The 288,358-nt window shown below is 40.3% G+C and overlaps 1 protein-coding gene and 1 long non-coding RNA gene across 3 annotated transcripts; one reads left to right on the forward strand and one right to left on the reverse strand.

Annotated features, from left to right (window-relative positions):
• Positions 1-1,625: 1,625 nt before the first annotated feature.
• On the reverse strand, positions 1,626-36,425 carry VLDLR (very low density lipoprotein receptor). Of its 2 annotated transcripts, XM_061132889.1 has the most exons (18): positions 36,283-36,425; positions 23,697-23,816; positions 19,711-19,833; positions 18,190-18,312; positions 16,160-16,531; positions 15,935-16,057; positions 15,722-15,844; positions 15,160-15,279; positions 14,914-15,039; positions 14,255-14,426; positions 13,196-13,414; positions 11,639-11,757; positions 10,934-11,073; positions 10,459-10,600; positions 9,465-9,611; positions 8,030-8,110; positions 7,004-7,173; positions 1,626-6,091 (listed from the first exon to the last, which is right to left on the reverse strand). In XM_061132889.1, the coding sequence occupies exons 1-18, from the start codon at positions 36,362-36,364 to the stop codon at positions 6,056-6,058; spliced, it is 2,538 nt and encodes an 845-aa protein (XP_060988872.1). In that variant the 5' UTR covers positions 36,365-36,425; the 3' UTR covers positions 1,626-6,055. The 2 variants fall into 2 exon arrangements, with proteins under 2 accessions (XP_060988872.1, XP_060988873.1); XM_061132890.1 differs by lacking the exon at positions 14,914-15,039.
• A 21,096-nt stretch (positions 36,426-57,521) lies between these two features.
• LOC133048936 (uncharacterized) lies at positions 57,522-202,192 on the forward strand. The gene is made up of 19 exons (XR_009691155.1): positions 57,522-61,401; positions 75,861-76,005; positions 113,257-113,411; positions 115,597-115,692; positions 165,491-165,680; positions 166,237-166,343; positions 176,471-176,575; positions 176,681-176,815; positions 180,277-180,447; positions 180,548-180,752; positions 181,226-181,288; positions 182,482-182,680; positions 185,043-185,274; positions 185,645-185,759; positions 192,170-192,211; positions 192,841-192,977; positions 197,376-197,444; positions 199,141-199,313; positions 200,788-202,192. It is a non-coding gene; the product is annotated as an uncharacterized LOC133048936 (long non-coding RNA).
• The last annotated feature ends 86,166 nt before the right edge of the window (positions 202,193-288,358 follow it).

Here is a 288,358-nt window from a genome sequence, read left to right on the forward strand (position 1 = left end):
GGCTAGAATTTCAAGGGGAGACCTCAGAGGGAACACTTGCATATGGGGTTAGTATGAGTGCAGACCAAAATCAGATCTCCAAACAGACACAAGTGAAGAATTTTAACTTTACTTTGAAAAAAAATGAATTATGATTTTTTGGGGGGAAATAAATTACAATTTTTTTTGGCATTGGAAGGGAAATAAGCAGCTGTTATTTGAGTACAGCATTTTGTAAACGTTGCCTCTTTGCCTTAAGAAGACTCCTCAAGTAGGGGTTAGGATTTTAAGAGAAGGACACAAGTTTGGGTCGTAAGCAACTTACCCATGACCGCAGTTAGTCTAGTGGAGTAGGAAACAACCAAATTTACATTTCTCTCACTGCAAAGCTGGTATTCATTCAACACTTCATTCATTAAGTGAATCTTAAGTTCATTAAGGATCTTCTGTTGAGCTTTTAAAGATTTTTTTTTTTTTTTTTTGCTGTACTGCACAGCATGTGGAGCTTCCCTGGTGGTTCAGATGGTAAAGCGTCTGCCTGCGGTGCAGGAGACCTGGGTTCAATCCATGGGTTGGGAAGATACCCTGGAGAAGGAAATGGCAACCCACTCCAGTACTCTTCCCTGAAAAATTCCATGGATGGAGAAGCCTGGTAGTCTACAGTCCATGGGGTCACAAGGAGTCAGACATGACCGCACAACTTCACTTCACTTACAGCATGTGGGATCTTAGTTCCCTAACCAGAGATCACCCCCCTGCATTGGAAGTACAGAGTTTTAACCACTGAACCACCAGGGAAGTCCCTTAGAGACTTTTTTTTTTAAATTACAGTTTCTCTTTCCCTCAATTTCCTTATTTTCTTCTTACTATTGCCTGTGCCAGTTTCAAGGTTTAGCACCCAATATCAGTCAAACATTCAGGAGCCATTGCTTGGAAAGTTTCAGATGGATTATCTATCTCTAAGGCTCACAAAAAATTTAGCCTTATCATAAATGAGTTTCAACACAGACCGCTTAAGAGTTGATGAGCAGAAAGTATCAAAATGATTTTTCTTGCTTGTCAAGGCCTGTCTTGTCCAGTCACCCTGGGGCTTCCTCCCTTCAGGGCCTGTTCTCTGTCATCCAGAGGGATGAAGCTCTGACCCAACATTCCTTGGTAATAGTGGCTTTGATTTTCATTTCTCTCATGAGAGGTGGAGAGGTGGGGTTTGAGATGGTGAAATATTGGCTGCCTGTGGTGAGACACTAAATTGACTTCTAAGTATGGCAGAAATGGGACGTCTCTTATTCTTTCAACTTGATGTATCCAGATCTGGTTCCCAGAAAGGGGAGACTGAGCCATCTTCAGTTGAAGAAAGGAGAAAGATTTGGGTAAAAACTTTTGGAAAAGTTCTTTAGAAAAAGGAAAGGCTCATAACAATTTGGGCTTCCCTGGTGGCTCAGTGGGAAAGAGTCCGCCTACCAATGCAGGAGACGTTGGCTCCATCCCTGATCCAGGAAGATCCCTTGGAGAATGAAATAGCAACCCACTCTAGTATTCTTTCTTGCCTGGGAAATCTCATAGACAGAGGAGCCTGGTGGGCTACAGTCCAGGGGTTCACAAAGACTTGGATATGACTTAGTGACTAAAAAACAATGACACAACAATTCTCTCAAAAATAAACTTTATTTAAGTTACATGTAGTTTATTAATAAAAGAAATATTTATCTACAGGTCAGCAGGATGGGATGTGTTCCAACATGTGCCTCTAGAATTCTAAAGATCCTGAGCATGATAACTGGTTGTATGCTCTGGACTCCTGAGGCCTTACATACTCTTAAGTCATATTTTGGTATCAAGTGACATTTTTAAAAACAAGAGAGTTTTGTCAAAGCCAGTCATTTCATTTGAAGAATTCTTTCCCCTCTGTGCATGTGTGAAATATGAGCAATGCTCAGGTCTCATGGGTAGATTCCAGAATACCTAAGACCCAGGGTTAGTATTGCATCATCAATCCATGGACTCGAGTCAGAGTTCTTTCTGTCTTCTTGGGCAGGTATCTCCTTATGAGAACCTCAATATTTAAGATATATTGTGTTACAGTTTGTTTTCCCCAATGTCTTCATACACAGAAATGATGTAGCATGTTTATAAATTCCTTTGGGGACTCTTCATCTTTCACCTTGTAATCCAGTGATCTACTCTACTTCCCATGGCCAAGGAAACTAATTCTGGAACTTTTAGCATCTTGTAGGCCTGGCACTGAACAAACATTTATTCTGTGCCGACCTGACATGGAGGTGCTAGTGTCATACCCTCCTTGTGCTGCCATATTGGAAGTCAGTCACTGTGGGTGTCTGAGAAACCACGGAAGCATCCAAGGTCATTAGTAAAGGAAACTCAGCAAACACACGATGTGACATTCAATTTAACCTTCACACAGCACTCCCTCTTTGTCTGAGAGGAGTGCCAGTAAGCACACAGGGTTTGGAGTCACCCATTATTTGCCACCTCAGTTTTCATATCTACAAAATGGAGATAATACTTATCTATTCAGGTTGTTGTGAAGATCAACTTTTATGTTTTCCTGAACTTCCACAATTTAGGTCCATTTAAACTGAGGGCCCCATATGAGTGATAAAGACTAACAGGTTGTATTCCTCATTCTTGGATAGAAATTGTTATAGCAAAAGTACAGATGTGTTTTAAGAGCTGCCCCACCATTAAAAGCAAGAATTCCAACTTCTATTGGGTTCAAAATAATAAACTGCTTCCCAAGGTAAGAATTCTAGGAAATTACTCCAGGTAGACTGCATGACACAGGCGCATACCCGCCTCAGAATCTTCTGCTTCGGCATAGATAGCTAAAAGGTAGTCTTCAATTTAGGTCTTCTGTTTTCTAAGTGTTAACTGAAGAGTCAGTTCCCTATATCTTTGCTATTTAAAGCCTGTCTTCTCATTTTTTTAGAAAGGTTATCAGATTTCCAAAGATATAAGGAACAGAAGCAAGTGTCAAAGTTGAAGTCTCCAGTTTTTTGCCTTGTGTTCATCAAGAATAGAACACCAGAGGCTTAGAAATGATACCAAGACTTTAAAATAGCTATAAGAATGTTTTAAGAGCTGATTGAACAACTAGGGATATTTCTTACCAAACGGATAGCTTGCAAAGGCCATTTAAAAATTTGGAATCAAAACCTTGACTGAATTTCTTTACCAGAGGCCACAGGTATGTTTATCATCAGTCTTCATAGCAGTTGGTAAAGTCTCTAGAGGGCTTCCTTTCTGTGACTTGCATGACAGGCTCATTTAACTTCAAACATCCTTCTTTAGTGTCTGCTAAGCTTCATACTTTACCTCTTAATTAATTCTCATTTCCCACATTAAACTCTAGAGACATAGCAAATTTATGCCAATAGGTTTTACATTGGAGTCTTAAAAGTTCTTGTGTGGCTCCCGATGCACAAGACTCTAGTCTCCCATGAACTATTACTTCATGCTGAATTGATTAGCCATGTAACTGTTCTAATTTCCATAGAAATATCTAGTTACCACATTTCTTCAAGTGAGTTTGTACCTCTTAAGGTAGAGTTTCTGTCCTTGGCTACTTCTATAAAGGACAAGGTGAAAGAATGAAATGCTATAGACTCTTTGAAGGTTGGAAATTGGGATGTAAAACCTGGAAGTGCTACCAGGGACTGGAATCCAGGAGATGATAGAGGATCTGCTTGGGTTTATTCTTAAAATCTATGACTTTGGGCTTTATAGTGGACAAATACTGTATACTGAGAGGGATTGGGGGCAGGAGGAGAAGGGGACAACAGAGGATGAGATGGCTGGATGGCATCACTGACTCAATGGACATGAGTTTGGGTAGGCTCCAAGAGTGGTGATGGACAGGGAGGCCTGGAGTGCTGTGATTGATGGGGTCACAAAGAGTCAGACACAACTGAGCGACTGAACTGAACTGAACTGAATACTGTATAATCCTTGTAATGGGGGGAAACATTGCTGTCTTTAAGCTTCCAAGGAAGGAATTCTGTTTTGCTCTAAATGAATAAACCTATCAATGGGTTTTATACAAGAACAAGGTTAAAGTCCCAGTCAACCAAATGGCCTTTAGAGTTTACATAGGACGAATGCTCACCTACTTATAGAACAGACGCTTCAGACACCTCACAGGAGCAGGCCGCATCCTGTTTAGTGTAATGACTACTTGCAGATGAAGTAACAGATGGCAGGCAGAGACTCCTACCTTTACAACTTCATCCTTCTCCTCTGTATGCTTGACCTCCACACCCCCACAAAAAAAGGTCCACACCAGAATTCACTCTCATCTATTTGCCTGGCATCACAAGAGGGTATCTATTAAACAAGATGACAGAAGCACCTTCTTCATCTAAGAGTATTGGTCTCTTTACCTAAGCCACAAGCCAAATGACAACTGTCTTATTTACATTCCATATGCAAGTGGACTCTGACTCATCCACTGATCCATTTAGCTATTCAAAAATATCTTCTCTTCATCCTTTGGCTACTGCACTGATCAATCTGCAAAGACTGCTGCTCCTTCTGCAGTGGACTGTCACCTTGCTTTGGACTTGGAGCATCTTCCCAGGGTTAAAGCTTTATTTCTTCCCTTGCTTGTTGGCTTCCTGAGGTTTAAGAGAAAGAAATGGCCCATCTGATGGAAATCTTACACCAGTTGTCTGCTACTTTTTCTTCTACCTAGTGTCCTTTTCTACTCTTCATATTCAATATTTTGAAAATTGTCCATAGGATGAATTCATTCTATGCCAGCAAGCCTGACAGATTAGATCACCTTATAGATTCTCCATGAAGTCACTTTAAAAATAGTGGTTTTCAAATATTAGTTTACATCAGAATCACCTGAAGGGTTTATGAAAACACATATTCATGGACCTTTCTCTCAGAGCTTTTGATTGAGCAGGTCCAGAGTAGGGCCTAAGAATGTGCGTGTTTAACAAGTTCCTAGATGCGAACCTTAACCCCACTGAGAACCACTGCTTGAGACTGTTCAAGAATGGCACTACCTGTTACCTCCCTAGCTGTCTTCAGGGTCGATGGTCTAGATGTGTAAAAGAAGAAAGTCCTTACCCATGCATTGGAAGGCACTTTTCCTTGAATGATACATAATTTTAGGACATAGAAATCTGAGACAAGTACAGAAAGGAGAATTAATAGAAATCTTTAGCATATGTTACTGGATCAGGAAACTAATTGGAGTAGGAAATTTCCTCAAAGGGTTGTACATACTGGCTAACCTAGCTTCTTTTACCAAATAAGAAATATTTGGGGAGGCAAATATTAAGTACTTAGTTGTAAGAGAAACAAGCCATATTATAGGCTTCATCATACAATATCAAGATCTAGAGCTCACATATTTAGTTAGAACACCTGATACTACTCAGGCTGTTTATGGAAGTTCATCCTAGAGGAATAGGCACAAACCATGGTTAAGCTGCTTGGTTTAATTTTTTTTTTAGCACTTGAAAAAAAAATGTACAGTAGTTTGAACACTTAGTCTTTGCAAACCTCCACTGAGGTCAAAGATTTCATTCATACGTACAAAATTAGTTTACAAATTTTTTTTTTGGCAATTTCACCTTAGTAACCCGTTTTATCCTATTGCCATTGTCCCAACCATTGAAAAAGTTTACAATAATTTACATAGAAATATTTTCAAAGTGCTTAAGAATAGTGATTGTTCTCTGGGATATTTACAGATGGCCTATACAATGTATGTACAGGTGGTATACACTATAGCACAAGTTTCGTTGCTGGAATATGGCTTTCGAGGGAAAGTGCATATTTGGCCAGAGGTGGCAATACTGTCTAGAAATTCAAGGGTTACAGATACTTTTGGTAACCACATCCAAAACTGAAGGAGAATGTGGATGGGAATATTTACAAAAGTAATATAAAAATGATTAAGTATACAAGCTTGATCCACGCAAAGATATCTTGATGTTCTTCCAGATGGGAGGAAGAAAGAGGCTTCAGCTGCTGGCTTGGTTACCATTCCGAAGTAGGGGGTTTCACTGGTTCAGACCTCAAAGGTTGTGACTTGTCTCAGAAGTCAGGCTAGATCATCGTCTGTGCTTACAACTGATATCTGTGGAACAGAAAAAGCATGGAGTGAGTTTGGTGATTCCTTTGTTGGTAGCAAGTTCATTTTCTAAAGCAAACCTTGTTTTTGAGTTGTTCATTCAGAGACCAAAGGTGCCCAGAAGGGAAGCCAGACCCCAAACTGTACTGAGTTGCATCACGAATGCATTTTAACTTGAATTCAACTATATTTATTGGGTAGAGAGAGAAAATAGCGTGACTGATTCTGCCTATTCCCCTGAATGACCTTAGATTGTGGATAAAAATGTGAAAAGACACACATGTGGCATGAACTGACCACCACTCTTGCTTCACCAGAGCTCTGCTCTTGTTTTGTTCAGACTGTTCCAAAAGTGAAGGCTAAACACTCCATGTTGGTTTCAACTGAAGATCAAGTGACTGACTCCAGTGTTGAAAGGAAAGATAGCTCTATGAAGTGGGATAGGTGATTTTCAAGCATTTGGTCATTTTGGCTAAATGCACCTTGCTCAATACACTGACTTTAAGTCAACCATCCTATAGGCGCCTGCTTTAAGTTCAGAAAGGAGATCTTTGGTTCATGCTAATATTTACATGTAGCTTCCATAACCCAAAATATCTTAAATTGTACAATGATGTCCTTAAGTTGACTTGTCATTCTGTTCAGGGCAGACAGTTGTCAACTGACTTAAATTCTAACAGGCTAGACTGTCTAATCTTCAGGGAGTAAATGAAGTACCGGGTTGACCAAAAAGTTTTTTTGGGTTTTTTGATAATAGCTTATGAAAAACCCAAACAAACATTTTGATCAACCCAATATTTGGTGACTCCATGGTTCTAATGGCTCTTTCCAGCCCAGGGAATCATAGCTTGTGTTGTGGCATCCTTTCTAAAACGTCTGACTGCAAGTCATGTACATAAAGACACAAAGCTGACTTACTGCTGGGTACGTGTGTCCAACAGAAGCACTGTGTCTACCAATGTCTATTGATAGGTCCTCTTCAGTGGTCTTCAAGTACACAGGATTGTCAAAGTTCATGCTTTTCATGTTCTTATGTTGCCAATTCCGCCACATCAAGTAGCCACCTACTGCTGCCATTGCTAAGAGCACTGAAAAAAAGTTAGAAGGTGACTAAGCAAGGTCTAGTCTCAAAACATACAAAAAAGGAGGATGCTAAAGAATCCATGATTGTTAACATTAATAAAATCTTCATGTTTTAGGAAGCTAGGATGACTAGAAATTAGAATATAAATGGCGTGGGAGCTTAAAACAAGTTCGGACCAGAGGTTGTGTTGTTCTCTAGACTCTGATGCATAGCTCCTGGGCAGTTGGGGAGTCCTTGGCTCCTCCCCAGGCTAATCGAGTTCAAATTTCAGAAGCTTCTGGAGAATTCTTCAGATGGTCCTCCTGGTGAGTTAGCTAAGCTTGGAATCCCATAATTTAGGATAAAGAGACCACTGTAGCATAGTACCTTACACTTCACATGCCCTAGATAGTGTTAGAGGTTCTTCTCCCTGGGCTTGAAAAGGCTTAACTATTTTTAATGTACCTTCTATAACTCCTCAAGAAATCGTTTTAAGAACTCATGTATCTCCTCTGTATGAAACGTTATACATATTTCGAAGGGCAACAGAAAAGTGCTCTTCACTGGAAGGGACTTATTATGAAAGGGGATAAACCCAGACAAACAACTCTGAAGTAGAAAGCAGTGAACACCTTGTACATAACAATTGCACATTCGTGCCTGCCAGCTGCAGTGCTAAGGACACCACTGTAGAGAAGGTGATGGACTCTTAGAGAAGGTGATGGAGCATGCAGCTTGGGGAAGGGGCAAGGGTGCTTCAGTATCCAGAGTGCTGTGACAGAACAAGGAGCTACGGGAAGGGGCATCTCTAGATGAACTAGAAACAGCCATCCAGTATTTATGAAGTTCCTTGGATCCAGATGTGTGGGGAATGTACTTACAGAGGGGAAGGATGGCCCAGGCAGCAGAAGTCCCTTTAGGGGGAACACTGACCTCCGATACTGCTGTGGTCACATTGATCCCTAGAGGGGAATAAAGGGAATCAGTTTAGAAGGATCTGAATTCAGACTTAGAAATTCACCCACCTGGTAGAGAGCCTCATGCCCTCTTGCATCCACCACTGCTGCTCTGTATCTACTCCAATTGTATTCCAAGAACAACTGGTCTAGAAGTATTTGTGAGTCTCATGTTATAATAGCCATTTCACAAACAGCTCTCTCACAGATGTCTTACTAAGTCAGGTCAGGCTAAGAGCTGCAGGTTCTAAGTCTTTGGAATCTAAATACAGGTTACCAGTTAGGGGCAGAACGAGGAGTTAAAGGCTGCATTAATGATGTAAGGGACAGGTACAAAGAGTGTGGCTGTTAGTTGAGATTAACTGTTTGCAGTACTGAACCCAATACCTCCAGGAACTAGTCCACTAGTTGGAGAAATTTCTGCTGTGTTGGTATCTTTTGTCTCATTGTAATTCACAGTAGTTGCAGTACCTGAATTATAAAACCAAGAACCTGGTTAATGCCAAGGTTCCAGAGTGGCTAGCTCTTTAGTCCAGACAAGCCATGCAGTGGGCTATTTTAACACTGGGAAATTGACAAACCACTGCTGAATCAAGTTGCATGGGGGATGTGTCAAAACTAAGGGAAACCTCAGCAAAACCACAGATACACAAGGCTTTGGGCATAACTGTAAGCACTGGGAATTTGACAATTCAAAAAGATATACAGCCACACTTAATGACCTCTCTAAGCAAAGTCCCAGGCTCCTGGAAGTTGCAAGAAATGCTCTGAAAACCATATTACCAGGCATACTAGTCTCACTGTCAAATTGTTTTGTAATTGCTTTCTCAGTAAACTGAGCTTGTCCCTGCAGGGACTCAGTATCATGCTAATAAAAACCTCACATTATGAGATCCTAATTCACAACATGTAAGTTTTAATTTGCCACTTAGTCAAAAGCTAAGAACAAGAGACCAAGATGCAAGTTTCATTTAAGTATGAGTTTAAGATAATGTCACCCACTGTGACCAGAAGTTTTCCTGGAACCCTGGCATTCTTTAAGCCTCATTTCAGACATCTTTCTCTGGAGGACAGTGTTAAGACTTTAAGAATCTGCAAGTTGGCTGGGTCAGTGCTGTTATGGAACTAATTGGTACAAATCGGTATAGTCACCTATAAACTCATCTTATGTGAGTTGGAAGTCCATCCTCAAGGAATGACATGAACTCTTGGTGTGCAATGGTAGCAGATATGTTCTCTAATTTATTCCAAGAGTGAGTTAAAACAGAATTCTTAAAATCCAGGCTAGTTTTTATAGCTAGTGTTTTATCCTATTGCCTGTTGTAGGTCCTGCTTATGGTTGAAAAGGAAAAAGCCTTACTTTGGCACTCTCGGCCATTGTCCTCTAGATTGTATCCATTGGGACAGGAACAGGTGTATTTTGGAGAGTGGTCATTAATCTGTGGGGCTGGCAGGCAGAGGTATTCACATCCTCCATTCTCCACATCTTCTTCACACCAGTTTTTACCTATTCAGAAAGAAAAGTCTTTTCAAAATGGGTCTTCCAGTACCTGCTATACATAAAGCTTGGTTCTAGATGCTGAAGACAATGTCTTCAAGTCCTTGTCTCTAAGGATTGCTCTGTCAACCCCTAAAGTTTAGCCAATACTTATGAAGGATAAATAGTAGGAGTACAGGCAGCATGCTCTAAGGACACACAGAGCCAGAGAAACTTCTTGGAAGTAGGAAAACAGTTATGCTGTACACAGATGTATGGAGAGAGGAGGTGGGGAAAGGAGGTGAGTGAGCAGACCTGGCTTCACTATCAGTCCAAAGCTTACAGCAAAGGCTCAGAGGAAGGAGAGGAAGCATGCTCTTCTGGCTTTGTCTCACTCCCATAGAATGGGAGGAACCCAGCCACGGGGAGGCCTAGAGGTTTCATTTAGATAGAACCAGTCATGTATTCTGAGCAGGAGACCACATGACCAGATGTGTTTCAGCATCTATACAATTCCATACAAGAGGTGTCATGGTGGAGAGAGAGGGAAAGGTGATGGCATAAAAGCTACTTTGGAGGCTTAGTTCAATAGTTGTAGCAAGAAGGAATGAATGCCAAGGGAGATGGAAGGGATTGATATAAAAGTCAGGAGGCTGACAGTTGGGAGGGAAACTAAAAGCTGAAGTTCTGAAGCTCTTTGACCTATAAGTCAGACTATACTGAGCACCAGGTCTGAAGGGTTGGAGGGAGGGTCCAGTGGGGGGAAATTTCCATTGTGGAGCAAGTTGAGTTGCTAGGGAGCTGCTGATACCCAGAGGGCACTGTGCCAGGCTGCTGCCCTGAAAGTAGCCAGAGGGGCTCTGCTTCCCCACGATACCTGATGGTTGTACAAGTTCGTGATAGACAATGATGTCCTGGGCATCATTAAGGTTGTTAACTAGAGTGGCCAGCTCCAAGCCAGTGAATTTATTGGCACCATAGACTGCTTCATTTTCCCCATCTATCCAGTAGACACGATCCTAAAACAGAACCCCCAAATTAGTATGTACATGTAGGATCAACATGAGTCAGTCTCTAAAGTCATTATTATTTACTGCCAATTTAATGGATCAAATTTATTTAAGGCTGGGTTGGGACGTCAGATGTAAAACTCTAAGAGAAGCAAGTTCAGGTTCTTAAAATGCTCTGAGGAATCAGTATGTCGATTGCCCAGGTTTTAGGTGATGGCCCAGGTTTAGGTTTAGGTTTCTCAAGTCATGCCCCTCCATCCTTCCCTCCTTCCCCTATTCTTTCTTTCCAAGCTGTTACAGTAACTCAGAGGTATATGCTTAAATGTGAGACACACATCTTACCTCAAATATTGTGAGTGCCAGGGGATGAGCTAGGAATTCCAGAGACTTCAGGACTATCCTGCGATCTTGGCCATTCAAGTCCACACTGGATAACATGTGTAATTTGGAATCCAGCCAATAGAGGCGGCCCTTTATAAGGTCTGGTAGGGAAAGAATGGTCAGAAGTCAGAACTGGTCTGCTTCCATTTAAAATATCTAAGGAATCCAGTACTCTGCTTTCACTGTTCCTCCTCTAGCAGGGGTTCTTAACAGGGTCCCCCAAATCTTGTGAAGCAGCATGCAGAATCTGCACCCACATACATCTGGGGGGACTCAAGGGGCACCTGAGATTGTCAAAGTAACTGACTCAAGTGTTAGTGACATTATAGAAGTATTAAAAGAGGCCAGCATTTTGTTCTTCTCCGCTTAGGAGCCAGAAGTACCCAGAAATTCAGGAAATGTAAGGCACCTAGGTCAGGAGTGTTTATGATGAGAGTTCACCTAACTCATGTCACAGATTAGCCCCAGATGGATAGAAAAGCTAGTAATTATGGAGCAAGTGATTTGTTAAGTCCACCATTCCACTTACACTGTTTGGTTCTTATCACAAATCCCTGCTTAAGAAGGAACCTTAGAGTTGTCTGCTATAGTCTAGCATTCACTATAGAGATCAGTAAAACTGTGCAGACGGCTGAATTGTGGTTGGGGAGGGAAGAACACACATACCAAGTGTAATTCCATTAGGCCACTGGATGTCCGCTGTCACCAGCGCCCGTCTGTCAAACCCATTCATTCCTGCTTTTTCAATTTTAGCTGGTTCACCCCAGTCTGACCAGTAAACAAAGCTGGGAAGAATTAAATTAGAAATCAGCTTCAGTGGTTTAGAAGGAATAAAGCTGTAGCTTGAGACATACATGTTCAAAGAGTAAATGGGAAACTCTAGAGTATCAATTGTACCACTTAAGGGTCAAAGTTATGCTCTGGGTAAACAAAAGTTAACACTCTGGATCGACAAGCTCATTATTAACTATATTAAACTATGTAAGTCTGACATTAAACTTCAGCCCAAAGTCACAGGTTATATATTTCCTTTATGAAAGGCCAATGCTTCCAAGAGAGTAAAAGAAGAGTATCTGGTAAGTTTTATAGACACCCAGGGCTGGGCTGTGTTCTAGTGAGGTTTCAGGGGAGTCAATTGTGATTACTACAGCCTTGGTCAAACTGCTAATAGCTGCTTTCCTATATTATTTAGGGGCAATTTGGAGGAAGTCCTCAGTGAAATGTTTCTAGAGAGGTGTATTTATTTTCATTGGACTTTCAGACAACTTGCACACTTAGATGAAAGCCTAGAGATAACATGGTTACCAAAATCCTCACAACTCATGTGACTACTTAGGTTGGATCATTCAGAACTAACCTGATAAAAGTGTTCAGACAAAAATTAAATCACTTGCATTTAGAAATGAGCCTATCTATGAAGCAGAAACAGACTCACAGACATAGAGACAGACTTATGGTTGCCAAGAGGGACGTGGGGGAGAGGGGAGGGATGGATTGGGAGTTTGGGATTAGCAGATACAAACTATTATATATAGAATGGATAAACAAAAAGGTCCCACTGTATAGCACAGGGAACTATATTTAACATCTTGTGATAAACCATAAGGGAAAATAATATGAAAAAGAATGTGTGTGTATATATGTGTGTGTGTGTGTGTATATGTATATATTTATATATCTCCATATATATATATTTCCAGGCAAGAATACTGGAGTGGGTTGCCATTACTTTCTCTAGGAGATCTTCTCAACCCAGGGATTGAACCCAGGTCTCCTGCATTGCAGATTCTTTACCGTCTGAGCCACAAGGGAAGCCCTATATATATACATACACACACACACATATATATACATATAGCTGAATCACTTTGCTAAAAAGTAGAAATTAACCCATCGTAAATCAACTATACTTCAGTGTAAAAAATGCACAGAAGCTAGGTGGGTGTAAGGGTTTAGATACAGCTTTCAATATATCTCAAATCAGAATTGTTGTTTCCTTCATGTGAACTAGCAGTCATCTGCTCAGGGAGGGCCTGTCCTATAGATGAGTCCATTCCCGGCTTGCTCAACTATGGCACCACTGATATCTTGTACTAGATAATTCTTTGTTGTAGGGAGCTGTTAAATCTTGGGATTTCAGTACTATTTTAGGCACAAGGAAAGCTCCTGACCTACACAGATAGCATCTGAAAGTCTATGTGATGAAAAACACAGAATACAAACCCAGACAACGGGTCCACAGCTATGGAGGCAGGCTCTCGCAAGTCAGAGTTAAACAGGAACTTCCTCTTGGTTCCGTCTAGGGTAGCTACTGAAATAGTCTTAGAAGCCGCGTCAGTCCAGTAGATGGTCTTGTACACCCAATCAACAGCAATGGCTGCAGGATTATAGACATTGTCGATCATTTTAACATGTCTACCAACTTTGTCATCAATTGAGGCACTGAAACAGAATAGGTCACAAGAAATTTAAGAGTTTGACACCATCGGAGCCTGGAGAATGGATTTTCTGCTCAAAAAATGGTCAACTACTTTGTTCAGAATGAACTCTAGTAACCCCATAGTTCAACACTCAAATTATGTAACCACGCTGCTTACCAATTCCAAATTACTAACACTGTAGGTGATCTTGTTGTTGGTCTGCATTCTACTTGTAAGAACACCATACTCTTAAGTGAAGCTACTTGCTTCAGTAACTATCATCTGAGTTTCTACAGTTCCCAATAAGAAAAAGCTACCACTACCATTCTAATTGTAGCAACTATGAACTAACTCAACTAACTGGAAAAAAAAAAAGGGAGACCATCAGAGAAATTAAGATGTTACCTGTTATAATCTTATAACTGTAGCCATCTTTTATTTTACAGGTGATTGTTAGTTTCAAATGAGGAACTGATAGTAATTTAATAATTAAAGAATCAGTGTTTAGATGTAATGTGTATGTGTGCTAAGTTGCTCCAGTTGTGTCTGACTCTTTGTGACCCTATGGACTGTAGCCTACCAGCTTCCTCTGTCCATGGGATTCTCCAGCCAAGAATACTGGAGTGGGTTGCCATGCCCTCCGGGGGATCTTCCCAACTTAGGAACTGAAACTGCATTATAAGTCTCCTGCATTGGCAGGTGGGTTGTTTACCACTAGTGCCACCTGGGAAGCCCCTTAGATTTAACATTCCTGACATTCAATGCTAGACTGAAACTAGAGATGAGGGAAATTCCTCCAAACCTTCAAAAGGCCAGTGACAATGACTTAGACCAAGACACCAAGAATGGAACTGTAAGTTACCTGAAGATGGCCTTTTGGCTTAGATCAGCCCAGAATAGTTTCTGAGCGGCAATGTCAGCATCGAGAGCCACAGTGTTTCTCAGCTGTTCAACTAGTTGGATATATTCTTTCCTCTCCAAGCCAATCTTCCTGATGTCTCGTCTATTGGTGAAGATGAGACTTGGCTCTTTGCCTGAAAGACAGGAATCAGGTTAATTTAGTTTTGCTGAAAGAAGACAAGGTCCTTCCAAGTTACTTCCTCCCAGTAGAGGAGCACTTAAAAAGTGAGGGCACTGCTGAACACTTCAGGAGTGCTCTTGCCAAAGTCCATGCCCCTGGGCCTGCAAGTGCTTCCTACTGTTTAAGAAGGCAATCCTCGGGTCACTGCATTCAACAAAACAGGGCAGCTGATGAGTAAGTTACTTATTTGAATTGCACTCAAGTTTTGGAAGCAGAGAATAAGCAGGTATTCATGATACATATGTAAAAGGAATTGACCGAGACAGGCATCTGGGGCAATGATTTGCTATCTAACATATGCAACTGCACTGTGAATTTACTAGCATTGCTCTCAAGTACTATTTTTCATATTTCATTAGACTGTTGTAGTCACTGGCTGTACCTTTCATGAGCACTTGCTCATAAAGGTACTAGAGCAACACCAGTCCAAGTCCATTTACCTACTGCCTTGCACACGCCCGTGGCAAGATCCATTTGATAGCCACGACTACATTCACACTTGTAACCGCCTTTTAAGTTGATACAAATTTGACTGCAGATTCCTGGATTTTGGCATTCGTCAATATCTAGGAGGGAAATTAGAATTAGTCTTGCTATTCCTAGATGACCTACAGAGATCATCTTTCTAATGATCTTTCTAATCTTTCCCATCACCCCCTGGGCTCAGGCTCTGTTCTTCAACTCACCTCCACAGGTTTTCCTATCTATGAGTTCAAACCCAGCTGCACAGTCACACTCATAGCCTATAACTAGGTCTTTGCAGATATGGGAGCATCCGCCATTATTAACCAAGCATTCATTTACATCTGAAATAAAAAGGTAGTAGAGTTACTCAATACTCATATTAATATTTGATTTATTAACATTTAAAATCCAGGCTATTTGTGATAACTTGTCTAGATAGTCTAGTCAAACCCGTGATTTTTCAAGATCTAATAATGTGCCTTGCAGATATACATCTCAGCCTGTATTGGGGGAATAGTAAACCCAATCTCTTGGCAAGTTAACAGCTGGTTAAGCAGTATTTCATCAAGGTTCTCTATTGCTGATTGGTTATCGTTAAGGGGGTGAAACTATGAACTACTTTGTCAGCACTTGTAAGTCATAACATTTTCACTTTTAAGCCCAGCAACTGAACCTAGTTCATTAAAGTAGTTTACCCAGGCATTAGGCCGCTCCAAACCGCATGAGCTCTGCTGGGTCTACCTAACCTGCCCGGCTCTGCGCTCGCGCAACCCCTCTACTCACGGCATTCTTTCAGGGGCTCGTCACTCCAGTCCCTGCAGTCTTGCTTCTGGTCGCACACTTTACTGATATCAATGCATTCCCCACTTCTGCACTTGAACTTCCCGGGACCCAAGCACTGGTTGACTACAAACCGGGACACAGAAGAGAGATGCCATCAGAGGGTCTGATCAGAGCAATCCTTGGACGAACAACCCATAGCCCGGGGACACCTACCGTTCTTGCAGTTGACTTCATCAGAACCGTCCACGCAGTCTCGGATGCCGTTACATTGCCTGCTGCCATGGATGCAGCTGCCGTCCTCACACTCAAACTGGTCAGGTCGGCAGGTTCGGGAAGCTACAGGGGGAGAGAATGGCATGGGGTGAAGTCAGCCGAAGTGTCCCTGGTGGATACCTGGGTGAGAGCTGAGCATGCCACACTGACAGGAAAGTGACTTACGACAGTTGACCTCATCACTGCCGTCCTTGCAGTCGGGATCCCCGTCGCATCGCCACTTCTTGTGGATGCACTCGCCAGAGCCACATTGGATCTCGCTGGCCGGGCACCTGGTGTGGATCACTGGCTGGCGGCCACACTGCTCCAGGGACTCATCCGACTGGTCCGAGCAGTCTGCATCGTCGTCGCACACCCAGCTGATGGGGATGCAGGAGGAGGTGCTGCACTGGAACTCGTGGGGCCCGCAGGTTGGTGGGGCGCAGTCCAGCTCGTCGCTGCCATCACTGCAGTCATCCTGGCCATTGCACATGAAATTCCTGGAGATGCAGCGGCCACTGGAGCAGGTGAACTCATCAGAGCTACACGTTATGTTGCCTATTGAGAGAGAAGATGTCCCATTGAAAACTCATCAGGACTTGTCCTTTCAAGCCTCTTGTCCCCAAATCTAACATGCAGGTCATGGATCATGAACCCCAGCTTTTTCGCCTAACTTAAAAGCGAAAGTTGGATTATATCAATACTTCCCAGAACACCAGGAAACAGCCTTAACATGTAAAACAGGCAAGGACATTTGAAGAGGAACAGAAATGAAGGAATGAAAAAGTAGATGAAGACTAGAAATTCATTTGGGATGAGAAGCATCTTAAAGGGACAGCAATTAATAACTTAAACTGTCACAAGATACCTCATTGGGAAAGGTGGACATGAGTTCTCTTTAAATGGTTACACTGCTCATCAGGCCAGGCCACATCCTGAGCTGAGATGATCAGGCATCAGGTACATGAGCAAACATTCACTCCTAATAAGCATTGTGACACCATCACCAAAAAGAAGCCTCCGTGTATTATACCACCATACACGGTTCCTTCTCTTTTGGTCCTTCCAATCAGGATCAGGAGTAACAGGTCTTAAATATTTTCAAGTTTTAGAAAGTCACTTCTGGGGCTAGAACTGCAATCTAGCAGCCAGGTGTGCTAATAATGATAAGCTAGTCAGTTCATACTTTGACTCAAATTCCTGCCAAATTAATAAAGGTCAAAATTTGGTGGTAATTGGGGTGGAGACCACGACTCTCTTGGGAAGCAAAGTCTAGATTGAAGAGGGAAACACTTGGCAGCTCCATGGCTTACCAGTACATAAGCTCAGTTCTAGGATTCAGTGCCAAAACTCATTGGACTAGGTGCAATGGTAATGACCTTGGGATGTGACTTCTACATGCAAGACTGGTGTTTCAACCACAAGTGCCCTCAACTCATTGTACACTTACTGCATCAGGAGGCCTATGCCTGTCAGCCTCAGCAGTTGTGGTTTTAAAGGCCCTATAAAAAGGTGGACACTTGAAAGAACATTCAACACAATGTCTGTTCAACCTAAAGATTTTCCCAGGGCCTCACCTTTAACATGGAGCATTTTATTACATGTTTTCCAAGAGCAGAAACATGGAAGGCTAGGAAACAGAGTTAGTTTTTACAGGTAGGAACTGTGATAAGAGACAAAAGTACCACCGGTTGGCTAGAGTTTTCTTTGGGTATTGCTAGCAAGGCATTAATTTGTCCTTCTGTGCCAGTTTAGCTTTTGGAAAAGTTAAAAGAGAATCTAGTTTGGGGGCTGAGGAATGCTTGTGTGAGACTCAAGTAATTTATGCCACTAGGCAGATCCAGTTTCAACCTGGGGGTGTGTTTGCTGGCTTTAGTCTCCTCGTTTGATGGAGCCCAAGTGAGGAAGGCCCACGAGCTGCTGTCCTAACCGAGACAAGAGTGCACACAATCGCTGCTTCACTGAGCCATCCCTACATGGAAGTGCCTTGGAGGACTTACCTTCTTATTTCTATTTGCCTAGAAGAACCAGCCAAGCAAGCAATGGTCAGATACCATGCACACACCTCTCTGAGTTTGAGGGCAGTTAGGAAAGACAAGGAGTCGAGCAGATAGTGAAGTCACTAGAAAGCAAGTCAAGTCAACTGCACCTTCACGCCCACCCTTCTTGGAGCAAGAGGGTCTTTGGGTTAAGCCACTCAACACTGATCTTCTTACCACAGTTTTCTTCATCTTCTCCACTGTCACAATCATTTTCACCATCACACCGCCAGGACACAGGGATACATTGAGTGGAGCGGGCGCCACAGCTGATTTCATTTGTGCGGCATGTTCTCATATCTGTTGATGACATACAGTCTCAAAAGAGCCTCCGAACTCATCAGCCCCAAGCTGCTGCTCCTGTGCTGCCTGGAAGTGGTGACATCTGTGACTCAGTGGCCGGGCACACAGCTGAAATTCGACTGACTAGCTGGAGCTTGGGCAGATCTTCCGTCGGCTCCACGGCTGGGGAGCCAGGCCAGCCTAGACTACCTGGCAGTCCACCCGAGAGCCCTGACCGTGCTACTCCGTCAAGGTTCTGTGGCGTGTGCACTCCTGGCTTTTGTTTTGTTTGGCGTGGTTGGGTTCCTTGGCTGGCCTGCTCCTTGACCATTATGTATTTGCTGGGTATCAAGTGACACACCCAGATATTGGCAACTAATGCCAACTTCATTAAAAGTCAGATGGTCTAATACCTATGAAGTCTTCTTTTGCCTGAATTTCTTCACAGGCCTCCTTCAGATTGACATCTTGTGAAGTAGGGGCACCCTCTAATTCTTGACTTTACAGGGCCATCCCCCACTAAAATTTGGAGCTGGATCTTTATGGAACCCGTCTTCACCTAAGCTACCTCACCTCCTTTGGTCAGTGCTCTTATTACTCACCTTACTTCTTGCCTGGAAAACTGCAATTAACACACATCTCTTCCTTTTTGCTTAATTTTCCCTTGTAATCTTATATTCCAGACCTAAACTTTGTTCATATTAGACTTCCACTTTTAGCACTTTAACAGGCCTCTACTACCTTAGAAGGAACATGAAAACTTTCTTCACCAGGACATGCAAATAATTCTAATTTATCTATCCCACATCATCTTCCTCTATGATCTCATAGACTTTCTCCTGAATGTGAAGCCTAAGGACACATGTGTAGTTGCATACCTATGAAGTTTCTCTTATATAAGAACAAGTTGTAAACTCCCTACTTAAGTAACTTTAGGTTACATGTTTCTTAAAATCACTCATATCATCCTGTTTCTAGTCACCTTACCCCTTCAGCAGTAGAGTTTTTCCTCATAACATGAGAAACTCTGCATCTAAAAGCTTATACTTGGCACACAGGGGACCCTCACATCTTGACTTAGCTTCCAGGACCAGAGTACCATCTGCTCAGAGTCATTATCATCGAACATTTGAAATCTATGCACCTAGTCAAGGAGTTCTTAAATCTTCTGGCTTCAGTCTTAAATGTTCAATAGTGAAGCTACCCAAGAGAATGTCAGTCTTGTTAAGATTAGGGAGAACATTCTTTAATGTTATTCAAGATTGACTGATAGTGATCTAACTGACCTTGGAGTCAACTGGCCTAACTTTAAAGAAGGGCAAGGAAAACTAAGCAAGTTTTAGAGTATACAATACTTAGAGCTATGAGACATGGAACAGCTTGGGAAAGTTCAAGTCCAAAGCGAGTCACACTCACGGCACTGTTCTGGGCTTTCATCAGAACCATCTTCACAGTCTGGATCCCCGTCACACTGCCATCGATTAGGAACACACTGGCCATTGTTGCATACAAAGTCAGACTCGGCGCACGTCTTCTTCACTACAGAAGTGGATTTGCAGGGTTAAAGTTGAAGTCACTCACCCAAGAGCCCTACATTCCCACTAGGGGTACAACTGCATTTGAGAGGCTTTACTCTAAAAATAAAGCTAAGTCAATTAGCAATTAACTGCTAATATCCAGCAGGACCTTAGAAAAATCTTTTTTTCCCTCCTTTACCCCTAGAGGAGGAAGGTGATCATTGGAGAGACCTGGAGGACACTGAGGTCAAGGGATCCCTTCCAATGAACTTCTTGCCCATTTTATAATGTTGAGGTTGAGTAATAAGTTCATTCTTTTCATGCATTTCTTCCAAGTCATTTAAGTGCTTCAGAAGTTTAACAAACATTTCATCTTACGACTGGCTCACAGTATAACTGTTTTAGGCGCACCTTGTAACAACACATGGGTTAAGCATAGAGACAGAAGGCCAAGCTCCAGTACCGAATACTGTCACCCTTACAGGTCTACTGGGGCAGAGGAACCCACTGGATAAGAAATAGAGGAAGCGCAAATCTGAGTGTAAGAGAAGTTGTATTTTGCAACCGAAGGGTGGGCTCACATCAACCAGCTAAAAGTCACTGAACTTACTATGGAAGCTGCCAGTCCTCATAACTGACTACTAGAGTTAAGCAGCCTGAGACAAGGTATCAGTTCTGCTACTAATTCTTACCAGGGCAGACTTTTCTCCTTAACTAGGGTGACTATGTAATTTGTCCAAATTGACACAGTCTCAGTAGAAAGAGGGTACTCTTATGTTTTAAGGAAGATAAGCGTCATTCCAGGACTGTGCTAAGCCAAGCAGGCAGCTTGGTCATCCTTCCCATGAGGAACTCCCTGCCCAGCGAGTAAGAAGAGTCTTGACAAGGAACCACATAGGACATTCCAAGAGCATCCTTCTTAGGTTATATTCTTCTTTGCCCCTGTGCCTATACTTTCTACTTGAATTTCCAGTTTAAGTCATTCTTTAACAAATATTCTGAACGGAAAATCAGCTAAAAGTCAACAATTTATTGAAAATATGAAAGAGGCCACTTCAAGTCAGGGGTTTCAGCCAGGTACAACTCTCAATTCAGAGTGCCCTAAACCAGACGGCTACTCTGGGTTAGCCTCAGATATTGTTAATGGGGTGACCTCCTAGGCAGTGCAGTGGTGAGGAATCCGCCTGCCAATGCAGGAGACACAGGAAATGCAGGTTAAATCCCTGGGTCAGAAAGATCCCCCAGAGAAGCCAATGGCAACCCACTTCAGTATTCTTGCCTGGAAAATCCCACAGACAGAGGAGCGTGGCAGGCTATAGTCCACAGGGTCACAAAGAGCTGGACACAATTGAGTAATGAGCATTGTTAATGGAGGGACAGGATTATAGTCAACTTCTAGAACTCAAGATGGGATGATCAATTATGATGATCTGAAAAGGATTATTTATATCCTAAAATTGTGTAGCCAAGGGAACAAGAAAGGCCATATTACTTTTCACACCTGCTTCTAAAATCAATGAAATGCTCAAACCCCAGTGTTCATGGTTTAGGTGATATCCAAGGCCCATCTTCTCCTGAGCCTGCAGAAAGATGCCAGAGGGTCTCGGTTACTGTAATTCACCCTGTGATACTCTTCAGAAGTTGCGAAAGAGAGAGTAGGGAATGGTTATAAAGAGCCCTCATGAATTTACAAAGTATAAGATGTTATAGGGATAGGAAGGATTGGTTGTATTACAAAGTGAACAAGAGACACATAGGGTGAGTAGATTGCTAGGGTTTCTCTCTCTCCATTCTGAACACAGACTGGGGGAGTAAAGATGGGCTATTTGAACTGGGCCTTGAGAGATGGATAGAAATTTAGATGTGTCATGGGGAAAGAACTACTAGTTCCATACTGAGGGTATCCGAGTTACTGATTTATCACGTCAGCCTAACACCTGTAGAAGAATGAGTTACTGGGACTCATAGAACATGGCTTGTAGAATCCAAGTTGAAGTTGACTAAATATGCTAGTTGACATGCTTGAAAGAAAAAGCCCTGCTGAAGTTGTAACCAAGTTCAACATCAAGAGGTTGGACAGGAACAATAGGAAGTGGCTTTAAAAGTGTTAAGTAATTGTGTAGCCTTTCATGGCGGAACATCTCCAAAGAAGCATTCACAGCTTTCCGAGCAAAGCTCCTACTTTCCTTCTCTACTCTCATACCTGGAAGACAGAGACAAATTATGGCCAAGAATATGTTTCCTTTCTCCCATTTTGTGTGATCTAGATTGTATGTACATCTACCTCCTTATCTCTTCCAAATCTTCCTGTGATGTAGCTAGAACTGATTGACATGGAGACTATTTTAGGAAAAGCCAGTGATGACCCCTACAATGACTCAGGTTAGTTTCTACTGAGGTAGTCAGATGGTAAAGTAAGACTTCAAAACTTCCAAACATGGAGATAATAATTACTCTCTAAGAACACAAAAGGGTTTTGCCAAATACATAGTTTAGCATAGAAGAAGAACTGCTACTTACAGCAAAAGCACAGTTGACAAGAGTGAGGTCCTTTAGTGAGAAAACTAGTGAAAGAATTATATTATCCAGGTAACACAGAAAGCGCATGGAGCTCACTATCTTGTAGAGTAGATTAAGATCTTAGTGTTGGAATGCAAAGATGTAAACATATCACATAGAACTATTCTTGGTCCTGAGACTAGAGATAAGCTTCTTTCTTGAGATTGCAGAATGGACTTACTCTGCTTCCAAATGAGCTACTAATTTACATATTGGCATGCGGGCATCCATGATACTGCTCTGAGAGCTCAAGCACAGGCCAGCCTGCCAGGATGTTTACACTACAGAATTTTAGTAATGATGCATGAAGAAGTAGGCAAGGGCCTGACAAGATAGCAGTTGGTGAAAACTACACTTAGCTTCTATTTTTCTTCTGTGTTTTTAATTTGTATAGCAGATATCTTTGGGAAATGTCTTTTAAAAGGTAAAAGACAATGTTAACACCGACATTCATGAACAACCTTGTTTCAGCAATTTAATGACATGGAACAAAGGGATCATAAAGCAAACTTCAGCTTGTATTCAAGGTCCCTAAATGCCATCATGACATGTAGTTCACAGCTGTCCTGGCTTAATGAGAGGTGACACCAATTGCAAAAGCAGTCATTTCTCACAATAATCTTTTAATAGATGCTGATCGATTGGTATAATGGCATATGCCTGTTTTCTTGGGAAAGAGAATGTTTTCCATCCCAGCTAATGCTTTAAAATTAGCATCTCTGGAGAAAAGGAACTGTAAAAGAATCCTTATCTGATCTTTGATCTGGGCTGGCTTATGAGTTACTGGGACTCATAGAACATGGCTTGTAGAATCCAAATTGAAGTTGACTAAATAGGCTAGTTGATTACACTTAGCAACTAAATATGCTAGTTGAAGTTGACTAAATATGACAGGAATTAATCTCTGAAACTGCAAGGGATTTCTTACTGTCCATGGCTTGCTTTTTGGGGGGTCAAAACCATTTGAGAATTAAAAAAAAGTCTTTTCTAAGCAATCTTCTGCCTCTATTCCTGGTCCTCCCCTCCCTTTCCCTAGCTTCCTACACCAAAAGTTTGCCTGATCTAAGATCAACCAGGTCCTTTCATTTGAAAGGAATTCCACTTTATCTTCACGATTCCATACTCAGGTCAATAACCTCACACACTCAGTTGTATTCCTCCTAGACCAGAAAGTATAGAATCTTTGGACTCTGGTTCAAAGCAATTCTTAGGAGTGGACTCAGAATCTTGACACATTTGTAGACGCAAAAATAACGTTGTCCTCTTTCAGTAAAATGCCCAAGTCCCAGCGAGGAGACAGGTGAGACTGTCCGGCTCTTTACTCACCGCAGTTCTTCTCATCACTGCCATCAGCGCAGTCTTCATCCCCATCACACTTCCATAGCAGCGTGATACATCGGCCATTTGTGCACTGGAACTGCGAGGCTTCACATTTGGCTTTTCTTCCTAAAAGCAGGAGGGAACACTTAGTTAAGCTGGGACACCTGGATGGGAAGTTAGAGATGCTAGTTACCTGAAACCCATGGACAGGCGTCCTCTCAGAGGGACAGGTGCAGCCTCAGAGGCTGTAACATTGTTGGGGCTGGAGCTGCATGGGCCTCGGGGCAGTGGGTGACAGTAATGAGTTCTGAGCTGAGCCCACACTGTCCACATAAATCTAGATCTCCCAGGCTCTCTTACAGGAGGCATAGCCATGGGATGTTCTGGCTGATGGATGTAAGCAGAAATGGTATATACAATTTCTGGGAAATATCCTCAAAGGGACAGGGGAGCCAGTCTCCTCAATTTTGTTCCTTTCTGGTTCCTGAAAACTAGGCATGGAGGCTGGAATAGTGATCTTGGGTCAATGAAGCCAGACCAAGACATAAGGAATGCAGACTGCCTACAAACTGCAGGTGGTGGGGCAGGGGTTCACCTGTGGACTCATTTCTCTCATTTGTTTAAGTCATTTTGTGTCACTCTAATCATGCAGCCAAATCCTAATCCTTTAATGGCATTTCTTGCCCACATTCTATACTGTTACTCATCAATGATATTTCTATGATGAGCAAAGTAAAGGAGATTTAGAAGAGGTGGCAAGGATAGAGGTGAGGTTAATACATGGCTCCTTGTCTTAGAATTTGAGTCTAATTGGAAAAAGATATGTTTACAAAATAACTCTAAGATAAGATAAAAAGCATGAAGGAAGGTATAGTTAAGAGGTGAAGGGAGATCATTTTTTGAAATCTAATTTTTATGTTAGAGTTGATTTACAATGTGTTAGTTTCAGATGTACAGACAAAGTGACTCAGTTATACATATATCCATTCTTTTTCAGATTATTTTCCCACATAGGTTATTACAGAATATTAAGTAGAGTTCCCTATGCTATACATTAGGTCCATGTTGATTATCTACTTTATATATAGTAGTGTATACATATTAATCCCATATTCCTAATTTATCCCTCCCCCATTTCCCCTGTGGTCACCATAAGCTTGTTTTTAAAGTCTGTGAGTCAATTCTGTAAACAAATTCATTTGTATCAGCTTTTTAGATTCCACATATAAGTGATATCATATGATATTTGTTTTATCTGACTTACTTCACTTAGTGTGATAATCTTAAATTCTATCCGTGTTGCTACAAATGGCATTATTTCCTTTCTTTTTAATAGCTGAGTAATAGTCCATTATATTGGGTTGGCCAAAAAGTTCATCTGGGTTTTTAAAATGAACTTTTTGGCCAACCCAATATACACATATCACATCTCCTTTATCCATTCCCCGTCCATGGACATTTACATTGCTTCCATGTCTTGGCTATTGTAAACAGCACTGCAATGAACACAGGGGTGCATGTAGTTTTTTGAATTATAACTTGCTCCATACATATGCCCAGGAGTGGGACTGCAGGATGATATGGTAGTTCTACTTTTAGTTTTTAAGGTACCTCCATACTGTTTTCCATAGCGGCTGTACCAACTTACATTCCCACCAACAGTGTAGGAGGGTTCCCTTTTCTGCACATCTAAATAAAGGGAAATCATTTTTAACTTAGTGATGCGTGAACAGCAAAACATGGTGAAGCCACACACCTGGATTCTATTTCTCTGAGCCTCAGTTTTCCTGTGCTCAATGGATGAATATAATTCACATAGTGGCAAGAAAGAACATTTGGAAGTAGGGCACTTAGTTTTTCGCCGGGCATGGGACAGCTAACATTCAGGCGTTTCCTATCATTAGCAGGTTTGTCCTCCTGGAGGATGTAATTTCTTTGAGATAAAAGGCAAAGATCTGGTTGCTAAATGCTGATGTACTGCAACTATTCGAGAAAGCCAGCCAGTGGAGGCATACAGTTCATGTAGAATCCTTAGGGAGGCCTTCCAAGCAGAAAGCCTTGAGCCTTCCTGCACCTTTCAGCATCTGCAGCTGTGGCACGCAGGAATGAGAACAGATGCTATAGTGACAAGCACGGACTGGGACTCTTGTATTATGTACACAATGCTCTAGTTGGCCTTCCTACTATCAGCTACTCCCTACTGTCTGGGAGCATTCTAGGCTTTGTGGCTAGTTCCCAGGAAGATTAAAAGTTGGTCCTAGTTTACCATATGGGTGTGTGATTATTTAGGTACTAAATGTGCTCATTTCAAAACTATATGTATCATTCTGCCCTCAAGAGCCTAGTTAAGCTAGGATCCAGATTCAGAGGGGTGTGACTCAATGGCACTTCCTACCTATATTTCATTTTTCACTTTTTAAAACATTTTAATTTTTTGGCCCCACAACATGGCTTGCAGGATTTTAGTTTCCTGACCCAGGACTGAATCCAGACCCCAACAGTAAAAGCACTAAATCCTAACCATTGCAGCACCAGGGAATTCTGCCCAGCCCCAGGTTTTTGGGTTTTTTAAAATTTACAATCTTAATCATTTTTTATTATTTATTCATTTGGATGTTCCCCGACCAGGGACTGAAGCCAAGTGCTGGGGCTATCTGAACCAGGGCCCACTGGCTATAGTGCTTTATCTGTACTACCTCTGAAGGTTGTGGGAGTGGTAAGAATCTACTTTGAGTACTTTATTTGAAAAGTTAAAAAAAAAAAAAGAACACTTTATAGTTAGAGAACAGAAATATACACATATGACAGAAAAGTCAGGTTGCACTTACAATACCTTTTCAAAAGGTTATCGTTACCAAAAGCTGTTTGGTCATTATGCGAGGCAAACAACATGGAAAAGATAACCATATAATATGACTTGGACAGGACTTTAAAGTAGGCATTAGATGATGGTTTTCCACTTCGGGGTTAGGTACCTGGCAGATCTCTTTAAAAATGAGTCTTGAAGCTACAGATTTTATAGACACTCAAGTTGCTCTGAGATTAAAGATGGGCACACAATAGTCTAAGGCTGGAGTTTAGTCCACTGTCACCTTAAGGAGGCTCTCTGATTGTAACTGTAACATACCAGTAATCAATAGTAACAGATACTGGGCTAAAACCCCAGCAATGCTGCCTCAAGAGTGGCTGTTGTGTGGACTCAGGACAGACACAGGCGTTTTCTTAGTGTTTATTCCAATATCTTTAGACAAAAAAGGAGTTTAATTTCTACCTTTTCTTATCTCAGATGTTTCCACTTCACCCAAGCTTCTGCCCAATGGTCGTAAAGCTATGCTTTACCATAGCACACACAGCTCTCCATCAAGAACGGTAAATAATGGGGTTGGAGTGGAGTATGCTACTAATCAGCCATCCCTGCTTGTTTAAAAGAGGAGCAGGGTTGGGGTGGGGCTGGGTAAAGCTCGCGGACTTTATAAAGGGTCCCTTCTTTAAAGACAGGAGAAGAAAGATGCTAGGCACCATGGCCATGCCTCAGTTTCTTGTTTCCTAAGCACTTTGTTTTGGGAGATTGCTCCTGGGCAGACAGGGTTCCCTGTGTTAGTTGATCAGTGCCCACCGCTTTGTGACCCCATGGACTGTAGCCCGCCAGGCTCCTCTGTCCATGGGATTTTCCAGGCAAGAATCCTGAAGTGGGTTGCCATTTCCTTCTCCAGGAGATCTTCCCGATCCAGAGATCGAGCCCAGGCATCCTGCATTGCAGGCAGATTCTTTACTGTTTGGGCCACAGGGCTCCCTAGTTCTGTTTAATTCCCTGCGTTGTGCAGGGTGGGGGTAGTGTGGGGGGACAGCTCAGCCACCTGGTTGCAGCACAGTGGGTTTTCTGTCCAGGTTTCCAGAAGATTCTCCCTTTACACCTGTGGTGCCGACCAGGGAAAGCTGCCGTGCAGAGCTCCAGGAGAACTGGAAGCACCAAATGAGTTAAGAAGCTTTTGGTTTGCAAAGCTTTGGGGGATTACAGGATTGTGGCCTTGTCGTCTATTTCCAGCCATGACAGTTAAGTCTCCAGTTCAGTATTATACTTTCATAAAGGGAACAGGGTGAGCTCAAAATCGTTGACACCCAAGGTCCTTTTAATGCTTAGGCTAAGCTAAAGCCAATGATGCCTCAAAAAAATAAGTTATAAGTAGAAGTGCTAGGCATTCTCTATTTCAGGGTCTATTTGCTCAGAAAGGTGAAAAGTCAGAGTAAATGGGATTTTTAGTGGGTTCGTCAAAGTCACGGGGTTCACAAGAATGCTTTTGCAGCATTGAGGTGGTTGAAGTCAGGGGAAAGGCTATGACAGCAGGGAACCTGGGTGTTCTGTCTCTGTTTCAACCAGTATTTCTTTTCAACATCGAAATTTTGTGTAAGAATTTGGAAAGGGTCCTACAGCTTTAAGAAATCAAAGCGTCAGACTAGATCTGGGGCTCTTCTCAGCTCTAATACTTAGCATGAACACCCCTGCCTCTTTGGGCCAGGGGGTTGGAAGTCACTTCGACCTAGTCATCCACATGGCTGTTTACATTTGTAATGACTGAATGCCCAGAAATGCTGAAGATTTCCTTGGTTATTGTCACACGGTTGATACCAGACTCAACAAAGGGGAGCCTTGCTTATTACCTAAATAGGTAACGTTGTTACCCAGATATGCTGGCATTTCACTGGCTCCAAGAACCTCAGGGGTTTTCATGCATTTAACAGGCAGCCTGCTGTTGTTGTCTAATTGTCCCTGCAAGGGTTAATATGGAAGAACAGTATGTAAGCTTTCGGAAAAAAACTGTATAGATCTTATGCCAAGCTTTCCAAATGGGCCAGAGTTCTCTGTAGGGCTCCAGGTGGCACCTTTGCAGGAGCCGTCCTAAAGAAACGCCCACAACAAAGAGATGTTTCTGTGTCAGGCTCGGACACGAACTTCACTTTGTACAGAGGGGCTGCGGCTGCCACGCTGCTGGAACTAGCAAGGCCACATGTTCCCATCTCTCACAGGCCTCCCATGGCTGAGCACACGGGTGTTATCACCTCCTGGGATTTCTTCAGTCCATTTGTTTTGGCACTTCTGGGGCCGCCAAGGGCATTTATTTTTAGTTGAGCTCACTTCTACCGCTTGCCACTTGAACGCCAATCTTTCTATTCTTAGGCTAAAACTCGTTTTAGGACAAGTAGCTTTCCAAGTCAGCAAAGAAGTTTTCCTCCAAGGGAAGAGGGTTAGTAAGAGGAACTGAGAAAGAGGGTCTGAGCTGTGTTCTGGCCTTTAAGTCAGTCTCTGAGAATCAGGAGGGATCCACTAAACACTGTGAAGTAATTAGTTTAATCCCTCTGATTCACTCAGTCCTACAGTTCAATTGTCAGTTTCCCTATTTACAGTGGATTGAGATGATCTTGAGAATCATGGATAAATAACTAATTTTTTTTGTTTGTTTTTTTACTGTTAGCCAAACACTACTCTAAGACCTAATACTACACTGTCAAAACTACCATTCCCCTTTTACACATCAGGGAAGCTGTTTGGAAAAGGGAAGGACAGTACTTGCCAAGATCACCTTGGGCAGAACTAGAATTTGAACCTGGGTAGTCTGACTCCGGACACCATGTGACTGAGCATGCATACCAACGAGCGCACCTGACCGGGACCACTTCCTTCCAGAATATTCTGCTGACTTGTGATCTGGGTAGTAGCGTCAGTTTAAATTAATCCAGAATGAGGTAGTATCACTTGTCAGGCTGACCCTATCCTAACACAGCCTTATAGTTGAGACAGAGCCCTCGCTCCCTATTTTGATTTTAAAAAAAATGCTGCCTCAGTATCTCCTACAGGTCTTTTCCCTGAGAACCACAGTGCTTGGATTTCTGGTCTAGAATGAGCAAAGGCCCTCCTGATACATTTGGGAAGTTATTCATTTTGTGGGTGGGAAAAGTCAGTGTTTCTCAAGGTCAAGTTGGTATCAGAAGCCTGCCAAGGACTTGTTAAAACACCATGTGCCCCCACACCAGAGATTCTGGTTTGGGAGGTCTAGTGTGGGGCCTGAGTTTGCATTTCTGTTGAGTTCCCAGAGGATGTTGACGCTGCTGGTTCCTGACCACACTTTGAAGCCACTGCGGGAAGGTCAGGAGGCTAAGATTCTACCCACGAGCCAGAGACGACTTTGACCACTTCATTCTCAGGGCTGCACTCTACAGTACCCACCCAGAAGCCCTTAGGCACATCTCTAGGTGGACACAGGTGACAACAGTCAATCTAACAACAGACATTATGACATCCCCGATGTACGCCTTTATGTTATTAGGTGAAATCTACTTAGATACCATGAAGGCATGTGCAGTGAAGAGGTTCTTCTAAAAATCCGTCTTCCTCTCCCCCTGTGCCCCATCTTTGATTGATCCACTGCTTACTCTAAATCAGTAGTTCAATAACGAGCCCAGATTTTCTTCTCCCCTGGAGTTTTGCCCTGGGTGTGTCCAAGCTCTCACCTAATCTAAACTGGTCTCCTGTTCCTCTGCCTCCAGGCTGCCACGTTCTCTTTTCACATCAAAATGGTGCACCAGGCAGCCGGGGAAGGCCCAGAATGCCAGGGATGGGATCCCTGGCAGGCTTCTCACTGGCTCTAGGATTGAGTCTGGTTCCCTACCCATGTTCCCCAGCTTTCCCATCTTGCTTACCACCCCACTCAAATGTCATCCTTGAACGATATCTTCAAGTCCTTTCTTGACCAACTTGGGGGTGGTTTGGCTGCTTTCTCATCATCTCCTGTGCCTGTCACATAGCTCTCACATACTGGGATGTCCTCACCTACCTGTTTCCATTTCTACAGATGGAGATCCCTCCAGGCAGGGCCTGCAAGGTGTCTTTGTATCTTGGGACCTGGTGCCTGACATCGAAAGATTCTTTAGGCACTAGTGGGTATTCCCTGACGCATCTGCTGATTTATTAGTTCACTAATGAAACTGGTCTGAACAACAGACTTCCCCACCCCTCACAGCATTCTTTCCAGGTTTTCTGAGCTTGAAACCAAGTGTGAGCAGTTGTTTTACTAGCTAGAATACTCTGAAAGACTCTTAAGTTTCAAAGGCCACAATTCCCTATGCCTACAAGAATACTTTCACCTCATCTTCATGATACTTTATCATGCAGCATCAGCAGAATGAATGTGTCAGTGTAGGTACACCAGCCTTATTTCCACATGAGCAGAGAGGTTCCAACACAGCATGCAGGGCAAGTTAGCAGCGGCACACTGTTAGAAATTTCAGGGATTTTTATCTCTGACAGATTTTAGCATTCTTTGGTAATGTTGGCAGGCATACATTGTCGTTGGAGTCCTATTACCTTTGTAGGATCATCTGCAGAGATGGAATGAAAGAGTCTAAGTTTTTGGTAGTTTCTGAGAAACTTCATAAGCTGTGACCCACGTGATGTGTAGGACCTCCAGCAATTCTCAGCTGTTACCTGCCTCTTTTATGATTAAGTCTTAACCACTGGGTCTGCTTGCTCCCATCTAGAGCTGCTATCCAGGCTGTCTTTGGATCACAGACTTCCTGGTTTGACTTCCCCACTAGACTAATGAAAGAAGAGCCCAACGCCCTGGTCATTGTGTTCCCTATGTCTGGTGCTCTATGGCATATGGTGGGCACTCAGTAAATGGAGGCCACGTGGTTTTGAGCAGGTGGACAAAGAAGGCTGGCATCAATCTACCCCCTACTTAGTGAATCTACAGATTAGTTAATAACTTAGACCTTGGGAAGGTGTCTTAAGAAAACTAAAGATGAGAGGTGGTTTATAAAACAGAAACCTTATTTACTCATGGTATCGGGGGGAAGAATTATAACATGAAGTATTTAATTTCCAAACATCTATCACCAAGGTTTTTATCATCTCCCTTGCTTGTCAAATTGCAGGCCCCACTGGATACCCCACCCCACTCCCTACCACAGTCACCTCATCGAAATATATAAAGGCAACCAGGCAGTAACACCAACTCAGATGACCCAAGTGAGCGGCAAGGTCAACCACTCTAACCAGTGGTCCTGTCCTGCAGTTCTGCCCCCAAAGTTATCTCTTTAAATACAGGGCCATGAATACCCTTTCCCAGCTCCACCCACCCATGTAGCATTTTTAAAGTACAAAGTGGGCAAAGGCTGTCTAAGCAAAGAGTAAGCCATTTCTAGCCACATCTCTGTATTTGCTCTCTCAGCATCCAGCAGGCATTCTCTTATTAATTTAGAGTCCACAAATAGCCAACAGGCCCAAACTTTTTCAGGAAACTTCACATGAAGAGGAAAGTGTGCTAACTTTATGGGATCACCTGCCATCTCATTTATTCCCTGCAGTTCATCGAGTCTATCTAAGCATCATAAGGTATCTAATGGTATCTAATACCATCATTGCAAGTGAAAGTGTAAAAGCTGCTTAGTCGTGTCCGACTCTTTGCGACCCCATGTCCATGGGATTCTCCAAGCAAGAATACTGGAGTGGGTTGCCATTTCCTTCTCCAGAGGATCTTCCCGACACAGGGATTGAATCCAGGTCTCCTGCACTGTAGGCAGACTCTTCACTGTCTGAGCCACCATGGGCTCAATACCATCATTAAGTGGTATTAATGATGTTTAGAATTTCTCCTGCAAACCAACAGAAGAACTTAGCAAAGAGACACCAATTTAGACTGAAATAATGCAGAGTGAAACTGAGATAATTTTCAGTTACAAAGCCAGATCTTCTCAGAACTAAGTCATTCTCTGCCCTTTCCTGTTTGTTTCGTGACTAAGTCATGTCTGACTCTTTGCAACCCGACGGACTGTAGCCTGCCAGGCTCTTCTGTCCATGGGATTTCCCAGACAAGAATACAGGAGTGGGTTGCTGTTTCCTTCTCCAGGGGTTCTCTGCCCTTAAGTCCTATGAAAAGCTATCAATTTCCAGATTTCCGAGCCAGACAACTCTTTAGATGGGCCACACAACTGCCCTGGGCTCATCAGGTACATCCCGTCCATCACTTCTGCCCAACATATTCTTGAACTCTTTGTCATGAAAGCAGTCTCTGTGCTGTGACCTAAGCACAGACAGGAATAAAGTAAGCAGTTCAGAGTCTAACCACCTGGACAGCAGCTGTATTAGCCCATGCTGAAAAATGCTTCTAAGGCAGGAAGCTTGATCATAAGCTTATGGTCCTTATCATAGTCCTTTAAGGGATTTAATTTTGCACAGACTAGTATGTGAAGGTGGTTTTCCAAAGAAAGGTCAGTATCCAAAGTAAATTTAATTATGACTTGAAATTGTACAGGTGACTGCCTAAATTTGAATATTATTCCCTCTACTGAGAGGGACAACTTTATTCACATTCTGTAAGCACTAGAAAATGGTCTAAATAGTTAATCTCCATTATTTCTAGGCTGTGCTCCACGTCTTCTGGTGTCTAGATCAAAACCTGAAGCCATACAGCTGGAGGGCTATGTGTTCCCTTAATCTTCTGGCCGTGTTCTGCTCTAAGAGTTCTTGCTCTTGATCAGTTTGACACTCCTCCTGGAACAGAAGGGGCTTGTGACTATTTTTCACCTCTTCTAGAATTGCAACAAAATTACTCAAGTGAAATGGAGTTTATGGTTATCCGATTTTTAAAAAGGCAGAAGCACTTCCTTTGAGCATGTAGGTGGTTATAATTAAAATATGCAGTATGGTTATACTGATGTCCTGATATCTGGCAGCTCTATTGAACTTGGCCTTTTATATACATGCTTTAGGAACCTAGGGACTCAAACAGTTTGAGTAAAGAATCAAAATGACTCAGGGCAGGTAGGCAGGTACATAGCTAAATGTCACGTGAAGTGGGCAGTAGGGCGATCTGGAGAACAGTGCCGCTCCAGACCACTGGTGGCTGTCACTGCCAAGGAAAGCTTGACTGGTGACACTCCTTGAAAGAGTCCCTGCTCACATGCTTACTCTGATCTAGATGAGGACTGTGGTCATTGTCCCGTCTTCTCTTGGTGCTATCTGGGTAAGTCAGATTTATTTTTCCCCAGCCCTCTGCTCTCCTATCCCTTCAGGTACTGCCAATTTCACCAACCCACTCCCCACAACAGAAGTTCTGCCTACTGTTTTTTTGGTAGCTAGCCTTATCTGAATAGCTCTCACAAACCTTGGTTCTTCTAGGCTCTGGCTTTAATGAATATATGGTACTCCAGACCCTAATCTTGATTATCTAAGCTGGAGGAAAATGTCCTACAGCTCCCAGGGTTGGTTGGTTGGTTGGTTTTTCCCCCATATCAGGTATACTCTATTATTTAGCCTAACTTAAGTTTTTTTTGCCAAAGTCTTTGAGCACTCCTGCCCTGTCCTAGAGTATTTTAGACCAGCATCATGAGTATGTTTGGGGCAGATTGTAGAAGACCAGGGTCAAAAAGTCAGGCCACATGCCTTGGGGCTTTGAACTTCAGACAGGAGCCAGGCTGGGTTAGTTCAGGTCAATATCTACCTCAGCCAACCCCAAATTTCCTCCAGTTCAGAAAAGATGTGTCTCCTTTCCTTTGGAGAATTTAAGTTTTGCATGGGCTTCTATTCTCCACTGTTCATGGCTTGTCACGTTATTTCACATGTGACTTAGAGGAGCAAAAGGGATGCTCACCTACCTGATACAAGGTGGCTATAAGGCTTCAACTAACTAACTTTGACAATTTAGGTGAATTCCTAGCATTCTTTAGGATAAACTCCAATGAAAAGTTATTATATATTAAAAGTATATGAACAGAACACACAGCAAAAATGAATCATCTCTCCCACCTCCCTGGAGCACCATCAGTAGATTCTGGTGTATTTTAATCTTTGAAATTATATGAAAGGTGTAATGCAAGTCATGGCACTACTCTGAGAAATCGTTTAGTAAGTTAGTATTGCTCATCCATTAATGATTAATGTTAGAGTCTGAAAACTTTCAAAAGCAGGGCTTTCCCAAGCTCTGTCTGGTTACACATCAGAGGCCATCTTCACTACACACACGCCTTTTTCAAGGAGTCCAGGCAAGGGAAAGAGTTTGAGAGGGCAGTCCATTGGAGCCTGTCCATTTTTCACGTTCCCTTAAAGATAACATTTCTCAAGCTGCTAAATTACCAGTCCGTGGAGTCACGTGACCAACCTAACCGTGATCAGGCTGCCAGCCAATCGCAGAGTGCAGAAAAGCCCGTCCCAGCTTCTCACGCTCGGGACAGTCGGAACCTAAGGGCAGGGGGGCCTTTGGAGGCTCAACCTCCCCCCGCCCCAAGTACTGCTTGAGGGGCTGCTTGACCACACACTTTAAAGTTAGCTCTCACTTTAGGAGACTCGTGACTGCAGGCTGGCAGGCCTCCCAAGCCACCGGGCGACAGGAGCTAGGGACTCTGGAGTGGGTACTTAGGGCGCGGGCCTGTTTTCCGTCCCAACTCCCCAAAGCTGGCGAGCCAGCCCCTTGGTATCAGGTCGAGATTGCTTCGGGGACCCGCCAGGATTTTCACCGAATCCTCTAAGAAGGGTTTCCTGTCGCCTGCCTGGGAAAGTTGCGCGGCCCCAAGTGTGAGCGTGGTTGAGGACAGGGCTCCAGGCCCAGTGCGGTAGACCCTGGGGACCCGACAGCAGTACCCCCACCCCCTGCAAACCACAGTCGTACACCAGCTCTCCCAGATCCCGCGCTACTGCCTCTGATCTATTGTTTAGAATGAGGACTAATTACAGTCGCCAGATTAGGACTCGATTCCTCTCGAGGAAATCTCCCCGGGAACGAGGCTCAGCAAACTAACCTGATTAAGTCTCCGTTCCACTCCCCTCCCCAGTTCAGCTCTCCTGGAGACCCTAGAGGTTTATGATCGCGGCCCAAAGAGTGGAAAGGGGAAGAGGGGGAAACATCTAGAGGGGAGTCCTATTTCAAGCCTCACTCGTCCTCTAACCCTCACTCCAGAGGCGGCCCGGTGCCCAGGGAGTCGCAGTCCGGGTGCGCAAGCTGTGCACTTCTCGCCGCTCGCCGGAGACACTCGGCCGCAGCCCACCGAACGTACGCCCCCTCACCGCCGCTGGGGACTCCAGCGCGGGTCGGCACCCGGCGCCCCGCGTCCCCAGAAGCGCCCTCCCTCATCTGCCGCCCACTCCCAACCTCCCTGGAAGTCGGAGGAGTGTGCCCGGGGCTGCAGCGCCCGTCTCGGCCCACCCGGCCCTCTGCCTCCTTCCTAACACTCCGCCTGGCTGAGGAGATACAACCATTGTTCAAGAGCTTAGAAGCCCACATCACCCATCCCCGGCCCAGCGGAGTGAAAAACGAGACGGCAGAGGCCTGAGCAGAAGGAGCGGAAGCGAATGAAGACTAGTTCGGGAGAGGCGTTAGGACACCCCAAACCCCACTGTCCGCCCCCCCCCCCCCGAAAGAGCCGCGGTGCTGACAGCTCAGAGGCGCCACCAGGGTGGGGAGGGACAGCAGGCGACGAGAGCGGAGAGGCGCCTCCTAGGAGCGGCGTGGGGGGAGCTGGGCGAAAGGAGACCCGCGCCTTGGGGCCCCCTGGCGCCCCGGCTGGGTCCCGGCAGCCCGCGGAGGGGCGCGTCCTCACTCACCGGCTCCGGTGGCGCCGCTCTCCCGGGGCGCCCAGCACAGCGCGAGCAGCAGCCAGAGCGCCCAGCGCGCGGACGTGCCCATGGTGCCCGCCTGGATGGTGCCGCCGCCGCCGCCGCCGCCCGCTCCGCACAACAAGTTACCAGCCCTTCGGAGAGGAGGAAGGAGGTGGGGGCGGGGAGGGAGGAGGGGAAGGGGGAGGAGGGGAAGGAGTTCGAGAGGGGGGGAAAGGGGGCAGGGAAGAAGAGGGCACCCCCTCCCCTACAACTTGCACGATCTCCGCCCCCCCCCCCCCCCCCCACCAGCCAACCCACCCGCCTACCCACCTCCCCGGGCTGCAGCAGCAGTCGGGCCGAGCCCGCGGGCAGAAAATAATGCAGGCGCTGCAGAGGAGCGGAGGGAAGAGGAGGGGAGAAAGGGAGAGGGGGTGGGGAGCCGAGAGCGGAGAAGACCGAAGAGAGAGGAGCCGGCCGCGGAGAACCCACACTGGCGGCGGCTGGAGCGCGGGGTGAGGAGCGAGGAGGGGGCAGGAGGGGGAGTGGTCAGCGGGGCGGGCGCGGCGGCTTCAGCCCTCCTCCCCCTCGACGCGCTCCTCTTATAAGCTCCGGGCCGGCAGGTGCCTGCGCCGGGGGTGTGTGTGAGTTTGCGTGCGGGTGTGAGCGTAAGTGGCCGTGGCCGTGGCCGCCGCTGCTGCCACCCGGACTGCTCCCGGAGCCGGCTGCTCCGCGCGTCCGCCGGGAGCTCACGGGGGCCCGGGGCGGCCTCTGGTTGGCTCGCGCGCCGCCCTCGCCTCCAATCCCCGGTGCCTGCCCTAATTTCCTGATCCAGGGAACCTGCCGCCGCAGCAGCGGTGCGCTCCCTACAGTCGTTACTGTACCTTCCCGGCAGCCGCCAACAGTAAAGGCAGCAGCAGCAGTTAGCACTGATGCAACTACTGAGGCTGTTGCCACCGCCTTCCCACTAACGGGGCTTACAGCCCGGGGAGGGGGACTTGCAGCTTCCAGGGGCAACAAGCATCTCTCTATACCACCCTCTCCTGCACCCCAAAGAGAGGCTGGTACTAGGAGGCTGGTAGGTAGCTTCTTCCGTGGGTCTCCTCTCCATTTCAAAGTGATGAAGAGGAGTGGATCTAAACGTTTGGGGTACTCTGATGTGGGGTTGGGGCTGCCTGTCTCAGTTGAACGCTGAGATGCCATTTTTGCTTGAGAAAAAAAATTCAATATGTCTTTAAGTGGGAGCGTGTGTGTAAGGAGAGTGCTCGTGGTTGTGGTTTGTCCTCTGTAATAGAGTGGGACTCAAATAACCCAGCCTGGGATGAGGAGGAGAGCTGAACGCTCGTGCCGCTCTCCAGTCTCTCATCAACGATTATAGTTAATTGCTAATTGCACAAATGATAGTTGGAGGGCCTGTAATTAAAAGCTTAACCTTTTCTTGTTTGGGGGAGGGGAAACCCGTAGGTTTATTCCTCTTGATATAGTTTGCAACATTCAATTACAAGGCTTACGGAAAGAAAAAAGGAAGCAAAGGCAAGACTTCTGTAAAGGATTGAATCCTGTTTTGTGTCTGGCAATACTGGCTTTTTGTGTGTACTTTGGTTTTCTTGCTCAATTTCCCCTGCTTGTCCCTATCTAACCAGACTGGGAGGACACACGGAGCTATTTCACCTTCTTAAATAAAGGGTATATATGCATGTATGTGTGTGTGTGTGTGTGTGTGTGTGTGTGTGTGTGTGTGTATACATACATACATACATATATATATAGAAATTTATTTTTGGCTGTGCTGGGTCTTCTTTGCCGCACAGTGGTTTTTTCTCTAGTTGTGGTCGTGGGCTTCTCATCTCGGTACCTTCTGTTGTGGAACATGGACTCTAGGGCACGCAGGCATCAGTAGTTGTGGCACACCAGGTTAGTTGTCTCCCCCATCCATGTGGAATCTTCCCAGACCAGGGATTCAACTGGCATCTTCTGCATTGGCAGGCGGATTCTTTACCTTTGGACCACCAGGGAAGCCCTGAGTTAATATATATTTTTAAAAGTTTTGATCTCCGGTGACTCAAACTCTGCCCATTTTGATAGGACCAGCTCTGACTATTCTGTTGATGATATGAGAAGTAGAGGGGTCCTGCCTAGCTGCATTCCTCTTGTCTTAGTGCTCCAAGGCATTTGTCAAGGCTAACCATTAGATGGGATGTTTATGAGAAACTTATTGTATCCAGGGGATGGAGAGGACAATTCCAGGTCAGAGTACACTTTGCTGGGACCAGAGGATACCCAGATTGTGACTGGTCAGCATGAAGGGGCTTAACTCTATGTATTGGAATAGACGTACACTACAGTTCATTTTGAACTCTATTTTGCTCATCCTTGGTTATACATTTGATACCCACTGCAGCAGCCACACTTGTGTTGCCTGTGAAATTGAGCTGAACTCTGCTTTTTGCCATTAGTAGTAAAGATGCATGCAAGGCATTAAGGGATGATGGTAAAAGAGGTGTGTGGCCATTTCAATAATCTCAGGGTTCTGAAAGACCATGTGATAGTGAGCTATGTCACTGACAGGAGAGGAAAGGTGGTGGAGGGGATGCGTGGAAGAAATATGAAAAGCTACAACATTAATATAGTTATGCAGCTTTTAGTATTTTATTAATACTCAGAGCTAAATATATATACTATAAGATGAACACTGATATGGTATAATAAGGTTTACCTTTGACAAACACATTATACTTTCTATATCTCCAAAGGATGTAAACAAACTGTTGGTGAATTTAGCTGTGGCTCTATATGCAATCCTGCAGCTCTCTTGTTGAACCCAAAGGAAGCATAACTTTCACTGGCTGTGTCACTTGGGCAAGTCTCAGTACCTCACTGTGCCTGCCTTCTGACCTATTTTGCATTAAAAATATCTTTTTATTTTTAAAACTGTATTTGTTTGGGCTGTACCAAGTCTTAGTTGTGGTGTGTGGAATCTTTAGTATGTGGCATGTAGGATCTAGTTCCCTGACCAGGGATTGAACCCAGATCCCTACATCGGGAGCACAGAATCTTAACCAGTGCACCACTAGGGTAGTTCCCCCCAAATCTTTTTTTTTTTTTCAATTAAAGTGTAGTTGATTTTGGAGAAGGAAATGGCTGCCCACTCCAGTATTCTTGCCTAGGAAATCCCATGGAGTATGGTGGGCTACAGTCCATGGGGTCGCAAAGAGCTGGACATGACTTGGTGACCGAGCACATACACATAGTTGATTTACAATGCTGTTTTAGTTTTAGGTGTATAGCAAAGTGACTCAGTTATACATATATATGAGAATACATGTATATTCTTTTCCAGATTCTTTTCCATTTTAAATTGTTATATTAATTAAATATAGTTCTCTGTGCTGTATTGTAGGTCCTCGTGCATCTATTTTTTTATTTAGCAGTGCATATCTATTCATTCCACACTCCTGATTTATTTATGCCCTGCCCAACCCCTTTCATGCCAACATTTTTGACTTGACCCTGTAGGCCATGGTGAGGACTTGCAATGGATTTTCTTTTTTCCCCCATTAAAAAAAAAAAAATTCTTTAAGTTATACAATTTACTGTGGAGCAGTTATAAAATATAGAGAAAAACTACTTTTAAAATATACTTTCAGTACCCAGAGATGCTGTTAACATGTCTATTTCTTTCCTTTTAAAAACATTTTTAGTTATATCCTCAGGTCACAGGGTTGTATTGACATTATTATAATTGGTTCAGTTATGCCTGTTTTTACTTGTTGATTTACTTTTGCAAAACCAAAGCCCAGTATTTGTGAGCTCAGTACTGCCTCCAAGAAATAGAATATTGACAGTAACAGACATCTATCCAGGCATGTCCCCACCTCATAAGCCTTCTCCCTGGAGGGAAACCACTATCGTGATAGATTGTGATGAGATTCTAGACATTCAGTGTGTTTTAGAAAGTTCACTCTGGTGTGAAGTGGTCTGTTGAGTGACTCCTTTGGGAAGTAGGGTACAATAAGACTAGAGGAAGAACAGTTAGAGGCCCTGGTAGTAAGGGAAGACACCGAGAAAAAATAAGAAGAAGCCATTACTTGCAGTCAGAAATACTTGCATAATTCTTTCATGCGATTTTTCTCCCCAGTTCTCTGGATGCAGCTTTTAGAACAGTATTTTCCAGCCACGGTCAATCCATAAGAATCCCTGGCAATGTGTGTTAAATGTGTAGATTCTCAGGCCCCTCTCTCAGAGACCCTGACTCCATAGATCCAATGTGGAGCCCAAGAAGCTGTATGTGTAACCTTGCTCCAGGCGACTCTTAGGATCAGCAATGATTAAGAAACCTTCCTAGAGAGTGTCTTCTTCAATGCAAGTCTTAACTGCCAAATAGTTTTACCTCTCTCACACCTGTGTGTATAGATTTGTCCAATTTTCCCATGGAGAGTGGGTTAAGGCCCACAGGCAATGGGAGGGTTAGTGTTGGGTTTTTCTTTTACTTCAAACCCTGGAAACTAACAAATACAGGAGTCATCTTCAAGCCCTCTTGCTAGACTGACGCTCTGATTACTGTGTTTTCTACCTCAGAGCCTCACCATAGGAAGTAAGAAGTGAAATGAACTGTCACTTCTGGAGCATTCTCCATCTAAAGTATCTTGATGGTAACTTTGCAGACCTCCACCTCACCATTTTCTAACGGTGTGGAGGCCAGTGAATTAAATGGGACTCATCCCTCTCTAGGCTTCCAGGTAGGATCTGCTGGTTTTAAACCAGTGGCTTATAAATTTTAGCTTTCGTGAGAGTCACCGGAGGACTGGTTAAAACACGAATTGCTAGGCTCCATCCCAGAATTTGTGATTCAGCCTGTCTGGGGTGGAACCAGAGCATTAGCCTTTCTAATAAGTTCACCAGTAATAGGTCACTGGTCAGAACCATCACTCTAAATCCATCAGCATAACTGCCTTCTTCAGATACTGTTATCAATTCAAGGCCCTGAAGGAGTCAGCCTGTAGCCTTCTGGCCACTCTGATTGGATGCTTCAGCCCTAAGCACATTACTCCAGGCAATCCAGTTATAATGAAGCTCAGGATTTTTGCTTGATTAGAGAGGCACTCTTTATTTTGTTTTTTCTTTTTACCAACTTATTTTCTTAAACTTTTCCCCAGTATTGTTATTTCTGTTATTTTTAACTTTTATTTTATATTGCAACATAGTTGATTAACAATGTTGTGTTAGATTCAGATATATAGCAAAGTGATTCAGTTTTTCATGTACATGTATCTATTCTTTTTCAAATTCTTTTACCATTTAGGTTATTACAGAATATTAAGCAGAGTTCCCTGTGCTGTACAGTAGGTTTTTGTTGGTTATGTATTCTAAATGTAGCAATGTGTACATGTCAATCCCAACTCCCAATCTATCCATCCCCCTCACCCTTCCGTCTAGTAACCACAAGTTCATTCTCTAAGTCTGTGAGTCTGTTTCTGTCTTGTAAATAAGTTAATTTGTATCATTTTTTAAAGATTCTTCATGTAAGTGATATCATCTGATATTTGTCTTTTTCTATCTACTTACTTCACTTAGTACGATGATCTCTAGGTCTGTTCCTGTTGCTGCAAATGGAATTATTTCATTCTTTTTAATGGCTGGGTAATATTCCATTGGATATACATGTACCACATTTTCTTCATCCATTTATTTGTTGAGGCACATTTAAGTTGCTTCCATGTCTCAGCTATTGTAAATAGTGCTGTAATGAACACTAGGGTGCATGTAATCTTTTTCAAACATATGCCCAGGAAGTAGGATTGCTGGGCCATATGGTAGCGCTGCTGCTGCTGCTGCTGCTGCTGCTGCTAAGTCGCTTCAGTCGTGTCCGACTCTATGTGACCCCATAGACGGCAGCCCACCAGGCTCCTCTGTCCCTGGGATTCTCCAGGCAAGAACACTGGAGTGGGTTGCCATTTCCTTCTCATGGTAGCTCTATTGTTAGTTTTTTAAGGATCCTCTATACTGTTCCATATTGGGTGTACCAATTTACATTCCCACCAACAGTATAGGAGGGTTCCCTTTTCTCCACACTCTCTCCAGCACTTATTGTTTGTAGAGTTTTTGATGATGGTCGTTCTAACTGGTGTGCAGAGATATTTCATTGTAGTTTTGATTTGCATTCATGATTAGCGTTATTGAGAATCTTTTCATGTGCCTCTTGGCCACCTGTATGTATTCTTTGGAGAAATGTGTTTGTAGGCCTTCTGCCCATTTTTTGATTGGGTTATTTGTTTTTTTTTTTTTTGACACAGCCACATGAAATGTTTGTAAATTTAGGGTACTAATCCCTTGTTGATTGCATCTTTGCAAATATTTTCTCCCATTCTGTGGGTTGTCTTTTCATTTTGTTTATGGTTTCCTTTGCTGTACAAAAGCTTTTGTGTATAATTAAGTCCCATTTGTTTATTTTTGTTTCTATTTCCATTACTCTAGAGATGGTTCAAAAAAAATATTGCTATTATTTATGTCAGCATGTCCTGCCTATGTTTTCCTCTAAGAGTTTTATAATATTTGACCTAACATTAATGTCTTTAACCCATTTTGAGTTTATTTTTATGTATGGTGTTAAAGAATTTTTAATCTCATTTTTTACATGTAGCTCTCTAGTTTTTCCAGCACCATGTATTGAAGAGACTGTCTTTTCTCCACTGTATAGTTTTGCCTCATTGTTGTAGATAAATTGACCATAGGTGTGTGAGTTTATTTCTGGAGTTTCTATCCTATTCCATTGATCTATATGTCTGTTTTTGTGTCAGTACCTTACTGTTTTGATAACTGTAACTTTATAGCATAGTCTGAAGTCAGCGAACCTGATTCCTCTACCTCCATTTTTCTTTCTTAAGACTGCTTTGGATATTTGGGCTCTTTTGTGTTTTTCATACAAATTTTAAGATTTTTTTGGTTCTAGATCTGTAAAAATACCATTGGTAATTTGATAGGGGTTGCATTTAATCTGCAGATTGCCTTGGGTAGTATAGTCATTTTGACAGTATTGATTCTTTCAGTCAAGAAATGGTATATCTTTCCATCTGTTTGTGTCATCTTTGATTTCTTTCATAACCATCTTATTGTTTTCAGAGTACTGATCTTTTGCTTCCTTAGGTAGGTTTATTCATAGATATTCTATTCTTTTCGATGCAATGGTAAATGGGTTTTTCCTTAATTTCTCTTTCTGATACCTAATTTTTAGTGTATAGAAATGTGACAGATTTCTGTGTATTAATTTTGCATTCTGCAACTTCACCAAATTCATTGATGAGCTTCAGTAGGTTTCTAGAAGCATCTTTAAGTTTTGATGTGAGAGTTGGACCATAAAGGAGGCTGAATGCCAAAGAATTGATGCTTTAAAATTGTGGTGCTGAAGAAGACATTTGAGAGTCCCTTGGAGAGCAAGGAGATCAATCCAGTCAATCCTAAAGGAAATCAACCCTAAGTACTCTTTGGAAGGATTGATGCTAAAGCTGAAGCTCCAATACTTTGGCCATCTGATGTAAACAGCTGACTCATTGGAAGAGACCTTGATACTGGGAAAGACTGAAGGCAAAAGGAGAAGGGGGCAGTAGAGGATGAGATAGTTAAATGGCATCACTGACTCAGTGGACATGAATTTGAGCTACTCTGGGGATAGTGAAGTCCAGGGAAGCCTGGCATGCTCAGTCCATGGCGTTGCCAAAAGTTGGTCATGACTTAGCAACTAAACAACAAGAGCAGCAGCAATATATAGTATCATGTCATCTGCAAACAGTGATAGTTTTCTTCTTCTTTTCCAATTTGGATACCTTTTATTTCTTTTTCTTATCTGATTGCTGAGGCTAAGGCTTCCAAAACTATGTTGAATAAAAGTGGCAAGAGTGGACATCCTTGTCTTGTTCCTGATCTTAGAGGAAACGCTTTCAACTTTTCACCATTGACTATGATGTTAGCTGTAGGTTCGTCATGTATTGTTTTTGTTAAGGTATGGTAAGGTGTATGTTTCCTCTATAGAAAGGCACTCTTTTATAAGCAATGGACATTAAACCAGAACTTCTGTAGCCATTGTGCCACTGTGAAGAAGCCAATTTGAAGAACAACTGGCTCATGGAGAAGAGGAAGCTGAGAGCATCAGGGGAAGAGCACCCGAACTGGAGCTGGAGCCCAGGTGTGATTCTCTTGAAAGCTTTCATTCTGTAGGACTTTCCCTTACCTTAACCCATAAATTCCCTTTGTTGCCTAAGCCAATTTGGATTGAGTTTTCTGTCGTTAACAAGTAACTAGCTGATGCAGGTGCCCTCTTGAGGGAAGGAGCGTGCATATGGTGTATATACTGGGCAAAACTCTGCCTGTGGACATATTTCCAGTGGAAATAACATATTCACCTCTCTTGATGGGGTTTTGGGAGAGGAATGCAGGTATCAGTAAGGACTAACCTTAAACAACTGCTCTCTTGGACATCCTGACCAAGTTGCCTCCCACCCCACCTCAGCCTGAAATAAAGCACTTGATGTCAGCTAATTACAAATGAATCTCTATTGAGGGTTACAATCTCATAAGAACAATTTCTTTTTATTTTACATTCCAAAGTCAATGGCTTTTGCAGATAGTTTTTGAAGAATTTTGGAAAGTAAAAATGTGGCCAAATATGGTAAAAACAGTAATGGTTTGAGAGAAACTCCAAAATGGGTTGAGTATGACGATAGACCAGTGGTTCTCACTTGGGAACAGTTTTGCCCCCACTGAACATTTTTAAGTTGTTCTGCCTCAAGGAGAGGTACTACTGTAGTGGTTTATGGGGCTGAGCCCGGGGCTGCTGCTGCTCACCACACAGTGTGCAGGTTAGCCCTCACAATGAAGAATTATCTGGTCCAAAATGTCAGTGGTGCCACAGTTGAGACAGCCTGGGCTAGACTTAGGTACAGTCAGATGATTCTGAAATGCATGAGATTTTTTTTTTGCCTCGAGCAGGGTAGGGGAACATTATTTGGAACTTGGACAACCTATAATAAAGATGTTCTCTCTTTGAACAACAAAAACAAAACTGGGTTTTGTCCAGTCGATAACAACAGTGAACGCAGTATCAGAGGACACTGTGTAGATTTACAGACCTAGGAAAAAGCAAACAACACTAGATTGCATTCAAATTGAGATAGATCAATTCAGGCCATCCACATTCTGGCTGCATTCTGAACTCATAGGTGCCCTTTACTTTGCAAAGTTTTTATTTTGCTTGTTTTTTCATTTCAAGAATGATATGCTTGACCATTTCTTCTGTGACAATTAATTCCTGTGATCTTGGCCGCAGATTTGATTGTTTTCATTTGTCATCCGTGCAATTTACAAGAGGTTTTAGAATGTATGGTTGTAGTTTAACACTCTTAGAGTTGGAGTGTTTTGGAAAACAGGGGCTATGTGGTCCCTACTGTGCTAGTTAAGTAGAGATGCTTATTAGAACATAAGAATTTTAACCTGTAAGTTATAACTAATCAGTCAGTGAGTTGTAAAGTATGTACCGTTTCACCATGATTAATTCCATTTTCAAACTTTTAGGGGTTTTGTGGAAGTGGATAGTTGATATATCTAATGTTTTTTACTTGGCTGTGTGTAGTTTAAATTTGTATTATATTGCTGCTTGCATTTCTTGAAGGACTGAGTTTCTAAATGGGTATGCAACCTGGCTCTTTGAGAAGGTTTTGTCCTAGTGTCTCTAAATCATTTTAGAAAGAAGTTTGTGAGGAGTTTGAATGCTGATGGCTGTATCTGGAGTATGGAGGGAATCCTTGGTTTTCAAGTCACTTTTAGGGTTCTATGGTGGTTTGGAGGAGGTACAAGTAATTCTGAACTCTTGAAGGATGGGGTAGCTTAAGGTGGGAGTAGATACCAGAGGGGTAGCCAAGTACAATTGAGGAAGGTATTTGTGTATCATTTGAATTTGTATCCCATAAGCAGTTAGTAAACCATTCAGGCCTTTGGATTAAGAAATGATAGGATCATACTAACACATATATATGGAATTTAGAAAGATGGTAACGATAACCCTATATGCAAAACAGAAAAAGAGACACAGAAGTACAGAACAGACTTTTGAACTCTGTGGGAGAAGGTGAGGGTGGGATGTTTCGAAAGAACAGCTTGTATATTATCTATGGTGAAACAGATCACCAGCCCAGGTGGGATGCATGAGACAAGTGCTCGGGCCTGGTGCACTGGGAAGACCCAGAGGAATCGGGTGGAGAAGGAGGTGGGGGGGGGATCGGGATGGGGAATGCATGTAACTCTATGGCTGATTCATATCAATGTATGACAAAACCCACTGAAATGTTGTGAAGTAATTAGCCTCCAACTAAAAAAAAAAAAAAAGAAATGATAGGATCAGACATTTGTCTTCAGAAATATGATTATTTGAGAAGGTGACCATGTCTGTATAGTATCTAGAAATCACCCTATGTGGTCCCTGTAAGCCTTTGTGCGTTGAATGGATGCAGGGAGGCAGTGTAGGTTAACAGTCATGAGAGAAGATGCTGGAGCCAATCTTCCTGGGTTCAAATCCTGGCTCAGGCACTTACTAGCTGTGAAATTTGGGGTAAGTCATTTAACCTCTCTCTATGCCCCAGCTTTTTTCACCTGAAAAATGGGGATAACAAGTACACTCCTTATAAGAATTCAGTGCACTCATACAAGTAAGACAGTTAGAAATGTGCCTGGCATATAATAAATGCTCAGAAATTATTAGCCACCATTGTTAATAGTAATAACATTTATTGCTGTTGTTATCAGTAGCTCCTGTGTAAAAGAGAGGCAAAGAGATTACAGGTGCAGGCCCAGGATTGGGACAGTGGAAGGCAGTGGTTCTGGACCCTGTCTGCGCACTAAAAATCCCCTGGAGAACTTTTGAGCATATCAACCCTGGAGTCCTACTCAAGATCAATTCAATAACAGTGTCTGGAAACAGGGCCTGGGTGTGAGCATTTTTAAAGCTTCCCAAGTGATTTGCATTCTAATTATAACTCACTCGGACAGAGGGAAAGCTGGGTGGGGAAATTTGAATGGAATGCACCCTGAGGGAGACAGGGATGTCCTGGTGGCTGCTGCAGAGGAAACACAAGCAAATCCCCTGCCAGCATTCCAGAACAGCCTCCCTGTCCTCCCTCTGGGTGTCCTGCCCCTGGCCTGGCCTCCCACGTTCAGCTAGATTTGTCAGCTGTAAGAGAGCCAAGGACCATGGGAGGTCAGAAGCACTGCGCAGCCAGGCTGCTAGGACCCCAGCTGGCACCTACCTATCAGGGATGGATTATGGACTATCTCCAGCCTCATGCCTTTATGCATCAGCCTCCCAACAAGGACTTGCCGAGCACCTTCTGGAGCCCAGTTGCGTGCCAGGTGACTGGAGGGCAGCAACCAGATAGTGATGTGGCTGCCATTGGGAAGTGAGTTGCTATTGTGTTGTTTGCCTTTTCTACAGGAGCCAAAATTCAGGCTTGTTAAATGGTAATTGACAGTCCTTTCTTCCAAGGAAGTTTCTCTTGGGTTTGCTGCCAATAGGAAGTGTATTATTCCTCTGAGCACTACAGCATTCATTTATCGAGTGCCCACTCAATTATGAGGCACGACAGAGTTTGCCATCTAAGAGAGGAAACACCACTTAATGATTCCTAGAGTCAGAAGTCTGGAATAAATGAATAGACAGATCAAAGAGTTAAAGGGAATCCATTGTAATTGGACAGGCACTTTAAGCAAGAGCTGGGTCTTCCACTGAAATCTTTAAGGAGCCTTTGAATAAGTTGTGTGGCAGAGAAAGTATCTTTTTGAAATACTTAAGATACAGTGATTTCAACTGACCATCTCATAGGATAAAATGTGAGGGTTGTGGTTGTTTTGCTAAACCGTGGTGGGAACACACACAAGCTCTGGTAGAAACTGGAATTCCATTTTGAGATCTTAAGCATTATTTCCCCTACCCCAAGAGAAATGGAATTCTCTCAGAGAGTATGTTTACCACAATCATTTTCTGGGGGCTGATTGTTTTACTGGATGGACAGTTCTTACTTGTGAGGGAAACAGAAAAGCTTTACCCTTTGGGAGAGGTTTCCTTCTAGAGTTGAAGAAAGGTTCATGCTTATTGATCCAAACTGAAGGACGAGTGCTGGTTAATAACCCAAGTCAGACTTTGTTCCTGGGATTTGTTTTGGGAAGAAGAAAATGGAAGGCCGCTTGGAAGCACCGATCAGCAGTCTGATGGAGATGAAGTTGGGGAGGATACCAGGACTGGATTAGGGAGCTTGGGAAATGAGACCTGGCTGAGAACTCTGTTGAATCCAGTACTTCCCTTTCACCCCCCCCCCCCCCGCCCCCCACTTTTTGGCTACACAGGTGGCATGTGGGATCTTAGTTCCCTGACCAGGGGTCAAACCCATGCCCCCTGCAGGAGAAGCACTGAGTCTTAACTGCTGGACCTCCAGGGAAGTCCCTGCCTTTCACCTTCTTACCCATAACACCCCAATGTCACCCATATCCTTGTTTGCAAGCAAAACTTACTCCTTCCCTGATATAAATAGTAAACAAAAATTACAGTTTAAACAGTTGCTATGTTTGTGAAATGAAATTGAAATATAGGAACAGGTGTTTTAATCGGGTTCTTTTGGTGAAGTCCAGAAAGGTATCTCTTCTGTGAATAAGTGACTCAAAGGTAGATGAGTCATTGTTGAAATTTCTCTCTTGACTTTCCTTCACTCCCCTCTTCTGTTTGTCAGAGATTCCCATAAAGAACAAAGAGATGAGGGAAGAAAGGGCAGGCTGACTGGGCATAAAGACTATGCAAAACACTCCATAGAAAATTTCAAAAGGTCCTGGAAGATCTTCTCTTCCTATTATGGTGATCCCATAGCACTTGCCTAGCTAGTGGGACAGTTTTCTGAACATGAGACAATAACAAAAAATGATGGTTATGTCTTAAATAGTGTGAGAAGAATGTCTTGAAATTGTGCACTGCCTTTCTCCTGAGAAGGTTCAAAGTACTCGACAAATACAACATCATTACTCCCTGGGAGGAGACTGTTGACAGACTTTCAGGAGAATAATCTCTCTTCATCAGTTTGGAAGGAGCTCAAGCAGAGATCAGTGTCCTGACTCAGCTTAAGCAAGTGTCCCAGACTGGTTGAGTTCTAAATCTCACACAGAGAAAGATGGACATTAATACTAAACACAGCCAGCTGAAGTCTACCTTGTGGTCCCTTGGTAAGCTCTGTGTCTCGTGCTTTAAGAAGCCATACTGCAAGTCTTTCTCTTTCTTACTCTTTTTTTGCAAGTCAGTCAGTACAGTTGCTCAGTCGTATCTGACTCTTTGTGACTCCCTGGACTGCAGCACGCCAGGCCTCCCTGTCCATCACCAACTCCCGGAGTTCACTCAAACTCATGTCTATTGAGTCAGTGATGCCATCCAACCATCTCATCCCTGTCGCCCCCTTCTCCTCCTGCCTTCAATCTTTCCCAGCATCAGGGTCTTTTCCAATGAGTTAGTTCTTCACATGAGGTGGCCAAAGTATTGGAGTTTCAGCTTCAGCATCAGTCCTTCCAATGAATATTCAGGACTGCTTTCTTTTAGGATGGACTGGTTGGAACTCCTTCTTGTCCAAGGGACTCTCAAGAGTCTTCTCTAACACCACAGTTCAAAAGCATCAATTCTTCGGTGCTCAGCTTTCTTTATAGTCCAACTCTCACATCCACACATGACTACTGGAAAAACCATAGCCTTGACTACACGGACCTTCGCTGGCAAAGTAATGTCTCTGCTTTTTAATATGCTGTCTAGGTTGGGCTTCCCTCATAGCTCAGTTGGTAAAGAATCTGTCTGCAATGTAGGAGACCTGGGTTCAATCCCTGGGTTGGGAAGATTCCCCTGGAGAAGGGAAAGGCTATCCACTCCAGTATTCTGGCCTGGAGGACCCCATGGACTGTATAGTCCCTGGGGTCGCAGAGAGTCGGACATGACTGAGTGACTTTCACAGGTTGGTCGTAACTTTCCTTCCAAGGAGTAAGCATCTTTTAATTTCATGGCTGTAGTCACCATCTGCAGTGATTTTGGAGTCCCCCAAAATAAAGTCTGTCACGGTTTCCATTGTTTCCCCATCTATTTGCCATGAAGTGATGGGACCGGATGCCATGATCTTAGTTTTATGAATGCTGAGTTTTAAGCCAACTTTTTCACTCTCCTCTTTCACTTTCCTCAAGAGGCGCTTTAGTTTTTCTTCACTTTCTACCATAAGGGTGGTGTCATCTGCATATTTGAGGTTATTGATATTTCTCCTGGCAATCTTGATTCCAGCTTGTGCTTCATCCAGCCCAGAGTTTCTCATGATGTACTCTGCATATAAATTAAATAAGAAGGGTGACAATATACAGCCTTGATGTACTCCTTTTCCTATTTGGAACCAGTCTGTTGTTCCATGTCCAGTTCTAACTGTTGCTTCCTGACCTGCATACAGGTTTCTCAAGTGGTCTGGTAGTCCCATCTCTTTCAGAATATTCCACAGTTTACTGTGATCCACACAGTCAAAGGCTTTGGCATAGTCAATAAAGCAGAAATAGATGTTTTTCTGGAAATCTCTTGCTTTTTTGATGATCCAGCAGATGTTGGCAATTTGATCTCTGGTTCCTTTGCCTTTTCTAAATCCAGCTTGGACATCTGCAAGTTCACGGTTCATGTACTGTTGAAGCCTGGCTTGGAGAATTTTGAGGATTACTTTACTAGTGTGTGAGATGAGTGCAATTGTGCGGTAGTTTGAGCATTCTTTGGCATAGCCTTTCTTTGGGATTGGAATGAAAACCTTTTCCAGTCCTGTGGCCACTGCTGAGTTTTACAAATTTGCTGGCATATTAAGTGCAGCACTTTCACAGCATCATCTCTTAGGATTTGAAATAGCTCGACTGGAATGCTATCACCTCCACTAGCTTTGTTCGTAGTAGTGCTTCCTAAAGCCCACTTGACTTCTCATTCCAGGATGTCTGGCTCTAGGTGAGTGATCACACATTGTGATTATCTGAGTTGTGAAGATCTTTTTTGTATAGTTCTTGTGTGTATTCTTGCCATCTCTTTTTAATATCTTCTGCTTCTGTTAAGTTCACACCATTTCTGTCCTTTATTGAGCCCTTCTTTGCATGAACTGTTCCCTTAGTATCTCTAATTTTTTTGAAGAGATCTCTAGTCTTTCCCATTCTATTGTTTTCCTCTATTTCTTTGCACTGATCATTGAGAAAGGCTTTCTTATCTCTCCTTGCTATTCTTTGGAACTCTGCATTCAAATGGGTATATCTTTCCTTTTCTCCTTTGCCTTTAACTTCTCTTCTTTTCACAGCTATTTGTAAGTCTTCCTTGGACAACCATTTTGCCTTCTTGCATTTCTTTTTCTTGGGGATGGTCTTGATCTCTGCCTCCTGTACAATGTCATGAACCTCCATCCATAGTTCTTCAGTCACTCTGTCTGTGAGATCTAATCCCTTGAATCTATTTGTCACTTCACAGTATAATTTTAAGGGATTTGATTTAGGTCATACCTGAATGATTTAGTGGTTTTCCCTACTTTCTTCAATTTAAATCTGAATTTGGCAATAAGGAGTTCATGATCTGAGCCACAATTGGCTCCTAGTCTTGTTTTTGCTGACTGTATAGAGCTTCTCCATCTTTGGCTGCAAAGAATATAATCAATCTGATTTCGGGCATTACCATCTGGTGTTGTCCACATGTAAAGTCTTCTTTGTGTTGTTGGAAGAGGGTGTTTGCTATGACCAGTGTGTTCTCTCGGCAGAACTCTATTAGTCTTTGCCCTGCTTCATTCTGTACTCCAAGGCCAAATTTGCCTGTTACTCAGGTGTTTCTTGACTTCCTACTTTTACATTCCAGTCCCCTATAATGAAAAGGACATCTTTTTTAGCTGTTACTTCTAGAAGATCTTGTAGGTTTTCATAGAATCATTCAACTTCAGCTTCTTCAGCATTACTGGTCAGGGCATAGACTTGGATTACTCTGATATTGAATGGTTTGCCTTGGAAATGAACAGAGATCATTCTGTCGTTTTTGAGATTGCATTCAAGTACTGCATTTTGGACTCTTTTGTTGACTATGATGGCTACTCCATTTCTTCTAAGGGATTCTTGCCCACAGTAGTAGATACAGTGGTCATCTGAGTTAAATTCACCCATTCCAGCCCATTTTAGTTCACTGATTCCTAAAATGTCAATGTTCACTCTTGCCATTTCCTGTGTGACCACTTCCAATTTTCCTTGATTCATGGACCTAACATTCCAGATTCCTATGCAATATTGCTCTTTACAGCATCAGACTTTACTTCCATCACCAGTCATATCCACAACTGGGTGGTGTTTTTGCTTTGGCTCTGTCTCTTCATTCTTTCTGGAGTTATTTTTCCATTGATCTCCAGTAGCATATTGGGCATCTACTGACCTGGGGAGTTTATCTTTCAGTGTCCTATCTTTTTGCCTTTTCATACTGTTCATGGGGTTCTCAAGGCAAGAATACTGAAGTGGGTTTGCCATTCCCTTCTCCAGTGGACCACATTTTGTCAGAAGTCTCCACCATGACCTGTCTGTCTTGGGTGGCCCTACACGGCATGGCTCATAGTTTCATTGAGTTAGACAAGGCTGTGGTCCCTGTGATCAGATAGGTTAGTTTTCTGTGATTGTGGTTTTCAGTCTGTCTGCCCTCTGATGGAGAAGGATAAGAGGCTTATGGAAGCTTCCTGACGGGAGAGACTGACTGAGGGGGAAACTGGGTCTTATACTGATGGGTGGGGCCATACTCAGTAAATCTTTAGTCCAATTTTCTGTTGATGGGTGGGGCTGTGTTCCCTCCCTGTTATTTACCTGAGGCCAAACTATGGTGGAGGTAATGAAGATAATGGGGACCTCCTTCAAAAGGTCCCATGCATGCACAGGTACACTCAGTGACCCCGACCCTGCAGCAGGCCACCGCCAACCCACACCTCCACTGGAGACTCCTGGACGCTCATGGGCAAGTCTGGGTCAGTCTCTTGTGGGGTCACTGCTCCTTTCTCCTGGGTCCTGGTGCTCACAAGGTTCTGTCTGTGCCCTCCAAAGTCTGTTTCCCCAGTCCTGTGTGAGTCCTGGCAGCTCTATGGTGGGTTAATGGCGACCTCTTCCAAGAGGGCTTATGCCACACCCAGGTCTGCTGCACCCAGAGCCCCTGCCCCCACAGCAGTCCACTGCTGACTCTCACCTCCTTAGGAGACACCCAAGCACAGTTCTGTCTCAGTCTCTGTGGGGTCTCTGGGTCCTGGTGCACTCAAGGTTTGTCTCAGCCCTCTGAGCATCTCTGGCGGGTCTGGGGCTTGATTCTAAATGTGATTTCACCCCTCCTACTGTCTTGCTGGGGCTTCTCTGCCCTTGGATGTGGGGTCTCTCCTCACAGCTGCTCCAGCACTGCGCAGCTGCTGCTCCAGCGCCTCACATCTTGCTGGAGTTTTTTTCCACGTGGCCATGCTTAAATCTGGCTTCCATCCATTTTGGGGGAGCAAGGCAAAAGTAAAGTGATAGAACAAAGCAAGAGACACCAAGAAGAATTTGTATTATCATGGCAATACCAAATTGTCTCACCCCAGCAAAACCTGGAGTCTTAGAGATTCCTTGAAGAGAGAAATGGAAACATCCCTCCCTCTGTTGTTCTAATTAGGATCCATGGCAAAGGGTGGTCATTAGAAATTCCATTAACTTGAAGGAAAAAAAACAAGCACAGTTGCTATTATTTTTCTTTCTGTCTTTACAAGGAAAATTTAATCACATCCAAATAAATTTACTTATTTTTGTTTTCTCCATTCCACTTCTCAATCCCTGCCCTGCCTTCTGCCTGGCTCTCTTAAGAAACTTGGGAGGTCCTGCCTATGGAAGAAGATTCACAGGATATGAAGAGGAATGGAAAGTTGCCTTGTAAATCTAATATCATTTCCTCAAATCAAGGTCCACTTCAGGGGAAGATTCACTGGAGGAATTACTGGAAATATTGCAGCAAGGATTATTTAGAAACTGAAGGTGAAAACAGGAACTGTTTATCAGTAGGTCAAATTCTCTTCCCATTTCCTTTGACTCTGATATGAATTGGCTTCAGTTTGTCTTTTTTCCACTGACAGGTGTGATACCCTGTCAGATAAAGTAGCTATTACATTAGAATCTTTATTTTCTTAATCACTGAAATATCTCTGGAAGGAAAAGGTGCTGGCCATTTAAGTCATTCTATAAATACTTGTCCTGTATCTAGAACTGGCAGTGTGCTTAGGTTTACAATCATAGCAGCAAACTCTGTGCCTTTTTATGTGGTTACCAAGATTTTTGGTGGGCTGTGTTTCTCTTTCCAAATACCTCCTTGTTAATTAAAAAAAGAAAAGAAAACAACTTCCTGGGGGTATACTGGAAGTGTTTGATTGATTGAATTGGACTGAATAACAGACTGTGAAGGTTTGTGGCGTTTATTTATACAGTTGACCCTTGAACAACTCAGGGGTTCAGGGTGTCAATGCTCCAACCCTGTGCAGTCAAAAATCTGCGTACAACTTTTGATTCCATGAAAACTTGCTACTAAAAGCCTGCTGTTGGCCAGAAGACTTACTGATAACTTAAATAGTCAAGTAACACATATTTTGCATGTTAAATGTATTATATACTGTATTCACAAAGTAAAGTAAATCAGGGAAAAGAAAATGTTATTAAGAAAACTGTTAGGAAGAGAAATTACATTTACAGTACTGTACTGTTTTTATCCATACTGTATATTTACATTGCCTATTTATAAGATGAATGGTCTGTTAATAACCTATGTCAATACTGTCTTATATGATAGAAAACACTATAGATGTTATATGTATTATTAACACTATTGTGACCCCATGGGCTGTAGAGTCCATGGAATTCTCCAGGCCAGAATACTGAAATGGGTAACTTTTCAGTATTATAAATTATAAATTTATAATTTATAATTATAATTCAGTATTATAAATTATAAATTCAGTATTTCAGAAGATCTCCACGGGATCGTCTCAACCCGGGGATTGAACCCAGATCTCCTGCATCACAGGCGGATTCTTTACCAGTTGAACCACAAGGGAAGCCCAAGAATACTGAAGTGGGTAGCCTATCCCTTCTTCAGTGGATCTTCTTGACCCAGGAATTGAACTGGGGTCTCCTGCATTGCAGGTGGATTCTTTACCAACTGAGCTATCAGGGAAACCCATTTCATATGATAGGAAACATTGTAGATGTTATATATATTACTAACACTAGCATCAGAAGTAAGAAGATAATGTACAAAGGAATATATATGTATTTATAAGGGTAACAATTCATGCATTGATAATGAAGAAACAGCAATATGATTGCTCTGTGGTAGCCTAGTGTAATCAATGCAATTGCTTCACAGTAGCCCAATGTATACACTAGTGAATGAATCGTTATAAAAATTTTATGGCATATAGTATTAGCCATATTCATATTGGATATTGTATTGTATTGGAAACATTGTTACATTTAAAAACAACAATTACCTGTGATGACAGGCTGAAATGCAGTTTCTCCAGTTACTAGAGAGAGGGGCATACTGTATGGTAATGTAATCCTTTGAAAGCAAAGTTATAAAACAGTAAGGAAACTAATATATGATTAATTTTATATTTTAAATATCACTCACTTTTATGCCACTATAAGGATAGACTAATATCTACATATGTTTCATGCATTCACGACAGAACATTTTTCTTAATTTTTTGTATATCTAGGCTTTGCAGTTTGCTTGCATGTTTTTCAAATTGTCACAAGTGTCCAAAAAATTTTCCAATATATTTATTGAAAAAACCTGTATGTAAGTAGATTTGTGCATTTCATACCAATATGTTCAAGGATCATGTGTAGCTGGACTGCTGAATTCACCTTCTCAGCTTTCTCTGTTGCACACATCACTCTTGTTGAGACATTTCTGGTATCTTTCCTTCCAAAGGCTAACCCCCTTAGTATGCACACTTAGGCTTCTTCCCCTCCCTGTCCCTGTGAGATCATCACCCCCTCTTCCCCAGAACCCCCTGCTATGCTCATGTGTTTTATCATGGCTTATTTTTGTCTTTGGTTGCTAGTGTCATGTGAGACAGAGTCTATGACATATTAGCCATTATATACATGTTGTCATATTCAATAAGGTTGAGGATCACAAAACATTACTCTTTATTTGCTGTATAATTTTTCCCTTCTGTAGTGATTTTAACCTTCTAAGGTTCTGTCCAGTCTGTTCAACTGTGTTGACATTCCTGTAATGTTTGGGATCACAGCCATGGAGCCCACACTGGGAGGCTTCCGTGTGTGCACACGTGAGAATGATCTGTCCCCAGCCTGTACTGACTGTACCTTCTGTAATCTATTGAAATTCCTACTGGAATCAGAACTGAGACGCCAAACGCTTGAAGCCTTCATTAAGTTCTGTCCTTTGGACCATGGGCCTCTCATAGATGTGAAGCTTTGTACCAGAATCCTTGTATAACTTGGCAGTGTAAAGTCTGGGCCCAGACACAAACACTTATCTTGTGCTAAAGTTGCTTTGTGGAAAGAAGTTAACAGTGGGGTTCCACTGTGTATAATTTAACCACTGAACGTGATCTGTGGTCCTTGTTCATTGATAGAGATTATGCAGAACAAGTGCCTTTCTTAAGGGATGAACCCTGATGGGTGGGCACCAGGGGTCCACAGCCCTCCCATGCGTGCAGCCTGGAGGTGCTCCTGTTGTGGGTAGCAAACACTGGTTTCTGGGTCCCAGGAGCCCACAGCCCTCCTCACTCACAGAACTGCATGCTGCTCACAGGTCTCCGTTAGTTCTGAGAGGTGAGTGGGGGTGCTGTTCCACCAGCATCTCGCATGCTCTCCTGGAGTTTGGGGGTGCCCAGCAATGAGAAATACTGAGGTGCTCACATTCAGGAAGGGAATGAAGAATAGCCTGTGTCAAAGTGACGTGGAATTTCAGGGCAGAAAGAGACCTTCCTGTCCTGCTGTGAGGAGAAACACATGCGAAAAAGCAGCAGTCTCAAAAATTCTTGCTCTTTCCCAAGCCCTGGAGGACCTTTGAGTTCAGGAATGCTGGATGTTCAATAATTCCAGTATGGAGTCTGCAGCCCCTCCATAAAATTCTAAATTGCTTGGGTATGTTCCATTAATAATTAGCTGAGTCAGTAACAGGTGGGAGTGTGTGTGTGTATGTGTTTGTGTGTGTGTGTTAGAAGGATTTCTGGCCACTATTGGTGATACTGGCCAAATTGCAAGTACTAACCTCTTTGCTTATGGGGAGGAGGGGAGTGACTCTGGTTACTTTGTTTAAGAAAGAATGAATATATTTTACAGCCTGTTGTAAAATATATTTTATTTGGCTTGGGGCTTGTTTGACTCAGGGAAGCTTTGCAGTTGTTTCCATTTTCATTGCTTTGATGTGACCTGACCTGTGCTGGTGTTTGGATTCAAAACCTGGAGTTGGATTCTAGACTCTGCTGCTCACGAGCTCTGTGTCCTTGAATAAACTCCTGAACTCCTTCTGGGCCTCACTTATTTAGCTGGGTGAAGGAGACAGTTCCTGCCTTCCCTATCTCTTAGAGCATTTCATCTGGCTCCAAAGACAGAAAGTGCTTATGAAGGAGGGGAAGGGGGAAGTACTAATAAATTTGCCTAAGGACTTTTGGGATTTTCCTGGGAAGGAAGGAACCAAAATCTCAATCCTTTCTTAGTCATTTCAGGCTATAGAAACCTTTAGGGTGGGCTGAGTGATCTATAGGAGTATAAAAAGTCCTCTATGAAAGCACTCAGGGTAGAAAGAGGTATTGGATGTGAGCCGAGGTGCTGGATGTTGCCTTGTTCCAAAAAGCAAAGGATTTGGCCTGGAGCAAATGGCCCAGGTGGGTGAATCTGGAAAGATGGCAGTTGCGAGCCCAAGTCACATTTGGCATGTGGTGTCCTTAGCCAAGATAACGCTGAGTAGGGATCCCTCCTTCTTTTTATCTGAAGGTCCATATTGCTCTGTTTGGTGGAAGAGGAGTGTTCTCTAAAACTGAGTGCTATCAGTTTCCCCCTCTAATAAGAAATATCTTAAAACATTCCTTCTCTATCTTGAAATGAAAGTCATAGATGATAGCACATACACACTTATAATCTGCAAAAAATAATCATCATAATATCCTAAGTATAATATAAAGAAAAAGTGGACACCAATTTGTAATAAAGCAGTAGGGCCCAACTATACCAGAAGACGCAATACAAAGTCAGGTATTATATGTGTAGAATCTCTGTGAGCTCAGTGGCCACATATACCAACCGGTACAGGTACAGTGGGCTAAAGACTGCCATATTACAAGTGGCTTAGCTGTCAGTGATATGATTTTCTGAAATAGTGGTCCACAACACTTGATGTTCCAAACACACCCAATAATTTTCTGTTTACTGGACATGATAGCTGCATTCCTGGAGATTTCAGTATAAGTTAAAACCTTGCCAAGACCTTGTGTGCTTATACATAAAACAGAGTCTAAGCTCAGATAACTATAAACAGGGGAGAAAACTTGTATGCTTGGTGGAGTATTTTTGGGTGTTTGAGTCATGTAGGTCATAGTTCTTGATGAGTAAGAGGTATTACCTGCTTTGCAGGATGTCTAGAATCCCTGGCCCTGCCCAATAAAAGCTGGTAACATACCTTCAGTCATTGTGACGACCAAAATGTGCCCTTCTAATTTTAAGATACCCTCTGGAGGTCATGCCATTCTTATTGAGAAGCGCTAGGGTAGAGGTCAAGCTTACCTCCACTGCTCTAGAGACAGTCGGAAGTGACCAGGCCTTCCAGTGAAGGCATTGATAGCCAATGGAAGACTTTACTGAGCTTCATGGGATCCCAGGTGTATTAGCTTGGACTCCCATAACAAAATACCCCAAACTAGGTGGCCTAAATACCAGGAATTTGTTTCTCAGAGTTCTAGAAGCTGGGAAGGCCAAGATCAAGGTGCCTGCTGATTTAGTGCCTCTCTTCCTGGCTTACCTTCTCTCTGTGTCCTCACATGGCAGAGGGGGAGTTCTGGTCTCTCTTCCTCTTCTTTTTTTAAATATTTATTTATTTGGCTTTGTCAGTCTTAGTTGCAGCACATGGGCTCTCCATTTGTGCACACAGGCTTAGTTGCTCCATGGCATGTGGAATCTTAGCTCCCCTATAGGGACTGAACCCACATCCCTTGCAAGGTGGGTTCTTAACTACTGGACCACCAGGAAAGTCCTTCTCTTCCTCTTCTTACAAGGACCTTAATGCCATCGTGGAGGCTCCAGCCTCATGACCTCATTTAAACTTGATTATCTGCCAAAGATCTTACCTCCTGGGCTTCAATGTTTGAAGTTTGGGGTGATGCAAATAATAAGTCCATAGCACCAGGTTTCCAGCCTTTGTTTTCTAAAACAACCATCTTCTGTTGGAAGCTGTTATGGTCTTCTGGGGTCAAAGGAGACATTGGAGTTCTGGTTCTAGGGGTTACCTAGGAGCAAGCAGGATGAACAGACTGCTTGTTTATGAGGAAATGCCTGGGAAGTTCTTAAATCCACTGGAGTGGGCAGGTACTGGAAAGAGAATGTAGACATTCTGTTCTTCTGGACAACTGGAGTTCCAATCAACTCATGTTTAAGAGCCTGTACTCGGGAGTTAGATCTGGGTTTTAATCCTGTTTCAGTCATCTGGTAACTGTGTGACCCTGGGCAAAGTACTTAGCAGCCTGAGTTTCAGCATGAAAATGGGCATAGACCTGTCTTGAAGATTGGTGGTAAAGAGTAATGAGATCTGCTAGTAAAAAGCTTCGTAGGATTTCAGGCACATAGTTAGCATACATTAATTTGTATTGCTGCTTAAGGTCATGCAGTCATCCTTTGAGGACTTATTTTTGTGGGGAAAAGCATTCATCACAGCTGAGGTTGCATAGAACAACTCTGATGAGGTAGAGCTCCATTTCTACAGAAAAAGTGATGGAAATCTTTCTAGAAAGTAATTCAGGGGGTAAACAAGCCACCTCTGGTTCATATTGCATGCAATGTTTTAAATACGAAAGCAAGCATCTTCCCTCCTACCCTTAATACATAAGGAAATTTCTGCTTAATGCTTCATACTCAGTCCCAAGGGACTACCCAGAACATTATGATCATTTATACAATAATCTTTATACAGTTGGAAATATATGCAATGGCTGCCTTGGAATTACAGGTTTGCCATCTCATGTTGACTTGTCCCTAGCTAAGCAGAGTTAGAACCAATTACTACTCTGTTTGGAAAAGGCCTAGAACAGATATTCATGGGATTCTTCCTTATCTATACTATTTCCCCTCAAAGTGAATATTAATGTGTGCTTGTGTTGATGCAAAACAAACACCAGGTCCTCTCATGCACACACATTTCCCTGGGACAAATCACTGAGAAAAACTGTTGGGATGTATTTAATGAAAACATTTTGCTAGCTCAGAAATTCTTAAAGAGATCCAGCTTTCTTATGGAAAACAACCCAGGATTCTTAGAGAAAACATTGAAGGTTGGAGAAGTGTTCTTTTCCTTTACCAGTCTTGTTTTGCCAGAGAAGATGCTGTGACTGTCTTCTTCACTGAAGAGTGAAAGGAAGTTTTGATTGTATGCTTCTATCAGTCCACAGACACTTTTTCAAACTTGTTTTTCTGCATAACATTAAGTCAAGTCCTTTTCTTATAACTCTCTTCTTTCATAAAGACTTTAAGACAATTAAAAAATGAGAATAGGGTTTCCCTGGTGGTCCAGTGGTTAAGAATCCACCTGCCAATGGAGGAGACATGGGTTAGATCCTTGGTCTGGGAAAGATCCCACATGCAGTGGAGCAACTGAGCAATACACGGCAACTACTAAGCCCCTGAGCTGCATACTGAAGCCCGTACACCAAGAGCCTGTGCTCCGCAACAAGAGAAGCCACCATGATGAGAAGCCCACACGCTGCAACGAAGAACAGCCTCCAACTGCTGCCACTAGAGAAAGCCCACACACAGCAACAAAGACCCAGCACAGCCAAAAATAATCTAAAAAAGGTAAGAGTATAAAATATAATGAGGACTTAGGACAAGAAAGAAAGCAAAGTTGAGTGTAGAACGTGTGTGCCTGTGGGGTGAAAATTTGCCTCTGGGCATCCAGCAACCAGGGCAAAGAGGAAAGTCTAATTTGGTTACATGATTTTTTAAAAAAGTTTCTTAGAAGCTCAATTATCCCTGGCACTGAGAACAGAATTAAGTGTTCTCAGAGTTACAAATAAAGAGGATATTTTGAGCTCCGGTGATCAATTTCCTCAAATGCCCCCACAGTGACTGCCACTGAATTATATAGGACTGCTTTATAGAACATCCCTCTTGGCTGGTATTTTGCCACAGTATAATTCTATACAGGAAAAGAAAGAGTCTTCAGGCAATTCTCTATTTATACTATGTATTTTCAAATGAATCTTTGCAAAATATTGAGCAGCAAAGAGTTGGAGGTCATCTTGGATGAGTAACTGAAAGGCAGTTCTTTGCAGATAGGAAAGTGCAGAGACACAGACTTCAGAGAATTCGATAAGCTGAGCCAGAGATGACATTCTTTTATAAATATAAAAAGGAAACCCAAAGATATGGGAGCCAGAAGAGAAGGCTGTCTACTTCAGCATGTTGAAGGGCAACTACATCAGAGAAGATGTAGATAATTTGGGGGAAAGAAAAAAAATGAGTGATGATTTTATTACCTTAAGATAGCTACTATTAAGCAGTTTTGCCTGTCCTCCCCTCCCCATCCACCCCATCCACCATGGTTAACGTTAACAAAATCAGAATTTGCATATAATTTTACATCATTTTTTTCATTTGAGCAGCATAAAATGAGTGATTGTATTTTATATTACTGGACCATGTTGGGGGCTCTGATATGATTTCTACCGTGGTTCCAGGCCTTCCATGAAGTTGTTGTATACCCACATGCTGTGAGAAAACACCACTTTGGGAAAATTACGAAAAGAGGCTACTTAAATGGATTGGTGATCAGTAAAGAGACCAGAGTGATACTATTTGGCAGGTTTTTTCCTCTTTTAAAGTAGCTTTCCCGAGAGTCCTGTTTTTCATGGTCAAGAATTTTTCTTTTTCTTTTTGAAGAGGGGGCAAAAATTCATTCCTGATTATAGAGTTAGACAGTGGTGTTTACATTTAAACTAGTCCCCATATACAAAAACTTCCCAGTAATATATTGCTCATTTTGTTCAATTTTGTGTTTCTCCGTCCCAGAAACAAACCATTTCTGATGGCTAAAAACAACCGCAAATGCCCTGGACTCATGTCTTGAATGACCTCTAGGTTCAGATTATTTCTTTGTTGACCTTGTATGGATTTCCTTATCCCTTTACTGTATGGCTTTGAAACATGCCACTGTTTTTCTCTGCAGCTCTGAATTACCTTCTGTTCCAGGAAGGGATACATAAATGCATTTTCTTACATTGAGGTAGTTTTCTGCTAGCCAGATGCTGTGGTTGGATTTTACCTTCTCCCTGAACCGGAGTGTGACTGTCAAGTGAGGAGGCTAAGCTTTTTTCTTCCTATCAAGTGTGGCTTATAGAAATCAGACCCACTGTAGGGTGGTTGCTTTGTTCTCCGACAGCCTTAAAAAGTCAGGGCAGGAAACCTGTCAGTCGATTGTCTCAGACAATCTCTTTTGTAATAAAAGATGATTTTTTCTGAGGAAATTTAGCCATATGTGACTTGAATCTTCTAAATTCTTCCTTTCCCAATAGATGAATTTAAGTATCTGAAAAGGCGTAATAAAATTAGAACCTTTCAATTGATACAATTAAGCGGCAGGAGTTAATGAGAGGATGTATTTGGCCGGCAGTTAGTTATGAATTCTCTGCCGTTACCAGTATTCAATTAATGAGAGGAAACAATCAATACATGTTTGAAATTTTTTCTTCTCTCCAACACTGAAAATTTGATAAGCTGCTAGTTTTGAATATTTAAAGTCTTATGAGAGGAAAAAAAACTCCAGTTTCTTTCTTAACACAAGAGGGAATGGATTTTTGTGCTTCTAGCATAGGAGGTAGACAGTCTCCAGGTGGTATGTTTACTGCTCATATTTCTGTTTCAGAAATGTAAATGTGATACAGGGACTCCATCATAGAAAAGGTCCATTTCCTGACAGATTGGTTTGGAATTTAACTGCAAAGTGAATTCTGTTTTCTTCTGAGCTTCCACTCTAAACCAGAGAAACACTGCCTTGCTAGATTTGACAGATGAATTGAAAATGTTTGATGGGAAGTTTATATCGTTACCAGATCCCTGAAATTCTGGGAACATCGATGGAATTTACCTGTTGATCATAATTCTCTTCTTTCCTTTGGAGCCTCAGGTTACACTGATTCTGAGAGGACTTCTCTGGGTTCTTCTTTGGATTCTAAGAATATCTGTATGTTCATGGCTTCTAAAACTTCTTCCTTCTTTTGTTTGGATATGTAGGGACCTCAGTGGAGCCTGGCTTCAGTTCAGGCTCCGTCCAGTCATCTTCACAGAGCCTTTCCACAGGACTATTTCCCTCTCACGCTTATCCAGCTCTCCACCTTTCTCTCATTTCCCCTCCAGCCCTCCCCCATCTATCCCGCGATCCTCCCTTCCTCTCTCTCATAATTTTTTGTTTCTTTTTATTTTTATTCATTAAAAAATATTGAAAAGCATGGAGCATAATATAACAACTTATTTCCAACATGTAAAATTTATAATTAACATTTCAAACTCCAAATTCATTTAATAAGATGAAACATTATAGGTAAAATTAAAGTCCTTTTTGATGCCTTGGTGTCATATTCTTTTTTTTTTTTTTTTTTTTGGTATCATAGTCTTTCTTGCCCTTCCTAGGGATAGCTTATCAAGTGTGTATCTCATGAGGCCATAGGCTCATCTGAAGGCCCTTCTTTGTCTGCAAGGCCATGTCAAGTGGAGTTTCACAGAAGGTTATCCTGTTGCTTTGTGAGGTATTAGTTTATTATGTGTAAATGGGAGCTGTGCGTAGCCCAGAAGCAAATTTAAGAAACACCCATTCTCATCCAAAAAGTATGGGAAAGCAAGCAGATTGAGGGGCCCCTGGGGATACATTCGTGAGGTACAATCACCTGTAAGAGACTTGAGCAGGTGTAGTAGGTCATTTGAAAGTATAGGAGATGCTCTTGTTGGAGTTCTGTGTGTCTCTTCTCCCATCTGTACAAGCACCTAGATCCTTGGTGACTGTCCACTTTTTCCTTTTCTTCCTAGGAAGCCTGACTTGGGTCTTCATCATTCCTGATCTCATTCTTCATTACTCTCTTGGCTTTTTATGGATCCTGATGTCCACATTTCTAACACTGACCTCGTGGGTGTTTCCTGATTCCATGGTTTGTGATGGTTTGGCTTTGATACACTTAAATCTGTCCCCAAGCTCTGCTTAATTCAAGAAACTTAGCAATGGGCTCTGATACGGTTCCTCATCTTAGCCCACCAGAGCGTGCTAGGAGATAGGTATTTACTGGTAATCCACCTAAGACTTGACTTTATCCTGAGATCTTCATACCTTTCTTCCATTACTGCCAACTTTCAAGTCTTTAGGGAAAGTGGGGACCCAGCAAGCAAGACACCCAAACCCAGCAGTGTCAGGGAGCCTGGAGCCTAAGTTGTCTATAGTGACTCTAATGACAGCCTTCAGCCTACTGAGACAGATCTTAGATGTTGAAACTGACTATAGTTTCAAAGTTCCCTTCTGGGTCTCCTGTTTGTGGTGTGTCTAGGACCTGAAACTTCTGGGATTGTTACCAGTCATGTGGAGGCTGACTGACAACGCTGGGCTGGTATGGGGTGAATCAGTTCAGTCAGTTCAGTCATGTCCAATTTTTTGCAACCCCATGGACTGCAGCACGCCAGGCTTCACTGTCCATCACCAACTCCCGGAGCCTGCTCAAACCCATGCCCACTGAGTCGGTGATGCTATCCAACCATCTCATCCTTTGTCATCCCCTTCTCCTCCTGCCTTCAATCTTTCCCAGCATCAGAGTCTTTTCCAGTGAGTCAGTTCTTCACATCAGATGGCCAGAATATCGGAGCTTCAGCTTCAGCATCAGTCCTTCCAATGAATATTCAGGACTGATTTCCTTTCAGTTGCTTTCTCACTCACTCTTCATTATATGTGTACTGGTCACTTCAAAAGCTATTTTATGAGCTTGTTGTTGTGTTTCTCTAACCCTCTCTTCTTCCCCCAGCTTCTTTCCATTAATTTTTCCCTTCTCTTTTTGCTTTGACTTATGGGTCTGCTTGGCCCGTTCTCTCCTGCTGTATCTGGTTAACTTGTCCTCTCGCCTGGTGAGTTGTAGGAGCACATAAATGGGGAAATGGAAAATATTGATCAGCCCAGTATAAAGCCTGCCAAAATGTTCATCATCCTTTCTCACTTTCGTCAAATACCAGGGAAATAATATGGTGTGTAATAGACTCCAACAGGCATCTGAATTTAGGTCTCATGCTGTAGTTTGTATTTACTGTGAAGAAATTTTTTTTTTTTTTAATGTAGCATCTATGAAAAAGATAATGGTACTCAAGAACAACTCTCTTTAATTTACATGTACTATTTTTAGTCTCTAGTTATGTCTGGCTCTTTGTGACCCCATGGACTATACAGTCCATGGAATTCTCCAGGCCAGAATACTGGAGTGGGTAGCCTTTCCCTTTTCGGGGGAATCTTCCCAACCTAGGGATCAAGCCCAGGTCTCCTGCATTGTGGGCAGATTCTTGACCAGCTGAGCCACAAGGGAAACCCAAGAATACTGGAATGGGTAGCCTATACCTTCTCCAGGAGATCTTCCCAACCCAGGGATCAAACCGGGGTCTCCTGCATTGCAGGCAGATTCTTTACCAGCTGAGCTATGATCTTTGGTCTTACAACCCGCTCATGATTAAACTCATGGTCCATGAGGAAGAGTGATCGATCAACTTTTTCTCTGTGCTGTTGTACCACCTCTATTTAAGGTGGAGTTACAGTGTTGGAAGACCCCCATAACTGTCCCTTTTTCATGCTTTTTAAGAAAAAGAAATCAAATAACAGAAAACCTCAAACAACACAAAATGAAACTTTCCTTATCCTTCTAGCGATTAGAATATGCTCAAGATTCAAATTACCAGCCAGACCTCTCAGTGAGCTTTTCTTCCTGGTAGCTGCAAAAATATTGGGTCCAAAAACACTGGGGAACCTGGGCTGTCTGGATTCTAATGCTAGTTCCAGCATTTATTTCTCTGGAAGGACCAGAGAGAGATCATGTAACCCCTTTGAACTTCAGTTTTCTTATGTGTAAGATAGGAGTTGATGACACAAGCCTATCTTAAGATGTTGTAATAGCAGAAGTGGGTGAAAGGTGCTTAGCAGAGAGGCTGGCGTACTGTCAGCACTCAGGTGTGACTGACTCATCTCTGCCCCCTCTTCTTTACCTGCCCCCACCCCCACCTCCTATAGTGAGTGGTTCAAATATTGTTCTGTCATGGGGCTGCCTGGGGTCAATCTTGGATCCCCATTCTTGCTGTGTCACCTGGGATAAAACCTTCCACTTTCTAAGGTTGTTTCTGTATCTGGGAGTCATTGATGGTGGAGACAATGAGGATGACATACTCAAGTTCAGGTTTTAATACAGTACCTGGAGCATAGTAAATGTTCACTCATTGTGATAATAACATGGTTATGAGTATGTTTTCAAGGATTGCAGTCTTAGATCCCTCTGAAGTTCTAGGGTTCTGGCAGAGTTGAGAGTGACCCTCACCCCTGAGGGCTGACAGCATGGCTAGGTTCTCTTCCTCCCTCCCCAGCCAGTGGGGCAGCAGCCATCTTTCTCTGTAGCTTAGTGACTCAGACTGGACTCTTGTCCATACCCAACAGAGCTTGTGCACATTTTCTGAAGGTTTAAATTAGGGGCTTATGCAAATCATTACCCTAAGTCATCAAAACAGCAATTAACTCAATAACCATGACATTAAGCCAGCTGTTTTTTTTTTTTTTTTTTCTGGGGAATGTGAAATTGGAAACCAATGCTGCAGTATGCTTGGCTCAGCCGTGAGTTTCCATGAAGCAAAACTAAATAAAGCAAGTGTAAATATTGTAAATATTTGAATTCAGAGGGGCAGGGAACTACCTTTCTTTTTTGGGGGAAAGGATCCTGGGGACAAAATGAGAAGCACAGAATAAGGAGAGAAAAAGATGGAGTGTCCAGTACTGCAGGAACAAACACCTTTATAAATGAATATCCACAGTTATCCTGTGTTTCTTAGTCTATTATTGATTATCCTGTATATTTAACATATTCAAAAGCATTTCTGGTTAAATTTCTCCTAGGGGAATAACATCTTTGGCAACAATGCTTTAGAGAATTTGGGCGAATTTCATTATACCTACTGACTGTATATAGTTACATTCCTTTAAAATTATATTTTTGAAGACTAAATTATACTTTTCATGAAATAGAGCTAATTTTATAAAGAAGCTATGAAAGTTTTCTCTAAAATATATTTTGAATATTTCTCTACAGCTTATTTGATCTGATCATTTAATGATGGAAACCTGTTTTCCTTCAAACTAAAAGCCCTGTATGTAGCGAATATGGCAGTAATCAGATTTTTCCAGCCAAATGAAGGTCCCACAAATACCAAAGACTTTGGAAATAAATGTTTTTTGTTGTTGTTGTTTTTTCTTGATTTTAAAATTAGCATGTGTATATAGATTTGAGAAAATACACAAAACTGTTAAGAAATGATTATTATTGATATAATCCCATTATGAGACCATTGTTAACACTTTGGAAGTTTTTCTTTGAAAACATTTTAACAAATAAGTCAGATAGTTCCATTGTATTCATTATTGGATACAGTTGATAATAACTAATGTTGCAGTGAACATTTTGGTATATTAATCTTTGGTTTTTTGCCCATTTCTTTAGGATATATTCGTAGAAAGGGAATCAATTTGTTTAGGCATCTGACTTACTGTTAAATTGCACGTCAGACAGATGATACTAATTTTCACTCATTAGTGTTTTTATGTGTTCTGACTGTACCCTCAGTGCCATTGAGTTATATTTTTAATCCAATTTTTCTCAACTCTGGCTTTTACTTTGGAATCAATGCAAGAGTTTTAAATAAGAAACAAACACAAAACAGGCTGCACCTGAGCTCTACCCTAAGCCAATGAAATCAGAATTTCTGGGGAGTTGGAGGACCAACATGAATATAAAGTTTAAAAGCTCCTCAATGCATCTAGTTGATAGAAAGGGTTCAGAACCACTTTGCTAATTGAGTAAATGAAAAATACTTCAAAGCCCTCTGCTATCACAGCACATTAGGATCTAAGTGGTATATGTCTGCCTCATTAGCTTGAAAAACATACTGTGAAATTAGGGTCTGGCCAAAATATTTTGCCCCAAGTGGATCTGCACATACTTGGGGGGAAAAATGAGGTCATCTCTGCACCAAAATAGTTCCCCCTGTTCCTTACCATCTTAACAATTAGTTTTTAGAAAACTTTTGCAGGGCTTTTTCTACTTTTTCCTATTTCATCTCTAAATTTCCTATCTCTGAAGCTGCTTCAGAAGTAGTACATGTTAATTGTTTTGCCTTTCTAATCACTATTCAGTTGTTTGTCAAGTATTTCATTTATTTTGGCATTTTCTGCACCAGGTCATACATTGTCCTTATCTTAGGGTAACCATCATTTCCCCATCTTACTTGTGGTTTGGTAGATAAAAATACTGAAGAAGACTATACCTGATAGAATTACTACAGAAGGCCTGTACATAGTTTGACCTGTCAGGTTTTATGATGCTCCAGGCATGTTCTGGGCCCTTTTAGTTGTTAGTCTAGGGAAACTATTGACGCTCCTCCTGTTAGGGTAAGCTGATGTGAGAGAGTCTGCTCTTTGGTGAAATGTTTTCCCATGTGTGAGAAGTACAGAAGGGAATATTTCCTCTGCACTTCTAATGATGTTATCTGAAAATCTGATGCCAGATGATTACATTATTTCCTTAAAGGGTTTTATTTCCTCATTTCTGTCTTGCCCCTGGTCCCACAACTTGCTCTTTCTCTGGAAGAGGGAGAAGTCCCTCCTCCACATCCCAATACTTACTTTTTCATACTCTTTCACAGCCAAGAATGACCGTAGTACATAGTTTTGTCCAATTACACGTAAACAAGATTCTGCTGGCAGCTTTGGGGAAGAGTTGCACTTTCCAAATAAAAGTGTAGTGATCCTGAAACCCCTTTCCCTTACTTCTAGCCTTGAATTCAGATATGATGCCTAGATTATGAAGGCCATTTTGCAACCATGAGTTAAGAGACCCAAGAGAAAGACTAAGAGAATAGCCAACATGGTTCTGCTATCTTTTAGCTGGTGGACTGACACTAACCATTGCCTGCATCCAGACTTTTGTTGAGGGTTAAACATGCTCTTAGTTGAGTCGATGTTAGATGGATTTTCTGTTACTCTCAGCTGAGAGCTTTCCTGATTCACCCAAATGATACTTTCCTAGTATCACGTTTAGCCATTGATCGTAGCTTGTCATTTCCTATTTTTTTCTGTATAAGAGCTGAATTTTAAAGTCCAAGACCATTCCTAAACAGGGCAAGGCTGAGCTAGCTTGTTATCTCCCTTTTATTCTCTTCTTCCTTGGGCAGTAGTTAGGTTGCGGTCAGTTCCTGGGCCAAGAACTGGGGAAAGTCACTGCTTCTTCTTATCTGTCTCTGATTATGTTTCTGCTTGTACTGGTAGGTCAGTTTACTTTAGTCTAAAGCTATTTAGGCTGAATTTAAATAGAAAAAAAATGAGAAGTTATTGTCTATACCAACTTCACGCTTTCGCCTTTAATTTTGGGCCCACAGACATATATTAATAATAATAGTTATTTGCTTCCTTTTTGATTTTCTTTCATGTGGATTTCTGGGTTTTTTTGTTTTTTGTTTTTTTACAATTCTGGTAAGGTGGGGAGGCTGATCTCTAAGCAGCCTATTGGTACCTCTTGGTCTAAATATCATCTATAATATTCTAATTCGACACAATTTTTCTCATCCTTAACGACGGAAACAGTTTTGGTAATGAATGTAATTTGAGGTTACATCTATTTGTTCTCTGCCGCCAAATGTTATGCCAGTGCCTTAATTGGTTTTGTTAGAGTGAGCTTGAAGCCATGGATATATAAAGCAATTAAAATGTTTTGGCATTTTTCATCAGTCACTGAAGCATCATAAATTTTTGATTGCCTGTGTGATGAACATATTTACCAAGCACAAGTAGCTATGATTTATGTGTGTTCAGCTAGAGGATGGCAAAGAAAATGCAAATATGTTTGAAGTTAAAGAGAAATGTATCAACTGTCCAATCATTGCTATAATAGCTAAGTATTGAATCAAGAGGGAAAATAAAGGTAAATTTTACCTTTTCCTCTACATAATTATCACTAGCATTACCTATTCAAATTTTTAGCTAAGCGACTTTTAGAATGGTTTTGCATTGTTTTCTAGCATTCACTATTTGTTTCTGTTAAATATGTAAGAATTTATGGAACTGGTCAGTATTTTGCCACTACACTTGTCATCTTCAATCTGTGGAAGTATCATGAAAAAACATGTATCTACAATCCTGCGCTTGAACTGAAATGCTGAAACAGTGACCTGGTTTATTTGTAACCAAGAATCATCAAGTTCATCTTCTTTTTCAGATGTAACATGTATCAGAGCGTGAAAACAGCTGTGACAAAGAGCTCTCTTTGGAGCCTAGGTCATATCACTTGATCACTGGAGCATCCTCTTTACATAGCCTGTCACTGTGATTCTAGCTCCATCTCATTGGAACAGAGTAGGTCATGGGAAGAATTGAGCCTATGTAGGATGTTACTTCCTAGCAGAGTGCCCAGGAAAAGGGTGCCAAGGAAAACCCAGGCAGGTCCTCTGTGGGTGGACACGTGATATCATGTAGTGACCTTTCCCAGAGACTCTGACCAATAAGAATCCTTACTTTTTACTCATTCACTTTCGGCTTCCTTTGTGGTGCAAGCTTCACCCTGACATCTTGATTTTAAGTATATAAAAGGAATTTCTGTGATATACCCTGTAGCTCAGGCTCATTGGTGCATTCTCTGCATGTTTCAGGTGAGAGCTAGGTCAGTTTGCTGTGAGACCAGGATGTAAGTGGATGAGAATATGTCCCTTTCTTGACTCTTCACATCCTTCTAGAAACGTGCTGAATCCTTCTTATCACTCCAACATGGAACCAGAGAAATCAGATTTTATTCTAGGAACCAGCTGCCAAACTTTGAAGTCCCCCAACCTCAGGCTGAATGACAGTGAGGGTGACGTGCAAAGGGGCAGTGTTCTTTTCCTGACTCTGCTCCATATTCTCAGGAAGTAGACAGACAAGTGCTACCTTCCTTCTTTTCAGACAGAGGAACTGGTAAGAGAATGAAACCCCTCAGTTTCTGGGGCTCTTGTTTAGACACCACCTTGTGTTCTCACTCAGGCTCCCGACCTTTGCTCTATTCTTGGCTCATCTGAGGGAAACTGGCCAGACCCCATCACCTGGTTGGCCTGTGAGTTGTCCCCTCTCTTTCCCCCCTCTTTCCAAGTCTCTCCTTTTTAATTATCAGCACAGATAACCCCCATGTAGTAAGACTCCATACAGTCCCCACAGGCCTCAAGCGATGAGGGTAAGAACTAAAAAAATATTTCTGCTGTGGAAGCTAATTGTGTATTTTTAATTAATTGCTCCAATTAGTCCCACTCTTTTCAGTTATGTTAATCTATAACAATGTCAGCTGGGATGCTTCTGGAAGTGGAAATTGCTATAATGGTCAGGTACCCATCAATTAAAACGCTTACTATGTGCAATTAGCTTCTCTTTGCGTTTTCATGGCAACACTGGGGAGTATGGATGCAGTATAAGCAGCATGGATGCAGCTTACCACATCTAGAGCAAATGGCACCGATACATTTCCATCCTATAATTTTGATAGCTTACACATTTTATTGTAGAGAAAAGTCAGTGATCAAAGATAGCATGATTAATGATGAAATAATTATAGAAGACCTAGTCTGGCTCCTTTGTTTATTGAATTCTGCAATGCAAAACTTGACAAATAATAAAAGCAGCGGATGGTATATGGTTAAGGGTTTGGAGGCAAATGGCTTTCAAAGGTTTCAACTAAGCACTTTGAAAGTGTATTTAACATATTATTGATATGACTATTTGTGATTAGCATATGTATTTGGTCTTTACAGTCAGGCTTCTTCAGGATCACAAATGAGAAAGAAGAGGATAGACTGGTTTCAATTATACACCTTGGCTTCATAGAACTTTTTTATCTCATATATTTGGGATTTTCCTTCTGTAGCCTAAAATTTTACTGTACAATAAAGTTTGCTTTCCAATAGAGCTAAGCACAGCCTGACAGTTATTACATGATTATTTAATAATTAGAGTTCTTTCTACCACAGTCTGCTTTTTAAACATATTATGAACTATGATAAACATACAGAAAAGTACACTAAACATAAAAATATATAGTTCAGTGATCAGTCATGGAGTAAATATCTGTGTAAGCACATCAAGGTCAAAAGGTAAAATATCGACAGCAGCCCTTCGGTCCTCCTCCCCCAATCATTCCTTTTTCCTCTCAAAAGGTGCCCAAACTACGTGTGTGCTCAGTCATGTCCGACTCCAGGACATGGACTGTGGCCCTCCAGGCTCCTCTGCCCATGGGATTTTCCAGACAAGAATACTGGAGTGGGTTGCCTTTCCTTCTCCAGCGGACTCTTCCTAACCTGGGGATTGAACGTGTCTTCTGCATGGTGGATCCTTTACCAACTGTGCCACCTGGGAAGCACCAAAATGCACCTACCTTGAAGAAATTTAATTTGGCATTCATTTTCATGTTTTGAGAAGATGGATGTTGGTCTCGCTGCTTCTTTAAAAGCAGTTTTCTTTGTACACTGAAAGTGGAAGTGTTAGTTACTCAGTCCTGTCCAACTCTTTGCAACCCCATGCACTATAGCCGACCAGGCTCCTCTGTCCATAGATTCTCCAGGCAAGAATACTGGAGTGGGTTGCCATTCCCTTCTCCAGGGAATCTTCCTGACCCAGGGATTGAACTGGGTCTCCTGTGTGAGCCACCTACACTAACTGCATTTAAAATATCTCTTTGTTTTTGGTTTTCAGCAGTTTTACTGTGGTTTGGCTAGTAAAGGCTTATGTGAGGACTTCTATACCCTATTTGGAGTTTGTAGGACTTCTTGAATCCACAATTTATTGTTTTTCATCATTTGGTAAAATTCTTAGCCACTGTTTCTTAAAATGTTATTTTGGACTCATTTATTGCTTTCCTTTCTCTCTAGGATTCCAGAAGTATGTAAGAGCTTCTCAATATTTTCCTACCATCTTTGAAAAATATTTTCCAACTTTTTGCCTCTTTCTGCTAAGTATTTTTCTTACATCACTAGTTTTAGTTCATTAAGTCTGATTTCAGTTGTGTATAAATTGCTCTAAACTGAGCCATTGGCTATTGTATTCACTTTGGCTATTGTATTTTTCATTTCTAGAATTTCTACTTAGTTGTTCTTCAGTTTGAAATGTCCTTTAAAAGTAAATTCTATTCTGTGCTGAATTCACAATCTGGTCTTTTATTTCCTTGAAAGAATAGGTATAGTTCTGTCTTTCTGCTTTCAGTATTTCGTTGCTGCTCATGACTTACCAAACTTTGATGAATGTCAGGAAGATGATGTGATGTTTCCCTTGACGGTGGTGTTCGGTGTGTTCCTGATGTGGGAATGACAAAAGAGCCAACTAGGATTCTCTTTGGATTGATTCATAGACTTTTTTTCTTTTCATCATGGAAAAAAAATCACAATATATACTGTAAAGTAGAGGAAAATATATGAGAACCCACAAAAATCCATCACCCAATTTCAACAGTTATCATCACTTAGCAACTATAGTTATCTTGAAATTCATGCCTAATAAGTCTAATATCTGGATCCACTGTGAGTCTCTTTCCATCATCTCTTGGCTCTATGTTTCTTGTTCTTGTCTTCTTGCTGTTATTTTATTGGGTTTCAGAAGCTGTATTGAAAAATTATGTGTAGAAATAACTTGATGTGTAAGATAAGTTCTTTCTTTGGGGAAGATTTATGTTTTCTTCTACTACATGCCTGGCAGCTCTTAAATTTGAAACCATCTTAATCCAATTTTGGGGATGAAGTTGATTCAAAGCTCGGCTGAAATAGGTGTAAGAGCCAGTCTCCTTCTGGTTCACTCTGTTAGGGTGACTTAGACTCTCTTGGGCTTCCTTGGTGGCTCAGATGGTAAAGAATCCACCTGTAATGCAGGAGACCTGGGTTCAATCCCTGGGTCAGGAAGATCCCCTGGAATAGGGAATGGCTATCCATGGCAGTATTCTTGCCTGGAGAATTCCATAGATAGAGGAGCCTGGCCGACTACAGTCCATGAGGCGAAAAGTGTTGGACATGACTGAGCAACTAACACTTTGTTTTAGACTCTCTTAGCAAGCCCAAGACTACAACATTTGTGATTTTGTCTTCATGAAGCTGCAGAACAGTACTGCATAGCCCTTTGGCTGCCTCTTCCTGAGTCAGTAAATTTTATCAGAGGAAAAATCCTAACACTGGATCATTACTATTTTGCTCAGTATCCAGTGCTTTCAAGCAGAATATGTATATGTATTGTGTGTATGTACATTAGTTATCCTCAGAAGATTCGTCCAAATCTCCTGATCTCCCATTGCTAAAAGCAAAGACTACTGTATACACATCTTAACCTTTCATCCTGTAGCCTTTTATACTAATCATTTTATTTTTCATTTTTTATACTGATCATTTTAAAATGGAAACTCAAATTGTAATATATGATGGTTGCTTATGGATTAATTGATTTCTGTATCTACCAGAAGAATTTGTTAATCACTGTTTCTTTAAGCTGTTTGTTTACTCTCTGATTCTTTTCTCATTCTGGTTTGTGTCACAGACACACTCTCTTACTCTTTGGCCCCTAAGTAGGTGCAACCAAAGAAGGCACAGTAGAAAATTGGGGGGTGAGAGTAGGATAGAGAAGTCAGAGTTTTGTTACTTCTCTTTTTGTTTCCTTTGGTGTCTCTGGCAGGAGCTAGGTCTTCATGGTTCCAGCTCTTACTGAAAGGCTCTGGCTTCTGGGCTGTGGTAACACCTCCCATCGTTTGTGTCTCCTGCTCTCCCCCACCACCCAACAGTATTAGGACTTCCTACTGTTGCTGACTTGTGGGCTGCCTTAGAGTTTTTTGGCTTCTCAACCCTTCTACCACGGTGTAATCAGTGATACCACTAAATTTACCCATAAATTCCCACCATATAGTAATGCCTGCTGCTTTTAAGACCTAGTGCTGTTACTTTATCTGTCTATAGGGTTTTGTTACAGTATGAAATATGTAATACGCAGTCCTTATCCTCAGGGAAGGAACAAAAGACAGGGAACAAACGACGTCTGTATATGAAGAAATGACAGATGACCATGGATTAAGTGCCAACCTTGATGATTTACACAAGAAGGCCAAAGCAACTCAAGGAAGAGTGAGACCCCTAGAATATTTCATGGAGGTAAGTCAGATTGTGTGGTAGAATACGATAGAAAAATTCTACAGGTGGAGCTGAAATAAGAATTCTCTGAGAAACAAAATTCTTGTTCAAAATCTCCATGGAAAAGTAGCGTCTGAAATTATTTTCCATTCAAACTAATGACATATATGAGTAGCTTGGTGATTCTTCCTTATGCTTTGAAGAATCTTTAAACTCTGAAAAACTGATGCGATGGTATTTTCAATCTCACTTTACACATTTGCTGTTACTTCAAGTTCATAAACTTAAGCTTCACTGAAAATTACCCTGTCATTTCAGATGCTACCAACAGACAGCTGATTGAAAACTGAGGGGTGAATGATAGTCAAAGAACTTTTGAGCAAATGCTACATAGTTTTCCAGTGAATAAGGGTTCATGATGGGTGCATGATGAAATGCTCTTTCTAAGCCAGAATGTCACTGTAGTTTTGGGTGGATTGAGGCACTGGAAATAAGCTGGGAGCTAAAGGTGTAGTGTGAAACCAATTCTTTAGATATGGATTGTTACTCAGAAGCTAATTTTTATTGCATTGTCAGGCTGAGGTCAAGCCCAGTGCTGGGAGGTGCACATGCCTCTTATTTGGTTTATATGGCTTCTGTGTAGTCAGTGAAAAGAGCTTTGCATTTGGAGTCAGATCTAAGTTGGGGACCCATCCTTGATCCTGCTTGACTATTGATCTTGGGAAAGCATTTAACTTCTTGAGTTCTGCCTTCCTTATCTACAAATTATTAAGAGTAATGAAATCTCACAGGAGATTGTTGTAATAATTTAGGTGACAGTGCTTAGGAAACTTACAAATGTAGCTGTCTCTTGCACAGACATTTAAGCTGCCCCATTGTATCTAAGCTACGGTGCTTGGCCAAGTTAGAATATTTGCTGGAGGAGAGATAGTAGGCACTTAACGGCACTTCCACATAGGGCCCTCTGCTTATAATACAGGCAAGGGAGAATCACATAATTTTCTTTCTTGCTTTTTCATTTTTTAATTTTTCAATTGCCACTCCTAAAATCCTAGCACCTACCTTAGAGAATATTTGCATTCATTGTTCATAGTACCCACTTGATGCACTTGGCTCTGCATCCAAGGTGGAAGTTGAAATAAGTCAATGTTCTTCTTTATTTACTTTATAACTAAGCTCTATTTCCTTTCTTCTCTTATATCCAGGAGTCATCATAATATATACACGGCATAAAATGTACATGAAATAACAAGTCATTACTTGCAAAGTACATTTTTTTCTTCTCCAGGGCCTTATTAGCAACTGATAATCTTAAAATCTTATTTCCTAAGAAGGTTCCTCATCAAGTATTCCTTGACCCCATTCTGTTAAGCATCTTCACCACTCATTATTAAATTACCTGCTAAAAAACAGAAGAAAACAACTCAAGGTAGTCCCAACTCCTACTGCAAACTAGTAGCTTCCCCTACCCAGAACAAATGCTAAAATTGGTAAGAAATCACATTATTTACTCTCAGAATAATAGTCTGTTGCAGTTTATGCTTACCTTGTCACCCAACATCAGTAATTATATGTTTGACATGAACTGCATGCTAATTATTTTTATTATTCCAGAAGTTTCGTTAGCAATAGTCCTCCCTTACCCTGGATTCTCCCAGACTCCCGAATGTCTAAAAATACCATCTTAACTATATCCCTAAAGACAATATAAATTCTACATACACAGTTTCTATTTGCTTCTACATCTCACTTCCACCCTTGCCAAATCTTTCATCCATTCACACCAAAAATACTAAAAGTCAGAAAGGATATCATCATGATTTCTCAAAGAGAACACTTGTCTCTGAACTTAGAAGGGTTTTGAGAGTCTTCTCTTAATTCAGATTTGAAACAATTAAACATTTTCCCCCCTTCCTTAAAAAATAATAAGTCATTATCAGTACAGATTTTTAATTTTATGAACCAGTTTTCAGCTATTAGTATCCTAGAGAAGAAATGTAAACACTGAACTTCTGAATGCCAAAATTTAACTAGGAATTTGACAGTGGATAATGAAGACAGTTGAGCAGTCAAAACAAATGAAATAGCCTCCATAGACCACATTCAAACTTTTGCTTTAAGCAAACTTTGGTCAAGTGGTTCGTAGAAGATCAGAAGTGTTATTATCGTCATGTCTGACTCTTTTGTGATCCTATGGACTGCAGCCTGCCGGGCTCCTCTGTCCATGGGATTTCCCAAGCAAGAATACTGGAGTGGGTTGCCATTTCCTTCTCCAGGGGATCTTCCCTACCCATAGATAGAATCTGCATCTCCTGCATTGGCAGGTGGGTTCTTTACCACCACCCCACCAAGGAAGTCCAGATTAGAAGTAGTGACTCAGAAGTAGAAATGTGGTTGCATTGTGTTGTAGTCAGTTTGAGCTGCCATAACAAAATACAATAGATGGGGTGACCTAAGCAAGACATTTATTTCTCTCAATTCTGGAAGCTTGGAAGAAAAAGATCAAGGTACAGTCCAGTTTGGTTCCTAGTCCTCTTACTGGCTTGCAGAGAGTCAGCTTTTCAGTGGCTTTTTCTCAGAGCATGCATGCGAGGAGAGAGAAAGTAAAGTCTTTGGTGTGTTTTCTTATAGGGCTTGCCTGGTGGCTCAGACAGTAAAGAATCCACCTGCAATGCAGGAGACCCAGGTTTGATACCTCGGTCGGGATGATCCCCTGGAGAAGGAAATAGCTACCCACTCTTGTATTCTTGCCTGGAGAATTCCCCAGGAGCCTGGCAGGTTATAGTCCATGGGGTTGTAGAGAGTCGGACATGACTGAGCGAAGTGTTTTCTTATAAGGACACTAATCACATTATGAAGGGCCCATCCTTATGATCTCATCTAAACCTATTATCCTTCCAAAGGCCCCATGTTCAAATGCTATCACACTGGATGTTAGGATTTCAGCGTAACAATTTTAGGGGGACAAAATTCAGTACAAAGCTTTCTGGAAAAGTCAGACATATCAGCAGTAGCCAAAAGAGAAAGTAATTCTTTGATAGAGAGGGACCAAAGAAAAGCTGTTGTAATATTTCATTTTTCAGAGGGACCATTTAGTTCAGGAACGTGTCACTCTGTGGAGGTCAGTGATTCCTGAGGCCTTCATGATTGCTCATGTTCATAGTAATGAATCTGATTCATTAAGAAAAGGATGAAATATTCTCAATGTCCTCTATTTAAGAGGGCAGTGAACAGAGTGTAATCTATTTTAGAGTTATTCTTTGTCAACATACTAAAATATTGGTGTGTTTGTGGGTTGCAATCAATCCTGTGAAATATCCATTTACATGGAATGGTAGGTTTTCCAAAACCTGATAAATCTCATGCAGCAATAAACAATAAGTATTTTTTAGGGTCAATCAGTAGGATACCATTTCCAAAGAACAATTTTCTTTTCAACTGAATTATGCAAGAGCTAACAAAATTTAGTGTTGATATTTCAGCTGTTGAAAACAATCCATCAAGTTCTTCACTACTTAGCACCAAGGTTGAAAAAATCTATCATGGTGCTTTTTTATCCAAGCATGTCTATGCATGGCAAATATCATTGCCCTTTAATTTAAAGGTGATAATAGAGATTGGGGGTTCTATAGAAGAGAGAACTTAATGTTTGACCACAGTTCTTCACCTGGGCCAAGGAACAGTGATTTTCTGACTTGTCTGCCTTTGTCTTAGAACCTTCTATCCTGTTAATAGCCATTTTCTGGACTATATTGTGATTGCAATAGCCAGATTTCCCTTTTTACTGCCTGCCGTACTTACCAAACAATCAGCATCCATCTCTGCAATGAGACTTATCTTGCCAAAAGCTGAGGATACTCGAAGTCAGTTGGCTGCAATTCCCTATATCAATCCCTGCAATAGAGGTGGCCTTGCCAACGGGACCATAATAACTGACATCACTTGGCAAGGCTCCCCATACTCTGGATGGTGTTTGGAAAGGTACAGTCATCTTCTGCCTCTGTAATTCTCTTTTTATGTATGTTTTCATATATAAAACCCCCATTTGGCTGATATATCCCTTCTTTAGCTATATTAAGACCTTTGAGGTCTGGTCTTACCTCGCTGGCGGTAGTACTGGGCTGTCTTGTTAAGGTGACACCGCAGATCTTGGTTTTGAGCCATTATGTCCTGATTGTAGAGCTGATGATTGAAGAGTCTTACTTTTCTAGATCTGTGTTCTTGAGCAGGATGCCTCCACTGTAGCCCCCCAGATCAAAAGGTTCTGAATAACAGTATATACTAGGTGCTTTATCAGCTGTCCACATCTAATCTGGAGAAAGAAATAGCAACCCACTCCAGGTTTCTTGCCTGGAAAATCCCATGGACAGAGGAGCCTGACAGGCTACAGTCCATGGGGTCACAAAGAGCTGGACATGCCTGAGCGAATAAATGACAACAGCAAACAGGTGCTTTATCTGCTATCCCCGTCTAATCTATTAGCAAAGCCTAATAGGTCCACCTAAAAATACATCCTGATATCACTTCTCTTCCTTGCACTGCGATCAGTCTAGCCCAAGCCTTGACTCTTATTCACCTGGACACTTCTGTGGTCTCCTAACCAGTCTCCCTTCTTCCAGCCTTGTCTACTGGGCTTTTTTAACACGGCAGCCACAGTGGTCCCTTAGAACACAGGTAGACTCATCACTCTCCTGCACAAATCATCCAGCTGCTTCCTATGAGAGAATACAATCCAAATGTTGATTCACTGGATACAAGGCTCTACCCTGGTATAAGGCAACCTTCGTGACCTCATCTTCTACCATCTTGCACTTGCTCACCCGTTTCACCTACGCTGGCCTCCAGATGCTCCTTTGAACATGTCAAGCACAGTCTTGCCTCAGGCCTTCTGCTCTTGCTGTATCAATGGGGAGAGGGGTTGGGGAGAGGCCTGTTCTTTCCCTGAGTGTGTGCATGTCTCTGTCCTTTGCTTCTTTCTGAGGGCTGTGCATATGTCCTCTTTCACATGAAAGCCTTTTACTCTACACTGTATTACTCCTTGTCTCTCCTTGCCCTGCTCATTCATTTGCTCTTTGATTTTTTTGTCCAGTTCTCTCCACTAAAAGATAGGCTGGTTCACAGCTGTATCCCTAGTTCCTAGAGCAGTGTCTAGCCACTAGAGTGCTTTCAGTAAATATTTGTTGGCTGATTGACAGAATGGTTCCTTATCTTATTGAATCCTCACAGCACTTCTTTTAGGTATTGAGTTCAGTTCAGTTGCTCAGCCGTGTCCGACTCTTTGCAACCCCAGAACCCCAGCACGCCAGGCCTCCCTGTCCATCACCAATTCCTGGAGTCCACCCAAACCCATGTCCATCGAGTCAGTGATGCCATCCAACCATCTCATCCTCTGTTGTCCACTTCTCCTACTGCCCTCAATCTTTCCCAGCATCAGGGTCTTTTCAAATGAGTCAGCTCTTTGCATCAGGTGGCCTAAGTATTGGAGTTTCAGCTTCAGCATCAGTCCTTCCAATGAACACCCAGGACTGGGCTCCTTTAGGATGGACTGGTTGGATCACTTTGCAGTCCAAGGGACTCTCAAGAGTCTTCACCAACACCACAGTTCAAAAGCATCAATTCTTCGGTGCTCAGGTTTCTTTATAGTGCAACTCTCACATCCATACATGACCACTGGGAAAACCATAGCCTTGACTAGACAGACCTTTGTTGACAAAGTAATGTCTCTGCTTTTTAATATGCTGTCTAGGTTGGTCATAGCTTTCCTTCCAAGGAGTAAGCATCTTTTAATTTCATGGCTGCAGTCACCATCTGCAGTGATTTTGGAGCCCAGAAAAATAGTCAGCCACTATTTCCACTGTTTCCCCATCTATTTGCCATGAAGTGATGGGACCAGATGCCATGATCTTAGTTTTCTGAATGTTGAGCTTTAAGCCAACATTTTCACTCTCCTCTTTCACTTTCATCAAGAGACTCTTCAGTTCTTCTTTACTTTCTGCCATAAGGGTGGTATCATCTGCATATCTGAGGTTATTGATATTTCTCCCGGCAGTCTTGATTCCAGCTTGTGCTTCCTCCAGCCAAGCATTTCTCATGATGTACTCTGCATATAAGTTAAATAAGCAGGGTGACAATATACAGCCTTGACATACTCCTTTTCCTATTTGGAACCTATCTGTTGTTCCACGTCCAGTTCTGACTGTTGCTTCCTGACCTGCATACAGGTTTCTCAAGAGGCAGGTCAGGTGGTCTGGTATGCCCATCTCTTTCAGAATTTTCCACAGTGTGTTGTGATCCACACAGTCAAAGGCTTTGGCATAGTCAATAAAGCAGAAATAGATATTTTTCTGGAACTCTCTTGCTGTTTCGATGATCCAGTGGATGTTGGCAATTTGATCTCTGGTTCCTCTGCCTTTTCTAAAACCAGTCTGAACATCTGGAAGTTCACGGTTCATGTATTGCTGAAGCCTGGCTTGGAGAATTTTAAGCATTACTTCACTAGTGTGTAAGATGAGTGCAATTGTGCAGTAGTTTGTGCATTCTTTGCCATAGCCTTTCTTTGGGATTGGAATGAAAACTGACCTTTTCCAGTCCTGTGGCCACTGCTGAGTTTTCCAAATTTGCTGGCATATTGAGTGCAGCACTTTCACAGCGTCATCTTTCAGGATTTGAAAAAGCTCAACTGGAATTCCATCACCTCCACTAGCTTTGTTCATAGTGATGCTTCCTAAGGCCCACTTGACTTCGCATTCCAGGATGTCTGGCTCTAGATGAGTGATCACACCATCATGATTATCTTGGTCATGAAGATTTTTTTTATACAGTTCTTCTGTGTCTTCTTGCCTCCTCTTGTTAATATCTTCTGCTTCTGTTAGGTTCATACCATTTCTGTCCTTTATTGAGCCCCTCTTTGCATGAAATATTCCCTTGGTATCTCTAATTTTCAAGTCTTTCCCATTCTAATGTTTTCCTCTATATCTTTGCACTGATCACTGAAGAAGACTTTCTTATCTCTCCTTGCTATTCTTTGGAACTCTGCATTCAAATGGGTATATCTTTCCTTTTCTCCTTTGCTCTTCACTTCCCTTCTTTTCACAGCTATTTGTAAGGCCTCCTCAGACAGTCATTTTGCTTTTTTTGCATTTCTTTTTCTTGGGATGGTCTTGATTCCTCTCCTGTACAATGTCATGAACCTCCATCCATAGTTCATCAGGCACTCTGTCTATCAGATCTAGTGGTTTTCCCACTTTCTTCAATTTCCGTCTGAATTTGGCAATAAGGATTTCATGATCCGAGCCACAGTTAGCTCCCAGTCTTGTTTTTGCTGACTTTAGAGCTTCTCCATCTTTGGCTGCAAAGAATATAATCAATCTGATTTTGGTGTCGACCATCTGGTGATGTCCATGTGTGGAGTCTTCTCTTGTGTTGTTGGAAAAGGGTGTTTGCTATGACCAGTGCATTCTCTTGGCAGAACTCTACTAGCCTTTGCCCTGCTTCATTCTGTACTCCAAGGCCAAATTTGCCTGTTACTCCAGGTGTTTCTTGACTTCCTACTTTTGCATTTAGGGATGAGGTGCCTGTGTTCTGATTTTGCAAATAAACTGGAGGCAGGCTTAGCAACTTGCTTAGAGAATGTAAATACTACAAAGCTGAGTTTTTTCTTTCTTTCTTTTGAACTTTTTCTATTGTATTGGGGTATAGCTGATTAAAAATTAATTATTAATGATTAATTAATAATAGCTGACCTATTAAGTGAACCACAAAGGGACTCAGCTGTACATATACATGTATCAGTTACAGAGCTGAGTTTTGAATTTTGGTCCTCATGATGTGGCATTGAATGTCAAACCCCATCTAGTGATGTCCCGGAAGTTACAGGGCAATGTCAGTGAGTGCTGGAAGGTGGCTTTTCAGGACTTAGCTACTGGTGTTCAGTGGCAGGATAGTATCACTAGGTTATAACTGATCTTACAACTGATGATGGAATTTCTCAAGAAACTAAATTGTAGCCCATCCATATATCTATCAATAAGGACTCCTCAACCCCAACATAGAGGATGTGGAATTTATTTTCTGTTTTCTTGATAGTCTGTTTGGAATTGACAGGTCAGAAACTTGATGACTGGTCACTGTGTTGTAGTAGTTATTTATTTCCTCATCCTTATCCCAACAGATAACCTTATCCTTTTCCCAATAAATAACCATAACAGGAACTAGAGTATATACAGACTTGAAACCAGAAGACAGAAAGTTAACCAGGTCAGAATCATTCATTCAAGGATCAGAGTCAAATAACCAGCTGCAGGCCCAAGATATAGAAGGTTAGAAGTGATGTTTCCAAGATTTTCAGCAGTAAGGTCTACTGACTGATGGATTTGTTCCCTGTCATATGAATGTCTAGACATTGATATGTGTTAGACAAGGAGGACTCTAGAAATAACCAAGTGCTCATGGTTGCCTCCTGATGCTGCCTTTTGAGCCAGGGCAAAGGCGAGGTCAGGAGCCAGACTGACCCTGACAGGTGTGTGCCTATTGACCCAACTGCCCCAGCAATGGGGAGTCAAGTGTGCCCCATGGCAGGTTGCCCGTCAGTGAATCAGTGGGGTTCATCTCTGAATGAACCATACTGACTATCTCATAAGTTGATGCCATTTGGTTTTTGTTTATATGTAAATAAATCCTAAAGTCTTCTAGCGCCTGTTTTACTTTTAACAGCTGCAAACATAAGTCTGTTGAAACTCCAGGAAATAAATGACTCTACATAAGTATGTTTTTAAAAAAGTAAGGTACAATGAGCTCAGCATGAGTCAGCATGTGGGAATACTGCTTAGGGGGCAAATGTGACTCTGGAACTTGAAAACAGGAACCTAGCGAGAAATCTTTTTTCCTACATACATCATTTTAACCATGTATTTTTAGAACACCTATTATTAGCCAGGTAATGTGTTATATGCTGTGATACAGAGACACAAGGCCAGTCCTCAGGAAGGATCTAGTGACTTCACTGTGGGTCACTTCGAGACTCTTATGAAGTTCCTATTTCTGTCAGCTTTCAAGAATTATTAAAGGAAACATGAAAAATTGAGATAAATGAAAAAGAAATTGATTAGTCTGAAAGTGATTTAATGAGCAATTAGAGGAAAGATGCAGAGAACATACCTTGCAGTTCATCTCCCTTCACACTTAATGAGGGCTTGATGCAGCGAGGGAGAAGATACTAAGGTAGAATGGAGGGAAAGAGCCTCTCTTCCTGACCCTAAAGCAATGAAAATTTTTACATATACATATATATAATGTATATTTTGTGTGTTTGTGTACGTTTGTACATGTATATACAGGCATACCTCGCTTTATTGCACTTTGTAGATATTTTTGCAAGTTGAAGATTTTGTGGCAACGCTTTGATGATTAAGTTTGTCAGCAACATTTTTTCAATATTTGTTCACTTTATGTCTCTGTGTCACATTTTGGTAATTCTTGCAAAATTTCAACTTGTTTCGTTATTGTTATATTTGTTATGATCTGAGATCAGTGATCTTTCACATTACAATTGTAATTGTTTTGGAGTGCCATAAACCATGTTCATACAGGACAGGGGAGGAAATTGATAAATGTTGTGAGTGTTCTGACTATACCACTGACCTGTGTTCCCCCATCTCTCTCCTGCTCCTTGGACCTCCCTAACCCCTGATACCACAGTATTGAAACTAGGTCAATTAATAGCCCTACAATGGCCTATAAGTGTTCAAATATAAGGAATAGACTCTCATCTCCCACTTTAAATCAAATGCTAGAGATGATTAAGCTTAGTGAGAAAAGCATGTGGAAAGCTGAGACAGGTTAGAGGCTAGACCTCTTATGTCAAGCAGTTAGCCAAGTTGTGAATGCAGAGGAAAAGTTCTTGAGAGAAATTGAAAGTGCTATTCCAGTGAAGACATAAATGCTTAAAAAGGTGAAATGGCCTTATTGCTGAAATGGAGGCAATTTCAGTGATCTGGGTAGAGGATCAAACCAGCCACAACATTCCCTTAAGCCAGAACCTAATTTGGAGCAAGGACCCAACTCTCTTCTATGAAGGCTGAGACAGCTGAGGAAGCGGTGGAAGAAAAGTTTGAAGCTGGCAGAAGTTGGTTCATAAAGTTTAAGGAAAGGAGTCATCTCCATAACATTAAAGTACTAGGCAAAGCAGCAAGTACTGATGTAGAAGCTGCAGGAAGTTATCGAGAAGATCTAGCTAAGATAGTTCACAAAAGTAGCTACAGTAAACAGCAGATTTTCTAGATGAAACAGGCTTACATTGGAAGAAGATGCCACCTGGGGCTTTCATAGCTAGAGAGGAGAGTCAATTCCTGGCTTCAAAGTTTCAAGGACAGACTGACTCTCCAGTTAGGGGCTAATGCAGCTGGTTGACTTGAAGTTGAAGCCAGTGCTCATTCATCATTCAAAAAATCCTATGACCCTTAAAAATTATGCTGAATCTCCTCTGCCTTTGCCCTGTAAATGGAACAACAAAGCCTGGTAGATAGCACACCTGTTTACAACATGGTTTAAGCCCACTTTTGAGACCTACTACTTAGAAAAAATTATTCCTTTCAAAATATTACTGCTCGTTGACAGTCCACGTGCTCACCCAAGAGATCCAGTGGAGATATACAACGAGATTAGTATTGTCTTCATGCTTGCTCAGACATTCCTTCTGCAGCCCAATAAACAAGGAGTCATTTAGATGTTCAAGTCTTTTTATTTAAGAAATGCAGCATTTCATAAGGCTATGACTGCCATAAATTGTGATCCCTTTGGTGAATCTGGGCAAAGTCAATTGAAAAATCTTCTGGGAAAGATTCACCATTCTAGATGCCATTATGAACATTTATGATTCATGGGAAGAAGTCAAAATACCAGCATTAACAGGTGTTTGAGAGTTGATTTGAACCTTCATGGATGACTTGTAGAAGTTATAGACTTCAATGGAGGAAGTAGCTGCAGATAGTGTGGAAACAACAAGAGAACTCAAAGTGGAGCCTGATGACGGGGCTGAATTGCGTGCTGCCATCTCATAGTAAAACTTTGGGGCTTCCCAGATGGCACTAGTGGTAAAGAACCCGTTTGCCAATGCAGGAGATGTAAGAGATGCAGGTTCGATCCCTGGGTCTGAAAGACCCAATGAAAGAAACAGCATCCCACTCCAGTATTCTTGCCTGGGAAATCTCATGGACAGGGGAGCCTGGTGGGCTACGGTCACTTGGGTTGCAAAAGAGTCAGACAGGACTGAAGCAGTACATGCAAGCATAGTAAAACTTTAATGGATGAAGAACTGCTTCTTAAGGATGAACAAAAATGTTTCTTGAAACGAAATCTATTCCTGGTGAAGATGCTGTGAAGATGTAATGATAACAAAGGATTTTAGAATAGTACATAACCTTAGTTGATAAAGCAGTGGCAAATTTTGAGAACATTGTCTCCAATTTTGAAAGAAGTTCTACTGTGTGTAAAATGCTATCAGTCTTCCATGCCACAGAGAAACTGCTCATAAAAAGACAAAGTCAATCACTGAGGTAAACTTCATTGCTGTCCTACTTTGAGAAATTGTGACAGTCACAGCAGCTTTTTGCAACCACCACTCTGATCAGTGAGCAACCATCGGCATGGAGGCAAGACCCCCCACTAGCAAAAAGATTAGGGCTCCCTGAAGGCTCATATGATCGTTAGCATTTTTTAGCAATAAGTATTTTTAAATTAAGGTAGGTACTTTACATTTTTAGACATAATGCTATTATTGTACCCTGAATAGACTATAGTATAGTATCAACAGAACTTTTATATGCACTGGGAAACCAAAAAATATCATGTGATTCACTTTGTTGGGATATTTGCTTTATAGCTGTGGTCTGGAACCAAACCCACAAGATCTCTGAGCTAAGCCTGTATTTGTGTGTCCCCTCACCACCCAAATTCATATGCTGAAGCCCTAACCCCTAGTCCCTCAGAATGTGACTATATTTGGAGATAGGGCCTTTAAAGTAATTAAATTAAATTTGGTCATTGGGTTGGGCCAGTAAGACTGGTGTAAATCAGTAAGACTGGTATTCTTATAAGAAGAGAAGATTAGGATGCAGACAGGCAGAGAGGAAAAACCACATGAAGACAAAGGAAGAAGACATCTATTTCTCTTGTAAACCTAAGGGAGAGGCCTCAGAAGAAATCAGCCTTGTCAATACCTTGATCTCACACTTAGCCTCTAAGACTGTGAGCAAATACATTTCTGTTGGTGAAGTTTTCTGGTCTGTGGTCCTTTGTTATGCCAGCCCCAGCAAAATAATACAATGCACCAATTAAAAGGACTCCAGCCCTAGAGGTTGTAAGAACTCAAAAACTGCATATATGTACTAGGGCTAGCTTAGAAAGACATGGTATCAGGTTCGGGATCATGCCGGGCTTCTAAGAGCATTCATGGAATGAGAAAGAATCCTGGCTGGACTCTCTAGCTCTGTGGATGTGAAGTGCTTTATGTCTCTTCTAGCTCATTCACTCAGTGAATCTTTTTTAAGTTCCTGCAATGTACCAGGCACTGAACCAGGTGCAGGAAATACAAGAGGGATTGGCACAAGAATCTGTCCTCAAGGAATAGTTACGGCCAGTGCTACAGTGTGGCAAGTCTTATGATGAATATTTGAATCTGGCACCTGACCTTGCAGGGTGGTTGTTCCAGCTATGTGTCCCCACAGTCACAGGACTACACTTAGTCTTTTCCTTACTGATTCCTCCTATTTTAAAATCCTCTTTTTTAAAAAAATTGATCTCTGGTTCTCTTCTTTTTCTAAATAGGTTTAAGTCTTAGATATCAGCTCAGGATTTGTATTAGTTCAGTTAAGCTCCCAGGAAGTCATTCAGAGAACACGATGCAATAAATCAGACTTGGTGTTAACTCTGACCTGGAGTGTTATCATCTGTCTGACTCGGTTCCAGAAGAGAGAACCACCTCCGGTGACCTCCTCCCCTGTATTTCAGGCCATAAAAAGGTGCTGGGGCCCTGCCAAGTTGGGTCACTGTGGCTCATGAGGGACTGTCAGCTCCTCGCAAACATTACACAGCTGTGAAATGACTATGCCACCCAAAGTGACTCATAAAGTCTGCCCCCCTTAAAAAGGAAATATTAGAAATGTCACCTCCTGGCTATCACTGTAATGCAATTATGAGCTCTAGTTCTCAGCTGACTATCCAGAAGAGTCCTCACAGGAACCAAACAAGAAATCTGGGAAACCTAACACTTTGATTTGCCCAAGGCAGGTACTAGGAAGCAGTCAGGGTAGAAGTTTTAGAGGCTGACTTTAATCTAGGATTGTGATAAAATAGAAATGATGTTTGATATCTGACTGTATTTAGTCTGAGTTCTCCAGAGAAACAGAAGTAAAGAGAGAGAGAAAGAGAAAAAAGAAGAGCGGAGAGAAGAGAGAGAAAAGAGACTGATTGTCTGATTCTAAGGAACTGGCTTATATGATAATGGGGCTCACAAATCCATGAGGCAGAACAGGAGGCTGTAAACTTAGGCAGCATTTTTATGTTACAGTCTTGAAGTAGAATTTCTCTTTTATAGGAAGCTTCAGTCTTTGCTCTTAAGGCCCTCCACTGATTAAGTGGGACCCACCCACAGGATGGAGAGTAATCTGCTTATTTAAATTCTGCTTATTATAAATGTTAGCCACATCTACAAAATATCTTCTCAGTAACACCTAGGCCAGTGTTTGATCAAGTTGACACATAAAAGTGACTATCTTACTACTTTTAACTGATAGACGTAATCTAAATTTTTGAGTGTGTTATTGAATTAGAACCTTAAAGTAACTAGTAATCACAAAAATGTACCGAACCTCATTTGTTTCTCTTTGAATGCTTTCAGTTTTGGGTTCTGAGCCACTGTTTCACACAAGGCAGGCAAGTCCATCTTTGCATCACCCTCACTGTTGACGAGCCCTCGCTTGGATGTATTCAGTCCCCATCCTGCTCCATGTAGCTGTCATGCCTTAAGTGCAGTTCTACCCTCTGAAACACTGAAACAAGACAAAGACCAGGTCATCTTATATCATATCCGAAGTGTGCTTCATGGACTATTCGTCTTGTGTGATGCTCAGCATGGGGATGGGGCTGTAGGGAAAGGTCTGTGGTCAAGTAAGTTTGGGAAACATTGCTTAAAAGCGCTTCCTTTGGAAGATTTGTCATGACTCATTTGAAAGGCTTTGAAATTCTGCAGGAGGGAAACCAGCTAAATGTAACTTAGCATTTCTCATAAACCTGATCTTGGAAAACCCCCTTTCTTCTTTTTAGCACCATCCTACAGAATGAATATACATGGAAAAGTTCTGCAAGATTCTCTGGCACCATCAGTGCCCAGCCTTTGGTTTAGATGCTCTGTCCCCCAGTTGTTCTGCACCACCATTGTGTGCCAGGGATGGGTCGTGGGACACACCACTCCAGTCCTTAGTGGCTTAATGTAATAGCCGTTTATTATTTCCCCCATGCTTACAGCTCACTGGGTGATTTTGCTGACCTGGGCTGCTCATGATTGATCTTTGCTGGACTGACTTATGCATCTGCACTCATAAGTAGAGGATGATGGCTGGCCTAGCCTTGCCTTGGCTGGAATGACTCAGCTTAATTCCACAGGCCCTCCTATCCTTCCAGCAGGCGAGCCTAGGATATTCTCATTGTGGTGACAGAGTGGAAGGGAAGAAACATGCAAGCATACAGTTATCCATGCATCGGGTTGCTAAAAAAATTGTTTGCATCAAATTGGTGAAAATTCTGTTGGTCAAGTGATTTAGGCAAGCCCAAAGTGGCAGTGTGTTGCAGAGTTATAGGGCAGAGGACAAGGATATGTGTGGCTGTTAACTGGGGCTATTGGTTATATTCATTAATGCAGCTCTCAGATGTGAATCTGAGGAATGGTACCAAGACAGCTGAAGCAAAATTGCTAGGGTGGGCGTAGTGAAATTTCACGTCTTTAATCCCTATCCCTCAGAGATGATCAGGATGGGGCTGTTGTTGTTCAGTCACTGAGGTGTGTCTGACTTTTTGCAACCCCATGGACTGCAGCATGCCAGGCTTCCCTATCCTTCAGTATCTCCCAGGGTTTGCTCATATTCATGTTCATTAAGTTGATGAAGCCATCCAACCATCTCATTCTATGTCACCGCCTTCTCCTCCTACCCCCAATCTTTCCCAGCATCAGAGTCTTTTCCTGTGAGTCGGTTGTTCACATCAGGTGGCTAAAGTATTGGAGCTTCAGCTTCAGCATTGTTTCTTCCAATGAATATTCAGGGTTGAATTCCTTTAGGATTGACTGGTTTGATCTCCTTGTTGTCCAAGAGACTCTCAAGAGTCTTCTCCAGCACCACAATTTGAAAGCATCAGTTCTTTGGCACTCAGCTTTCTTTATGGTTCAACTCTCACATCCATACCTGACTATTGGAAAAACCATAGCTTTGACTGGATGGACCTTTTTGGGCAAAGTGATGTCTCTGCTTTTTAATATGCTGTCTAGGTTTGTCATAGCTTTTCTTCCAAGGAGCAAGTGTCTTTTAGTTTCATGGCTGCAGTCATGGTCTGCAGTGATTTTGGAGCCCAAGAAAATGAAGTCTGTCACTGTTTTGATTGTTCCTCCATCTATTTGCCATGAAGTGATGGGATGATCAGATGCCATGATCTTAGTTTTTTGAATATTGAGTTTTAAGCCACTTTTTCACTCTCCTCTTTTACCTTCATCAAGAGCCTCTTTAGTTCCTCTTTGCTTTCTGCTATTAGGGTGGTGTCATCTGCATATCTGAGGTTATTGATATTTCTCTCAGCAATCTTGGTTCCAGCTTGTGGTTCATCCAGCAGGGCATTTCACCTGATGTGTCATGGGAAATAATAAATTATTATAAGTTAAATAAGCAGGGGGACAATATACAGCCTTGACATACTTCCTTCCCAATTTTGAACCAGTCTGTTGTCATGTCCCCTTCTAACTGTTGCTTCTTGATATGCATATAGGTTTCTCAGGAGGCCGGTAAGGTGATCTGATAGTCCCATCTCTTTCAGAATTTTCCACACTTTGTTGTGATCCACACAGTCAAAAGCTTTAACGTAGTCAATGAAGCAGAAGTAGATGTTTTTCTGGAATTCCCTTGCTTTTTCTATGATCCCACAGATGTTGGCAATTTGATCTCTGGTTCCTCTGCCTTTTCTAAATCCAACTTGTACATCTGGCAGTTCTGGGTTCACATACTGTTGAAGCCTAGTTTTTAGAATTTTGAGATTGCCTTGCTAGCATGTAAGATGAGTGCAATTGTGCAGTAGTGTGAACATTCTTTAGCACTGCTCTTCTTTGGGATTGGGATGAAAACTGACCTTTTCCAGTCCTGTGGCCACTGCTGAGTTTTCCAAATTTGCTGGCATATTGAGTGCAGCACTTTCACAGCATCATCTTTTAGGATTTGAAATAACTCAACTGGAATTCCATAACCTCCACTAGATTTGTTCAGAGTAATGCTTCCTGAGGCCCGCTTGACTTCACACTCCAGAATGTCTGGCTCTAGGTGAGTGACCACACCATCGGGCTTATCTGGGTCATTCTTGCCCAGATTGTGTGTATTCTTGCCACCTCTTCTTAATATCTTCTGCCTCTCTTAGGTCCTAACCGTTTCTATTCTTTATTGTGCCCACCTTTGCCTGAAGTGATCCCTTGGTATCTCCAATTTCTTGAAGAGATCTCAAGTCTTTCCCATTCTATTGTTTTCCTCTATTTCTTTGCATTGTTCAGTTAAAAAGGTTTTCTTATCTCTTCTTGCTATTCTTTGGGATTCTGCATTCAGATTGGTATCTCTTTCCTTTTCTCTTCTTTGTAACATTGTACTGGAGGTGGTGACTAATACCATCCCCAAGAAAAAGAAATGCAACAAGGCAAAATGGTTGTCTGAGGAGATCTTACAAATAACTGAGAAAAGAACCAAAAGGCAAATGAGAAAAGGATGGGGTTGAGTACCCATAGTTTTAGAAGTTCCTTAGGTAATACTGATGATGAATCAGGTTTGGAAACTCTTGGTCTAGACCCTTCTTCTGTTAAATGATATTGATTAAGGTGTTATAATGAAAAATACCACAAGAGGTAGAGAAAGAGTTGTAAGATGGAGATGTTGTTGCTTCTCATTGAATTTCTAATCTCAGGCAAATAACACTGATGGTTTAAGGCACACAGCAACAGGTCAGCTTTCAATCCCACTGCTGTCATGGTTGTTCCTTGGCCTAAAATCTGACTTTCTCTTGGGATCCCTGCAATTAGGTCATTTTCTCAGACTGTAACTGGCACATGTCATTCTGTGTGGGCCATGCTCTCAGTCAGGAGGCAGCTGAGAGAGAGAGAGAGAGAGAGACAGTTGGAGCCAAGGGTAGTGCAAATTTAGCCAGACTTAGAGGTTTTTTTAGCTGGTTTCTTTCTGCAGAATTTCAAGGCTTTTGGTATGAGTCATAATACATTTTCCAAAGGAAGAGTTTGTAAGCAGTGTTTCTCAAACTTAATTAAAAGAGTCTGGGAATAGATGATTTCTACCCAAAAGAACAAAGATGCCAGGAGGTCAATGTTACTACTCTGCTAACATTGAGTTACTCTTGTAGGAAGTTGACTGTGAAAACATGTCAGTACTGAACATTATCTGTAGCCTGACTAAAAGAATATCTCCTGAATGTGTATACAACTTTTTCTCCAAAGACTTTTATATACTGTTACGATGAGTTCAATAGTGCTTGTTACTAGTAACATCAAATTATTTGTGTGCAAAGAAGAACTAAAGCATCTCTTGATGAAATTGAAAGAGGAGAGTGAAAAAATTGGCTTAAAACCCAACATTCAGAAAACTAAGATCATGCATAAAGTTCCATCACTTCATGGCAAATAGGTGGAGAAACAGTGGAAACAGTGATAGACTTTATTTTGGGGGGCTCCAAAATCACTGCAGATGGTGACTACAGCCATGAAATTAAAAGACGCTTGCTCCTTGGAAGAAAAGTTATGACCAACCTAGACAGCATATTAAAAAGCAGAGACATTACTTTGCCGACAAAGGTCCATCTAGTCAAAGTTATGGTTTTTCTGGTAGTCAGGTATGGATGTGAGAATTGGACCATAAAGACAGCTGAGTGCCGAAGGATTGATGCTTTTGAACTGTGGTGTTGGAGAAGGCTCTTGACAGTCCCTTGGACTGCAAGGAAATTTAACCAGTCCATCCTAAAGGAAATCAGTCCTGAATATTCATTGGAAGGACTGATGCTGAAGCTGAAACTCCAGTACTTTGGCTACCCGATGTGAAGAACTGACTCATTGGTAAAGACCCTGATGCTGGGAAAGATTGAAGGCTGGAGGAGAAGTGGACAACAGAGGATGAGATGGTTGGATGGCATCACCGACTTGATGGACATGAGTTTAAGCAAGCTGCAGGAGTTGGTGATGGATAGGGAAGCCTGGCGTGCTGCAGTTTATGCGGTCACAGAGTCAGACACGACTGAGCGACTGGATTGAACTGAACTGATATATGTATTTATATATAATCTCAGTCAACAGATAGTGAGTGTTCAGCCAATTAATACTTTGTGGAAATTAATGTGATTTGTTTACATTATTAAGTTAGGAACTTTGTGAGTCTGCCGGGGCCACTATAATGAAAACCACAGACCAGGTGGCTTAAACAGTGAACACTTCTCTTCTCAGAGTTCTGGAGGCTCAAAGGCCATGCTCCAGGTGCCAGAGGATTGGTTTCTAATGAGAGCCCGTTTCCTCACTTGCAGATGGCTGCCTTCTCATTGTGTGTGGCCTTCTCTCTGCCACATGTAGAGAACACAAACTCTGATGACTCTTCTTATAAGGACCTCGGGCCTACGAGACGAGGGCCCTACCCTATGACCTTATTTAACTTTGATTACTTCATTAAAGGCTCTGTTTCCAGATGTAGTCACATTGCAGTTTAGGAATTTGGGGCAGGGGGTGGGGCACAATTCATAAGAGGAACCTTCGAGTTAAACTGGTGCTGCCTGTAATAGAACGCCCTCATTCCTCATGGTAACCATTTGGTATCTCCTCCCAGATATAACTGAGTCTCAGAAGCTTCCCTTGCTCAGTTCTTTAGAGTGATGACTCTCAAACACTTTTGGACTGTAGCCATTCTAGGGAGCTCAGAAGATCCTTTGGCCTTTCTACTTCATGTGTCCCACCTATATTATATAAAGCCATCGGTTCCAAAATATGTGGATCATAAGTTTGCTTTAAAATCGAATGATAAGCTTATGTAAAGATTTTTACATCACCATTAAAACCTAGACCATGGACTTAATCAAATAGTCTTATTATGCTCATCTTGATCACATGTGCAATTCAAGAAAAGACAAAATTTTCTATCTCCAATGAATGTAGAAACATATTTTATGTCTTTATCAATAAAGACATAAAAGATTAATATTTGAATTGTAATGCCTTTGTGTGTCTCAATATAGCTATTAGAATATTTTAGTCTCCTGAACTCATAAGTACTTCAGTGGAAGCTAAGAAAGCATATGGTAATGGTATAGTGGTTAACAGTGAGGGCTCTAAAGGAAACAAACAAACTGTGGCCCATAGGCCAAATTCTGCACGCTGCCTGTTATTACACATAAAGTTTTATCGGAACACAGCCATGCCCATTTGTTTATATAGTGTCCGTGGCTGCTTTGGAGCTACAGTAGCACAGATGAGAAGAGACCATATGACCTATGAACCCTAAGATACTTACCATCTGGTCCTTTACTGAAAAAGTTTCCTGACCTCCCCCAATCTAGAGTAGAAATCCTTGAGTTCAAATTCTGGCTCTGTGGTTTCCAGTTCTGTGATACCATGCAATATATTTAGCCTCTCTGTGCTTCAGTTTCATATTTGTAAAATGAGTACAAGACTATTACCTGTCTCAAAGGGGTCTTAAGAGCAATAAATGAGATGTAAAGATTCCAGCATAGGGCCTGGACTGAAAACACTTTCAAACGGTAGATGTTATTAACCAAACCACCCACAACAAACTAAATTTGTAATGAAGATACTAAACTAAGAGCACTTGTAGTTAAAGAGGAAAATCAACAATAATTAAAAACCTGACCAGCTCAAATCTACAGTGGTGTGTCTTCCTGAAATACCCTTTCTAAAAATGTACAGGGATTTTATTTCTTTGTGGAGCATCCCTGGTGGGAGTTTTTGAATATTGGCCAGGGTTGCCTGGCACAAAACCATCTTAGCTGAATGTAGACTAAATCCATAGTGAATTCTGGCAGTATACTAAGTTTAGTTTATTAATAACACACTTAGCAGTCTTAATAATGCACTTAATAATTTACCAATAAATAGCCTCCAGTCATTCATAAAAATAAAAGTTTGTAGAATTATTCTTTGCAACTGACTCACCCTAATCTGTACCCTTTCCAACAGATGGGCAGCTATCTAGTTCATAGAATTAATGAAACATAGTCATGGACTCAATCCCTAGTTTTATTGTCATTTTTGATTCTCTCCTGTGGTTACAGGCTGAAACTTTCATCAGGGGCCGATTGGTTCCTGGGGAAGATTGAGTAGTCATGTGTATGGCTGAGTAAGCATAAATAACTTGCTCTCACTGGAAAATACATCTCAGTGATGAGCAGTAGATCAGTAGCGTCATGTTTTGTTAAAGGAAATTCATAATCCAAGGTAAGGGCAGTGGAGGTTACTCTTTAGTCTACCTTGCTATGCTAGTCATACCTAGTTATGTGAGGCCATTGGCAGTTCCACAAGTGGTGAGTTTTATGGTTGTACAGATAATACACTGGGAACCCTAGTCATGAAGAATAAACTGGACATTTAATTAGGAATAGAAAGGGTGAAGAGAAAGCTTCTTGTCTAATCTGTTGGTTGTTTGGATCCTTATCACTGTCAGAAGTGTCTTCACAAAATTTTTTGTACATTTCTAGTTGTATTTTATTGAGAAATATTTATAAAAAATATTCTTAACTAGCATAATCTGATATATTCTAAAAATTTCTTCAGGAAAAAAGTCAACAAAAGGGAAATAGACTCACAAGGAAGATTTTTGCTAACCATACACTTGTAAAGTTGTTCATCTTAAATGATTTTAGCAGACTTTAAGAAAGTTGGAAAGCTGATAAAATAAGAATATTAGCTTCCTTAATTCACAAATGTGGTAACTGAATAATCCTTGCAAATCTAATTCCAGACACTTCTTTGCTGACTGTTGAGAACCTTGGTGGTCACAGATAGTCAACCCAGGTTGAAACAGTCTGAATCCTTGTTTCTCCATTTTTTTCCCGCTCCATTTGCATCCTTAGGCAGTTTATACCATTAACATTGCCATAACTCATCACAAAATTTTGAAATGAAATACAAATAATCATTAACCTGTGAGCATGATTGGAAAAGAGCCATCGAGAATGATTACTCAGTGGCATGACATGGCAAGATTCATTCGCCACAGTAGGCTCTCCTTTTCCTTTTAAGATATCCAATAGGTTAAAAACAATTCCGATGGATAACTGTTGCATAAAGACACTCCACACTAAATATCTAGTCTTTTCTTTCTTCTGATGCTCTGTTGGCAGCCTCTCTGGTCTGTGAGAATTTTGGCAGTGTTCCTTCTCTTAGTTCGTCCTCTCCTGTTTCTGTTTCTTCAAGATCTGATGCTCCCTGGATCTCTCCACCCTCTCCAATCGATTTGTATCATTTCATTCCTGTCCTTGCTGCTGCTGCTGCTAAGTCACTTCAGTCGTGTCTGACTCTGTGTGACCCCATAGACAGCAGCCTACCAGGCTCCACCGTCCATGGGATTTTCCAGGCAAGAGTAATGGAGTGGGGTGCCATTGCCTTCTCCATCCTGTCCTTGAAGACTCCTTATATCCCAGCTTAATTTTGATCAAGTGGAAGTGAGCTGTCCATACCCAACTTTGTTCCTGGTTCAGAAATGACTAGATAATATTTTATTGGAAAGGAAGAAGGACATAAAGGAATGTATATGTAAATTTACAGGTCTTGTTCACAGTGTTTGGTTTTTAAGACATGAATTTCCTGATTATAGAAGAAATACTTGTCCAGTGTAGGAAATTTGGCAGAATAACACTAATAAAGGAAAATATAATCACCCATAACCCTACCACTCAGGAAAACCACTGTTAACACTTTGCTGTATTTCTTTTCTGTCTTCTTAATCTGTATATTAATTATATATATACTTGCATCCAATTTCTCTATAAAAAGTTGCATTATAATAGCTTATATTTACACTATGTACTAGATCTATGCCAAGCATTTTATGTACATTATTTCACTTAATCTTCATTACAATTCTATGAAGTATGACCTATTATTCTCATGTTAAATGAGGATCTAAGGCTCAGAGAATGAAATTACTTGACCAAAGTAAGTACGGATGAAAATGCAAGCAGAGAGGAACCGACGATATTAATGATATATTATTCTGGCCACTGTTCTACTTCATTAATATTAGATTTCATTATTTTAATTAAATTTATTAGCAATTAGAGGATTAATTTTTTAAAAGCTAGGTTATCTTTGAGAAAAACAATTTAATGTGTATTAATAATGGTCCAAACATATAAATTTAAATTCTTAACAGTACCTTTTTTGCTTTCTATAAAATGGACCAGGGAATTATAACCCATACAAAACGCCATAGACTAAACTCCGTTCTAGCCAGTTTCCTCATTTCTCATTCCTTCTTTAACCATCCTAAGTGAGCTGATGAATTTTCAGTTGGAAAGGGAAGAGGAGAAATCTTCTCATTAACCCACAAAGGATTCATGTTCAGCTTCTCCCTCCACTCACTCCTTCTATTGCACTGGAAAAGTGACCATTACACACTCATGAATATCAAATCCATTGCTTTCTATCTCATTCCTGTCTCCTAATATTTCCCCAATGGTATTAATTATGACATGACCAGAAGTCAAAGTTCTCAGCCAACTTGGCAACATCTGACAAAATTATTTCCTTTATAATAGAAAGTAGATTAAAGGTGTATAAATATTTTATTGTTTGTTCTGAATGTTATATTTTATCAGTATATAATGTGTATTTCTTTCTGTTAGTGACTCATGTCTTCTAAAATAATACTCTTCAGGACTATAATCAGAAGGTCTACCTTATGTCCATCTAAAAATATTTACATTGGAAAATGTTACCTGAAATCATTATACATGTTTATAATCTGCTTTTCTATATAATGGTTTAGTGACTTACACATTTTAGAGGGCTGCATAATTCTTGATTCTTTAAATATACTTACATTGTTTGTGAGCATGCAAACTATATCTGTTTTATAAATGGGCTTTGGGGAGCACTGCTGCAGAATTTCTTCAAACTGTTGCTATTTAATTCCTGTATTTCAAGAAAGCAGAATAAATAGGCATTCTTAAAGGATATTCTTACAGTATATGATTTGAAATGCTAAATAGCAAGATTAATTTAGAATAATAAGACTTTATTATACAACAGACATAAGGTAAGATTGTTCATTTTAGCCCTTTCATTTATGGAAGAAGAAACTATGTTTATGGCTTGCCGAAGGTCAACAGCTGAAAGTGAAGTCTCCTGTCTTGGAAGAACCAAATCTTGTTACTATTGTAAAGCAGGAAGATTTTTATTGTCTCCACTATTTCCCAAAGGATTTTGAAAAAATTGAACACTTTCCTATATATATATAGTCTCTGAGATGCTGTTTCTCCCAACTCTCCAACTTGTGCACCCAGGGGGTATGCAAGACCATCCAATGGTCAACTTTTGAATTACTTTTAGATTTACAGAAAAATTACAAGAGTAGTACAGAGAATTCCTGTATGTCCCTGTCTTAGCATACCCCAATGTTAGCATCTTACATGCTGTATAATTATAATTATACAGTATAATTATCATGACCAGGAAATTAATAGCAGGGCAGTATCATGAATTAAAGACTGCATTTGGACTTCACATTGAAGTGTCCAACTAATGTCTTTTTGATGTTGTGCTTGTTCCCAAGATCCAATTTAAGATTCCACATATTCATTTAGTTATTTCTCTCTGGTCTCCTATAGTCTGCAATAGTTCCTCAGTCTTTCCTTGTCTTTTATGACCTTGACACCTCCAAAGAGTATTGATCATTTTGCGGCATGTCACTTGCTTCAGGCCTGTCTGGAATCTTCTTATGACTAGACTGAGGTCCCCATCAAGAATACCACAGAAACAGTTCCTCCTCCCTCTCAGTACATCAGATTGTACCATTCACTCAATATCACAGCAACTGCGATGTTGATTTTTTTTTTCATTTATTTTTATTAGTTGGAGGCTAATTACTTTACAATATTGTAGTGGTTTTTGTCATACATTGACGTGAATCATGATTGATCATCACCAATCAAGATCAAAGTGATGTTGATCTTGATTGCCTGGCCAAGAGAGTCACCATTAGACTTCTCCATTTTAAAGTTACTCTCCCAATGGCTAAGGATGGAACAGTTTGAGCAATAAATTAATGATAGTGTTAGATTGTACCCATAATATAAATATCTGTAGGTACATAGTGATATATTAAATAAATAACTGGTAAAATAGATACATTCAAGTCTTGTTATTCACAGTAGTTATGTTCTATACAATCCCTGTGAATACTGAACTGTTGCTCCCTGGGGAAATACAGGGTTAGTTTCCTGTAATTCTCTGGTCAAAACCTTTTCATCAATTGGTCAATACATAACCTGGTTTTATTTGTGTTTCTGCTTAAAAACACCTTATTTAATGTATTTTGTTGATTCATTAACAGTGAGTTCATAGACAACATCACTATGTTGTGTTCAGTTGCTAAGTCATGTCCGACTCTTTGGAACCCCATGGACTGCAGCGTGCCAAGCTTCCCTGTTCTTCACTGTCTCTGGAGTTTACTCAGACTCAGTGTCCATTGATTAGGTGATGCCATCCAACCATCTCATCCTCTGTTGCCCCCTTCTCCTCCTGCCCTCAATCTTTGCCAGCACCAGGTTCTTTTCCAATGAGTCAGCCCAAAGTATTGGAGCTTGAACTTGAGCTTCAGCATCAGTTCTTACAATGAATATTCAGGGTTGATCTCCTTTAGGATTAACTTGTCTGATCTCCTTGCTGTCCAAGAAACTCTCAAGAGTTTTCTCCAGCACCACAATTTGAAAGCGTCAATTCTTTGGTGCTCAGCCTTCTTTATGGTCCAACTCTCACATCTGCACAAGACTACTGGAAAAACCGTAACTTTGACTATACATACCTTTGTTGGCAAACTGATGTCTCTGCTTTTTAATATGCTGTCTAGGTTTGTCATAGTTTTTTTTCAAGAAGCAAGTGTCTTTTAATTTTGTGGCTTCAGTCACTGTTCACGGTGTTTTTGGAGCCCAAGAAAGTAAACTGTGTCACTGTTTCCACCTTTTCCCCATCTTATTGCCATGAAATGATGGGACTGGATGCCATCAACTTTGTTTTTTGAATGTTGAGTTTTTAAGCCAGCTTTCTCATTCTCCTCCTTCACTCTCATCAAGAGGCTCTTTAGTTCCTCTTCACTTTCTGCCATTAAGGTGGTGTCATTTGCATATTGTATTCTCATTTCTGGATAATTAGCTAGTGTTCAGCCAAGGCTGTTAATTTATGTATAATTAGAGTCAAGTCAAAGAAGCTGCCACTTCAAGGGGGGACTAGGGACACTTAAGGAGCACTGCCTATGGGAAGTCACCCCAGGTAGTGGTAAGCACTGATTTTTGGTTATCACTATACCCTATTTGGATAGACTAGAAATATCTATTTCACACTGTAGAACTGATTATGTCCACAATTGTCTCCTGAATAGAGTATCTCCTGAGGACAGCAGCTGTCTCCTTCATCTTCATGTCCCTAATGATAGGCCCAGTGACTCACACACAGTATGTGCTCAATAAGCCTTAATTGGAAATGGGATGGCATGGGATAGGACGGGGTGGGATCTAGGTTAAATGCTCTGGGTCTGGTGGGCAACTATGGTTCGTATTTTCTCACAGACAAGTTTTTGTTCTTCCCATATTTCCGGATGTTAATGTTTATCTCCTACCTGTGGCGAAAACAAGCATACTCTTTGTCGTATTTAAAGATACATGGATGTGAAGACAGTTTTTTAAAGTGTTTTTTTTTTTTTATAAACACTTTATTTTTTAAAGTGTTTGGTTCCCTTCAGCCAAAAGTCCCTTAAATAGTTGGTTCAAGAGAGTTTTCTTATCCCACAATCTTATTTCAGGTGTGACCTTTGTGTTTTATTCATATACTTACCTGTATCCTAATAACAGTGATACTGTTGTCTCTAGAGGCAGAACAGAGGCAGTTTTATTTAGGAATTTTATGAAGCAGCTTATCTGAAAAAGATTTTAGTGTCATGGTTTGTTTTGAGCACTGGGGTGGCTTCACGTTGAACCAAATGTATTAGTCAGGGTAGCTAATGAACATAACAAAGAGTTCCCAAATTTCAGTGACCTAATATAACACATATTTTTCTTCCCCATAAACTGTCCAAAGGAGTGTTGCTGATTGGGCAGTTTTCCTCCAGGTAATATTTCAGGGAGCCTGGCTGCTTGTAGCTAGTGGCTCCACCTACCTCCAAGTTCCCAAAATCCTCTCCCCTCAGTCAATGAGTTTTATGGACCAAGTTGAGTAATGGTCCTACCTTCTGACCACATTCTCTTGGATGTAAAGCAATCATATTTCTACTCCTAAATGCAAGGCATGCTGGGAAATCGCCAACTTTATGTGACCTGGATGAAAGAAAAAGAAATTGTTTAGTGAACAATTAGTCAGTTCATCTCATCAACTCAGCCTGGAGTCTCTCCTGTGAATTCTCATATCACTTGTTTTCCTTATTCTTTTCAAGATTCTTTCTTCATTGTACTCGTTAACTATTAATAAACCCATTAATACCATAAAGGGTTTGTATATCATGCCAGTTGCTGGGGGCTATAAAGGAAAATGAGAGGCAGAGCCCACTCTGGAAATCAATCTAGTTTAATCTTATTTAGTATTTGGAAGTCATGAACTGCTCATATTTAATTCTAGCTTATAAACAGGAAATAATAACTGCATGACTACCTTGTCCACAAAATACTTTAAGTACATTAAGCTACTCAGTCTCCAAATTTTGATCCAAATGTTTATTTGCTATCCATTCATTTGTTCATATTTTTTCTTTTTGTAGTTTTATTAGAAACAAGAAGCAGATATCCAACACTTAAGGACAATGTAAAAGCTAAAAAACTTTAAATTCTCTCTCTAAATTTAATTATCCTTGAAAATTTGGAAATGGTTATTCAGTCTTATTAGAAAATTAGAGTTTTGAGAACCATCAGTCTAATCTCCAATTATCTGTGGACATGGTATTTCTCTTCTGCTAGTACGTAAGCAGTTTGAATTTTGGGACCTTGTTGAACAACACTGTTGGTAGGAATGTAAATTCATACAGTCACTATGAAAAACAGTATGGAGGTTCCTCAGAAACTAAAAATAGAACTACCGTATCACCCAGCAATTCCACTCATGGATATATATATCAGAAAAAAAAAACCCCAAAACGATAGCACTAATTCAAAAAGATACATGTATCCTAATGTTTATAGCAGCATTACTTACAATAGCCAGGATATGAAAGCAACCCATGTGTCCATCAACAGATGAATGGATAAAGAAGATGTGGTGTGTGTGTATACATAAAATGGAAACTTCCATTTGCAGCAACTTCTGGGTTTAAATTCAAAGTTAACATTATAATCATAATGTAGATTATTTTCCATGAACCAAATAGTTATAATTGGGTCAATAGTTTAAGCACTTCTTTGTGATATAAGTGGAACTCCAGTATCTACATATCCTAGTTTCACAGTTTACTGACTACAGTTCTTCCAAACTGTTTTCCTTATTTGTAAAATGGGCATGTTGGATGCTACTGTCCACTCCATAGCATTAATGGAGGAATAAATGAGTCAATACATATGAAATGCCTGGTATTTTGGTAAAGCTCCATAACTCTTAGCTCTCATGACATTAAAAACAGTAGATGGTAGTCTCTTTTTATCAGTAGGTTTTAAATAAGTGATTCTCAGCCAAGAGTGATTTCCCCACCTGGTTCCCCAGGGGACATTTGGTAGTAGTATCTGGAGACATTTGGATTGTCCCCACTGGTGGAGGTGGTGGTGGAGAGGATATTACTGAGCAGAAGCCAGGGATGCTGTTCAACAGCTTACATTGCAGAGGAAAGTCTTCTGCAACAAAGAATTATCCTGCCTCAAACGTCAGTACTGCTGAGGTTGAGGAGTCCTGCTCTAAAGAAATATATGAGCTGTACTGTCATAGATGGAGGCGGGAACTGGCCACCACACTTGCACAATTAGGAAGGAAGCTCCCTGATCATCAATTTACATATCTGGAAAAGAGGTTACTTGTACCCAGTTCACTTGGATTTGTGGAGATTAAATGAAAGACTGTGTTTAATGCTTTTGTAAACTAATCTATACAAGTATAGATTAGTTCTAAATTGTTTTCCTCCACCTTTAAAAAATTTTTTTAAATTATCTCCCCACTGCGGTGCCTTTGCAGATACATATTTCCTTAACTGCTTTCTCCCACCATGAAATTTTAATGCTACAGGTGTGCTGTATATCTGTTTACGTAGTTGAAGAGGGTCAGGGTTGGGAGGGCCACAAACCACTATGATATCTAAGATGTTTTTCTGCCACATGAGCCAATTTTCATCCTCTTGGGGTAATATCATCATTGTGAAGGCATGTTCTAAATAAAAGAGGAATGAATTCTAAAAGTAAAAAATGTTTTTTATGATGTTTTCATTACTTATTAAACTAAAAGTAGCTTAATATCATTTGTTGTCCGTTTTGGATTATATTGAGATAGCAATAGGACACTCAAAAACAGAGGACTTCCCTGTAGTGCTTTGAAGTGGTTGCCTTCAATACAGCAGGTTCAGGTTTGATCCCTAGTTGGGGAATTAAGATCCCACATGCCTTGGGGCCACAAAAAACAAAACATAAAACAGAAACAATAGTGTAACAAATTCAATAAAGACTTTAAAAACAGTCCACATTAAAAAAAAAAATCTTTTAAAAAATAAACTCAAAAACAACGCTGAAAGTCGCTTAGTTGTGTCCGACTCTTTGTGATCCCATGGACTATACAGTCCATGCAATTCTCCAGGCCAGAATACTGGAGTGGGTAACCTTTCCCTTCTCCAGGGGATCTTCCCAACCCAGGGATTGAACCCAGATCTCCCTCACTGCAGGCAGATTCTTTACTAGCTGAACCACAAGGGAAGCCCTGATAGCCTGTATAAAGCTCAAATATCTATAGCCCTTTAAATGGACAGCAATGCTCATGCAAATGAATGAAGGTTTAGTGAAATCTGAAAAGGCAAAAATAAAATCTGATAGAGGGCAATAATACTAGAAACTGAAGAGAAGATGAAAGCTTTCCAGAGAGGCAGCTAATTTGAATTTAAGCTTCTCATGAAAAGGAAACATAAAAGAAAGGTTTGAGAGGCAATAGGATGGAAGGGAAAATTGGGCTGGATAAGGAAGCCAAAGGAAATAATATTAACATTTCTTTTCATAGGTGAAAGTTACTACATTAACTAGGTGGCTTTTTTTCCTTTTTGTTTGAAAAGGAAAGACTGAGCACAACTCAGTCTGCAAAGAGAGAGCCGTGTTATGCATGGGGAAAATTGGAAGCTCATGGCCTATAGGTTAGCTGTCTGGTCATCAGACATTTGTCCGGAAGGAATCTTTATGTGGCCTGGACCACTTTTCTCTCTTCCCTTTGTTCCTCATTCCTATTTGGACTGCCTTCTCAGTTACCTATGCTGACATTGTTAGGGAGGTAAGAGCCTCACTTTACAGGTGAAGCTCTTCAGGGTGTGTGGCCCCCTGAGGTCACACAGCTGGTATGATGAGACCATGAGTCTTCCAGCTCAGAATCTGATGTGCTGTCTCCTCTTGTGGTCTGGGCCTGTCTAGCAACTTGATGTCCATACAGTAGATCTTCAATTAACACTTTTTTTTCTTCTACTGGTACATACATAGATAGATACCTTTATCCCTTGAAGATAGATGAATGTTGGTAAATAGAAATACCAAGGTTATCTGCATTAATAAATTTTTCATTTTATCCTGCTTAGTAGCATCTGACAACAACTGGAAATGAAACTTTAACTCTTTGTTTTTTTGTCTGCAAATGTTTTGCTTTTGTCCAAGATGAGAGCTAAATGCTGATTCCACAGAATGAAATCTTGCATGTGGGTTCCATATAGTACACTGAGTTTTTAGATATGTGCTATAGATTAGTGACCATATATGGAGACCAGGGTATTCACAGGCAGTGTGGGGTTTTATACTCCCTGAAGGTGGAATTTGCTGCACTTAGTTTTGCGTTCATGAACCTAGCCTGCCTCTGGTATGTGATTGGTGTTTAGCACATATTTATTGAAGTAAAGGAGCTATTGTTTCCCTCTTTCTCCACATGGGTGTCTGCCAAATTCACAACAATTCTCTTTTCTCTGGGAACTCAGAATTGGCATTGGCTATTTCTTCCCTGAATTCTTATACCCACCCACATCCAGTCATAGTTAACTGACCGTGGTTGATCACCCGACTCTATCAGGGCCAAGTTCCCCTCCTTGAAATTTGGAATCAGGACACCGAGGGGCTGAGGGTCAGTCTCTGTGGCTAAACCCAGAATATAAAAATATAAGAACTGTAATAGAGCTGTCTTATAGATTGAATGTTGGAAAAAGCTGGACTTTCAAAGTAAGAAGCTGAAGCCAGCAAATAGAGAGGAGCAGACAGAAGATTGAGTAAAGTTTCCAAGGGATTCCAGCCCATTCTGAAATGGGCAGTCTTGGTTGCACTTCTGCATTTGATCTGTGAGACACCATCATGTGTTTATAAACCATTCTCTTCTGTATTTGAGTTGATTCAAGTTTGACTTCCCTGTAACTAAAAGTCTTTTACCACTATATCAAAATTCAGATTTATCATTTCAGTGAAGGAAGTTTAACTGAACAGAAAAATAATTTAAGGGGGAGAGACCAAACTTAGTTTAAAAATTATAACATAAATCAAATGAGAATTACATTTATATTAAAAATAGATTTAGGGGGCTTGGTAGAATAATGCTGAAGGGCTCTGTAGTTAGTTAGTTTTGAAGTAAGAGGAATTTTCCATTCAAGATGAAGTGAGAACATGCAGAAAGAAAAATAATAAGTGTCTAAAGACCATAGACAATACTCAATGATTAAGTTAAGGACTGGATAGTTAAAATGGGATATGTGAGAAACCTGATGCTTTCTGAACATCAACCCTCATATCCAACCCATCCCCACATCCTGTCGCTTTTCCCAACAACAACCTCTTGAGTCTGTCTCCATCCATCATTGCCTGTGAAGACTCCTATGGTGACCTTACCTACTTACAGGTGACCTGTGTTTTGCCACACTGTGACTACAGTCATCTTCTAAAAATGCCCAGTTGATCGTGTTACTCCTTCCACCTTAAAGAGGTTTCCTTTTGCTCTTCCCCATAAAGCCGTGTAGGGAAGATCCCCTGGAGAAAGAAATGGCAACCCACTCTGGTATTCTTGCCTAGAAAATCTCATGGATAGAGGAGCCTGGTGGGTTACAGGCCATGGGGTTTAAGAGCCACACGACTCAGCACATACACACACACTTAAAGTGTAACATGCATGTGTAACATGCAGTTGCTGTGTGCCCATCTGCCTCATCCGTACCCCCCGCCACCCTGTCTGTGCTCCCACCTGGACATCCTTTCATCTCCTTGGTGAACCAGGCTTCCTCCACCATGGGGCTTGTGCACAGTTTTTCCCTCTCTTGGAACATTCTTTTCTGCCACCTTTACCCAGCTTTCCTTGGTTTCTCTGACTAGATCATTATTCCTGGTGGAGCACTGTGTATCTACTTTCTTCCTTTGTCATAGTAGCTATTTAACTTTTTTTACACTTCTTTTTCTTTTTATTATTTGGTTATCTCTCTATTCTACTAGACGGTAAGCTTCACAAGGGCAGGAAGTTTCTGCTTTAGCCTATTGTTTTAGTCCTAGCCAATAATATTAATATATAGGATGACCGACAGGAGATTAAGAAACATTGGTTGAAGGAATAATATGTAGAAAGGTAAAAGAAATAAAAAGCAAGCAAAAAAAAAAAAAAAACACTCAAAACAGCCTTCAATTTTCCAACCCTTTTTCAAAGATTCAGCTCAGTCCTTCAGTCATGTCTGTCTCTTAGGGACCCTAGGACCAGGTTTCCCTGTCCATCAACAACTCCTAGAGCTTGCTCAAACTCATGTCCATTGAGTCGGTGATGCCATCCAACCATCTCATCCTCTGTCGTCCTTTTCTTCTCCAGCCTTCAATCTTTCCCAGCATCAGGGTCTTTACCAATGAGTCAGTTATTCGCTTCAGGTGGTCAAAATACTGGAGTTTCAGTTTCAGCATCAGTCTTTCCAATGAATATTCAGGACTAATTTCCATTAAGTTTGACTGGTTTGATCTCCTTGAGTCCAAGGGACTCTCAGGAGCCTTCTCCAACACCATAGTTCAAAAGCATCAATTCTTCGGCACTCAGCTTTCTTTATAATCCAACTCTCAAATCCATGCATGACTACTGGAAAAACCATAGCTTTGACTAGGTGGACCTTTGTCAGCAAAGTAATGTATCTGTTTTTTAATATGGTGTCTAGGTTGGTCATAGCTTTTCTTCCAAGGAGCAAGCATCTTTTAGTTGCATGGCTGCAGTCACCATCTGCAGTAATTTTGGAACCCAAGAAAATAAAATCTCTCACTATTTCCATTGTTTTCCCATCTATTTGCCATGAAGTTATGGGACTGGATGCCATGATCTTTGGTTTTTGAATGTTGAGTTTTAAGCCAGTATTTTCACTCTCCTCTTTCATTTTCATCAAGAGGCTCTTTAGCTTCTTCTTCTTCTTCTTTTTTTTTTTAAATAAGAGACTCTTTAGTTTCCTTTTGCTTCCTGCCACAAGGGTGGTGTCATCTGCATATCTGAGGCTATTGATATTTCTCCCAGCAATCTTGATTCCAGTTTGTGGCTCATCCATTCTGGCATTTCGCATGATATACTCTGTATATAAGTTAAATGAGCAGGGTGACAACATACAACCTTGACGTATACACCCTTTCTCAATTTGGAACTAGTCTGTTGTTCCATGTCTGGTTCTAACTGTTGCTTCTTGACCTGCATACAGATTTCTCAGGAGGCAGGTAAGGTGATCTGGTATTCCTATCTCTTTAAGAATTTTCCACAATTTGTTGTGATCCGCACGGTCAAAGGCTTTAGCGTAGTCAATGAAGCAGAAGTAGATGTTTTTCTGGAATTCTCTTGCTTTTTCTATGATTCAACAGATGTTGACAACTTGATCTCTCATTCCTCTGCCTTTTCTAAATCCACCTTGAATATCTGGAAGTTCTTGGTTCACGTCCTGTATAAAATTCAGTTGTTTTAATTTCAAAGTTTCTCTTCAGTACTAGGCTACTCATGAACAGTATTATCAATAACACTAAAATCCTTTTTACAAGTAGATATATAAGTTTTTCAGTAGCTAAAATATAATTAATGTTAGTAGGATGCTTAGGATAGCTCACAAAGGCCTGTTGACTCTAGAAACTACTGTCTCTAAGACTGTAGTTTACATTTTTTAAATTATTTTTTCGATTATACCATAAGTTTCATGTGTATGATTTTGACTTCTGTATACACTACAGTGTCCTCACTGCCAAAAGTTTAGGTTTCATTTGTCATCATGCTATTGAGCCCCTTTATCCATTTGCCCTCCCATTAACTCTTCCCTGCTGGTAGCCACTACTCTGTTCTTTGTATCTATGTGTTTGTTTAGTTATTTATATTTTGAATATCCATGAAATCTCAAAGTTTTTATCTTTTTCCATCAGACTTGTTTCACTTGGCATAATATCCTCAAGTTCCGTCCATGTGTTACAAATGGCAAGATTTCACCTTTTTTAATGACTAAGTTGTTTTCCATTGTGTGGAAAACACATCTTTAATCTGTCAGCGGTCACTTAGGTTGTTTCCATGTTGTGGCTATTGTAATAATGCTGTGTGAACATAGGGGTGGATATTTTATTTTTTTGATTAGTGTTTTCACATTCTTTGGATGAATACCTGGAAGTGAAGTAGCTATGTTATATGGTAGATGCCATATACCTAATTGAAACAACCCAATTACAAAATGAGCAAAGGAACTGAATAGACATTTTTCCAAAGAAGAAATTAAGATAGACACATGAAAAATATTCAACATCACTAAGTATTAGAGAAATGCAAATCAGAACCACAATGAGATATCACTTCATGCCTGTTAGATTGGATATTATAAAAATGTCTACAAATAACAACTGTTGGAGAGAATGTAGAGAAGGGGGAACCCTCACACACCATTGTTTGGAATGTAAATTGTTGCAGCCACTGTGGAAATTTTTTTGAGATGCCTCAAAAAATTAATAACAAAACTAAAACAGTAGTTTCAAACCTTGAAATATACCAAGGCCCTGTGGCCCTTGAGAGAGACTTAGGGATATGGAAGGAAAAAGGACTCCAATTACTAGCAACTCCCAGAACTTTGTATAAGATGCTCTGACAGGTGTGTGGTCTGCCATTCTAACAGTGAGCATGGGGCTGGGAAGATGGGATGGAAGGGAGCCTTGGGGACCCTTTAGGGGAACAAGAGGCTCACAAGCCAGCTGTGAGGACTGGCTAGCATAAGTCCCCTTTCCTTTCTTCTGTGTATGTTCCTTTCGAAAGTGTATGCATTTAAGTAGAAGACACAGCTTACTCCACTGGAAGAAGACGTTTTTGCATCTAGACTACAGAAGTAGCTGTAGAATTTCTGCATAAACATTCCACCCTAAGAGAAAGAAGAAGCGATCCAAAGGTAGAAAGATTGGAATGAGCAGGGAAGTGAAGTCAGCTTATGGAGATGATGTTAGACACTGCTGGAGAGAAGGGTGAAAGGCACTCAGGGAATGAAGAGAGAGAAAAAACACAGGCTGATTGACTAAGGATGAGGGACATGAACTTTGTGCTAGTTCAATGACCAGATTTTCTGACAAATATTCCCAGAGCCCATAGCTCAGTAGAAGAGCCAGTTACTTTAGCTATACTTTTCTAGAAAATATGTTTTATTTTTAGGAAAGATAATCTGCTTGCAAAGTTAAGGAAAATCTGAAATCCTGAGTTTATCAAATTATATAAGCAATTACATGGCAATGAGTTGTTTTCGTGAAAGGAGGTAGTACACAGTGCTTTGAGAAAAGCTTTTTCAATTAAAATTCCAACAAAGAGGATTGCCTGAAATTAAGTCCCAGCATACTTTCCAAGGTGGCTCAGTGGTGAAGAATCCACCCGCCAATACAGGAGATGCAGGAGACACAGGTTCGATCCCTGGGTCAAGAGAAGGAAATGGCAAATCAGTCCAGTATTCTTGCCTGGGAAATCCCATGGACAGAGGAGCCTGACGGTCTACAGTCCATGGGGTCACAGAGTCAGACATGCCTTAGCAACTAAACAGCCAAAAAAAAAGAAAAAAACTTCCCAAAGAGTTTTACAGACACCACCCATGCCATGTGAAACACAGGAATTCTGATGAGAACACATTTTTTTTTTCAAGAATTCCTTGCCCTCCTTTCTTTCACTTGGGAGGTAGCCTCTTATTCATGTCTGTTGGAAGTAACCAGTGAACCAAACACTTGAAACCAATTTGCTAGTTTGTGAAGAGGTTATTGATTCTCACAGCGTGTATATACTTGGGGAACTTCATTGTTTAACTTTACATGTGGATGATTCCAGCTTTATGCTACTTTAAGTCAGACAGACTGGGTAAAGAAGGTAGATTCTCTTTCTTCAGTGGAGTTTTCAGGGGCGTTGAAAAATGTTTAACAGATCTGAGTACTGCCTTGAGTTTAAAATACTATATATGCTTCTCAGAAAATGTCTGATTAGGTGATAGAGTTTTTTTGTAAACATGTGCTTTTATTTCTGGGAGAGTTGGGAGGATGTTGGGAGAGAAATTGCCTGTGCGTTTTTGCCCAGTGCCAAGAAGAGAGTAGAAGTGATTGATAATACACCAAATTAAATAAATGTATTCAGGATCTTGTTTAAGAGATCAGTGCTTGAGCTGTTGGCAATTTACTGCTTTCAGAATTGCAAATCCCAAACAATGTTTTATTCATATTGTATAGCATTATTGGTCATATGTATTAAATTTGTTTTTGTTTTTTTTTGGTCATATGGGCATGTGAAATCTTAGTTCCCTGACCAGTGATTGATTCAAACCTGCACCCCATGCAGAGGAAGCATGGAGTTTTAACCACTGGACCACCAGGAAAGTCCCTTAAATTTGTATTTTTGAAGTAAAAAGCTTCCTCCATTCCTACTGGAAAGGAGAAACAGAAGGAGTATAGTATCAGTACACACAGACTCCCGGGATGATCTTAGGCTTGTTTTTCACTAATAAAAGTTTGGTTGAATATCAATAGTTAATGTTCAGCTCTGAGTGGATGAGAAAACTCAGCGTATTTGAGGTCAACACCTCTCCTGGGTGTTGTTGAGGAGTAGATGTAAGGTGGTGAAGCCACAAGCAGCTGAATGTTTCCCTTCAGATCCTGGAAGTGTGTGTCTTACCCTGCTGCAACCACTGGTCCCCTCCACTTTTTCCCTAGAAAGATTTTTATTGGTCCAGAGGAGGTTCATTCTAGCAGGGAGTCTGCCATTTTGAACCATGTGGCACAACCTTTGTAACAAGGAATGATTTATTGTTCCCAGCTGTCATTCATAAGATGACCATTATGAGCAAGTCTGCTGATAAATCCATGGCCATAAGGGAGGATTTTAATTTATGACAAGTAAAATCTCTTTCTGCTTCGTGTGAAGAGGCACATCTGACCTTATCTGTGTGGGTTTATGGTGGGAGACAGGCCCTATGGGTATTTATTGACTTGAACTGAGGGGTCTCTCTGGCATGTAGTTATGCTTCAGAAGTAAAACCTCCTAGGTCCTTATTTAGGGTGAGCAGTTGGTGAAGGAAAGCATCAAGTTAATATTTTTCTCAGACATCTGCATTTCCAACTGATTTAACTGACAAGTTGTTTCTCTTTCAGGCCCCACGATTGATACAGAGGACTGTCATATGAACCAGAGAGGGTACCTGAAACCAAAGAAAAGACTCTAGTGTGTAGCCAAAGGCATGCCTCCAGGGGTGAGAAGGAGCAGATATCTTGACAAACAGGGCATCAGACCAGCTGTGCGTGGTCAGGTGGGACCATGAGAAATATTTAATTCTCTGTGGTGATGACCTACACAGAAAACTCACGAGGGACATTGTCCCAACTTGAGGAACTTGTGTCAGAATTTTTCAAAGACTATATGGCAGGCACACCAGCCATGCAACTCACATAAACAAATGGTTCTATTTCAAAACTATTATACACTTTGGTGATGAGCAGTTTGGGAATCCATCTGCTGAATTTCTCCCAGAGAGTCACAAGTAACTCTAAGACGGAAGCCACTTTTAAGGTGTGAGATGTGTCATTTTTAGGTATTGGGCTTCCCTTGGGATTCTGTCTTCAGCCCGGTCTAGATCAGGTCATCTGGAACTGAAATTCTTCAGAGACGTAAGAACAGGGAGGAGTTATGATTGTGAAGGAGGATGCAGAGTGCACTGTGGCCTTTGCTCAAGCTTTAAAGGCTGGTGAGGACACTGGCAAAGTGATATTTTGAACATATGAACCGACTCGCCCCTCTGTACCCCTCTGGCGGCTCCTGTTGCCTTGACCTTTCCCATCAACCTCATTTGGGCATCTTTATTGTATCAGGGAAAAAAGGAGATTCACCAAAGAACTGGGGGGAGGGAAAGCTTTTGATTTTCCAAAGTCAAGACTCTAATGGCACTTGGCCTAGAAATGACAAGATAATTTGGACCGCAGCATCTTGCTTCAGAGAGAACATGCAGTTTTGCAGGTGTGCTGGAAGGAGGTGAGGAGAGGACTATATCTAGCAGAGGGGGATGAGCTCTTAGATGTTGGTGGGAGGTGAGGAGGAGGGAAGTAGGTGAGGGGGAGATGGGAGCAAAAGCTGCTGGCCCCTCTCTCTTCTGAGAAAGAGGCTTTGGCCCTGCTCCTCAGAGGGAAAGATCGTAACTACAGAAGCCCCAGATAGCTTGGGTTGTCATGACTTTCCAAGGAGAAACTTAGAGAGCCTGAGGCCACCTCAGGGAGTGGAGGGCACGCTGCACACGGCTGTTATATGGAGTCCTCTGTGCTCAAAAGTGCCTCCAGAGTATAATAAAGGACTCACAGCCTTCTATTGGCATCTAAACTGGGGACATTCTTGGAGGGACTGAGCCCTTAACTTGTGGGATCTGACTACTCCAGGAGATAGTGTCAGAATTGAATCCATTGTAGGACACCCAGGTGGTATCAGAGGACTGGCTCGTGTCAGGGAAAAAAACCCATGTGTTTGGGGTTGAAAATGTTGTGAGTAAAAATAGTTCAGACTTTTTGACATCTTCCCTGTTTTCCAAGGCACAATGCACATTTTACCTGTTCCCAGGCATCTTCCCAGACCTCTCAGTTATTATTTTATCTATCTTTGTGTTCTTATAGCACTTCACCTATTCATTACCCCTCTTTATCAAAGTCAGCCTTGTACTGTGGGTTAAGTTAGGGTCAGCTGCTGGCTATGAACCCCAGAATTGTTCTGTCTTCTGTCCTAATAGCACCTCCCATGAATTCAGCATCCGAGACTGGCAGGTATTTTGGTGCCTGGTAAAGAGTAAAGCCTCAATACATATTTGTTAACCTAAATTGAATTTAAGATTCTAGAACAAATAGTGAAACATGAGACAGATCCTTGAAGGAAGATTTCATTGGTTGTATCTTTGATTCCCTTACTGTCTTTCTTCTTTGTCCCCAACACTTGATTTCAGATTTTTTTCCCAACATACAAAACATTTTAAAGAATCATTTAGAGTATACCCATTTAACACCACCTATTTTCTATAATATATGTTCCATTATATGTATGTATCTATATTTGTTTACATAGTATTACTTTTTTATCTATCCATCTAGCCATCCTTCCTTCCCTGCATCAATCTAAATTATGTTTTCCTCACCATCTTTCACATATAACCAATGTGTGAGAGACCTTCAACTCTGGGATCAGATCTGAGATTCACTCCTGGATTTGGCCCTTACTCATTGCCTGGCCCTGTGGGTGATGCTTACCCTGCATCTTCTTCCCCCTGTGTAGTCAACAAGGGGCCACTGAAACCTGTTTCATGGTTGTGGTGAGGAGTAAATGAGATGATGTAGATAAAGGGCCAGGCACAGAGTATGTGTTCAGTACATAGACGTAAGAGAAAAAGTACAGTGTCAATATTTATTTCAGCCATCAGCATTGACTTGCAATGATTTGTATCTCTGTGTTCTTGCTTGTAGCCTCTGATTTGGGCCCAAAAGGAAAAGAAAATCAGAGGAGACAGTGACTCTCAGACTCTTCCTTGTTAATGAGCAAGAGTTCCCTGGATCCAAGAGGTAAGTGAGAGGTGATCTGTGTTTTAGTGTGGAAACTGCATTCTGAGTTCTTTGGGCCAAAAAGGCCATGGAGTCAACTGCAGAATCACTGCTTACCTACTTTTATCCACACAAGATGGGGGATCTTCACACTCACCTAAATTCAGTAGAACCTTTGCTAAAAATGGAGATGATTGGGAGAGAATGTCTCCCAGTGGGACTCCCTGAAGGCCTGAAAACCATTTCCTGAGCCCTTTGGTGCAGGGATGTGTGTATTTCCTGAATGTCGGCCCATACGAGTTCAGTCTTCCACTCTCAGGTGACAGACTGTCCTCAAATCAGGGAACCAGAATTATGCCCAGATCATCTTGCTCCTGAAATGGCCCTGGAAAGCTGTAGCTAAAGAGTGGAAGACACGATCTCCTTCCCTGTGGCATGTCAGCGCTGGAGTTTGTTGCAAGATTGGAAAAAGGAAATCTCATCCTCTGTTTCCAGCATGTGCTCCCACCATGCATATCCCCAGTCATCACAAAGCCCTTCATACCCCTTAGTTTAAACATGATGAATATAGGCTGGTATGAATATTATGGTTCAAATGAATAAAACTGGCCTGCCCATATGAATTGGTTTTTACTGAACACTTAAGAGTGGGGCTCTTGGTTTCAAATTTGTGTTGGTGTTTGTTGAAAGAATTATCCTTGTATGAATGAGAAAGTGAAAATGCCTGATGTCCTCTTCATAATTTCCAACCTAGATGATGTACCACATTACTCTGGAGCTCTGTTAAAAATACAAGTGTCTCCTTCCCCTCCGCCCCCCCCCAGATTCCACTCCCAACCCCAAGAATCTGAGTCAGTGGTAGGTCTTGGGATAGCCCACTGGAATCTACATTTTAAAAATCTCTACAAAGTATTTTATTTCACAGCAAGACCTAAGAGCTATGTCTTTACTGTAAAGCTTTATAGTGCTGCTCAATAAAAACAGGGAGAGATGAAGTGTGTCTTCTTTTGAGATGCAAAATCTTACCTGACCTTTTCATTTTTGCTTTGTGTTCTATCAGTTGATGGGCATATGATGGAAAACTAACTAAAATGTGAAGATGGGGAATACTTCCAAATTAGATGAAGTTGGGCATAAAATAGAAATAAGGACAACCCAGGAGAGTACTTGAAGAGACTCTCAGCTACAGAAGCAAGAGCTGGCAGAGGTTACCATGGCCAATAAGGAAAGCTGGCAGGGGATTAGTAGGCAAAGGGCATAACCTAGGACCAAAAAGTAGACAGGGAGGTGGAATTACTGTGTGTTATCCCAAGCCTCCATATGTCACGTTTTAACATCCCAGGCATCTGTTGGCCAGGTTCCAGCTGGGATGGAGCTGTCATTGCCTACGCAGAGGAAATTTTGTTGTTATTCTTGGTGGCTTAACTAGAAGGCACTTCCTCATTGTTTCAGTCAGCAGATAACTTAAGGACTATTTGAACAAAGAATAAAATCCTAGTCGTTTTAAAAACTTATTCTTGTCATTTGCTGGTTAGGTCAAAAAAGCAAGAACGTCAAAACCTTCAGATCAAGTGTTAGTTGCTTGGGAGAAAATTCCAGAGATAATAGTGGAATGCTTTTAAAAGAAATACTGCATTCTCAATGTTCTTGATGACAAAGATACTAATATCACGTGAAGATGGGAACAAATGTGACAATTTTGAGTAGGCCCAGGAAAGTGGGGATTGAAATGTGAAAAAGTTTGAGGTATAGTTAATTAGTAGCATTTTTTTCTCTCTTTAATGCTATATAATAGTGATGCATCTTATAATCAGTGGTGTCTTTTCATCAGTTCAGTTCAGTTCAGTTGCTCAGTCGTGTCCGACTCTTTGCGACCCCATGAACTGCAGCACACCAGGCCTCCCTGTCCGTCACCAACTGCCGGAGTTTACCCAAACTCATGTCCATTGAGTCTTATTTTATTCAAGTATAGTTGATTTACAACTTTGTATTATTTTCTGCTGCACAGTGAAGTTACTTATTCATTATGGCTATCATGTGATATTGAATATAGTTCCCTGTGCTATGCAGTAGATCCTTGTGTTTATCCATCCTATAGATAATAGTTTGCATCTGCTGATCTCAAACTCCCTATTTATCCTTTCCTCACTCACCCCTACCTTTGTAACCACAAATCTCTTCTCTATGTTTGTGAGTCTGTTTTATAGACAAGTTTGTGTCCTATTTTAAATGCTACATGTAAGTAATATCACATGGCATTTATCTTTCTAACTTACTTCACTTAGCATCATATCTCTAGGTTCATCCATGTTGCTTCAAACGCCATTATTTAAATGGCATTATTTTTAAGGGACTTCCCATGGGGCTCAGCAGTAAAAGAATCCATCTGCCAATGCCAGAGATGCAGGAAACATGGGTTTGATCCCTGGGTCAGGAAGATCCCCTGGAGCAGGAAATGGCAACTCACTCCAGTATTCTTGCCTGGGAAATCCCATGGACAGAGGAACCTGGGAAGCCCCAGTCCATAGGGTTGCAAAGAGTCAGACATGAGTGAGCATGCATGCATGCATTATTTTTTATGGCTAAATAGTATTCTGTTGTATATATGTACCACATCTTCTTTATCTGTTCATCTCTTGATGCACATTTAAGTTGTTTCCAAGTCTTTGCTGTTGTAAATAGTGCTGCTATGGACATAGGCATGTATGTATCTTTTTGAATTATATTAAATAGTTTTGTCTAGACATATACCCAGGAGTGGATTTTTAGATCATAGGGCAACTCTGTTTTCAGTTTTTTGAGGAATCTCCATACTGTTCTCCATAGTGGCTGCTCCAATTTACATCCTCACCAACAGTGTAGAAGGGTTCCCTTTTCTCTATACCCTCTCCAGCATTTATTATTTATAGATTTTTTTGTGATGACCATTCTGACTGGTGTGAGGTGATACCTCATTGTAGTTTTGATTTGCATTTCTCTATCAATGATGTTGATCATCTTTTTATGTGCATGTTGATCATCTCGATGTCTTCTTTGGAGAAATGTATGATTAGGTCTTCAGCCCATTTTTTTTTATTGGATTTTTTTTTGTCTGTTATTGGGTTGTGTGAGCTATTTGTGTATTTTCAAAATTTTTTTTTAAAGACTTAAAAAACTTTTTTATTGATAAAAGCAGAGAATGAGTTAGTTGATTCAAGAAATAGTTGCAAAAATAGAAAATGAAAATTATAATTGACAGTCACTTTATGGGCCCACATAATAGCTCCAAATTAAATAAATAGGTGGAAATAAGTTGATAATTGGCTTAAGTCTTCAGACTGGTTTCTAAGGTATTTTCCAGACACCCCAAAATGGTAGTTAGAACTGCAGAAGTAACTACTTGATAACTTCTCTCTATAAATGATTATACCCTAGGATAGTTAATACCCAGTTTGATCTCTGACTCAACCTTATAGTTAATGCTAGTATGAGCTGACTCTTAGCAACTAAAATGTATTTTCAAAATTAAACCACGTTGGTTGCATCATTTTCAAATATTTTCTCCCAGGCTGTAGGTTTTCTTTTCTTTTTATTTATGCTTTCCTTTGCTGTTCAAAGGTTTGTGAGTTTGATTAATACCCATTTGTTTATTTTTGCTTTTGTTTCTTTTGCCTTGAGACTGACATAAGAAAACATTGGTATGATTTTTGTCAGAATGTCTTGCCTGTATTCTCTTCTAGGAGTTTTACTGTGTCATGTCTTATATTTAAGTCTTTAAGCCATTTTGAGTTTATTTTTGTGTATGATGTGAAGGTGTGTTGTAACTTCATTGATTTACATGTTGCCGTCCAACTTCCCCAGCACCACTTGTTGAAGCGATTGTCTTTTTTCCATTGTATATTCTTACCTCCTTTCTTAAAGATTAATTGATCATAGGTGTGTGGGTTTATTTCTGGCCTGTCTGTTCTGTTGATTCATATGTCTGTTTTTGTGTCAATATCATGCTGTTTTGATTGCTGTAGCTTTGTAGTATTATCTGAAGTCTAAGAGAGTTAGGCCTCCTCTTTCTTTTTTTCCCCTCAGGAGTGGCAATTTGGGGGTCTTTTATGATTATATTTTATACATTTATATACATTTTAGGATTATATTATATATAAAATATACATTATATATATACATATATATATACACATACATATATACATATATATATAATATACATTTTAGGATTACTTGTTGTAGTTCTGTGAAAAATGTCATGGGTAATTTGATAGGGATCACATTAAATCTGTAGATTGCCTTGGGTAGTTTAGCCATTTTAACAATGTGAAATCTTCCAAGAGCATGGGATATCTTTCTATTTCTTTGCATCATCTTCTTGTTCCTTTATTAATGTTCTATAGTTCTCAGCATATAAATCTTTCACCTCCTTTTCAGGTTTTCCTAAATATTTTATCTTTTGATATGTAATTTTAAAAGGTATCGGGTTTTTCACATTCCCTTTCTGATATTTCATTGTTAGTGTAAAGAAATGCAACCAATTTCTGTGTGTTAATCTTGTATCCTACTACTTGCTGAATTCATTTATCAGTTCTAGTAGTTTTTGTGTGGAGTCTTTAGGTTTTTCTGTGTATAGTACCATGTCATCTGCATAATGACAATTTTACCTCTTCTCTTCCAATTTGGATACTTTTTTTTGATTGCTATTGCTAGGACTTCCAATACCATGTTTAAAAGAAATGGTGAGCATGAGTGTCCTTGTCTTGTTTCAGATTTTAATGGGAAGGCTTTCAGCTTTTTACTGTTGAGTGTTATATCGGCTGTGGGTTTGTCATAAATAGCTTTTATTATGTTGAGGTATGTTCCCTCTAAATCCTCAGTGATATCTTAGATTCAGTGTGATGTGGTGTTTGTGTTGGTCTTTACAAAGAAGAATATTTAAGAAAATTCTGTAAATAATATCCTGAAAAAAAGCATATATAAAATTATAGAGAGGAGTCCAGGGAATCACAGACCTTGTATGTCTAATTTCCTTAAAAGAATCTCTCTCTGAAAAAAGAGAGAAAGCCTCCATATATTTAAACAACAGCCATATTTTAAAAGAAAAGAAGCTGGATTTCATTAAAAAGGAATGATTCCTACTTCATTGGAATTTGTCTGGAGAACTAAGTAGGCCCATGAACAGGAACTGACAGATGGACCCAGGTAGGCTTCCAAAATGTTTTTGTAATAGAGCAGTTGTTCATTGTCTCCTCTTGGGTTCAAGTACCCCTGAGGAGCAATCATTTTCTCTATAGTTGATGCCTCACAGTAGAATGCTTCAAGACCATAATCCACAAGTCCCATACCTCTTTCATTTGCTGCCCCTTTGAATATCTCAAATTAGCTTACATATAAACCTCACTTGGCTCTTCCTCAGGCTAAACATTTCTCTTCAAAGATATACTATAATCTCTTCTCTTGAGACCTTTCTCTCCTCCAGTTTCTCCTCTGAATCCCCTCCAATCTGTCCATATCCCTTATAACTAGGTGGGTCACAGTTTTGCCCAGGAGACATTTCCCAGACCGATTTATCACCTGCAAACCCTTTTTCCAGACTTATTTATCACCTGCAAACCCTTTTATTCTGAAAACTGTCCTGACTAGGATATTATCATATATGGCCAACCTACTTACAGCTGAATGTGCTACCTAAGGGTGGGCTGGGGAGCAAAAATGAGAGCAGGGCTTTCACTGTCCTCCATCTTGGTTCTTGACACGCGCAGTCAAGGGGATGTGTTCGTGACACGTGAGTCACACATTACACCGTTGCCTCCTATGAAGCTTGTGGTTGATGGTGCCTCTCAAAGCCATGCTTTCCTATACAGTGCTGATTCTGGTGATTCCATGGCATTTGTTTCTACAAAATTTCATGGTGTTAGAAGTCAACCCATTGTCCAGTCTGTTGAGAACTTTGTCATACAAAATGCTATCTTATTCCTTCCAACATCCAGCTATCGGAAGATGTAATATTGCTTTTCTGTATCATTATCTAGGCTCTTGATTACAATTGTTCATAGGATAATCTTGTGGCATATCACCTCTTTCCAGTTTTACCTTTGTTTGCATCCTGGGGTCATTTAACCTCACAAACTCACTTAATCGTATTATCATGTAGGCCATGTATTTCTTCCTTTTGAATGTTAGTATTCTGGAAGAACTTAGTGAATGCCTCTGAAACTTCATGTCTTTTCCTAATCTATGCATCTAGGTCTTGGACCAGAAAAAAGGAAAGTGAAAACAGAGTTAAATCTAATGTGACTTCTTAGTGCACTTCTTGTTAGCCCCCATGGGGCCCTGCAAATGTTGACTGACACATAGACTACTAGGTCAGCCCTCCATGAATATTTGTTGACCCAGGCACAATTTTTCATTGGGAAACAAGCAGAAGATCTTGTTCTTGGCTCTTGCTGTGAGAAAAAACAAAACAAAACTGATTTCTTTACACCTGTCAAGGACATCTGCTTTGGGAAGTCCCACACACAGCTTCAGTCCACACCAGAGTATGAATTGACTATTTGCTAATCATGTAAATATTATTGCTGAAATGAAAACATGATTGAGGCTGGAAGTATGAACCAAATGCAGAAAGTGCCAGCTCTTTAACGTAAGCAATTAATTAAGCATCATCTTTAAGTCTGGTGATAGGTCCCAGGATGTTAATCAAATCAAATATCACCAGCTGCAGAGAGAACAGGCTTTCAGGAAGCATTTCCTATACCGAGGGGGAGGTGGCACTGAAATGGACTTCCTGAGGCTCCAATAGCTAAGGACACCTATAGGGGGATGGCTGTAAACTGCTTTGTGGGCACATCTGTAACAGATCAGATAAGCAGTATGTGCAGTCAGCTGAAATGGTGGAAACAGCCCATATTTGGAAGCCAGACAGGGCTGGGTTCACCTCTGGGTTCTGCTTGTGTTTTAACCCTGGAAAATCACGTGATCTGTCTGAGCCTTAGTTTCTTCAGCTTTAAAATGGAGATGACAGCACCTATCTTATAGGGCTTTTGTACAGGTAAGAAAGATGGCAATGCCCCGGCCGCAGAGAGGGTTCTGTATGGTTACTGCTAATGACTGAGTGACTTCTGGTGCCCACTCTGCTGCTGAAATCTCTTGTTTGACCTTGGACATAGCCTCAGCCTTTTAGAGCTTGCACTTCTCCAGCTCTGAAGAGGTGGAAGTGTACCAGATGGTGTTCCAAGGATAAAAACCCATCATTCTGTGACAGGGATGGGAATGAGGGTGATTTTGTGATAAGCAGAGTGAGGCAAGGGGTAGATGCACTGATCCATGAGACGGTGGCCTGGTCACCAAGGGTGACATCCCACAGGGCCTTCATTTCCCCGCTCTGATCACCTCCTTACCCCCGGAGCAGGCTGGAGGCCACTGGAAATGAGCTATCATCTCACCAAGGGCCCTCGCCACCACACCTGCCTGGCTGTCATCACAGGCAGGGGCTCATGGTGGAGCATGTTTGTGCAGGGCGGAGAGATGCTCAGCTCCATGACAAGGGCATCTTGAAGTGGTTTTATAAAGTGGAGAAGGTCTGCCTTAAACACTCTGGGTATTTAAAATAACATTTTTTTTTTTTTTGCCTTTTTTTCCCCTTTATTGCAAATTAGTACATGGTCACTGCTAAAAACTATGAACACACAATAGTTTAAAGCAATTACCATGAATTAACCTTCTATGTAAGTTCCTTCTAGTCATTTATATGCAAAACACAATGACCTCACGGCATCACCCTATCTTGTAATACACTTCTCTGGGTATCTTTCCTCCTTCCTCATAACTGCTGTTTTAATGCTGTGTTACTGATTTCTGTTAATACAATGGGCTTCCCTGGTGGCTTATATGTAATCTGCCTGTAGTGTAGGAGACCCAGTTTCACTCCCTGGGTTGGGAAGTTCCCCTTCCCGAGAAGGAGAAGGAAATGACTACCCACTCCAGTATTCTTGCCTGGAGAATTTCACAGACAGAGGAGCCTGGTGGGCTACAGTCCTTGGGTTTGCAGATTCAGATAAGACTAACACTTTCTTTCTTACATTAGTGCTGTTTTAAGTTTTACTGATTTCTGTTAACATAGTAGTGCCTTGGTTATTTAGCAGAGGTCTCCAATATGGGATGCTTGCTTCTCAGGCACATGTAAGATAATCTATCATGAAGAAAATTTCAGAATTCCTATTTATACTTTCATTTCTCCTTTTTAAAATTGTATGTATGTGTATAATTCATAATATATATGAGTCTGGAGGAGACAATTCAGAGCTGGGATGATGGCTCAAGAATGCCATCGGGGACTGAAGTGCTTTCCAACTTTCTGCCCTTCTGTCTTCCATGCAAGCCTTTGCCTTCTGGCTTGCAGCCTCACATTTGCAAGGTGGCTGCTGCACATCTAACCTTTACACCCACATTCCAGGCAGGAATACTGGGAAAGAATAAGGGTAAGTGATTTTCTCCTAGTGAGAAATTTCTCCTTTGCTGTTTATTCAGAAAGGCATGTTTTCCTTCACATTGGTCAAATGAGAAAGTTGAGAAATGGAAAAGTTGAGCTTTTTAGCCTATTTGACAAAGGAAGTCAAGGGCATGGGAAACTGTGGATTGTGTAGAGGTATATAGTCCATAGAGTCTGCCACAGTGTGTCTCCCCAGAAACACACACACACACAAACAGCTTTGCCAGGTAATTCCAGGGAGTTTCTCTAAGTGGGAAGTACGAGGGGAGCCACTCAGTAGGGCCAAACTGAAGAGAGCAGCTCCAGCGGATTCTCAACTCGGCCCAAAGCCAGGGAGCGTGAGAGAAGCAATTGGTGGGGAGAAGATAGAAGTCAAAAGATAAAGTGAAACTCTGTGAGTGGGAGGGTAGAGAAAGCAGAGCGGCATTGAAGGCTATAAGCACCAGACATGGTACTAACAGTGAAAAAGACATACAGTGGTGAAGAGAGGGGGAGAGAATGATAAAGCAATACCACAGTTGGGAACAGAGAAACTCTTGTAAGCATCTGAAGTTTAAGGGAGTCTGCTGCTCTAGAGGACCAGAAGTCACCTGTCCAGTGGGGTCTGTGGGTGGCGAAGGTGGTGGTGATGGAGGACATCATTCAGTGAAAAGTTGGACCAAGTACTATGAACTGTGGAGTCACAAGGCATTCATTAGAAATTCAGGGGTGTTCTCCAGAAGGTCTGGTGACTTGGAGATTCGAAGTCTGATAGGGAACAGTCCAGCAAGATAAAAGTCAGCTCTGTAGAAGGTTGAAATGTGGTGTTAAATTAGATTTTATAAATGATTTCTAGTGGAGTTTATGATGGCAATTTGCCTACAGATTTGTAGTCAATTCCCTACAGATTTGGAGGATCTGATCACGATGTTTGAGATTATACACATTGCCAATAACATACACACAAGCAGCAAAATAATTAGCATTGTCCCTGAGACCATCCTATAGGACCCATGACAGACTTTCCGCAGTTGGGTAAAGTATAGATCCTTCTAGTATCTTTGGGCCACTGTAAATTGCGGAAGCCAAAGATTTTTAAGAATAACACAAATGTTGAGTGCCTTGGTGAATCAAAGGATATCATGCTGGATAATAAGTTTTTTCTTTTTTTTTAAAAGGGAACTATGTAGCTGACAAAGAATTCATTGACTTTTCTGGGGGGAGAAATACTTGATTTCTGAACATAGTCTATATCCTGAACAGTTTCCTAGAGATGATGTAACTGATTAATTTTTATAAAGCACTCCAAGTGTCACATAGTAAGTTTTGGTGTTTCCAAGTGCCTAAAGAGGTAAGCAATTTAAATGAGCTTAAGATTTTTACCTGTATCTGACCTGGAGGCCCACCTAGGAAAACTGTAAATTTGAGGTTCTGGGTAAAGAGTGGTTTTAAGGCTGAGCTCCTGGAGTCAGACAACATAGACTGGGATCCCAACTTCATCATTTGTCAGTTGTGTGACTTGGAAGCAAGTAATTTCATGTCTTTGCCTTCATTTCCTTATCTATAAAGTGGGGATAACCACTTTATAGGATGGTTTAGAGGATTAAATGGGATGATCTGTATAAAGCTCACCACACATGGCACATTGCGAACACTTCAGACACACATGGATGGATAACATTTTCTTCCTAATTAGTTCCATACTTTAAAATTTTTACATTAGTACCATGAGTTCACCTAGAGGTAAGAACCCTTGTTTATTGTCAGCTCATTGTGAAGATCAGCATTAATTCCTATCAAGGTGTTCACCATCTTTTGTGCAGGCATTGAAATTACCTAATATTTAAAAGTGATCAGACTTCTGGGTTTAAATCCCCACTTAATAGCTTCAAGACTTTGAAAAGTTGCCTCACCTCTTTGGGCCTCAGTGGCCTTAGTTGTAAAATAGGGATTCTGTGTAGTTTAATTGAGTTAATAGAAATGAAGTGCTCAAGGCTGCCATTGTCATTGACTCTGCTGTTAACCAAGTATTTTCCAGAAAAGAACATGAGTTGAGAGGTGATATCCCAAAGTGGTTTTCTTCATCGTTTAAAGGTTTATTTGCTTATTTAGTTGGTTGTCCTGGATCTTAGTTGTGGCATGTGGGCTGCGGAGTGTGTGGGCTTCAGTAGCTGTGACACACAGGCTTAGTTTCTCTGCAGCATGATTCCAAACCAGGGATTGAACCCACATCCCCTGCATTGCAAAGTGGATTATTAACACTGGGACCATCCAGAGAAGTCCCTGGTTTTCTTCATCTTGTAAATAATATACTGAATTTTCAGATTCATAATATTTAAGATGAAATTTTGAAGGATGTCTTCATCAGAAATCTTTTTTTTTTTTTTTTTTTCATAGCCAAACATTTAAAGGGCTTCCCTGGTGGCTCAGATGGTAAAGAATCTGCCTGCAATGCAGGAGACCTGGGTTCCATCCCTGGGTTGGGAAGATCCCCTGGAGGAGGGCATGGCAACCCACTCCAATATTCTTGCCTGGAGAATCTCCATGGACAGAGGAGCCTGGCGGGCTACAGTTCATGGGCTCACAAAGAGTTGGACACGACTGAGCAACGAAGCACACAAACATTAAAAACAAAGTGAACATCTACACAGACAGAGATGACAAACATAAGGCCTGCCCCACCTGACACCCAGGGCTGTGGCAGACCTTACTTATCCATCATGGCACTTTTATCTACTGAATTTATATTTACCTTTGCATTTTTCTCAACACGATACTCTACACAATCATTGCTAATTTGATTGGTGTTATGTGAAATCCATCCTTTTTCTGGTACTATGTCTTCAGAAGTATTATTTTCCTTGGAGGATAAAGAATTGGTAAGTTTTTAAGTAAACCCCTTCTACTAAAATTCTATTTGTACTCTTAAATGATGAGATGATCCTCTCTCAAACCCTTGAGTAAGCAAGGTGAGTTATATAAAAGAGAGTGGACAGTCAGCTGGCAGGATCCACAATCTATTATCTGTGCTGCTTTGGAAGATGCTGCTAAGACAGATGACATTGACACCTGCAATTATAAAAAAAATTTTCTAGAGTCTGAAGAAATCATCTGGAATATGACTACTTTTTCAGTTGACTCAGTAAATAATGTTCTGGAAAGACAGCCAGGTTACACTGTCTGGTATATCACACAGCTGGGCATCATAAGAGAAAGTCATTAGATGCAAATAACTCAGTCTAAAGATGTTTCCTACATGTTGATTGGCATGTTTGTCTGTGAGGGCTGCCATAACAAAATACCACAGACTGGGTAGCTTAGATAACAGAAATTTATTTTCTTGCAGTTCTGAAAGCTAGAAGTCTGAGATCAAGGTATTGTCAGGTTTGATTTCTCCTGTGGCCTCTTGCCATGGTGTGCAAATGACTACCTTCTTGCTGTATCATCACCTGACCTTTTCCTGTGTGTGCCCTTCCTGCTTGATGTCTTTCTAGTCTTATACGGTGACAAGCCACATTGGTGTAGGACCCCCACATTTATGACCTCATTTACCTTGGAGATCCAACCAGTCCACACTGAAGGAAACCAGTCTTGGATATTCATTGGAAGGACTAATGCTAAAGCTGAAACTCCAATAGTTTGGCCACCTGATGCAAGGAACTGACTCATTGGAAAAGACCCTGATTCTGGGAATGATTGAAGGCAGGAGGAGAAGGGGACGACAGAGGATGAGATGGTTGGATGGCATCACCGACTCAATGGACATGAGTTTGAGCAAGCTCTGGGAGTTGGTGATGGACAGGGAAGCCTGGCATACTGCAGTCCATGGGGTCACAAAGAGTCAGACATGACTGAGCAACTGAACTGAACCTTCTTAAAGGCTACCTCTCCAAATACAGTCACACTGGAGGTTAGGGGCTTTAGCATATGCATTTTGGGGGACTTGATTCAGTCCATAACAATTGGTTTGTACCCATATAACTAGATTCTATAGCATCTTATGATCCCTGCATTGTTACTTATACTTGTCATTGTGTGACTCTAGTTCTGCCAGAAAGGATAGTAGTGCTAGTTATGTGCTACAGAAATAAGGAAATGTGTGCTCACTTTAGAAAAATTTCTCTCTGTTGCAAATCAACAAAAAAGATACATCATTGGAAAATGGGCAAATATGTGAGAGTCAAAATTCACAGAAAGAAAAAAATACAAAAAATAAAGAATATTAACAAATGCTCAAACTCATTGTTTAGTTGCTCAGTTGTGTCTGACTCTTTGAGACCCCACGGATTGTAGTCTGCCCGGTTCCTCTGTCCATGGGATTGTCCCGGCAAGAATACTTGTGTGGGTTGCCATTGTCTCCTCCAGCACGTCTTTCTGACCCAGGGATTGAACCCACATCTCTTGCATCTCCTGCATTGCAGGTGGGTTCTTTACTGCTGAGCCACCAAGGAAGCCCATTCAAACTCATTCGTTGACAGAAAAATGCAGGATAAATTGAGACATCAGTTTGCTTGCACTAGACTGGCAAATTTAGGATAATGCCAAGTGTGTGAGGTATGGGACCATGGGAACCCTGACGCACTGCTAATGGGACTATCAACTGGTGTAGAAACTCTGCAGAGGGCTCTAATGGTGACAGCAAATTAGGTCGAAGTATACTTCTTGACCCAGTAAATCCACTCCTGGGTACATATCAAGGATGACTTCTCACAGAGTTCATGAAGGTCCTGTATGAGTAAGGTGGCAAGGCATTTTAGCTTGTCTGGGACAGTTAAAGTGTACATGTGCTGTCCTGGTGGAATTATGACTAGCACACTTTGTTTCTCAAAAGCATTCACCCCATGTACAAGGATTGTCTTCACAGTATTTTTGTGGCATGGGGGATTGGAGGCAGTTTTGGGTAGTAAGAGGCAGGAAGTGTTTGGTTTGTGCTATTCAGCAGAGAGAAGTAACAGACTAGATGTACCCAGAGTAAAATATATGAACCTTGAAAACATAGTGCCGGATGAAAAAAGAAAGAGATTGACTTTTACAACAACAATATTTATATACCGTTAAGATTCACATATACAAAACTGTGTTTTATAAGGACACATACCAACAAAAGGGCATGCATAGAGCACATGAAATGGTTGCCTTGGGACAGGTAAGGAATAGCAGTAGGATATAGGGAGAAGAAGAAAAAAAATATGAGCAGTCTTTTGAAGCCAAAGATAATAATGAACCTTGGAGAAGTATGATTAACTTAGCCAGAGTGTCTGAAACGGAAAAAGAAGAGTTCTAGCAAAATAGATACAATTGAATTGTTAAAAGTGTCTAAAATCATATACATTTCTTGAGAAATTGGCACTTATTTGTTTGCTTATTTATTCTCTGAAGCTCTGAAGAGTGTTTAATCTGCTTATGTAAGTATCTTAAATAGGACCAAAAAAACCATAAAAATAATTCAGGGAAGTGGAATGGTGAGTATATAGAAAAGATAAGGCAAATTCAGGTGTGGGGTTACTATCCAAAATTCACACCTGAAGTCCTATAGATTTATTAGAGATGGGTCTCAGATTTGGCACCACACTATGGAGATGTCCTCCTTAGGCATCCACATTATCTGTAGTAACAGCCACCACAAAACCACTCAAGTACTAAGAAGCAGCCCAACTATTTCCCATCCTGAGATCAGAGAGAAATTTCTCCCTTGGGCTGTCCTAAGAAGGGTACTGTGTAATGGAATAGCGGCCTAGAAAACGAATTTCTATGGAAAGACTCATTCCAAAGCGTGTCAGATACCTAAATGCTAATTTGCTCTAACAGGGTTTGGGCTCCTTGCATTTCTGCACAATATCTAGGTTTCAGTTCTGAAAGAGCTGAGGAACCGTTCCTGCTGTTACAGGAAACCTGTGGTCCACAGACATTTGGGCTCTTCCACTGAATTATGAACCAACAGGGCCAGAAATTTCCAGTTATTATAGCAATGGCTAATGAAAGCAAAAAGTAAATGATTCTTCTTCCAGATTTCAGAGTGCTGTTGTCTTGATACCCCTGAAGAAGAGGTGGGAGATGAAGAGAGAATGTTTTCCTCTATCTTTCCCTGTGTCAACTTTAGCAGAATTAAATTTTTATTGACTAAACACCTAACATAGTAATTATTGTAGAGACTATAGAAAATAAATCCATTATGTGGAAGTGGGTGTCACCAGAAGAGTGAAATCAGCAAAAAGCAGTACAGAATGGGAAGGGTTAGTGGCAGGCACCCGCAGAAAAAGTCCTGTCTGAGAGGTAATCTCCAAATAGACGTTTGAGGGGTATGGGCGGGGCAGGAGAAGGAAAAGGGCAGTCTGGTGTTCTGATACATTCTGGGTTTGGAGCAACTGATCAAGTTCTTTTGAGCTTGATTGAAACAACCCGTGAACACTATCCAGTTAGATTTAATTATGTATTTATCAAGTGACCTCTGCTTATTAATTCAGGTTTTGAGAGCCTGAAAAAGGGAGGTATGGAATATTGATGACAAAATAGCTGTAGTGATTTCCTTTCCTATATCATGTATGTGACTTTGTGATTCATTCCATTAGTAGGTGAAGACTGTTTCTCCACACCTTGAATCTAGGCTGGCTTTGTGACTTGTTTTGGCCACTAAAATGTGGTAGAATTGGTAGTATACCAGTTTTACGCATAGATCAAATGTGTGCGTGTATCTGTGTCCTACTCTTTGTGACCCCAGGGACTGTAGCCCACCAGGCTCTTCTGTCCATGGGATTTCCCAGGCAAGAACACTGGAATGGGTTGCCATTTTCCACTCCAGGGGATCTTGCTGACCCAGGGATTGAACTTGCATCTCCTGCATTGGCAGGCAAATTCTTTACCACTGTGCCACATGGGGAAGCCTTCAGTTCAGTTCAGTTCAGTCGCTCAGGCATGTCAGACTGCTTGTGACCCCATGAATCATAGCACGCCAGGTCTCCCTGTCCTTCACAAACTCCTGGAGTTTACTCAAACTCATGTCCATCGAGTCGGTGATGCCATCCAGCCATCTCATCCTCTGTCATCCCCTTCACCTCCTGCCCCCAATCCCTCCCAGCATCAGGGTCTTTTCAAATGAGTCAACTCTTCGCATGAGGTGGCCAAAGTTTTGGAGCTTCAGCATCAGTCCCTCCAATGAACACCCAGGACTGATCTCCTCTAGGATGGACTGATTGGATCTCCTTTCAGTCCAAGGAACTAGAATATCTTTAATTACTCCTAAATTGCTTTGAACCCACTACTGTAAATTCTATAGGTTCCTTTCCTACAGCAGAGTTTCCTACCCTTGGTTTATATTGGGTTGGTGCAAAAGTAATTGCAGTTTTGCATTGTTGAACTGTGCCGTTTGATACTGGAATACATTCTTAGATAAGTGTATTACACATTATGTTATACATCATTTTAATGTACATTTCTCACTTTGTTTTTTTGCTAATGACTTATTACTTGCTGTTTATTTTATATTTATTTTAGACTATGAGAATGATGTTAGACAAAAAGCAAATTTGAGAGATTTTTTTAATCTATTTTTTTTATTGAATGATAATTGCTTTATAGAATTTTGTTGTTTTCTGTCAAACCTCAACATGAATCAGCCATAAGTATACATATATCCCCTCCCTTTTGAACCTCCCTCTCATGTCTGGCCCAATCCCACCCCTCTAGATTGATACAGAGTCCCTGTTTGAATTTCCTGAGCCATACAGCAAATTCCCGTTGGCTATCTATTTTACATATGGTAATGTGAGTTTCCATGTTACTTTTTCCATACATCTCACCCTCTCTTCCCCTCTCCTCATGTCCATAAGCCTATTCTGTATGTCTGTTTTTCCACTGCTATCCTGTAAATAAGTTCTTAAGTACCATTTTTCTAGATTTCTTATATATGCATTCAGTTCAGTTCAGTTCAGTTCAGTAGCTCAGTCGTGTCCAACTCTTTGAGACCCCATGAATCGCAGCACGCCAGGCCTCCCTGTCCATCAGAAACTCCCAGAGTTTACTCAAACTCATGCCCATCGAGTCAGTGATGCCATCCAGCCATTTCATCCTCTGTCGTCCCCTTCTCCTCCTGCTCCCAAATCCCTCCCAGCATCAGGGTCTTTCCCAATGAGTCAACTCTTCGCATGACGTGGCCAAAGTATTGGAGTTTCAGCTTCAGCATCAGTCCTTCCAATGAACACCCAGGACTGATCTCCTTTAGGATGGACTGGTTGGATCTCCTTGCAGTCCAAGGGACTCTCAAGAGTCTTCTCCAACACCACAGTTCAAAAGCATCCATTTTTCGGTGTTCAGCTTTCTTCACAGTCCAACTCTCACACCCATACATGACCACTGGAAAAACCATAGCCTTGACTAGACAGACCTTTGTTGGCAAAGTAATGTCTCTGCTTTCTAATATGCTATCTAGGTTGGTCATAACTTTCCTTCCAAGGAGTAAGCATCTTTTAATCTCATGGCTGCAATCACCATCTGCAGTGATTTTGGAGCCCAAAAAAATAAAGTCTGACACTGTTTCCACTGTCTCCCCATCTATTTCCCATGAGGCAATGGGACCAGATGCCATGATCTTAGTTTTCTGAATTAGAATATATTTATCTTGCTCTTTCTCTTTCTGACTCACTTCACTCTGTATAATAGGTTCTAGGTTCATCCACCGCATCAGAACTGACTCACATGTGTTCCTTTTTATGGCTGAGTAATAATATTCCACTGTGTATATATACCACAACTTCTTTACCCATTCATCTGTTGATGGACATCTAGGCTGCTTCCATGTTCTAGCTATTATAAATAGCACTGCAATGAACAATGGGATACATGTGTCTTTTTCAATTTTGGTTTCCTCAGGGTATATGCCTAGATTTGGGATTGCTGGGCCATATGGTGGTTTTAGTCCTAGTTTTTTAAGGACTCTCCATACCATCTTCCATAGTGGCTGTATCAATATACATTCCCACCAAAACAGTTTTCCCTTTTCTCCACATCCTCTCCAGCATTTATGATTTGTAGTCTTTTTGATGATGCCCATTCTGACCGTGTGAGGTGACATCTCATTGTAGTTTTGATTTGCATTTCTCTAATAATGAGCGATGTTGAGCCTCTTTTCATGTGTTTGTTAGCCATCTGTATGTCTTCTTTGGAGAAATATCTGTTTAAGCCTTTTCCCCACTTTTTGATTGGGTTGATTTGTTTTCTGGCATTGAGCTGTATGAGCTGCTTGTATATTTTGGAAATTAATCCTTTGTCAGTTGTTTCATTTGCTAGTATTTTCTCCTGTTCTGAGAGTTGTCTTTTCACCTTGCTTACAGTTTCCTTTGCTATGCAAAAGCTTTTAAGTTTAATCAGGTCCCACTTGTTTACTTTTGTTTTTATTTCCATTCCTCTAGGAGGTGGGTCATAGAGGATCTTGCTTTGATTTGTGTCATCGAGTACTCTGCCTAGGTTTTCCTCTAAGAGTTTCTGCTCTTACATTTAGGTCTTTAATCCATTTTGAGTTAATCTTTGTGTATGGTGTTAGGAAGTTTTCTAATTTCATTCTTTTACATGTAGCTGTTCAGTTTTTCCAGCACCATTTATTGAAGAGGCTGTCTTTGCCCCATTGTATATTCTTGCCTCCTTTGCCAAAAAATAAGGTACTCATAGGTGCATGGGTTTATTTCTGTGCTTTCTATCTTGTTCCCTTGGTCTATATTTCTGTTTTTGTGCCAGTACCATACTGTCTTGATGACTGTAGCTTTGTAGTATAACCTGAAGTCAGGAAGGTTGATTCCTCCAGCTCTGTTCTTCTTTCTCAAGACTGCTTTGGCTATGCAGGGTCTGTGTTTCTATTAGAATTATGAGATTTTTTGTTCTAGTTCTGTGAAAAATGCCAATGGCAATTTGATAGGGATCACATTGAATCTGTAGATTGTGTTTGGTAGTATAGTCATTTTCACAATATTGATTCTTCCTACCCAGAAACATGGAATCTCTCTCCATCTGTTTATGTCATCTTTGATTTCTTTCATCAGTGTCTTATAATTTTCTGTGTACAGTTTTTTGTCTCCTTAGGTAAGTTTATTTCAAGTTATTTAATTCTTTTTGTTGCAGTGGTGAATGGGATTGATCCCTTAATTTCTCTTTCTGAGTTTTCATTGTTAGTATATAGAAATGCAAGTGATTTCTGCATATTGATTTTGTATCCTGAAACTTTGCTAAATTCACTGATTAGCTCTAGTAATTTTCTGATACTATCTGTAGGGTTTTATATGTAGAGTATCATGTCATCTGCAAACAGTGAGAGCTTTACTTCTTCTTTTCTGATTTGCATTCCTTTTATTTCTTTTTCTTCTCTGATTGCTGTAGCTAGGACTTCCAGTACCATGTTGAATAATAGTGGTGACAGTGGACACTCCTGTCTTGTTCCTGATCTTCATTTTTTGTAGAGTTTTAATCATAAATGGGTGCTGAATTTTGCCAAAGGTGTTTTCTGCATCTATTGAGATTATCATATGGTTTTTATCTTTTAATTTGTTAATATGGTGTACCACATTGGTTGCTTTGATTATATTGAAGAATCCTTGCATTCCTGGAATAAATCAAACTTGATCATGGTGTATGAGCTTTTCAATGTGTTGCTGAATTCTGTCTGCTAAAAGTTTGTTGAGGATTTTTGCATCTATGTCCATCAGTGATATTGGCCTGTAGTTTCCTTTCTTTGCGTTGTCTTTGTCTGGTTTTGGTATCAGGGTGATCAGTTCAGTCACTCAGTTATGTCTGACTCCTTGCGGCCCCATGGACTGCAGCATGCTAGGCCTCTCTGTCCATCACCAACTCCCAGAGTTTACTCAGACTCATGTCCATTGAGTCAGTGATGCCATCCAACCATCTCATCCTCTGTCATCCTCTTCTCCTCCCACCTTCAATCTTTCCCAGCATCAGGGTCTTTTCCAGTGAGTCAGCTCTTCGCATCAGGTGGCCAAAGTATTAGAGTTTCAGCTTCAACATCAATCCTTCCAGTGAATATTCTGGACTGATTTCCTTTAGGATGGACTGGTTGGATCTCCTTGCTGTCCAAGGGACTCTCAAGAGTCTTCTCCAACACCACAGTTCAAAAGCATCAATTCTTCGGCGCTCAACTTTCTTTATAGTCCAACTCTTATATCCATACATGACTGCTGGAAACACCATAGCCTTGACTAGATGGGCTTTTGCTGGCAAAGTAATGTCTCTTCTTTTTAATATGCTCTCTAGTTTGGTTATAACTTTTCTCCCAAGGAGTAAACGTCTTTTTATTTCATGGCTGTAGTCACCATCTACAGTGATTTTGGAGCTCCAAAAAAATAAACTCTGCCACTGTTTCCACTGTTTCCCCATCTATTTGTCATGAAGTGATGGGACTGGATGCCATGGTCTTAGTTTTCTGAATGTTGAGCTTTAAGCTAACTTTTCCCACTCTCCTCTTTCACTTTCATCAAGAGGTTCTTTAGTTCTTCTTTGCTTTCTGCCATAAGGGTGGTGTCACCTGCGTATCTGAGCTTATTGATATTTCTCCCGCCAATCTTGATTCCAGCTTATGCTTCATCCAGCCCAGCATTTCTCATGATGTACTCTGCGTATAAGTTAAATAAGCAGAGTGACAATATACAGCCTTGACATACTCCTTTTCCTATTTGGAACCAGTCTGTTCCAGGTGATGGTGGTCTCATAGAATGAGTTTGGAAGTGTTCTTTCCTCTGCATTTTTTGGAAAGAGTTTTAGAAGGATAGGCATTAGCTCTCTTCTAAATGTTTGATAGAATTCTCCTGTGAAGCGATCTGGTCCTGGGCTTTTGTTTTTTGGGAGATTTTTTTAAATCACAGGTTCAATTTCAGTGCTTATAATTGGGTTGTTCATAATTTCTATTTCTTCCTGGTTCAGTCTTGGAAGATTGAACTTTTGTAAGAATCTGTCCATTTCTTCCAGGTTATGCATTTTATTTCCATATAGTTGTTCATATTGTCTCTTATAATCCTTTGTATTTCTGCACTGTCTGTTGTAACCTCTCCTTCTTCGTTTCTAATTTTGTTGATTTGATTCTTCTTTCTTTTTTTTTTTTTTCTTGATGAGTCTGGCTAAAAGTTTGTCAATTTTGTTTATCTTCTCAAAGAACCAGCTTTTAGTTTTATTAATCTTTACTATTGTTTCTTTCATTTCTTTTTCATTTATTTCTGCTCGAATCTTTGTGATTTCTTTCCTTCTACTAATTTTGGGGTGTTTTTGTTCTTTTTTTTTCCAGTTGCTTTAGGTGTAAAGTTAGGCTGTATATTCGATGTTTTTCATGTTTCTTAAGGTAGGATTGTGTTGCTATAAACTTCCCTCTTAGAACTGCTTTTGCAGCATCCCATAGGTTTTGAGATGTCGTGTTTTCATTGTCATTTGTTTCTAGAAATTTTTTTTATTTCTTCAGTAACCTGTTGGTTATTTAGAAATGTGTTGTTTAATCTCCATGTGTTTGTGTTTCTTAGACTTATTTTTCTTGTAATTAATATCTAGTCTCATAGACTTGTGGTCAGAGAAGATGCTTTATACAATTTCAATTTTCTTAAATTTACTGAGGTTTGATTTGTGACCCAAGATATGGTCTATCCTGGAGAATGTTCCATGTGTACTTGAGAAGAAGGTTATTCTTCTGCATTTGTATGGAGTGTCCTGAATATATCAATGAGATCCATCTCATCTAATGTATCATTTAAGACTTGTGTTTCCTTATTAATTTTCTGTTTTGATGATCTGCCCATTGGTGTGAGTGGGTTGTTAAAGCTTCATATTATTATTGTGTTACTGTTAATTTCTCCTTTTATGTCTGTCAGTGTTTGTCTTATGTATTGAGGTGCTTCTATGTTGGGTGCATAGATATTTACAATTGTTATGTCTTCCTCTTGGATTGATCCCTTGATCATTATGTAGTGTCCTTCCTTATCTCTTGTAATCTTCTTTATTTTAAGGTCTATTTTGTCTGATATGAGGATTGCTACTCTGGTTTTCTTTTGCTTCCCATTTGCAAGGAATATATTTTTCCATCCTCTCACTTTCAGTCTGTATGTGTATTTAGGTCTGAAGTGGATTTCTTATAGACAGCATATATATGGGTTCTGTTTTTGCATCCATTCAGCCAGTCTGTGTCTTTTGGTTGGAACATTTAATCCATTTACATTTAAAGTAATTATTAATATGTATGTTCCTATTGCCATTTTCTTAATTGTTTGTGGTTTATTTTGTAGATCTTTTTTCTTCTCTTGTATTTCTTGACTATATAAGTCCCTTTAACGTTTGTTGTAAAGCTGGTTTGTTGGTACTGAATTCTCTTAACTTTTGCTTGTCTGAAAAGCTTTTTATTTCTCCATCAATTTTGAATGAGATCCTTGCTGGGTACTATAATCTTGGTTGTATATTTTCCCCTTTCAATACTTTAAATATATCCTGCCATTCTCTTCTGGCCTGCAGAGTTTCTGCTGAAAGGTCAGCTGCTAAGTGTATGGGGTTTCCCTTGTATGTTATTTGTGGCTTCTCCCTTGCTGCTTTTAATATTCTTTCTTTGTGTTTAGTCATTGTTAGTTTGATTAGTATGTGTCTTGATGTGTTTCTCCTTGTGTTTATCCTGTATGGGACTCTTTGTGACTCTTGGACTTGATGGACTATTCCTTTTCCTTGTTGTTAAGTAAGCAAAAAAGTTAAATAAGCAGGGTGACAATATACAGCCTTGACATACTCCTTTTCCTGTTTGGAACCAGTCTGTTCCAGGTGATGGTGGTCTCATAGAATGAGTTTGGAAGTGTTCCTTCCTCTGCAGTTTTTAAAAAGATTTTTAGAAACTCTTTCAATTTTCAACTGTAATCTCTTTAAAAATTTTCTCATACCCTTTGTTTCTCTCTTCTTTTTCTGGGACCCCTATAATTCAAATATTGGTACATTGTTATTGTCCCAGAGGTCTCTGAGACTATCCTCAGTTCTTTTCATTCTTTTTACTTTATTCTGATCTTCAGAAGTTATTTCCACCATTTTATCTTCCAGCTCACTGATTTGTTCTTCTGCTTCCCATTATTCCTTGCAAATGGGAAGCAAAAGAAAACCGGAGTAGCAATTCTCATATCAGACAAAATAGACCTTAAAATAAAGAAGATTACAAGAGATAAGGAAGGACACTACGTAATGATCAAGGGATCAATCCAAGAGGAAGAATTGGTGATGGACAGGGAGGCCTGGCGTGCTGTGGTTCATAGCGTCACAAGGAGTCAGACATGACTGAGAGGCTGAATTGAACTGAACTGAGAGTTAGTTCTCTGGTAGTCTTGGGTCTTGGACTCAGTGCTCCCACTCCAAAGGCTCAGGGCTTGAGCTCTAGTTTTGTATTGTTCTATATATTCTTTTCCTCTGCTTGGATACTCCTGTCCACTCTCAGCTGGTACTCTGCATGCACTTCTGTGTCTGAACGTGTATTACTGATGTATCCATGAAGAGAGATGTCCTCCATGTCCACCTACTCCTCCACCATCTTGTTTTGAGAGATTTTTTTATTTGAGTTCAAAATGGATTGTAAAGTAGCAGAGATAACTTGAAGCATCAACAATGCATTTGGTCCAGGAATTGCTAATGAATGTACAGTGCAGTGGTGATTCAAGAAGTTTTGCAAAGAAGTTGAAAGTCTTTAAGATGAGGAGCATAGTGGCTAGCCATCAGAAGTTAACAGTGACAGTTCAGAGGATCATCAAAGCTAACCCTCTTACCACTACACGAGAAGTTGCCAATGAGTTGAACACTGACCCTTCTCTGGTCATTCAGCATTTGAAGCAAATTGGAAAGGTAATAAAGCTCGGTAAGTGGGTACCTCATGAGTTGACTGAAAATTTAAAAAATTGGTATTTTGAAGTGTTATCTTCTCTTATTCTATACAACAGCAGCAAACCATTTCTTGATCAGATTGTGACGTGCGATGAAAAGTGGATTTTATATGACAACTGGCAACAACCAGCTCAGCAGTTGGACTGAGAAGAAACTTCAAAGCACTTCCCAAAGACAAACTTGCACCAAAAACCAGTCATGGTCACTGTTTGGTGATCTGCTGCCCATCTGACCTACTACAGCTTTCTGAATTCCAGCAAAACCATTACATCTGAGAAGTATGTTCAGCAAATCAATGAGATGCACAGAAAACTGCATTGTCTGCAGCCAGCATTGGTTTCAACAGAAAGGGCCCAATTCTTTTCGGTGACAGTGCTGTAGCACAACCAACACTTCAAAAGTTGAACAAATGGGGCTACAAAGTTTTGCCTCATGCTCCATATTCACCTGACATCTCGTCAACCAACTACCACTTATTCAATCATCTTTTTGTAGGGAAAATGCTTCTACAACCAGCATGAAGCAGAAAATGTTTTCCAAAAGTTCATAAAATCCTGAAGCATGGATTTTTATGCTACAGGAATAAACAAACCTATTTCTCATTGGCAAAAATGTGTTAATTGTAATGGTTCCTATTTTGATTAATACAGATGTGTCTGTCTGAGCCTAGTTATAATGATTTAAAATTCACGGTCCAAAACTGCAATTACTTTTTTATCAACCTAAATATCTCACCATTTTCCTTGAGGTTGAGGGGGGAATGGACACAAAAATATCTGTCACAGGGAAGCTGGAAAATCCCCACTTTTAATTGGTTCTCCAGTGGTTTCTGTGACTTCTGACCCCCTGACAGTTTCCTTTCTGTAAGTTTTGTCATCAGTTTTATTGTGAGGAATTCGACTGGACTTAATATTTATAGCAAGGGGGAGAGGCATGGTGAAACCAGGCCCCTCTCTCCTCCGAGTCCTTGGCATCTGTTACGTGGTGGCCAGGTCTCATTAGTGCCACTACTGCTGGGCTGGCAGATCTCTTGAAAGCAGGAATGGAGGACTCAGGGATTCACTAATGACTCCTGGGGAGATGCAAGAGGAGGGTTACTGTCTTAGGGAGGTCATTGTGAAAATGCGCCTGTCTGTGTCTTGCACAAAATGAAAGATGATTTCTTTCCTTTCCGAACTGCTAAAGAAATTCTTAGGCCATCCACAGAAGAAAATAAGCAGAATTTAGGACTCAGTTTATTAAGTATTTAGGAACTTTGGTAGTATTTTGGGGAAATTAAAAATTTTCCCATGCTCTTTTTCCTTTTCAGAAATTAAAGAGTTCGACCATTATGGTACAAGGGTTTTGAGATGGAACTAGAGGTCTTGGTTTTGAGGCGCACTTGGCTTCCCGGCTGTGTCATGCACACTGTCTGTGGCAAGTTACTTAGGTTTCCTGAGACCTCAATTTTAATATATAAAGTGAGAATGGTATAAATTTGTCATGGGGATTAAGCAATTTAACTATGTATAATTCCTAGCCTACCTGGAGCATTAAAACACTTGATAAAAGCAGTTCTTTCCGTTTTCTCCTCTTTCTTACCTTCTCTGGCTTTTAGTTATATTGTTGCTTGTTTGCCTGCCTGAATATGTATTTGTTTTACACTGAAGGATGAGTTTTCAGAAAACAGGAAGAAATTTATACCAAAATCTTTAAACTGCTTATACCTTTTACCTAATAATCTCACTTTTATACAAGCGTCCAAAATTTTAAAAGTACAAAGCTGTAGTCATAAAAAGATTCACTGTTGCTTTAAAAAGAAAAATTCTCCTTCCTGGTCATTGTCCTGCTTGCCTTGTTAAAAAAATACCTCATCACTTTCTTCACCCCTCCCCCTTTTCTTTTATCATATGTGCTATTTGCTGCTTATTATTGTTTCCATGCAGTTAGTAAATTTTTATCCCTTCCCCTAATAGTTAAGAATAGACCAGTATTAATTTCCTGTGGATTCAATATAAATCATTTCCTTCTAAAAAGATTGTCAAATAGGCTTATTTCTTTATTTTAGGTAGCCAGTTTCCAGGAGAAGGGAGAGGGAACAAAACTCTGGATTATAACCCATCTTACATGTTTATGCATCTATTGGGAGATATTTTATAATAGTAACTAAGCCAATTCTTCATAATGTTTGGAATGAAATGGTCAAAGAGTACTCCATGGAAACAGTTAAGAAAGCAAATAAAATGGGGAAAGGGAATTTGTTTTGGTTGGTCAGTTGCTACATGCTCATCCCTATGCTGGGTCATTTCAAACTGCTGCTTTTACAAAATCCCTGCCTGTTAAGTGTTTTATTTTTCGTTGAGGTATAGCTGATTTATAGTATTAAATTAGTTTCAGGTATACAACACAGTGATTCAAATTTTTTTTAGATTATACTCTTTTTAGTTATTATAAAGTATTGACTGTATAGTATATTCCCTGTATAGTATATCCTTGTAGCTTATTTAATTAACACATAGTTGTATGTTAATCCCGTACTCCTCTATTGCCCCTCCCACCTTCTCCCCTCTGGTAACCACTAGTTTGTTCTCTATATTTGTATGTTTCTTTTTCATTGCATTCACTAGTTCATTTTAGTTTTTAGATTCCACATATAAGTGATAATGTATAATATTTGTCTCTGACTTATTTTACTCAACATAATTTCCTCGAGGTCCATCCCTGTTGTTGAATATGGCAAAATTTGTTATTTTTATGGCTAAGGAGTATTCCATTATATTTAAATATACTACATTTTCTTTATCCATTCATCTGTTTATGGAAACTTAGCTATTGTAAATAATGGTGCTTCCATATCTTGGCTACCGTAAATAATGGTGCTGTGAACATTGTGGTGCATGTATCTTTCAAATTAGTGTTTCCACTTTCTTCTGATATATAGCCAGGAGTGAAATTGATGGGTCATATGGTAGTTCTATTTTTAGATTTTTGTTGAACCTCCATGTTGTTTTCCACAGTAGCTACACCAATTTACATTCCCATCAACAGTTTACTAGAGTTCCTCTTTCTCCACATCCTCACCAATATTTGTTTTTTTGTGGTTTTCTGTATGTCTTCTTTGGAAAAATGTCTATTCAGGTCTTCTGCCCACTTTTTAATTAGGCTGTCTTTTGATATTGAGTGGTATGAGCTGTTTATATATTTTGGATATCAATCCCTCGTTGGTCATATCATTTGCAAATATTTTCTCCCATTCTATGGGTTGTCTTTTTGTTTTATTGATGGTTTCCTTTGCTGTGCAAAAGCTTTTAAGTTTAATTAGGTTCCATTTGTTTATTTTTGCTTTTGTTTCCTTTGCCTCAGGAGACAAGCAAAAAAATGTTGCTATAATTTATGTCAAAGAATATTCTGCCTATGTTTTCATTTAGGAATTTTATGGTTTCAGGTCTTACATTTAGATCTTTAGTCCATTTTGAATTTATCTTTATTCATAGTGTGAGAAAATGTTCTAATTTCATTCTTTTAGATGTAGTTGTCCAGTATTCCAAGCACTGTTTATTGAAGAGACTATGTTTTCTCCATTGTATATTCTTGCCTCCTTTGCTGTGAATTAATTGACCATAAGTGTGTAGGTTTATTTATTTATTTTTGAGCTCTCTATTCTGGCTCTTTGATAGATGTGTTCATTTTTCTGCCAGTATCATACTGTTTTGATTGCTGTAACTTTGCAGTGTAATCTGAAGTCAGGGAACGTGATTTTTTTTCCAGCTCTGTTCTTCTTTCTCAAGGTTGTTTTGGCTATTAGAGGTCTTTCAGGTTTCCATGCAAGTGTTAAGTTTATTTGTCCCAGTTCTGTGGGGGCATAGGGAAAACAGGAAAGGGTTGAAGTAAGTGAAGGACAGAGGATTATTTAACAGAGGGAAGCTATTCTGTATGATAACTGTAATGATGGACACATGATATTATGCATTTGTCAGAAACCCATAGAACTTTATAAAACAGAGTGAAACTTAAATATGCAAATTAAAAAAATCATGTAGTATGTTGGGAATGCCAGGATAAAATGCAGAATTGTGATAAAACAATATAACCATACTACAAATGTGTTAAACAACCTCTCTAAAAGGTGTAGAGGCACGAAAGTGCTGACCTAAGTAACCTCAGAAACAAGTAGAGTCTGCAAGACTAAAGGCAAAAGGAACTGTATGTAAGCGCTCAGCTCTGGTTGATAAAACTGTTTCCCAGGGGAGTACATATTAAGGATTTTAATAGCACTACACATGCATACTGAAACTCAACAACTAAGTAATGGAATGAGCAATGGTAGGAGTCAAGTTTGGTTGGAGGTTACAGATAAGTTAAAAGAGGAGGCTGGAATCATCCATGTGATAACAGATTAGAGTTGGACGCATCAATATAAGATCATGTTAGCTTAATATAGACACAGATGGGTATATTTAGAGACACTTATAGATATGTGTTTATACATGGATTTGCATACACACACACATGCTTCCTTGTTCTGTCAGCTGAGAGGGCCTAGAGGCAATGACACTCCAGCAGCAATGAGCACACCAAGCACCCAAATCATGCTTCCTAATATTCTTCTTCAACAAAAGAAACCAGGCTTGCATATGTATACTTATGGCTGATTCACCTGGTTGTGTTGCAGAAACCACCACAACATGGTAAGGCAATTATCTTCCAGTTAAAAATTTAAAATTTTTTTTAAAAAGGAACCAGGACTTGGATAAATGACTGATTTTAGGTCTAGAGTATAAAATAAACAGTATACGCATGGATCATCTTACTGAACCAAAAAGTAAGAAAGTGCTCAGAGAACAACGACACAGTGATGGGGATGTGTCAGAGGGCTACAGCCACCTGAAAGGGCTCCCAATGGCCAAAGCAGGAGCATGGGAGCAACAAAAATAAATGAAGTAGTGTAGGACTGAAAATGAAAGTAGAAGATAAATAAATGAGTCCATACTGAAATGGATCTACCTTTGAATAAATAAAGGGAAATAGACAAATTCTCTGTAACAGAGAATTCTAAACATTTTATGTAGACCCTATGCCCTCAAGGATATAATTCCCCACTTCTTGAGTTGAACATAGTAACTTCTTTCAAAAGAGCACAGTATGAGAAAGGGAAGTACAGTATAGAAAGAACAACTTTATACTGGAGACATTACAGCCCTGTCTCAGCCAAATGATGGAGTTCAGCATCTCTAGTGATGTCACACTGATGTAGGTACCCTTGATCTGATGTGATGAGAATGACTTTATTGTTTTGGTCTTCTTCCCCAAAGCACATAACCCCAGTCCAATCATGAGCAAAACAATAGACAAATCCCTGTTCAGGGACATTCTACAGGATATCTGACCAGTAGTCCTCTAAACCATCTAGGTCATCAAAAACAAGGAAAGTCTATAAAACTGTGACAGCCAAGAAGAGAACTAAATGTAAATCCTAGATGGGATCTTGGAATACAAAAAGGAAATTAGGGGAAAACTGAGGAAATATGAAAAAAAGTGTGGCCTTTAGTTAATAATAATGTATCAATATTGGCTTCTTAATCATAACAAATGTACCATAGTAATGTAAGAGGTTAATAACGGGGAAAACTAGTGTGCAGGGTATGAGAAAGCTCTGTACTATCTTTGCAATTTTCCATAAATCTAAAACTGTTTTGTGTGTGTTTAGTCACTCAGTCGTGTCTGACTCTTTGCAACCCCAAGGACTGTAGCCTGCCAGACTCCTCTGTCCATGGAATTCTCCAGGCTGGAATACTGGAGTGGGTTGCCATGCCATCCTCCAGGGGATCTTCCTAACCCAGGGATTGAATCCAGGTCTTCTGAGTTGCAAGTGGATTCTTTACCATCTGAGCTACCAGGGAAGCCATATGACATTTACATAGAAGAATTTGCACTGCTGAGTACTACCCTGAGATTCTGATTTAATTTGTCTGATGTGTGGCTTGAACTTTGGGACTTTAAAAAGCTGCCCAGGTAGTTCTGATATGTCTTCAGCAAACCACTGCTCTAAAGGAAGGGAAGGTTTTTATAGTGAGCTGCTCTTGCTTTTTTTCTTTCTAATTGTAATAAATACTCTGACCTTGTTCCTAGCAAAATAGCAATATGATTTAATGATGTTGGTTGTTTGAATAAAGCAGTTTTTCACATGTGTAGCCAGCAATGTAGAACTTAGAGAATGATGAAAGTGAAAGCGTTAGTCTCTCAGTGTCCAAGTCTTTGAGAACCTGTGGACTGTAGCCTGCTAGGCTCTTCTGTCTGTGGAACTCTCCAGGCAAGAATACTGGAGTGGGTTGCCATTCCCTATTCCAGGGGATCTTCCCAACACAGGGATCGAACCTGGGTCTTCTGCATTTCAGGCAGATTCTTTACTGTCTGAGCCACCAGGGAAGCTAGAGAATGATATTTCTCATTAAATGAAAAAAAAAAAAAAATCTTGTTTAAGAAGCTTAAAATACCATTAACTATTTAGGTAAACAGGGAATTGTAGACTATGCTAAACATACTGTTGGTTTAAATCTGAATGTAGTGGCAATGCCTTTCATTTCTCTCTAATTCTATGCCACATGTTGTACATGTGTGCGTGATCAGTCGTATTCGACTCTTTGTGGTCCCATGAACTGTAGCCCACCAAGCTTCTCTGTTTATGGGATTATCCAGGCAAGAATATGGAGAGGGTTGCCATTTCCTCCTCCAGGGGATCGAACACTTGTCTCCTGTGTCTCCTGCATTGGCAAGCGGATTCTTTACAACTGAGCCACCTGGAAAGCCCATGCCATGGGTACATGGAGGTGAAACATCTACTAAGTTTTAGGTACAAAGGTGGGGCTTTCTGGAGACAGTAGGCTTATTCTCTGGTGTTTGAAAAAAAGGTAAAAGCTTCATGCACTGGCAAATGCAGCTTTAACGTTCAGGAACTTGGAACTGACCTGAGCTGTCTATGTTTGTCAGCTAGGGAACCTGGTAGTTAAGTGTTCCTGGGGATCAAATCTGATGCTGGAGATAACTGCTCTACCAGTCAGTGAGGAAGAGATCCTGCTGACCCCAGCACCTGGACCAACTTCAGTGAAGAGACAGAGGCTAAGAGGTGATGGAGCCCTGCTTCCTCACACACAGACAGATGGACCTAGAGACTGTCACACAGAGTAAGTCAGTCAGAAAGAGAGAAACAGATGTCATATATTAATGCATATAGGTGGGATCTAGAAAAATGGTAGAGATGATCTTATTTGCAAAACAGAAACAGAGACACAGACATAGAGAGCAAAATGAATGGACACCAATGGGGGATGGGGTGGTGAGATGAATTAGGAGATTAAGATTGCCATATAGGCTGATTCATGTCAATGTATGACAAAAACCACTACAATATTGTAAAGTAATTAGCCTCCAACTAATAAAAATAAATGAAAAAAAAAAGATTGCCATATATACACTCTTGATACTATGTATAAAATAGATAGGTAATGAGAACCTAAAAAAAAAAAAAAACTAATGTAAACCCCCCCTAAATTATGATACTTAATTTGGAACTGGTGAGACTATATTTTCAGACTTACTCTGTTTACTAAAAATTGTAACAAGCCAGGAAATTGTTTTGTATACATTAAGTTATAAAGAAAGATCTATTTTTCCTATCATTTTCCTTCCTCAAAAATAGTCATTCATAGGAATTCCTACTTTTTTAAACCTTTAAGAATATTAACGAGCCAGAAAATACTTGTTGATTGAGTCTTCTAGGCACTGGGGGAGATATTTACCGAGTTAAAAAATAATATTGGCTTTTTATTCAGACATCCAAGCAATGCTTGAGTGTTTATCACGATATCAGGCATCTGCCAGGTACTGGAGATTTTAAAAACAGAACAAAAAACTAAGGTTGGTCTTCTTTATTAAGTAGTCCATAGTCTAAGAACTTCCTGCCTAGACTGGTGGCTCTCACCCAGGGGAGATTTTCGCCCTCCGGGGATATCTGACAGTGTCTGTAGAAATATTGGGTGGGCACTGCCGGGAAGGCTGGGGTGACCCTACTGGCGTCTAGTGACTAGAGACCAGGGAAGCTGCTAAATATCTTCAAACACACAGGACAGTCCCCATAACACAGAAGCACAGGGCTCAAAATGTCACTGTGCTGAGGATGAGAGACCCTGAAAACCCATTGGACCTTTCATCAGAAAGAGAGCACACTCTCCAGGTGTGAATTAGGAAAGCCTCAAGACCAACTCCTGCTTTCTCTTTACCACATGAAGTTAGAACAGTGGAGGGGTCTGAGCTGAGGGGCGAGTAAATGTCCACACTGTCCATTCAGAGGGGTTACAGTGGTCCTGCTCAGAGGAAGGTCCGCTCGTCTGCCATTGGGTCCCAGCAGTTCCAACAATAAGAGCCCCAGCATGAAGGCACTTACATTCCATCAGGCTGCATCGGGCATATGACCTGACCTTGCTTTCTGTTGAGAGCAGGCAAGTTCCTATAGTCAACCCCGGAAATCCTTTTGAATAATATTACTAAAAGCTGAGGATGCTTACAGTACATACCATTTGTACTGAAGTTGAAACTGCTATAAGATTTTTGTGTCATCTCCAGTTCAATTCAGTCACTCAATCATGTCTGACTCTTTGTGACCCCATGGACTGCAGCATGCCAGGCTTCCCTTCACCAACTCCCAGGGCTTGCTCAAACTCATGTCCATTGAGCTAGTGATGCCATCGACCATCTCATGCTCTGTCATCCCCTTCTCCTCCTGCCCTCAATCTTTCCCAGCATCAGGGTTTTTTTTTCAGTGAGTCAGCTCTTTGCATCAGGTGGCCAAAGTATTGGAGCTTCAGCATCAGCATCAGTCCTTCCAATGAATATTCAGGACTGATCTCCTTTAGGATTGACTGGTTTGATCTCTTTGCAGTCCAAGGGACTTTCAAAAGTCTTCTCCAACACCAGAGTTCAAAAGCATCGATTCTTTGGTGCTCAGTTTTCTTTATGGTCCAACTATCACATCCATACATGACCACTGGAAAAATCATAGCTTTGACTACATGGACCTTTGTCGGCAAAGTAATGTTTCGGCTTTTTAATATGCTGTCTAGGCTTGTCGTAGCATTTCTTCCAAGGGGCAAGCATCTTTTAATTCCATGGTTGCAGTCACCATCTGCAATGATTTTGGAGCCCAAGAAAATAAAGTCTGTCACTGTTTCCATTGTTTCCCCATCTATATGCCATGAAGTGATGTGACTAGGTACCATGATCTTTGTTTTTTGAATATTGAGTTTTAAGCCAACTTTTCATGCTCTCCTTTCACTTTCATTAAGAGGCTCTTTAGTTCCTCTTCACTTTCTGCCATAAGAGTGGTGTCATCTGCATATCTGAGGTTATTGATATTTCTCCCTGCAGTCTTGATTCCAGTTTGTGCTTCATCCAGCCTGGCATTTCACATGATATATTCTGCATAAAAGTTAAATAAACAGGGTGACAATATACAGCCTTGACATACTTCTTTCCCAATTTGGAACCAGTCCGTTGTTCCATGTCCAGTTCTAACTGTTGCTTCTTGACCTGCATACAGATTTCTCAGGAGGCAGGTGAGGTGATCTGGAATTACCATCTCTTTCAGAATTTTCCGCAGTTTGTTGTTATCCGCACAGTCAAAGGCTTTGGTGTAGGCCATAAAGCAGTAGATATTTTTCTGAAACTCTTTTGCTTTTTTGGTGATCCAACAGATGTTGGCAATTTGATCTCTGGTTCCTCTGCCTTTTCTAAATCCAGTTTGTACATCTGGAAGTTCTTGTTTCACATACAGTGGAAGCCTTACCTGGAGAATTTTGAGCATTACTTTGCTAGCATGTGAGATAAGTGCAATTGTGTGGCCGTTTGGACATTCTTTGGCATTGCCTTTCTTTGGGATTAAAATGAAAACTGACCTTTTACAGTCCTGTGGCCGCTGCTGAGTTTTCCAAATTAGCTGGCATATTGAGTGCAGCACTTTAACTGCATCATCTTTTAGGATTTGAACTAGCTCAGCTGGAATTCCATTACCTCCACTAGATTTGTTTATAGTAATGATTCCTAAGGCCCTAGACTTTGCATTCTAGGATGTCTGGCTCTAGGTGAGTGATCACATCATTGTGGTTTCTGGGTCATTAAGATCTTTTTTGTAGTTCTTCTATGTATTCTTGCTACCTCTTCTTAATATCTTCTGCTTCTGTTAGGTCCATACCATTTCTGTCCTTTTTTGTGCCTATCTTTGCATGAAATGTTCCTTTGGTATCCCTAATTTTCTTGAAGAGATCACTAGTCTTTCCCATTTTATTGTTTTCCTCTATTTCTTTGCATTGATCACTGAGGAAGGCTCTCTTATCTCTCCTTGCTTTTCTTTGGAACTCTGCATTCAGATGGGTATATCTTTCCTTTTCTCCTTTGCCTTTAGCTTCTTTTCTTTTCTCAGCTATTTGTAAGGCCTCCTCAGACACCATTTTGCCTTTTTGCATTTCTTTTTCTTGTGTCACCCTACTTAAATATAAAACGTGGTCTTGGAACCATGTGGCTCCGTGTAGGCAGTAGCCACATGCAGTTATTTAAATTTATATTGTTGTTGTTCAGTCTCTCAGTTGTGTCCAACTCTTTGTGACCCCCATGGACTGCAGTATGCCACGCTTCCCTGTCCTTCACTATCTTCTGGAGCTTGCTTAAACTCATATCCTTTGAGTCAATGATGCCATCCAACCATCTCATACTCTGCCATCCTCTTCTCTTGCCTTGAACCTTTCCCAGCATCAGGGTCTTTTCTAGTGAGTCGGCTCTTTGCATCAGATTAAATAATATTTAAAATTCACTCCTCAGTCACACTAGTCACAATTTAAAGTGCTCACAAGTCACATGTACTTATTAACTGTAGAATCTGGACAGGGTATATGTAGCACACTTATAATATCACAGAAAATTCTATCAATAACATTGTCTTACAAGCCGTTTCTAAGGATCCTCACCAGTATTAGTTAGTACTTAAAAAAAAAAAAAAAAGGCTTGTTTTCTAGCAGCTGAGGCACCAGGGCAGATGCTTTGCAATACCTCATTATCCCTGTTTGTTAGAAAGGCATAGACATGTTCTGCTAGGGGGACCATCTCTTGTCAGACATGGTATTTTGTGAAGCTTTATGTAATAGATGTTGAGTAAGGTTATTAGATGATTGAAACTGATTTTCCAGAAGGTATAACAATGTAAAATTCAAGTAGATAACCCTTATCAGGCATTTTTGACCTAAATCAAGTGTGTATTGTTAAATATTAATGCCATTAAGGTATGTCAGCAGGAAGTTAAGATATGTGACCCAAATACATTTCTTTCTGGTTATTGGGTGTAATAGGGAACTAGTGTTTAGTGGATTTTAACTGGGGTTGGGGCAGGATGAAGGGAAGAGACGAGGGTCAAAATAACCTAGGGACCTCTTGCAAAATTTATAGGGTGCCAGTACATGAGGTTCCTCAGAATGGCGGGGTGAGTGGGTAGGGAGAATCCTGCTCATGTAACTTATTTTGAAAAAGTTCCCTGTGTAATTCCAGTCTACCTAATCCAGTGTATTGTTTAGAGATAGGAAAAGGAAAATTAGTCTGTCTCTTCCATTGTATGGTTGAGTGGGGGAGGGGGGCTAGATTAATGTGTCTTAAAAAGGACACCTCTAGATATGATTCCATGTACTTGGGTGGGCCTTGATACCCACTCAGTTCTCTCTCACTCTCTTTCTTTCCAGGGCCTCTGGCCATTCTTATCTTCCCTTCTCCCTAGGTCATTTAGAACAATCAACTGGGTTTAGAACAACTGCCTTAGGCATTTCTTTCCACTATCAGGTGTGTCTAGCAAGCTCCTGTGTGTGCATGCTAAGTCACGTTAGTCACATCTGAGTCTTTGCGACCCCGTGGCCTGTAGCCCACCAGACTCCTCTGTCCATGGAATTCTCCAGGCAAGAATACTGGAGTGGGTTGCCATGCCCTCCTCCAGGGGATCTTCCTGACCCAGGGATGGAACTAGTGTCTCTTATGTCTCCTGCATTGTCAGGCAGGATTTTTACTGCTCATGCCACCTGGGAAGCCCTGTCTGTTCTTAGATGCATTTTCTGATCAGTGCCTGAAATGATGATATTGTGTGCTGTTGATCAAAGGAGACATCACATACACAGAGAATGCAGTGGCTAGAGATCACACTCAGCTGAAGAAATTTAGGAGCCCCTTTCCATAGAAAGATGGGCCAGGAATGTGTGAGCAGGTTAAACATATTCTTGATCAGGACGTGATCAAGCCTTTGGATAATTGTTTAGGTTGAGACTTCAAAGTTTGGTCATAGAGCTTGGTTCATTTATGTTAATATTAAAAAGGCTATTGCTATAGAGAAAACTTACAGTCCATCAGTTTAATAGCTAGGTCTGCTGGTGTATGGAATATGTCCTTCCATCAGATGGAAATGTGCTTCCCCCAAATCCCATTTAAACTGAAATTTTGTGCTGTATTTTCAAGGCATATCAGCTTTGAATGGATCTTTTTGTTTTCCAGTGATTTTTTTTTTTTTTTTCTGTTAATGGATTTAGACTATCCCCACTCCATTCTGTATTTTCTTCATCCCTGGTTTCAGGTTTTCTCCTGATGGAGATCCAGTTTTCCCTGACATGTAAAATGTTGGTCACCTGGGGATTATAAAAACACAAGTTGGGACTCGTATCATTGGGAAACTCCCCAGAACAAAATAAAATTCTTTTCATGGCATGTTGTAGGATACCTTATATCAGCAAAAATAGCTTACCACCCCACAAAGGTCTAGCCCTAGCATCCTACATCTATTTAGTGCCACAGAATCTGCTGATAGTGAAGGGGACAAAAAGGCACACAACCCTGAAGAGACTAGAGCAGATTGTTTGTCAACAGTTCAGATTCCATCTCTAAAAAATACCTGTGTTTCTCCTTTGAGTCTCCCAGTGCTTTGGGTATCAGAGGTGTGAAGTGCCCTGGGGTTCTAGAAGCCACTCAGGGCTTGTCTTCTCTAGATTATGTGACAGAGGGGAAGGAAAGCTTAAAGGCATGTATAGTTTGGGCTTAAAAACTTCAGTTCAGTTCAGCCGCTCAGTCGTGTCCAACTCTTTGTGACCCCATAAACCGCAGCATGCCAGGCCTCCCTGTCCATCACCAACTCCCGGAGTCCACCCAAACCCATATCCATCGAGTCAGTGATGCCATCCAACCATCTCATCCTCTGTCGTCCCCTTCTTCTCCTGCCCTCAATCTTTCCCAGCATCAGGGTCTTTTCAAATGAGTCAGCTCTTCGCATCAGGTGGCCAAAGTATTGGAGTTTCAGCTTCAATATCAGTCCTTCCAATGAACACCCAGGGCTGATCTCACTTAAGATGGACTGGTTAAATCTCCTTGCAGTCCAAGGGACTCTCAAGAGTCTTCTCTAACACCACAGTTCAAAAGCATCAATTCTTCACCACTCAGCTTTCTTTATAGTCCAACTCTCACATCCATACATGACCACTGGAAACACCATAGCCTTGACTAGACCGACCTTGGCTGGCAAAATAATGTCTCTGCTTTTTAATATGCTGTCTAGGTTGGTCATAACTTTCCTTCCAAGGAGTAAGAGTCTTTTAATTTCATGGCTGCAATCACCATCTGCAGTGATTTTGGAGCCCCGCAAAATAAAGTCAGCCACTGTTTCCCCATCTATCTGCCGTGAAGTGAAGGGACCGGATGCCATGGTCTTAGTTTTCTGAATGTTGAGCTTTAAGCCAACTTTTTCACTCTCCTCTTTCACTTTCATCAACAAGCTCTTTAATTCTTCACTTTCTGCCATAAGGGTGGTGTCATCTACATATCTGAGGTTATTGATATTTCTCCTGGCAATCCTGATTCCAGCTTGTGCTTCCTCCAGCCCAGGGTTTCTCACGATGTACACTGCATATATGTTAAATAAGCAGGGTGACAGTACACAGCCTTGATGTACTCCTTTTCCTATTTGGCACCAGTCTGTTGTTCCATGTCCAGTTCTAACTGTTGCTTCCTGACCTGCATACAGGTTTCTCAAGAGGCAGGTCAGGTGGTATGGTATGCCTATCTCTTTCAGAATTTTCCACAGCTTATTGTGATCCACACAGTCAAAGGCTTTAGCATAGTCAATAAAGCAGAATTAGATGTTTTTCTGGAACTCTCTTGCTGTTTTGATGATCCATCGGATGTTGGCAATTTGATCTCTGGTTCCTCTGCCTTTTCTAAAACCAGCTGGAACATATGGAAGTTCACGGTTCATGTATTGCTGAAGCCTGGCTTGGAGAGATTTAAGCATTACTTTACTAGCTTGTGAGATGAGTGCAATTATGCGGTAGTTTGAGCATTCTTTGGCATTGACTTTCTTTGGAATTGGAATGAAAACTGACCTTTTCCAGTCCTATGGCCACTGCTGAGTTTTCCATATTTGCTGGCATATTGAGTGCAGCACTTTCACAGTGTCATCTTTCAGGATTTGAAATAGCTCAACTGGAATTCCATCACCTCCACTAGCTTTGTTCATAGTGATGCTTCCTAAGGCCCACTTGACTTCACATTCCAGAATGTCTGGCTCTAGATAGGTGATCACACCATTGTGATTATCTGGGTCATGAAGATCTTTTTTGTACAGTTCTTCTGTGTATTCTTGCCACCTCTTCTTAGTATCTTCTGCTTCTGTTAGGACTGTACCATTTCTGTCCTTTATTGAGCCCTTCTTTGCATGAACTGTTCCCTGGTATCTCTAATTTTCTTGAAGACATCTCTAGTCTTTCCCATTCTATTGTTTTCCTCTATTTCTTTGCATTGATCACTGAGGAAGGCTTTCTTATCTCCCCTTGCTATTCTTTGGAACTCTGCATTCAAATGGGTATATCTTTCCTTTTCTCCTTTGCTTTTCGCTTCCCTTCTTTTCACAGCTATTTGTAAGGCCTCCTCAGACAGCCATTTTGCTTTTTTGCATTTCTTTTTCTTGGGGATGGTTTTGATTCCTGTCTCCTGTACAATGTCATGAACCTCCATCCATAGATCATCAGGCACTCTGTCTATCAGATCTAGTCCCTTAAATCTATTTCTCACTTCCAGTGTATAATTTTAAAGGATTTGATTTAGGTCATACCTGAATGGTCTAGTGGTTTTCTCCACTTTCTTAGAAATTAGTAATCTTTCAAAAACCCAGAGGGAAAAGAGAAAGAACTTCAGACTAACACAGTGGAGACTGCTTCATTTAGTAACAAATACAGAGTGTCTGTTACATGCCAGACATGGTGATACAACATGCTGGTGTGGCATGATTAAAAAAATAAATATATTTGGCCTTTTTCCTGGTTCCTGGCATGCTAAATTCCTTGGAATTTCCACTGATAGGAGTGTCTTCTGTATTCTAATGAGGTGACTAAAGATGGGGTATTGAGACAGTTTCAGGATGGGGACTGGTTCCCAGAGGAAAAATCTATGTGATTATAGGGATAAAACCCTTCAGTCCCACCTCTGACTTCTGGGGAGGAGATAGGGACTGGAGACTGAGTTCAAGTACCAGTGGCCTAAAATTTAGTAAATCATGCCTATGCCATGACGCTTCCAGATTGGGAACACATTGATGTGCTGGGAGGGTGGTGCACTCGAAAAGAGCATGGAAGCCCTGTGCCCTCCTTACCCCCATACCTTCCCTATGCATCTCTTCCATTTGGTTGTTCCTGTGTTGTATTCTTTACAATAAAGCTGTAATAGAAAGTAGAGAGCTTCCCTGAGCTGGGAGTTACTCTGGCGAATTACTGAACCTGAGTGGGGTTGTGGGAACCTCCATATTTATAGTTGGCTAGGCAGAAGTGAAAGTTGTCTGGGGACCCCATTTGTGGCTGGTGTCTAAAATGGGACTGAGCCCTTAACTAGCAGGGTCTGTGCTAACTCTGGGTAGTTAATGTCACATTGAATTTAATTATTGGACACTCATTGGTGTCAGGGAATTGGAAAATAGGAGTTGGAATGATATACTGTGCTTAGTCGCTTCAGTCATGTCTGACTGTTTGCAACCCCATGGACCGCAGCCAGCCGGGCTCCTCTGTCCATGGGGTTTTTCATGCAGGAATGCTGGAGTGATATAGCTAGGTATAAAGTGGTGACTGAGACATTTTCTGCTCTTACAAAATTTATAAGTTTTCTATGAGTGTGTTGGGTTAGGTAGCACCCTGCTGTGTATCACCCAATTGCCCCTCCAGCTCTCCTCACCCTGATCATTAGAGGCTGATTCTTAATGGACCTCTTCAGTGGGCCCTCTATTCTGGCTCTGGTTGGTATTGATCAGTGGGGACCCTGGTAGAACACTGAAAGGGGGAGGAGGAGGAGGGCAGGGTGTTTATCCTCCTTCCTCCTATCTTGTTGGGGGCACCTTGGACTGCATCCCTGGATGGAAAACCACTACTCTTTTCATGACAATCTTCTCTACATGACTTTCTTTCTCCAGGTTCTGCCAACACCCCCTCCTCCTCGTCTCCTTTAGCCTAGAGTTGGTAACAGTGGCTCAGTCCCCAACCCTGATTATTGCCCCAAGTTCCTTGTGGTTTTACTTTACCCTGAGTACACTTTTGTAAAAGTTCCTTAGTACATAAGCCTTTGCATTATTCTGATTTGAGTATTCCATCTTATTGGGATCCCAACTAGTACAAGCACTGTCCATTTAATTGTGAGATTGGTGCTGGCTAAGTGCGATTTTTGTTTTGATATTGTTGATGCTACTATTTCATGTAATTTAGCCAGTTGCTTCTTAAGAAGGTCACCTTATGATTGCTTCTTAGCAATGATAAGATCATCTCATAGAATAGAATGCTTATCTTCGTATTTTCTTTGGCAGGAGAGTGTACATTCAGTGAGGTAAAGCGAAGGGTAACTAGGACATCAGTTCTGTTTTATAGCATTTAGAATAGCAATTTCAGTTGCCAAAATGCTCTTCTTACCGATTGTGATTCTGGCATTAAACTGTATTCTAGGCTTTGAAGGTGCATTAATAGCTTGTGATTTATACCAAGATGATACACGCTGATGAGAGGTTGATAAAGGTTGCACAAAGTCATTATTATTAACTGGTTTTTTGCTGAGATGAAACAGGGTGATTGCACCCAGAAGTTCAACAGTTATGCCTGAAACATCTTTTCTTTCATAATAAACACTGGAGTGAGAGGCGGGGGAAATGAAGAAAGAACACCCAGAAATGAGTTGTGAAGACAGCACAAAATGTGTGCTTTTTTGTTTACAGAGGTTCTAATACAGGGAACCATGTCATGAGATTTACTATTTATTATTGATCTTTTCATCTGAACCCACCACAACACCTTCTTTGAATCTGTTATGAGACAGTTTTTTTCAAATGATTAATTTCTTTTACTAATTTATTTTTAATTGGAGGATAATTGCTTCACAATGTTCTGTTGGTTTCTTCTGATGTGAGTCAGCCATTGTTGTTGTCCAGTCCCTCAGTCATGTCTGACTCTTTGCAACCCCATGGACTGCAGCACACCAGGCTCCTCTGTCCTTCACCATCTCCTGGAGCTTGCCCAAACTCATGTCTGTTGAGTCAATGATGCAATCTAACATCCTCTGTCATCCCCCTCTCCTCTTGTCTTCAATCTTTCCCAACATCAGGGTCTTTTCCAGTGAGTCAGCTCTTCACATCAGGTGGCCAAAGTATTGGAGCTTTAGCTTCAGCATCAGTCCCTCCAGTGAATATTCAGGGTTGATATCCTTTAGGATTGACTGGTTTGATCTCCTTGCAGTTCAGAGCACTCTCAAGAGTCTTCTCCAACACCATAATTTGAAAGCACCAATTCTTTGGTGCTCAGCCTTCTTTATGGTCCAACTCTCACATCCATACATGACTACTGGAAAAACCATAGCTTTGACTTGACAGACCTTTGTTGGCAAAGTAATGTCTCTGCTTTTTAATATGCATCTAGGTTTGTCATAGGTTTTTTCAAGGAGCAAGCATCTTTTAATTTCATGGCTGCAATCACTATCCGCAATGATTTTCAAGACCAAGAAAATAAAATCTTTCACTGTTTCCATTGTTTCCCCATCTATATGCTATGAAGTGATGTGACTAGATACCATGAGCTCAGTTTTTTGAATGTTGAGTTTTAAGCCAGCCTTTTCACTCTCCTCTTTCACCTTCATCAAAAGGCTCTTTAGTTCCTCTTCACTTTCTGCCATAAGGTCAGAATCAGCCATAAGTGTACATAAATCTACTCTCTTGAACCTCCCTCCCACTCCCCATCCCATCCGTTATCACAGAGGTTATCACAGAGCACTGAGTTGAGCTCTCTTCATTATACAGCAGCTTTCCACTAACAAATGATGAATTTCTTGAAGAAAGATATAAGCTTATAAGTTTGTAGCCTTTCATTAGAGTGTTTTTGATCCTCCTTTCTTCCTTATTTTGCTTCCCAGAGTCATTACCTAAATATGAATTAGGATGACCAGACAGGATTATCAAAGATGATGTCAGCTTGTCTGTAATCCACTGATCTATAGACAAGAGGGAAAGCTTTTCTCAGAAGATGGTGCATGTTTACATCTCAGAAGAACTGATGAGAGTCTCTGTCCATTCTTGAAAGTGAAAGTGTTAGTCACTCAGTCTGACTTTTGCGACCCCATGGACTGTAGCCTGCCAGACTCCTCTGTCCGTGGGATATCCTCGGCAAGAATATTGGAGTGGGTTGCTATTTCCTTCATCCTTGATCATTAACTATTGGAGATAAAAGCAATTTCAAAGCTCATCTACCTCCTAATGCGTAGATGATGCAACTGAGACAGAAATATTAGAAGACTTGGCTAAGAACACAGCTGTATTCATTTGCCAGGGCTCTGTCACAGAGTACCCACAACTGACTGGACTAAACAACAGAAATGTACTTTCTGTATTCTCCCAGTGCTGGAGGCAAGAAGTCGAAAGCCAAGGTGTTGGCAGGGGTGGTTTCTTCTGATGACTGTGAGGGAAGGACCTATTCCAGGCTTCCTCTCTCCTTGGCTTATCAGTGGCCATCTTCTCCATATCTGTTCTCACCACATTCCCAGTTATGTGTGTCTGTGTCCAAATTTCCTCCTCTTAGAAGCCCACCATTCCTACTGGATGAGGGCCCACCTTCATGACCTCATTTTAACTTGATTATCTCTATAAAGACCCTATCTCCAAAAGAAAGTCAAATTTTAACATACTAGGGCTTAGGATTCCAAGTTATTAATTTGGTGGAGTTCAACTCATAACAATAGTTGTCTAAAGACAGACTTGAATCTTGATCTTTTGATGCCTTTGTTAGGTATTTTTCACCCTTACTAAACCACGTGCCATTTAATATTCTTGTTCCCATGGATGCAAAGAAAACCATTTTATTTTTCACAGAGGTAGGGTACAGAGATGTGATTTGAATCTTGTATATTCTCAGACATTTCAAATGATTCAATTTAGATAAAATATAAGGGCAAAGTAAATTTCAGATAGTAAGGATCCTTATTAATAAAGGCTGAAAATAGTCATCTTTGGTATAAAGATAAGTCATGAAATTTGTATTACATCACTGAAATTATTGAACCTTAGAATTAGAGTGTTAGGTTCTCCCATATTTATTTTATAAATTGCAGTTTATAACATGACATTGTATTGATAAATGCACTTGTGCAGTTATTTTCCTCTTTATTTGGGTCTCTCTGTCCCTGCAAAAAGGCTTCCAGGGAAATAAGTTTTCCTTCTAGATGTCCTATGGATAAAGCTTTGGCGGAACAATTGCCAATCCTGCCATTTAATTCTCCTAAAATCATTTTGTCAGTGTAAGGATGCTTAAAGCCTATGGTGGTTATAAAGCAGCCCAAGTGGCACCAGATACCTTAGCAAAATGTTTGCACATTGGTAGACAGGTTATTTTTGTTAGGTTTTATCAAGTGGTCTTTTAGAAAAGGTGGATTTAAATAAGACAAATTTGTTTTAGAAGTTTTTAGTTCATATATCATATCACCAAGGTCAATGTGGTTTGCTTATACTTGCATTAATGAAAACTGCTTTGATTAAAGGTCAGAACAGAAAACAGTAATGGGGTGTTGAACTCTTTGGTGACAACCACATTCTCCTTGTTCTCACATGGCCTAACATCTTCATTTTTTTTTTTTTCATTTATTTTTATTAGTTGGAGGCTAATTACTTTACAATATTGTAGTGGGTTTTGTCATACATTGACATGAATCAGCCATGGAGTTACATATATTCCCCATCCCGATCCCCCCACCCACCTCCCTCTCCATCTTCTTTTTTTTTTTTTTTTTCATTTATTTTTATTAGTTGGAGGCTAATTACTTTACAATATTGTAGTGGGTTTTGTCATACATTGACATGAATCAGCCATGGAGTTACATGTATTCCCCATCCCGATCCCCCCACCCACCTCCCTCTCCACCCGATTCCTCTGGGTCTTCCCAGTGCACCAGGCCCGAGCACTTGTCTCATGCATCCAACCTGGGCTGGTGATCTGTTTCACCATAGATAATACACATGTTTCGATGCTAACATCTTCATTTTGAAGGAGGGAAACCTGATGATCCTCTGATCATAACATTAACATGATCAGCCCAAGAACACAAGTACACTCTCTCTCAGACTTTCCTCCCAGGTTGGCCACTGTAATGTAGAACTTGGGAACAGCATATAAAGTGGCATTTCTAACTATCTACTGACATCCAATAGGGCTGCACATAAATCTGCACATGGCCTACCTCACCAACTCTTAGACTATCCCTCTTGGTATTTAAAAGAGGTAGTGACGTGAAAGGTTAGTTGCTTAGTCGTGTCTGACTCTTTGTGACCCCATGGACTGTAGCCCGCCAGGCTCCTCTGTCCATGGAATTCTCCAGGTAATAATACTGGAGTAGGTAGCCATTCTTTTCTCCAGAGGATCTTCCCAACCCAGGGATTGAACCCAGGTCTCCTGCATTACAGGTGGCTTCTTTACTGTCTGAGCCAAAGAGGTATTCATTTCTGGGATTTGCCCTCTGTACTTCTCCCTTCTAGCAGTTTACCAAAGCATATCTATTGCATCACCAGCCTTTCAGTATACACCAAGGAAGAAATTTTAGTGGTTAAAGAAATCTGGACAATGCCACACACTGCATCCCTCTTTTAGTTATCATCATACATATTGGAATATTGAAGGTTTGGCAACATCTTGCAAGAAGCAGCACTGAGCTTCCTTTAGTCAGGTGTTTCCAAAGTCTTCTGAGCAGGGAACCATTTGTTCATGTAAACCTGTAAGACGTAAGCAGCACATTTTGAGAAATCTTGTACAAAACTTGCTTAAGTCAAAGAAATATATACGCGGGAAAAGAATTGGTGGGACTTTCCTGGTGGTTCAGTGGTTAGTACTCTGTGCTTCCAATGCAGGGGACAGGAGTTCAATCCCTGGTTGGTGAACTAAGATCCCACATGCTGTGTGGTGTGGCAAAATATAAAAGAACTTAGATCAAGTTTATAGGTAATATAGCAAGAGAGCTGCAGAGATCTCTCTCTCTCTCTGGATACTTGAAAACTGAAAGTGAAGTCATTCAGTCGACTCTTTGTGACCACATGGACTGTAGCCTACCAGGCTTCTCCATCCATGGGATTTTCCAGGCAAGAGTACTGGAGTGGGTTGCCATTTCCTTCTCCAGGGGATCTTCCCGACCCAGGGATCGAACCCGATCTCCTGCATGGTAGGCAGATGCTTTACCGTCTGAGCCACCAGAGTAAGACTGAATACTTGAGTGACTCACAATCCTTGTAATCTCCACGGAATATTCCTTGTGGCTGATTAGCAGAGATGGAGTACTAAAATAGCCTAGCCAGGTTTTTCACTCATGAAGATCTTTCTTAACTGTGGGGGGGTAGATGACTGTTTTGTGTGTGTATGTGTGGCTTCCCTGATAGCTCAGATGGTAAAGAATCCATCTACAATGCAGGAGACCTGGGTTTGATTCTTGGGTTGGGAAAAACCCCTGGAGAAGAGAATGGCTACTTACTCCAGTATTCTTGCCTGAAGAATCCCATGGACAGAGGAGCCTGGCGGGCTACAGCCTATGGGGTCCGCAAAGAGTTGGACACAGCTGAGTGACTAACACAACCACTTGTGAGAGAAAGGGAGAGAGTATGAGTATGTGTGTGTGTGTGTGTCCTGGGTAGTCAGATAGCTTAAAAAAAAAAGTACTGGGCTCATAATCAGAAGGTCTGATACCATAGATGTGAGATGTGACATCTCCACCAGTTAGCATGGGTGTTATTGCACAAACCCCGTCCCTCTGTCACGAGGCAGGCCTTTAGTACCCAGCAAGCCTCTCTGTCTACTGGGGACCTTAGCAAATATAGTCTGAAGGTGAAGAGGAGGAAGTTGTCAGGCTGATGACATAATGTCTAAGCAGGTGGGTCACCTTGAGGGGAGCATAGTGTTTGGTCTAAAGGGCTGCCTTTCCTGAGGGGGATGGAAGTGGAATGTCTGACACCCTGAAGCAACCATTCCGCCTGGTTGGCCTTGCTGGATGCTGGTGTTTAGATGTTCCTGTAACAAAGACCCTTTGGTGTTGAATAACAGAAACAATCTTTGAGCCAGCTTAAGGAAAAAAGAATATATTGGGTAGATACCTGAGCATATGATGGAATTTAAACACTTGGAAGAGTCAAATCTTCAGAAAGTTCAGAAGCTTGATGGCTCAAGGGGTCTGCTTTCTACTCTATTTCCCAGTCTCAGCTCTGATTTTGGTGAAATGTCTACTCTAAGGCCATTTAGTTATGATGTATCTGATGGTTCAGGAGCATGTGGCAACATCTTGATCTCGTTGAAAGTGGGTCCCTTCTCCAGCCCCAGGAGATATATGGTGTGACAGTCTAAACCAGTCACTGTGATCTCACTGCCCTGTGTCAGGAACTGGTCTGCAGATGGCCGTAAGACCCAATACTAGGGCAGGAGATGTAAATAGAAAAGGGCTGGATATGGATTCTGAGAGAGCTTTTGTTTTCCCAGTAAGAAGGAACAACAAATTCACATGGCATGGCTTTTTCTCCCTTTGTTTTTCCCCTTTTTTGGAGTTCAGACATGATGCCCACTGGTGCCATGATATGACTGAGATATGACAAGCCCCAGATGAAAGGTGTATCCTAGGAGTAGGGAGAGAAAGCCAAGATGTCTATATAATAGAGCTGTCACACTGACACCAGACTCAATACCTCTCGATTGGTTCTTGAGAAAATGATCCATTTGTTGACATTGCAGTGCACTATAATAGATTGTTATTGTTGTTACTTGCAACCTAAATCATTCCTAAGTAAAAAAGTTATATAGGATAAATATAGATGTTGGGAGCCAGTTCCTACAGAACAAAGAGTGATTCTCAGAGTTTTAATGGGGCAGAAGACAGAGGAAATGGGGACATATTTAGAGGTGTCTATGAAATCTCCCCTGGAGCCCTGAAATCTTTCTACCGTGGCAGAGCACAGTGAGGGGAACCTTCTTGGCACCAGGACATACCTGTCCTAGATGGAATTAGCTCATTAACTCATACATTGGTTTTACTAATTTTTTATCAATCCCTTATTATCTGCTAGATATTTTTCTACATGTTGGAAATAGATTAGAGAAGATTGAGGAGATTTTGGTTCTCATTAAATTAACATTCTAAAGGGGAAATAGATAATAAACCAGAAAGGTAAATGAACAGAATCATTCCAAGTAGTGAGAAGTGCTATATGAAATATAAAACAGAGTGTTGTGGTAGAGAGTCTGGGTGGGGGTGAGCATAGAAGACTTAAGAAAGTAACACTGGAAATAAAACTTGAATTGCATAAAGGTGCAGCTATATGAGACCCGGAGACCAAGCTTTTCCAAAGGGAATGGCTAGTGCAGAGGCCTTTGGCAGGGTGAGCATGGTGGGCTGGACACACAGACTGAATTATTAATGGGTGTCCAGTTCACGGTGATTCGGGAGGCCACCCATGCTTATCTCATTGTGACCGTTCCCGCCACTCAGCTCGCAGGCATTGTGATGGATCTCGAGGCTGCTGATGGGGTGACTGTTCCCAGCATCTGCTTCAGGCCAGGATGGGATGGCTGGGGGCAGGGAGCCTGGGTAACAGACTGTGATTGGAGTGACTGATCATGCCCTTGCCCTTGATGAGTGGACCATTGTTCTCAGCGCACCACATAGGCTCCCTGGGGGGCTGGCTTCCTCTGAAATGGATTGGCCCTCCCCTGGAGGGGCTGGCAGACCATTCAGCTGGCATGAAGCTGCTTCAAGACCATGCTCCAGTCACTTCCTCGAGTTACATTGGCCACATTTGATGTGTCTTTCTGTGGAAAGACCTGGCTCTGGCTCCCAGCTTGCTACAGCTGGTCATACCCAGCATCATTTTCAAGTGATACTTATCAGTGAAGCAGTCACAGGAGATCATAGGGCTTGAAGCAGCCTCCAAGGTTATCCTATCTGGCATTTCTTACATGTCTGGCATGACCCAGAACGAAAGTGCTGGAATGCCACCACCCCTACTTCTAGCAGGTTGCCAGCTAAACCAGATATCCACCTAGTTCCAGTGTAGAATTCAACTCTCCTTAACACTTGAACTTGGGGGCAATTAATTATTAGAGCTGTCACATTTTCTCATGGATCCTATATGACTGATCAGATGTTAGGCATGTGTTCACTTTAGGAGGTAAGGTGGACTGCAAGTAGCCAAACTATCATTTAAAAGCCCTGGCTCATTATTTTCTAATAATAACATGTGAGATAAAAAATTTTGTATGTATTTGTGTAGGATATGATTATATAAATCAATTAAATATAAATCTATTATATTTAAATTATTAATGACATCATTCACAATGCTCCTATTCTTATTTTTTTCTGCACTTGATAAAATAATCTCAGAGTAATGTTAGTATGTCTATGACTATATATTTTTTCTTCTCCCTTATATTTCTTCTGATTTTTGCCTTATGTATCTTTGGTTTTTTGCTGTTAAGCTGTCTAATAGTGTAAGATGTCTATATTCTTTGTGAAATTATGCCTTTTATCATTAAAAATATTCATCATTGTTTCATTGAAAATAAATAAATTTTAAAAATAAGTAAAAACCCTGGCTTACTTCTCCTAGGTCTAGGATGAAATGGATCACAAAATATCAAAGTTGGAAGAGACTTCAGTGATCAATATCCCTCCTCTTAAGAGATGAGAAATAAAAAGGAAAAATGACTTAACTAAAGTTAAAATTAATTTTACAATAGAAAGTTTTTGGGTATCCACATGGGTCTTTCACCATTGTTTACATCATTTTGTTGTTTTGCTTTGACTCATGAAACAAGAGGAAAAGAATTCCTGGGCCAACAATGTGAAAAGTGTACGATCACAGTTCTCCTTGCCTCTGTCTGGCCCCACTCTCACTACCCTATAGAGCAGGCATTCTTTTTCTCATTTCACAGATGAGGAAAATGCATCCATTTAGTTAGTAAGTGGCAATACTGAACTCAAGCTTAAGCCTCCTGATTTTTATCTAATATCATTTCCAAATCCATCACTACTTGCATTCTCTGGGGACAGAGGAACATAACAGAAATTAGCCATAACTTAGATGGGGTAGAATACACAGGAGCCCCAAAGCCAATGTTCTAGGTTGCTACGAGCCATAAGGAAAGGATTCTGATGTCACCTTCACTGGTGTGTAAATACTTCCCTCTTAAAGTTCCTGTATCTGAAGCAGAGGCTCCTGGCTGTAACATAACCTGGTGCTGTCATTTCAATAACCACCTTCATTTATTTTAAATACCACCTCCTGGACAGAGTGGTGCATAGAAGCCCAGGCTATTAGAACCAACTGGCTGGGTTCAAATCCCGGCCCTACCACTTCTTCTGGGTGACCTGAAGGATATTATTATACTTAACCTTCCAGTATCTCAATTTTCTTATCTACAAAATGGGGTAGCAGTAGTGTCTTCCTGAGAAGGTGGTAATGACTAAATGAGGTCAGGTATTTAGAAGAGTAAATGTTGAATAAATGTCAGTTGTTGTTACATTTGCTCTCAGGACAACAGAAGGAATTCTGTCACGTCTGAATTTTCTCCAGCAGTATGAAAAGAGTAATTTCTCTCTCTTTTTAAAAAAATTTATTTAGCTATTTGGCTGCTCCAAATTTTAATTGTGGTGTGAAGGATCTTTAGTTGTGGTACATGGAATCTTAGTTCCCTGACCAGGGATCAAACCCAGACCCCCTGCATTGGGAGTGTGGAATCTTAGCCTCTGGACTGCCAGGGAAGTCTTGAAAAGAATACTTTCATAGCTCATGATAACGGACAGGCATTCCAGGGTGAGAAGAGTCTAAAAACATATCTCCATACAGTTTAATGCTTAACTCCAGAGTAAGATGTATTCCTGGCACTCTACTGCAAGAGTTATCTTCTTTTTGAACAGCAGAAAGCTCTGGCTTATGCACTCAAAAAGCTAGAGCTGACCCAGAAGTTACACTTAGAGAATGAAAAGAAGGAGGAAGAACCTCTTATATAACTTGAAGAGTATAAAGGATCCAATGATAAAAACCACTGCCGTGAACTTTTCTGAAGCATAATAAATCTCTGCATAAGACTCTCCATCCATTGCCAAGGTATCATTTGTCTTTTTGTTTTTGTCTTAAAATAGACTAGAAAAAATGTTAATAAACCCCCTCCCATTAGACTGTGTATTAGATTGTGAAAGGTATGAAATACTATTATTTCAAGTTCTTTCCATCTTCTAAAATAACCTTCTCTGTGTGTTTGATGGCTCCTTAGCAGTATTCTGACTTTAATTTTTTTTTTTTCTGTCTTTAATTTGATGGTGACTCCTGACTTTGTCTAGATGCTCACATGCAGCTGAGTCTTCCCTCTCCTCTTTCTGTTTTTCTTTCTCTTTTTGCTGATACTTCCTGCATGTTTAGATCATCTTTCTACCGACCTTTCAGTGGCTCAGTGTTTTGTTTCAATGCATGAGCGAAGTTGGAAAGCAGAGCCAAGTGACAGGCTATGAAGCAACAGCTCAGCCTCACAGAACAAGTATGCTTTGCGCTATTTCTAGTCAGAGCAAATGTGGCCTTGGTGGCCTGGAGGGAACAGTATCTCTCAGGTAAAAATAAATTGCTAAGATTCACACCAAAATGATGCAAATCCTTCATTTGCAAACAGATCCTCATTTGGGAGCCATGTGGGAAGAGGACTGAATTGGAAATCAGACTCAGGGTCCTGCCTAGCTTTCTTCCAGATGATCCCACCAATCAGCCATCTGGTCTCAGGTAAGTATCTGTGACTTACAAAATATTTTTTTAATCAACAACAACAATTAGGGAGAATACAATAACAAAACTGTGTGTGTTGTCGAGTTCTAAGCAACCCCAACATTGGGATGAGTTCATGTCAGACCTAGTTCTTTGTGGATTCCTCCTTTATCCCAGATTCCCTTCCTCCCACCCCAGAGATTAACACTGTCCTGAATTTACATCTTTCGTACTTCTTCTGTATACACATGTATCTTTCAACAGTGGGTACTCTGTTTTGCATGTTTTAAAACTTTAAACTTGATCTACATATTCTGCAACTTGCTTTTTTAATGAATTTAGCATTAGCTTTCAGCAACAAATCTCTGGTTCATTCATTTTAACTAGTATATATTCTAATGATTTGTGAACAGACATCAGTCTACCTGTTTATCTATCTATCTCCATTCTCCTGTTGATGAGTAATTAGATTGTTTCTAATCTTGCATTATGGTAAGCAATGTTCTTGACCAGTGTTCTTGTTCATTTTCTGTACTAACATACAAAAGCTTCTCAAAAATGTTTTGTCTATACCCACAGTAAAGCATACACTTTACATGGAAACCCAGAACATACAAGTGTACATTTCTGTGTATCTGTGTATACACTGTATGTGGGGAAAAAGTTCCTCAAAATAACACTCTTGTTGTCTATTCAGCTGTGATACAGTTTGACTTAGTCTATTTCACATACAAAAAAAAAAAATAGGCTGTTTGCAATTTACTAAAGTGATTCCATGACCCAGTAATGCATCTCCATACTGTCTGGGGCACATACTTGGCCATGAAATTGCTGGGTCATAGGTTATACTCATTTTCAAATTGAGAAGTTTATGCCTTTGTGAGTTCATTCGATGCATTTAAATGAATATTTGCATATAGCCAGCATTCTGGGGGTTTCTAAGAGGCAGCTTTTTGAGTTATTTAGTGGCTGGAAATGAAAGTTTTGTTTTCACTTTCTAGGTATCAATTTTTTCATCTGTTACCACAAGTTGAAATAAAACAAAATACTAGATTCTTCAGTGTTTTGCAGACTATTTTCCCTTCAGTCCCAAAGTCCTGAGGAGGGCTTCAGGTTCTGTTCTAATGTGTGTAAGCTGTGGGGAGAGTGGGGTTTAGGGGAGCAAAAGGAGGAGAATGAGGAGGTGGAATTTGGGGCCTTTTACCATGGTCCCAACCCAAGGAGCCCATTTCAATATTTATCCATTATATTTCCATTGTGTGCAGCTCAAAAATATTCTGAAACTATCGGTTTAGATGTTCTCAAGTCTCTTTCCAGATCTAAACTTGAATGAAAAGAACGTTTGCATCTCTGGACCCTTTAAAATTGCAGCCAGTATTAGACCACATGATGACTTAGGGTATAGGGTATTGGCAAAAAGTGTTGGTTAACCCAAGTTCCTTATGGATTTCTAACACTGTGGAATCTGACTTGGAAAGGATGCTTTCAGAGTCCTGTAGGGCAATAAGTTCGGGGCACTCGTGGCTGGGACTGCCCCTGTGGGACAGCCAAGTGTACTCTGTCCTATGGGCTACATCCAAAAGAGGCTGCTTTAACGGATTTTTTTTTTATTGCAGTATTGTTTATTTACAATGTTGTATTAATTTCAGGTATACAGCAAAGTGATTCAGTTTTATATATAAAATATATATATTATTGTTCAGTCTCCAAGTTGTGTCCAACTCTTTGTGACTCCATGGACTGCAACTCACCAGGGTTCCCTGTCCTTCACTCTCTCCCACAGTTTGCTCAAACTCGTATCCATTGAGTCAGTAATCCTATCTAACCATCTCATCCTCTTCTGCCTGCTTCTCCTTTTGCCTTTAATCTTTCCCAGCATCAGGGTCTTTTCCCATGTGTCGACTCTTCACATCAGGTGGCCAAAGAATTAGCATCAGTCCTTCCAATGAATATTCAGAATTGATTTCCTTTAGAATTGACTAATTTGATCTCCTTGCTGTCCAAGAAGCTTTCAAGAGTCTTCTCCAGCTCCACACTTGAAAAGCATTGTATATTATATATATTCTTTTTCAGATTCTTTTCCATCATAGGTTATCACAAGATATCAAATGTAGTTTCCCGTGCTATATAGTCAGACTTTGTTATGTATCTGTTTTATATATAATTGTGTGCAGCTCTTATTCCCAAACTCCTATTTACCCTTCCTGCTCCTATCCCGCCCTCTCTTTGGTAATCATAAATTTGTTTCCTGTGTCTCAGTCTGTTTCTGGTTTGTAAGTAAGTTTATTTGTATGATTTTTTTTAGATTCCACATATAAGTGATATCATATGATGTTTATCTTTCTCCATAAAAAACTGCTTTGTTTTCACCGTATTTGTTTATTCTGTGAATGAAGGCCTAATATCAATTTCTCTGAGCTCCATTTCGGCCCTGCTAACGGTTCCACAGGCTCACAGTGAAGCCCATTTACTCAGCAGGGGGCACATACATTTAAACCATTACATTCACAGAGATGAAATTTTATCATCATTTTAATGAAAACACTCAGCTCCTCGTGGGTTTGTTTTTGCCTTTCCAAATAGGGTAAGAGCATAAAGAGCTGGAGGTAACGTGGTAGTAAAGTGACTTCAGGATGGCATCTGTTCATTCATGGAGAATCACGGTTGCCTTTCCTAATCCCCTGGCTTTCTCTCTCACTGTCTCTGTCTCCCAGAACCCGGGTGACTGCCTCCTGTCAGATCCTAGTCCCGCCCTTTAATTTGTCCCGCTTGCATTTCATCTTCCTTAATCACTGTTTTCATCACATCACTCCCTTGCTCAGAAACCCGTGAGGGATCTTTATTTCCCACCACATCAAATCTAAACGCAGCGGCCTGCTTTCAAGGCTTCTCCTAATCTCTTCTTTGCTTGCGTCTCCAGCTTTATTTCCTTTGCCAGATGTGGTTCTGGTTCCTGTGGTTTAGAGATAATGGAATTTTTGTACACACTCACACACAAAACTGGAAATCTGTATCATTTTTCTTAAGCACAGTTCAGCCTAGTTCCCGTACACAAAGCACCATCAGCCGTGATGGCTCACCGCCCTCCCAACCCTCCTCGCCCCAGGCCATGTGAGCGAGGCGGAGGGGTCCTCTGGGGGAAGTGTGTGGAGGAAAACAGTTTATACCCCACTCTCTCTCCATACCCTGGGAGAGGCTTAGGCATTGAGAAAGCCGACTGTTCACTGGAGTAGTTTGTGAAAAGCGCTGCCATGTTGACAAGACAGGCAGAATGCAAGCAGCTAAGAAGGCAATCTTGAAAGATATGTAATTTTAAATCAGAAAGAGCTGGTTCGGGAACATGGAAAGAGGTACACCTGTATAAGGTAAAACTCAGCAGATCATGAAACCCCCAAAAAGATGGTGGTGAAGCTGGTAAAGGAGATTCAAGAGTAGGTTTACCTATTGGGGTAGGTTTATCACATCTGTGAATATCATTTATTTTCTTTCAACTTTGTATTTATTATGGGGTGTGTGTGTATTGTTTTCTTTGTTTTTCTGTAACTATTTCAGGAAGTCCTGGCTCTTCCACTTAATAACAGTATGATTTGGGGCAATTTTCTTTAACCATAAAGTGGAGAGTGGAGGTAATAAGGCTACCTAGTACCTGGGGTTGTGAGGACTAAATAATATATTTAAAAAGCATAGAACATGAGGTCCAAGACCAAAATAGCAGCCATTCTTCCTATCACCATTATTATTATAAGTACACATAAGCTGCTCTTCATTTGAGCAGCTGCTAAAATTCCACCTTCTCTCAAAATACCTTCAGGTCAGTTTAGTTTAGCAAACATTAGCTGAACACTCAGTGTATGTCAGGCCCTGATGCAACACTGATGAAACCACAGGCAAGGAATTGACCTTGTCCTTGAGTGGCCTGTCTTCCAGTAGCAAAGGCAAACCCATGAGCAGATTATTTCAGTTTAAGGTTTGGCTGTCTAGCACAGTCATTACTATCCATGAGTGACTATCCAGCTCTTAAAATGTAGCTGGTCTGAAATGAGATGTTCTCTACATGTAAAAAACACAGTGGAGTTTGAAGACTTGAAATGACAAAAGAATGTGAAATAGCTAATAGATAATTTTTAGTATGATATTACCTGTTGATAACATTCTGGATTGTGTATGTGTTAGTCACTCAGTCGTGTCAGACTCTTTGCAACCCTGTGGACTATAACCTGCCAGCCTCCTCTGTCCATGGAATTTCCCAGGCAAGAATACTGGGGTGTGTTGCCATTTCCTTCTCCAGGGAAATCTTCCCAACCCCAGGGATTGAACCTAGGTCTCCTGCATAGCAGGCAGATTCTATACCATCTAAGCCACCAGGGAAGCCCTAGATATGCTGGGCTAAATAAAATACTTAAAATTCATTTCACTTGTTTCTTTTTAATTTTTAAAAACTGTGCTATTAAATATATGTGACCCCTGTTAGATTTCTCTTGGACAGCACTTGGTCTAAGATGATGCAGTGGAGATTCAAACAGGATGCAGCAGGGAGGCATGCCATGGAGCCTGGGATTGAAGGAAGGCTGCCTGGAGGAGCAGATGCATCCTGAGCCGAGTCAAGGATGGGCAGAGGTTATCCAGGCAATAACAAATCTAAAGGGCATTCCAGATGGAGGTAACAGGAAGGTGTGGAAAGGCTTGTGTTTATGGAGTGCTGGAGGCAGTTGGTTATTCCACAGGATAAAGGATTGTCAGCTGGGAGACTGGAAGAAAAAGCTACCAGGGAAGTGAAGTCTAATTTTCCCATCATTTAAGATCCAGTTGTCGTTAAATGCTCTGGTTCTTGTCTTATGCTTGAGGTCTGGTTATGTTTCCACTATTGTTAGAAGTTTTGGACTATCAGCAATGGAGAGTTGGAAGGTCATGTCTCTAATAGGGCTATCCCAGAGGACAGGACTAATAATGTGAAGGTGCTGCTTGGAAGGCAGGATGCCATTTTTCCCTCGGCAGTAGTCTGAAAGATGGGAAGGCAGCCTAAGACTGCCATCTCAGGTGTAGGACTGATGAATGAGATGAATGAGAATCAGATAGGAAGTTCAGAGCTTTTGATTTGTTCTCATTCATTGGGCTCAAGGAGAGTATACATGGTTGCATTCATGCTCGTTTACCTGTCAATGGATTTTAGGAGGATTCCTCCTCCAATAAATTTCCACCAATATGGAATATAATCGTTTATCAGATTACATTAATTTGCATGCATATTATACAACTCTATCACAAATCACCCTTAGGTCTTCTGCCATTAGGAACAAATTATTAACATGGATATTCAGTAGGTTGTGGAAGAGGAGTAGCAAAAGAAGACTTTGGAAGCCTAAGTGGATGGAGAAGCTGGAGAGTTAGAGAGCATCTTCCATCTTACAGTTTTCCCTTGTCCCTAGATACTATCTGGGAAATTTCTGTGCATTGGTCCTTGTTCTGTTTTTGGAACCACTAGGATAATGAATCAAATCTCCCGTTCTCTTGACAGCCACTTGGAAAATTTGAAGAGCATTTTATATCTTCCCCTTAATTCTTCTTTTCAATGGATTAAAGCTTTTCATCTCCTTTGGCTGCTAATCATAGAACCCTCTGGTTCTCTCCCAGAGGGAGAAAACCAGACTCTCCAGAAAACTGTGTACCTTAAGTGTACCTCTCCTAGCTGAACACAATGTTCCAAGCTTTGCCCAAACATCAAAATGTAAAGTGGACTTATTACCTACCTCCACTTCTTCCAGAGAGTCCTCAGTTGTGGTTGGTTGGCAGTCCCTTGAGACTTCAGATCTAGAATGAACTTGGTTGATAAGAAAAAGCCCTATTATTCTCACAGACTCACAGACTTGGAAAACAAGCTTATGGTTGCCAGGAAAAAGGATGTGGGGAAGGGATAGCTGAGGATTTGGGGATGGAAATGTACATACCGCTATGTTTAAAATGGATAAGCGACAAGGACCTACCATACAGCACAGGGAACTCTGCTCGATGTTATGTGGCGGCCTGGATGGGAGGGGAGTTTGGGGGAGAATGGACAACTTATGCGTGGATGGCTGAGTCCCTTCGCTGGTCACCTGAAACTATCACAACATGGTTTGTTAATCGGCTATACCCCAACACAAGATGAAAAGTCTTAAAAAAGAAAAAGCTCTGTTTTTTTCTCACTGGGTGTTATTGACTTATCTAACACTTCTGGACCTTTTTTTTTTTTTTTTTCTTTTTAAAGAAGATATGATGACTTCTGTGGTTATAGAAATAAATTTTGGGAAAAGTGGAAAATGTGAACAAGCAAAATGACCATTATTAACAGGTTGACATGTATAAACCAATTGTTTTTATGCATAGGGATGCATATGTATTGAGGATGGCATTTTGCAATAGCGCTGAACTGTCCTCTGTGAACATGTTTCACATAACATTTTTATTAATTACATATTTAGTCATATCAAAATTTTATAGACTAGTCAACCAGTCCTCTGCTGTTGGACATTTAGGTTATGAATTTTTTTGTCATTATGATTAATGCTTTAATAAACATCCATGAATCTAAATTTAAAAAAATTTTCTATTGAATTGTAGTTGGTTTAAAATATTGTTAGTTTAATTTGTACAGCAAAGTGATTCAGTTATATATATATATATATATATTCTTCTTCAGATTCTTTTCAATTATAAGTTATTATAAGATATTGAATATAGTTCCTTATGTGTGTGCTGTATACTTGGTCACGTCAAACACTTTGCCACCCCATGGACTCTAGCCAACCAGGCGCCTCTGTCCATGGGATTCTCCAGGTAAGAATACTGGAGTGGGCTGCCATTCCCTTCTCCAGGGGATCTTCCCAACCCAGGGATTGAACCCAGGTCTCCTGCATTGCAGGTGGATTCTTTACCATCTGAGGCTATACAGTAAATTCTTGTTGCTTATCTATTTTATATAAGGTAGTATAAATCTTTCATCTCAAACTCCTAATCCATCCCTCTTCTGCACTCTTTCCCTTTTGGTAACCCTAAGTTTGTTTTCTGTCTGTGAGTCAAGATTTTTTGTTAAGGTGAATTCCTAGAAGTGAAATTACTGGAATAAAAGATAGAATATTTAAAGTTTAGTTTGTATAAGTCATATTGTCTTCTCGAAATACTGTACTAATGTGGATGTGTTACCAGCAACAGCAAGAATACCGATTTCTCTACACACTTGCACTCATAAAAATTTTGACAGTTTTTAGAACAAAAACAAGTAATATTTTGTTGTTTTAATTTGCATTTTAATAACTAGTGAGAGTGAACATTTTTTTCACTTGTCTATTGCCATCTTCTTTTGGAGAATTAACTTTTCATACCTGTTTCCATTTTTCTATTAGGGCATTTTTATTTTTTCTTAATGGCTTGATGGCTTGGAGTAGTTATTTTAGTGCAAAGAATATTTATCTCCCCCAATTTTCTCAGTTTATTTGCTTTTTGGCTTTTTATTTCATTATAAGTAGATGCATTCTGGATTAAGTCTTCTATCAGATTATTCTTGATTTATAGAAAAATTATGTTTTTCTGTGCATGTGTTATTTAACTGGTGAGCTTACTAAACATTCACATTCATTTGAAATGTTTTTTAACTTATATTTGAATTCCATATCTATTTTTGTCTTACTGTGCTAGCTAGAAATTCAAGGACAATGGTATATAGTAGTGGTGATAATGGACATCCTTGTTTCTGACTTTAATAGGAATACCTTAATGCTTAATTATTAAGCATGATACTGGCTTTTTGTTTGAGATATATATCAAAACAAATATGTATTTGCTAAGTAAATGTCAATTTATTCAACTATCTCTACAATTTAAAGGAATAATTCCTGAATTTTATCAAATATATTTTAGCATCTATTTATATGAATGTGGTCTCTCCCTCGTGATTTCTCTCTCTCTCTCTCTAGAAACAATTGCAAATTTAGAGACGAGTTATGAGTATAATACAAATAACTATTTTTCTGGAACCATTTGAGAGTTTGTGGCTGACATAATATTCACAAACTCCAAGTACCTTTGTGTATATTTCCTACAAACCAGGAATATTCTCTTGCATTATCAAAATACCACCACCTAAACCAAACACTGAAACATTACTAACATCTAATATGTAGATTCCATTCAAGTTCTGTCATATGTCCCAACCACATTCCGATAATATCGAGTTCAGAATCACATGCTACCCATACAAAAAAGTATACACACGTTTATAGCCACATTATTCATAACAGTCCAAAAATGGAAGCAACCCCAGATGTCTATCAATTGATGAATAAACAAAATGTGTTATCTCCATGTAATGGAATTTTATTTAGCCAAAAGAAAGAATGAAGTGCAATCATATGCTCTACCTCTGAGTGACAATATTATGCTAAATGAAAGAAGCCAGTTGTTATATTAATACAAAAGATCACATGTTATGTGATTCCATTTATATGAAAGGCCAAGAACAGACAAATCCATAGACTGAAAGTAGATTAGTGTTCCCAGGGACTGGGGGATATTGGGAGAGGGAATAGGGGTGATTACTACTGGGTACAAGGCTTCTTTTTTGGGGTGATAAAAATGTTTTTAAGTGGTGGTGATGGTTGCATATCTCTATGAACATAGTAAAAAGAACATCAAAGTGTGTACTTTATAAGGGTGAAATTTTTGTGTTATGAATTTTATCTTCATAAAGCTGTTATTAAAGAAAATATTTGTATTTGCACTTTACTTATCATGTCCCCTTGGTCTCCTCAATATGGAACAGTGGTTCGGTCTTTTCTAGGCTTTATCGACCTTGACAGTTTTGAAAATTATGGGCCAGTTCTTTTGTAGGTTATTCTCAATTTTAGATTGTCTGATATTTCCCCATGATTACATTCAGCTTATGCATCAGAGCTGGAAATCTCATGGAAGGAATACTGTGTTCTTTACATTGTATCTTATCAGGTGATACATGATTTTGATTTGTCCCATTACCAATGATGTTCAATTTGACCAGGTGATTAAGGTGTTATCTGTCAGGTTTCTCTCCTATAAACATATTATTCCTTTCCCTTCTGAATAATTTTCTTTTATGGAAAGTTACTTTGGAAGAGTGTAAAAATCCATTCATTGTCAAAGTTGTATTCATTTATTAGTATGAACCCATGTTTTGGCATTTAATTTGCCATGTTATGATTCATTACTAAAATTACCTTTTTGATGTCAGTTTACCTGAGATTTGACCCATGAATCTTCTCAAATTGGCATCTATATCCTTTTAGTATATCCCCTTCATGCTGTGAGTGATTCCAAATGATTCTCTGGTGTAACAAAATGCTCCAGTTTGTGTTCTGCTTTCTCGAGCCCTAGAATCAGTCATTTTCCCAAGAAAGACTGGTTCCTCTTAGAAGAAAATGCTACTTAGAAACCAAGAGTTGATCTCTAAGGAATTCACTCTGATTTGAAGGGTTTCACTGCTTCACACCCCTCTCAGTGGACTGAGCTAAAGAATATATGTAGATTCCTATATATGTACACTCTCTTACATCTGTGTGGTTCTCTATGTTATTAATATCTGTATCTATCCATCCATCCATATATGGAATGCCATGACTTTATAGTGATACTTTTACTTCAGTCCAGCTCAATAGTTTGAGTTTTCTGCCTTTCCACATTTGTATATCCATCCTCTGAGAGTAAGAAATCTGACCTTTATTGTCCTTACGAGCTTTACATATGTGATAAAATTCTTGTGTAAAACCAATCTTCTGTTCAGCACCACTGCTGCCTCCCTGTGTTTGCCCTTCTCGCAGCACTCAAGATCTAATCTACACCCATTTATTCCTGGCCCTGGATGCTGGCTTTTGGGCTGAATAGGTCAGAAAGGGAAGAGGGGTAGGATGAGAAGGAGAAGAAAGTCGTTTTTCTTTTTTGGCTTATAAGTTAGTGAATTATATTAATAGATTTTTTTACTAACATTGACTCACTCTTGCACTTTTGCAATGTGCCTTGCTTTGATTTTTTTTCCACTCTTAAGATTTCTTAATAATTTATTTTGCTGATCTGCAAAAGCCATGGCATACCGAAAATTTTCTTAGGCATTCCTTTAATTTTATTGTTTTTTATTTCTACAGAGGAATACATGGCTTCCTCCTGACTTCTTTGCATTTTCCCAGTGCCTTTGATTTGGGAAATACTATAAGAATGATGGCTGCATGTTTCAGTGTTGGGAATTCATGGTATGTCTCAGAAGCAAGGAATCACAGGATATCTACTTTTCAGTGGTGAGTATGCCTCTCACAAAAGCCACACCATTATTTATAATACTGTAATTTTTTTCATAGAAACAGAACAGGGATTCTCAACATTTCCTGAAATTTCAAAACTCAGAAGAAGATTTAAAAAAAAAAAAAGAATATTCAACTAAATATTCATTTGTTAGCCCAGCACTGGAAGGACCCAGCCCTAAATAATAACTGGTGAGTAAATCAACACCAATACCACTATCATTCATCTCCTTCCTATCAGCCTAACCCAAAAGAATTTCTTGGCGCCTACAAGAAAGTTAATTGAAAAGATAAATCTACTTTGGGAAGCATTTGTATTTTAAGGAGAGATGGAATTGGGGAAGTGCCATGCTGACATCTATCATTCTACAAATCATAATTATTGTCAGTGATCTGAAACCTGGCGCATGTTATGATGGTTAAATAATGTCCATAGTTTTGCTCTCCAGGAATGCTTTTGTCACCGACATGATCATTATCATGCTGCTTGGGTCTTTTAGGCCTAATGTGTAAGCTGCTTATATTTATCTGGATAGTTGGTTCATTTTGGTGGCAGCCACCTTGCAGGTATGATTTTTTCTTCCACTGACAGAAAACAAAGCCTGGATTCCTATCTTTTTTTTCTCTAAAGCATAGTTATATTTTTTAATTGGAGTATAATTGTATTATAATGTCATTTCTGCTGTACAATGAAGTGAATCAGCTATATGCGTACATGTATCACCTCCCTCTTGGACTTCCCTCCCACCCAGCCCCAAATCCTACACGTCTAATTTGTCACAGAGCACGAAGCTAAGAATCCTGTGCTTTAAAGCACGTGTATCTATTTTATACATGGTTTCATTATTTATACTTTCTTCCTCATCTCCCTCTAGCCCAAAAAATAAGGTCTGTGCATGTACATATATTCCCACAGTACATGTGTTCAGTTCAGTTGCCCCCAAAAATAAAGTCTGTCACTGTTTCCACTGTTTCCTCATCTATATGCCATGAAGTGATGGGACCAGATGCCAAGATCTTAGTTTTCTGAATGTTGAGCTTTAAGCCAACTTTTCCCACTCTCCTCTTTCACTTTCATCAAGAGGCACTTTAGTTCTTCACTTTCTGCCATAAGGGTGGTGTCATCTGCATATCGGAGATTATTGATATTTCTCCTGGCAATCTTGATTCCAGCTTGTGCTTCATCTAGCCCAGCGTTTCTTATGATGTGCTTTGCGTATAAGTTAAATCAACACCCTCTTCCAACAACACAAAAGAAGACTCTACACATGGACACCACCAGATGGTAAATACTGAAATCAGATTGATTCTATTCTTTGCAGCCAAAGATAGAGAAGCTCTATACAGTCAGCAAAAAGCAAGACCAGGAGCTGACTGTGGCTCACATCATGAACTCCTATTTGCAAAATTCAGACTTAAATTGAAGAAAGTAGGGAAAACCACTAGACCACTCAGGTATGACCTAAATCAAATCCCTTATGATTATACAGTGGAAGTGAGTAATGGATTCAAGGGATTAGATCTGATAGAGTGCCTGATGAACTATGGACAGAGGTTTGTGACATTGTACAGGAGACAAGGATCAAGACCATCCCAAAGAAAAATGCAAAAAAGCAGAATGGCTGACCTAGGAGGCCTTACAAATAGCTGTGAAAAGAAGGGAAGTGAAAAGCAAAGGAGAAAAGGAAAGATATACCCATTTTAATGCAGAGTTCCAAAGAATGGCAAGGAGAGATAAGAAAGCCTTCCTTAGTGATCAGTGCAAAGAAATAGAGGAAAACATTAGAATGGGAAAGACTAGAGATCTCTTCAAGAAAATTACAGATACCAAGGGAACATTTCATGCAAAGATGGGCACAATAAAGGACAGAAATGGTATGGACCTAACAGAAGCAGAAGATATTAACAAGAGGTGGCAAGAAGACACAGAAGAACTATACAAAAAAGATCTTTACGACCCATATAATCACAATGGTGTGATCACTCACCTAGAGCCAGATATCCTGGAATGCGAAGTCAAGTGGGCCTTAGGAAACATCACTATGAACAAAGCTAGTGGAGATGATAGAATTCCAGTTGAGCTATTTCAAATCCTAAAAGATGATGCTGTGAAAGTGCTGTACTCAATATGCCAGCAAAGTTGGAAAACTCAGCAGTGGCCACAGGACTGGAAGAGGTCAGTTTTCATTTCAATCCCATAAAAAGGCAATGCCAAAGAATGATCAAACTACCGCACAATTGCACTCATCTCACACGCTAGTAAAGTAATGCTCAAAATTCTCCAAGCCAGGCTTCAGCAATATGTGAACCATGAACTTCCAGATGTTCAAGCTGATTTTAGAAAAAGCAGAGGAACCAGAGATCAAATTGCCAACAGCTGTTGGATTATCAAAAAAGCAAGAGTTCCAGAAAAATCTATTTCTGCTTTATTGACTACGCCAAAGCCTTTGACTGTGTGGATCACAATAAACTGTGGAATATTCTGAAAGAGATGGGACTACCAGACCACTTTAACTGCCTCTTGAGAAATATGTATGCAGGTCAGGAAGCAACAGTTAGAACTGGACATGGACTGGTTCCAAATAGGAACAGGAGTATGTCAAGGCTGTATATTGTCACCATGCTTTTTTAACTTATATGCAGAGTACATCATGAGAAATGCTGGGCTAGTTGTAGCACACGCTGGAATCAAGTTTGCCAGGAGCTTGTGGTGAAAACTTTAATTAATTTGGTCATACAACAAATATTTATTGAGAGTCGTCCATGTGCTAGACACTTTCCTAAGTGCTGAAGGAGAATCAATTGGCAAAGACAGACATGGTCCTTGCTGGTTTAACAACAAGATTTAGTTTTCTAGAAACAAAAGTCCTGGTTTTTAATATTTGCCTATTTCAATCTCTCCATGTTCTATATTACCTGGCACATAAGAACTCAAGCATGGCAACTATTATCATATGTCCTGATCATAATTATCATCAATATTATGTAGGATAGTGCTTTAACAACATGCTAAAAAGAAACCATCATCTCTGGGCAGTGGTGGGGGGATGTCCAAGATACATATTTATGAGTGAGTGAGTGTGTATGTGTAAAGGTAAAGAAAAGCAGAAAAGGGTCTACAAGGATACACACTGGATTTGGTATGATTATATCAAAAACATGTGTTTTGAGAAGAAGTTAACAAAATGGGACTTTTTCTTTACTAAAACTCTGTACAGTTTGAATTTTGAATCATGAGTATGAATTAATTTTATTCATTAATTTTATTTTATTAATAAAACAATTAACTAATTAAAATAATTAAAATTAATTAATTTTATTCACTGTCCAAGTTGCACACACAGAGTTGTCTCATATGATGTCAGTCCAACAGTGACCAAATGCATAGTAGACAAACAGCAGTTACCATAATATATGAATCATTGTAGATAGAATCATTGTTAAATAGTTATTGTTTTCCTGATGAAAGTGACTTCAACTGTTGATAGAAAATGAAATAGAATCAAGACACTTGATAAGTATTCCAGTTGCTGCAAAATAAACCACTCTTGTGGCTTAATGATAGTGTTTATTTTGCTCACAGATTTGCAGTTTGGGAGGGTTGGAGTCAGGGTGTGATAGGGACATTTTGTCTCTTTTCTACTGGACATCAGGTGGGTTGACTGGAAGGCTGAAGGCAGAATCATCTGAAGGGCACTCACGTGTCTGGTAGCTGACGCTGACTGTTGTCTGGGACCAACGTGGGGCTGTGGCTGGAAAACCTCCATGTGGCCCTTCCATATGGCTGCTCATCTTCCCCGCAGTATGGTGGCCAGGTTCCAAAGGTGAGTGTCCCAAGAGAGAGTTGGGTGGAAGCTGTGTCAACTTTCTTGACTTAACCTCCAAAGTCACAGAGGTCACTTTCTTCACATTCTGTTCGTCAAGGGGAAAAAAGAAAAATGAACTCTATCCCTTGATGGGCAAGTAGCAAGTTCTACAAGAGCATATGGGACTGGAAATACTAATGTGGCCATTTTTGGAAAATACAACCCGGCCCAGTAAGTCCTCTCTTTACTGACGTGATCTGTACTATACAGCTGCAGAGCAGAGATGGAAAACAGCCCAGGGCTGCTTGGCTGCCCAGCTGAATGTGAGTATTGCAACTTTACCTTTACTCCAAAAACCATATTCATACATTGTGAGAGCTGTGAATTCTCATGTAAGGAACCAAAAGAATTTCAGTATTGTAGTATTATTCATGCTTAGCACAGCCATGGTTTTGAGATCAGCTTTCCTGAGTACTGTCAAATTTATCATAGCCTAAAAGGCAGATTGACACATTATAGGGACAGTTAAAGTCTATTTTTATTGATTGGACTCAGGAAACTGGTGTATTATTTTTGCCTCTGAGCTTACTTCTCAAATACAACAAAAGAGCCCAGAAAGGAGATTCATGAAAATGTATGGTTTGCAACACAATTTCAAATATTCTCCTTCAATGCATATTGGTGTTCTTATAACCTACCAGCCACACTTAAGGCTATGTTAAGTTTAACATGTGAGAAGTCAGATGCATTTATCATTTTTGATTAAGGCTCATTAAGGATTCACTTGTATCCCTAGAGTCCTTGGTTCCCACTGTGGCATACACACAAGAAAACATATTAACACTGGACTAATCACCAGGTATGTATAGATTACCCATAGAGTAACACTTAGAGAATTGTCAGAAAGCATCCAATTAATGGAGCCTACTAGGTTCACATCTCCCTTTATTTTACAATATGAATTATTAGCCCCAAATCAGTGGTAAATTAGATCTGCAGGGATTCTAATTTTTAGAAACTCTATTACTATTAATTTTTATTTCTTTGAACATAACCAAGTTCTTCTCTCATTTAAGAAGATGTAGTCATCATGTAACCAAAGTCTTATAAACTAAGCTCTTTTGGTGATTGACGTGTGAAAAATAAAAGAAAAACAGACTTTCACACTGCCTTTTAAAGTGTGAAAAAACAGTCTTTATTCACGGTTGGATAAATCAGTCAAAGTGAATTTTAACAAAGTTTTGCCCCCAAATATTTTCTTGTTTAGACTGAAGACAGCCATGAAACATTTCTTTTAAGCTCAGTCAACATTTCATTCTTTAGGAATTTGTTAGAAACTTAAAACTTTTTCCAGTCCTTTTCCCCCCATCACAACAATGCCAAAGTAGCAAACAAAGCAAACTTGGTGCTTGTATCTTTCCTGAAACTGACATCATACATGGAATTCAGATATGTGACCCCCAATGCTTATGTTTATTGATGTGTCCTTGTAAAGAACATTTACTGATATGCCCAGCTCAGACAATTATTAAAACCATCAGTTAAGACAGTAAATCTGGTTGTTCTTCAGTTCACCTAGGGGAACCTTTATAAAATACTGATTCTTGGACCCACTCCCCCAAAATGCTGGCTCACAGGCTATGAATGAAGCCAAGAAATCCATACGTTTCAAAAGTTCCTCTTAAAATTCTGGGTGTTGGCCCAGGGTGGGAATGACTGAATGGGAATATTTGCTAACTTTTGAAGTAACTTTTGTAAGGTAAGATGTTCTGCCTTGATAGAGTTTTTATAGCTCAAAACAAAGTGATATTATGCTTGAATTTCTCTCCTTATTACATTTTACAATAGGAATCCAGGCTTACCCTAAACTTTTATATATTTATAGTAGAAGCTACAGCTTTATAAACAAAATGGGGAAAGAAATTCTAGTTCATAAGTCTCATCATTATTTTCCTCTTCGCTTTGTGTTTGGGCTGAAATGTATTTTATATATATGTTATATATAATGATTACTTTCATTATTTGGTAAACTTTTTCTTCTTGATCCTTCAGGCCCCTCTAGCTGGAACTCTTGAAATAAAGGAACAGCTATTAACAATTAATTATGGTTAGAGGATATGAATGGGGCTTGCCTCATAAAAGTGGAATTTTTTGTGTGTAGAGCCACATAGGATACAAAAATATCAACAGATAGAGGAACAGAAGAAACAAAGGCACAGATGCTTGAAGCTGTCTGGCACACTTCAGGATGGTGAGTAGCTCAGTGCAGGCCAGATATAAGATAAATGGGAGATATCAGCGGCAGGGGTAGGGGTGAAGAATTCTTTCTTGGTTCTATTTCCCATGTTCTGGAGTGGTTTTTTGAGGAAATACATTAAGATGGGTTCTGAGTGTGCTTCTGGCCCTGAGGTTGATCAGGGCTCAGCTATGGGCAAAAGAGGAGGCAACAGAATATCAGGGCATTTTCTAGTCTTAGTCTCCATGATGTAAAATTTGGGCATGTGTTCTTTTTTTGTTTATCCTTTTAAAAAAATTTTTAATTGGAGGATAATTGCTTTACAATATTGTGTTGGTTTCTGCCATATATCTCCCCCCCCACCCCGCCCCCTGCTGTATCGCTGTATTCTTGATCTTAGTGTTTTTCTTCCACAGTTCAGTTCAGTTGCTCAGTTGTGTCTGATTCTTTGCGACCACATGGACTGCAGCACCCCAGGCCTCCCTGTCTATCACCATTTCCCGGAGTTAGTAAACTCATGTCCATTGAGTCGGTGATACCATCCAACCATCTCATCTTCTGTTGTCCACTTCTCCTCCTGCCTTCAATCTTTCCCAGCATTGGGGTCTTTTCAAATAAGTCAGTTCTTTTCATCAGGTGGCCAAAGTATTGGAATTTCAGCTGCAACATCAGTCCTTCCAATGAATATTCAGGACTGATTTCCTTTAGGATGGACTGGTTGGATCTCCTTGCTGTCCAAGGGACTCTCAAGAGTCTTCTCCAACACCACAGTTCAAATGCATCAATTCTTCGGCATTCAGCTTGCTTTATAGTCTAACTCTCACATCCATACATGACTACTAGAAAACCATAGCCTTGACTAGACAGACCTTTGTTGGCAAAGTAATGTTTCTGCTTCTTAATATACTGTCTAGGCTGGCCATAACTTTCCTTCCAAGGAGCAAGTATCTTTTAATTTCATGACTGCAGTCACCATCGGCAGTGATTTTGGAGCCCCCAGAAATAAAGTCTGTCACTGTTTCCACTGTTTCCCCATCTATATTTCATGAAGTGATGGGACCAGATGCCATGATCTTAGTTTTCTTAATGTTGAGCTTTAAGCCAACTTTTCCCACTCTCCTCTGTCACTTTCATCAAGAGGCACTTTAGTTCTTCGCTTCCTGCCATAAGGGTAGTGTCATCTGCATATCTGAGGTTATTGATATTTCTCCTGGCAATCTTGATTCCAGCTTGTGCTGGAATCTGGTAATCTGCTGTGCTTCATCCAGCCCAGCGTTTCTCATGATGTACTCTGCATATAAGTTAAATAAGCAGGGTGACAATATACAGCCCTGATGTACTCCTTTCCCTATTTGGAACTAGTCTGTTGTTCTATGTCCAGTTCTAACTGTTGCTTCCTGACCTGCATATAGGTTTCTCAAGAGGCAGATCAGGTGGTCCGGTATTCCCATCTCTTTAACAACTTTCCAGAGTTTGTGGTGATCCACACAGTCAAAGGCTTTGGCATAGTCAATAAAGTAGAAGTATATGTTTTTCTTCCACACCTTCTCTTAATTTGGTATATACATTCAATGTCTTTGTCCTGGTTTTAATTCTCCCTGTGGTATCTCAGATTACTGAGTGAGATCCTTGAGGGGTTTATGATGTGCTGATCCTTTGAGAAAGGTGTTTTCCTTTGACTGCTCTTCTAGCTCTGTTGGTGGGCACTGTGGGTGGGCTTGGCTGGAACGTCATAATGAAGCAGTGAGAACTAGATGATTATAATCCAGTGTTCCACTTCTGAATTTCTGAATCAGTGACCAAGTCAAAAGGTGGCTAATGAACAGTTAATCTGATGTTTTGCATTTATGGATTTCCATATAAAAGGTGATGGCGCACATTTTGTTTCTCCAGAAGTCAAAGAGCTAATATAGAAATTAGATCTAGTTCAGTTTTTACCAACAAAGCTTACACTGATGGTCAAAGTACCTGTTTTTTTATACATTTAAATATTGATTAGTATAATAATTTTTCAATTTACCAGTTTTCAGAAACAAATCCAAATAGTTTACATGCTTCAGGGAAATTTTAAAATGCACGTTTACTTCTTCAAAACTGTAATTACTGTGAAAACTCTTGTTGTTGTTCCCACTATTTTGTAGTTATATCTAGAAGTCACATTTGGACAAAATATATAGGCTCCTCATTAATGCTACTTGAAGATTTTTATATTTGATTACATGTATTGTCTGTTACTTCCAAGACTTTCTTGGGGCCACATTTTAGCACTCTAAAAATGAGCTGTGTACATTGTAATCTCTGGACATTTCATGGAGCACCTTCCCTTCCCCAAACCAAAAACTGTTGTTAAATTTACACTGCTGCTTGGCCATTTTAGAATCAAGAAAGTGTGGGAAATGCATGCATGGAGGATGCAAGACTTTGATTCTGTCAAAAGGAAAGAATGAGAACATGATAAATAAGGCAGAAGAATTGCTTTGACTGAAGATTTCAAAACTATACCTCCCTCTTCCTCTGTATTTTGAACATGGTTCCATATACATCTGACAGCTAGAAGTTGGTGATGACTTTTTCTGCAGTGCCTAAAGGAGCAACAAAAGATGGATCAGGTGCCTTACTATCACTTTATTTCCAATATTTTAAAATCGGTTTAGTAACCTAATGATCTCAATTTTTACTGATGTTAGAGGGGGCATTTTTACCTAGAGATTAAGTATAAAACTTTGGAATGGTAAAATCTTAAAAAAAAATTATTTTATATTGGAGCTATAGTTTTTTAACAAAGCCTTAGTTTCAGGTGTACAGTCAGTGATACATGTATCTATTTGTTTTCAAATTCTTTTCCCGTTTAGGTTTTTATCGAATATTGAGCAGAGTTCCCTGTGCTATAGAGTAGATTCTTGTTGGTTTTCTATTTTATATATAGCAGTGTGTATATGCTCTGATACTGTCTCCTCCATATCCACTGCCACTGTCCAGACTTCCTGCCTCCTTCAAGTATCTCACTATCCTGCAGAGAATGTTCTGCCTCTCCTTCCTCCAATATTCTCCCTTCTGACGAGATCACCAATTTTATTAAAAAAAAAAAGAAAAGGTATGATATTAAAATTTTTAAAATTTTTATTTCAATTTTGTTGATTTATAATGTTTGTTTCAGGTGTCCAGAAAAGTGATTCAGTTATATATATATGTTTATGTATATATATACTTTTTAAGATTTTTTTCCCTTGTAGGTTATTACAAGATATTGGGTATAGTTCTCTGTGTCATGCAGTTTATCTACTTTGTGCATGTTTATTTATATTTTAATCCTAAACTCCCAATTTATCCCTCTGCCCTCCCTTTCTTTTTGCTAACCACGAGTTTGTTTTCAGAGTCTGTGAGTCTGTTTCTGTTTTATAAATTCATTTGTATCACTTTCTTAGATTCTGTGTGTAAGCAATATCATACGATATTTGTCTCTTACTTCACTTAGTATGATAATCTGTAGGTCCATCCACATTGCTACAAACTGCATTACTTCATTTTTTTTTTATGGGCGAGTAATAGTACGTTGTATATTATATACCACATCTTCTCAATCCATTCATCTGTTGATGTGCATTTAGACTGCTTCCATGTCTTGGCTGTTGTGAATAGTGCTGCAGTGAACATTGGGGACATGTATCTTTTCAAATTATGGTTTTCTTCACCTACATGCCCCAGAATGGCATCGTTGGGTCATATGGTAGTTCTACTTCTAGTTTTTTTTTTTTAAACTTAAAAAAATTTTTTTCTGATGATGGCCATTCTGATTAGTGTGAGATGATATCTCATTGTAGTCTTGATTTGCATTCTCTAATAATTAGTGATGTTGAGCATCTTTTCATGTGCCTCTTAGTCAGCTGTATGGCATCTTTGGGGAAATGTCTGTTTAGGTCTTCTGTTCATTTTTGGATTGGGTTTTTTGACATTGAGCTGCAAAAACTGTATATTTTGGACATTAATCCCTTGGTCGCATCATTTGCAAATATTTTCTCCATTCTGTATACTTTTTTTTTTTTTAAATGATTTCCTTTGCTGTGCAAAATCTTATAAGCTTAGTTAGGTCCTGTTTAGCTTTGTTTTTATTTCCATTACTCTAGGAGACAGATCCAAAGGGATATTGCTGCAATTTATGTCAGAATGTTCTGCCTATGTTTTCCTCAAAGAGTTTCATAGTATCAGGTCTTACATTTAGGTTTTTAATCTGCTTTATTTTATTATGTATGGTGTTAAACAGTGTTCTCACTTCTGGGAATTTTAAATATTGTCCAGTCCTGTCAAATCCTCTAAGAACCTTCTTCCAACTTTAGGTCCAGAGTTTTGCTTGATAATCCCTCAGCCTGATGATTATAGTAAGTTCTTACACAATTCATACCCCATTACTTTTGACCTCAGAATAGCAACCTTTAAACCAGGTTAAATTTTCTAGTTACCATGGACAGGTAAGTTGCTTAATGAGCAGCAAAGTATAAGAGATATTTGGGGGTCAGACATACTGCAATTCAGGTCTCACTTCTGCCATGTCTTAGATGTGCAACTGGTCATTACTCAACGTCTATAACCTTTATTCGTTTATTCAAGTCATCCAAAAAAATCACTGGTGTAAATGAAGCTTGTCCATACAGAACGTGCCAGCACTAGCCTGGACACTGAGTGTACATTGTGAAACACAACTGATATATTTCCTGCTCTCCAAGAGCTTAGTTTCTGAAGATACATGAGAATGAGTTGCCAGTGACCTTTCAGAGGCTAAGTTCTCTGACAGGGATAGCCCAGGCGTGGAAATGGGGCACACTGTGTAGGCAAAACTTTTGGAGAAATTACATCAAGCCTCCTATATGAAGAATGACTGGGGGCGGTCAGATGGTTAGGAATGATCGTGACTACCTTGACACTCCTAGGTTGTTGGGTTATAGCGTGAAACAGAGACAGTGAATATAACACACCAGGAGTGCGTCTGACAGGTCAGTACTGAGTCAGAAAGCATATACAGACCAGGTACCATCCTAGACATTGGAGATGCAAAAATGAGTAGGATACCGTCTTTGTCCTCTTGGGTCTCAGCAGCCCGAGGTCCACCTCGAGCTGTGTAGGCGGCCTCTATTACTGCTCTCGTCCCCACTGTATTGTGCTTGCCTGTTCCCATGTCTTGAGACCACCAGTATCGCGAAGTCAGGAATGCTTGTCTGATAGGCACTGTGGTATCTTCAGTGCTGAGCAGTGCCTAGTGGACGTTTATATTCATCTTACCCCCGTAACAGATGGGGTCAGGTTCCCTGTTACATTTCTCCCTTACCTTTTCAGCTTACACCTGTCCAACTTTTAACTCCTCTCCCTGGCAGCTTTTATTTGCCCGAAGCTTTTCTCTGTCCAATTAGGTCCACTCGGTTCGCATATGAGTGCAGGAGAATTTAAGCGCCACCCCAGCGGCTCTCAGTGGCAGGGGGTATATAGTTGGTATAGAAAACCTCAGCTTCCAGTGCCTGGGATGACTCTCAGGCATGTCTTCTACACTGGCTTCATGTTCTCCTTAGAGGATTTAGATCCAGTTACCCCAGAGCAATAACTCGATGGATAATTTACACTCTCTTCCTTATCTTTGGAGACGGAAATGGCAACCCACTCCAGTAATCTTGCCTGGAGAATTCCATGGACAGAGGAGCCTGGCAGGCTACATGGGGTTGCAAAGAGTCAGGCATGACTGGGCAACTCTCACTCACTCACTTCTTATCTTACTTTCTCCACTTCCTTACCAGCGATTCCAGGGATTACCATAGCTCCCAAAGAAGCTAGTTACATTTGAATCCACCCAGTCCCCATCTCTTCGAGAGAGATAAGCTTCATCTAAATTATTTCATCTGACTGATGATTGTCATTTATAACTGTATTGCTACTTCTGTCTTGGGTATTCCTTTGGAAAAGGTGTATTGATTCATTACATATTCTAATGTTTTATCTATAGATTATAAGATTAAGTCAAGCATATATCCGCAGGTACTTTTTAAATTGACCTGTCTTTATACTTGGAAATGTCTCTTAATAGTAGACATACCTGGTGACTCAGATGGTAAAGAATCTGCAGTGCAGGAGACCTATGTTCAATCCCTGGGTCAGGAAGATCCCCTGGAGAAGGGAATGGCTACCCACTCCAGTGTTCTTGCCTGGAGAATTCCTTGGACAAAGGAGCCTGGCAGGCTACAGTCCATGGGGTTGCAAAGAGTCAGACACAACTGAGCAACTATCACTCACTTCCTCAAAGTCTCTCCAGCTGCCAAGTCTCTCTCCTGTATTTAGGGAATTCTGCCTAAAAAGAGCCTATCTCACATGATAGGAATGGAAAATATCAGATACTTTTGTGGCCACAGGTGGGCACATGACCTGGGCATTGACCATCAGATGTACCCACCTCCGCTCTCTCCAAATTGGAAGCAAATGTCATAGAGAAGTAGGAAGGGCCCAGAGTTGATTCTGTTGAGAGATGAGAGCAGAGACAACAATTCAAATGGTACCTTCCAGCATCCAGTGTTGGTGATGGCACATGGCATGACCCAAGACATCAAGCATGCCCGCACCCACACAATTTCATTTGCAGATTTTCGAGCATTGCTCCTTCCCTTGCAATTTCCGAGCCTGGAAATCTCTGCAGTCCTCCCAGAGATCCTTTGATCTCTCCAGTATCTTTCATAACAAAATTCTTTCTTGCCAACATGTCAAGGTTGGTTTCTATAACTTGTAACTAAGAATGGTGTCTGTCAGGATAGAGCCAGGAGAACAGTCTTCTGCATCTTTCAGGCAGATGGGATTTAATATAGATAATTGGTTAAAAGGGTGACGGAAAATCTGGCAAGAAATGGAGAAACAAAGCAATCTGCAGGTCAGTAATAGCTGGAAGCTGCTATTTTCACCAGGGTTGGAGGGGTGGGGGAGGAAGGGAGCCCATTGTCTGACAGGAGCTAGAACCACACAGGGGTGCCTAGAGGGGGGACCAGTGGGATCCAGGATCTGGAAACTCATAGGAAGGAAGGGTGAGAGGGAGAGAAAGAAAGATCTGGTCTTCTTTCTTTTTCTCTTTCTCCAACTTTATTCCATAGCTCCCATGAAGTGTAAGTAACTACCAGAAGCTAGAGGGCAAGGGAGCCTGTAGGACACAGCAGAATAGAGGAAGAGCCAGAAATAGTTCTGAAAGCCAACAGGCAGTTGACATGCCCATGTCCTAGAAGCCCAAATACTTTAATTAAAAAAATTTTTTTATTAAGAGTATAATTGCTTTGCCATGCTGTGTTTATGCTATACAAAGAGGAGAATCAGCTGTATGATGTATACATATATCCCCTCCCTCTTGAATCTCCCTCCCACCCCCACCCCGTCCATCTAGGTCACCAGGGAGCCCCAAGCTGACCTCCCTGTTCTATACAGCAGCTTCCCACTAGCTATCTATTTTGCACATGGTAGTGTATATATGTTAATCCTAATCTCCCAATCTGTCTTCCCACCCCTTCCCCCACCCTTTGTCCAAATCTCCATTCTCTACATCTGCATCGCTATTCCTGCCCTGGAAATAGGTTCACCTGTACCATTTTTCTAGATTCCACGTGTATGCATTAATATACAATATTTTTCTCTTTCTGACTTCCCTCACCCTATGTGAGAGATTCTGAGTTCGTCCACATCTCTGCAAATGACCCACTTTCATTCCTTTTTTGGCTGAATGCGTGAAGAGAACCACCAAGCAGAGGGCTGGGATCTGAATCTCGTGCTTCCCCAACTCTTAAAAAAATAGAGAAATAAGAGAATTTCCCTTAAGCTGAAGCATCAGAGAGAGAGAAGGAAAATGAGGCAAGAGTAGGGCCCTGGATGTCACGGCTCTGAAGCAATCAACTCTGCCAGACTCCTGACTGGACTTCCACCAACTAGACCCGTGAATTATTCATCAAGTCTAGACAGGAGACTCAGAGCGCTTATCCAGGAGCTTTGGGTATCACAGCTTCTAAGCCAGGCTATTCCCTGGGTAACATGGGTTATTAAGTGAGGATAACAGTGCTTGCCAACTTTCACTGGGAAAGGTGAGGCGCAGCGAATAATGAGGATTTTTAAATACTTGGCAAAAGAGAGAAATGAGTCGCAGCACGAATCTTAATTGATAACTTAGAGACAAGCGCATTCGCTCTCACAGTTTGAACTGATGGTGTTGTCCTAGATGAATTCTGTGAATAAATGGAATGTAATCTCTTTGTTACTGGCAGTGCATACGAGGAAACAAAGGTCTGGGTTTGGATTTGTGAGAAGAAACTTGGTATATAGGCAAAGCTTCTGAGCCCATGCCAACACAAAATGAGCACATTACAAATATTTGTTCCTTTCGTCTGTCTCCCTTCTTTTTTATCATAGCTCTAACCTAGAGGGCAAAAAGGGGAGAAATTGGAAATACTTTCTAGAAAATGCTTTTTTTAGAAATCGTTTTATAGGAAAATGCTTAGAGGAATTAAAACCCCAAACTCAATATTCCTGCTTATTGTTGGAAAAAAAACCCAAACTCAGTATTCCTGTTTATTGTTGAAAACACCAAAAATCCACGGGCATTGTAAATCAAAGGCCATTTACTTAGGATTTCAGACATTCTAAAAAAAAAAAAAATCTGCACTTACTTTGTATCTTTAAAAATCCTCGTTTACCATGGCTGCTGTAAAATGCCTATGGATTTCTGTTTTGTGTGGGGTTTCATTCTCGGCTGGTGTCTGGTGTTTCTGTGACCCAAGCAAGGAGTCCCTGTGACTTTACCACACTGTTTCTTCTGGACACAGATGGAAATGTGATTACTTCAAGGCCCATTGCAAAGGAGCTGGGTCTCTGCCACAGGTCAGCAGCAGTCAGGAGGGTTGCCAAGAGACGGTACAAAACATAAGACCCCTACATCTCCCTCCGGGCTTCTGGAGCAGCCTTCTCCAGCTCAGCTGCTGAAATTTCAGCTCCTTCACTGAAATCCAAACACATCTGTCCCCGAGACAGGAAAGTGCTTATTAAGTGACTTCCTCCATGCTGGCTAGCCTTGTGGTTTTATTCAGCCCTTAAAGACAGTGTGGGGCCTGAGTGAAAAGGGAGCCTTTTCAGGAATGGAGGCAAACCCCAGGGATGGGTCACTGGCGTGGAAGCGTGCCAGCCAACATTGATACCTGTGGGGCAGCCGTCAGAGTACTCACCACTTGGCTTGTCTTTGAAACATCAGCTGGAGCTCAGACAATATCAGATCTTCCTTAAGCTTCACCCTTGCGTGGGCAACCTGTATGCCTTCTCTCTCGTTCTTCTGGTTGTTCATGGGCACAATCCTTTTAATCTGTTTAATATCATAGCACAACAGAAATATTTATCACTTCATTTATATGTCAGGTGTCTTCAAAGATTGATTTTGTCATGACTTTCTGTTTTAGAAAGTATGATTTCAACACAAAATGTAATCTTTTTTTTTTTTATGTTAATATATAGGAAGGGTGGTAGTGTCAAGCCAAGGTGGTGGAGGTCTAAAAGGTAAGTCTTCCCCATCAATTTTTAGAATTAGATTGCCCTGTAGGGCCCTATTCCAGACAGGCCAAGAACCTTCCAGGGATGGGGAGGATCCATGTTCAGGGTCTCTGGGTTAGAATGCTCAGAGGGCAGCTCTTCTCTTCCTCCCATTGTTTCCAGCGGTGCCAACCCCACAGTGGACCCCTAAGCCTGAGGCTCCTCGTGGAAGCTGGTGCTCTGGGTCCCCAGCAGCAGCCTCTGCTCCTCTTGAGTCTGTCTCACCCACTCAGTCATTTACCGTGGTGCCTGAATGGCCATCGTTACAATGTCCTATTCTTTCAGGGCTATTTTAAACATACTTCCTCATTCCTTTTAGTATTTAATTCCTCATTCCAAATAGAATGCTACCTATATTCACTTCCTATTGTGGTAAAGAGTTATCTCATATCCTTTATCCTTCCTCTGTCCTTCCAGTTTGTTACACTACAGTTTTCACTCTTTTGCAGTTTCTGACTTTGGAATGGTCACTGTTGAGCCAAGAAACCTAGAATTATTATGTTTCCTTTCTTATTCTCTTATTATTTTTTCCTAGAGCTGATAAATTACTTATGTTTTAAAAACTGGACTTAGTTTTCTCTGTGTGTGTATTACAGTTTCCCAGCCCTCACTCCAGTTACTCTTGCCTGGAAAATTCCATGCACGGAGGAGACTGTAGACTACAGTCCATGGGATTGCACAGAGTCAGACACAACTTCACTTTCAGCCCCTCCGTGAGCCCATAAGATTCAAGGTACTAATTTTTTTTATTGGACTGTAATTGCTTTATACTGCTGTTAGTCTGTGCAGTACAATGAAGTGAATCAGCTATACGTATAATACCGCCCCTCCCTCCTTAGATCTCCCTCCCACTCCCCATCACACCCATCTAGGTCCCCACAGAGCACTGATGAGTTGAGTTCCCTGTGCCATATAGCAGGTTCCCATTAGCTGTCTATTTTGCACACTGTAGCATATTTATGTCAATCCCTGTTTCCCAGTCCATCCCAACCCCATGTCCACACGTCCATTCTCTATATGTGCACCTCTATTCCTGCCTTAAGTGACTAAGCACAGCAGGACCAGTTTTCTAGATTCCACATAAATGCATTAGTATAAAATATTTGTTTTTCTTTTCCTGACTGACTTCACTCTGTATAACAGGCTCCAAGTCCATCCATATCTCTACAAATTACCCAGTTTTGTTCCTTTTTATGGCTGAGTAATATTCCTGTTGTGTATATGTACCACATCTTCCCCATCCATGCATGTTGATGGACATTTAGGTTGTTCCATGTCTAGGCTATTGTAAATAATGCTGTCAATGAACATTGGAGAGCATATGTCTTTTTTTTTTAATTCATTTTTTAAAATTTATTTTTTAATTGAAGGATAATTGCTTTACAGAATTTTGTTGTTTTCTGTCAAACCTCAACATGAATCAGCCATAGGTGTACATATATCCCCTCCCACTGAACCTCCCTCCCATCTCCCTCCCCATCTCACCCCTCTGGGTTGATACAGAGCCCCTCTTTGAGTTTCCTAAGCCATACAGCACATTCCCACGGGCTATCTATTTTACATATGGTAATGTAAGTTTCCATGTTCCTCTTTCCATACATCTCACCCTCTCCTCTCCTCTCCCCATGTCCATAAGTCTATTCTCTATGTCTGTCTGTCCACTGCTGCCCTGTAAATAAATTCTTCAGTACCATTTTTCTAGATTCTGTATATGTGCATTAGAATATGATCTTTCTCTTTCTCTTTCTAACTACTTCACTCTGTATAATAAGTTATAGGTTCATCTACCTCATCAGAACTGACTCAAATGCATTCCTTTTTGTGACTGAGTAATATTCCATTCTGTATATGTACCACAACTTCTTTATCCATTCGTCTGTCGATGGACATCTAGGTTGCTATTGTTCTAGGTTCTAGGCCATCTATATAGCATCTAGGACATGCTATTGTTCTAGAACATCTAGGTTCCATGTTCTAGCTATTGTAAATAGTGCTGCAGTGAGCAATGGGATACATGTGTCTTTTTCAAATTGGTTTCCTCAGGGTATATGCCTCGGAGTGGGATTGCTGGGTCATAGAGTGGTTTTAGTCCTAGTTTTTTAAGGAATCTCCATACCGTCTTTCATAGTGACTGTATCAATTTACACTCCCACCAACAGTGCAAGAGCATTCCCTTTTCTCCACAGCTTCTCCAGCATTTGTTTGTAGACTTTTTGATGGCCATTCTGACCAGTGTGAGCTGATATCTCATTGTAGTTTTGATTTGCATTTCTCTAATAATGAGTGATGTTGAGCATCTTTTCATGAGACATCTGTTTGTCTTCTCTGGAGAAATGTCTGTTTAGGTCTTTTTCCCACTTTTTGAGTGGGTTGTTTGTTTTCCTGGTATTGGGTTGTATGAGCTGCTTGTGTATTTTGGAAATTAATCCTTTGTCAATTGTTTCATTTACTATTATCTTCTCCCATTCTGAGAGTTGTCTATTCACCTTGCTTATAGTTTCCTTTGCTGTGCAAAAGCTTTTAAGTTTAATCAGGTCCCACTTGTTTACTTTTGTTTTTATTTCCATTACTCTAGGAGGTGGGTTGTAGAGGATCTTGCTTTGATTTGTGTCATTGAGTATTCTGCCTATGTTTTCCTCTAAGAGTTTTATAGTTTCTGCTCTTACATTTAGGTCTTTAATCCATTTGAGTTTATCTTTGTGTATGGTGTTAGGAAGTGTTCTAATTTCAATCTTATACATGTAGCTGTCCAGTTTTCCCAGCACCATTTATTGAAGAGGCTGTCTTTGCCACATTGTATATTCTTGCCTCCTTTGTCAAAAACAAGATACCCATAGGTGCATGGGTTTATTTCTGGGCTTTCTATCTTGTTCCATTGTTCTATATTTCTGTTTTTGTGCTAGTACCATACTATCTTGATGACTGTAGCTTTGTAGTATAACCTGAAGTCAGGAAGGTTGATTTCTCCAGCTCCATTCTTCTTTCTCAAGACTGCTTTGGCTATTCGGGATCTTTTGCGTTTCCATATGAATTGTGATATTTTTTTGTTCTAGTTCTGTGAAAAATGCCATTGGTAATTTGATAGGGATTGCATTGAGTCTGTAGATTGCATTTGGTAATATAGTCACTGTCACAATATTGATTCTTCTTATCCAGGAACATGGAATATCTTGCCATCTGTTTATGTCGTCTTTGATTTCTTTCATCATTTTCTGTGTACAGTTCTTTTGTCTCCTTAGGTAAGCTTATTCCTCATTATTTAATTCTTTTTGTTGCAGTGGTGAATGGGATTGATTCCTTAATTTCTCTTTTTGATTTTTCATTGTTAGTATATAGAAATGCAAGTGATTTTTGTGTATTGATTTTATATCCTGCAACTTTGCTAAACTCACTAATTAACTGTAGTAATTTTCTTATACTGGCATATGTCTTTTTGAATTAGGGTTTTCTCAGGATATGTGACCAGTAGGGTCAAACGGTAGCTCCATTTTTAGTTTTTAAAGAAACCCCCATGCTGTTCTCCATAGTGGTTGTATCAATTTACATCCCTATCAAACATGTAGGAGGGTTCCCTTTTCTCTATACCCTCTCCAGCATTTTTTGTGTGTAGATGTTTTTAATGATGGTCATTTTAACTGGGTGTGAGGGGATATTGAAAGGTTGTTGCTGAACCACAAAAGACGCCGGGATTCTCGGCCTGCAGAGGAGAAGAATTCAATCTGGGGCCAGAGATGAGGCTTGATTGCTCAGAGCTTTTATGTAATAAAGTTTTATTAAAATATAAAGAGATAGAGAAAGCTTCTGACATAGACATCAGAAGAGGGCAGAAAGAGTGCCCCCCCGCCCCGCTAGTCTTTAGCTGAATGTTACATAGCTACTAGCAGTCTGCTAATTAAAGAAAGGAAATGTCTAAAAACTCAGAGAATCGTACCAGGCCCCTCACCTACAACATGCATTTTGAGAATGTTGTAGCCACGCATTCCAGGAAACAAACTCACTCAGGACAATGCAGATAATGGAGTGCAGCTTATTACACTGGTGGACCCAAGGCAGAGTCCCTTCTTAGCCAAGGACCCCGACCAGTTTTTGTGAAAACCTTATGTACCCTAAGTGTACGTGCTCAAACCAACCTCCCCAAATCCTCTGAAACTAGTCTGAACAAAGGAAAAGAAAGATACAATCAAAGTTAACCCATGATTCCTATGCCTTAAGCCTAGGTAGTTAACAGAGGACAATTATCAATAGGCCTGTGGTCATACCCCAATAAGCATAATAGAATTTATGATTCTGTTTGGTTACGCAGATAATTAGGGTATTCTTTTAGGTGACAGAGAGTCTAGGTACGAGCCCTGGGGCTCTTCCATCTGTGAGGTCTGGTCTTCTAGTTGGTATGTCATTTTCATAGATGCTGGGCATATAGCGCAAAGTCCACAGTCTGGCCCAAGATAGAGTCCTGCTTTCAAGGTGGAGCCTGTTCTGTTTCCTCCTTCAATAGTATCCTGACCTTGTTTTAGCAATAGCTTATCTTCTCTTTCCGAGGTCATTAAATATAATTCTATTAAAGTTTTCTTCTTTTTAGTGTGCTGTCTCTTTTGAGTTTTCTTTCTTCCTTGCTCCTGTTTTGATGTCTCTTTTACATCACAGTCTTTCTTCAACTGTCAAGCAATCATTGGTTTTCTGTACTTATTTTTTTTTTAAGGTTATGTTAAAATAAATTCTGGACGCTCCATGTGCTTAGACTTTTGTTGACTCTAAAGTGCACTGTAGAATAACTGGGTGATGAATTGGTTTTTTAATTGAGAGATTTCTAAATGTCAGGGCCTACAGGATTTTCTCTAAGCATATAATCTATTTATTTATGTAAAATTGAAGTCTTGACAAGACTGAGACAATTTCTATTATGGCAGCACAAACAACTAAAAATTGAGTGTGAGATATGTGGTTCCTAAAACATCTCCTGCTATGTCTGCATCTTCAACTCTGTCTCCCCACTATATTGCTTATCAAATTCTTCTCTTCCCACTACTAAATTCTTACTCATCTTAAGGCAGAGTTGTTTGGTTCTTGCTCACCTATGTCCTCAGAATTCTCTTTCTACCCCTAGTCAGCTTTATAAATTATTTTCCTACAGGAAGACAGTCTAACCAACAGAAGAATCATTCTTCAGTTTCTGCCACATACCAAAACATCAACTGTTGAGGTAAAAAATCTAATAGTTACATGATAGCTATTATAAACTTGACTTCTGGATTGATGCCGACTTATATATAATCCTTACTTCTGTATAACATGTAATTACTGCATGTAGATGCATTCTACTCATTAAGATAATTACATACATATTAATTACATTTATCTTGATGTACACAGTCATCTCCTTTTTCAATGGTTCTGCTGAAACCACATATTTATTTATCTTCTTGATGATTGAGATTTTCTACATATTGGAACAGTCACACTAGGCTGTCCTGGATAGGACTTTCAATTCAGTGCTCTAAACCTCTCAACAATACATTTGCCAGGAATTCCTCCCCAAGTCCTCAAGATCTAGAAACACAGTAGTGATAGACATAGCTGGATCTTAAACATGATTTCCTTCATGTGGAATCAAATACTTGATTTTCTGGTGTTATTATAAGTGGACCTCCTAGCAACATTTAATACACTGGATTGCTTCTTAAAGTTTCCCTGGATACCACATTTTCCTGGTTGTGTTTCTATCTCCTATCACGCTAGCCACTCTTTCCTCTCCTCCTTTATTAGGTTGGCATCCTCAAGGTCAAGAGTACTCCAGGATCCTGTTTACTCACCCCATCTCTACTGTCTATCAGGTCTCTTTAGGTGATTCCATCTAGTTCATATTTTTATACTAATGACTCCCACACATTTATCTTCAACTCTATTGTTTCTCCAGATACAATCTTCCCTGGTGACTCAATAGTAAAGCATCATCCTGCCAATGCAGGAGACTCAGGTTCAATCTCTGGGTTGGGAAGATCCTCTGGAGAAGGAAATGGCAGCCCTCTCCAGTATGCTTGCCTGGAAAATCCCATGGACAGAGAAGCCTAGCAGGCTACAGTCCATGGGGTCGCAAAAGTCACACACAATTAAACAACAACATATTGTATTTTCATGACTCCTGACTCTAGTTGCCTACTCTCACATCTTTATACAGGTGTTCAATAGACATCCAGTGCTTAGCATGACCACTATCGAACTCCAGAGTCACTGCTATCTGTACACATCCTAACTAACCCTTATATATCTTTCTTTTTTCCCATGTTGGAAAATGGCACCAACATCCAGCCACTTGCTCAAGCTCCAAATCTGACAATTACCCTTGAAATTCTTCTTTCACTTAACCCACAAAAGCCATTTATCTATAAATACTATTGATTCTACTCCCATAAATGTCTTAAATCTGTCCAATTTTATGCATTTTCTTGACTCTTACCTTAAAGAGATCATAGTATTTCTTCTAGGTTACTGCAGTAGCTTCTTACCTGGGATACCTACTTCCAGGCTTGTACATAGCAATCCTGGTAAACTTTTTAGAGGCATAAATCAGACCATGCTGCTGCTTGAAATCCTCCAAAAGTCTTTATGATTTACAGAACCATACATGTGCTCACTTGCCTATCAATCCTTCATTTGGTTCCTCACAACACAAGCTCATTCGTTCCCTAGAGTCTTTGAACCAGCTCTTCTTCTGCCTAGGAGCTTCTCTCATTCTTACAGGGTACATTCAATATTCTCATGTAAAAAGTCACCTCCTCAGAGAATCCTTCATAGGGACCCACCTAGACTACTCATTCAATCACTTTCTTTACCATAAGCCTATTTTTAATTCTTTGGGTAACACTTATCACTGTCTGATATTTTTCTTTCTTGTCCAGCCCCCACCACTCCTTGAGAAAAGTGATGTCATCAATCTCATTCAACTTGTATCATTAGTACCTGGATCTACAAACAAACAAACAAAAATCTCAATGCCTATTTGTTGAATGGATGAATAGATGGATGAAAGGCATCTTAGAGGTCAGCTAGTCCAACGTCTTCACTTTTAGAGGTAAGAAACCAGAAAGAAAAGCAACTTGCCAAAGGTGCTTATAGTTATCTTGCTATTTGGCTTACTTTTTAAAATTTGTTCATTGTTTTAGTGACCTCAGCCACATCCCAAAGCAACTATCTTTAATTACACTCTTGGCTCTACCAATTTCATCTGTTTATCATCTCACCCTAGGCTCATATCTTATTAGCATTATCCCACCTGAGGGTGCTTTGGACAGGAGTCAACTATATGTTATATTGTCAGCTGCCATTCCCACAGGTCATAATTTCCTGGCGCAGTCATAAGCTTTGTTTATAAACTTGGAGAACTGACTTTTTAGATGTTTTCTCCTGCTGATCCACTAAAATCCCACCTTCTTACCAAACTAAATACGTGATAGTTTCTGTGTATAGGGTAGAATTATAAATCTATCATGTTTACAGGGTAATTATGGTTTGGTAGAAAGAGCTTTGCTTTGGGAAACCTGGATTTTCTCCATTTCTATTACTCAGAAGTTGTCTGAGTTTAAGCAAGCCCTTAACACTCTAAGCTTCAATCTCATAGCCTGTCCAGCTTTGCCGTGAGCAGGGAAACAACAAAAATGACAACAAAACCCAAACAACCAACAGCCAACTCTCTCACTTCCTCTCTCTCTTCCCTTGTTTGGAATAATAAATATGAACATTCACTTTATAAGGATTAAGTGAATTCATTAATAATCCAGTTAGTTGGATTGAATCAACTCATGAACGTGAAAACATTTTGCTAAGAAATGCAATACAGCCACAAGGGATTCAGTGTCAGCAACTGCTTATATTACTCAGTTTCTAATGTTTTAAAAATACAGCCCTCAGTAATTGTGATTTTGGTTAAGTCCCTGTTTGTTACATCTCAGACTTTCAAAACAGCAGTCTTCTTATCCAATATACTTCTGAATACTTTTAATTACTTTTTAACATAAGTACTATGTTCACTGTAACTAATCCCAATGGTCTAAAATGAAAATGGAAAGTGCTACTCTTTCACTTCAAGCCCCACAAGTATAAGCCCCAGACATAAGCAGTAAGCATTAGCTTATTATTTTTAGTTACTGCCACTACTACTCATAATAGCTCACATATAACGTAATAGCTCACATAATTAGCAGTTTAGTATTATTATGTGAATCCAAGATTGTTATAAGCACTTTTCATAGGAGTTCATTTTGATGCTCACAATGACTCTACTGCTTACGTATTACTGTTACCCTCATTTTATATGTGAACAAACTGAGGCACAGACTTGGGAAGCTAATGGCCCAGTGTCACACAGGCGTTTGAGCTCAGGCAGACTGGCTCCAAATTTCATGCTCCCAGTCACTATGAAGAGTATATCTCAGAAACCTTCCATTTGTGTATATACAGATCTGTGTAATTTGAGTACTTACAGAACACTCCATTGTATGATGTAGCTTATCAACTCCTATCTTACGAGAATTTTTATTCTCTTCCAGATTATTTCTCTACTAGAAATAAACTGCAAAAAATTAAACCATTATGGGCAACCTAGCACTTTTGTGTGAGTGGGTGTCTATGGCATATGAAGCTGAAACAAAGGAGGTATACACTAACCTTTTTTGAGCAACACCACCACATTGCCTTGCATAATGAACACTTATTTTCACCTGGAGTCTACCAATCACCAGAATCACTGAGAGCACCGGTTATTTTTATGTGCTTCTGTTCTCTCCTCTGTGTTTTACATCTGATTGCTCTGCTGTTTGACAAGGAATTTTGCCACACGGTAGGCGCAGCATCTGAGAAAAGCTCCTGTTCCTGTGGGGTGACATCTCTGCTTCTGGGCATAAGGTGAGGAGGCATCTGGTGACCTCTCTGCTTGTGCTGCCTGGTACCCTGAGGCTGTGGAGAAATGACTGTGCGATCGTTCACCTTGGCTCAGCCTGAGAGCTACTGTGACAGATTTATTGGCTCTGAAACATTTATCCAAGCAGAACCTTTAAACCAATATACATTTCACTCACACACACTCTAGGGAGAGGGGGAGGAGAAGTCTAAGGAGTTGAACTCTGCAGAGATATAAGTCCACCCCTCACTTCACTCTTACAAATTTGAGAAATGAAATGCATCATTTCTTCCAACCTCAGGTGTGTCTCTTTTTCTAACCAGTTTTTCTCAGTCAGGTGGTACAGAAAAAAAGCGCATTAATAAAAGGAAATTAATGAGGTCACTCAATCAACTACTATCTCATTATTTGTTTTGTAAGAGAAAATATTGAATAGTCTATGGTTCTTGCCTCTAAGAAACTTTCAATCTGCTTCAACTCTGGTAGGAATGGAGGATGGAGAAAATGGTTTGAATTTATAAAGGAAGGAATTGAGAGCAATAAGGAAGAACATATAAGGAAAAATCAGTAATAATATTATCGCTATTTTCTTGATGAGAAAAATAAAAACTTAGAGTGAATATATGACTTAGCAGAGCTTCAGTTCAGTTTAGTCACTCAGTTGTGTCCGACTCTTTGCGACCCCATGAACCGCAGCACACCTATTCAAGAATAAATAGTAAACAGTTCAAACTCTGGTTCCAGTGTCAAAGGTCACGTATTCTCTACTGCACTTGCTGGTAGTCTTCTGACCTGACTAATGCAGGTTTTTAGTTCCAACTAGACACCCTGTAGTACACAGAAGGATGTCTGTGTTGGATAGGACCCAAGAGCTAGGGGTTGTGGTTTTTAAACACACAACTAGAATACCTTTCCCTTGGGTCTGTGAAAGGTGAGGAGGTAGAACTGTGAAATTCATGCATAAAGCTAGGACTGAGAAAGAACTGCTCTCACTGCAGAAGGTGACTATGATGCTTCGTTCACTTATGACAAAAGCAACTGGCAAAGTTCTCACTGATTAGATATCTGGATGCGAAAAATTTCCCCGTGATAAATGCCAATGTAAAGATCTAAGTTATGCACAGAGCTAGAATCGACATGTAGATACTGGAAATATTTCATACCAGTGAAACTCCTGGAATTCTCAGAAGAATCAAATGTAAATTTCTCTGAATAGTTACTATCAAATAATACAAGTACACACAGGGACTCCACAAGGAAAACAACTTGGCTGAAAATATTCTCACAGTTAAGAAGTACAGTCTAACCAAGGAAGTGGTTCACCACAAGAGAGAGTCAGCAGATACATGTGGGAGGAATGAGCACAAGAACCTGAGATGTAATGAGCTAAAGCTATCTATAAATTAAGTATATTTATAATCATTGAAGAAATACAAGGAGAAATAAAAAACCTTCATGAATAACAACCAGGGAATTTAAAAAGAACAGGCATATAGGAACAACCACCAAATAGAACAATTCAAAATGAAAAGCTGTGAATAAAATATAATGGCCAATTGAAAATCAGATTGGGACAGTTAAAGAGTTATAAAACCCAAAAGAGAGGCTGAGAGAAATGAATGACTAAATTTAAAGTTTTGATTTAGGACTAATGGGAATTTCAGAAGGAGAAAATGGGGAAGGGCCAATATTTTAAGTGAAAATGACTATGAACTTTCCAGAACTAAGAACAGCCGTGAAACCTCAGACTGAAGAACCACACTGAGTCTTACACAATATAGAAATCCACTGCTAATCCTGTGAAGAGTGGAACACTGAAGAAAAGCAAACTCTAATTGAAGAGCAAGTAGGGAAAAAAGATAACATACAAAGGAACAATTATTAGGATAATAGAGGATATCAGTAAAATAAAGACTAGAAGACAATTCTCACTTATCATTAGAATCACCTGAGAAGTGCATTAAGCTACAGTATTATGGTTTTACCCCAGATGCTTTAGGATGGTGTTCAGGAATATGCATTCTAAATCATCTTCTCAGGTCAAGTATGTTTAAAACCCTCTTTCCTTAGCACCAAATACATAAACACATTGTACATTCTTATGCTCACACACATTGTTCTCTGGTGTATTTTAGTGAGATTCCCCTAAAAAAAAAAAAAAAAAAAAAAAAAAATGGTGAGGCTGGATCCATAACCAAGGATAATTTCTAAAGCTTTATTATTTTTTAATCTCCAGGGTATCCATGCTAAATGGTGTCAGATGATTTCCGCCCACCCCACCGCCCCCCCCCCCCCCCCCCCCGCCAATAAAGGCAAAGTATCTCTGATCTCTGAAATCTTTTCCCATTTCTGTCTTCTCCAGTAAACATATGACTAGAGTCAGAGGGCATGTCAGACCTCCTCATACTTTCAGAATCCTAGGTGTGTGTTTGTGAGTGTTCCAAATTTTCTGAGTGTTTGGTAAGACATGCCTTCCATCTTGCTTGGTATTTCATATTAAATACAAAAGAACAGTATACCAAAGCCACCAGTATAAGACATTTAGTCTACCTCTATGGACATCTGTTTTCAGATTAGTGGTTGTTTAACTCTTATAATGGGCTTCCCAGGCAACTCAATGGTAAAGAATCCACCTGCCAATGCAGGAAATGCAAGAGACATGGATTCGATCCCTGGGTTGGGAAGATACCGTGGAGAAGACAATGGCAACCCACTCCAGTATTCTTGCCTGGGAAATCCCATGGACAGAGAAGCCTGATGGGCTACAGTCCCTGGGGTCACAAATTGTCTAACATGACTTATTGACTGAATACCACCACCATGATCAAGTGGGGTTTCTCTCAGGGATGCAAGGATTTTTCTGTATCTCCAATCAGTGTGATACACCACATCACAAATTAAAGAATAAAAATCAAATGATCACCTGAATAGATGCAGAAAAAACTTTTGATAAAATTCAACACCTATTTATGATAGACACTCTCCAGAAAGTGGGCATAAAGGGAAACTACCTCTCAACAAAGGCCATATGTGACAAACCATATTTCTCAATGGTGAAAGCTGAAAGCATTTCCTCTAAGATCGGGAAAGAGACAAGATGTCCACTCTTGCTACTTTTATTCAACATAGTTTTGGAAGTCCTAGCCATAGTAATCAGAGAAGAAAAAGGAAAGTAATCCAAATTGGAAGAGAAGCAGCAAAACTGTCACTGTTTGCAGATGACATGATATGATACATAAAAAATCCTACAGATGCTACCACAAATTTACAAGTCATCAGTGAATTTGGCAGGATACAAAATTTGCACAAAGTTATCAGTTGGATTTCTATACACAAACAACCAAAGGTCAGAAAGAGAAATTAAGGAAACAATCTAGTTTACTGTGGCATTAAAAGTATAAAATATCTAAGAATAAACCTACCTAAGAAGGCAAATTCTTTATGATTACATAGAAAATATATATAAAATGCATAAAAATATAAAACATATATAAAAATCAAATCCCTTATGATTATACAGTGGGGGTGCCAAATAGATTCAAAGGACTAAATCTGATAAAGTACCTGAAGAAACATTGATGGAGGTTTGTAACATTGTACAGGAGGTGGTGACCAGAATGATCTGCAAGAAAAGGAAATGCAAGAAGGCAAAGTGGTTGTCTGAGGAGGCCTTCCAAATAGCTGAAAAAACAGAAGTACAAAGGAAAAAGGGAAAGATAGACCTAACTGAAGACCTTCCAGAGCAAGGAGAGATAAGAAAGCCTTAAGTGAACAATGCAAAGAAATAGAGGAAAATAACAGAATGGGAAAGACTGGACATCTCTCCAAGAAAGTTAGAGATACCAAGGAAACATTTCAGATGGGCACATAAAGGACAGAAATGGCAAGGACCTAACAGAAGCAGAAGATATTAAGAAGAGGTGGCAAGAATACACAGAAGAACTGTACAAAAAAGATCTTAATGACCCAGATAACCAAGATGGTGTGGTCACTCATTCAGAGCCTGACATCCTGAAGTGTGAAGTCAAGTGGGCCTTAGGAAGGATTGCTATGAACAAAACTAGTGGAGGTGGTGGCATTCCAGCTGAGCTATTCCAACTCCTAAAAGATGATGCTGTGAAAGTGCTGCATGTCAGCAAATTTGGAGAACTCAGCAGTGGCCACAGGACTGTAAAAGGTCAGTTTTCATCCCAATCTCAAAGAAAGGCAATGCCAAAGAATGTTCAAATTACCACACAATTCACATTTCCCATGTTAGCAAGATTATGTTCAAAATCCTTCAAACTAGGCTTCAACAGTGTGTGAACTGAGAACTTCCAGATGTACAAGCTGGATTTAGAGAAGAGAGAGGAACCAGAGATCAAATTGCCAATATCCACTGGATCATAGAAAAAGCAAGGCAATTCCAAAAACATCTACTTCTGCTTTATCGACTACACTAAAGTTTTTGACTGTGTGGATCATAACAAACTGGAAAATTCTTAAAGAGATGGGAATACCAGACCACCTCATCTGTCTCCTGAGAAACCTGAATGCATGTCAAGAAGGAACAGTTAGAACCAGACATAGAATAATGGATTGGTTCAAAACTGGGAAAGTTCAGGTCAGTCTCTCAGTTGTGTCTGACTCTTTGCCACCCCATGAACTGTAGCATGCCAGGCTTCCCAGTCCATCACCAACTCCTGGAGCTGGGAAAAGAGTATGTCAAAGCTGTATACTGTCACCCTGCTTATTTAACTTATATGCAGATTACATCATACGAAATGCTGGGTTGGATGACTCACAAGCTGGAATCAAGATTGCTGGGAGAAATATCAACAACCTCAGATATGCAGATGATACTATTTTAATGCCAGAAAATGAAGAGGAACTAAAGAGCCTCTTGGTGAAGGTGAAAGAAGAGAGTTTAAAAAACTGGCTTAAAACTCAACATTCAAAAAACAAAGATCATGGCATCCAGTCTCATCATTTCATGGCAAATAGATGTGGAGAAAGTGGACACAGTGACAGATTTTATTTTCTTGGGCTCAAAATGACTGAACGGTGACTGCAGACATGAAATTAAAAGACACTTGCTCCTTGAAAGAAAAGCTATGACAAACCTAGACAACATATTAGAAAGCAGAGATAGTGCTTTGCTGATAAAGGTCTGTCTAGTCAAAGCTATGGTTTGTCCAGTAGTCATGTACAGATATGAGAGTTGGACCATAAAGAAGGCTGGATGCCAAAGAATTGATGCTTTCTAACTGTGGTGTTGGAGAAGATTCTTGAGAGTCCCTTGGACAGCAAGGAGATCAAACTAGTCAATCCTAAAAGAAATCAACCTTGAACATTCATTGGAAGGACTGATGCTGAAGCTGAAGCTCCAATATGTTGGCCAACTGACATGAAGAGCTGACTCAGTGGAAAATATCCTAATGCTGGGTACGACTGAGGACAAGAGGAGAAGAGGGAGACAGAGCATGAGGTGGCTGGAAGACATCAGTGACTCAATGGACATGAATTTGAGCAAACTCTGGGAGATGATGAAGGACAGGGAAGCCTGGTGTGCTGCAGTCCATGGGGTTGCAAAGTTTCAGACACAACCTAGTGACTGAACAACAACAAAGAGGCCAAAGACCTGTATTCTGAAATCTATAAGACACAGATGAAAGAAAGAAAAAATGAAAGAAATAAAAAATGACACAGATGGTAAGATATACTATGCTCTTGGATTGGAAGAATCAATATTGTCAAAATGATGACTGATGAAAGAAATAAAAAATGACACAGATGGTAAGATATACTATGCTCTTGGATTGGAAGAATCAATATTGTCAAAATGACTATACTATCCTAGGTAATCTACAGGTTCACTGCAATCCCTATCAAATTACCAATGGCATTTTTCACAGAACTAGATGAAAGAAATAAAAAATGACACAGATGGTAAGATATACTATGCTCTTGGATTGGAAGAATCAATATTGTCAAAATGACTATACTATCCTAGGTAATCTACAGGTTCACTGCAATCCCTATCAAATTACCAATGGCATTTTTCACAGAACTAGAACAAAAAAATTTTAAATTCATATGGAAACATGAAAGACCTCAAATTGCCAAAGCAACACTGAGAAAGAAAAATGGAACTGGAGGAATCAGACTCCTTGATTTCAGACTATAATACAAGGCTGCAGTCATCAAAACATTATAGTACTGGCATGAAAATAGAAGTATAGATCAATGAAACAGAATAGAAAGCCCAGAAACGAACCTACTCACCTATGGTCAATTAATCTATGACAAAGATGGCAAGACTATACAATGGAGAAAAGACAGTCTCTTTAATAAGCAGTGCTGGGAAAACTAGAAAGCTAGATGTTAAAAAAAAAATGAAATTAGAACATCTCTAACACCATACCAGAAATAAATTCAAAATGAATTAAAGACCTAAAAAGGCCAGATATTATAAAACTCTTGTAGAAAAACAGGCAGAACACTCTGACATCAATTCCAGCAGTATCTTTTTCAAGCCATCTCCTAGAGCAATGGAAATAAAAACAAAAATAAACAAATAAGACTTAATTAAATATAAAAACTTTTAAGCCATAAGCAAAATGAAAAGACAACCCACTGAATGGGAGGAAATATTTGCAAAGATACTGGCAAGGGATTAAACTCCAAAATATAAAAGCAGTTTCTGGACCTGTATGACAAAAACATTTCAATCAAAAAAATAGGCATATAGCCTAAATAAACATTTATCCAAGGAAAACATACAGATGGCCAAAAAGCACAGGTAAAGGGTGCTCAACATCTTTAATTATCAGACAAATGCAAAACCCAAACTGCAGTGAGATATCACCTCATACTGGTCAGAATGGCCAACATCAAAAAAATCTACAAACAATAAATGTTAGAGAGGGTGTGGAGAAGAGAGGACCCTCCTACATTGTTGGTGAGAATGTAAACTGGTACAATCACTATGGAGAAGAGTATGAAAGTTACTTAAAATACTAAAAATAAAACTACCATGTGATCCAGCAATCCCACTCCTGGGCATATATGTGGAGGAAACCATAACTCAAAAAGTTACATGCACCCCAGTGTTCATTGCAGCACTATGTATAATAGCCAAGACATGGGAGCAACCTAAATGTTCATTGACAGAGGAATGTATAAAAAAAATGTGGTACATATATACAGGGAATATTAATCAGCCCGTAAAAAGGAAAGAAATAATGGCATCGCAGCAACATGGATGCACCTAGAGATTACCATACTAAGTCAGTTAGACAGAGAAAGACAGATAACATATGATATCACTTATATCTGAAATCTAAAAAAAATGATACAAATCAACTTGTTTATAAAACAGAAAGACTCTCAGACTTCAGAAACAAACTTATTACCAAAGGGGAGACATGGGTGGGAGGGATAAATTAGCAGTTTGGGGTTAACATATACACACTGCTATATATAAAGTAATCAACAAGGATATACTTTATAGCACAGGGAACTCTATTCAGTATTCTGTAATAACCTCTATTGGAAAAGAATCTTAAAAAGAATAGATATATGTATATGCATAACTGAATCACTTTGTTCTACACCTGAAACACAACACTAAATCAACTATATACCAACATAAATAAAAATTAAATTTAAAGAGCGTATATATTCAAGGGTATTCATTCCAGCATTGTATACATATATATGGGAACCTGCAAGTCTCCAGAAGGGACAGAGATCACTAAGAACTTGACATGTTTTTTTCAGACACATGTAGAAATACATTTGCTTTTTGCCTTGAACTCCTTACACATATATTTGTTTTCTCTTTTTGACAGAAAATGCTTAGATAAATAATGCTATATCCGCATGATAGAACTATGCCAGTTTAAAAATTATTTTGAACAGGTGGTTTACAGAAGCAATAAAAATGTACTACAAACACATAAACATTTCACCTTATTAGTATTAAAGAAATAATAAAATTTCCTTTCACTCATTTGATAAAAATTAGTTTTAAAAAAAATAGGTTGATAATACCCAGTGTTGGTGAAGTTGTGGAGAAATGGGCATAACTTTGCTGTTGGCAGTATAAGTTGGTACATGGTTTCTAGACAGAAAATTAGTAATATGTAATCAAGTCTTTTTTTTTTTTTTTTTTTTTATTAGTTGGAGGCCAATCACTTCACAACATTTCAGTGGGTTTTGTCATACATTGACATGAATCAGCCATGGATTTACACGTTGTAATCAAGTCTTAAAAATTCTTTTCTTGGCTTGGCAAATCCATATAAAGAATATATTTTTAATAAAATCGAACAAGTGTAACATTGTTTATATTATGAAAAAATTGAGAACAACTTAAATATCCCCAAATAGGAACTATTTAGCCAGACACAACTGAGCAACTGAACAATAACAAATAAAATATGGTGCTATATAATGGAATACAGTTAGAAAAAATATTAATAATATATAAGTAATAACAAAAATGAAAAACAGGTGAAATAATATGTTTGTTAAATTATAGATCATAACACTAAAATGTCAAGAAAGACATGTACTAAGAATTGTTAATGATTATTTCTGGGTAGTTGGAACTTATGGATAATTTTTGTCTTTTTGCATAGTATTGTTTATATATTTTGCAATGAAAGTTTATTTTTTAATATAAATAAGAAAATTTTGTTCATGACACTTTTTAATATGAGATAATACCTATTGTGGCAAAAAGATTACAACTATATATAAATTAGAAGAATAAAGGATATAAATAAAGGAAAAAAGAAAGGATGAAAAATCTCTCCTAACAGTGGTTTTCTTTGGCCAGTGGAAAATGGGGCAAATGCTTTCTACTTTTAAGAATTTTTCACACTTTCTAATATATTACCAATTTTATTCTCAGAAATTTTTAAATATAAAATTGAATTTAATAAAGTAAGCATCTTTCCACCCTCTTTTATACATGTCTCCGTCATGTCAAATGTCTACACTGAGTCTTAATGCCAAGTTTCTAGGCTCCAGCCAGGCCACTACATTAGGTCACATTTATAGACAAATACTTCTGAATTTATGAATCTTGAAGCTTGGAAACTTTTCTAGAATTCTTTTAGGAGTCTAGCAGGGAGCTGGGTGGGATTAGAACTGGCTGCTTTCCACTCAACATTCCATCTCAGTCTCTGGAGAGAATGGGGAGTGATGAGATCTTGGCACCACTGTTCCAGACCCAAGTTGTAGTGTACTGGCTTTTTGGCTGGAACTCCTCACACATATGCTTTGCCTTTCTGCCATCAAGCAGAGGGCTCCTTGCCTGCACCAGGCTGGATGTCAGCAGGAGGCCTGCTGGCCCCCAAAGCTTTCTGCATGAATTACTCTGCGTGGTTTTTGCACATCAAAACATGGCCCCCACACACATCCACCCCTCCCCTGACATACACTCTGTATTCCATTAGAAGCTGGTTCCATTTGGCCACGATATTAGACCAACGCCAGACCTTCTTCAAAGAATCATCTAGTTTCCGTCTGCTAAAATACCATCTGCTGAAATATTTCTTCTTCCCTTTCCAGATAAAGCATGCTCTCTGGTCCATTTCCAGCTTCTTAGTTCTCCCTCTCCAGTCCTGCCTCTGCGGCGCTGCCTGGATGAACTGATCTTGTCACTCTGTGGTCCCCACCTCTTCTGTGACTCCCCATCACACTCAGGATAATATACGTATATTCCCTAGATGGTTAGCCGGGTCCTCCATGATATGCCCCCGACTTACCTAGTCACTGTCACCGCAGACGTCTCACCTGACTCTACTGCTCTAAACACTGTCACTGGACTTGACCTGCCTTCTCACTTGCCTCTGCTTTTCCACAGGCTGTTCCCCTGCCTTCTCCACTTGATACTCAATCAATGCCTCATCTTTCAAAGCCCAGTTTGAGTGTCATCCTACTGAGAAGCCTTCCCTGCCCCTACTTCCCTCTTCCCTCTTCTTGTCTCTTCATTCAGTCGAAGGCCGTATCATCCATGGCCCTTACCTACAGCTCAGAGTATTTACCAGCCCACTGTCCTTCATGGGGTCTTGAGGTCTTTGCAAGCAGGGGCTGGGTTTTTCCATGACTTTATCCCAGTGCCAAGCCTACTTTCATAGTTTCTAGACAATAGTAAGCACTCAAAAATAATATCCAGCAAAAATTTCACTCTTGGATATAATGCCAATATATGCAAGACATGTACAAGAATGTTCAAAGCAGCATTTTCTGGATTAATCCCAAAGTCTAAATAACCCAAATGTCTCATAACTATAGAATAGGTAAGTAAATCATGGTATTTTAAATAAGTAAATCCCATACAACAGTGAGATCAAATGACTGAATACTGTGAATGAATTTCACAAACATAATGTTGAGTGAAAGAAGCCAGAAATAAGAGTAAACAATGTATGATTTCATTTATATGAGCTCAAAAAGCAGGTAAAAGTTACCCATGGTGCTAAAAATCATGAGAATAGTTACTCTCAAATGTATAGAGTGACTGATGGAGGGGCATCTGGGGCCTCAGTAGTGTTCTATTTCTTGATCTGGGTGCTGACTGTGGAATTTTCATCCAGTTGTGTATTTATGATTTGTGCATGTATCTCATATTTAATAAAAATTTTAATTTAGCAAAGTTCCCTTTGTGAAACATGTTTCTCTATGGCATTGAGGACAGTGACAGAAATGACCATAGGTTTGACTCAAATGAATTGCCAGCTTGATTGATGCTCTTTCCCTTACTCAGAACAGTGTTTCGTGGCAGGAAGGAAATTTTTTTTGAAAAAGAGAAAAAAGAGAGAGAAAACTCTCCCATAGAGAATTCAGCATTTGCTTTGAGAAATGTGATACTCATTGGTGTCAGCAGGTGTTAATTTGGATAGTTTGACTTCTCTACTTGAATTTCAGCAAGCTCCAGTGATTTTAGAATGAGTCGGGGTATACTTGGCATTTTACTCTTTGCTTGCTATCTTCATCCTTCTGCTTTTAAGGCTTCTTTTACCAATAGGCACAAGCTTACTGGCCTGTGCACATCTATCAGACATCCCCTATACTGGATCACATTTCCTGGCTGCAGTTTAAAATTGCATTTCTTCCTCTTGATAAAAGGATTATGCTTATTTATTGAAATTAACATATGTGAACTAATAGGGATTTTTTTCTCTCCCAAATTTTAAGAGCTCTAGAAATTCCAGACTCTGGGACATCTTTAAAACTTCATTTTCTTCTCTTTAAGCAGATCAGTGTGGGGAGGGAGCCTCGGAACCCTGTCTCTTGAATCCTCAGTCATTTTGGCTACAGCCTTCTGCGGCCTCCTTGCTGGAGCCCATCCAGCCATCACTGCAGGAGCTCACCGAGTTGCTCTCTCACGTTCAGTGAGAGAGGCCTTTCAGTGTCTGCACAGATGGGGATTCTGCTGCCACCTTCTCTTTTCACATTTCCTGCACTTTTCTTCCGAAGCACGCCACTGCCCAAAATAGAATCACAGTTTTTGAGTCCATGTGCAGGAATTTACCGGGAGAATGGACAGCGTCTCTGTAGCTCCCTGTGATTATCACACCCTGGGGTAATTTTCCTACTGGCTACCAGGTAGATAAAGGACTCAGAAGGTTGCTCAATGTCTCTCTCAAAGAACAGCGTGGGTTTTCTTTCAGGGGGTTGGTGGGGAGGAGCCCCCTGTGAGGCAGGACGTTGGTGCTGACCTGTGGACAACGAGGATACAAGGGGACAGGAGCCCATGTCAGCCCTGCTACCCATCAACCCTCTCACAGTCCTCCGTGCTCCTGAGGTCTCTTCCTGACGGGATACACCCTTCTTTTCTACGTGTGTGCATGCGCGCACTCAGTCATGTCCAGCTCCTTGCAGCCCCATGGACTATAGCCTACCAGGCTTCTCTATCCATGAAATTTTCCAGGCAAGAATATGGGAGTGGGATTTCATTTCCTCCTCCAAGGGATCTTCCCAACCCAGGGAATGAACCCGTGTCTCCTGCATCTACTGCATTGGCAGATGGAGTCTTTATCACTGTGCCACCTGAGAAACCCTCCTTTTTTTTTTTTTTTAATCAGTTTCCATTCATTGGAAGGACTGATGCTGAAGCTGAAACTCCAATTCTTTGGCCACCTGATGGGAAGAACTAACTCATTTGAAAAGACCCTGAAGCTGGGAAAGATTGAAGGCGGGAGGAAAAGGGGACAACAGAGGATGAGATGGTTGGATGGCATCACTGACTCAGTGGACATGAGTTTGAGTAAACTCACGGAGTTGGTGATGGACAGGGAGGCCTGGTGTGCTGCAGTCCATGGGGTCGCAAAGAGTCAGACATGACTGGGTGACTGAACTGAACTCTCCCTGATCCTCTCTGCCTAGTTGAATTATCTCTCCATCCTTTAAAGTCTTATTCAAATCCCACCTCCTCCAGGAAGCCTTCCTGGATGACTTCAGTTGGAAGTAATTTCCCTCTACTCTGAGTTTTTAGAGCCCCTGATGACTATACATTCTAGGGGTACCCACATAAAAGCTAATTTATAGCACTAATAAAAATTATTAATTTTAATGTTACTGTTAAATTTTTATTAATTTAAAATTTATTATTAAAGTAATAAATATTAATTAAAGCATTAATATTTAATTATTGATTTTAACTAAATTAACTATTAATTGTAGTGCTTGGTATGAGTACCTCCATAGAGGCACTATTTTTCACACTTTACTGATATATAAAGTCAAAATACTGACAATGACTCTTTAAGTTAGGCTGTATTATTATTCACAATTTATGAATCCTAGGGCCCATAATGATGTCATAACTCTCTCATTAGATTAGAAGCTCCATTTACCATCTCTTTGACTTACTGACTTGTCTCTTTCTCAGTACAAGGCTCAGGGACTTGCGGTTGGTAACTGTTCACCTCATTTTCATCCATTCAATTCTGTTTTGCTTAAGGGACTTGAGATCAGGAAAAATGCATCTGAAAATCATTTCCATCAGTCATGTATGCTACCTTTATATTTCTGTCAACAAGGGGGATGGTGTAGTGGAGTAGGTAGGATTGAAACAAAATCATAATAAAAGAAAAAAACGACTTCATTTCATGTGTATTGTATGCCAGGCACTGTGGTAAGTGACATATGTTCACTCTTTCTTAATCTCAGCTTTTTTCCCCAAAAGATCAGAGAGAAGTTGCAAAATGGTCAAATAAGTAGATGAAGGTGTTCTACCAAAAGGAATATGAATGAAGGAAGTCAAAGAGAATCCTGGGTTCAGTTGTTACCCAAGTATGCATGCCTTGAGGACCCTTCTTTGGTGGTGAGCCACAGATTTTGCTCTAGGCTTCTAGTGTTTATGACAACAAAAGGACACACAATCAATTAGAACACTCACATTGCCTCTACGATAACAACAAACCAGCTATTCAGATGAAGCACACATAAATGTCACATCAAATAGTTTCCTGTTACAATTCTCAGGGTCAGTCAGTCTCATTTTGCTAAAGGGCGAAAGTTAAAATCTATTCGAGAAGGAGATAGAACTATAGGATCTAGTTATGCAGTCTAATTTGGTTCAAGACATTCACAGACTGTACACATTTAAGGAAATTCTCAAGTGGGCTCCATACTATCTTCTCCAGATAATTATGTTTCCACCTTCAACTAAAAGCTGGATAGGAGTTTTAGTTTAACACCTATCAACATTCTATAAAACTAGCATGCCCAGGAACAGTGTTTGGAAAACCCAGTCTTCCAGGTAACATGGAGCTTTAAAAATTGAGGTTTTCAGTGGGGAAAATGAAATGCAAACTCTTTTGCATGATTTATGATACTTTTCACAACCCAACCTCAAGCTGCTGTTCCAGACCTAATTTAATGCCACCCCAACCCTGCAGCATCCTCATGTTTTGTCTGAACTAAACTGCATAGAGTTTCATGAATATTCTCCATTGTCTCACACACTGTGAGCTAACAGATGCTTCCTAAGACACCCTCTTTTCTCTCCCTTCTCCCCTGACTTCTCTGCCTACTGGGTCTTGAAGGATGTTATCTTTTCTGATCCCACCTAACAATTAATCTTACCCCTTATTAGGCTCCCATAGCACTTTGCTTATATCACTTTTTATTATCCCCTTTTGTTAGCTTCTTTGATTTTTCTGCCAAACTGTGAACTCCTTCAGGGTGGAATGTTTCTTATTTATCTTTTTATCCTAGCACTGGGGACACAATCTGACCCTGATTTATTTCACCAAATATTTATTGAGGGCTTCCTGTACTAACAAAGCAAGCTGGGACGATTTCCATCCTGTGATGCTAAGTGAAAAAACAAGTTACCTCATAGTGACCCAAATATGTTTCCACTATTCTCTGAAGCCATCCAGTATTGTGTAGATGGACTTCTCAACATGACTTAATTTAGAAAAAGATGACCCAGTAAGTAGATTGAACCACAAACTGATTCTGCTGAACTCTTTTATCCTGACGCAGTATCGTTCAGATTTGAAAAGCTCCAAAGGAAGCTGCGCTTGTACACTGCCATTTATTCCAAGTTTGTGTAACACCTGATGCCAAAGAACTTTGGAAAATTACATTCGGCATCTGGATACATCACTGCATTTACCAATAAAACATATGTCCCTTACAAGTGAAACAGAGCAACCATCCCAGGACATCTTAATAATTTTACAACAGAGCTAAGAGAAGGGTCAGAAATTTTAAAAAGCTGCCTAGTCCTCCATGATTTCCTGACAAGAATAGGAAATTTAAGAATTAAGTTACCAAATTTCATTGTCAGTGAAACAGATTACTGAATGGAGGCTGTAGTAAGTATTGTGCAAATCTGACCTTATTTCTGGACTTCCAGAGTTTTCCATCAGCCATCCATTACAAAGGGCCATGTTGTGAATGTTCATAGATACATAAACTCTGTGCAAACATGAGAATGTTTCCATAAAAGGGGTTCTGAAAATGTGTTGAGCAAGCAGTTTGGAAGCATTTTAGACACAAATTAGAACCAGTATTAGAAGTTACTTTACATAAAATTGTTTACATTTATACGCTAACTAGCCTAACAAAGTTGTTTTGTAAATACGTAAGCAAAAGAGAATGACACTACTAATATTTGTTAGAAAATTGTTAATTGACTTTATAGAGGATGTCCACATAACAGAACATAGCTCTTTCAGCAGAAGGTAGATTTAGTGGACAAAGAAAGATTAAGCCCAGGACATTATAAAGTCACCATTATTTTTCTATTTTTAGATTAAAAAGCTCACGAAATTTATGTTGAGATTTACTTGTGTGTCAGCCTCTGTAGTTGGTACCAGAGAAAGAAAGATGACTAAAATATTCTATTCAAGTGGAACTAATAATACAATAGAAAAGGCCAGCAAAACTATAATAAAATTTCAACATTGTATTATGTAAATTCTAAGACAGAGATACTCAGGTGCTGTGGAAACTCAGAGAAAAGGCGCTGAGGAGAGGTCAAAGAAAGGTTTCCTGAAGATACTGAGTCTTAGAATGATGAACAAAGCACTATTTATGAGATGGAGAAAAAATGTCAGTGAAATAAGAGCAGAAGGCACCAATGACAAGATTTGGAATACCTCACAGATTAATGGATAGGTGATGAAGAGGAGGTTTTAAAGGAGATCAAGAGGTGATGAGAGAGGTGCCAATACTATCATGTGAAAACAGTGCCAAGTGTTGTAGAAAGCAAGAAATTATAGACAGCAACTCAAGGAGAAGGTAATATTCAACAGTAAAGCACAGAGAAAAAGATATCATCACTAAGAATTGTTGTTGTTGTCTAGTCACTAAGTCATATCCAACTCTTTTGTGACCAGATGAAACGTTGCCCACCAGGCTCCTCTGTCCATGGGATTTCCCAGGCAAGAATATTGGAGTGGGTTGCCGTTTCCTTCTCCAGAGCATCTTTCTGAGCCAGGGACTGAACCTGCATCTCCTGCACTGGCAGGCAGATTCTTCATCACTTATCCACCAGGGAAGCCCCACTAATTATTAGAGAAAAACCATAATTCAAAAAGATACACACACCCCAATGTTCACTGCAGCACTATTTACGATAGCCAAGACATGGAAGCAAGCTAAATGTCCATCAAAAGAGGAATGGATAAGGAAGATGTGGTACATATATACAATGGAATATGACTCAGTCATAAAGAGAAACAGAATTGTACCATTTGTAGAGACGTAAATGGACCTAGAGACTGTCATACAGTGGAGCAAATCAGAAAAACAAATATCATATATTATTACATATATGTGGAATCTAGAAAAACGGTAGAGATACCTTACTTGCAAAGCAGAAATAGAGACACAGACGTAGAGAACAAATGTATGGATACCAGTGAAGTGAAGTTGCTCAGTCGTGTCTGACTCTTTGCGACCCCATGGACTAGCAGGATGGACTAGCAGCATGGACTAGCAGGATCCTCAGTCCATGGGATTTTCCAGGCAAGAATATTGGAGTGGGTTGCCATTTCCTTCTCCAAGGGGGTAATTAAATGGGATGAATTAGCAGATTGGGATGGACATATATACACTATTGATACTATGTATAAAACAGGTAACTAATGAGAATCTACCGCACAGCACAGGAACTCTATTCAATGCTCCGTGGTGACCTAAATAGGAGGGAAATCCAAAAAATAGGGGATATATGTAAGCATTTTCCTGATTCACTTTGCTGTACAGTAGAAATACAACATTGTAAAGCAACCATACTCCAATAAAAATTAATAAAAATAAACAAACGGAACTCAATCAAACTCAAAACTTTTTGCACAGCAAAGGAAACAATGAACAAAATGAAAAGACAGCTTACAGGATGGTAGAAAATATTTGCAGATGATGTGACCGACAAGGGATTAAGTTCCCAAATTTATGAAGAACACAGGCAACTCAGTATCAAAAAACCAACAACCCAATCAAAAAATAAGCACAGAACCTAAATAGACATTTCCCCAAAGAAAACAACTAATTGCCAAGAGGCACATGAAAAGATGCTCAACATCAGTATTTATTAGAGAAATGCCAAACAAAACTGCAATGAGATATCACCTCAAACCAGTCAGAATGGCCATCATCAAAAAGTCAACAACAATAAATGATGGAGAGGGTGTGGAAAAAAGGGAACCCTCTTGGTGCAGCTATTATGGAAAACAGTATGGAAGTTCCTCAGAAAACTAAAAATAGAGTTGCCATATGATCCAGCAATCTCATTCCTGGATTTTGTCTGGCATATACCCAGACAAAACTATGATTCGAAAAGATACCTGTACCCTGTGTTCACGGAAGCACTATATACAACAGCCAAGACATGGAAGCAACCTTAATGTCCTCTGACAGATGAATGGATAGAGAAAATATGAGAATGTGATGGAATATTATTCTGCCATTAAAAAGAATGAAATAATACCATTTTCAGCAACATGGATGGACCCAGAGATTATAATACTAAGTGAAGTCAGAACAACAAATATTTAAACTTGGAGGTAGGAGCACCACAGGATGATACAGTTCAAGCCAGATGGCTTCAGTTTTGTGTTGAAGTAGGCTACAAAGTCACCTACTAACAGTGAGGACACAGAGGCTAGGGAAAAGGCTGGAGGAAAAGGGTAGCTTGGGGACATCAGGGAAGTAAGTAGAAAGGAGGAAATAAATCTCTGATGGCAGGGGAGAGCCTTGGGTTTGAGATGCCTCTGATTCACATGGCTGTGATTTTCGCCACCTGCAAGCAGAAGCCCAGGAAGAGAAGCAGGAAATAATAGCAAACATTTACTGACCATTTACAATGTCCCAAAAACTGGTCTTAGCATCTCTACATATTGTGGTAGGCAGAATAATGACCTCCTAATAATGTCCACATCATAAACTCTGGGATCTGCAAATTTGCTACATTATATGGCAAAGGGAAATTAAGGTTGCAGGTGGAATTAAGGTTGCTGATCAGCTAACTGTAGACTAGGAAGATCATCCTAGATTATATAGGTTGTGTGGGCCCAACATAATAAGGGTCCTGTAAGTAGAAGAGGAAAGTACAAGAGAAGATCAGAGTGATGTGAAGTGAGGACTCAACCTGCCTTTGCTGGCTTTGAAGTAGGAGGAAAGGGACCTAAGTGAAAGAATGGGGGTGGCCTCTAGAAACTAGAAAAGGCAAGGAAGTGGATCCTACCCTAGAGCCTCTAGAAAGGAAGGCAGTCCTGCTGATAACTTGATTTTAGCCCCTTGAGACTCTGCCAGACTTCTGACCTACAGAAATATGAAACAGTAAATTGCATTATTTGGTTTTTCAAATGTGTGATAACGGGTTAACGCAGAAATGTAAAATATATATCTTATGTATGTTTCTATAAAGCAAGGCATCTGCCTCAAGGGAAGCACTTGGAGAATTTTTAGGTAAGGAATTATTCCATTATGGACCACTTCCAAAGGCCCAGAGGGATCAAGGGACTCTGACAGCATCTAGTTCTTCCATCTAGATGTCCACATTCTAGGCCCCAGTATCTTATTCTTTCCTAATCAAACCCTGACTTTAGCATATGTGATATGGTGGGGCTGCATAGTAGGGCTTCTCTGTAATTTGTTGTTCACATTCAGGTCCTGGGCCTGATTTTCAGCTCAGTCTGCCTTCTGCCGGTGGTGGTGGAGGATCTCTTTAAGTCCATAAGAGAGGCCATTTGAATTGCATATTGTCCTGAAGAAGCAGTTGGTTTGGTTGAGACAGCCAACTCCACAGCCTTTGTAGTTACCATTGGACCAGATCTCTCACGTATTCACGAATTTGCAAATACCAATATCCCATCCCACCTGACCTTAGGTGAGATGCTTTGTAATTGTGATGTTACATGATGTACTTTACTTAAATCCTAGGGAGTCCTTTTATGATTGTTCAATGTAAAACCTCATAAAATCCACTGTCTCTACATAGTTTCCTTAATAATACATAACACTCTGTAATTATTTTATTTATGTATGTGTCTAAAATTTACTATTTGTACATCAGATATAATGAGACCCTTTAACATGCAATGCTAGTTCAAGGCTTGGCACAAAGTGGACTCAATAGATATTTACAAAACAAATATCTGAATTTACTTCACTGAGCTTGAATGAATTAACAGTGCAGTATATGTGAAAAGCATTTTAATTGTATTTTATCTGTACCAAACACTAGATGAAAATATTTCAAAATGTTAAAAACTGTCTTGGTGGATCAATGATTTGATAATACACCAAAAATAGCAGTACTTGTATGAACTTGATGGATTTTTATTATATAACAATGTTTCAAATGCTCATATCTACAATTTTTACAGTATTTTTTGAAATGTGGCATTTTATCTTTAGTAAATAAATTATATGCAAAACTAACTATGGAAAAATGGCACATTTGGGGGGTTCTGAATGTGTAAATGATTATGTATATAGTGAGGAATTACTTTCCCCTTTCCCCACCAGCCAAATTGTTTAAATTCCTCTGAGGCTGGAGTTAAGAGAGAAAGACAATATAGCAATGAAATTAATACACCTCTGAAATGCCAGTCACAGAGGTGCCCATCAGCCTTGAGTCCTGACTTAATTGAGCGTTGGATATGTATGAAAATGAGTTACTTTCCACTGTCACATAGTTTGTATCTATAATCAGAAAAATATGAGTCTTAAAGTTCAGGTGCGTATTGACATTCTCCAGCCTGCCTGCTGAAGGAAGATTATGACCTTTCAAAGCCATGAGCAATCACTTAATGTCCATTTCTTCAGCCACCTGGAACCATCAAATCAAGAAGCATTTTTGGAAAGCTCAGATTTTGAATTGCAAAGTGATATCCAAATCATCTAGCTATTACACAGCTGGGGCAAAGGGAAATTAATCAAGCAGTGGATTTTTAAAAGAGAAATTTGGCTTGCATCTTTTGTAGATGAGGTGGAGGAGACATGCTGAAAACATTTTCCAGAAACAAAATCCTTTGTGACTATAATTCTTTCAACAGTTTAATGTTAATGTGTCCTGAAGTCATTGTTAGAAATGCATAGGATGGGCAGACTGACGTCTAAAGCATATTAAATGTCTAGGATCAATCCCAAGCCCATATAATAGAGTGCTGGCTCTCATAGGCACAGAACCTGCTTCTCTCACTTTAACAAATTTCCCAAACACCACCCTCCTAAATTATTTCCATAGGGATACAAGAAGCAAGCTCAGTAATTGGCTGAGGCCTTAAAGTTTCTTGCTTTCCATTTCACACGGGGTTCAGATAGGAATGAACACTGCTGGTTATCACAATCTGGGTACCTAATAGACCAGTACCTAGTACTAGTACTCACAATCTGAGTACCTAGTACACCAGTACTACTGCCTGTATTATCTCATCTCATTCAGCCCACTCTCTAACATCCTGACATGATTTTTTTAAATATCAGTGACAAGGAAACAGACAAATCATACACGGGCACAAACACTAAGTACCAGAGCGTGGATACAAACCCATCTCTAATAGGCTCCAAGGCTCATGCTCTTTCAACTACATTATCTGCTCTTCCCACCAGTGTTAAGGCCAATGCTTGCCACTGGCCTCCAAAGAATGCTCCCTATTTTTTAATCTAAATTCAGCTCCCTGGAGTGTTTTCTCTCAGCGGCTCACAGCAGTTCTCTGTTGACAGCACCAGGCAAATTAGTGATGTCTTTAGGAAAAGCCCAGTGGAGGCTGTGTGCCCATCAATGATGACTGTCAGGAACTGAAGCTGGTTCTCACTCAACAGTATATCTTGGAGCCTTCTATAGCAGGAACTCTCAGCAGCAGCCGTTGCTGTTTAGAGTCGTGGCTCCCAACTGCAGCTCGCTTAAGCTACCTCCTAGCCATCTTTCTTGGCCATGAGACCTCTGGGCAGTAAATAGGCAAATTATCAGCAGGGTCCTCTATGGGCTTTCCAGTTTCAGGTAGCTATGGCTACCCAATAAATGATTATGAATAAAGTCACATAAGCTCTTTGAAGAAAATCATTGCAATTTCAATGCACATTTCCATTTAGTATCATACTTTTGGTTGTCCCCCAGCCCTGTTCTGTTTTGCTGAAGGCCAAGGAGAACTCAGACTTTTATTTTTTTAATTTTTTTTATTGAAGGATAATTGCTTTACAGAATTTTCTTGTTTTCTATTAAACCTCAACATGAATCAGCCATAGATATACATATATCCCCTTCCATAGGACCACCCTCCCATCTCCCTCCCCATCCCACCCCTCTAGGTTGACACAGAGCCCCTGTTTGACTTTTCTGAGCCATAGAGCATAACCAATGGGAATTTGCTGTGTGGATCAGCCTTCTCTTAATCTTCAGAGGGAACCATTCTCTAAGGAGAGAGGAATCAAGAACCACTTATTCTCTTCTGGAAGTACTGGATTCAGATTATATCAAGATGGAATGCTGTAAAAACCTCAGACCCTCTTTTCTTAGTGGTGCAGAAGCATCTAAAAAAGTCAAGACTCCAAAAGAGTCCCAGAAATTCTTGAATAATTCCAGGTAGTATTCAGGTGCAATACTATTAGAAACCTCATCTAATGCAGGCGACATACTGAATGTTTTTCTTTCTCCTCAACTTTCTATGATAATTGATTTCTCTTAGCTTGAAAGAAAGCCTTTATTTGATTGAACTGTCTCTCTGGCTACCAATCAATTCCTCTCCTGCCTTTTAGTGTTTACATTCTGCACTAGAGATGAACCTGCTTTGATTCTATTTCCTCATCTTTTGCAATTTGATTCCTTCCCCACAAACTTTAATATTCTTGGATGCTAACGTACATAATTCCAGTGACCTCTAAGTCATCATTTTCCTTTCTCCCTCTCTAGAACCTTCCAGGAGAGAAACCAAGATTTCTGGCTCTCAGCTCCAGCTGAGTTCCTCAAAAAGCCAGCACCATCTTGCTAGTCACATGAAGGTGCCATCTTGGAAGCAAATCCTCCAGCCCTCAGCTAATCATCATTACCCACCAGATACTCCCCAGATAACACTGCATGGAGCAGAGACAAAGCTTCACCTTGAGTCTTGCCCAAATTAAGATTTATGAGAAAGAGGGAGAGATGCTATTACTTTAAGCCATTGTTTTAACTAAACTACATGACTTCAATCCTAACAGGTCTGACCTCTGAATTCCTCAGCATCACTCATCTGTCACTGAACTCTGCTATCTTAAGTTTTCTTCCTCTTATATTTAGAAAATACATTACCAGCTTAGTAATTAGTTTCTTGGGGACAGGTATCTCATACTACATTTGTGGAGTTTTCTGTATCTTCTAGTACAGTAACTTTTGAGGCAGTGGATACTCTATAACTATTTCTTGGTCAATTAAGTCAGAGACTATGTGTTCTGTAAGATAAAATAATTTCTTACTGTGCCAGTTCTGCAAACATGAGATATGGTGTAGGGCAGACATATTAAAACCCACCCAGACTCCGGGTAAATAAGCACACTGACATTTAAGACACTAAAGTATTTGCATTATAGAAAATGTGTATAATCACCAATTCTTCAAACTTCTAACATGCTTATTTAATGCTCCACTGAAATTTGATATCCAAATCTGGGAATTTATTTAAAGAGTCAAACCACATCAGCATCTCATCACTCAATATATTTTTTTTTATTAAAGAGTTGCAACACAAACAAAGCAAGTTCACAGTTAATGAGCTACAAATAATCTATTTGTAAATAATAATTGCCCCAACAGTCAAATTAGTTAGACTGCAGGTTTGTTCTAACTCTTTGTATTTATACCAATTTGTTTCCTTTACCCTAATTAGTTAAAAAATTTCATCTAAAGATAATTGGAGAGAGATGACTTCTGGAATGACAATACGAGGAGCTCTACAAACTCACTGCCCCCAAAAATTACCTAATTGGTCAAAATTATTTTAAAGAAACAGTTAACTATTTTTTAAAAATCTCTGTAAATTGCCTAAGGGAATATAGAAATTGAGGAAATATTTAAGAAAATCTGCTAAATCTTGGAAAGAATAGTGAGAACCTATGTCACTTGAGTCAGGATCTATTCCCCTCTTTGCCCCTCCCCCACAGCTCAGAACAATGGACGCTCCACTTCAGAGGGGGCTCCCTCTCTACCAAGCTACCACTCAAGCACTAGAGTCTCTCTCTGGGATGGAAAGGTTGCCAACATTTCTCACCCTTTCTTAGTCAGCTGCTGCAAAGGCTAATTTTTAGACAAGGATGGTCATGAGGTTAGGGTCCCCCTTCCCCCATCCTGCTCCTTTCGCAGCCCCACTGATTCTATCTCAGGCAAACAGGGCTGACACTACTGGGACCAATCACCCTCAAACACAGTTTGCACACAGAGAGGATATTTCACACTGGTCCTCTCGAGGCTACTACCTCTGCCCATGGCCCTCCTCATTAGAGCAGGAACGGTATTCTAAGAGAAGTAGGTCATTGTCCCTGCTCTCAAATCTACAGCAGTGACTCTGATATTTGTCTTAGAGGGAGAGGCATGCCAAAAGAATATGAGATGTAAAAACTTTTCCCAAAGAAACTCAATTTATTTGGATCAAAATGTGGAGAAATTCAATCCTAAGATCATCCTCAAGGAACAATGGAGGTTCTGGTGGTAAGCAATTCACAGGAAAAAAGAAAGCTGAGCACTGAAGAATTGATGCTTTTGAACTGTGGTGTTGGATAAGACTGTTGACAGTTCCTTGGACTGCAGGGAGATCAAACCAGTCAATCCTGAAGGAAATCAGTCCTGAATATTCATTGGAAGGATTGATGCTGAAGTTAAAGCTCCAATACTCTGGCCACCTGATGTGAAGAAACTGACTCATTGGAAAAGACCCTCATGTTGGGAAAGGCAGAAGGAGAAGGGGACAACAGAGGATGAAATGGTTGGATGGCATCACTGACTTGACAGACATGAGTTTGAGCAAGCTCCGGGAGTTGGTGATGGACAGGGAAGCCTGGTGTGCTGCAGTCCATGGGGTCACAAAGAGTCGGACATGACTAAACAACTGAACTGAATTCATAGGAGGTTGGCAGCCCCACAAAAGCAAGAAGAAAAACTATAGGCTGGCTACATTATCAGAGAAAACCAGGTAAAGAGAGAACTGCTAAGATGAGCCCTCCTGGAGTCAAAAAACACCTGAAATACTGGCCCTATAAGGAGATCCAAATTTAATTGTATCAGACTGTGGAGCAACGTATGTACTAGGACAGTATAAACAACAAAAATCAACTAGCGATTAGTGGCGCCTAACAGCTGGGTGTGGATACCAACAGAGAGAAATAGCTTAACAAAGAGATCAGAAAAACAGACTAAGAGAACCGTATTAAAATTAGTCATCTCAGGACAACTGTGCCCATGCCTAAGCCTGCATCCTCTTAAGAATGACATCAAATTCTTCACAATACATGAAAAACAGGAATTATTAAAATACTCCAAAAATACTGCAGCCATGTTACTAAACAAATAAGCAAACCAATAACAAGAAGCCTGAGGGAAGAGAAATCAGATCCAGAGCTCCTACAATATATTATTTTTAAATGTTCAGTTTTTAGAAAAAAAAAAAGGAGAAATGTAAATAAGCAGGAGAGTATGACCAATACGTGGCAGATGGGAGAGTGGAGGAGGCAGAAATCACTTCTAGATGCCCAGATGTCTGACTTAATAGATTTCACAACATCCATCATAGTATGTTCAACGAACTAAAGGAAACCATGCATTGAAAAATAAAGAAAGGTGTGATGATGACAATGTCTCACCAAAAAAAAAAAATAGGAACAACAAAGAGACAGAAACTATAAAAATGAATGAAATGGAAATTCTAGAGTTGAAAATAACTGAAATGAAAAGTCCACTAAAGAGACTCAACAGGGGTTTTGAACTTGCAGAAGAATCAATGATCTTGAAGATAGGTTGATACAGGTGCTCAATGCAAATAACAGAAAGATAAAAGAAGGATGAAAAGTTAATATAAAATAGTAGCTGAAAATTCTAAAAATCTGATGAAAAACAGCAATCTATACATTCAAGAAGCTCAATATATTCCAAGCAGGATACAGGCAATGAGATCCACAGCCAGACACTTCATAAATGAAATGCTGAAAAACAGAAAGAAAATCTTGAAAGCAGTTAAGACAATGAATTCATCATGTGCAAAGGAGACCCCAAAAGATTAACAGCTAACTTCTCCCTAGAAAAAATGAGACTGGAAGGCAGTGGGATGACATATTCAAAATGCTGAACTTTAAGAAAAAATGGACAATTAAGACACTATATCCAGCAAAACATTTTTTTTAAATAAAGACAAAAATCAAGACGTTCCCAGATAAATAAAACTGAGAGAGTTTATTGCTAGCAGAAAATACTAAGGAAAGTTCTTCAAGCTAAAAGGAAGTAGCTGCAAACAGTAATTTAAATCTATGTTTTAAAAAAAGAGTACTGATAGAGGTAATTCTGTAGTTACAGAAGACAGTATTGGGGCATATTTTTCCTCCTTTCTCTTATTTAAAAAGCAATTGTGCAAAGCAATATGTATATAATTGTATTTGGGGGACTATATAATGGAAATGTAATATACTTGATTGTAACAGCAAAAATTGTAGTAAGGAAACAACCTCATATGCTAACTAAAACACAGAAACAAATGAAGAGAACAAGAAATGGCAAATAAGACAGTTAATACAGCAAACTCTGTAAGTATATGTTTGCTCTTCTTGCTTTTCTTACCTACTTAAAACACATAAAATTATATAAAGTAATAATTATAACTATGTGTTGTTGGATTTGTGATATTATACACACACACACACAATAATAGCACAAAAGAGGAGAAGAGATTATAAAACTTAAAGGAGCAACTTTTCTATATTTCACTGAAATAAAGTTGGCAAATCTGAAGCAGAGTTTGAAAATTAAGATGTGTATGGTATTCATAGAGTAATCACTATACAATTAGAATAAAACAAAAATATACAGTTGACCCTTTAACAACACAGGGTAACCCTGTACTCCAACCCTCTGCAGTTGAAAACCTGCATATAACTTACAGTTGTCCCTGTGAATCTTCAGTTCTGAGTCTGTACATTCATCCAACTATGGATTGTGCAGTAGTTTAATATTCTCTCTTGGGAAAATCTGTGTCTAAGTGGATCTGTGCAGTTCAAACTTGTGTTAAGGGTCAACTGTATAGTGAAATGTTATACTAAAAAATACTCATTAATGCAGAAGCAAGTAGTAAAAGAAGAATAGAAGAACAAACTATTGTTATGGGTTGAGTTGTGTCTTTAAAATTTAGATGTTGAAGTCCTAACCTCCATAATGTGACTTTATTTGGAGATACAGTCTTTACACAGGTAATCAATTTAAAATGAGGTATTAGGCTGAGGCCTAATCTAATATGATTAGTATCCTTTTAAGAATGGGAAACTTAGACACAAACAGAGGGGCGATGGCATGAATAGAGACACAGGGAGAAGATGGCTATCTTCAAGCAAAGAAGAGGGGTGAGAGAATAGTATGGAAACATATACATTACCATATGTCAAATAGATAGCAAGTGAAAATTTGCTCTGTAAAACAGGGAGCTCAACACAGTGTTCTGTGACAACCTAGAGGAGTGGGATGGGGTGGGAACTGGGAGAGGGTTTCAGGAGGGATGGGACATATGTATACCTGTGACTGATTTGTGTTGATATGTGTCAGAGGCCAACACAATACTGTTGAGCAATTGTCTTCCAATAATTGCATTTTGTTCTATACTACTCAATATTGTATGATTACAATCTTTGATAATTATTACTCAAGAACAGTTTTAAGAATATTATTCAATTGTCATCACCAATAGAATGATACTCAGATGTATTCTTTCTATAAAGCTTCATAAGTTAAAAAAAAAAAAGTACATTCAAAAAAAATAAAATCTATATCTATAAAATCTATATCCAACTCTAAAAAAAAAAGAAGAGAGGTCTGGAACAGATCCTTCTCTCATAGTCCTGAGAAGGAACTAACCCTGCTGATAACATGGTCTTAGACTTCTAGCCTCCAAAACTGTGTAACAACAAATTTCTGTTGTTTAAGTACCAATTATGCTGTACTTTTTTATAGCAGCCCTAGCAAAAATAATACACAAATAGAAAACAAAGGAACATGGCAGATGTAAAACTAACTACTTCAATAATAGTGTTATGTGTGAATGGAGTAAACATTTCAATTAAAAGACAGCAATTGTCAGACAATAAAAAGACTATGTTCAACTATATCTGTCTATAAGGAAACCTAGTTTAGAGTCAAAAACACAATAATTTTGAGAAAAATAATAAAATAAGCCATATCTTGCAAATAGTAAACATAGGAAAACTGGATTGATTATACTTACATCAGGCAAAATAGATTTTAGTTCAAAAATGTTAATAAAGATAAAGAGAGACATTTTCTTATGACAAAAGGATCAATCCATCAGGAGGATACAGCAATTATAAATATTCCACCTAAAAACAGTCTAAAATACATGAAACAAAAACTCACAGAAATAAAGCAAGAAACAGGCAATTCAACAAGAGCTGGAAGCTTTCATGCTTCAGTTTCAATAATGGATAGAGCAACAAGGCAGAAGATTAACAAATAGAAGTATTGAAGAATATTATTAACCAACAGTACCCAACAGAAGCCTTTACCTACAATTGTAGAACAGGCATTCTTCACAAGTACCAGACTGGATGAGTTACAAAATAGAATTAAGATTGCCAGGAGAAATATCAACAACCTCATATATGCATAAGATACCACTTTAATGACAGAAAGAAAGGAGGAACTAAAGAGCCTCTTGATGAGGATGAAAGATGAGAGTGAAAAAGTCAGCTTAAAACTCAATATTAAAAAAAACTAAGATCATGGCATCTGGTCCCATCACTTCATGGCAAAAAGAAGGGGAAAAGATGAAAGAAGAGACAAATTCCCTCTTTTTGGGCTCTAAAATTCACTGCAGATGGTGATTGCAGCCCTGAAATTAGAAGACGATTGCTTCTTGGCAGGAGGGCTATGACTAACATAGACAGTGTGTTAAAAAGCAAAGGCATCACTTTGTCAACAAATGTCCGTATAGTCAAGGCCATGGGTCCCTCCAGTAGTCATGTATGGATTTGAGAGCTGTATCATAAAGGCAGAATGCCAAAGAATTGATGTTTTCAAACTCTGGCGTTGGAGAAGATTCTTGAGAGTCCCCTTGGACAGCAAGATCAAACCAGTCAATCCTAAAGAAAACCAATCCTGAATATTTATTGGAAGGACTGATGCTGACGCTGAACCTCCAATACTTTGGCCACCTGATGAGAATAGCCAATTCACTGGAAAAGACTCTGATGCTGGGAAAGAGTAGAAGGCAGAAGGCAGAAATGCTGAAGGCAGAAGGAGAAAAGGGCAACAGAGGATGAGATGGTTGGGTGGCATCACTGATTCATGGACATGAACTTGGGCAAACTCTGGGAGATGGTGAGGGACAGGAAAACCCAGCATGCTGAAGTCCAGGGAATCACAGAGTCAGACATGACTTGGTGACTGAACAACAACAAAAAGTGCACAGATTCTCCATGATCTCCCTTATGATAGGCAGTAGAACAAGCCTCAATAAATTTAAAAGGATCTAAATCATACAAATGATGATCTCCACAACAGAATGAACTTAGAAATCATTAACAGAAAGAAATTTGGAAAATTTATAAATACATTCATATTAAAAAACACACTCCTAAATACCCAACAGGTCAAAGAAGAAATTCCAAAGGAATTGGAAAATATCTTGAAATGAAAATAAAATTAAAAAACAATATAGCAAAACTTATGGGATGCAAAGAAAGCTTTGGGGGAAATTTATAGCCTGTATTAAAAAAGAAAAATCTCATATCAGTAACCTAATATTCCATGTTAAGAAACTAGAAAAGGAAGAGCACACTAACTCTAAAATAAGCAAAGGGAAATAAATAATAAAGATTCTTTACCAACTGAACTATCAGGGAAGCCCAAAGATTACAGTAGAAATTAACAAAAGGAGAAGACAAAAACAATGGAGAAAAAAACAAAACCAAAAGTGTCTTTGAAAAAAATAATTGACAAAACCTTCAGCTAAACTAACAAAAAAAGAGAGATGAGACATGTTTCTAAAATCAGGATGAAAGAGGGGACAGAACTACCAATAGAACTACTAGCCTTACAGAAATGAAAAAATTATAAGGATACACTATGAACAACTGTATGCCAACAAACTAAATAATATAAATGAAACAAATTCCTAGATAGATAGAAACTACTAAAAGAATTAAGCAGCAAAAGATAATCTGAACAGATATAGATTATTAGTAATAATATAAAAAGAAATTATACACAAAGAAAAACCCAGAACTAGATGGTTTCACTGGTCAATATTACCAGATATTTAAAGAATGAGTACCAATACTTGATAAACTCTTTCAGAAAACAGAAGGGAAGAAAACAGTTCCTTTTATGGAGTTAAATATTACCCCATACCAAAACCACATGAAGATATCACGAGAATAAAGAAACTATAGATCATTATCTCTTATGAATATAGACACAAAAACCAACAAAATATTAGCAAACCAAATTAAGCAACATTTTAAAAGATTATAAATCATCATCAAGATATAAAAAGACTATACCTCAAGACCAAGTGAAATTTATTGCAGGAATGCAAGATTGGGTCCATTTTCAAACATTGAAGTTATACTAGTAAAACTGACAAATCACATAATCATTTCAATAAGTTGCTGAAAAGGCATTTAACACAGTGAACATCCTTTCATAATAAAAACACTTAACTAATTAGGAATAGAAAGGAACATTCTCAATCTGAAAAAGGACCCCTACAAGAAACCTAGAGCAAAAATGAACTAATGTGAAGGTTCTACCAGCTGCAATGTATGTCTATTCCAATTACTCATTCTCAGACTGGGTTCAGGAATACCCTGGAGCCACTGTGAGATAGACCAATGCTAAAACTCCATTGATCACCAACCACCATAAACCCCTACTCTGGTGCTCCACAGTTGACGCTGGGTCACCTGGAATTAAGAGTCAGTTTGGAGACAGTGTTCAGATTATTTCCTTTTCCCCAATATGCAGTTACCCTCATAAAAGGCCATAGGTTTCCTTAGAGGAAGTCTGGGAGAAAGATTAACAATACAGTTGACCCCTGAACAACAGGAGATTCAACTGCATGAGTTCCACTTATATGTGCATTTCTTTCAATAAATACATACTCTGGTACTACACAATCAAAGGTCACTGAATCCATGGGTGTAGAACTGTGAATATGGAGGACTAACTGTAAAGTTAAACTTGGATTTTTTGACTGCATGGAGGGTCAGCACTCGTAACCTCCATACTGTTTAGGGGTGAGCTCTACAAATGTTGGTAAATGCAAGATACAAGTGCTTTATAGAAATGAGATTTTTCTTCAAGGAGATTTGGCTTTCCCTTCACTCAAGGAGCTCTGGGTCTGAAAACTGACTCAAGTCTTGGAATTGATTGAAGTATCATGACTCTGTTTTATGATTCAAGTTAGACTTTTGCTCACTTGACTTAGAAATTTTCTGCTTATACAAATCAAGAATAAGTACTCTATCTCTTTGACATCTAAGAAAGTGAAAGTGTTAGTCGCTCAGTCGTGTCTGACTCTTTGCGATCCCATGGACTGTAGCTCTCCAGGCTTCTCTGTCCATGGAATTCTCCAGGCAAGAATACTGGAGTGGGTTGCCATTCCCTTCTCCAGGGGATCTTCCCAACCCAGGGATCAAACTAGGTCTCCCTCATCGCAGGCAGATTCTTTAACACTGAGCCACCAGGGAAGCCTTCTAGAGACACCATGGTTATTTAGCCAGCACCAAAGGCCTGTACAAGTCAGACTATTCTGATAGCTGCTTTGACTCTGCTGTTCATGATGGCAGCCACACCATTGCCTTTGGTAGCTGAGTGTCTTCACTTGGCCCCTGCCATCCTGGGATCCAATTACTTCCATTGCATTTAGGATTCCCAATTCAGTGACTGTAGTACCAACTGTAAGGTCTGACCTACAGAGAGGAGGGATCACAGAGCTCCCCTCACGAATATAATTTTCAAAGTACTAGTGAAAGGGCTATCTTTTGGATTCTCACATCATGGATAAGTAAGTGTTAAATGATACTCCACTCTAACATTCCAGTCTCTCTAAGTCTTTGAATCTTTTCTTCTCTACACTAAATCAAGGCATGTCTGGCATTTCCAATGTGCTCATGGTAAGCCACTTTTTGGTCCTTGTTTCATCATCCTTAAAGGGGAAAATCTCAATGCTTCCCTCAAAAATCAGAAGCAAGGGCTTCCCTGATGGCTCAGTGGTAAAGAGTCTGCCTGCCACTAGAGAAGACACGGGTTTAATCCCTGATCCAGGAAGATCCTACATGCTGCAGAGCAGCTAAGCTTCTGTGCTACAACTACTGAGCCTGTGCTTTAGAGCCTGGGACTGCAGTCACTGAAGCCCTTGCACCCTAGAGCCCATGCCCTGAAATAAGAGAAGGTACCACAATGAAAAGCCTGAGAACCACAGCAACAGAGTAGCCCCCATCACCAGATGAAAGGAAGGAAAGGAAAGCACAGTCATGTCCCACTCTTTGTGATCCCATGGACTGTAGCTCAGCAAGTCATCTGTCCATGAAATTCTCCAGGGGCAAGAAAACTGGAGTAGGTTGCCATTCTCTTCTCCAGGGGATCTTCTTCACCCAGGGATTGAACCCAGATCTCCTGCATCGCAGGCAGAGTCTTTACCAACTGAGCTACAAGCTAGCAAAGATGGCTAGCACCAGATGGTCAATACCAAAATCAGATTGATTATATTCTTTGCAGCCAAAGATGGAGAAGCTCTATACAGTCAGAAAAACAAGACTGGGAGCTGACTGTGGCTCAGATCATGGACTCCTGTTTGCAAAATTCAGACTTAAATTGGAGAAAGTAGAGAAAACCACTAGACCATTCAGGTATGACCTAAATCAAATCCCTTATGATTATCCAGTGGAAGTGAGAAATAGATTTAAGGGACTAGATCTGATAGACAGAGTGCCTGATGAACTATGGACGGAGGTCCATGACATTGTACAGGAAACAGGGATCAAGACCATCCCCAAGAAGAAGAAATGCAAAAAAGCAAAATGGCTGTCTGAGGAGGCCTTACAGATAGCTGTGAAAAAAAAAAGAAGTGAAAAGCAAATGAGAAAAGGAAAGATATACCCATCTGAATGCAGAGTTCCAAAGAATAGCAAGGAGAGATAAGAAAGCCTTCCTCAGTGATCAGTGCAAACAAATAGAGGAAAACAACAGAATAGGAAAGACTAGAGATCTCTTCAAGAAAATTACAGATACCAAGGGAATATTTCATGCAAAGACAGGCTCAATAAAGGACAGAAATGGTATGGACCTAACAGAAGCAGAAGATATTAAGAAGAGGTGGTAAGACTACACAGAAGAACTGTAAAAAAAAAGATCTTCACAACCCAGACAATCACAATGGTGTGATCACTTACCTAGAGCCAGACATCCTGGAATGTGAAGTCAAATGGGCCTTAGGAAGCATCACTACAAACAAAGCTAGTGGAGGTGATGGAATTCCAGTTGAGCTATTTCAAATGCTGAAAGATGATGCTGTGAAAGTGCTGCACTCAATATGCCAGAAAATTTGGAAAACTCAGCAATGGCCATAGGACTGGAAAAGGTCAGTTTTCATTCTAATCCCAAAGAAAGTCAATGCCAAAGAATGATCAAATGACCACACAATTGCACTCATCTCACACTCTAGTAAAGTAATGCTCAAAATTCTCCAAGCCAGGCTTCAACAGTACATGAACTGTGAACTTCCAGATGTTCAAGCTGGATTTAGAAAAGACAGAGGAACCAGAGATAAAGTTACCAACATCTGATGGATCATTGAAAAAGCAAGAGAGTTCCAGAAAAACATCTATTTCTGCTTTATTGACTATGCTAAAGCCTTTGACTGTGCAGATCACAATAAACTGTGGAAAATTCTGAAAGATATGGGACTACCAGACCACCTGACCTGCCTCTTGAGAAATCTGTATGCAGGTCAGGAAGCAACAGTTAGAACTGGACATGGAACAACAGACTGGTTCCAAATCAGGAAAGGAGTATGTCAGGGCTATATATTGTCACCGTGTTTATTTAACTTATATGCAGAGTACATCATGAGAAACGCTGGGTTGGATGAAGCACAAGCTGGAATCAAGACTCCTGGAAGTTATATCAATAACCTCAGATATGCAGATGACACCACCCTTATGGCAGAAAGTGAAGAAGAATTAAAGAGCTTCTTGATGAAGGTGAAAGAGGAGAGTGAAAAAGTTGGCTTAAAGCTCAACATTAAAAAAACTAAGATCATGGCATCCGGTCCCATCACTTCATGGGAAATAGGTGGGGAAACAGTGGAAATAATGGCTGACTTTGATTTTTTGGGCTCCAAAATCACTGCAGATTGTGAATGCAGCCATGAAATTAAAAGACACTTGCTCCTTGGAAGGAAAGTTATGACCAACCTAGATAGCATATTTAAAAGCAGAGACATTACTTTGTCAACAAAGGTCCATCTAGTCAAGGCTATGGTTTTTCTAGTAGACATGTATGGATGTGTTGGACTATAAAGAAAGCTGAGCACCAAAGAATTGATGCTTTTGAACTGTGGTGTTGGAGAAGACTCTTGAGAGTCCCTTGGACTGCAGGGAGATCCAACCAGTCCATCCTAAAGGAGATCAGTCCTAGCTGTTTGTTGGAAGGACCGATGTTGAAGCTGAAACTCCAATACTTTGGCCACCTGATGCGAAGAGCTGACTCATTTGAAAAGACCCTGATGCTGGGAAAGATTGAGGGCAGGAAGAGAAGGGGACGGCAGAGGATGAGATGGTTGGATAGCATCACCGACTCAATGGACATGAGTTTGAGTAAACTCCAGGAGTTGGTGATGGGCAGGGAGGCCTGGGGTACTGCAGTCCATGTGGTCACAAAGAGTCGGACTCGACTGAGTGACTGCACTGAATTGAACTGAACTGCAACTAGAGAAAAGCCCTTGCAACAGTAAAGACCCAGCAAAACAAACAAAAAAAAGAATAAATACATTTAAAAAATAAAATAAAATCAGAAACAGGACAGGGATGACTGCTCTCACCACTTCTATTCAACATTATACTGGAGGTTCCAGCCAGGGCAAATTAGACTGAAAAAAGAGAAGGGCATCAGATTTTAAAGGAAAAAGTAAAACTATCTCTGTAGATGACATGAACATACATATAGAAAAATTCCAAGGAATCCATCAAAAGCTGTTGGAACTAATAAATGAATTTCAGCCAGGTTACAGGCTGTAAGATCAATATATAGAATCAACTGTATGTCTACACAGAGCAGTGGATAATTCAAAAAATGCAATTAAGAAAATAATTTCATTTACAATAACTTCAAAAAGCATGTAATATTGGAAATAGGCTTCACAAAAGAACTGCAGAACTTACACTCCGAAAACTACAAAATACTGCTGCATGAAATTAAAGACCTAATTAAAAGGGAGGCATCCTGTGTTCATGCACTGCAAGACTTAGTACTGTTGAGAGGCAAACCACTTCAAATTGATCTACAGATTCAACCCAATCCCTATTTAATCTAAACTAACTTTTTTTGCAGAAATTGACAAGATGACCTTAAAATTTATCTGGAAATTCAAGGGACCCAGAAGAGGCAAAACAATCTTGGGGGAAGAAAGAAAAAAAAAAAAATTGGAGGATGTACCACTTCCCAATTTTAAAACTTACTATAAATTTACAACAATCAAGACTATGTACAGATCAAGTAAACAGAGGTGAGAGTTCTGATTTTATTTTCACATTTGTGATCCAATAACAAGAGACAAGAATGATAAGAAAACCCAATAAAGAAAAAAATAGTCTTTTCAACAAATAGCGCTAAGAGCAGCTGGATTTCCACACGTCAAAGAATGAAATTGGACCCCTAGACCACAACACTATATGTAAAAATTAGCTCACACTAAATACTATATAATGCTATATAAAATATGATATAAAACCTAAATATAAAATCTAAGATTAGAATATACTTTGAAAAAATCATAGACATAAATTTTCATGTGTGTGTGTGTTCAGTCATGTCTGACTCTGCAATCCCCAGGGACTGTTGCTCGTCAGGCTCCTCTGTCCATGGAATTTTCAAGGCAAGAATACTGGAGCGGGTTGCCATTTCCTACTCCAGGGGATCTTCCCAACCCAGGGATCAAAGCCATGTCTCTTATGCCTCCTGCATTGGCAGGAGGATTCTTTACCACTAGCATCACCTGGGAAGCCCCCATATTTTCATGACTTTGGATTACACAGTGGTTTCTTAGGTGTAATACTAAAAGCTAAGCATCAAAAGGAAAAATAGATAAATTGGACATCATCAAAATTAAAAGCTTTTGTACAATAGAGAGTACCACTAAGAAAGTCCAAACACAGTTCATAAAATAGGAGAAAATATTTGCAAATCATGTACCTGATAAAGGATAAAGAGCTCTTACAGTGCAATAATAAAAGAAAAACAACTCAATTAAAAAGCAGGCAAAGAATCTGAATAGGCATTTTTCCTAAGAAGATATACAAATGGCCAATAAGCACATGAAAAGATGCTTAACATCATTACTTATTAGGTAAATGGAAATCAAAACTACAATGAGATACCAATTTACATGCACTAAGATGGCTATAATAAAAAAGACAAAAACAAATGTTGATGAAATTGGAGTCCTCATTCACTGTTCAGAGGAATGTAACGTGGTACAGTCATTTTGAAAAATAGGCAGTTTCTAAAAAAAAAAGAAAAGAAAAATAGGCAGTTTCTAAAGAGGTTAAACGTAGGGTTATCGTGAAGTGAAGTGAAGTCACTCAGTCGTGTCCGACTCTTTGCGGCCCCATGGACTATAGCCTACCAGGCTTCTCCCTCCATGGGATTCTCCAGGCAAGAGTACTAGAGTGGGTTGCCATTTCTTTCTCCAGGGGATCTTCCCAACTCAGGGATCGAACCCAGGTCTCCCACATTCCAGGCAGACACTTTAACCTCTGAGCCACCAGGGAAGCCCCTACTGCCCAGCAATTCACCTTCTGGGTATATATTCAAGAAAAGTGAAAACAAATGTCCACACAATAACTTGTATGTGAATCTTCCTAGAAATTATTATTATTCATAATAGCCAAAAAGTGGATACAATCCAAATGCCCATCTGATGAATAAATAAAATGTGGTGTATTTATATAAGAGAATACTATTCAACTGTAAACAAGAATGAAATAGCCTATATGATTCAACATGAACGAACTTTGGACACATTATGCTAAGTAAAGCAAGCCAGTCACAAAGGACCACATATCATATGATTCCATTTATATGAAATGTCCAGTTAAGGCAAATCTATAGAGACATAAAGTAGTTTTGTATTGCCTAGGGCTGAGTTTTTAGGCATGAAATGAGGAGATTGCTAATGAGTATGGGGCTTCTTTTGGAAGTAAAAGTGAAAGTCACTGCAGGAAGTGTCTCTGCAATCCCATGGACTGTAGCCCACCAGGCTCCTCTGTCCATGGGATTCTCCAGGCAAGAAAACTGGAGTGGGTTGTCATTTCCTTCTCCAGGGGATTATTCTGATCCAGAGATTGAACCTGGGTCTCTTGCATTGCAAGCAGATTCTTTACCATCTGTATCACCAGGGAAGCCCTTGGAAGTAATAATATACTAAAACTCATTTCATTTTATATTGAGTTGGCCAAAAAATTTGTTTGGGATTTTCTGTAACATCTTATGGAAAAACTTGAAGGAACATTTGGCCAACTCAATACTTTGGGTGAATCATCTGGCATATTAATTATAAATCAATAAAGCTCTCTATAAAAGTGAAAGATAATTATAACATGTTTAACTTGCATAAAGTATGTTCACTCCTGTTTTGAGGTTATAAAAATGTCCCAGAAGCCAGTTTCAGTTCACAGCTTCCTACTGCTCTGGGCTTCTCTGGAAGAATTGTTCAAGGCAGTATAGACTTAAGTAATTAGAGGAAGCACTAAAGTCAGAATGTGGCCAAACCCCTCTCCACTCTCTGTTTCTAGGGAGATGAGAACTGGCTCAGGACTTGGCTACCTCAAGTGGCCAAATAAGGGAGCACTGAATTTTATTAGAGCAAGAGGGGACTCTAGAGGTCCCCTGACACATATCACATGAGAAAGTGTTTGTCTTGGTGTGGATTCTCCCAAAGCAAACTCTGACATAAGGACCTGGGTTCAGATAGCTTATTTAGGTGGCTATCCCAGGTAAGTAAGACATGGAAGGAAGAAAAGCCAATAAAATGTATCATAAAGCATGGGTCATTCATGTCATGTAGACCATTAGGGCTCAAGGCCACTGGCCATGCTCTGGAAAGACAAAGCAGAATATGTCTCAAAATTTCCCCACAGGAGTGCAGGGAGACTGAGGCATGTATCTACCAGATCACGTCTCCCCCCGGTTGGGGACTGGTTTGGAGGCGCCATCTGCTTGCTATGGAGCAGTGTCTGTTGAAAAACTAAAAATTCCTTGGGGTTAGAAAAGGAGAAGCAGATGCTTGAGGGGAAGCTGTCAGCTTTCTGGGACTGGTCCTACCCCTACAAATGAGCTTAGGTGGGTTGTGGGACTTCAGGGTAGGAAAACAACATTAACCACAGTCTCTCATGGTTAAAGAAACATAATGGGGATGGGATCTTTGCCCCTACACCATGATGTAAGAAGGGATTTCTAGATGGCTCTTCCTAACCCACTTTTAATCTGGAGGCAAATTTCCCTTCATTATCATCATCCCTCAAAAGGGCAAAGTCCTTTATTGATCTGTGGGGCTTATGAGCACCTAGTATTTTCACTAGTGGCTTGTCTACAAGAGATGGGTACATGCGGAACAGAGGAGGGGTCTAGGCAGAGTCTCCTGGGATAACCCTGGAATATTCAGAGATAATCCTGAATATTCATTGGAAGGACTGATGCTGAAGCTGAAGCCCCAGTACTCGGGCCACCTGATATGAAGAACTGACTCATCAGAAAAGACCCTGATGCTGGGAAAGATTGAAGGCAAAAGGAGAAGGAGGTGACAGAGGATGAGATGGTTAGATAACATCACTGATTCAATGGACATTAATTGGAGCAAACTCCAACAGATAGTGGAGAACAGAGGAGCCTGGCGTGCTGCAGTCCATGAGTCACAAAGAGTTGGAACGACTTAGTGGCTGAACAACAACAACAGGGATAGCAACAAACCTCACCCCTATGCAGACGCTCAGTCGTCCATGGACTGGTCCTTGGTAGTTTGGGGGGAAATCGCAATGATAGAAAAGGAACATTTTGGCATGGTGCAGTTACCATCCTCACAGATCCTCAGTGCCTCCTTACCATAGTTCTCGGCTTTTCCTTTTCACCTGATTGAATCTTAGTTATTGGCAGAACTCATTCTGCTAACACAAATCCAAGCCTCTCTGTAGCATCGACCCACTGTTTAGTTGTAAAACATTAACCATGTATATTAGTACTTGGGTATGTAAATTCCACCTCTCAAGATTAGGAAATGTCAATTTAAAGAAAACAATATTCCTTAGCATAGGGTTTCTCAGAAGCTGTCCTTAAGGAGAGGTTTAAGGGTCACAGAATTTCCCAAACTTCTTTGTCCAGAAAAGTGTTTTTCACAGACTGATTCATGGAACTAATGTTGCTGAGTACACACTTAGAGAAACGGTGGTGTAGCTCAGTCCATTTCTTTTACTGATGAGAAAATTGGGGCCCAGAGAGACAAGGTGACTTAAGTGATAATGCAAATTATTGAGGGAGCCAGAACTTGAACCCAGACCTCCCATTTCTCAGGTGTGCTTTGCACATTGGCAGCACAATAGTCCTGAGTTTACCTGAGATGGGCCGCTTGGAAACTGCCCTTTTCCTGTTTATTTTGTTTTGGGTGCATTAGAAGAACGTCATTCTCCTTCAATGTCTAAACCAGAGGAACGAAACGCATCATTCCTGTGATTAGGATCTGACAACTAGTAGAAGAAGCAGGTAAATAAAATTAAGGAAGAAGTGAGTTAGGACCTAGACCTGCTGGTGTGACAGAGGTGACTGTCTAGCAAACCTTTGTGCTCTCCCCTTCATGTAGGTATGTTGATATAAAGTACACAACCAGGGACGCCCATGCAATGAGTTCTCACTATTGGGTGTATAAATGAAGTTCTACACAGCAAGGTTACTTTCTTCACTCTGTCTCGCTCCTTCTGCTAAACCGGAACACAAAGGCCCTGTGGAATGGCCAAGCAGTAAGAAAGAAGGAAGCCTGCTTCCTGAGCCTGCATATGGAGGAAAGCCACCAGCTCACTGGGGAAGATTCTTGCAGGAACAAGAAATAAACTTTTATTGTGCCAAGCCACTGAGAGTTCTGGGTTTCATGCTGCAGTTCACGTTGCCTTAGTCATCATACTGAAGCATGAAAGAAAAAGTGGGGCCAAAGGAGAGATGAAATGTCAAAAAAGCATAGGATGATAGATTCAGAAATTTGGAGACACAGAGCCATTTCATCTTAACTGAAAAGAACTTGGAACAAAAGAGACCAGCCCTTATTTTCAGGGACTGAGGTGGAAGGTGGGGGGCTGGCACAAACTCAGCACCCCTGTACCATGCCCTACCCCCCTAACTTCATTCAATCACTAAATCATGTCACCTCACTAAACTTTCTTCATAGTATCTGCCTCTCTCCATTCCCACTGCCAGTTCCCCAGGCTGAGTCATCTTCATCTTCTGGTTGAATTACTCCAGGAGATAACTAGTTCTGTCTTCTGTTAGCTGCCATCCTCCTCTGTACTGTGCTTGATTACTCAATTGTGTCTGACTCTATGTGAACCCATGGACTCTAGCCCACCAGGATCCTCTGTCCATGGAATTTCCCAGGCAAGAATACTGGAGTGGGTTGCCATGCCTTCCTCCAGGGGATCTTCCCAACGCAGGGATTGAAGCCAAGTCTCCCACATTGCAGGCATATTCTTTACCATCTGAGCCACCAGGGAAGCCCAAGAATACTGGAGTGGGTAGCCTATCCCTTCTCCAGGGGATCTTCCTGACCCAGGAATTGAACTGGGGTCTCCTCCATTCCAGGCATATTCTTTACCAGTTGAGCTACCCGGGAAACTCTATCCTCCGCTACCCCTCATTAATCTATTTTCCATACTGGGGCCAGAATCTTCTTTCTAACACACAAATCAGATTAGACCAATCTCCCTAACACCCGGTTTGAATGCTTTTAATTAATTCTCAATGTCATTACAATAAAGTCCAATCTTCTTTGCACAATGTATGGCCCTGTATGATATGGCCAACTTGGCAGCTCTCACCTCCCATTTTTGAATTCTTCTCCAGCCATTCTGAACTCCTTCTGGCCCTCTGAGTGAGTCACACTTCTCTTGCCTCTTAGCCATTGAACAGGACTATTCTGACTTCCTGAATTTTCCTGCCCCTTTCTTTCCTCCCTGCCATCTCCTTGTCCCTTCCCTTCCAACAGCTTGACTCCCACTCAACTTATTTATCACCTTTATTTTGAAGGCTTCCCTGGTGCACTCAGATTGGATTAGCTTCTCAGGTTCTGTTTGTCCTTAGTACCCTGGGTATCCCCAATTTGCACCCCAAGAACTGTCCTGCTCTACTTGTATGCCTATCAGCATCTCTGCCAGAGTGATCCTTGAGGACAAAACCACCTCACTCATCACTGAATTCAAGCACTTCTTGGGAGCTCGGCACAGAAATAGGCCTCGAAAGGATGAATTTGGAGGTGGGAGTTATATGGTTGGGATGCATGCCGCCCTGTACCAGCCTATGAAAAAGTCTGACATAAGGCGGTGAGCAGTGTTGCTTACCTATTAGTGAAAACACACTTTAAAAAAAAATACATGCATTTATTTAACCCTGCACCTTAAGTATCTTTTAACATATGGCATTCCAAAGTTACTGTGTTTGGCTGTTTTAAAGCATTTCACTAATTTAGCTAGTTATCAAAGTGAATAGACAAGCCCACACATCTCACTCATTCTCTGCCTGCCAGGACCTGAATAAACCAGGCTGTCTGGTCATGAGGAAGGAAGCGAAGCATGCATTGGGTTAAATTAAGATCTTGGCTCTGGAGTCAGGGATGTCTGGGTTGAGTCCTGCCATAAGATTTACCAGCCATGTGACCTTGGCCAGTGAAATAATGTTTCTCTAGTCCTTAGCAGAGTGTCTGGTACATAATAAGAGCTCAACAGCTGGTAGCAATAATTATTGTTCTACTTGCTACAAAAATTAATGTTAATTTTATCACCTCCTGTGTAATACTGTCATTAGACTGTGATGAAGACATTACTGATTGTGGCGGGGGCAGGGGTGCTATTGTACACCGCGTGCAGGAAAAGTAACCAACCAAGATCAGCCCTATGAGGTCATCAGGGGAGACCTGATTCTCCTCATTGGACAGACAAGAAAACCCACACTCAGCAGGGTGAGGAGACCTGCTCCTAGTCACGTAGTCAGTGAGGGCAGAGCTGAGACTCCGACCAGAACTTCTAATCGCCAGGCCAGTTCTCTTTCCACCACACTGCATGGCCCCTGGGCGTGAGCACTTCCAGGTCCTAAAGGCTTCCAAGTTTCTAAGATCAAATAGGACACAGGCACGCCGGGACTGGCTGTTCCCCTGCCTCCATTCATGGGTGCTTGGGATCACAGGCCCCCGGGGCATTGTTCCCGGGCTGTGGCACACACAGATGTGGCTCCTCTGCCAAGAAGACAGACCGGCTCCCATGGAGACCAGAGTGTCCTTTAGCGGAGTAGCTGCTGCATTCCCGCACCCACCCCCCGCCCTGGGACTGGGCTGGGCATGCCAGCTCCCCCAGCCCCTGACAACAGACGCCAGAGATGCCTGGGATGCGTGTACCAGGGCGACTGAATTCACTTCCCACCAGAGTGAACATCAGGAGGTGCTATGTCTCGGAAGTCCAATTCTTGCTGCAAACTGCTAAAGCAGATACAGCAAGTACTCAGAAGTCATGGACTGTTCAAGTTCGATAGGACCTGCGGCCCCATCTTAGTCTGAACTATTTATTTTGTAGAGGAGAAAATCTGGCCATAGAAATGAGCAGAAACAAATATCTAGGCTGTGGTGAGGGTGGGGTTCTTTCTGGAGCATTATCACAACTGGATTCCCCTTAGGGACATGAACTGCCTCTGACACAGAACACTGCTTAGGACATTTGCCATCACTGTGGGGAGACAGTTTTGATACAGGTCATCTTCAGTGATCTGGAATACCTCCTCAGAATGGCATGGTTGGGCTGAAATCCCAATCTTTGGGGGCCTTCTCTTAACAGGAAGCCTAAGAGGCCATATAGAAGTGTGGACAATTCTAGAACTACTTCAGGATTTGTGCTCAAGCACTGGTTTTTTGGTGTATGAGAAAGGCACTAGAGAGGTGAGACTTTTGTTAGAATCTGTGGGTCAAGCTGGAAGGCCAGACCAGGGGGATGGCGATCAGCTGGGGGCAGCTCTTGGATGGAGTTGGAGAATGAAGACGGCTGCAGGCACTGCTGTACCCGTAGCCTAGCCCCTCCACAGGTGGGAAGGAAATCTTAAAGGTACCAACATGGGTTGATCAGTTTATGAAAGCTTTGATATCTTCAAAATTCCATAGGATGTTGATGTCTCAGAACCTCACAGGAGGTCCCTGAATCAGGATTTGCTCCAATCAGGCAGAAAAACAGAAGACACACCTGATGTCTTCCATTCTTCACAGTATTCTAGCTTTGAATTAGGGACAGGCAACTCCCCGCAAGACAGCAGTGCCATGTCAGAGAACTAAAGGGGATCTGTCTTCAACGGAGAACCATTCATAGACAGTGAGGAGCAGAAAATAGATACAAAGGGGAAAACTGCCTTCTCTTTTGAGCATATTTAAATTCCATTCCATTTAAGGCAGGAGACGGTACTTTTTTTTTTTTCCTTTTTCTTTTTCTCTTTAATTCTTAAGCCTCCACTATCCTCCTTGGGGCCCAGTGCATGGAAGAGATGGAATAAATATCTGACAAATGACTAGGTAAATAAATGAATGAATGAAAGAATAAGTGATTGAGTTAACGAGTAAATGAATGACGTATTTAGGTAGAGAATGAGTGTGGAAACACAAGGGAACTGCAAAGCCTTGATAATGCATGCATAAATTTGCATAAATTCTATGCTGGAGAAAGAGGCTCATCTGTTTATATAGTTCCTATCAATAAGGCATTCCTTTTCTGTTATTTATTCTCCTGAACTCTGTAGAAAAAGAAACATTTAACTTTGCTCTTTTGTTCTCTAAACAATAGGGCAGGATTAAAATAACTTGTTGCTGCTATTTCTTTTATTTCATCAACCAGTTGAACATTTGTTCCCAATCCAGAGTCCAAATGAGCTATTTTTTCCATTTAAACCCTCTGTCTTGTCTTTTCTTAACACCTGGCCTTCTTGCCACAGTATTCCTTCACACCCTAGTGAGGAAAAGGCAAACTGGAAGCAGACAGCAAAGTGGAGAATTGGAGGGTGGGATGGGGGTTCTTGAGACAGATAGTCCTGAGTCCTGGAGTCTACCGTCTAATGGAGTAGCTTTGGGCAAGTTACCAATCTCTGGATAATAATGGAACTTACACCATGAATGTGATTCTAAGTAATCATACAAGGAAAGTACTTCATACCCTGTCCATCACAGTGAATGTTCAATAAATTTGAGTTACTCTGTTAGGTTATATAGTATTATATTACATTACATCATACTATATACATACAGTATTGTATCATATCACATTATATATAGCAGTGGTGTAGAATGCGGCCTTGTAAAACCAGTGCCAGTGGGTGTGATGACCAAAGTCACATTCCCCAAAGTGATCTCTTCCAACCACCTTCCCCACTTCACTCCAGACTCAAACCACTTTGTATTTCTCTCTCACCTACATCCTAAAATCAATAACCAGTGTTGTTCAGGGAGAAAAAAAGAACTACTGGTTCTTCCTCTCAAACAACATTCAGTAACACCTGAAGCTGGGCCAGCCCACTTGGGAGAAGCCATTAGAGTTCAGGGTCCTGACAAGAGACCCCTGTATGAGGAAGGAAATCCACTTCCAATGTCTTTTGTTGACCTGACTCTCATCCTCCCCTGCAGTATTCCTAACTCTCACTCACATCAACAAACTGCAATTTGTGAAGTTGGTTAGAACTGTGAAAGCTTAAGATTATGGGAGCTCAAGATTAGGGCCACAGCTGAGCTCAGACTGGGGCGGTCAAGGCCAGGCCAGGGTCACTGAAAGGCCAGCTTTTCTAGTAGCCTAGAGCTTTTGGCCTTTATGCTAGGAAGGCATGTGAAGCTGAACATGTCACCAATAAGAGAAGATAAGTACATGGACTGGCACAACTCTATGCTTATCCAGGTTAAGTTGGCTAGTTGGTTGCCTTCTCTTTCTTTGGATTATAGGATTCCCAATTTTACATCTGGCAGTGTGCTCAAGGGAAACAAAAACCTTCCCCTAGCCTGAGAAACTGGAGAAGGCAATGGCACCCCACTCCAGTATTCTTGCCTGGAAAATCCCATGGACGGAGGAGCCTGGTAGGCTGCAGTCCATGAGGTCACTAAGAGTTGGACACAACTGAGCGACTTCACTTTCACTTTTTACTTTCATGTGCTGGAGAAGGAAATGGCAACCCACTCCAGTGTTCTTGCCTGGAGAATCCCAGGGACAGGGGAGCCTGGTGGGCTGCTGTCTATGGGGTCTCACAGAGTCGGATACGACTGAAGTGACTTAGCAGCAGTAGCAGAAGCAGCCTGAGAAACTAAGGCATAACTGGCGTACACCAAACGTGGCAATCCTCTTCCTCTCTCCATGATAGACTTGGGAGTGGGCATGTGACCCAGTTCTGAACGTTGAGACCAAAGGGGTAATTTGTTGAAGGGATCCTCTCAGACGATTTTTATTGTCTGTTACAAAGAGAAAGCTCCTTCCTGCCTGACTTGAATGCAATGATGTGAGAACATGGTACCTGGGGTGACAGCAACCATTTTGTGACCACGAGGCAATAAGTCAACAGGCACAGGATAAAACAGTGAAAAAATAGAACAAGAGTTTTGACAATATTCTTGGGAAAAAACCTAATCTGAAAACATTTTCTTCCAGACTTTGATAATTTGTGATATGATTAAAATTTTCTGTTTTAACCATCATTTCTTTTTCTAGTAGCCAGATACATTATTGATATAAGCACTATCCATGTTGTAATTTATGTCTGAATTGTTTCTTACTAATTTTCATATTATTATCATTGAATATTATCCTGGCATTTAGTAATATTTTAAAAAATGCCTTTGCAAAGGTATATAAGGGATTAAAAAAACTCCAGTTGCTGAGGCATGAAGATTAGGATTCAATTTTAAGTTTTATAGAAGTCTTGAATTTCCTCCCTGCAAGGAAGTTTTTCATTTCTGTATGATCCTACCTTTTCTGGGTCCAAAGAATGATTAAGACTTTGAAAAATGATAGATATTGCAGCTACTGCTGAGAAATATCTCCTGAGAATTCCTAGCAATTCCCATCAGCCACATTTAGACCTAACTCTCTAGTGATCAATGTTTCTAAACTTAAATTGGAGGACATAATCAACAGAATATTTAAATTGGTATTCCCCTGGAAAACCTAGGGTGTGTGCTTGATACATTTAGTAAGCATTTATTTAACATCTCTTATCTACCAGGCACTTTATGATGCATTGGAAATGTAGAGATGTACAACATGGCCCTTATCCTTGAAAAGCTTACAGTGACAAAACAGAATGTTACAACAGGGAAAGAGGTCTTGACAAGCTATCATATCCAGCCCTCTTAGCATAGTACTACCACTGAGCTAATTAAGAAAACCACATTCCCAGGCATGTATCTTTGACAAATGGTGTCCGTGAAAGCTTCCCAAGCTTGGTCCTCCCCAGCGGACTTTATTTTGGGAGGCAACTTTCTGCGGTCATCACTCAAGATCCTCAACAGTACCCCCTATTCTCTAAAGTCATCCCTTGCCCAATGTGCACCCTCTGTGTGGTTCACCCACAGCAGTTATTTCAAGGAGCAAACACATTTGATAACTGGGTGATGATTTGGGGCACCATGTTTAAAGTGGGGGGAGGGGATTATGAGTAGTGCTTTGCTTCCTTTTGAATCAGCAAATTCTAAAAAAAGAAATCAGATTTTTGTCCTCTTCCTGAGCTGACTGTAACTTCTGAACAAGGCCTGAGCTCTTGAGCTTAGCATCCCTGGACCAGCAGCCTCAAGGGCATCTTCAGTCTTACATGGAGTTCAGTTCAGTTCAGTTCAGTCACTCAGTCATGTCCAACTCTTTGCGACCCCATGGACTGCAGCACACCAGGCCTCCCTGTCCATTGCCAACTCCCAGAGTTTACTCAAACTCATGTCCATTGAGTTGGTGATGCCATCCAACCATCTCATCCTCTGTCGTCCTCTTCTCTTCCTGCCCTCAATCTTCCCCAGCATCAGGGTCTTTTCAAATGAGTCAGCTCTTCACATCAGGTGGCCAAAGTATTGGAGCTTCAGCGTCAACATCAATCCTTCCAAGGAATATTCAGGGTTGATTTCCTTTAGGATGGGCTGGTTTGATTACCTTGTAGTCCAAGGGACTCGAGTTTTCTCCAACAGCACAGTTCAAAAGCATCAATTCTTCAGCACTCAGCTTTCTTTATAGTCCAACTCTCACATCCATACATGACTACTGGAAAAGCCATAGCCTTGACTAGCTGGACGTTTGTTGATAAAGTAATGTCTCTGCTTTTTAATATGCTATCTAGGTTGGTCATAACTCCTCCAAGGAGTAAACATCTTTTAATTTCATGGCTGCAGTCACCATCTGCAGTGATTTTGGAGCCCCGCAAAATAAAGTCTGCCACTGTTTCCCATCTATTTGCCATGAAGTGATGGGACTGTATGCCAAGATCTTAGTTTTCTGAATGTTGAGCTTTAAGCCAACTTTTTCACTCTCCTCTTTCACTTTCATCAAGAGGCTCTTTAGTTCTTCACTTTCTGCCATAAGGGTAGTGTCATCTGCATACCTGAGGTTACTGATATTTCTCCTGGCAATCTTGATTCCAGCTTGTGCTTCATCCAACCCAGTGTTTCTCAAGTGCACAAAGCTAACAAACCAGGAGTTACTGCTCTCACCATTGGTTCACTTTTTGTAGAATTGCCAGGAACTGGTTTTTCTATCCCTCTTTCCAAACATAAGCCTTCCTGCCCTCTCACATTCATCTTCTCCCCCTCCTCTGGTGTCCAGTCATCAAGCCCCGAGGGATCGCCTGGCCTTCTGCTGGTTGCTGCAGCTGTATTTCTCCTTCTTGGAGAGGCATTGATCCCAGAGCCTGACTGCTTGGGAATGAATCTTAGCTTCCCTGTTGAGTAGCTGTGGGATTCAAGTTATTCTTACTCCCTTTGTTCTAGTTACTACATCTATAACATATTTACCACCTTTTTTTTCCAGAGTTATCACTGAGTGTGTGCTGGGCTTAGTCACTTCAGTCAGGGCCGACTCTGTGTGACCCCATGGACTGTAGCCCACCTGGCTCCTCTGTCCATGGGATTCTCCAGGCAAGAATACTGGAGTGGGTTGCCATGCCCTCTTACAGGGGGATCTTCCTGACTCAGGGGTCGAACTCACATATCTTACATCTCCTGCATTGGTAGGCAGGTTCTTTACCACTAGTGTGACCTGGGAAGCCCCAGAGTTACCATTAAGGGCTTTCAATTTGCCATTTTGGTTCACTGAGCGCCTCTTAGCTGAATCCCTACTGTTATTGCTCACTGTCCAGACTCCTGGTTGTGGAACCACAAGAAGACCCATTGCTGTATTTAAGACTCATTCTGGGTCTGGGTTTATGCACTTAGTGAAAAGTCATCCAACTGTGTACTTATTTGTGTCTTTTTCTGCAATTAGGTTATTACTTCAATAAAATATTTACTCGAAAATGTTGCATTTGTATTAAATCCTGTTAGCCAGATGGCTTACTTTCTCTGCTCTCTTTTTCTCTCTCAGATTCACAAGAATTAGGTATGTATAGTCATTTTGGAAAAATAATATGAAGAGGGCAGCAAAAGAATGAAAACTGAAAACTGTTTCCATTCCTAGCACTCAGGAACAACCAAGGCTGAAATTTTAGAAGTTACCATTTTCACAAAAAATGAACTGATATGTTAATACTATTTCATAACCTTTTAAATATAATCTGTCCACAAATTCCAGTACATTATTTTAAAAGGTTGTGTTATATTCCACTGAATGGGAATAACCCAATTATTTAACCTATCCTTTCCATTAAAGATATAGATGGTCCCAGTATTTAGCAGTGTTGCTATGAACAGCTTTGGGGATAAATCATTTCACTGCTCTGGGGTTCCATTCAATTCGCACTTCAATCACTCATGCCCAGTTTAGGAAGTTTCTTGGTCTGTGAAGGAATTCAGAGTCACTTTATTATGTACTACGTCTTCTGAACTTTCCTTCAGAAAGACTTACATTTCACTGGAACAAATAATAGGCTTGATGAAGCCCTTTTCAAAGATATGATGGGAGGGGACAGAGGGAGCTTTGGGTCACAGGTCCCTTTTGCTGGAGTGGGCAGGGACAGGGGGTCTCACCCTCTAAGAGCCCTGCCTTGTTGGGGACTGATGCTGCTCAGAAGCCCGGTTCTGACTCACAGTGGTATCTGTTTCCTGAGTGTCATTTGCAGCGTTTCTGCAGTGCTAATGACTAGAAACTGCTAATGGCTGTGAAAAGCTAATTGTTGTGCAAGGTGCTTCTGCCTTCCCCCAGTTGCCAGGAGAGCTCACAGTCCTAGCTAAGCAGAGCTCTCATTAGCATCTCTGTGTCTGTGACACAGTCCCTAAGGGGGGGAATCCTCCTCGCAGCCTGGCAAACAGCCAAACCTACTCCGTAGACCCAGAGCCAAGAGGCTGTGTGCTGGCCAGCAACAAAACACAGGGAGGCAGAGACTGAAGTAGCCCTTCCCGCGAGGAATCAAAGCGAGTGAGCCCATGTGGTTGTGCTTCATCACAGGCTCTTTGTAGGCGACTCTCTGCAAATAACACTGTGGCAGCTGGGGTGTACCGGCCACCAGGCTGCTGCCTTGTGGCTTTTTCTTCTTTAATCATCCCCCCCTCCTTTTCAGAGGACGTTGAGGCTCAGAGACCAAATCATTTTCACTAAATCTGTTAGCAGCTGACAGATCTGGAATATGACTCTCAGCCTTTTTACTCCAGACCAGGTTTTTAATCACTGCATAGTAGTACTTTGTGAAAACTAGCGAAGCAGCTTTGAGCCACACTGGAACGAATTAGTATGCATGTGTGTGTGTGTGCGCCCACATTTGTATGTGGTTGTACATTAGGAGAATTTGAATGCTGAATTTAATCCATCATATTCCATGATTACCTCCTGAAAGGTGGGCTGGTTAAAAAAACAAACTGACAGCATGCTCATTTTTGGCCAGTGAATGCTTCTTTTTGTAAAGCTAAGATGCAGTGTCTCCCTCCACTTCCACCGAAGTCCTGTTTTCTAGGCTATTTTATAAAATCGCTTCTGTTGATTATTTATCATTTCCCTGTCCTTTAACAATCTGTCCAACAAGGCAAACATAGCGTCAGTAATGTTTGTTTGAATTTATGGTGCTTCCAATTTTGCAGAATCTTTCCCTACTTTTCTATGGATGCATATGACTTATTCAGCTGAAGATCTTGGTTCAGAACCCCTCTCTTCCTGGGCCCCCAGCTTTTTAAATGTATCCTTCAGTACCCACTTATTTTCCCAGTTGTTATAGTAATTTGCTGCCTTGTGCTGGTAATTTCACATGCAAAATTGTGCTTTCAATTCTATACAACCTTTTCAAAAGATATGAAATCAACAGAGAAGGCTTATCGGGAGCGGCCACAATGACTGAGTTCCTCCCACACACGCTTTGAGAAAACAAAAGGGAGAGGCCAGGCAGTCTGCTACCACAGGACAGAGGGAAGCAACACTGCAAAGCACTGACCTGCCACTTCTTTCAGTCGTGGGAAAAGTTGCCTGGGCAACCAGAGACTCAGGAGATAATGGGATGGCCTCACCTGCCATGTTCCATCCTTACTAGGGCTCATCAGCTTGAGAGAGAGAGCAGTAGCCTTCACCGGCTTGACTATTCACAGGGCAAAAACATTGGCACTGAAGTTGATATTAAACTCTCAACAACTAAATTCACTAATGAGATTTAGCGTGAGCCAGAAGATTAACAACAGAGAAGTCCATATTATTTCCAGAATCTCAGGAAGTGATATGTACTGACTACAGCTGATAAATGACCCCAACATAATTATTCCAAGCAAATCATGTAGTGCAGAAAGAGAAGGTGATACAAATACTGTGATCTGAAAGTTAAGACAGAAAGTAAGGAAGGTGACTTCCCACAGCAGTAGGAAAATGGTTCCTTTACAGAGTCAGTTCTCTCAGATTCTCTCAGGTCTCCACTGAGGATGAGTTATTTTGTTCAGGTTGAACACAGGACAGTCCCTGTCATTCTTGCTTGTCATCATGAGCTGGAGCAAAGTGAGGACAGCCTACTTCCAGAGTTGCTGAGCTGACAATTGCCACCAGCTGTCACACCTCCCCAACCCCAGTTGAAGGGACAGAACTAGCATGTGAAAAGTCCCTCCGTTGACTATATCTGGGCCTTCCTCCATCAGCTGAGCTCACAGCCAGAGTAGGGGGGACAGTTTTCAAGCAGCTTCAGTATGCTGGATATATCCTTGTGGTTTCTTTTTGCTGGAGTTCCGGACAAGGCCAAGCACATTCATGATTCCCAGAAGAATACCCCTCCCCCAGCGTAACTGAGAACCCATTTGTGCTTATGCTAAATCGCTTCAGTCATGTCCGACTCTTTACCACCCCATGGACTGCAGCCTGCCTGGCTCCTCTGTCCATGCGATTCTTTAGGAAAGAATACTGGAGTGAGTTGCCACGCCCTTCTCCATGGAATCTCCCTGACCCAGGGAATGAACCTTTTATGTCTCCTGCATTGGCAGGTGGATTCTTTACTACTAGTGCCAACTGGGAAGCCCAAGAACTCTTTAGGAGAGAATTAATAGTAGCTTCCTCTCTGAAATCTATTCTTCTTTTGAATATGTTTCGGTGAAAGATTCTATTCACTATCACTTGCAAAAGTCAGAAACTCATTATGTTGCTTATATGTGGAATCTAAAAAAAAAACAAAAACGTATCTACAAAAGAGAAATTAGAGATGTAGAAAATAAACTTATAGCTACTGGGGGTAAGGGCAGGGAGGGATAAACTGCAAGATTGGGGTTGACATATACACACTACTATATGTAAAATAGATAACTAATAAGGACCTACTGTATAGCACAGTGAACTCTACTCAATACTGTGTAATGGCCTATATGGAAACAGAATCTAAAAAAGAGTAGATATATGTATATGTGTGTGTTTAGTTGCTCAGTTGTGTCTGACTTTTTGTGACTCCATGGACTGTAGCCTGCCAGGCTTCTCTGTCCATGAGGATTCTCCAGGCAAAAATACTGGAGTGAATTGCCATGACCTCATCCAGGGGATCATCCCAACCCAGGGATCAAATCCAGGTCTCCCACATGCAGGCAAATTCTTTACCATCTGAGCCACCAGGGAAGCCCATGGATACTGGAGTGGGTAGCCTATCCCTTCTCCAGGGGATCTTCCTGACCCAGGAATTGAACTGAGGTCTCCTGCATTGCAGGTGGATTCTTTACCAGCTGAGCTACCAGGGAAGCCCCTATATATGCATAAAACTAATTCACTTTGTTTTACACCTGAAACTAACACAACACTGTATTGAATTGGCCAAAAAATTCATTTAAGATTCTATAAGATGGTACAGAAAAACCCAAATGAACGTTTTGGCCAACCCAATAAATCAACTATACTCCAATAAAAAAATTTTTTTTAAGAAAAAAGAAACTCAGCAAACATCCTCAACACCTCCCTTCCCTTCCCCACAGCTTTCAATTTCCCAGGCCAGTGGTTCCTACCTCCTTAATATTCCTTGCATTTTCTTTTCTCCAGTCTCACATGTTCTGCTCTGATTCTGGCTGTCATATTTTCCTGATGGAATTACTGATGACAACAATGACCCAAAGGCTTATCACCCTCTGTGCTACAGTATGACTTTTTTTCTGAAAATTCCAAATCTGATCATGTCATCTCACTAGTAAAAATATATATACATTTTTTATAAAAAAGAATCTCCAAAACTTTAAAAAATACATTTCAAGAAACAAAACATGGAGAGCAGACATCTTACCCATCTTTTTTTTTTTAATTTACTTTTTTATTGAAGGATAATTGCTTTACAGAATTTTGTTGTTTTCTGTCAAACTTCAACATGAATCAGCCATAGGTATACATATACCCCCTCCCTTTTGGACCTCCCTCCCATCTGCCCCTCATCCTACCCCTCTGGGTTGATACAAGCCTCTCTTTGAGTTTCCTGAACCATACAGAAAATTCCTGTTGGCTATCTATTTTACATATGATAATGTAAGTTTCCATGTTACTCTTTCCATACACCTCAACCTCTCCTTCCCTCTCCACATGTCCATAAGTATTCTATTTGTCTGTTTCTCTATTGCTGTCCTGTAAATAAATTCTTCAGAACCATTTTTATAGATTCTGTATATGTGCGTTAGAATATGATATTTATCTTTCTCTTTCTGACTCACTTCACTCTGTATAACAGGTTCTAGGTTCACCCACCTCATCAGAACTGGCTCAAATGTGTTCCTTTTTATGGCTGAGTAATATCCCATTGTGTATATGTACTGCAACTTGTTAATCCATTCACTGTCGATGGGCATCTAGGTTGCTTCCATGTTCTAGCTATTGTAAATAGTGCTGCAAAGAACAATGGGATACATGTGTCTTTTTCAACCCTGGTTTCCTCAGGGTGTATGCCTAGGAGTGGTACTGCTGGGTCATATGGTGGTTTTATTCCTAGATTTTAAGGAATCTCCATACTGTCTTCCATAGTGGCTGTATCAATTTACATCCCCACCAACAGTGCAAGAGGATTCCCCTTTCTCCACACCCTCTCCAGCATTTATTGTTTGTAGACTTTTTGATAATGGCCTTTCTGACCAGTGTGAGGCGATATCTCCTTGTGGTTTTGATTTGCATTTCTCTAATGATGAGCGATGTTGAGCATCTTTTCTTGTGTTTGTTAGCCACCTGTTTGTCTTCTCTGGAGAAATGTCTGTTTAGGTCTTTTTCCCACTTTTTGAGTGGGTTGTTTGTTTTGAGTTGTATGAGCTGCTTGTATGTTTTGGAAATTAATTCTTTGTCAGTTGTTTCATTTGCTATTATTTTCTCCCATTCTGAGGGTTGTCTTATCATCTTGCTTATAGTTTCCTTTGCTGTGCAAAAGCTTTTAAATTTAATCAGGTCTCACTTGTTTACTTTTGTTTTTATTTCTGTTACTCTAGGAGGTGGGTCATAGAGGATCTTGCTTTAATTTATGTCATCGAGTATTCTGCCTATGTTTTCCTCTAAGACTTTTATAGTTTCTGGTCTTACATTTAGGTCTTTAATCCATTTTGAGTTTATGATGTTAGGGAGTATTCTAATTTCATTCTTTTACATATAGCTGTCCAGCTTTCCCAGCACCATTTATTGAAGAGGCTGTCTTTGCCCCATTGTGTATTCTTGCCTCTGTCAAGAATAAGGTACCTATAGATGCATGGGTTTATTGTGGGCTTTCTATCTTGTTCCATTAGTCTATATTTCTGTTTTTGTGCCAGTACCATACTGTCTTGATGATTGTAGCTTTGTAGTATAACCTGAAGTCAGGAAGGTTGATTCCTCCAGCTCCATTCTTCTTTCTCAAGACTGCTTTGGCTATTCGGGGTCTGTGTTTCCATTAGAATTGTGAGATTTTTTGTTCTAGTTCTGTGAAAAATGCCATTGCTAATTTGATAGGGATCACACTGAATCTGTAGATTGCATTTGGTAGTATAGTTATTTTCACAATATTGATTCTTCCTACCCAGGAACATGGAATCTCTATCTGCTTATGTCATCTTTGATTTCTTTCATCAGTGTCTTATAATTTTCTGTGTACAGTTCTTTTGTCTCCTTAGGTAAGTTTACTCCTAGATATTTAATTCTTTTTGTTGCAATAGTGAATGGGATTGATTCCTTAATTTCTCTTTCTGACACTTCATTGTTAGTATATAGAAACGGAAGTGATTTCTATGTATTGATTTTGTATCCTGCAACTTTGCTAAATTCACTGATTAGCTCTAGTAATTTTCTGATATTATCTTTAGGGTTTTCTATGTACAGTATCATGTCATCTGCAAACAGTGAGACCTTTACTTCTTCTTTTCTGATTTGCATTCCTTTTATTTCTTTTTCTTCTCTGATTGCTGTAGCTAGGACTTCCAGAACTATGTTGAATAATAGTGGTGAAAGTGGACACCCTTGTCTTATTCCTGATATTAGGGAGAATACTTTCAGTTTCTTATCATTGAGAATAAGGTTTGCCGTAGGCTTATTATATATGGCCTTTGCTATGTTGAGGTAGGTTCTTTCTATGCCCATTTTTTGTAGAGTTTTAATTATAAGTGGGTGCTAAATTTTGTCAAAGGCTTTTTCTGCATCTATTGAGATTATCATATGGTTTTTGTCTTTCAATTAGTTAATATGGTGTATCACATTGATTGATTTTCATATATTGAAGAATCCTTGCATTCCTGGAATAAACCCAACTTGATCACGGTATGAGTTTTTTGATGTGTTGCTGAATTCTGTTTACTAAAATTTTGTTAAGGATTTTTGCATCTATGTTCATCAGTGATATTGGCCTGTAGTTTCCTTTTTTGTTGTTGTCTTTGTCTGGTTTTGGTATCAGGGTAATGGTGAGCTCATAGAATGAGGTGGAAGTGTTCCTTCCTCCACAATTTTTTGAGAGAGTTTTAGAAGTATAGGCATTAGCTCTTCTCTAAATGTTTGATAGAATTCTCCTATGAAGCCATTTGGTCCTGGGCTTTTGTTTTTTTGGGAGATTTTTGATCACAGCTTCAATTTCAGTGCTTGTAATTGAGTTGTTCATAATTTCTATTTCTTCCTGGTTCAGTCTTGGAAGATTGAACTTTTCTAAGAATCTATCCATTTCTTCCAGGTTATCCATTTTATTGCCATATAGTTGTTCATAATAGCCTCTCATAATCCTTTGTATTGCTGCATTGTCTGTTGTAACCTCTCCTTTTTCATTTCTAATTTTGTTGATTTGATTCTTCTCTTTTTTTCTTGTTGAGTCTGGCTAAACATTTGTCAATTTTGTTTATCTTCTCAAAGAACCACCTTTTACTTTTATTAATCTTCACTATTGTTTCTTTCATTCCTTTTTCATTTATTTCTGCTTGGATCTTTATGAATTTTTTCCTTCTACTAACTTTCAAGGGTTTTTGTTCTACACCTAAAAACCAGTTGTTTTAGGTGTAAAGTTAGGCTGTCTATTGAATATTTTTCTTGTTTCTTGAGGTAGGATTGCTTTGTTGTAAATTTCCCTCTTAGGACTGCTTTTGCTGCATCCCATAGGTTTTGAGTTGTCCTGTTTTCATTGTCATTTGTTTCTAGAAATTTTTTAATTTCCTTTTTAATTTCTTCAGTAACCTGTAGGCTATTTAGAAATGCTTTGTTTAACCTCCATGTGTTTATGTTTGTTACAGTCTTTTTCGTGCAATTGATATCTAGTCTCATAGCATTGTGGTCAGAGAAGATGCATGATATGATTTCAATTTTCTTAAATTTACTGAGGTTTGATTTGTGACTCAAGATGTGGTGTATCCTGGAGAATGTTCCATGTGCACTTGAGAAGGTGTGTTCTTCTGCATTTGGATGGAATGTCCTGAAGATATCAATGAGATCCATCTCATCTAATGTATCATTTAAGAGTTGTGTTTCCTTATTAATTTTCTGTTTTGATGATCTGTCCATTGGTGTGAGTGGAGTGTTAAAGTCTCCTACTATTATTGTGTTACTGTCAATTTATCCTTTTATGTCTGTTAGTGTCTTATGTATTGAGGTGCTCCTGTGTTGGGTGCATAGATATTTACAGTTATTATGTCTTCCTCTTGGATTGATCTCTTGATCATTATGTAGTGTCTTGCCTTACCTCTTGTAATCTTCTTTATTTTAAGGTCTATTTTGTCTCATATGAGGATTGCTATTCCAGCTTTCTTTTGTTTCCCATTTGCAAGGAATATATTTTTCCATCCTCTCATTTTCAGTCTATATGTGTCTTTAGGGCTGATGTGGGTTTCTTGTAGACAGCATATATATGGGTATTGTTTTTGCATCCATTCAGCCAGTCTGTGTCTTTTGGTTAGAGCATTTAATCCATTTACATTTAAAGTTATTACTGATGTGTATGTTCCTATTGCCATTTTCTTAATTGTTTGGGGTTGATTTTGTAGATCTTTTTGCTTCTCTTGTATTTCTTGGCTATATAAGTTCCTTTAACATTTGTTGTAAAGCTGTTCTCATAACATTTGCTTGTCTGAAAAGTTTTTTATTTCTCCATCAGTTTTGAATGAGATTCTTTCTGGGTACTGTAATCTTGGTTGTATATTTTTCCCTTTTAATACGTTAAATATATCCTGCCATTCCCTTCTGACCCGCAGAGTTTCTGCTGAAAGATAAGCTGTTAAGCGTATGGGGTTTCCCTTGTATGTTACTTGTTGCTTCTTCCTTGCTGCTTTTAATAGTCTTTTTTTGTGTGTTTAGTCTTTCCAAGCTTGATTAGTATGTGTCTTGGTGTGTTTCTCCTTGGGTTTAACCTTTATGGGACTCTTTGTGCCTCTTGGACTTTATTGACTATTTCCTTTTCCATGTTGGGGAAATTTTCAACTATAATCTCTTGAAAAATTTTCTTATACCCTTTCTTTTTCTCTTCTTCTTCTGGGACTCCTGTAATTCAAATGTTGGTGGGTTTGATATTGTCCCAGAGGTCTATGAGACTATCCTCAGTTCTTTTCATTCTTTTTACTATATTCTGCTCTTCAGAAGTCATTTCCACCATTTTATCTTCCAGCTCACTGATTTGTTTTCTGCTTCAGATATTTTGCTATTGATTCCTTCTAGAGTATTTTTAATTTCAATAGCTGTGTTGTTTGTCTCTATATGTTTATTTTTTAGTTCCTCTAGGTCATTGTTAATTGATTCTTGCATTTTCTCCATTTTGATTTCAAAGTTTTTGATCATCTTACTATCATTATTCTGAATTCTTTTTCAGGGAGTTTATTTCTTCTTCATTTATTTGGACTTCTGTGTTTCTAGTTTATTCCTTTTCATTTTTTAAAAAATTTATTGTATTTGAGGTCTCCTTTCTCAGGCTTCAAGATTGAATTCTTTCTTCCTTTTGGTTTCCTCCCTCTAAGGTTGGTCCAGGGGTTTGTGTAAGCTTCTTATAGGATGAGATTTGTGCTGAGTTTTTGTTTGTTTGTTTGTTTTTCCTATGGTAGGCAAAGTTGAGTGAGGTGGTAACACTCTCTGCTGATGACTGGGTGTGTATTTTTATTTTGTACACAGAGTGCTATTGGTGGTTGGGTGATGCCAGGTCTTGTATTCAAGTGGTTTCCTATTTGATACCCCTTAGGGTTAGTTCTCTGGTAGTCTATGGTGTTGGAGTCAGTGCCCCCACTCCAAAGGCTCAGGGCTTGATCTCTGGTCAGGAATGAAGATTCCACAAGTGGTTTCTTATGGCATTAAGAGATTAAAACAAATATCCAAAAACAAGAAACCAAAGATGAACCCCAGACAAATGGCAGTTACAAAATCAGGCATATAATAATTAAAATAATGGAATATACACATATACATATATACCCATAAGTAAAATCAAAACAGTCCAACAAAAATAAAGTACAAAAGATTGACCCAGCAAACAAAGGAAACCTAAAATTATGTCTACGAGAACAAAACTAACTAAAACACAGACTGGATAACAAAACCAAAGCAAGATGCCAATTGGGGAATAAAGAAATGAAAATAAAACTAACAAATATGTTGAGAGGGAAAGAAAGAAAGAAAAGAAAGAAAGAATAACTATGCAAAGTTAAATAGAGGTAGATGAAGATTTATACACATTGAAGGTTAATTGCAAAGGGAAAAGAACAGTAGGAAAAGCAAACAAAGGAATAAATGTAGAAAAATATAATAGGTTTAAGAAAATTAAAAATTAAAATTATAAAGTAGTGAAAAGAAAAAAAATGGAAGAAGAAAGAGAAAAGAAAAAAAAGGAAAACTCCACAGAACTGCAAAGTCCCAATGTAGAGGCAGAGGTTTATAACAACGATAGAAAGTGTGACTGAATATACACATAGACATATACACCCATAAGCAAAATCAAAACAGTCCAACAAAAATAAAATACAATGGATTGACCTGGCGAACAAAGGGAACCAAAAATTATGTCTACCAGAACAAAACTAACTAAAACACAAACTGGAAAACAAAACTAAAGCAAGGTGTCAATTGGGGTATAAAACAATGAAAATAAGACTAACAAATATGTTGAGACTAAAGGAAAGAAAGAAAAGAAAGATAAAGTAGATATGCAAAGTTAAATGAAGGTAGATAAAGAAGATTTACATATATTAAAGATTAACTGCAAGGGGAAAAGAACAGTAGGAAAAGCAAACAAAGGAATAAATGTAGAAAAAATAATAATAGGTTTAAACATTTTTAAATTAAAATTTAAAAAAGGAGAAAAAAAACCCCAAAACTCCCCAGAACTGCAAAAGCCCAATATAGAGGCAGAGATTTATAACAATAATGAAAAATGTGACTGAGAAAAAAATAGAAAAAAAAAAAAGAAAGCTCAAAAGCTTAGTTAGATTTCACAGTGCCAATAAAATCAACAACTACAACGGGAGGTGGCGGGGAGGAAAAAACGAAAGAGAAAAAATAATCCAAAAGAATCTACAGGTCAAAACAAGAATAGTAGATGATTTTCTTGAGTCACTACTGTCAGAGTCCTTTTCCTTGCTGGGAGTCACAGTCCACTTCACCTCCCTAGGATGCCCTCTAACAGTGGGCTAATCTCTGGCCCTGCTGTGGGGGCAGCTCAGATTCTAATCTGCTCCTACTCCTGTGTGTTCTTGCCTCCAATGTCCACAGCTATCAGAACTAGTGCGTTTCCTCTTGTGGGAGCTCTCAATGACCTTTTATATATTCCACAGACACAGAGTCTGCCTAGTTTATAGTGTGGATTTAATCTGCAGCTTGTACAGTTGGTGGGAAGGTTTTGGGTCTTTTTCCTTAGTCACACTGCCCCTGGGTTTCAGCTGTGGTTTTATTTCCACTTCTGGCATGTGGGTCATCCACTGGGGTTTCCTCCTGAGGCTGACCTGGAGGACTTGGGTTTGCCCCTGTGAGGGCCAGGTGTGGAGGTGGTGCAGCTGCTTGGGTCGCAGGGGTTCTGGCAGCACCAGGTACTTAGGGGAGTTGGGAGCTAAGGCAGCAGGAAATATAGTGCTCTAGAAGGGTATAGCAACCAGTATTGGCCAATACGCTCCAGCATTCTTTCCTGGAGGACCCCCCTCCCTGACAGAGAAGCCTGGCAGACCACAGTCCACAGGGTCGCATAGAGTCAGACGCTATTTAAGCGACCCTGCGTGTATAAGCACAAGACTTTTTTTGCCTGTGGCAGCTCTGCCCCAGAGAGAGTTGAGTGTGAAGGTACACAGCTGCTTGGCTTGTGGGGACCCTGGTGGTGCCAAGTGTGCAGGGACATGGACTGCCTCCACTGCAGGAGTCATGGCCCTATGAGAGACTTTTTTCGAGCCTCTTGTAGCTGGCGATCAGAAGACCTCTTTGGCCATTCTTTCTCCATAGCTCCATCCGTTCAGGCACTTAGAGAGCTTCCTTGCCTGGGGTCCTTCTCTGTTGTTTGGCCCATCAGAAACATAGAACCCCCTCGCCTGGGGGGTTCTACTCTGTAGACTGGCATGTCAGACACTTAAAGGGGCACCCTGAGTGGGGTACTACTCTGTAGTTCAACGCGTCAGGCATTTGATGAGCCAGCCTCTCTATTGTTCAGCTGCCAATGCTGGCATGTAGGGGGAGAGAGGCTTTGGTGATGGCTCCACCCCCTACGCGTGACTCAGCAGTATGCCTTGCTTTCATGGCTGCCCAGCTTTCTTCAACGGGCGTTTCCGACCACAATCCCCTCCCTTACTTCTCCTCCATCCAGCCTCTCTGCAGTTAACAGCAGCCCTCGCCCTGGGATTGCTTCACAATCCCTAAACTGCAGCTCCCAGCCGCTGCGCCTTCTAGCAGACCTGCATGCCTGTCCAGGTTATGTATGGCTGCAGCAAGGACTGTCGGATTCTCATTCCATTTAGGCAGCCACAGATCAGCTGTTTTCCTCTCAGCTTTAAATGTTTCTCCTCTGGTTCAGACAATTGCCCCAATGTGGGGATCGGACCCCTGCTTCAGGTCCCCCACCTGCCAAGGGCAAGTTCACTCCTACTAACATTCCTATTTTTCCCCCTAGTTCTTTTCTCCTACCAAGTTTTGCATGGGTCTATATATTCTTTTCCACTGATCAGGTACTCCTGCACTTCTGTGTCTGAAGGTTTATTCCTGATGTATCCGTGGAGAGAGATGTATTCCACGTCCACCTACTATTCCGCCATCTTGATCCTCCTCCATCTTACCCATCTTGTTTCAGCAGGGTGTAGAAGGCACTGAACCATGGTATACCATCGTATACCACATCCACTGGTATATCCATGGGCTAGGTAAGCCTAGCCCCACACTCTTGTGGAAGAAGAAGAAAGGCTGCTTAGGTGCTTCTCCTCCCACCTTCAATCTTTCCCAGCATCAGGGTCTTTTCAAATGAGTCAGTTCTTTGCATCAGGTGGCCAAACTATTGGAGTTTCAGCATCAGTCCTTCCAATGAATATTCAGGACTGATTTCCTTTAGGATGGACTGGTTGGATCTCCTTGCAGTCCAAGGGACTCTCAAGAGTCTTCTCCAACACCACAGTTCAAAAGCATCAGTTCTCTGGTGCTCAGGTTTATGGTCCAACTCACATCCATACATGACTATTGGAACAACCATACCTTTGACTAGACATACCTTTGTTGGCAAAGTAATGTTCTGCTTTTTAATATGCTGTCTAGGCTTGTCCAAGGAGCAAGTGTCTTTTAATTTCATAATTGCAGTCAACATCTGCAGTAATTTTGGAACCCAAGAAAATAAAGTCTGTCACTGTTTCCATTGTTTTCCCATCTATTTGCCAAGAAATGATGGAACGGATGCCATGATCTTTGTTTTTTGAATGTTGAGTTTTAAGCCAGCATTTTCACTCTCCTCTTTCACTTTCATCAAGGGTCTCTTTAGTTCTTCTTTGCTTTCTGCCGTAAGGGTGGTGTCATCTGCGTATCTGAGGTTATTGATATTTTTCCTGGCAATCTTGATTTCAGCTTGGGCTTCATCCAGCCCGGCATTTCACATGATGTACTCTGTATATAAGTTAAATAAGCAAGGTGACAACATACAACCTTGATGTACTGCTTTCCCAGTTTGGAACAAGTCCGTTGTTCCATGTCTGGTTTTAACTGTTGCTTCTTGACCTACATATAGTTTTCTCAGTAGGGAGGTAAGGTAGTCTAGTATTCTCATCTCTTGAAGAATTTTCCACACTTTGCTCTGACCACACAGTTAAAGGCTTCAGTGTAGTCAAAGAAGTAGAGATACATATTTTTCTGGAACTCTTTTGCTTTTTCTATGATCCAACGGATGTTGGCAATTTGATCTCTGTTTCCTCTGCCTTTTCTACATTCAGCTTGAATATCTTGAAGTTCTCGGTTCACACACTGTTGAAGCCTCTTCCACTCTTCTCTAGCAGCATATTGGGTGCCTACTGACCTGGGGAGTCCATTTTTTAGTGTTCAGAGATTCATCTTTTCAGTTCATCTTTCATCATATCTTTTTGCCTTTTCATGGGGTTCTCAAGACAAGAATACTGAAGTGGTTTGCTCTTCCCTTCTCCAGTAGACCATGTTTTGTCAGAACTCTCCACTATGATCTGTCCATCTTGGGTGGCCCTACATGGCATGGATCATAGTTTCATTGAGTTAGACAAGGCTGTAGTCCATGTGATCAGTTTGATTAGAGAATTTTGGGCATTATTTTGCTAGTGAGTGAGATGAGTGCAATTGTGCAGTAGATTGAATAATCTTTGGCATTGCCTTTCTTTGGGATTGGAATGAAAACTCACCTTTTTCAGTCCTATGGCCACTGATGAGTTTTCCAAATTTTCTGGCATACTGAGTGTAGCACTGTAACAGCATCACCTTTTAGGATTTGAAATAGCTCAACTGGAATTCCATCACTTTCTCTAGCTTTGTTTGTAGTGATGCCTCCTAAGGCCCACTTGACTTCACATTCCACGAAGTCTGGCTCTAGGTGAATGATCACACCATCATGGTTACCTGGGTCATTCAGATCTTTTTTGTACAGTTCTGATGTGTAGTCTTACCGCCTCTTCTTAATATCTTCTGCTTCTGTTAGGTCCATACTATTTCTGTCCTTTATTGTGCCTCTCTTTGCATGAAATATTCCCTTGGTATCTCTAATATTCTTGAAGAGATCTCTAATCTTTCCCATTCTATTGTTTTCCTCTATTTCTTTGCACTGATCACTCCTTGCTATTCTTTGGAACTCTGAATTCAGATGAGTATATCATTCCTTTTCTTCTTTGCCTTTAGCTTCTCTTCTTTTCTCAGCTATTTGTAAGGCCTCCTCAGACAACCATTTTGCCTTTTTGCATTTCTTTTTCTTGGGGATGGTCTTGATCACTGCCTCCTGTACAATGTCACAGACCTTTGTCCATAGCTCTTCAGGCACTCTATCTATTAGATCTAATCCCTTGAATCTATTTGTCACTTCCACTGTATAATCATAAGGGATATGATTAAGTTATACCTGAATGACCTAGTGGTTTTCCCTACTTTCTTCAATTTAAATCTGAATTTTGCAAACAGGCATTCATGATCTGAGCCACAGTCAGCTCCTGGTCTTGTTTTTGATGACTGTATAGAGCTTCTTCATCTTTGGCTGCAAAGAATATAATCAATCTGATTTTGGTATTGACCATCTGGTGATGTCCATGTGTAGAGTCTTCTTTTTTGTTGTTGGAAGAGGGTCTTTGCTATGACCAGTGCATTCTCTTGGCAAAACTCTCTTAGCCTTTGCCCTACTTCATTTGGTACTCCAACATGAAGGCCAAACTTGCTTTTTGACCAAATCCAAGGCCAAACTTGCTGTTACTCCAGATGTCTCTTGACTTCCTACTGTTTCATTGCAGTCCCCTGAGATGAAAAGGACATCTCTTTTTGGTGTTAGTTCTAGAAGGTCTTGTAGGTCATCATAGAACCATTCAACTTCAGCTTCTTCAGCACTAGTGGTTGGGGCTTAGACTTGGATTACTGTGACATTGAATGGTTTGCCTTGGAAATGAACTGAGACCATTTTGTCGTTTTTGGGATTGCACCCAAGTGCTGCATTTTGGACTCTTTTTTGACCAAGAGGGCTACTCCATTTCTTCTAAGGGATTCTTGGCCACAGTAGTAGATATTATGGTCATCTGAATTAAATTCACCCATTCCAGTCCATTTTAGTTCACTGATTCCTAAAATGTTGATGTTCACTCTTGCCATCTCCTATTTGACCACTTCCAATTTACCTTGATTCAAGGACCTAACATTCCAGATTCCTATGCAATACTGTTCTTTACAGTGTTGGACTTTACTTCCATCACTGGTCATGTCCACAATTGGGTGTTGTTTTCACTTTGACTCTTTCTGGAGTTATTTCTCCACTCTTCTCTGGTAGCATATTGGGCACCTACCAGCCCAGGGAGTTCATCTTTCAGTGTCATATCTTTTTGCCTTTTCATACTGTCCTTGAGTTTCTCAAGGCAAGAATACTGAACTGGTTTGCCATTTCCTTCTCCAGTGGACCACATTTTGTCAGAACTCTCCACTATGACCAGTCTGTCTTGGGTGGCCCTACACGGCATGGCTCATAGTTTCATTGAGTTAGACAAGACTATGGTCCATGTGATCAGTTTGATTAGTTTTCTGTGATTGTGGTTTTCACTCTGTCCACCCTTTGATGGATAAGTGTAAGAGGCTTATGGAAGCTTTCTGATGGGAGAGACTGACTGTGGGGGAGACTGGGTCTTATTCTGATGGGAGGGGTCATGCTCAGTAAATCTTTAATCCAGTTTTCTGTTGATGGGTGGAGCTATGTTCCCTCCCTGATGTTTGACCTGAGACCAAACTATGGTAGGGGTAAAGAAGATAATGGCAACCTCCTTCAAAAGGACTTTTGCACACACTGTTGTACTCAGTGCCCCTGACTCTGCAGCAGGCCACTGTTGACTCACACCTCTGCTGAAGACTCCTGAACACTCACGGGCAAGTCTGGCTCAGTCTCTTGTGGTGCCACTGCTCCTTTCTCCTGGGTCCTGGTGCACACAAGGTTTTGTTTGTGCCCTTCAAGAGTCTGTTTCCCCAGTCCCGTTTAAGTACTATAATCAAATCCCACTGGCCTCCAAAGTCAAATTCCCTGGGAATTCTCAGTCCCTTTGCCAGATCTCCAGGTTTGGAAATTTGTTGTGGGTCCTAGAACTTTCTTAACAGTGTGAGAATTTATTTGATATAATTGTTCTGCAGGTTGTGGTCATCTGCTCGGCAGCTCTATAGTGGGGTTAAAGGCGACCTCCTCCAAGAGGGCTTATGCCACATGCTGTGTGACTCAGGTCTGCTGCACCCAGAGTCCCTGCTCCTGCGGCAGGCCACTGCTGACTCATGCCTCTGCAGGAGACACTCAAACACTCAGACAGGTCTGGCTTAGTTTCTGTGGGGTCTCTAGGTCCTGGTGTGCACAAGGTTTTGTTTGAGTGCTCTGAGCATCTCTGGTGTGTACGAGGTTTGATGCTAAATGAGATTTTGCCCCTCCTACCATCTTGCTGAGACATCTCCTTAAGAAAATTATATATTATATTATTCTGAGAGAAATGAGGACATTTCACATTGATGATACAATGGAATGCTATTTAAAAATCACTTGAAACAAGAAAAAAAAATAGGAAATCAAATTATGATAACAGGAAGAAAACACAGTACCCCACTGTTCACAATTTACAGTGGCCAAGACATGGAAGCAGCCCAAGTGTTCATGAACAGATGAACGGATAAAGAAAAGGGTGTGTGTGTACACACACAATGGAAATTACTCAACCACAAAAAAAGGATGAAATATTGCCATTTGCAGCAATGTGGATGAACCTAGAGAAGAATATTATGTTTAGTGAAATAAGTCCAACAGATAAAGACAAATACTGTATGATATCACTTAAGTGTAGAATCTAAAATACAATGCAAATGAATGTATATATAAAAAAGAAACAGACTCACAGACCTAGGAAAAAAACTAATGGTTACCAAAGAGGGGAAGGACAAATTCAGGGCATGAGAATAACAAACTACTGTGTATAAAATAGGTAAGCAACAAGGATATATTGTATAGCACGAGGAATTATAGCCATTATGCTATAATAACATAATGGATGTATGATCAATAAAAATACTGGACCAATATGCTATACATCTGAAACTAATATATCATAAATCAACCGTACTTCAATTAAAATAAACAGACCTTACTATGAATAAGAAAAATGTATTACTATGTTCAGGAAAAAAATTCAGTAAAATAATTGGAAGATGAAGTTAAAAAAAAATCTAAGAAAGTAGAACAAATGATCAAAGAGATGGATAATGAGAGAGAGGATGTAAAAATTGAGAAGCAGTTCAGAAGATAAGAATCTACCCAATATAAATTTCAGAAAAAGAGAAGGGAGAACATGAAGAGTAGAAAATGATTATAGAAATAAAACAAGGTCATGAATCTCAATTTTTAAAGGGTCCATCATGCATTAAAACATTAAAATTTTTAAATTTTATTGATTTAAAGTCACAAATTAACAGCAACAAACATATCAAGATACAGTATCACTGATACCAGGAACAAAGAGAGGACCCTAAAAACTTCTGGAGGCAAGGGGAAGAAAAAAGTCACACATAAAAACATCAAGAATCAGAAATGGGATCTAACTCCAGGCACACTGAAAGCTAGAAACAAGTGGAAAATGCCTTCAGAATTCTGAGGGACAATTACTTCCAGCCAAAAACTCTTATCTCCTGCCAAAGTATCCATCAAATCATCTGTGAGGGTAGAATAAAGATGTGTTCAAACATGCAAGGTCACAATGGGATCAGGTCAGGAATGCACAAAGCAGGTAAGACAAAGTTAATAACCAGCTGGTGTCTAGGGCTCCTCACTTGGACCTAAAAATTGGGTATGTGGCTGCACTGGATGCCCTGAGCTCTAGAGAGCTCTATTCCTTTTCTTATTATGCTTCTTTCCCTAAAAGTCCCTGTGTGTGCTCAGTCGCTCAACATGTCTGACTCTTTGTGACCCCATGGACTGCAGCCCACCAGGCTCCTCTGTCCGTGGGACTTCCCAGGCAAGAATACTAGAGTGGGTTGTCATTTCCTACTCCAGGGGATCTTCTCGACCTGGGGATTGAACCGGCAACTCCTGCGTCTCTTGGCAGGTGGATTCTTTATTACTGGGAAGCCCAAAAGTTTATTTATTACCTGGGAAGCCCAAAAGTTCCCATCCCACATTATCATTCCCTGCTGAACATGGGAATAAATATCCCTTGCCTCATGAAAGCATTACTTACGATTGAGAGAGAATTGACTCTCTGGTAGGCCCCTCATCTAACAGAAAATTCATCATGCTTTATCCCACTTATCCTTTATCCCTTTTAAATTTTATTAAATTAAAGCCACATATTAACAACAAAATATATCAAGGTACATTATCTTTGATACCAGGGACAAAGTGAGGATTCTAAAAACTTCTGGTGCTAATAGGGGAGAAGAAAAGGGTAACACATAGAAATATCAAGAATCAGAAGTAACATCTAAATCCAGCCTCACTTAACCCACTTTATTTCATTTAGATATCAGTTCTTTTGTTGTGTGTGTGTTCAGTCACTAAGCTGTGTTCAACTCTTTGTGACACCATGGACTACAGTACGCCAGGCTTCCCTGTCCTTCACTATTTCCCAGAGTTTGCTCAAATTCATGTCCACTGAGTCTGTGATGCCATCCAACCATCTCATCCTCTGCCACACCTTCTCCTTTTGCCTTCAACCTTTCCCAGCATCAGGGTCTTTTCCAACAAGTTGACTCTATGCATCAGGTGGCCAAAGTATTGGAGCTTCAGCATTAGTCCTTCCAAAGAATATTCAGGGTTCATTTCCTTTAGGATTGATTGATTTGATCTCCTTGCTGTCCAAGGGACTCTCAAGAGTCTTCTCCAGCACCACAGTTTGAAAGCATCAATTCTTTGGCACTCAGCCTTCTTTCTGATCCAACTCTCAGATCCATATATGACTACTGGGAAAACCATAGCTTTGACTATACAGACTGTAGTTGTATCTCCTTTTTAATGTGCTGTCTAGGTTTGCCATAGCTTTTCTTCAAGGAGCAAACATCTTTTAATTTCATGGCTGCAGTCACTGTCCACAGAGATTCTGGAGCCCAAGAAAATAAAATCTGTTATTGTTTCCACTTTTTCCTCATCTATTTGCCATGAAGTGATGTGACCAGATGCCATGATCTTTGTTTTCTGAATGCTGAGTTTTAAGCCAGCTTTTTCATTCTCTCTTTCACCTTCATTAAGGGGCTGTTTAGTTCCTCTTCACTTTCTGCCATTAGGGCGGTATCATTTGAATATCTGAAGTTGTTGATATTTCTTCCAGTATTCTTGACTCCAGCTTGTGATTCATCCAGTGTGGCATTTTGCAAGATGTACTCTGCATATAAGTTAAATGAGCAGGATGACAATATACAGCCTTGTTGTGCTCTTTTCCCAATTTTGAACCAGTCCATTGTTCCATGTAAGATTCTAACTTGCTTCTTGACCCAAATACCAGGTTTCTTAGGAGACAGGTAAAGTTGTTTGCTATTTCCATCTTTTTAAGAATTTTCCACAGTTTGTTGTGATCCACACAGTCAAAGGCTTTAGTGTAGTCCAGGAAGCAGAAGTTTTTCTGCAATTTCCTTGCTTTCCGTACGATCCACCAATTGTTGTCTATTTGATCTCTGGTTCCTCTGTCTTTTCCAGATCCAGCTTGTACATCTGGAAATTCTCGGTTCACGTACTGCTGAAGCCTAGTCTGAAGGATTTTGAGCATTACCTTGCTACGATGCAAAATAAGTGTAACTGTATGGTAATTTGAACAATCTTTGACACTGCCCTTCTTCGGGATTGGAATGAAAACTGACATTTTCCAGTCCTGTGGCCAACTGCTGGGTTTTCCAAATTTGCTGGGATAGTGAGTGTAGCACTTTAACAGCATCAGCTTTTAGAATTTGAAATAGCTCAGCTGGAATTCCATCACCTCCACTAGCTTTGTTTGTAGTGATGCTTCCTAAGGCCCACTTGACTTCACACTCCAGGATATCTGGCTCTTGGTGAGTTTTTAGGGTATATTAATTTCAGTTTCTCTGGCACCAAGTAGAGATTCATAGTGAACTCTCAAGTAAATATTTAGTGTTCAGCTTGCACTACTCTCAGCTTTGTCCTGTTCATTCCCCAGTTGGGAAGTGCTACTCAGTAAAAAGCTGAATGCCCTTCAGGAAAAAAATAACCATTACCCAGCTAGTAGCCACAGGAAAGGAAGGCACTTCATATTGAATTGGGTGCTCAGAAAAAAAAAAAAAGACAGTTTTATGCCAAATATCATCCGTGGAGCAAAAGGCCTATATTTTCCACTCATTCTTTCAATAAATATTTACTGATACTATGTCCTACACTTTACTACAATGTATATGGAATATTAGATAATGGATTCTGCCACTTACTGCCTTTAATTTTAGTTGAGAAAAGTCTGCTTATTAAATCAATAATAGAAGAGCTATAACATAAGAGATGTCACAATGCAGGATAAAAGTAACAAAGTATCAAGATATCAAGTATCAAAGTAGAATTCCAAACAGCAATTCCAGAATGAGGAGAGCCCTGTGGGCTATGAACCTCAGAGAAGGCTCCACAGAGGAGGTATGATTCCAGCTGATCTTGGATGGATAAGAATCAGATTAGTACCAAGTAGCACTTTCCAGCCAAGGAACAAACAGGAGAAAGGTGAGAGCGGTGCAGAGTGGATGGAGCCCTGTGATGGCGTCAAGCAACATGGGTGGTGATACTGGATCAGTGGAGACACATGGCTACAGGCCGGATGCTTGTGCTCTCTCAAAATTCATGTGTTGAAAACTTAATGCCCAAAGTAGTGGCATTAGAAGGCAGAGCTTTTTAGAGGTAATTAGGTCATGAGGGTGGAGCCCTCATGAATGAACTCATGCACTTTTAAAAGAGACCACAGAGCTATCCTTTGCCCTTTCTGCTGTCCGAGGAAAAAGAGAAAAGACACCAGTCTACAAACTGGGAAATCCTTGCCAAATACAAAGTCTGCTGGTGCCATGATCCTGGACTTCCCAGCCTCTAGAACTGTGACAAATAAATTCCTATGCTTTATAAGCTACCCAGTTTGTGGTGTTTTGTTACACCAGCCCAAGGTGACTAAGACACATATATTGGAGACACCAAGAATGCCACACCAACAGTGCTGGGTTTTACAATGGGGAGCCATATGTGAAGCCTTCCCCAATCTTAAATTCCTCTGTATTTATAACCACACAGAATCAGCAACTCCTTCCTCAATATTCCCACAAATTCCTGCACACGTTTCTCATAGCATAACTGTCAGAGTGAATGATGATGATTTGTTGTAGCTGCCTTCCCCACAAGACTGGGAGAGATTGACAGATGAGGCTGTCATTTTTACCACTGCTTAGTACAGTGCCATGAACTTAGTGGAGGAAGTCCAGGGTACACTTATTGAAGGAAGAGAATGAGGGGAAGGTGAGGGCCAAGGTAGACTCAGTGCAGGGGGATGGGGTGTCCTTTCTGCACCATCTTTTCTGCCACCACCTCCCACAGTCCCTGAGACCCCTCCTTATACCCTAGTGCTACGAAAACTCTAGCCCTGGAGGGAAACATCGATGCTTAGTGCTTCTAACCCATTCAACATGTCAGCGCAAAGTTAAAACCAAAAGGAACTTTAAAAGTCTCTGTGCCTTGTGCTCTTCTTCATAGACGGTACTGCTGCTGCTGCTAAGTCACTTCAGTCGTGTCCGACTCTATGTGACCCCACAGACGGCAGCCCACCAGGCTCTGCCATCCCTGGGATTCTCCAGGCAAGAACACTGGAGTGGGTTGCCATTTCCTTCTCCAAGAAGGTACTGCTTATGATAAAAATTGCTTTGTCTTGCCACATTCCTCAGTGAGATCAGCTTTTCAATTCCTATAAAACAGCTTAAGAAAGCAAATGTATTTCCTCTCCACCCACTTCCTGACCCAGAAGAGAGGGATCCCCTCTCTACACAAATATATATGAGTTCTCAGGAGATCAGGCTTCAGATTTACTAGTAACTCTGGCTTGGAGAATTCTACTGCTAATTTAACATTTGTCAATTTCAGATCCCTCACTAAGGCCATATAGCATTAAGAGCCAAGTACTGCCTTCTCTTTTTGAAGCAGTGTTTTCTGCTCTGTTTGAGCTCCACCTATTTCTGGGAAGGGACAGGAGCTACATAAAAATGAATGTCCTGTGGAGAGGGTTGACCAGATGAGTTCTCTGCATCTCTAATGCTTATAATTGTCACTTGGTGGATCTGATCTACATGCAGTTTCATTCCTAGAAGTTGTACTGGGAAAGTCTTTTAAAACTCCCTTAAAGATTACTATATTACCTTGTTTCCCTCAAGTAACACTGAACAGCTTTGTGAGTTCCCTTCTGAAATGGCACCAGAGCCAAGTGTAATTAACATGGAGGCACTGCCTTTTGTTTTTCCCCTGCCTCCACCTCCAAACCTCTCTTCCCTTCCTCCTCTTATGAATCAGCATACAGTGGGTAAACCAGTTCAGCCTTTCTATTCCTTTTATCTCATGTTCAAGCTATGAAGGTCTTGTAAGCATAATCTTTTTCTAAATAAGTATAATAGCTCTCTGGGTTCATTCTTTCAATAATTTCCTGAGCAGTCACTTTTGGTCAAAAAATGGTTTCTCTTACGAAGACACAATAGAAGAGGATATGGATTTTGCCCTTGAGCAGCCTATGAGGGAAGGCAGACATACACGGAGAATTAGAATTCAGTGTGCTAAGTCTACACAGAAGTGTGTACACTGTGCTGGGGAAACCTAGTTGCCAAATACCAGCCACCTCTCGGGATACTCTTTCCAGAGGAAATAACATTTAATGTGGGTCTTGGGGTGGAGGACTACTGGGAAGGAATGGATCTTGCAGGCAAACAGTTCATGCATTTGTACAAAGATACCAAAGTCCCCACTTAGGGTTATATCTGCAGAAAGTTTAATGGTGATCAGCTAATGGAAAGATGATGTTACACCCTGAAATGCCCAACTAAGGATGAAATTTCCTTCTCTTGGCTTTTCTGTTGCTCAGTCACCCAGTTCCTCTCAGAACAAAGGACTTAATGCCCTGATTCTGTTATGAAATTCACATTAATAAGTCTGTGTTTGTAAGGTGTTCATGCAGTTTTCCCAGGAAAATATCAGTGTATGCTAGATGTCCTGTTTTAATTGGTAACAATACCCTCTTTGATTCTCAAACATCTCTGTGTTTGGACAATAAATAATGTGGCTACTGCACCTATTGAGAAAAAAATCTGTAAAATATTTATCTGACCAAGAGAATATGACTTTCTCTTGGTAGATCCATCTAACTTCATAGAACAAAAATGACCTCATACCCTCTAGGAATGAAGCACTTTCTCTGAGCTAGGTTACTTGTAGGGAATGAAGTGAACTTGGTGAACGCCAAAGTCACTCCCAAGCACACAATTTTGTGACCAGAGAGGTTTCTTCCCCAATTATTTTGAACTGAAAAACAAACAAAAAACGCTTGCTTCTTCTCCTACCTCGTACCATTTCTAACAGGCCAATAGACTACCTAGATATAACAGCAAATTTTTTCCTACTGGGAAAAAATTCTTTTGTATTCTTTTCCCAATGGGCTTTGTATGAAACAAAATGATTTCTAGTTGTCACTAAGTCAAATTTAGTTCTCCTTGCCTCCAGCTAGGGTGAAAAAAAAAATGGATGGACTATATTAAGGATATAAGATGAAGTCTCACAAAAAACTGGAGAATGTCCATCTTTGCAGTGTTACCATAGGGGTTAGAGAGCTCTGATTTTGAAATCTGATTCAACAATTCACAAACACTTACTGTGCCAGGATATGGGAAGTTCAATGAAAAATAATCTTGCCCTTATTTTTTAATCAATCCGGAAAGACTAAGTTTTACTGCTGTAACAAACAACTTTAAAATATCAGACAATAAAAGTTTACTTCTCACTCAGACTCCGTGTCAATTGTCAGTCAGTTAGAAACTACTTTGCATAAATCTCATTTTGGTACCTATGCTAAGGAAGCAACACCATCTGGGACATTGCCAGTTTCTATGGGAGAAGGAAAATAGAATTTGGTGAAGCACACATCAGTTCTTAAAGTTTCTACCAGGAAGTGACACTGTCTCACATTTCATTGGCCAAAGCAAGTCATATCACTACATCTAAAATTTAAAAGGGAGGAGAATGGCAAAGCTACCATATGCTTCAAAGAAAAGAGAGGTGAAGTAAGTGTCAACATAATCAATGACTATGACAACCAACACAGAGGTTACATTTTAAAATGGAAGTTAGTCAAAGAACTCCATCACACCGAGCTAAGTTCACTAAGAGCCTCAGACAGAAATTTTCCTGAGCCCAGCATTTTATGAATATGCAGTTATAAAATATAATTCTCTTTGTTGGAAACTCCTATGATAAAATGCTCTGATATTTAAGGAACTAGCAGCAGGTAAGGACTATAGGAATTTTAAATGAATATACATGCATTAGATAGAGTCAATGTTCAGTTCACTCCCTCAGTCGTGTCTGAGTCTTTGCGACCCCGTGGACTGCAGCACGCCAGGCCTCCATGTCCATTGCCAACTCCCAGAGTTTACTCAAACTCATGCCCACTGAGTCGGTAATACCATGCAACAATCTCATCCTCTGTCGTCCCTTTCTCCTCCCGCCTTCAATCTTTTCTAGCATCAGGGTCTTTTCAAATGAGTCAGCTCTTCACATCAGGTGACCAAAGTATTGGAGTTTCAACTTCAACATCAGTCCTTCCAATGAGTATTCAGGTTTGATTTCCTTTAGGATGGACTGGTTGGATCTCCTTGCAGTCCAAGGGACTCTCAAGAGTCTTCTCCAACACCACAGTTCAAAAATATCAATTCTTCTGTGCTCAGCTTTGTTTATAGTCCAACTCTCACATCCATACATGACTACTGGAAAAACCATAGCTTTGACTAGACAGACCTTTGTTGGCAAAGTAATGTCTCTGTTTTTTAATATGCTATCTAGGTTGGTCATAACTTTTCTTCCAAGGAGTAAGCGTCTTTTAATTTCATGGTTGCGGTCACCATCTGCAGTGATTTTGGAGCCCAAAATAATAATGTCTGCCACTCTTTCCACCATTTCCCTATCTATTTGCCATGAAGTGATGGGACCGGATATAATATCTTAATATCTTCTGCTTCTGTTAGGTCCATACCATTTCCCTTAGAAGAAATGGAGTAGCCATCATAGTCAACAAAAGAGTCCAAAATGCAGTACTTGGATGCAATCTCAAAAATAACAGAATGATCTCTGAGGCAAACCATTCAATATCACAGCAATCCAAGTCTATGCGCCAACCAGTAATGCTGAAGAAACTGAAGTTGAATGGTTCTATGAAGACCTACAAGACCTTCTAAAACTAACACCCAAAAAAGATGTCCTTTTCATTGTAGGAGACTGGAATGCAAAAGTAGGAAGTCAAGAAACACCTAAAGTCATAGGCAAATTTGGCCTTGGGGTACAGAGTGAAGCAGGGCAAAGGCTAATAGAGTTTTGACAAAAGAACACACTGTTCATAACAAACACCATCTTCCAACAACACAAGAGAAGACTCTACACATGGACATCACCAGATGGTCAACACCGAAATCAGATTGATTATATTCTTTGCAGCCAAAGATGAAGAAACTCTATACAGTCAGCAAAAACAAGATTGGGAGCTGACTGTGGCTCAGACCATAAACTCCTTATTTCCAAATTCAGACTTAAATTGAAGAAAGTAGGGAAAACCCCTAGGCCATTCAGGTATAACCTAAATAAAATCCCTTATGATTATACAGTAGAAGTGAGAAATAGATTTAGGAACTAGATCTGATAGCGTGCTTGATGAACAATGGATGGAGGTTAGTGACACTGTACAGGAGACAGGGATCAAGACCATCCCCAAGAAAAAGAAATGCAAAAAAGTAAAATGGTTGCCTGAGGAGGCCTTACAAATAGCTGTGAAAAAAAGAGAAAAGCAAAGGAGAAAAGGAAAGACATACCCATCTGAATGCAGAGTTCCAAAGAATAACAAGGAGAGATAAGAAAGCCTTCCTCAGTGATCAGTGCAAAGAAATAGAGGAAAGCAATAGAATGGGAAAGACCAGAGATCTCTTCAAGAAAACTAGAGTTACCAAAGGAGCATTTCATGCAAAGACGGGTTCAATAAAGAGTCAACATTAGCACTGAAAGTAAAAGAATTTCAAATATGTAAGGGACTTCAGACATTTTCTAGACCCCTTGTTTTATTGGCATGGGATCTTACGGTTTCAGCACTATTGTGAACTAAATGTGGATTTCTCCATTCTCCTTCCTGACACAAATATGAACAAATTCATGGTGAAAAGTTTTTAATAAATGTAACTGAGCTTGATAAAAAGGATGAGAAACATTTAGATTCCAAAAAGTAGAATATATATATAACCAAAATGATGAGCATAGAAACTAATGCTGCGATGTGGAAGGTAACATTAAACTGCAATGTGGATCCTGTTGGAAAGAGCCTGGAGTTTTGGATATCAATAATCCAAAACCAAATTTACATGTCAATAATTGCACTAAATGTAAATGGACAAAACATGCCAATTATAAAAGACTACAATTATCAGATTAGATTTTTAAAAATCTTTGATTATCTGCTGCACAATGAACATTAAGACAGACTTTGAAAGTAAAGGAATAGAAAAATATATACATGCAAACACCAGTGAAAATAAGTTCAAAGTAGCATTACTACTATCAGAAAAAAATATACTCTAAAGCAAGAAATATCATTAAAGAAAGAGACAGGTATTCTATAATTATAAAGAGGTAAGTTAATCCTTTATAAAATGTAAATGTTTGTTAACTTATAAACATAACATCAAATATATTTAAAAACAAAAAGTAACAGAATTAACCTCATAGCCTGTATTGCTTCACATCAAAAAAAAGAAAAAGAAAAAAGAAAGGAAAAGAAAATAACAAATGACAATAACGTGAATAAATTAGGATACTTGTGTACTGTTGGTGGGAATGTAAACCGTGCATCTACTACAGAAAACAGTGTGTTTTCTATAACAGTATGTTTCCTATTAAAAAATAGGAAACAAAGAATATGATCTAGCTATTCCACTTCTGGGTATATACTCAAAAGAACTGAAAACAGTGTCTAGAGGAGATATTTGTACACCCACATTCACTGCAGAACTATTCACATTAGTTGAAAAAGAGAAGCAACTCAAATGTCCATCAAGAGATGAATGGATAAACACAATGTGGTATGTACATATGATGGAAAAAGACCCATGCCACAACACAGATGAAACCTGAAAACATTATGCTGAGTGAAATAAGTCAGTCACAAAAAGACAAATATTGTGTAACTTCACTTACATGAGGTATTTAGAGCAGTCAAACCCATAGAGACAAAAAGTAGAATGGTGGTTGCCAGAGGATGAGGGTAGGGGGCAATTGGAAATTACTGGCTAATGGGTACAAAGTTTCCATTTTGCAAGATGAGAAGAATTCTAGACATTCATTGCCCCAAAATGTGAATGCTTGGAGTTGTGAACCTTCAGTTCCAAGATGGTGGAGTAGAAGGACATGTGCTCACCTTCTGCTTCAAGAACACCAAAACTGGAACTAACTACTGAACAACCATTGACAGGAGGATATTGGAACCCACTAAAAAAGTATACCCCACAACCAAAGGCAAAGGAGAAGCCCCAACAAGACGATAAGAAGGGCACAACCGCATTTAAAATCTAACTTCATACCCACCAGAGATGCTTGGAGGGCACAAACAAAACCTTGTACACAACGGGACCGAGGGAAAGGTACAGTGACCCCCACCGGGGACTGAACCAGACCTGCCTTGAGTGTTTCAGGGTCTTCAGCAGAGGCATGAGTCAGCCGTGGCCTGCCACGAGGTTCTGGCAACAGCAGCCCTGGAAGTCACAGTGCGTGGCATAAGTCCTTTTGGGGAAAGTTGCCATTAGTTGCTCTATAGAGCTGCCTGCCAGGCGACTCACAAACTGGAGAACAATTATACCAAAAAAGTTCTCACACTGCTGTGAAAGTTCTAGGCCCAACAGACTTCCCAACCTGGGGATCTGGCAAGTGTACTGAGTATCCCCAGGGAATCTGACTTTGAAGGACAGCAGTATTTGATTACAGAACTTCCACAGGACTGGGGAAACAGAGACTCCTGGAGGGCACAAACAAAACCTTGTGTGCACCAGGACCAAGGAGAAAGGAGCAGTGACCCCACGAGAGATTGAGCCAGACTTGCCTGTGTGTGTCTGGGAGTCTCTGGCAGAGGCATGGGTTGACAGTGACCTGCCATGGGGTCAGGGGCACTGACTACAATAGTCCTGAGAGGCCCATGCTAACGGCATACGTCCTTCTGAAGGAGGTCACCATTACTGCCATTGCACTTAACCATAGTCTGGTCCCAGGCCAAACTACAGAGAAGAAACAGAGCCTCACCCATCAGCAGAAAATTGGATTAAAGACTGAGCAATCCAAAAAAGGGCAATGCCAAAAAATGTTCAAACTACCACACAGTTGCACTCATTTCTCATGCGAGCAAAGTAATGCTCAAAATTCTTCAAGCTAGGCTTCAACAGTACATGAACTGAGAACTTCCAGATATACAAGCTGGATTTAGAAAAGGCAGGGGAACCAGAGATCAAATTGCCAACATCTGTTGGATCATAGAAAAAGCAAGAGAATTCTAGAAAAACATCTACTTCTGCTTTATTGACTACACTAAAGTTTTGACTGTGTGGATCACAACAAACTGTGGAAAATTCTTAAAGAGATGGAAGTACCAGACTACCTTACCTGCTTCCTGACAAACCTGTATGCAAGTCAAGAAGCAACAGTTAGTACAGTTGGTACTTCATGGCAAATAGATGAAATAGATGGGGAAACAATAGAAACAGTGACAGAATTTATTTTCTTGGGTTTCAAAATCACTGCAGATGGTGACTGCAGTCATGGAATTAAAAGACCCTTCTCCTTGGAAGAAAAATGATGACAAACCTAGACAGTGTATTAAGAAGCAGAGACATTACTATGCCCACAAATGTCTGTATAGTCAAAGCTATGGTTTTTGCAGTAGTCATGCATGGATGTGAGAGTTGGACCATAAAGAAGGTTGAACACCAAAAAATTGATACTTTTAAACTGAAATGTTGGAGAAGACTCTTTAGAGTCTCTTGGACTGCAAGGAGATCAAACCAGTCAATCCTAAAAGAAATTAATCCTGAATATTCATTAGAAGGACTGAAGCTGAAGCTCTAATACTTTGGTCACCAGATGCAAAGAGTTGACTCATTGGAAAAGACCCTGATGCTGAGAAAGATGGAAGGCAGGAGGAGAAGGGAATGACAGAGGACGAGATGGTTGGATGACATCATAGACTCAATGGACGTGAGTTTGAGCAAGTTCTGATAGATGGTGAAGGACAGGGAGGCCTGGCAAGCTGCAGTCCATGGGGTTGCAGAGTCGGACATGACTGAGAGACTTAACAACAACAAGAATGGCCTTGCCCACCAGAGCAAGACCCAGTTTTCCCCACAGGCAGTCGCTTCCATCAAGAAGCTTGCACAAACTTCTTATCCTTATCCGTTAGAGGGCAGACAGAATGAAAATCACAGACACAGAAAACAAATCAAACTGATCACATGGACTACAACCTTGCCTACTTAATGAAACTATGAGCCATGCGTGGAGAGCCAAAGATGGATGGGTCATGGTGGAGAGTTGTGACAAAACATGGTCCACTGGAGAAGGGAATGGCAAACCACTTCAGCATTCTTGCCTTGAGAACCCCATGAACAGTATGAAAAGGCAAAAAGATATGACACTGAAAGATGAATTTCCTACACAGGTCAGTAAGTATCTAATATGCTACTGGAGAAGAGTGGAGAAATAGCTCCAGAAGGAATGAAGAGGCTAAGCCAAAGCAGAAACTATACCTGGTGGACGTGTCTAGTGGTGAAAGTAAAGTCAGATGCTGTAAACAACAATACTGCATAGGAACCTGGAATGTTAGGTCCATGAATCAGGTTATATTAGAAGTGGTCAAACAGGAGATAGCAAGACTGAACATTGACATTTTAGGAATCAGTGAACTAAAATGGATGGGAATGGATGAATTTAATTCAGATGACTATTATATCTACTGCTGAGGGTAAGAATCCCTTACAAGAACTGGAGTAGTCCTCATTGTCAACAAGAGAGTCCAAAAGACAGTACTTGGGTGTGATCTCAAAAATGATAGAATGATCTGTTTGTTTCCAAGGCAAACCACTCAATATCACAGTAATCCAAGTCTATGCCCCGACCACTAATGCTGAAGAAGTTGAAGTTGAATGGTTCTATAAAGACCTACAAGACCTTCTAGAACTAAGACCAAAAAAAGATGTCATTTTCATCATAGGGAACTGGAATGCCTAGGTAGGAGGTCAAGAGTTACCTGGAGTAACGGGCAAGTTTGACCTTGGAGTACAAAATGAAGCAGGGTAAACACTAACAGAGTTTTGCCAAGAGAATGTGCTGGTCATACCAGACACCTTCTTCCAACAACACAAGAGAAGACTCTACACATGGACATAAGTTAATAACTTCTGTCCAGATAGTCAATAATGAAATCACATTGACTATACTCCTTATAGTCAAAGATGGGGCAGCTCTATATAGTCAGCAAAAACAAGACCTGGAGCTGACTTTGGCTCAGATCATGAACTTCTTTTGCAAAATTCAAACCTAAATTGATGAAAGTAGGGAAAACCACTAGGCCACTCAGGTATGACCTAAATCAAATCCCTTATGATTATACAGTGGAAGTGACAAATAGTTTCAAGGGATTAGGTCTGATAGAGTTCCTGAAGAACTATGGACAGAGGTTCATAACATTGTGCAGGAGGCAGTGATCAAAACCGTCCCCAAGAAAAAGAAAGGCAAAATGGTTGCTTGAGGAGGTCTTATAAATAGTTGAGAAAAGAAGAGAAGTGAAAGGCAAAGAAGAAAAGGAAAGATACACCCATCTCAATTCATAGTTCCAGAGAATAGCATGGAGAGATAAGAAAGCCTTTTTGAGTGAACAATGCAAAGAAATAGAGGAAAATAATAGAATGGGAAAGACCAGAGATGTCTTCATGAAAATTAGAGATACCAAGGGAACATTTCATGCAAAGATGGGTACAATAAAGGACAGAAATGGTATGGACCTAACAGAAGCAGAAATATTAAGAAGAGGTGGTAAGAATACACAGAAGAACTATACAAAAAAGATCTTAATCACCTGGCTAACCACAATGGTGTGATTACTTACCTAAAGTCAGATATACCAGAGTGTGAAGTTATGTGGGCCTTGGGAAGCATCACTACAATCAGTGCTAGTGGAGTTGATAGAATTCTAGCTGAGCTATTTCAAATCCTAAAAGATGATGCTGTTAAAGTGCTGCACTCAGCATGCCAGAACATTTGGAAAACTTACCATTAGCCATAGGACTGAAAAGGTCAGTTTTCATTTCCTTTTTTCCCAATTTTGAACCAATCTGTTGTTCTATGTCCAGCACTAACTGTTGCTTCTTGACCTACATACAGGCTTTGTCAGGAAGCAGGTAAGGTGGCATGGCAATGCCAAAGGATGTTCAAATTACCACACAATTGCACTCATTTCTCATGCTAGCAAAGTAATGCTCAAAATCCTTCTAGCTAGGCTTCAGCAGTATGTGAACCTACAACTTCCAGATGTACAAGCCAGATTTCAAAAAGGCAGAGGAACCAGAGATTAAATTGCCAACATCTGTTGGATCATAGGAAAAGCAAGAGAATTCCAGAAAAACACCTACTTATGTTCATTGACTATGTTAAAGTCTTTGACTTTAACTTAACTTTACTTTAACTTTACTGTGTGGACCGCAATGAACTGTGGAAAATTCTTCAAGAGATGGGAATACCATGCCACCTTACTGGCTTCCTGAAAAACCTGTATGTAGATCAAGAAGCAACAGTTAGTGCCAGACATGGAACAACAGATTGGTTCAAACTTGGGAAAAGAGTATGTCAAGGCTGTATATTGTCACCTTGCTTATTTAACTTAAATGCAGAGTACATCATGAGAAATGCCTGGCTGGATGAATCACAAGCTAGAACCAAGATTGCTAGGAGAAATATCAATAATCTCAGATATGCAGAGATTATGGCAGAAAGTAAAGAGGAATTAAACAGCCTCTTGATGAAGGTGAAAGAGGAGAGTGAAAAGGCTGGCTTAAAACTCAGCATTCAGAAAACTAAGATCATGGCATCCGGTCCCAACACTTCATGACAAATAGATGGGGAAACAATGGAAACAGTGACAGATTTTATTTCCTTGGGCCCCAAAATCACTGTGTATTGTGCCTGCTGCCATGAAATTAAAAGATGCTTGCTCCTTGGAAGAAACGCAATGGCAAACCCAGGCAGCATATTAAAAAGCAGAGATATTACTTTGTCAACAAGGGTCCGTATAGTCAAGCTATGGCTTTTCCAGTGGTCATGTATAGATGTGAGAGTTGGACATGAAAAAGGGCTGAGTGCTGTAGAACTGATGTCTTTGAACTGTGGTACTGGAGAATATTCTTGAGAGTTCCTTGGACAGCAAGGATATCAAACCAGTCAATCCTAAAAGAAATCAGTCCTGAATATTCACTGGAAGGACTGATGCTGAAGCTATAATACTTTGGCCACCTGATACGAACAGCTGACTCTTGGAAAAGACTCTGATGCTGGAAAGATTTAAGGCAGGAGGAGAAGGGGATGACAGAAGATGAGATGGTTGGATAGCATCACCAACTTAACTGACATGAGTTTGAGCAAGCTCTGGGAGTTGGTGATGGACAGGGAAGCCTGGCATGCTGCAATCCATGGGGTTGCAAACAGTCGAACATGACTGAGTGACTGAACAGTAACAACAACTAATGAACTGTACATTTAAAAATGATTATAACAGAGAAGGAGAAATATCATATGACTCCCCTTATATGTGCAATCTAAAAAGAAATTATACAAATGAACTTACTTACAAAACCAAAACAGACTCACAGACTTAGATAATGAACTTATGGCTGCTGTGGTGGAAAAGATGAAATTCAGTTCCTTCCACTAGAACACAGGCACAAGCTTCCCCAACCAGGAAACCTTCACAAGGCACTAGTTCAACCCCACCCAAAGGGAGCAGACTCCACAATTAAGAGGAACTGTGACCCTCCAGCCTGCAGAAAGGAGACCCCAAACATGGAAAACTAAGCAAAATTAAAAGGCAGAGAAATATCCAGCAGGCAAAGGAACATGATAAAAACCCACCAGACCAAAAAAGGAGGAGGAGATAGGGAATCTACTTGAAAAAGAATTCAGAATAATGATAGGAAATGAAAGGTTGTTGCTGAACGATAAGATGCCTGGATTCTGGGCCTCCAGAGGACACAATTCAATCCGGGGCCAGAGATGAGGCTGGATTGCTCAGAGCTTTTGTGTAATGAAGTTTTATTAAAGTATAAAGGAGATAGAGGAAACTTCTGACATAGGCATCAGAAGAGGGCAGAAAGAGTACCCCCCTGCTAGTCTTCAGCTGGACGTTATATAGTCACTAGCAGTCTGTTAATGAAAGAAAGGAATGTCTTAAAACTCAGAATGGCACCAGGCCCCTCATCCATAAATTGCATTTTGTGATAATCTTGGCACCAGATGATTCATCCCAGGCCATAAAACGATTGACTTGAATCTTGTAGAAGGGCAGATTACCATACAAATAGTTTCATTCACATAGATTAGGGGAACAATATCTGAGTATAATATACCAGTTTATCAAGTAGGTTGAGCCATTTGGTGGAACCAACTTGAAGACAGAGCCTGGGGTACATTAACATAGCTTAAGACAAACATTTCCATAAGAAAAAATGTATTGGCTAACTCAAGGTTTGAGAATAGTTAGCTTCAGGTGAAACCAGGTTTCATAGCAACACAGCATTTTAAGAGAAACCTTTTAAATTTGTATAAGGAAAAAAATATCACCAGTTTGTTTCCTCCTGCCGCTTAAGAGAGATAAAAATGTCTGGCACTTGCAGCCTGTTTCCTCTGTTTGGAGACCCCTGGCCTTCTTGCCTCTTACCCTTTCAGAAAGATGATCCAAAATCTTGAAAACAAAATAGAGATACAGATAAATAGACTGGAGACACAGAATGAGAAGATGTAAGAAATGTTCAAAAAGGACCTAGAAGAAGTAAGGAATAGTCAGTCAGCAATGAACAATAAAATAACTGAGATTAAATACACGCTGGAGAGAACCAACAGTAGAGTAACTGAGGCAGGAGAATGGATAAGTGAGCTGGAAAATATGATGCCAGAAATAAATGAAGCAGAGTGGAATAAAGAAAAAAGACTAAAAAGAAATGAGGACAGCCTCAGAGATCTCTGGGACAACTTTAAGCATTCCAACATTCAAATCATAGATGTCCCAAAAAAGAAGACAAAAGGAAAGGGCATGAGAAAAACACTTGAGGAGATAATAGTTGAAAACTTCCCTAAAATGGGAAAGGAAATAGCCACCCAAGACCAAGAAGTCCAGAGTCCCATACAGGATAAACCCAAGGAGAAACAAATAAAACTAACAAAAATTAAACACAACATATATTAAAAGCAGCAAGTGAAAGGCAACAAATAACTTACAAGGGTATCCCCATAAGGCTAATAACTGACCTTTAAAAAGAAACTCTGCAGGCCAGAAGGGAAAAGCAGGATATACTTAAAAGTGATGTGAGGGGAAAATCTACAACCAAGATTATTCTACCCAGCAAGTATCTCATTCCGATCTGAAGGAGGAATCAAAAGCTTTACAGATAAGCAAAAACTAAGAGATTTCAGCACTAAACAGCTCTTCAACAAATGCTAAAGGACCTTCTCTAGACAGGAAATGCAGAAAAGCCCTATAAAATCAAATCCAAAACAATAAAGTAAATGGTAACAGGATCATACTTATCAATAATAAACTTAAACATAAATGGGTTAAATGCTCCAACCAAAGGACATAAACTGGCCCAGTGGATACACAAACAAGACCCCTAAACATGCTGTCTACAAAAGACCCACCTCAAACCTAGGGACACATACAGACTGAAAGTGAGTGGGTGGAAAAAAATTTTCATACAAATGGAGATCAAAAGAAAGTGGGAGTAGCAATACTCATATCAGATAAAATGGACTTTAAAATAAAGACCATTATAAGAGACAAAGAAGGACACTATGTAATGATCAAGGGATCGGTCCAAGAAGAAGACATGACAATTACTAATATATATGCATCTGACATAGATGCACCTCAATACAAAGGTAAATACCAGCAACTATTAAAGGGAAAATCAACAGTAACACAATAATGGTAGGGGACTTTAATGCTCCAGTCACAGCAATGGACAGATCATCCAGAAAAAATTTAATGAGGAAACACAAGCTTTAAACAATACATTGGACCAGCTGAACCTAATTAATATCTATAGGGCATTTTACCCCAAAACAATGGATTTCACCTTTTTCTCAAGTGCACATGGAACATTCTCCAGGACAGATCACATCCTGGGCCACAAATTAAGCCCTGGTAAATTTTAAGAAACTGAAATCATTTCAAGCGTCTTTTCTGATCACAATGCTATAAGATTAGATATCAACAATAGGGAAAAAAATTTTAAAAACACAAACACATGAAGGTTAAACAACACGTTTCTGAATAACCAACAAATCACTGAAAAAATCCAAAAGGAAATAAAAATATGCATAGAAACAAATTACAATGAAAACATGACAACCCAAAACCTATGAGATTCAGTAAAAGCAGTGCTGAGAGAGAAGTTCATCAAAATACAGGCCTACCTCAAGATACAAGAGAGACATCAAATATACAACCTAACCTTACACCTAAAGCAACTAGAAGAAGAACCAAAAAATACCAAAATTAGTAGAAGGAAAGAAATTGCAAAGATCAGAGCAGAAATAAATGAAAATGAAATGAAGGAGACTATAGCAGAGATCAATAAAACTAAAAGCTAGCTTGAGAAGACAAACAAAATAGACAAACCGTAGCCAGACTCATCAAGAAAAAAGGGAGAGGACTCAAATCAATAAAATTAGAAATGAAAAAGGAGAAGCTACAACAGACAACACAGAAATACCAAGGATCATAAGAGACTACTATGAGCAACTATATGCCAATAAAATGAACAACTTGGAAGAAATGGACAAAGTCTTACAAAAGTATAACCTTCCAAACCTGAACCAGGAAGAAATAGAAAATATGAGGAAATAGAAAACATAAACACACCAATCACAAGCACAAAAATCAAAACTATAATCAAAAATCTTCCAGCATGGAGAAGGAAATGGCAACCCACTGCAGTATTATTGCCTGGGAAATCCCAGGGACAGAGATTCCTGGTGGGCTCCTTGGGGTTTCAAAAGAGTTGGACATGACTTAGCAACTAAACAACAAAAACATACAAAAAATAATTTCAAAACAGAATCAATAAATTGGAGCAGCTGCTTTTTGTCTCCATATGAACATGTACAATGAAAACATGCAAGTCAATCCCTGATTTATGTTCTAAACTAATCAGCTTGTCAAAAAAAAAAAAAAAAAGATCTTCCAACAAACAAAAGCCCAGGACCAGATGGCTTCACAGGTCAACCATACCAAAAATTTAGAGAAGAGCTAGCACCTATCCTGCTCAAATTCTTCTAGAAAATTGCAGAGGAAGGAAAACTCTCAGACTCATTCTATGAGGTCACCATAACCCTGATACCGAAACCAGACAAAATGCTGCAAAAAAAGATTATAGGTCAATACCACTGACCAATATAAATGCAAAAATCCTCAACAAAATTCTATGGAACAGAATCCAACAACATGTTAAAAACATCACACATCATGATCAAGTGGGCTTTGTCCCAGGGAGGCAAGGATTCATCAATATTTACAAATCAATCAAAGTGATACACCATATTAACAAATTGAAAGATGAAAACCATATATGATTATTTCAGTAGATGCAGCGAAAGCCCTTGACAAAATTCAATACCTGTTTTTGATAAAACTCCCCAGAAAGAAGGCACAGAAGGAACATAACTCAATAGAATAAATGCCATATATAAGAAACCCACAGCAAACATTATCCTCAATGGTGAAAAACTGAAAACATTTTCTTTAAAATCAGGAAAAAGACAAGGGTGCCCACTCTCACCAATACTATTCAACATAGTTTGGGAAGTTCTAGCCACAACAATCAGAGAAGAAAAATAAATAAAAGTAATTCAGATTGGAAAAGAAGTGAAACTCTTACTGTTTGCAGATTACATGATTCTCTCTATATAAAAACCTAAAGATGCCACCAGAATTTACTGGTGCTAATCAATGAATATAGTAGAGTCACAGGATATACAATTAATACACAGAAATCCCTTGCATTCTTAAACACTATGAAAATTCAGAAAGAGAAATTAAGGAAACAGTTCCATTCAACATTGCAACAAAAAGAATAAAATACTTAGGAATAAATTTATCTAAAGAGACAAAAAACCTGTATACAGAAAACTATAAAACACTGATGAAAGAAACCAAAGACAACATCAACAGATGGAGAGATATACCATGTTCTTGGATTTGAAGAATCAATATAGTGAAGATGACTATACTACCCAAAGCAATCTATAGACTCAATGCAATCGCTATCAAACTACCAATGATAATTTTCACAGATCTAGAACAAATAATTTCACAATTTGTATGGAAACACAAAAAAGCCTAAATAGCCAAAGCAATCTTGAGAAAGAAGAGTGGAACTGAAGGAATCAGCTTTCCTGACTTCACACTATACTACAAAGTTACAGTCATCAAGACAGTATGTGTATGGAAGTTGCTCTGTCGTGTCCAACTCTTTGTGACCCCATTGACTACACAGTCCATGAAATTCTCCAGGCCAGAATACTGGACTGGGTAGCCTGTTTCTTCTCCAGGGGATCTTCCAAACCCAGGGATCGAACCCAGGTCTCCCACACTGTAGGTGGATTCTTTACCAGCTGAGCCACAAGGAAAGCCCAAGACAGTATGGTACTGGCACAAAAGCAGAAATACAGATCAATGGAACAAAACAGAAAGCCCACAGATAAATTCAGACACCTATGGACACCTTATCTTTGACAAAGGAGGTAAAAATATACAAAGGAGAAAAGACAGTCTCTTCAACGAGTGGTGCTGGGAAAACTGGTCAATTGCATGTAAAAGAATGAAATTAGAACACTTTCTAACCATCCA

This window comes from Dama dama, chromosome 29 (genome assembly GCF_033118175.1).
Source record: "Dama dama isolate Ldn47 chromosome 29, ASM3311817v1, whole genome shotgun sequence".
In the NCBI taxonomy this organism is placed as follows: Eukaryota; Metazoa; Chordata; class Mammalia; order Artiodactyla; family Cervidae; genus Dama; species Dama dama.

What these genes read in the sequence shown, in the direction of transcription:
- VLDLR (XM_061132889.1), bottom strand. Translation starts at nt 36,364, where the DNA reads ATGGGCACGTCCGCGCGCTGGGCGCTCTGGCTGCTGCTCGCGCTGTGC. An exon ending in GAGCGGCGCCACCGGAGCCG is followed by an intron (nt 23,817 to 36,282) that starts GTGAGTGAGGAC and finishes TCCTGCTTTTAG; the next exon opens with GAAGAAAAGCCAAATGTGAA. An exon ending in GGGCGTGTGCAAGGCAGTAG is followed by an intron (nt 14,427 to 14,913) that starts GTAAATGGACTT and finishes CCTGTCTTTCAG; the next exon opens with GCAAAGAGCCAAGTCTCATC.